At 44.2% G+C, this 264,499-nt stretch overlaps 2 protein-coding genes across 8 annotated transcripts; both read left to right on the top strand.

Annotated features, from left to right (window-relative positions):
- The first annotated feature begins 17,633 nt into the window (after positions 1-17,633).
- Positions 17,634-72,219, top strand: SLC35E1 (solute carrier family 35 member E1). Its single transcript, XM_033957383.1, has 6 exons — positions 17,634-18,126; positions 39,847-39,917; positions 43,932-44,069; positions 47,430-47,555; positions 57,019-57,264; positions 68,438-72,219. The coding sequence occupies exons 1-6, from the start codon at positions 17,796-17,798 to the stop codon at positions 68,669-68,671; spliced, it is 1,146 nt and encodes a 381-aa protein (XP_033813274.1). The 5' UTR covers positions 17,634-17,795; the 3' UTR covers positions 68,672-72,219.
- A 35,940-nt stretch (positions 72,220-108,159) lies between these two features.
- Positions 108,160-263,986, top strand: CHERP (calcium homeostasis endoplasmic reticulum protein). 7 transcript variants are annotated; one of them, XM_033955326.1, is made up of 21 exons: positions 108,176-108,325; positions 125,208-125,367; positions 129,012-129,185; positions 140,883-141,040; positions 149,105-149,242; positions 164,392-164,543; positions 184,212-184,323; positions 197,867-197,956; positions 209,035-209,398; positions 210,150-210,328; positions 217,409-217,841; positions 219,271-219,459; positions 220,806-221,044; positions 221,329-221,462; positions 237,575-237,661; positions 255,093-255,242; positions 255,837-255,953; positions 258,801-258,895; positions 259,343-259,528; positions 259,923-259,973; positions 262,804-262,855. In XM_033955326.1, the coding sequence occupies exons 3-21, from the start codon at positions 129,083-129,085 to the stop codon at positions 262,839-262,841; spliced, it is 3,015 nt and encodes a 1,004-aa protein (XP_033811217.1). In that variant the 5' UTR covers positions 108,176-108,325; positions 125,208-125,367; positions 129,012-129,082; the 3' UTR covers positions 262,842-262,855. The 7 variants fall into 7 exon arrangements, with proteins under 7 accessions (XP_033811221.1, XP_033811216.1, XP_033811220.1 ...); XM_033955327.1 differs by lacking the exon at positions 125,208-125,367 and adding an exon at positions 124,925-124,968 and having other exon boundaries at positions 108,188-108,325; XM_033955325.1 differs by lacking the exon at positions 125,208-125,367 and having other exon boundaries at positions 108,161-108,325.
- The last annotated feature ends 513 nt before the right edge of the window (positions 263,987-264,499 follow it).

Here is a 264,499-nt window from a genome sequence, read left to right as displayed (position 1 = left end):
CAAGAAGGAAACACATATGGTAGCCTCTCATCTGGCCAGGGCTGGACCAATGCATCCAACCCTGTGCTTCCTGGTTTGTCTCTTTGGCTGTAGAAGCAATTTGCCTTTGTGTTCATGGCTGAAGCCATCAAGTCCATCACCGGTCTTCCCCAATGCTGGACAATGAGGTTGAATGCTCTTTGGGACAGTGACCACTCACTTGGGTCTAGAGGGTACTGGCTGCTAAAGTCTGCTTGTACATTTTCCACTTCTGCTACATGGGCTGCGAGAGCACCTCAGTTCACTTGAAGAAGGAAAAACTGAAGAGGGCACTCCACTCCACTGGTGGAGGAAGAGCTGAAAGATGTGGTTGAAACTCTTCTGCAAACAATTTGTGAGCACAGATTGATCACCTAAGGTACAGACTCCTGTGTCTATATAACAGAAATATATTTCTGTGCACTGCCTCCATTGTATGAATATATCTCATGCAGATCTTCATAACCAGACTGACTTGGGTTTCCCTGAGGCTTGGGCTGAGAAACTGTGCTATACTGATAAGAGCCATAGAGTGTTTCTGCTTCAGCTGGTATCTCACCACTCATAGGGGTAGGCATTGAATACTAAAACTATAGGACCATTCCTCAATCTAACTAAATGGCACCATGCAGAGCCGCCATCAGGGCAGTACTACCAGTCCTGCATTCAGGGGCCCGGAGCTGACAGGGGGCCCGGGCTCCCCAGTGCTTTTCAGCCAAGCGCAACGCCCAGCAAATTTAGATGCCCGCCCGGCTGTCATCTGCCGAATCCTGCTGCCGCCACTGCTTAATGCGCAGCCTGAAGAGCCGCCGAAAAACCCGCCGGACTTTAAACAAAAAAAAACCCAGCAAGCGACTCGAACCCGGCTTCCCTCCAAAACCGGAAGTTACGTCGTGGGGGGGGGGGGGTAGAGAAGAGAAGCCGGCACGGACCATTAGAGCCCCGGAGCATGCGGGAGATAGGCCAGCCACGGAGGGAAGCTTACTTGCTCTTGCTTACTTCGGGCCTTTCTCGCTGCCGGGTCCTGCCTACTTTCTGTTTCCGTGAAGGCAGGACCCGACAACAAGAAAGGCCCGAAGTAAGCAAGAGCAGCAAGTTGTAAACTTCCCTCTGTCGCTGCCCTTTGGGAGATAGGTCAGCGACCAAGGGAAACTTGCAACTTGCCTTGGTCTCTAGCAAATCTGCCGGGTGTGTGAGACGGGAGGGGGGAATGGGAGGAGTAATGCTGCTGCACCCAATTAGGGGGGAGGGGGAAGAGAAATGCTGCTTCTGCTGTACCCAATTGGGGGGGAAGAGAAATGCTGATGATACTGCTGTACCCAGTGGGGGGAGGGGGAAGAGAAATACTGCTGCACCCAATTGGGGAGAGAGAGGGAAGGAGGGAGAAGGAAGATCAGGAAAAGGAGGAAAGAGATGCAAAGACCATGGGAGGGAGGGAAAGGAGATACCATACCATGGAGTGGAAGAGAGATGTCAGGGCATATGGGGGGGAAGCAGGGCCAGATTAAAGAATAGGCCCAGTAGGCACAGTCCTAGGGCCCAAAATAGTCAGGAGGGGGGCCTGCCAGTGCTGTGCTTTGGGGCCTCACCCTTTCTGGATTCGCTGGCAGCAGCAGCAGCCTCATCATTATCCCGGGCGACCCCCAACCCGATCCGACCCTCCTATCTCTCCCTCCTTCCCTCATCAGTGACGTGCCAGAGGGAATCACGGCAGGAGAAAGCCCTGAAGCAGCCTGCTTAGAGTAGAGCAGTGCTGTTTAGAGTCTCGTGATGGGAGGGAGGGAGAGATAGGGTCGGGGGGGGGGGAAGAGTATCAGTCTGCCCCGGGTGTTCGACCTGGCGTCATGAACTTCTTCGGCTAGCATCAGCATTTACAATTCACTGCTGTTGCCAGCTTCAGGCCTTCCTCTCTGCCGGGTCCTGCCTACTTCTGTTTCCATGAAGGCAGGACCCGACAGAGAAGAAGGCCCGAAGCTGGCAACAGCAGCGAATTGTGAATGCTGCTGCCTGAAGCTGGCAACAGCAGCGAATTGTGAATGCTGCTGCCTGAAGAAGTTCATGACGTCAGGTCATGGGTGACAGAAGGAGGAAAGGGAGCAGAGGGGGAGAGACTTGCTGCACCCAACTGGAGGGAGAAAGAAGATGAGGGAGGGAATGAAACGAGATGCCAGGGATTGGAGGGAGGAAGAGATGCCAGGGCATGGAGGGAAGGAGGAAAGTATGCCAGACCAAGGGAAAAGGAAGGAGGAGATGTCAGAGCATGGAGGGGGAGGGAGAGATGGAAGAAAAGGAAAGGAGTGAGAATGCTAGAGAATCAGGGAAGGGAAGATACCAGACTGTGGGGTGCGAAGGAAAGAAAGGAGAAGAGAGAGATGCCAGAGCATAGGGGCCAGGGTGGTGACAGAGAGAGAAAAATGGAGAGGTGGCAGAGCTGAAATCAATCATATACAAAGGAGAAGAGAAGGGGCACAGGATAGACAGTTTATTGAAGGAGCATAAAAAGAGGGAAGATGCCATATGGAATGGGGAGAGGGCGGACAGTGGATGGAAGGGGCTGATGCTGTATGGAAGACAGAGCGGACAGATGCTGGCTAGAAAGAAGAATGAAGACAAGATGATTAAAGCAAAAACGACAAAAGGTAGAAAAAATTGTTTTGTTGCTTTACGTAGAATCAAGTAGTATTGTATCTATTGATTAAAGTTTATAAATAGGAAATGGAAATAAGGTAGTTTTTTGGGGACTAAACCCCTTTCCTCAGGTCAGGACAGGATACCATAATAGCAGGGGTGCCCAAATGGTCGAGCGCGATCAACCAGTAGATCGCAAAGGCAATGTGAGTCGATCGCGTTGCCTTGGCAATCTTTTTCTTCCTGCCTCCCTGAGCCAGGCCAGGCGTGTAGAAGCGCCGGATTCACAAGACTTCACTTCCGACGTCAATTCTGACATCAGAGAGGAAGTTCTGGGCCAGCCAATCGCTGCCTGGCTGGCCTGGAACTTCCTCTCCGTCGTTAGAATTGACATCAGAGGTGAAGTCTTGTGAGTCCGGCGCTTGTACATTCCTGGCCTGGCTCGTGGAAGCAGGGAGAACTCGGCATGGTGGCTTAGAGGGTAGGGAAAGAATCGGGGAAGTGGAGAAATTGGCGCGATGGCTTGGGGGGGCAGGGGGAGAGAGAAAGAAAGAGAGATAGAAAGAAAAGGGGAGGGGCAGAAAGAAAAAAATATTGGATTTATAGTTAGAAGAAGGAAGTGCAAACAGAGACTCATGAAATCACCAGACAAAAAGGTAGGAAAAATGATTTTATTTTCAGTTTAGTGATCAAAATGTGTCTGTTTAGAGAATTTATATCTGCAAAAGCGGTTTTTAGCGCAGGGAGCTTATGAGCATCAAGAGCAGCACAGGGCATTTAGTGCATCTCCCTGCTCTAAAAACCGCTATTGCGATTTAGTAAAAAGGGAGGGGGTATATTTGTCTATTTTTGTATAGTTGTTCCTGAGGTGACATTGCATAGAATCGTCTGACTTGACCTCTTTGAAAACCTGCGGAATATAAATGATAATTAACATTTTCTCTGCATACAGTGTGCTTTGTGGTTTTTAAAAAAATTTTATTGTTGGTAGATCATTTTGACTTGGTCATTTTAAAAGTAGCTCGCAAGCCCAAAAAGTGTGGGCACCCCTGCTGTAGAGCCATTTCTTGTATGACTGGATGAGTTATATTTATCTTTTTTTTTTAGTTGTTTAAATTCATGCAGAAATAAATGGCTAGATTGAACCTAATGACTTCATTAACGCCTGTCCCTTTTTTTAACTTCTATACCATTTGAAAGAGGGCAAATACTTCTTAAATTTAGTAAAAATATTCTGACACAAGTGTCAAACCTTACAAAAGGAAGTCATATTGAGCATTGGAAAATAATAATAATAATTAACTAATAAAAATAGGGCTCCTTTTACTAAGTTACGATAGTGGCGTGCTAGATGCTAACGCCAGCATTGAGCTGGTGTTATTTTTCCCACGTAGAGCAGGGGTTTGTGCGCGCTAGACATATGTTAGTTTAAAATAGATAGGTATAGATTAGGTTAGCTTAGGGCCCTGCTGAAAGAGTCTACCTTGACGTCGTTGCAGGCTTACAAATCTTTTGGTCAAAGAGTGCGGTGACAGAGAAAAGTATGTGTGTATTGTGGCGAGGCCGGTACCTGTGCTTCAACGGGGCCGGTCCACGCTCACCTTAGAGCTCCCTCCGCGTGCTTCCCATAAAGGAAGGAAGTCCTGCTGTACGACATTCACTCATAAAAAAAAATAAACAGACAAAAAAGAAAACCAGAGTCAATTTATTTGTTCCTGCGATGACCACTTTATTATGTGGTATATTGCTGAGAGTAAACTTATAGTCAGTCCAAATTCCCAAGTAGCAAAAATCATACCAACAAAAATTATATAGCCGACCAACAGATCTAGGTTTTCAGCCGTCATCTACATCCTGACGGTTCAGGTAAGTAAAAATAAAACCAAAAAGAGTTGCTGTCTTTACATTCAGACTAACAACCAACACTACTGTTAGCACTCCAGATAGTTTTGTGCACAAGCCTTTTAGTTATTGAGGCTTGGGCCCCAACCAGCTCAATGGGAGTTGGTGGGGGAAGGGGAGAAAGCGAATCCACCAATTTACAGTTCTGTCTCACAGAATGCCACTAATGGCCCCACAATCCCAACCAGTATGGACAGTGGATTCTCCCCAAACATTACTCCCCAGGTTCACAATAACACAGTAGAAAAACCAGGCCAGCTTAACTAGGCTGGAACCTGGAAGTTCAAACAATAAAAAAAAAAACGTTTTTTTTTTCCTTCCTGCTTTTACCTAAGCAGGGCAGCACCAGTCACATTAAACTTTCAGCCCTACAGAACCTTTCCTTAGCAACAAACAAACGGGCAGAGTATGCTATAACTCCCCCAAACTACCCAGTCCTGCCACTTAGCTTTCCAGCATCAGGATGTCTTCAGGCAGACTGGGAGTTTCCACATAGTCCATAGGTTCTGGCTGGGCTGGCTGGCTAGCCACAGGGTCAGTGTCTGTCTCCTGCATTTCAATATCCTGGTTTACAGGAGAACAGCCTGGATAGACCTCTTCCTGGGCTGGCCCAGAGTGAACTGCCCTTTTCCTCCTAAGAGCAGCCTCTAAAGTGTTCAGCCGAACACACCCTGCTCTCTGAGGGGGAGGAGCTGCCTGCAAAGTTTGCCTAGATTTTCTCAGCTTCCTCATTATCTCCCTCAGCTGAGAGTTTGTGGAGGGAGAGAGGTCCCTTGGAGGCTGTTCAAGGCTATTCTCCTCAACTTCCTCTCCTCCCTCACAATGAGCATTTTCAGGTTTAAAGGGGAATGCAGCTATTTCCCTTCTCCTGGTCACAACCCTATCTCCATGATTAGCTCTCTGTATGATCGGGCTAGCTTTAGTGAGAGCCAAACCCGGTACAGACAGAGCATCAGGGATAGGATTGTGACAGTATTTGGCCCATGGAAGTCGGGGGGGGAAGGGGTGTGTGGGGGGCCCAATAGGATTGCTCAGTAAGGGGCCCAGAAATTTCTGATGGCGGCCCTGGCACCATGTATTCAAAAGCAATTGAGTGAACTGCAAACAAATGCACCTGCCTCTTATATACAGTTTAGCATTGTCAGACTCTTTCAAGTCAGATGTGCCAGTACTTCACCTAACTGAATGGTACAGCTTCAGAGAAACAAGCATGGATATATAAAAAATAGCACTTCTAGGATAAATAAAAGTTATTTTAGAATCATGAAAGTTGGCACAAGTATAACCCTTACCATTACAGATTCTCATTGCTGAGGCAATGCTAAGGAACTACTAGTGTTTTATTTTGTTGAGAGCTCCTCAAATTCAAACTGTTGGCAGCCCCTCTCTGTAGCTTTTCCAATTCTGCTATATTTAAGACTTGGTGCCCAAACTGCACATTATACTAAAGATATGGTCAAACCATGGGACAATGCAGCAGCAGTAAGATGTTATCTCTATTATTCTCTATTCCTTTCCTAAAATTCATAGGATGCTATTTGCTGTTTTGGATACTACTGCACACTGAGCTGAGCTGAGGCTTTCAACATATTTCCTATGATGCTTAGACTTTTCTCGGGTGGAGACTCCTTTTTTTTTTTTTTTATATTGTCTTTATTAGCAATTGTAAAGGGAACATACAACCAGGATCAGAACAAACAGATCTGGCATAGAAACCAACACTAGAAACCCATGACAGCAAAGGAGTCACAAATCAGGAACCCAATGGCCAGATGCCCAACACAATTGACATTTTGTTTTTGAAGTACAAAACCCCCCAATCAAACACTCACAAACCCCAAGCACTCGGCCTCAAACCACAACAAGCAGACAGCAAACACTCTACAGTCATACACCCAAATACACACACACTCACAAGTGCAACCACCTGGTGAGAAAACAAAAGAAAAAACAAGCACCAGCCCCACCAAAAAGAAGAATCAAGGGAGGGGGCCCGAGTCCTCCGGCTCCGAGCTGGAACAGACAGTTAACGCCCGTGTCCATCAAATCGTGATAGCCACGGAGGGTCAGAGTCCCAACCCGGTGAAGCTCATACCGCCCCACCTCAGCAAAATGAGTAAGCCAATGCGGGAAAGAGGCCACTGAGTCATCCACCCAATGCTGCAACAGGAGCTTTTTGACCACCAAGACAGCCATGTAAAGGACCCTGCGTTGGGGAAGCATAAGCCCTCCCGCAATCAAATCTCGATCACCCAACAGCAGGAAACCATAAGACCAGGGCACAGCTCGCTGAAGAATGCGTTCCAGAAATGGAAGAACTTTCAGCCATAAGGCCGAAGAAGGACATTCCAAAAAATGGTGCGTGAGGGTACCCAAAAAAGAGTACATTTAGTACAAACTGCTCCCTCCCAAAGGCCCATGAGAGCCCCCTGAGCCCTAGAAATATAAGCCTGATGCAGAATTTTAAATTGCATTTCCTGAAAATCCGTGGAACCCCCCAAAACATGCACAGTGGCAAAAAGGTCTAAAAAAGCCCTACGATCCAGGGTAGTGCCAATCTCCGATTGCCACCGTGAAACCAGTAGATCAATAGATCCCATGTCCATTGCATTCTTCAGAATCCGGTACCAAGTAGCTAATATGTTAAAAGCAGGATATACCTGAAAAAAATGAACATCCAAGGGACCACAGAGCCAAGCATCCCCCCATTTACGACCAAGGGATAAATAGTAATGTCGGACTTGAAGGTAAGCCCAAAAGTGAGTCTTAGGCAGGTGCCAGTGAGCTTGCAGATGAACAAAAGTGGGAAACTGACAACCCCCCCCCCCCCCCCACTGTGAGAAAGTCCTGAAGAGTTCTACCCCCTCTCTGCTCCCACTGCCGAAACCAGGAATGGCCCACTCCCGGGAGAAAGTCAACATTTCCATACAATTGTAACAAAAGGGAAGCTGCCGGAGTTTTACCCTGCTGACTCTGCCACCACCGCCACGCACGCCGCAGGGGAAGAAGATACGCAAACTTAGCCCCCCCCCCCGGTACAACAGACATCGGAGCGTGAACAAGAGACAGGACCGAGTGAGGGGCACACCAAGATTCTACCCAACCCTGGGGGGAGAATTTATAACAACCCGACCATCCTTCATGGATAAAACGAAACAGAGCCGCTACATTGTAATACCGAAGATCAAGAAGGTTCAACCCACCCCTATATTTATCCAAAGCCAAAGTGGCATAACTAATCCGGGCTCGCTTATGACGCCAGATGAAGGAGGAAATGATCGACCAAAATAGGCGCACCTCTTTATCAGTAACCCAAAGAGGTACTGCCTGCAAGGGATACAGAATCTTAGGGAGAAGTACCATCTTAATCAAAGCCACACGACCCCAAACACCCAGCAGAAGATCTCTCCATTTATCACACAAATGCTGGATCGCCTCCAGATGACGGGTCACATTAGATTGGTACAGAAGTTTGGGGTCTGGACTTAAATACACACCAAGATAACGCATCGGCACCTTCACCGGCGGAAGGTGATTCCTAATGTAGAACTTAGTATTGCATAGTGAGAGTGTACATCAGGTTTCCCTATTCTTCCTACAATATATCACAATAAGCACATCATTTAATAATGTCTGAATAATTTTCTGTCAGATGCAAATTAAATCACCTCATTTGTTCCAATTTTCAGATCATTTATAAAATGTTAAAAAGTACTAATTGCAGTACAGATTCCTGGGCACTCTATTATTTACCTTTCTCCACTAAGAAAACCACAGAATATTGCATCCTATCCCATAACCTTTTTAGATTCTAAAAGGTTTATCATGAGGGACTCTCCAAAACTCTAAACTAGAGAATGACACAGGCACAGATTTTTCCCCGTCCCCGTGGGAACTCATTTTCTTGTCATGTCCTGGTGAGTTATTTTCCTGTTCCTGTCTCTGCCCCATTCCTGCAAGCTCTGTCCTCATCTACACAAACCTCAAACAGTTTAAAATTATAAGTATCTGAGGCTTGTCCAGTTAAGGCAGAGCTTACAGGAATGGGACAGCGACAAAACTCATGAGGACAGGACGGGGAAATTGAGTTCCTGGGGGGACTGACAAATTTGTCCCTATGCAGTGTTCTTCCTAGTGTCTTTTAGCCGGGTGCTCTGGCTGGCTAATTTAGGTGAGCACCCGGCTGTCTTCCTCTGCTTCCTCAGCATCCTACGGATTCCCCCCTAGTCTCACCTGTAAAAAGCTTCCCCCTTAGCGTCCTATGGATTCCCCCCTTTGGAGTCTCACCTTTAAAGCTAATTATGGCAGCTTGCAGAGTGAACCTAGCAAGCTGCTGTTAGTCTCTGCAGCATGCTCCCTCTGCCTTTGATGTCAGAAGAGGGGCGGAACCGTGGCAGAGGGAACATGCTGCGTAGACTAACAGCAGCCTGCTAGGTTCGCTCTGCAGGCTGCCATAATCAGCTTTAAATGTTGGTCCTCGCTAAGCAGTGGCAGTGGTCACAGTGCAGAAGATGATCTCTCTTGGGTGAGGGAAGCAGCAGAGGTAAGACCCCGCCTGTTGTGAGGGCCCCAGCAGGATGGGGATTGCCAGAGATGCTGGATCTGGACACTGGGGGCGGGGTCAAAAAAGAATCTTGAGGGGCGAGAAAGCAGACTTGAACTAGAGGGGGTAGAGAGGGGAAACACCCTGAACTGAGAAGAGAAAGAGATGGAGGGGGAAGACAGTGAGAGAGACAGAAAGACCTGGATCAAAGGTGGGAGGAGTCAAAATGTTAGAAGGAAGATAGAGAGAGGGAGAAACCTGAAAGGGGAGGCAGAAGAGAGGGGGCAGATGTTCTTGGGGGTGTTTAGAGGGAAGAGAGAGAAAGAGACTGCAGAGAGGTGGAATGATTCTGGACCAAGGAGGAAGGAAGGAGAGAGAGAGAGAAGCAGAGAAAGACCTGGAAGAAAGGAGAACGTATGATGGACATGGGGGGGGGGGGGGAGGTTGTAAGCAGAAGAAAGACAGAGAGGCCTGAACCAAAGGAGAAAAACAGAAGGCAAATGCTGGACTGTGGGAGGTGCAGACAGAAGAGACAGGGGGAGAGACCCTGAGGAAGAACAGAAAGATACAAGATCATAACAGAGTAGGGAGAGAGAGGGAGACATGTTGCCAATAGGGGTGAAGGAGAGGAAGAAAAGTTGGACTCATGGGGGGACAGAGAGATGTTGGTTGGGGAAGTGCATGAGGTCCGGAGGAGAGGAAGTATTCAGGAGGCAGAAAGAAAGAAATGTTGGATGCACAGACAGAAGGAAGTTCATTCAGAAACAAATTAAATCACCAGATAAAAAAGGTAGGAAAAAATATTTTATTTTCAATTTAGTGACCGAAATGTGTCAGTTTTGAGAATTTATAATTTGCTGTCTATTTTGCACTATATTTGTCTATTTTTCTACAGTTGTTACTGAGGTGACATTTCATATTTTAAAGACATCTGCCCTGACCTCTTTGAAAAATAAAACAAATATAAATGATGATTAACATTTTCTCTGCATACAGTATTGTACTTTGTGGGTTTTTTTTAATTTTGTGGTTACCATTATGAATTCATAAGATTATATTGTGTGTACATGAAAAATTAATGGAAGAAATTGCATTACAATTAGTACTATTATAATGGGGGTAGGGTACTGAGTTGGTATTTGTTAGACTTAGGAGGTACTTGGCTTGAAGAAGTTGAGAAACATTGGTCTAGGGCAGGGATCTCAAAGTCCCTCCTTGAGGGCCACAATCCAGTCGGGATTTCAAGATTTCCCCAATGAATATGCATTGAAAGCAATGCATGCACATAGATCTCATGCATATTCGTTGGGGAAATCCTGAAAACCCGACTGGATTGCGGCCCTCAAGGAGGGACTTTGAGACCCCTGGTCTAACGTAATTATGGAGTTCATTCAGTAAGGGTCCCTTTTACAAAGCTACAGTAGCGATTTTCCCATAACAAATGCACCAAAGTCCATTCAATTCCTATGGTCTTCAATTCCTATCACAGCTTTGTTTAAGGAGCCCTAAGGTAGGAACTACTATCTCTGTGCTAGGTCTTTAAAAAACAGATTGCCGGGGATGCAAAGCATTAACTGATTCAACATGAGTTTGAAGTTTGGAAGGTTTGATACTGGCAAGTAGTTATTTGGAATAAGAGGATCTGCATTACCTTTTTTTTTCAAGAGTGGCTTAAATGCTACTGGAACACTAAGACCTCCTTTTTATGAAACTGCAATAGCAGTTTCTAGCGCAGGGAGCCGCGCTGAATGGCCCATGCTGCTCCCTATGCTCATTAAGTTCCTATGAGTGTCAGGAGCAGCGCAGGCCAAGCAGCGTGGCTCCCTGTGCTAGAAACTGCTATCGCAGTTTCATAAAAGAGGGGGTAAGTGTCAAACCTTAAAAAAGAAAGTCATATTGAGCATTGGAAAATAATAACAATTAACTAATAAAAATAGTGCACATTTAATTTTCCCCACCACCAAATTTCCCCATTCCGCCCCACCCAGCTACTTTTTTGTGCTACCCATCTGGAAAAAATTTCTGGGGAGAACACTGCTACGTCATGCTGTATTCTAAACCCATTTTTAAAAATGGCAGTAGATTAATGAGGCAACACTTTTCTTAGCCATTAAATCTATATTTTCAGTAATTTTGTTCTTTAGTATAACTTCATTTATTATTTTGGAATTGGCATAAGGTTCACCAATCTACAGTTTCCCTCATCATTCCTATAGCTATATTTTTAAAAATGCTATTATGTTGGATACTTTGAATATGTTATGAATTAATTTTTGAATTTTTAGAATGCTGTGTTATATACCATCAGGCTCAGCAGATTTGCACAAAGAGGTGGTCCGACCTCCAAAAATCATTAGTAACCTGTAGATAGTGCAAAAGAACTCTACACACATCAAGCAAATGTAACGACTGAAACTGTGACCCCCCAATCCTCCTTGAACGATGGGAGGAAGAGGAACTGATTGGCATGAAAAGATGAAACCAACTTGGGAAGAAAGGAAGAAACCATCCGAATTGAGACCCCTGATTCCGAGACATGCAAGAACGGATCCCTACAGGACAATGTCTGCAACTCAGATACACGCCTCGCAGACACCATAGCTACCAGAAAAATCACCTTCAAGGTAATATCCTTGATCATCGCATTACTCAAAGGTTCGAAAAGAGCCCCTATCAGCCCCCCAAGAACCACCTTCAAACTCCAATCTGGGCACTGGGATGATGAAGCCTGAAAGGAAGAAATCCCTAACCTACTACACCAGGGGTGCCCACACTTTTTGGGCTTACGAGCTATTTTTAAAATGATCAAGTCAAAATGATCTACCAACAATAAAAATTAAAAAAAAAACCCCAAAGCACACTGAAAGGCAGAGAAAATGTTAATTATTCATATTCCGGGATTTTTTCAAAGAGGTCAAGGATGAGAGGGGCTGCTAAGCTTCCGTATAGGATCTGGTGTAGGATACGGGATGATTTGAAGATTATTCAGGATGATATTGGGAGCCAATGTAGTTGCCTGATGAAGGTAGTAATTGAGTCAAATTTCTTTAATTTGTAGATTAGTCTCACGGCTGTGTTCTGGATGAGTTGTAGTTTGTGGATAAGAGCGATGTTGATGCCAAGGTAGGCGGAGTTGCAATTGTCTAGTTGGGGTAGGACCATCATCTGAACGATCAGAGCACAGTGGTGTGGGTGGAAGTGTGGTTTTGTGAGTCGTAGTTGACGCATAGTATAGATGGTCTTTTTCTGAAGGTTAGATATTTGTGGTTCCATTGTGAGAGTGTCATCTAAGATGCAGCCTAGCACCTTGGTAGAGTTTTCCATTATGAGTGATGCCTGATGAAAGAGTGAGGTTAGGTATGACATTCTGTTGTGCGGTGCGGAAACCAATGTCTTTGGTATTAGTGGCGTTCAGTTTCAACTTGTTTGTTGCCCAGGTTTCAATTTTATCCATATTGTTTGAGATTTATTTTTGGCAATATTGGGATGGTTATGGGGATGAGAAGGAGGATATTGTCGGCATACGATAGTATAGTTTCATCTTCCATTTTGATGTGGCCCAGTGAGCTCATGAATAAATTTAATAGGATTGGGGATAGTGGGGAGTCTTGTGGGATGCCACAGAATGCCTTCCAAGGGTTGGAATATAATTCTTGCCTTTTGACCATGTATTTGCGATTTTGTAGGAAGTTTGTGAACCATTTCAGTACAGCTCCTGTTATTCTGATTTCCAAGAGTTTGCTTAGCAGTAATTGGTGGGCCACTGAGTCAAAGGCTGTGGAGATATCAAATTGGAGCAATATGGCCTGATGACCTGAGCTTAGCAACTGTTTGATTTTAGTGATTAAAGTGATGAGGTGGAGCTCGGTGCTGTGCTGTTTTCAGAAGCCATATTGGGATGTATGAAGGCAGGAGTGTTGCTCTATGTAGGTAAGCTGCTTGCTGATATGAAATTCAAGGATTTTAGTGAGGATTGGAATGCCAGCAATCGGTCTGTAGTTGGATGCTATGGAGAGGTCTGCTTGGGCTATTTTCAGTATAGGGGTTAAGGCTATTTTACCCATTTCTTTGGGTAGGTGCCCTTGGTTCAAAGAACTATTTAGCAGGTTAGTGAGCCAGTTAATGATATGATGTGGAGCTGCTGAAAGAAGGTAAGGAAGTCAGTTGTCAAGGGGACTGCTTCATAAGGCTAGTTTTTTATATTAGCCTACTAGTATTGGGGAAGGAAAGGTTAGTGAATGAAGACCAGATCTGGTCTGCATTTATGGGTTCAGTGTATTCCACATAGTTGTGTTGAGACGAGTTTGATGAGGCTGTTTTGGCAACTTCCGATTAGACCAATTTAACTTTGTTGAAGAAGAAATCTGCAAGTTCTTGGGCTGAGATTTTGTTGGAGAAGTTTGCAGATTCTTGGTTTGGGGGGGGGGGCTTTCAGTTGTTGTACTAGGCGGAACAGTTTTTTGGTGTCAGTTGTGTTACCTCCTATTATTATACTGGTGAGCCCAAGGAACCACCTCCAGAGTTGCTACCATGGAACCTAGGATCTGAACATAATCCCAAACTCTCGGCCGGGGAACCTGTAATAGAAGATGTATCTGAGACCCTTAACTTCTCACCCCTGTTCTGTGGCAGAAAAAGTCTGCCCTGGGCCGTATCGAATAGGACTCCCAGATGCTTCAATAATTGTGAGGGAACTAAGGAGCTCTTCAGAAAATTGATCACCCATCCTAGGGACTGAAGCATCAAAATCACTTTCTCCATGACCCTTATGCTCTCCTGACGGGAAGAAGTCCAAATCAACCAATCGTCCAAATAAGGGTGAACCTGAATGCCTTCCCTGCGAAGGAATGCCGCCACCACTACCATCACCTTCGAAAACGTGCGAGGTGCTGTGTTGACCCAGAATCGCAAAGCGCAGATAACGGTGATGTGGAGGCCAAATGGGAATGTGCAGGTATGCTTCCTTGAGGTCCAGCGCTGTGAGGAATTCCCCTGGCTGCATGGCCACAATGACGGACCTCACTGTCTCCATCCGGAATCACCTCAATTAACAGCCTGTACTCACGTGCTCCCATTCAACCGAAACACCAAGAAGTTCTTGTACTGCAGCGCACAGCAATCTATGCCAGTACCCTGGGTCGGGTCTCTCTTTTTTTTTTATTACGGGAAAGAAGTCATCCTCTGACCACAGCAGTCCTTTCTCTCCACGGGTGGGGAAGGGACCTGGGTGGGCCCAGGTGTTGCCCCTAAAGTCAGCTCAGTCTGGCCAACACTCCTAAGCTCAACTGAAGCCACAGCCACAGGAAAAAAACTGTCTTTCGTCCTCAGGAGTATGAAACAGGAACCAGAATAGCAGCCATCCAACCTGCTGGAAATAGAGCATACTAATTGGCAAGAGGAGTTCCATCCAGATATACTCCTGTGAATCAGTTCTCTATCTCCACCTGCTGGTAGATGTGTGCTATCCCACTGGTCTCTGGATTCATCTGCTGCCAGTGCTAAGGCAGGACTATTTTGGTCTATGAAGATTGCAGATCTCTCCTCTGGTCTCGCAGTTTCAAAAGTTTTTGTTGATTTAGCACTTTTGGAGAGGTGAAAACTAAGCAATATGGATTCCAAACCCTGGGAAAAATTTCAGGACATTTGGGAGGGGTACTGGAATTCTCTTCCTCATAGAACTTGCAGTCTTCTCCTTAATTTCTGATATTATAGAGAGTTCTTTATGCTGTATACCTATGACTGGGATTTTTATATTCTATGCCTGACATAGCTCTTTTACTTCTTTTTCCTTGTCTTTTTTTTATTGATATATTGTTATGTTATTTATTTCACTTTGTTTCTCATGGGAGGGGGGAGGTGGGGGGAGACAGTAAACTGAAAATGGTGTTTAGGTACGTGCTTGTTTCTATTAAGTTCTGAGACATCTCTTGGGTTTTGGGTCTTTTTCTTCTTTCCCAGAGCTTTTTGCTTTGTGTTTCATCTAGTTGATCTGAGCACTGTTATATTTTGCTTACTTGCATGTTGGATTAGTGATCATGCTTATTGTACATTTTTATGGTTCTAGAGAGCTGATGTCCAAGACAAAGGCTTTATTAAAACAAATAGATAATCCACATAAAAATGTCTAGGACCTGAACCTCTGAGAACATGTGGACCCAACACGGTGTTTCGACACTAGTCTTTTTCAGGGGTCCCTATTGGTCCTAAATGCAGGCTTGTGGATTAAATAATAAATGTAAACCTTTGCACTGTAGAGATGCGTGAAATAGGGACCCCTGAAGAAGACTATAGTGTCGAAACACGGACCATGTTGGGTCCACATGTTTTCAAAAGTTCAGGCCCTAGACATTTTGATGTGGATTATCTATTTGTTTTAATAAAGCCTTCATCTTGGACATCAGCTCTCCACAGTTCTTTTGTTTTATTGGTCGTGTTCCCTTTGTGGAAAGATCAGGGACAACTTTCTTGTTGCCTTAAAAAACAACACACCAATTCCATATTAGGAATGTATTCTTATACTTGACACCAAGAGCTGTGATGTTTTGACATAGAAGTAAACATTGGCCTTTAATTTTCAATAAGATTTTCAGATTAATTTTATGCGAGATCCCCATAGTAGCAGATGTCTCCACTTTTAAAATTAGGCCTTACTCTTGTATGAAAATTTTGTAAGAACTTCAAGCCTACTGTTGAGCTGAAGAACTATTTATTTTTCATTATTTCTCATGAAGATTATAAGATGAATATAATCAACAAAAAAGATGAAAATCAATTTCCCAAGAGTTCATCAGTTTGGTCAGAGGTTCAAGATAGATGTTAAATAGAACTAGTAAAAGATGTGAGCCTTGAGGGACTCTGAATTTCAAAAACCTTTTAGAAAAACTCTCCTAGATTCTAGTTAACAAAAAACATCCTTGTTTCTTAAAACAGGAACCAAACCATTGCAATATCACTAATTAAATCCCCCATGCTCTGATGTAAAATTTTAGGATGAAGTATTGTGTCAAAGGCAGCTGTAAGATCTAGCTGAATGCAAAGGGCCTTAGACAAAATTTTAATAAAAGCTAACCATCTCTAATAAATGAAGACTAATTGTTGAGGATTTATAAGGTTACTAGCTTCTAAAAAGTTGTTCAGTTGGTAAAGAACATATTTTTCTAAGATTTAATACAGACAGGTTATTAAGTGGTACTTAACTGGTTCCCTTTGATCTTCCAAAAGCTTTACACTATATCACAAAAATTAAATAAAAATGCATTGGCCAACAAAAAAAAAGTAGCAGGTGGCTTGGAATAGAATAATTTGCAGGCTCATGCTAAGAACTGAGTTCCATTTTTATTTACTTTGTTTTTATAAGTATCCCATTTCATTGCATTGAACCCATCCCAAATGTTACACAAACTGTGCACCAGAAACTGCTCCAGAATGAAAGGATGAGGACCTACTGCCAGTGGCTGCCATGTTTTAAGCAATTTTGATTTTTTTTTTTGTTTGTTTATATTGATTTGATATTATTTGGCACTATTTATGCTTCAAAGTATGGAAGATACTGCAATGATTGGGTAGTGAGGTGGTATAAGGGGGGTTTTGCCTTCTGTAAAAGCCCCTCCATTTCTCCGAGCTGATCTTTACATATGTATAGCATTGTCAAATCATTATTATTGCATATCCAGGGAAGTGTTTTTTTTTGATCACACAAGACTTTTTTCACTCCCTATTTTTTTCATTTTCATAATTGAGGTATTTTTAATATCTTTTTTCCTGAATGCTTTAGTTTCAGGCATTAGGTTCTACTTTCTTTAAAGAACCACCTAGTATGTAACAGACTGGTAAAAACATGTTCCTTTCTCTACACTATCGCTAAAAGCAGACCTTTCTGAGAGCAGCACTAAGACCCTCATCACCTCTTGCCTGGCCTACTGCTAAACTCTTTCTCCTTTAATCTGTTCAGAACTCGCTGCATGCCTCATGGTCTGCCAATGTCGCTATGCCCACATTACCCCTCTCCTCAAATCACTTCATTGGCTCTGTTTCTGCATACAATTCAGACGTCTCCTACCTACAGTACTCGTGTTGCAGCTCCTCAGTATCTCTCTCCACAATCTCCCCCTCCCCCATATTCTCCTTGGGCAAATTTCTCTTATCTGTCCCCTTCCATGGCTAACTTCAAATTCTGTTAAGATCTGTCTCTGGCAGTATTTAAATCCAGACTCAAAGGCTGCTACCGTACTTCGAAGCTGCTTTGGATTCCAAACTCCAACCCACATGCTAAGTAACATCTATCTTTTAACATTCCCTCAGTAATTCTGTGTATAGAGATCACATTCTTGGCCGGTTTGTCTGTCTTGACTGCATTGTAAACTCTTTTGAGTAAGGACTGTCTCTTCTGTTTTGATTATACAGCGCTGTGTACGTCTAGTAGCGCTATAGAAATGATAAATAATAACCGCAAGGCGGAAGAAAGCTAAATATACTGTAGATTCTTGCAGAGAGGAAGCGACTCTTGAGGATTCTGCGCCCACAGAAAGAAAACACTATCAGGATGCGCCCCGTCCCCCAAAAGGGCGGAAGTAGTGTATTGAGACGTGTCCCTGCAGGGCGGAAGTGACGCGTAATGAGCGTGCACCCCCATTGGCGGTGCCGCGCTGGCTAATCCACGTCGGTCTCCGCTCAGTGTGTGCGATCGGGCACCGGCGGGAAGAGGATGGCGGCAGCCAGTGGTCGGTCGCCGTTCCGCGACGGCGCCCGCATTGCGCTACTCTGCTTACTCTGGTATTCCATTAGCTCGGGCGGTAACGTCGTCAATAAGATGATCCTGAGTTCCTTCCCGTACCCGGTCACCGTTTCCCTCTTCCACATCTTGGCCATCTGCACTCTGCTGCCGCCACTGCTGCGGGCCTGGGGCATCCCCAGCACCGAGCTGCCCGCCGCTTACTACCGCTGGTACATCCTGCCGCTTGCCTTCGGAAAATATTTCTCGTCCGTGTCGGCGCACTTCAGCATCTGGAAGGTGCCCGTGTCCTATGCACACACAGGTAGGAGTTGCCGGCGGCGGGGAGGTCCTGATCTGGCCTTACAGCATCACCGGCCTGGTTTCAGTGTTCTGCTGGAGATAATATGGGATTGTGTGGGACGAAAAAGGCGAAATAATAATGAGGGCTGGCTCTTCCCAAAATTTTGAGTGAGGCTTTCTGATGTTATTCTTGAGGAGTGGTTTGTCTTTCTGTCTCGGATGCTGGGAGGGTTGTGGAGTCTTTGCGTCATTTTCCTGTAGCTCTCTTAAATACTGGTGGTGCTGAATGGGGTGTCTCCAATGCTGGTAGCATTGAGAGAAAGACTCTCTGGTGGTAGTATTTGTCGGGGGGGGGGGGGGAGGTTGTGTGTTTTTTGGATGTGTAAGATAGGTAGGTGTATGTGTTGGGGCTCTCTCTTGTGCTGGTTACATTGAGTGAGACTAGGGGGTGTATATATTATGAGTGATAATTGTTTTCCACCTAGAGAGATGTCATCCACAGGCTTTATTTTCACTTATTTGTTTTAAGATTATTTGCTATACCCTTTCTGTGGTACAGCCAAAGTAATTTACATCACTAGTGGGTTCACATTCTGACTTGCCCAGGTCATAAGGAGCCACAGTGAGAATCCCCCCCATTCTCAGCCCACTGCACCTATTAGGCTACTTCTTTGCTTGATGGGGATATTGGAGGAGGGTGCAAAGTACTAATTATTGTATCCATCCAATTAAACAGTTTACAAAATCAGCAGCTGAGAATTATCTCAGTAATACTGTATGCTCTGTTCCTACTGCCAGAGCTGCTATCTGTATCAGAAAGGTCAGGGGTAGAATGGAGTTTGCAAGCTAAACTTTGAAATATCTGCATGTGCTTTGCTTCTTTGATAGCCTGGCTCTAATTTGCCCTGGAATTTCAAAAGGAGCCAATGTGAAGAGAGTATTTCTTCTTTGCATGCTTCTTGTACAGTATAAAAATCACCCCTGACTTATTAAAAAAAAAAAATCCTGGAGATTTCATTCAACTGGAGCTGCAAGTTCAATACTAAATAACTGGCTTCATTTGCTAGTTTTGCATAGTTAGGAGAAACGACTTAAAAAAAAAGATGGAAGACCTTTGAAATGTAAAGTACATCATTTCACTTATTTACAGTATCTTAAGCTATGAAAATATTAATTAACTAGAGAAGAAGCAGCAAGTGTAAAAGGAGAATGCATTTGAAGTTGGAGGACTGAGATGGATCTTGGTGCTTGGGGAATCTTTCAGATCATCTAAATAGATGGTGGAGGGGTACTGATGAATGGGGTAGGAGATGCTGAGTGAAGCTTGAAGTGAAATGGAATTTGGCTTCATTTTACTACTGTTAATTATTTCATTCTGTTTCGGAAATAGCAGGTACCTACACTAGTTTATAAATAAATTATCCCCAGTTTCTTTCTTTTGATTCCCATCCCTGCACAGAATCAGATGGGCATGGATTTAGTGGTTTGCAGGTATACATTGGATGGATACAAGAATAAATCTTGCTTTAGTTGGCTTCAGATCCCTATCCTGCAGCTAATGATTGCTGCTGGGTTTTATATTTAACATGTTTGTCAAATATTTTTTTTGATAAATTGCACTTCATGCTCTGGCTCAAAGGAATATGAGATTGATAGGGTAAATCTAAAATCAGGTGCTGTGAATTTCCCAGAGGCCTTAAAGATTCTTGGAGGCTCTCAGTTCTGAGCTGGCCTGACTTTTTTGTTGTTGTTGTTGCCCTCTTCCTGATATATTTTTTCTGCCTCCCTTGCCTATTGTACCTCCCTTCCCTGCCTGTGTACCTTTTATACTGGTAGACAGATTTGGGTGGAATGGAGTGATGCTTTGATGACTCAGTAGCTGGAGAACAAAGCAAATGGGCAAGGACACATCAAGATCATGTATGTATATATGTTATATATAAATAGGTTTCCTTTGTGAGAGGGGAGATATAGTAAAGACTTTTAATATCGCCAAGAGATGAGCCTGTTTCAGTAGAAAGGAGTCTTTTTGAATAAGGGGGCATAGAATAAGTATGAAAAGAAGTAGGAATAATCTGATGTATTGTCAGGGTGGTGGATGTGTGGAACCATCTCCCAGTGGAGTGATGGTGATGACTGTATTTTAATTTAAGAAAGCATGGGATAAGCACAGATGATGTCTGACGGAAAGAAAGAGATTGTAGAGCTTAGCAGCCTCATGGGCAGACTTGATCAGATATACGGGCAGCAATTTTATAAACTGGTGCTGCGAATGTATGTGCGTCGCACCAGTTCTATAATGGCTTAAAGGCATGCCTAAACTGTTATAGAATATTAGCGCAAAGCCGCCTTGGTATGCCAAAAGGTAGGTCAGTGGCTGGTGTGAGTGGGTGTACCTAAGCATGCCATACAATTCATGCAACTGAATAGTATTCTAGAACAGTGGTTCCCAACCCTGTACTGGAGGACCACCAGGCCAGTCAGGTTTTCAGGATAGCCCTAATGAATATGCATGAGAGAGATCTGCATATAATGGAGGTGTCGGGCATGCAAATCTGCTCCATGTATATTCATTAGGTCTATCCTGAAAACCCGACTGGCCTGGTGGTCCTCCAGGACAGGGTTGGGAGCAACTGTTCTAGAAGATGCATGTGTTGCTCGATGACACCCCCGTCCTCCTCCCTAGTGCACACTAGGTCATTTAGGCACACTGTTTATAGATTAATGCCTAATACTTATGTGCATAACAGCCAATTATTAACACTAATCGTGCTTTCTATAAACTAGGTGCGCTATTGGCCATTTATATTTATAGAATTGCCTTTATGGTTTTTATCTTCTTCATTTATTATGTGCTCACCTGCAGAATTTTTTTCTTTGGGATAGTTTCTCTTTTTTTCACTTTTTATAGTCCAACATTTTGGTTTTCTCCAGCACATGCCTTCCCCATTCTTAAACACAGGACTCTGCAATAATCCTGTACCCAGCAGGCTTAGGGCTCCTTTTATCGCACGCACCTTTTAGTGCGCGCTAACCCCCCATGCTAGCCGAAAAACTACCGCCTGCTCAAGAGGAGGCGGTAGCGGCTAGCACGGCTGGCAAATTAGCGCACGCTCTTACACACGTTAAACCGCTAATGCGGCTTCGTAAAAGGAGCCCTTAGTGTGACTGTTGTGCGAACACCTGGACACCTGAGCACTCGCTTATGAAAGTACTTTCAGCCTCCCGGATAGACCCAGCTAATATTTAGCCTGGTATAACTATTAATCGAGCTTTTGGTCTCCAAGGACCTCTGTATTGCCTGCCAGACAGATGCAGCTCCTATCTGACACACATGAAGCCTGTGTTTTCACTGGGACATCTAATTTCTTACTGACTTCTGTCATGCGTTGTCAGCCTAAACCCATGGATTCAGTTGAGTATCTCAAATGCATGTCGAAACAAAAAAGTCGTCAAACAGACTTCCACAGTGAGGAGAAAGAGCGCAAAAACTGTGGAAACGATGATCTTAATTCCAAGTTTTATTCCAAGTTCTTCATAAAGTTGATTTGTACATTAGGTGCAGTAGTATGTCATCTCAAATAATACACAGAAAGAGATTGTGGTGGGGTCCTGACATGGTCCGTGTTTCGGTCAGAAAGACCTTCCTCTGTGGGCCTATGGAGATGTGTAACAGTAAAAAATATTAACAAAATTGTGAATGAAAAGATCAGGCAAATGAGGAAATGGTGTAGCAGGGAAATATAGTGTCATGGGAATTGTTAAATGCAGGCCTACCCAAACCAAAGTGTGAATAAATGATAGTGATTTGGAGACACATAGAAACATGTATATTTCCCATGTTGGGTCCCCGCCACAATCTCTTTCTGTGTATTATTTGAGATGACATACTACTGCACCTAATGTACAAATCAATTTTATGAAGAACTTGGAATAAAACTTGGAATCAAGATCATCGTTTCCACAGTTTTTGGTTTTGTGTTTGCTCTCAATTGCATGTCACCAGGTCACACATGCTGCTCTCTCCATCTTCAGCAACTAAGGATCCTTTGTGCTTATCCTATGCCGTCTTAAACTTGGTTAGAAATTAGATAATGGCAACCAGAAACGTTTTTTAATTGGTTTTTGTTTTATTTTGTTTGTTTTTGTCATTCCAAAATAAATATTATTAAGTGTGCAGTGTCAAAAGAGAGAGTATATCAACCAGTGCACAACTTATATTATAGTTTAAGGGAGCTACAACTATCAAACAATTTCTCCACCTGATAGTACAATTTTCTATCAGCTGTCTTGCATCCCTTCACTTTTTTTAACTTTTTTTGGGACCCTCAGCACCACCACTCAATTAGATTTCATTGCTCTAAGCTTTATGTGCCAGCTCCTCATCGGTTCCCTTAATTTAATTTCAATCTTATACGTTTAAATATTAGCTTTTGTTTAATCTATTTTACTTTTAAGCATGTACTTAGCTTTCAACTTGTGGTCTCTGGCTAGGGGAAACATCACGGCGTGGTGTGTAATGGTGTGTTCTGTGTGCACATAGTGCCCATTCGTTCCTGATAGTGCACAGTATTATACAGGGCTGTGGAGTTGGTAGTTAAATCCTTCAACTCCGACTCCTCAGTTTCTTGTACCCACGACTCTGACTCCAGTACCCAAAATTGTCTCCAACTCCTTGCCTTGGTATTATCAGCAAATTACTTTTGTTTCAAATACACATGCCAACTACCCTTTCTATGGAAGCTTATTTTCTGTTACTCAAATTTGTTTGGAGCTGAGTAAGACCAGGAGGATTAAACAATCCCCCACCCACCCCCCACGAAAGTTCAGGTGACTAGCTTGAATAAACCTTGAACCTGTTCCTTTGTCATTCTCATTCCGTTTCAGATTCCTGTTTGGGAAGTGTCAGAAAAGCAGCCAGATAGTACAATCCTGTTATGCAAATTCTATTATGTAATTCCAGCAGCATTTTATTTAGCCCTAAATAAGCTCTTGGCAGTGCTACCACTCAATTTAAAACAACAAAATCATTCTGGTTGTTCTTTTCATAAATTGCAATGAATTTATTTTTTATTTATTTAAAAAATTTATATACTACCTAAAGTCTAGGCAGTTTACAAAACAACATACAAAATAAATAATAACACTACTACATATACTCAGAGATTCTCCTGCATCCTCCACTACGAACATACTCATTTCGTTCACATAAATGCATTGTCCTATAACTAAATCTTTATGAGTTTTTCAAAGTATCACAGAAATACTTACTATATTTTTGTTCATATAAATACATTGACAAATAACAATGTCTTCAAAAGTTTCTTAAACGTATCCCTGGGTTTATATAATCGTAACTGACCTGTCGATGAGCTCCAAAATTTCACCCCTACTATTGAAAACATAGAATTCCTGACCCTGGTATGTCAACCCTGGTATGTATCACATTTCTCTCTTTCATCAATGACAATCTCATATCCTGTGTAGATATTAATAATTCCCTTCTTGGACAGTGCTGTGAACAAGGCTGCCCTGTGAACTTCTAAAAGCTAAGTTACTCAGCATTTCATATTCTGCTCTTTTCACTGGTTTTCAGCATTATATCTGCTTAATTTCTCTTCTCCTCCCTGTTTCTTACTAAAAAAAATATAAAAAAAACACAAAAAAATAAACCCTTCTCTTTCCTCTGTTAAATCTTATTTCCTCTTCCTCTTCATAGGAAAAAGGGTAAGACTTTGTTAACTCTAATTAAATCCTGGTGCCTGTGACTAAAGTAGGGAAAATCCTGTTATAAATCCTGTGTTTTAGGGTAGCACTGATAGAACCTGCATTTTTGTTTAAAATACTGTGTTTTAGGTGGTATAGAGCCTATATTTCTGTCTTACTAGTATTCAGCCATTGTTTTCTGCTGATTAGGTGGAGAAGGAAGGGGCTCTGTTTTACTTCTAAGGTTAATTGCATTATCTTTGGGACAGTGCTGTGAACAATGTTGCCCTTGAACTTCTAAAAGCTAAGTTACTCAGCATTTCATTTTCTGCTCTTTTCACTGGTTTTCAGCATTATATCTGCTTAATTTTTCTTCTCATCCCTATTTCTTACTAAAAAAAAAAAAAAAAAAAGCACAAAAAAATAAACCCTTCTCTTTCCTCTGTTAAATCTTATTTCCTCTTTCCCTTTCTCTTCATAGGAATAAGGGTAAGACTTATAGTCCCACCAACCCCAGGGACCATTATTCATATATAGAGACCCATATAATCAGGACTACTCAAATCAAGTCACTTCACAACCAATCAAGATGACCTTTATTCTATGCAATCACTGTGGTGCTTTAATTCCAAGACATACTATTTGGAGGCTTAAGGCTTGCCCCATCTGTCTTCAACTTGCCAGTATTAAGGAGGAGCTCTGCAAACTTAAACAGGAATTGAATACAATTAAAGCAGCTTCCATCACTCCACAAAATCATACCAACTTACCACCTCTACCTCAAAGAATAAAACAGCCCAGGAATAAATGGGTCACAGTAGGCTCAGGAAGACTGCGACATGTAACACAGAAACATCTACCTTCACTAATATTACCTGTACAGAATTCCTTCACTCCACTAGTGCACTGTGATACTCAGGAAAACAGAAGGGAGGTGGGACTGGAACCAATGAAGGTAACTCAAGAGAACAAGCGCACCCTAAGTACAAATAAAAAAGCCAAAAACAGAAAACTGTTACTGTTACTGTTGGGGGATTCTATCATCAGAGGCATTAACCTTGGAACACAGGGCGAGGAGACCAAAATAGTGAAATGTCTTCCAGGATCCTCAGCTACCAGGAGTTCCAGGCAAATACTGACTATAATTAAGGAAGAAACTAAGGATTTTAACACTGATGTTGTTATCCATCTGGGAACAAATGACCTGGCCAACAACTCCACACTTGCAGCACAGAAAGCTTTTCGGGAGCTTGGTGAGGGCGTGAAACCTTTTGTAAAGACTTTAGCTTTTTCTGAAATACTGCCTGCATATGGAAAGGGAGAGCAAAGAGTGAAAAACACAGAGGACTTTAATAGATGGCTCAGAGCCTGGTGTCATCAAGAAGGCTTCAGGTACATAGGAGGATGGGGAAATAGAAGCTATATTGCACTGATGGGCTACATATTACTACAGCAGGAAAAAGAAATCTTGCAGAGAAATTTAGACAATATTTTTCTAGGCATTTAAACTAGAAGGTGGGGGTGGTGTATGTACGAAGGACAATTATAGAGACCACCCCCGGCAAAAGAAAAGATGTGATAGTAGTAAAGGCTGCAACATAAGCAATATCAGCAACTCATTTCTTAGTATTGCAACGGAAAGTGAAACGACACAAAAATCCATACGAAAAAGGAGATTATCGCTGAAAAATAGCTGGAAAGCGATGACCACAAATGCTCGCAGTCTAAGCAACAAAGTTCATGATCTGCAAGCTCTGATATTAGAGGCAGATCTAGATATTGTTGCTATCACAGAGACATGGTTCAGTGAATCACATGGATGGGATGCAAACATACCGGGATATAATCTTTTTAGGAAGGACAGAGATGGTCATAAAGGTGGAGGAGTAGCTTTCTATGTAAAGATCAATATCCAAGCGACCGAAATGCAAGGGACCTGGGGAGAGGAAGAAGCGATATGGATTGCTTTGAAAAGAGAAGATGGAACTTCTATCTACGTGGGTGTAGTCTACAGACCTCCGACTCAATCGCAGCAAATTGATAAGGATCTGATTGTGGATATCCAAAAGTTTGGAAGGAAAGAGGAGGTTCTGCTGTTGGGAGATTTCAACCTGCCGGATGCGGACTGGAATGTTCCGTCTGCGGAATCGGAAAGAAGTAGGGAGATTGTGGATGCCTTTCAAGAGGCTCTGCTCAGACAAATGGTGACGGAACCCACAAGGGAAAAAGCGATATTGGATCTGGTCCTCACAAATGGAGAGAGTATCTCTAATGTTCGAGTGGGTGCTCACCTGGGTAGTAGCGATCATCAAACGGTTTGGTTTGATATAACGGCTAAAGTGGAGAGCGGCCGCACGATACTTAAAGTCCTAGATTTCAAACGTACGGACTTTAATGCAATGGGAAAGTACCTGAAGAAAGAGCTGTTAGGATGGGAGGACATAAGAGAAGTGGAAAGACAGTGGTCTAAGCTGAAAGGAGCGATAAAAATGGCTACGGACCTTTATGTGAAGAAAATCAATAAAAACAAGAGAAAAAGGAAGCCGATATGGTTCTCCAACCTAGTGGCTGAGAAAATAAAGGCGAAAGAGTTGGCGTTCATGAAATATAAAAAAACCCAAGAAGAGGAGAGCAGAAAAGACTACAGGGTGAAACTGAAAGAAGCCAAGAGAGAGATACGTTTGGCGAAGGCACAGGTGGAAGAACAAATGGCTATAAATGTAAAAAAGGGAGATAAAAATTTTTTCAGATATATTAGTGAAAGGAGGAAGATAAAAAATGGAATTGCTAGGCTAAAAGATGCTGGGAACAAATATGTGGAGAGTGATGAGGAGAAAGCAAATGTGCTAAACAAATACTTCTGTTCTGTGTTCACAGAAGAAAATCCTGGAGAAGGACCGAGATTGTCTGGCAAAGTTACACGAGAAAATGGAGTAGATTCTGCGCCGTTCACGGAGGAGGGTGTTTATGAGCAACTTGAAAAACTGAAGGTGGACAAAGCGATGGGACCAGACGGGATCCATCCCAGGATACTAAGGGAGCTCAGAGAGGTTCTGGCGAGTCCTATTAAAGATTTGTTCAACAAATCTCTGGAGATGGGAGTGATTCCTGGGGATTGGAGGAGAGCGGATGTGGTCCCTATTCATAAAAGTGGTCACAGGGATGAAGCAGGAAACTACAGGCCGGTGAGCCTCACTTCAGTTGTTGGAAAAATAATGGAAGTGTTGCTGAAAGAAAGGATAGTGTACTTCCTTAAATCTAATGGGTTGCAGGATCCGAGGCAACATGGCTTTACAAAAGATAAATCGTGCCAAACGAACCTGATTGAATTTTTTGATTGGGTGACCAGAGAGCTAGATCGAGGACATATGCTAGATGTAATTTACTTGGATTTCAGCAAAGCCTTTGATACAGTTCCGCATAGGAGACTGTTGAACAAACTTGAAGGGCTGAAGTTAGGACCCAAAGTGGTGAACTGGGTCAGAAACTGGCTGTCGGACAGACGCCAGAGGGTGGTGGTTAATGGAAGTCGCTCGAAGGAAGGAAAGGTGACTAGTGGAGTCCCTCAGGGTTCGGTGCTGGGGCCAATCCTGTTCAATATGTATGTGAGTGACATTACTGAAGGGTTAGAAGGAAAAGTGTGCCTTTTTGCAGATGATACCAAGATTTGTAACAGAGTAGACACCGAAGAGGGAGTGGAAAATATGAAAAAGGATCTGCAAAAGTTAGAGGAATGGTCTAATGCCTGGCAACTAAAATTCAATGCAAAGAAATGCAGAGTAATGCATTTGGGGATTAATAATAGGAAGGAACCGTATATGCTGGGAGGAGAGAAGCTGATATGCACGGACGGGGAGAGGGACCTTGGGGTGATAGTGTCCGAAGATCTAAAGGAGAAAAAACAGTGTGACAAGGCAGTGGCTGCTGCCAGAAGGATGCTGGGCTGTATAAAGAGAGGCGTAGTCAGTAGAAGGAAGAAGGTGTTGATGCCCCTGTACAGGTCATTGGTGAGGCCCCACTTGGAGTATTGTGTTCAGTTTTGGAGACCGTATCTGGCGAAAGACGTAAGAAGACTTGAGGCGGTCCAGAGGAGGGCGACGAAAATGATAGGAGGCTTGCGCCAGAAGACGTATGAGGAGAGACTGGAAGCCCTGAATATGTATACCCTAGAGGAAAGGAGAGACAGGGGAGATATGATTCAGACGTTCAAATACTTGAAGGGTATTAACGTAGAACAAAATCTTTTCCAGAGAAAGGAAAATGGTAAAACCAGAGGACATAATTTGAGGTTGAGGGGTGGTAGATTCAGGGGCAATGTTAGGAAATTCTACTTTACGGAGAGGGTAGTGGATGCCTGGAATGCGCTCCCGAGAGAGGTGGTGGAGAGTAAAACTGTGACTGAGTTCAAAGAAGCGTGGGATGAACACAGAAGATTTAGAATCAGAAAATAATATTAAATATTGAACTAGGCCAGTTACTGGGCAGACTTGCACGGTCTGTGTCTGTGTATGGCCGTTTGGTGGAGGATGGGCAGGGGAGGGCTTCAATGGCTGGGAGGGTGTAGATGGGCTGGAGTAAGTCTTAACAGAGATTTTGGCAGTTGGAACCCAAGCACAGTACCAGGTAAAGCTTTGGATTCTTGCCCAGAAATAGCTAAGAAGAAAAATTAAAAAAAAAAAAAAAAAATTTAAATTGAATCAGGTTGGGCAGACTGGATGGACCATTCGGGTCTTTATCTGCCGTCATCTACTATGTTACTATGTTACTATGTAATACAACTCCAACAAATCTCAAAAACATCCAGAGGCTATAAAATATAAAGCCTGATATACAAAAAACATCCAGGGGCTGTATGATACCTGATCTACAATTGAGAGCACTTTATATTGGACTCTCTGTTGTACAGGAAGACAATGTAACTGCTTCAGAATTGGCGTAATAGGGGCCATCCGTGAAGCACCCACATTCAGTCTTGCAGCAGAATTCATCAAAACTTGCAATGTCCTGCTTTTCGTTTTCACCATCTAACCTTCATAATATTAATGCTCGCACCACCATGCGAAAATCATAAGGCATTAACATTGACTTCAGCCTGTACAACAGGGGTGTCAAAGTTTCTCCTCGAGGGCCGCAATCCAGTCGGGTTTTCAGGATTTCCCCAATGAATATGCATAAGATCTATTTGCATGCACTGCTTTCAATGTATGCTAATAGATCTCATGCATATTCATTGGGGAAATCCTGAAAACCCGACTGGATTGCGGCTCTCGAGGAGAGACTTTGACACCCCTGCTGTACAACATGTGCAATTGCACATATCCCAACTGTATACACATCTCCCTCATTATTCACGGGGGATAGGGGCAGAGCCGGACCGCGAATAGGGAAATACCGCGAATATCCGGCTCTTACCCACCCCCACCTCCCCCCGGCATCCCGACCTTACCTGGTGGTCTAGCAGGCTTTCGGGGCAGGAGCAATCTTCCTATGCTCCTACCCCGTGTAGATCGCCAATAGGAAATGGCCGTAGGGAGTTCCCGTCGTAGTCTTGAGAGACTACGGGAGCTCTCGGCAGCCATTTCCTATTGGCATCTGCACGAGGCAGGAACATAGGAAGATCGCTCCTCCCCGAAAGCCCGCTAGACCACCAGGTAAGGCCGGGATGCTGGGGGGAAGGCAAAAATATGGGGGGGAGGGTTTCCCCTCCCCCCGTCAAAAAAAATTGCGATTATGTAAAATCACGAGTGGGGAAACCAAGAATGGGGAGAGGGAAGTGTAGTTTGCAATACCCTGTTGTCCCATAGATAATGCTGAATCCAACCAAACCCCCAACACCAACATCTCAAAAGTGTATTCAGCCACTTTTGTTGCTTAGGGCTCTTTTACTAAGCTGTGGTCTTGGCATGCCCTTGCACCAATTTTTTCCCCTACATGCTAAGGCAATTTTTACAGTGAAATGACAGATTTTTCCAATTTTTGTGTTAATGTCTATGCACTAATGTTACCTTCTAACAAATCCTCCTATAATAACTATTACTACATATTACTGCATCATGTATTGATATGTACGAGCCGTTAACGTCACCGGATTGTTTTTATCCAAGATAATTTTTTTAGAACATATTTTACCCACTTTTTAAAAATATATATATAAATAATAATTTGTCACTTATCTTAATTATTGTTTTTAACTATAAAAAAAGTGGGTAAAATATGTTCTAAAAAAATTATCTTGGATAAAAACAATCCAGTGACGATAATGGCTCGTGCATTTCAATACATAATGCATAATTGAAGAGCCAGCTGAGGATAACATGAATTTATAGTAATAGTTACTATAGGGGGATTTAGAAGGTATACCCCTATATAGATTACTGCAAAGAAATTTGATATGCACTAATGTTAGTTAATGTTAATGATATGCACAATTAGCATTTGACCATTGAAAATAATTAGCGTTTGTGCGCTTCCCCACATCTAGGGCTCCTTTTACTAAGCTGCAATAGTGTTTTTATAACGTCAGCTCACGCGGCAAATCTGCGTGCTAAAACTGCTATTGCAGCTTAGTAAAAGGAGCCCCTAGTTTGTAGGTGGTAATAACTCATGTGCTAATCCTGTAATAACCAGTTAGCATGTGGTAATAATATCTGTGCTGAGTACCACAGAAATGCTCACTCTCAGACACTCTCCATGCAAAAAATTAAAAAATATTTTTTAGCATGTACTGATTTGGAACTTACCACAGGATGCATGAGTTTGTCCTATTGTACAGCATAAGGCTTTTATACATTGAAGGTTTTTTGCCAATGAGGTGACTGCTCAACCACCTTTAACAAACCACTTTGGTGGAGGTGGGAGGGCCCTTTTCTGAGGCTTTTTCTTTCATTTTGAGTTATTTAATAGCCTATGCTGTCCTTATATCACATTATAGGACATCACAGCATCAACCATGTGTCAAAGCTCAATACTCGACAGTATGACACATGACCTACTTCTACTGGAGCATTGGTCCAGGACTCGGCAACCAAGTTTCAATACTAAAAATTGCAAGATCATGCACCTTGGCAGCAAAAATCCATGCAGGACTTACACCTTAATGGTGAGACCCTAGCAAGGACTGTAGCAGAACGAGACTTGGGGGTGATCATTAGTGAAGACATGAAGATTGCCAATCAAGTGGAGAAAGCTTCATCCAAGGCTAGACAAATCATAGGTTGTATCCGTAGAAGTTTCGTCAGCCGTAAGCCCGAGGTTATAATGCCATTGTACAGATCCATGGTGAGACCCCATCTGGAATACTGTGTACAATTCTGGAGGCCACATTACCACAAAGATGTGCTGAGAGTTGAGTCGATTCAGCGAATGGCCACCCAGATGGTCTCAGGACTCAAGGATCTCCCGTATGAGGAACGGCTGGATAAGTAGCAGCTATACTCATTCGAGGAACGCAGAGAGAGGGGGGACATAATCGAGACGTTCAAATATGTCACGGGCCGTATCGAGGTGGAAGAAGATATCTTTTTTTCTTAAAGGTCCCAAGGCAAAAATAGGGCATCAGTTGAAGCTCAGGGGTGGGAAATTTCATGGTGACGCCAGAAAATATTTCTTCACCAAAAGGGTGGTTGATCCACTACAGGTAATTGAGGCCAGCAGCGTGCCAGATTTTAAGAAAAAATGTGATTGGCACGTGGGATCTCTTCACGGAGGGCCCAACCCGACCATGTGCCTCAGGCCCTGCCCCCAGGAGGGACCTAAGGCTCCCGGGCCTATTCTGATTGGCCCAGGCGCCTTAGGCCCCACCAGTAGGCGGAGCTTTGGGACGGATGGGCCAATCCGGCCTCATTCCGTCATTGGCTGCCTGCCGGACAGGCGGGTTTGGCTCCCGTCTGTCCGGCCAACTACAGAAAGGTACGGGGAAGGGGGGTGGGGGTGTCGTGGGGGTCGGCCAGGGGGGTCGGGTCGGCTGGGGGGGGCGGTCGGAGGTTCTTGGGGGAGGTGGTCGTTGGGGGGAGGGGGGTTTGCGTCGAGGGCAGGAGGGCCTGGGATCCCTCCTGCCCATAATGTAGTGTGGGGTGGGGTTAGGGGGTCGCCGTGGCCAGGAGGATTTGGGCTCCCTCCTGGCCCGAACAACTAGGGGGGGGGTCGCCAGGGCCAGGAGGACTTGGGCTCCCTCCTGGCCCGATATTGTCGGGGAGTTGGGGAGTCGGCGGGGCAAGAGGGCTTGGGCTCCCTTTTGCCCGATCGTGTCGGGGAGTCGGGGGGGGGGCAAGAGGGCTTGAGCTCCCTCTTGCCCCGATCGTGTCGGGGGTGCCAAGGTTGGCCGGGGCAAGAGGGCTTGAGCTCCCTCTTGCCCCGATCGTGTCGGGGAGTCGGGGCAAGAGGGGAAGCAGCAGGACACTGGTAGGAGCTTCTACATGATGGGGGGGTCGGGAGGCTGTGGGGGTGCGAGCGGTCCTTCAGGGTTGGGGTGCGTGCGAGCGGTCCTTCGGGGTGGGGGTGCGAGCGGTCCTGCGGGGGTGGATGAATCGGACGTCGGGGGGGGGGGCATCAGGCTTTCAGTGTGGGGACAGGACTTCAAGGGGGAGAGGAGAGTCGGGGCGGGCGAAAGAAGAGTCGGGGTGGCCAGAGGAGAGTCGGGGCGGACGACTGGAGAGTCGGGCAGCATGCGCGGTATACGGGTGTGTGTGCAGTATACAAAAATTTCTGTACATAAATTTGTGTTTTCCGCGCGCTATACCCGTGTGCGCGTTTTACACGGGTGCGCATTATCTACGTGAAAATACGGTAGACGGGCCGTGGCCCTTTTCTGCCGTCAGTTTCTATGTTTCTATGTGTTTATTATTTTATTTTTTTGTCCTATTGTAAGCCATTTTAAGATACACATAAGTGTATGCTAGCACTTACCAAGGCTTAGTAAAAAGGCCCCTTAGAATGAAGTATGTTGGAGGGTGCTGCTGTGCTGTTCCTCATTAGAACTACATTTCTCCCTCCGTATTCGCTGTGATAGGGGATTAACAGAACCGCAAATACAAAAAAACCGCAAATAACTTTTTCATATGTTGTTCACTGTTTTCTAATAAAAACCATCGTGAATATGGTGAAACAGCGAATAACATGGTGGGAGACCTGGCCTGTTCCTGAAGGAGAGGCAAAACACGGTGAAGAAAGTGCTGGGAATCAGCGATTTTCTCTGTAAATGCTTGGAATCAGCAATTTCTCTATGCAAGCTGATGTAATTTGGGGGGAGGAGCTAGCAAGCTAAAAACCGTGAATAATCGAAACCATGAATGCTGAAACCACGAATACAGAGGGAGAAGTGTACAGGTGGCATACAATATATACAAATAAAGTAAGAACAGGACATGAGCCGTCCCAACAGGAAAATTGGTGAAGTAAGAGGTGTGGTTGGGTTACAAAAAGCCCTCTTTTTATACTTAGGAAATTTATGTTGTGACTAAAAATAAAAGATAACCAAAAATATATCCAGCAAAGAAAGTAGCAAAGCTAAAAAAAACCCAACAACCCCAAACCCCCCCTTCCCCAGGCAAGTCAATATGAGTAATCAAGAAATGTTAAGATTTAAAAGAATGTTAAGGGCTTTCTGTTCCAGAAATACTCCTTTGGGAGGTTATTATACCACCTGATGTCTGTCAGATGTAACACATATTAAATGTATGACTTATCTGCATTTTTATATAGACACAGAAAGGAAGGCCCAGAAAGGTAGTGTAGCACTGTAGCTTATTGTACAAAGTACAGCTTACAGTTCTCCCCCATACCCCTCTTACACAGGGCATAAGTAAGAGACTAGAGTTTTTAAGCAAACCAGGGAACTAACTACATAAAGTCCGCAAACAGTTTACAGATGTGTTTTGGGGTTTTTTTTTTTTAGTCTGGTGAAAGAAACTCCCTTTGGAGAATCAGCTATCTTCTCTTCAGTAAAATAGATTTTACTGCTTCCATACAGTATAGCAAGAACTTCCACAGGCCTCTTTTTATCCTCCTTTTACAGACCTAGAGCCAGATGAAGACTAAGGGCTAGATGCACTAAAGTCTCGGTAATACCGACTGGATTGCTGTTGGCCGATTCTCTGGCTGATGCGATCAATATGCTACCAAATTTGCATGCAAATGATTTGCACAGAGATCAGTCGCTCAGTGAGTGATTGACACATGGGCAGAGCTCTAACAGCAGTGACAGGAATGAGCAAATCAGGACCTTAGGCCCCTCCCCATGCATCACATAGGATACAGAGGGTGGAGCCTAAGGCCTGATTGGCTCCCAAGGGGAAGGGCCTTAGGCATCTGAGCCAATCAGGGCCTTAGGTTCCTCCCCATGCATCACATGGTGCACCAGGGAGGGAAAGGCCCATCTACCAAAGGTACGGGAGGGAGGGTTTGGGGAGCGTGGGTGGGGTTTTGGGGAGCATCCAGTGGCAGGACGGGAGTGGACATCCCTCCTGCTTTTTTTTTTTTCAGGGAGGAAGGTTGGGAGGAACAGTATAGTGAACAGGTTGTACAGAGTGATGAAACTGCATGAATAGTCTCTTAACATGGGCATAGCCTGGGACAGTGTTTCTCAACTTGGTCCTGGAGTGTCCCTTTGCCAGTCGGGTTTTTGGGATGTAAATAGTGAATTTGCATGAAAAAATTTGCATATAATGGAGGCAGTGCATGCAAATCAAGTTTATGCTTGTTCATTGTGGATATCCTGGAGACCTGACCGACAGGACCCAATTGAGAAATATTGAGATCTTAGAGTGGATACCTCCTTGTTGGATCAGTTTTTACAATGCATTTCAACAACCAAGTCATCTCCTGGGACAAAAGCACTCACTTAGCGTCCCCTCACTATCTCTCTTCACTTATCTCCCCCTATGATCCCCCCCTCCCCAGTTAAGCTCAGCTTAGCTGGTAAGTCCCTCTTATCTGTGGCCTTCTCTTCAACTGCCAACTCCAGACTTCATCCTTTCTGCCTTGCTGTGCCGTATGCTTGGAACAAACTACCCAAATCCTTACGGTGGCTCTGTTAAGGCCCAGTTAAAAGCCCACCTCTTTGAGAGTTCTTTCAACTCCTTTTACCTTGGGTTCTGCATCTCCAACTATATATATCATGTCTTTCTGTCTAAGTTAGAGTGTAAGCTCTTCTGAGCAGGGACTGTCTATAAATGTCAAAATGTACAGTGCTGTGTATGCCTTTCAGCGCTATACAAGTTGATAATTAGTAGTAGTAGTAGAGGGTTAGGGTAAAGGATGGTTTGGGGTGGGGGATGTTTGTTGTTAGGAGGGAAAGAGCATCCCTCCTGCCTTTTCTTTTTTTTTGGGGGGGAAGGAAGGAGAGAGGGTAGGTAATGGTTTGGACAGGGGGCCCTCCATTGTTAGGAGGGAGTGGGCATCCCTCCTGCCAAATTTCTCTTGTGGGGGGGGGATTACCTGTGCCGCTTTCGTTGGGGGTCATTGGGGAGGGCCGTCATCGGTGGTGGGGGACTCTTTTTTTCATTGGGACAGATATTTTGTGTGTGTAACACACACAAAATATCTGTACCATTGGAAAAAGAATGAAAAAAACCAGTCAGACTTGTTGGTAACACAGGTCTAGATAGGCGGTTTTTTCCAGTAGCTAAAAACCCTGTATATATATTTTTTTTGCATAGCCAAGTAATGTTAGTGCCTCAATCACTTCACTACTTTGCATGGTGTTTTAGCTAATTGGCATAGCTGGATCGGAAAATGGTGATCGAGAGGAAAAACACATGCTGAGCTGTTTTGTGCATGTATTTGCTCGATGGGGGATGCCGCAGATAGATCTGTTCGCCTCGTCCCTCAACCAAAAGTTGCCTCGCTTCTGCTCCAGGATTTACTCCCCGGATCGTCTCGAAACGGATGCTTTCCTTCTAGATTGAACGGGACGGTTCCTCTACGCGTTCCCTCCATTTCCTCTGATTCTGAAGACTCTTGTACAGCTCAAGTCGGTCCACGCCACCATGATTTTGATAGCTCCTCGGTGGCCCAGGCAGCCGTGGTTCTCCCTCCTCCTCCGACTCAGTGCCCGGAAGCCTCTGCTTCTGCCTGTATTTCCTTCTCTGCTGTCTCAGAGCCGGGGTTCGCTGCTGCATCCCAATCTGTAGTCTCTGCACTTAACAGCTTGGTTCCTTTCCACCTAACTCCCTCCTCTGATTTTTCTCAGTCGGTGCGGGATGTAGACAATGCTACTCCCTGAAATGGACTAGATTTGCTGCATGGTGTGCTACGCATCGCGTGGAGCCACTGTCTGCCTCCTTGTCCTCTGTGCTGGATTATCTGCTGCACTTGTCTCAGTCTGGTCTCAAATCGACTTCTGTTCGAGTCCACCTAAGTGTGATTGCTGCTTTTCATCAGCCAATTGATGGGAAATCGCTCTCGGTCCATCCGGTGGTTTTCCGATTTATGAAGAGCCTTTTCAATGTCCATCCTCCACTCAAGCCCTCTCCGGTGGTTTGGGATCTTAATGTGGTTCTGGCTCAATTGATGAAACCTCAATTTGAACCCATTGATAAGGCTCATCTGAAGTACCTCACTTGGAAGGTGGTGTTTCTGATTGCCCTCACGTCTGCGCGCAGAGTCATCCTAAGTTCTTGCCTGAGATGGTTTCCGAATTTCACCTCAACCAGTCCATTGTTCTTCCGGTGTTTTTTCCCAAGCCCCATTTTCATCCTGGAGAGGTGGCGCTTCACACTCTTGACTGTAAGAGGGTGTTGGCTTTTTACCTGCAACGTACCCAGTCTCATTGGACGACTCCTCACCTCTTCATATCTTTTTATCCTAATCGGTTGGATCGTCTTGTTTCCAAGCGCACCTTGTCCAACTGGTTAGCTGCTTGTATTTCCTTCTGCTATGCTCAGGCTGGTCTCCCGCTGCCGGGTCGGGTCATGGGGCATAAAGTCCAAGCGATGGCGGCTTCCTTTGCTTTCCTCCAGTCCACGCCTGTTGAGGAGATCTGCAAGGCCGCCACTTGGGTCCTCGGTTCATACATTCACCTCTTACTACTGTCTGGATGCTTTTTCCAGACGCGACGGCCTGTTCGGCCAGTCGGTTTTGCGTAATCTGTTCTCCTAAGTTGCCAACTCTCCCACCATCCCATCCTGGTTAGCTTGGAGGTCACCCACATGTAGAGAATATGCTGCCTGCTTGTCCTGGGATAAAGCACAGTTACTTACTGTAACAGGTATTATCCAGGGACAGCAGGCAGATATTCTCGCAACCCTCCCTCCTCCCTGGGTAGACTTCTTTGCTAACTATCTGAACTGAGGACCACGTTGAGGAGACGCGCCCTCTAGCTGAGCGGGAAGGCACACGCATGCGCGGTGCAGCACTAGCAAACTTTAAGATCTTCAATCAAGTTTGCTTGAAAAAGCTGTCCGCGATGGGGCTCCGTGGATGACGTCACTCACATGTAGAGAATATCTGCCTGCTGTCCCTGGATAACACATAGAAACATAGAAACATAGAAATAGACGGCAGATAAGGGCCCACGGCCCATCTAGTCTGCCCACCTTAATGTCCCTCCCCTACCTTTGCCCTGTGAAGAGATCCCATGTGCCGATCCCATTTGGCCTTAAAATCAGGCACGCTGCTGGCCTCAATCACCTGTAGTGGAAGACTATTCCAGCGATCAACCACTCTTTCAGTGAAAAAGAATTTCCTGGTGTCACCTCGTAGTTTCCCGCCCCTGATTTTCAACGGATGCCCTCTTGTTGTCGTGGGACCCTTGAAAAAGAAGATATCTTCCTCTGCCTCGATGCGGCCCGTAAGATACTTGAACGTCTCGATCATGTCCCCCCTCTCTCTGCGCTCCTCGAGCGAGTATAGCTGTAATTTGTCAAGCCGTTTTTCGTATGGTAGATCCTTGAGTCCCGAGACCATCCGGGTGGCCATTCTTTGCACCGACTCCAGTCTCAGAACATCCTTGCGATAATGCGGCCTCCAGAATTGCACACAGTATTCCAGGTGGGGCCTCACCATGTTAACTTACTGTTACTGTAAGTAACTGTGCTTTAGTGCATCTAGCCCCAAGTGACAAAAATTGTACACTGTCTCTTTTGTTTTGTGTTTGTGATAGCTCATGTCATTGTTAGTGTCTTGGGAATGAAGTGTCTATCATTCCAAAAGATACAGCTACAGAGTTTAACAGGTTTTTTTTCAGACTTCACATCCTTTCTATCAATGCCTATTTTTAAACATCCTGATTGTGAAGAGAGGGTGAAACATGAACTATTCCCAGCATGTGCCAGGTTTCAAGCAATGTGCACTCAGGACAAAGTGATCTATGTTTACTAGTGCAGCCCGATTCAGGAAAAAAAATTTTTGATTCGATTCAGCCTATTGAATCGATTTTTTGATTTGATTTTCCTGCCCAATTGGGTGGTTTTTTTTCAAATATCCTGGTGGGTTTATTTTATAGCTTCTTCACCCCCTTTGGCCTCTCCTACCCACACTGGTGCTGTGGTGTAAAAAAAATTAACAAACAAAAAAGACTTTTCCTCTCTCTGTTAAATCCTAGATCACTTACGCGGTCTAACACCAGCTCTGGAAGGATACACATTTCAAATCTGACATATTGTAATCACAAAACAGAAAATAAAATTATTTTTCCTACCTTTTGTTGTCTGGTCATTTTTCAAATCATGTTGGTCTCAGGCTCTGGTTGTCTTCTGATCAGGCTCTCCTTTCTCTGTGCTAACCATCCATCTTCCATCTCTGTCCTCCCCTTCTGTTTCCCTTTCCTCCCCTGGAAGTCTGGCATCTTTCCTTTTTTTCATCTCCATCCCCCCGCAGCTGCAGCGATGGATCCCACTATCCACAGATCCACCATCTCTCCTTTTCTCAACTACCCTTTCATCCAGCATCTCTCTTCTGTGTCTCTGTCCCTATTCTCCTCTCCAGTAGTGTCCCCCTTGTATCCCTGTTCCTATGCTCCCTCCATGCCCAGCATCTTATCTTTGTTTCATGTCTCTCCCCATATCCAGCTTCTTCTTTCTCTCTTCCTTACCTCCTGTATGCCCTTCCCCATGTACAGGCTTTCTCCTATTATCTCTCCTGCCATCAGCTCCCTGCCCACCTACTTTGGAGCAGTATCTGTCCCTTTTGTACCCTTCCCCTTGTGGACTTGCATTTTTCTCTCCATTAGTCCAGCACCTCTCCTCTGCTTTCTTCCCCCTCTTTTTAGTTTGGTCTCTCTCTTCCCTTCACTTCACCCCAGGTCTGGCATCTCCCCTTCCCTCTCTTCCTCCTTCCTCCTCCTCCCTCTGCACAGGCCTGCCTCCCTGCCGCAAAGGCCTACTCCCGATCCTGCAGGCTGCCGCATTAGCTTAAGGTAAGAGCGAGGAAGCTGGGGGAACATGCAGGCCTTTCCGACTGACCCTCCCCCCTCAAGCAGGAGCGGCAGCGGATGGCCAGCAAGAGGCAGTGCTGCCGCTCCTGCTTTAGGAAGGCACGGGAGAAGGGTCGATCATCGAATCGGGAGGCCGATTTTTTTTTAAATTGAATCGATTCACCTGATTCGAATCGGTGAATCAATTCAAATCATGAATCGGGCAGCACTAATGTTTACGGAGAGCCTCTTTTTTTTATGATTGCCTTTATATTGGTGTTGGACTGTCCATCTGCTGTTGTTGGTGACAGAGTGATGTATGCTACACAGTTGACGTCATGGGACAAATAGCTGGTATTGGTGTATCTAGCTGTGGTAAATGGGTCTTGACAGAGTCTGTGATGGTACATAGTCACACCACTGGGCCTGAATGGTAAACCCTGACCTTGCTGGAGATTTTTTTTAATGCTCTGTGGTCCGCATGGGTTGGTGCGATTTAAACCATTGACCTCTGTTAGTCCACACCTGATTGCTGATTTTAACCAAAGCCTGGCTAAAAAGGCAGAAAGCATAATTGAGTTCAGATCTCATGCTGTGACCTGGACACCTTCCAAGCACAGAATGGAGGGAGGAGGGGAAGCTCGGTTTTCATCATGGCCAACACATTAATGTATCCTTTTCTTTCAGTAAAAGCCACTATGCCAATTTGGGTGGTCCTGCTGTCCCGGCTGATTATGAAAGAGAAGCAAACGACAAAGGTAAGATTTGGATAGAACTCAACAGTGAGAATTGTAAAACTATAAATATGGGTCTGAGGATCTTGATTAGGTGTTGGCATTAATTACACTCGGCAACATTTCTAGCTGAACGTTTTCTTGTGCATGGCTTGCTTGGCAATTAAAAATTGGAATGAAGATGAGGTACCATTTAATTGTTTCTCTTTCTGTAGCAGTTTACCATTTAAAGCTTGCAAAAACTGCTTTTATGAAGCTGCTGTCACTATTATAAATCTTATTTGAAGTGCAGCTCTGCTATGCTCATCGGAGCTCCAAACAGGAATCGTATTGATACATGTAAAGCAAGTGTACGGCATAGAGAGTTGAAGCAGATCTTTAGAACCCCACAAAGGCATTGTATTGATGCATGAATAAAGCAGATACAGCTGAAAAGGATGTCTTCTTCAGTCCCATGTAGGCCTCACACTGGTACAGTATAACATAAGGAAAAACTTAGAGATGAAGCCATTGGTACAATGCGCAGCAGCTGCTAAGAAAGCAAATAGAATGCTAGGAATAATCAAGAAGGGTATTACAACCAGAACGAAAAAAGTTATCCTGCCGTTGTTTCGGGCGATGGTGCGCCCGCATCTGGAGTACTACGTCCAGTATTGGTCGCCGTACCTAAAGAAGGATATGGCGATACTCGAGAAGGTTCAGAAGAGAGCGACGCATTGGAAAACCTTTCAAACGCTGAAAGATTAGAGAGACTGGGGCTTTTTTCGCTGGAGAAGCGGAGACTTAGAGGGGATATGATAGAGACTTTTAAGATCACGAAGGGCATAGAGAAAGTGGAGAGGGACAGATTCTTCAAACTTTTGACAACTACAAGAACGAGAGGGCATTCCGAAAAATTAAAAGGGGACAGATTCAGAACCAATGCTAGGAAGTTCTTCTTCACCCAACGGGTGTTGGACACCTGAAACCCGCTTCCAGAGGGAGTGATAGGACAGGGTACGGTATTGGAGTTCAAGAAGGGATTGGACAATTTTCTGAAGGAAAAGGGGATAGAAGGGCATAGATAGAGGGCTAGTATACAGGTCCTGGACCTGATGGGCCGCTGTGTGAGCGGACTGCTGGGCATGATGGACCTCAGGTCTGAACCAGCAGAGGCCCAGCTTATGTTCTTATATGCAAAAAGGGTGTCCTTACTGACTGGTATAGTTGGTGATGGGCTGTGCTGAGGTGATAGGAAATAAACCTAAATGGGGACATTAGCAGTGCTCTTTGATTTATTACAAGTTCACAATCTGATAGTTAAATGATGTTGAGAGCCAAAAACATTCATTTAAAAGTTTTTATGAATGAAAAAATGAGGCAGCTCACCTGAGAAGTTCCTTCTCAAGAAGGTCTTGCATAACATAAAATCAATTTCTAGACCGCATAACCTTGCCGTTCTGTGTGGTTTACAAAAGACTAATAAAATGTGACAACTGGAATGAAGATGAAATTAATTGCCTAAGAACCTAGAAAACAAGCAGGTTTTCAAGTGTCTCCTAAATTCTAAATAGGAAAATGAAATGGTAAACAGCTGCTTAAAATCTTTGTCCCAAATGGAGTGTGTGGGTTTTTTGTTGTTTTTTGTTTTTTTTGAGAGGGGGGTGTTAACTAAGAATTCTAACTTATAGAGCCAACTTGCCAACCAACATTTCTACTCGTGTATTCTGTCTGGGGTTTTCTTCCCCTTTCTGGAGCTATAGTCTCCATGGGTCTAAGCAGTTCTTAGGTATAAAAATGCCAAAATTTTGTGAGTCCTGTGCAGTGGCTGAAAACTTTTCTTAAAAACTTTTATGAATTTTGTCTTTGAACAGTTTAGCACAGATCTCTGATTGGAGTACAATTGCAGCTTAACAAATTGATCAAACTCTTAGACACTCACCCAGTTTTATTGGTGAAAGAGTCATTGGGTCCCTTCCACCTTCCTACATCTTCAGTCTAAATCAGGGGTCTCCAAAGTCCCTCCTCAAGGGCCGAATCCAGTCAGGTTTTCTGGATTTCCCCAATGAATATGTATTGAAAGCAGTACATGCACATAGATCTCATGCATATTCATTGGGGAAATCCCGAAAACCTGACTGGATTTGGCCCTCGAGGAGGGACTTTGGAGACCCCTGGTCTAAAGTTTGACTGAGAGATGTAGAGTGGAAGGTTTATATGTGCCTTATATGCTAATAATGCTTGTAGTAAGATAAAGTGCATTCATCATGAATCCTCTTTCTGTACAAGTTTATCTTGATTGTATAAATTGAAAACTTATAAATAAATTAAAAAAAAAAAAAAGACAAAGTGCATTCTATCTCACTACCCCACTTACCAGTTAAAGGGTGCTTATATAAATTTTATATTATATATTTTGAAGGGTACTTTTGCATTAGGGTAGAGATACTGGAATCGTTTTTTAAAATTCAATTAAGCAGTAACTGTTGTGCTTAACTAACCCATTTTTGACCCACTAATTACTCCTTTTTCCTTCGTCTTCTAGCTCAGTTGGTACTGGTGCCTCAAGCGTTCATTTGCAACTATCTGGGGATTTTTTTCCCCACTTAATATACCCCCCTTGCTCCTCCAAACCAGTCTGATCATTTCTCCAGTGGTCCTGGGACTAGAACTTTGTTTCATGGGTTATAAATAAATAATACTGTCATTGTTCCAGTCTCATCTGCTCACAACCTTGAAGTCGTCTTTAATTCCAACCTCTCATTTTCTACTCACATCCAACAAGCTGCTAAGACCTGTCGCTTCTATCTCTTCGGTATCACAAAAATTTACCCCTTCCACACTGAGCACACTACCCAGACCCTTGTCCATGCTCTCATAACCTCATGCTTAGATTATCGCACTCTTCTTCTAACTGGTCTCCCGCAGTGCCGCTTCTCCCTCTTGCAATCTGTGCAAAACTCTGCTGTACGTCTCATCTTCTAGCAACCTCGCTATTCTCATGTCACCCCTCTCCTTAAGTCACTTCACTGGCTCCCTATCCACCATCGCATACAGTTCAAGCTCCTATTGCTGACCTTACAAGTGTGTTCATTACGCTGCTCCTCAATATCTCTCTTCTCTCTCCTTATATACCTCCCAGAGAACTCCATTCCTCAGATAAGAAGCTCTTAGCTTTACCCTTCTCTTCCACTGCCAATTCCAGACTTTGTTCCTTTCTTTTAGCTGTCCCCTATGCCTGGAATAAATTACCTGAGTTTGTCCGTCAAGCCCCTTCTCTTCCCTTGTTTAAAAGCAGACTGAAAACCCACCTTTTGATATAGCCTTCAATCCTTAACCCTACTCCTCTGCCCTCCAACCCAGCCAGCTGCTTAACCGTTCCCCTTAACTGTATCCATGACATCCTGTTTGTCTGTCTTGGCTGTTTAGATTGTAAGCTCTTTCAAGCAGGGACTGTTTTCTTCTTCTTTGTGATTCTGTACAGTACTGCTTACATCTGGTAGCACTATAGAAATAGTAGTAGATGTTTTGATGAATCGGACACAGTGATATTATGGGAAGGAAAGGACTGGAATTGAAAAAAATTTGGCGATACAGTAGGTGTGTAATCAGTGTAGGCCAGTTAACCCAGTGCTGGCACTGAAGCCAATCTATAAAAGAAGAGAATTAGGCATAGATAAGCATGTTCAAATATTTTTCATGTCTCCAAATGGAGTAATTCTATGTATAGCAAAACTTTGCTATGAACTTTGGTCCTAAGCCAAATATGTGGAATATGCAAATGTTTCTTCTGTACAGATTCTGGGGTTGGACTGGTTTTAGTTGAAGACTCAAAATTTTCTGATTTGGGTAAGATGGTCTGAATTAAAAGCCCATAGAAGCAACAATTTAAAATTGAGAGGTTATTAGTGATTCTTGGCAGACTAGATGGGTCATCGGTTTTTAATCTGCCAACATCTACTATGTTCTGTAGAATTTTGGGGCTTCTCATGTGTTAAGTAGTGACTGTGAAGATGCTGACCTTGCCTGCTGGCTTTTCTTCTTTTAATTTCCTCTCAGATATATGTGTCTCTCATTCCTATTATCAGCGGGGTCCTCCTGGCTACCGTCACGGAGCTCTCGTTTGATGTGTGGGGGCTCATCAGTGCTCTGGCTGCCACTCTCTGCTTCTCGCTGCAAAATATTTTCTCCAAGAAGGTAAGAGATTCTCTCATTACAATGCTCACTTTGTCTTGGCCCCTGGTCACTTTGAAAGCTGAAGTGACCCTTTCCATGTGTAAAGTCACCAATAATTCTTTGGTTGTAGAACAGTGATACCTCTCTGCATTTAATAAAGGGGATTTCACCGTATAGGAAATGAGTGCAATGCTGCGTCGGATGCTATGTCTACTGGACATCTTCAGTTGTGGATGCAGGCTTTTGCAGAAATATGGCTGCGTGGGTTTGGTTCATATTTTAATAAATTTTCTGTGGTGTCCTACTTTTTTTCTAATTTGATATTTCCTGGTTGCTCTAGACCAGGTACTTTGTCACTCTTTGGGAAATTAGTCCAGATCTATGGCTGTAGTATGGTTGCACACATGGATCACTCTCCCTGGTGGGTATCAGAACTGAGCTGGGGAATACTCCTGTCAAGTGAGCTTGACTGGCTACTGACATATATATTTGGTGCCTTTTTTCATTCCTCAACCGTTTACCTTCATTGATCCAAAACTATCATGCTTTCATACCTAAGCAGTTCCTGATGCCTAATGTGAAACTTCCATGGTGTCCTTCCCACTATTCCAGACCAGTGGGATAGTTTTGTCCATTGACCAGCAGGTGGAGATAAAATTCACAAGGAAGAGCTGCTCCATATGTAGGTCCTTCCTGATCATAGCCCTTCAGTATTTTCTATCTCCAAGCAAGTGGATGGTCAGGAGTATCAGTTATGGCTCTGGAGGGGCCACTTCTGGGCTAGTTGGTTAACTGGACCCTGGTCAAGCTTACCTGAGATGGGTCTTTAGGGTGCCAGCCTCTGCCCCTAGCCTCCCCTCCTCTCTCCACTTCCTCCGCTCCTGGGATGCCCTCTGTGGCCTTTGTTTTTGCCTACTTCTTATTCAAATTTTGGAAGCTTGATCTTCTGCCGGCCTAGAGAAAAAAAAAAAAGCAAAGCACAATGAGAGAGTGGGGGCCAGGACTGCAAGGCTGAGTGCAGCTCAGTGGTTCCTTCTCCTGAAATGGTTGGTCAGCTGCGTGGCTCAAGAGTGTGTAGTGCAGATCTGCGAAGATCAGCTGGGGTGCGCAGCATTTGGGGAAGTGGCGAGAGATTTGCATTGTCGTCACAGTTTTAAAATGTTGGCCCCCGTATGCTGCTCATGCTGTGGAGCTAGGAAGGAGCCCTCTGGGTCGTGCCCATGCAAATTGCACAAGGCCCGAGCAAAAGACTGGTCGGGGGAGAGTGCTAGCACTGTTCAAACTTTGCAGCTAGTGGTGTCATGGCTTGCAGGCTTGGCAGGAGCCACAACTGAGGTATCTCAGCGAGACACGGGAACCGCTGCCATTTTGACACCACGCGACCAGGATGAGTCTGCTTCACCCCTCCTTCCTTTGGCCTCAGGGACTCCCAGCGTCTCTTCCTCTGGTCTGGAGAGCTTGGATCCCACACAGTTGCATATCTTCCCCAGAGTTTGTGCTGGTGTTGCACCAAGCATATCTACTTAAACAGGCTCAGGCTGGTTCAGTTGACTCTTCCCTAGGGGTCCAGGCTTTAGCAGAGGCTTCCTTCCCGTCCCTGAAGAGGGGAGCGGCATCTCATCTATCTCCCAAGCGCCCATGGCTGGAACCTCCAGGTGAAGGGGATAGGGAGGTGTCTCTTTCGTCACCTCAGTCTACTTGTATGGGACATCTGGACCTCTGGAAGATGGGGAGCTCCCTCCAGACAAGAGTGAAGACCCAGTGAGTGAGGACCCAGAGGTTTTGCACCTGTTTCGTCGGGATGAGCTGGAGTCCCTGATTTTTGATGTGCTGGCCGCACTGTCTATTGAAGATCCCTCTGCTACTGCGGTGGGGACACTGAAATCTTAAAAACATACAAACATGACGGCAGATGAAGGCCAAATGACCCATCTAGTCTGCCTATCCGCAGTAACCATTACCTCTTTCTCTCTCTGAGAGATCCCATGTGTCTATCCCAGGCCCTCTTGAATTCAGACATGGTCTCTGTTTCCACCACCTCTACCGGGAGACTGTTCCACGCATCTAAACTAAACTAAACTAAACCTTAACCTTATATAACAGGTCTTCTACCAGAGGAAGCTTGACGCGGTTAACAATAAATTTAAAAATAAAGTGAACTGAAATACAAGAGAGTTAGTTCTCAAAATGTTTAGCATCCCTCCTGCCATTTTGGGGGAGACTCGGGGGTGCCTGGCACCAGGGGTGGGGGGCATGGCGTGGGGGTGTTCTGCATGGCAGGAGGGAGTGTTCTGTTTATTGTGGTAATTTCATCTTGTCATCAGTAAAAACTGTTTATTGTAATTTCATCTTGTCATCAATAAAAATTGTTTACAACTAAACAAACAAAAAACTTTTTGATTGCCAAAGGAAGTGAACATTCTTTTTCACAGCTTTTAGTTATGGGTACTCTGTGAATATGGGAACATTTTCACTGAAGTATGGACTTCCATTTCTCATCTCTAAAGCATTCAAAGTTTATAGTCATACTTTTGATAGAAAAACAATATACTTTGCTATCAGATTGTTTTACCTGGCCTTTTGTATTGTCTCAGAGCAAATAAGACATTTTTTTTTAAGGGGTGGTGGTGGAGGGAAAGATTATGCATGAAAGTGCAAGTCTCAGGTCCTCCACATGGCTAGTCAGATAGGGCTACCTCCCCCCTTCAATTATCTGAGTACAACACAGGAAGGACTATAAAACTATATTAGGTTCCCTAAGAGAATGATGCCGGAACATTTGTGAGATTCAAAGTCTTACTCCTTCGCCGCCCCATGTATATACCATAGGATCCAAAGAAACATGTCTAATAATAATGGTCATACATATGAACATCAAAAGAACAGGTATACAGCAAATCAAAGAAGACCCATGTCTGAAGGCTCCCTTCATAGGGTATATCAAAACTTCAATGAAAGACGTGAGAAACCCTTTCTATGAACAGCAAAATCCCCTCCCCCTTCCCTACCCCACAAGAATGATTTTCAAACACCACACATCACCAGATCAGGACAATCTATTCAAAATCAAATTTCGAGCTCTATGCGGTAAATTGTTTAATCTTTATATATCGCATTTACTAGACAAAAGAAATGCAGAACGCCAAAGGTAAAATAGGAAAGAAAGCAACCACACAATATAAGAGAGACAATAGTTGACTGACTGGTTTGTTTATCAAGCAAAATGCTTTGCCATTGAAGCTGAGATGCTAACCACCAAACGCCAGTTCAAAATATTGAACCTTTGAAAAAGAATGTTCCCTCCAAGTACAAGAAGGAAGATGATTCCATAAATAAGGTAATAGAAAGTTAATTAAAAGTGATGGTTTTTCTGTGTTTCAGGTGCTGAGGGATTCACGGATTCATCATCTTCGGTTGTTGAACCTGCTTGGGTGTCATGCTATCTTTTTTATGATCCCGACTTGGGTGTTACTGGATCTGTCCTCTTTCTTAGTAGAAAGTGACATGGTAAGTTTGAGGCAAAGACATTGATTTGGGTTAAAACACCGTTGAGACAGGTCTGATTAATTGGGACTACACTGCTTTGCATCTGTTCTTGCAGTGTGTGTGTGTCTGCACTTGACATGCCTGAATTTCAGTGGAAGATTTCATGTTTTCCCTTAGCAATAACTTTGGCTTCCCTAGGAACATATAGCCTTTAATAAACAAGAGCATTTAGTGGCCGTGGGTACCCTGTCTAGACAGTAACATGCCTGAATGTTATGAAGCATTCCAGGGAATGAATGTGCTTCAGCTTGTTGGGGTTGCAGTGAGTTGTGGAGTTTCATAGATGGTTAGATTTTAAAAGGCCAGAGGTTTGCAAAGTGAAACTTAACTGCCTAACTGACCTCCCTGTGGTAATCCAGTGTGTTGAAATGCTTTAACTTCCCAATCAATTGAGGACAGTCATATTGTTGTCCCATAAACACTCCTTTTGTTTTCTGGATTATCTGATCCAGTTTCATTCCCTGTTTCATCTGTGCTGTGGAACAAGTCCGGGAATGTAATGTAATATAATGTAATTTATTTCTTATATACCGCTACATCCGTTAGGTACTAAGCGGTTTGAAGAAAATATACATTAAGATTATAAATGAGAAGTAAGAAGGTACTTAAAAAATTCCCTTACTGTCCTGAAGGCTCACAATCTAACTAATTAATAAAGAAGAGAAAATAAAGATGGTTGAAAAAAGAAAAATTCTATGTGAATTTATAGGATGGAAATTAAACTGACAGTGAAGAACTGTATGAAAAATACTTATGGAATTCAGTTAGAGAGGGTAGGTTACAATCTATTTATGGTATTTGTTTAATTGGAAGGTTTTAAGGTGGGTAATTTGGGGGAAGGTTATCTGAAGGTAGGTGAATCTTCTGGAGGTAAAAGAGGAGGGGTTAAGATATTTGGATGAATTTTTTGAAAAGCAGGGTTTTGATTTCTTTTCTGAATGTTTTGAAGTTGTCTGATATTGTCATAAGATTGGAGATGGAATGGTTGATTTTTGCTGCTTGTGTTGCTAGAAGGTTGTCAAACATTTTCTTGCGTTGTGTGCCTTTGAGTAGGGGGAAGGCGAAAGGGAATGACTGTGGAATGGTTTCTGTGTGTGTTTAGTCGCTATGTTATCGGAAATTAATTAAGACCACTTTGTTTGATAAGTTTATTACTCAATGAGAGTTTTATTATTGAAATTCTATTTTACAAATATTTGTATTTTTTACTGTATTATTGTATTTCGCTGATTGTCCAGCTCTTTTTAGTGTAAACCGCCTAGAACTTTTGGTTATGGCGGTATAAAAGAATAAAGTTATTATTATTATTATACTGGAGTTGACCCTAAATAGCAAAACTTTTAACTCAATGTAAAAATGAGGAGTAATCTAGTTATGAGAACAGCGGCTGAGAGTTAGGAAAGACATGTTCAAACTGCATGGTTTGAGGACCAGACTTAGATTATAAGCCCTTTGGGGACTGGGTAAATAACTGTGGTACCTGAATATAATTCACCTTGAGCTATAACTGAAAGGTCATGTGCTAAATTCTATCCCTACCCCCTAGCTTCTGTCACTGGGAAAAAAAATCTGAACAAATCCAGGAAGAGAATAACCTCCCTGGGTGCAATATGTTAATCCAGGTGACATAGTAACATAGTAGATGACGGCAGATAAAGACCCGAATGGTCCATCCAGTCTGCCCAATCTGATTCAATTAAAATTTTTTTTTTTTTTTTCCTTCTTAGCTATTTCTGGGCGAGAATCCAAAGCTTTACCCGGTACTGTGCTTGGGTTCCAACTGCCGAAATCACTGTTAAGACTTACTCCAGCCCATCTACACCCTCCCAGCCATTGAAGCCCTCCCCTGCCCATCCTCCTCCAAATGGCCATACACAGACACAGACCGTGCAAGTCTGCCCAGTAACTGGCCTAGTTCAATATTTAATATTATTTTCTGATTCTAAATCTTCTGTGTTCATCCCACGCTTCTTTGAACTCAGTCAAAGTTTTACTCTCCACCACCTCTCTCGGGAGCGCATTCCAGGCATCCACTACCCTCTCCGTAAAGTAGAATTTCCTAACATTGCCCCTGAATCTACCACCCCTCAACCTCAAATTATGTCCTCTGGTTTTACCATTTTCCTTTCTCTGGAAAAGATTTTGTTCTACGTTAATACCCTTCAAGTATTTGAACGTCTGAATCTGTGCACTGTGGAATTTGTTCTCCTCCTGTCTCCTTACAGTGCAAGTACTAGAAGCAATTAACTTAAATTCAGCACACCATAGAGGGGCCCGTTCATGAATGTTCTCTAGCTAGACCCTTCCTCTGAAGTCCTTGAACCAAGTGAACACTGTGTCTTGGTCCAGCCCATTCCTAACACTTATCTGGCTTTGAATGCAGATGGTTCTGGATGCAGTGGTTAAGTCCATCTACCAGCAGGCAGAGATAGAGAACACTAAATAGTGAGATGCTTGGGACTTGGGTTGGCCACTGTTGGAAACAGGATACTGGGCTTGATGGACCTTTGGTCTGTCCCATTACGGCAATTCTTATGTTATTGTAACTATGATGTAGGATGGCACATTCCTTGGCTGCTCTGTACGAGGGGATGCTGAAACCATCTTAGCCCAACCAACAAAGTTGGAGCTGTCTCCATCAAGGGCTATACACTTAGTCCAGTGATTTTTCTACTTGTTTTGTTCCTTTGGAAAAATACGGAATGAAAAAAGTGGAAAATCGCAGGACTAAGTGTATATCATTATCTGCCCTCCCTTATTCCCTAAGGGACTGCCTACTCTGCACTCCCTCCTCACAATTAAAAAAAAAAAAAAAATTAGAAACAAAACAAAGGAGCCTGAAACCCAGGGTTAAAATCAAAACAAACAAAAACTAGAAGGAGACAGAGGCTCTAGCAGAGACAGGGATTTCTCACCAAGGCAGCAAGGACTAGGTTCCAGAGCAATAGGACTCATTTTATTTCTCTGGTAACTATGAGTACTTAAGTTTGCCATTTTTTTCAAGCTGTGGGTGTTTTTCCTGCATGAGGGGGCAATACTTTGGTGTTCTGGAGCTATTGCCGTGTGCTTGCTAATGGCAGCTGAGTTGGCAAAATGCTGTTCTGCTGCAGCAAGCAGGGAACAGTGTCAAGGAAGTCCAGCTATTGTGTCTGAGATATGGATCCCGAGGGTCCTGCAGCTTTGACTGTGCCATCTGAGGCAGTGGCCAACTCTGCTGTGGGAGTTCCTACGTTCAGCACACATGGTGCTGGGTCTGCCCTAGAACAGCAGACAGGCCTCATTTCTCTGCCACAGTCAGCAGGGCAGCATGTTTTCTCTCAGAGCTCACTTTCTGTGGGTGTAGAGTTGCTGGATTCCTAGGAAGGGCTGGGGAGTTCTCAGGCCTTCTCTCCTGAGTTTATTTTATTATTGTACCAAGCCTTTCTCACATGTCAGGCTCAGGGAGTTGCTGAGTAACAGACTATGCTATCTGGTCCCAGCCTTCTGCTTCCCTTTTTCAGGGAGCTCAGTCTGGGTTGGTTCCTCCTCCTGGTGCATTGACTGCCAAGTGCAGAAGGTTATAGGAGGCTGCAAGGGAGGTACTTGCCCCTTTCTCCCAGGCAGGGAGTTGGTGCTTTTGGCCTCTGCTGTCTTGCTTGAGGAGTTGGAAGTGGGGACCTTCTGCTGGACTTGACAAATGATCCTACGGTGATCCAAGTGTTCCACAAGGAGGAATTGCCCTCCTTTATCATTCATGTTTTGGAGGTGCTTAACATTGACATCTAGATGTGGCCACTTAGGCAGCATCTAATCCTAAGATGATGAGTACCAAGTGGCCATGTAGGTCATTTCCTATTCACAAGTCCACACAGAAGCTGATTTGCCAGATTCCGGGCTGAAAGTGGCTCAGGTGATTTCCAGCCTTTATTCTCTCTCCTCTGAGTAACTGAACAAGTTGAAATGGCCAAGCTGGATTCACTAGTTTCTGAAGTCACCAAGAAGACCACCCTCCCCATTGAAGGGGGTATTGTATTGAAAAATGTCCAGGATCGCAAGCTGGAATCTTAAGCTTTCCTTTTGAAGTGGCAGCCATGTCTCAACAGGCAGTAATTTGCAGTTCTTATGCTGCTCAGGTGTGCCTTAGGTGGGCACAACAGGCAGTGGACTCCCTGGTGGAGTCTGAGATGTCCGAGTCTTCATGACATGAAGATGGAACCAGCCTACCAAAAATATGATAACGTACTTTGGCTAAGCTCTTGTTATGGTCTGATGTCTGCTATGGCTCCGATACTGGGCTGCAAATGTGGCATTTAAGCAGCGCTGGACCAGGCTCCCCTTTAGGGGGGAACGTCTCTTTGAGGAAGATTTGGAAGTTAGTGAAGGATTTGGGAGATGCAAAACCCCAGCGACTCCCGGAGGATTGACTTTATGCTCTGTTAGATAGTCTATCATTGATGAAGTTTCAGGACTCAAAAGTATAATCCGGGGCGATCTCGGCAGAGGCAGTCCTTTTGTCCAGACAGATGTTTTGGTCCCCGTACTCCTTGTGTGTCCGCTGCCTCCCATACTACCCAATGATGGGTTGCCAGTCTACTCCCACTGACCTGCCTAGGGAGATGACTGTCTCTTTTCAATGGGGAGTGGACCAACATATTGTTCGAGACGATTATAAATTAAAATTTGCCTCCCCAATTGCAGATTCTTTCTTGGAGTCTCCTTGCAGCTCTCCAGTAAAGTGGGAAGCAGTGTGGTCAGTGCTTCAATCACTTCAGAGCATCAGCACAGTGTCGCTAATGTTGGTGTCCGAGGTCCTTTCGTACGGTGCTCGAACTCAAGTGAGTCAACCAGTGTCTCCAATTTCAACAGTTCTGGATGGAAACCTTATGGTCCGTCACCTTAGTGGTCTGGCCAGGGGAATTCCTCACATCCTTGTACTTGATGGAAGTGTCAGCTCTATGATCCCCACAGCAACACAAACAACCCAGGGTCCTTGTTTTCCATCTGGAGCGATAAGGGGGAGAGAGAAAAAAAACTTCTCACACACACAAGCAAGGATCATTTTTTAAAAAATCACAAAGCTTCCTGAAGGCAGAACCTGGTCATTTTAAGTGCAACCGAATCTCAGGCCTGTTTCAAACATTCTCTGCAAGCTTTGTGCCTTTTGTTAGAATTCAGATCAAAATTGCACAAGCAGTTATCAACATATCATCTGATACAATACATCCTTAATCTCGTTGCCATCTATCAGGCCGTTTTCATGTCAACAAAAGACCCATTATCATACAGGACAAAACCAAAACTTAGGCACCAGAACTAGATGATCAGATGTGATGATATAGTAAAAGCCATCACTATTTGATCCTGCATATATAGTACTCTGTATCTAATGGTCATTCTATTTTTTCTAAAGGCTTCTGTTCCTAAAGGCAAATCTTAATTCTCTGTTTGCATTCTACATTGTCTAATAATCTTTAGCCCCAAGGTTTTTGCAAATGTCCAAGCAGTGTTTCATAAATAAGCAGTTCTACTTTTCTTATCAGAGCACAGAGGAACGAAACTGTAAACATATGATTCTACAGCAAATTTCTATTCTAACATTTCACAGTGAAGCAAAACCCTGCGCTCACAAATCTTTCTTAGTGTATATTTTCTGAGGAGGGGGGGGACCCCTCTCTTCACTTAGTCTCCCCATATGGCTTCTACTTCAGCGTTTCCTTTGCTTTGCTGTAGTGGGTCAACATTTTTAGTTTACAGCGATGCCATTTGGCCTCTCCATGACTCCTGGGACCTTTTTGAAAATCATGGTGGTAGTGGTGATCTTCCTGTGCAAGGAAGGGATCAGAGTTCACCAATACCTGGATGACTGACTGATTAGAGCATCCTCGCACAGGAGAGCCATCATGCTACTGTGCTCCAATCCCTTGGTTGGGTAGGGAGCAACACAAAGAGCCATGTAGAGACTGGAGTATTTGGGAGAGTCTTTGATAGCACCACTGGGTATGGGTTTTTTTTTTTCCTTGCCTGAAGCACAGCAGATTCATCAATTATTGCAGGATTATGCTTAGGTACTTTGGTCAATGGCAACCACACTGGAGGTGATTTCCATGGACATGGGCACAAATGAGACTACTCCAGCACTCGGTCCTCTCTTGCTAGTCCCCAGTGTCACACATTTACAGTATCTGGCTATGTTGGACATCTGTGGCCAGGGCCAATATCCTGGGAGATTCTTTTGGTGTTCCCACCTTGGGTGGTGGTGGTGACAGATGTCAATCTGAAGGGCTAGGGAGCTCATTGTTTCTATGCACAGGGTGCATGAAAAAACTAGTAATCGGGGTGGTTGATCAACTGCCTGGAATTGCGAGCAGTGCACCTGGCTCTGTTGTTCTTTAGTGCACTGCTCAGGGAAATGCCGATACGTGTGTTGTTGGACAATGTGACGATGGCCTACATCAACAAGCAGGGGGGGACACCCAAAGTGCACAGATTACAGCGGAAGCTTTTCTTTTTCAGTGGGCAGAGCAGAATGTTTGTCTTCTTTTGGTGGCCCACATCATGGGAGCATGAATGTGTAGGTGAATTTTCTCAATCGGATTTTGCTGAATCTGGCAGAGTGAATTGTCCCCGTCTGGCTTTTCTGCTAGTGATGCAGAGGTGGCGTATTCAGTCTTGGACCTCATGGTGTCACTCACCAATGCCAAGGTTCCTCAATTCTTCAGCAGAGGAAAGGAGTACGAGTCGGAAGGGCTAGACATCCTGCTTCAACCCTGGCTGGTGGGAGAACTATTATGTGTCTTCCCATCTTGGCCATTGATTGGCAAGAGCTGAACAGAATCGGTTGTTGTCTAGGCCGGGTAATCCTCATTGCTCATGGAGGAGACCATGGTACACAAACTTGGTTCACTTGTTGGTGGAGGAGCTTCTGTGATTGCCAGTAGAGGCAGATCTCAAGGACAGTCTTTGTTCTTATGGCCTGGCTCTTGAGCAGGCGCATTTAAAAAAGAAGGGATATTCAGATGTGGTCATTTCCATCTTGTTGCAAGCTAGAAGAAGATGTACTTCAGCAGTCTGTGCCAGGGCTTGGCGTACGTTCGAGTTGTGATGTTCTCACTGAGCTGTTTCACTATGGAGTGAAGGAATAGCCTTGTGGTTAATGCAATGGCCTGAGAACCTAGCAAACTGAATTTGATTGCCACTTTAGCTCCTTGTGGCTCTGGCTAAGTCACTTAATCCTCCATTGCCTTAGGTACAAATAAGTACCTGTATATAATATGTAAACTGCTTTGATTGAAACCACAGAAAGGCAGTATATCAAGTCCTATCCCCTTTCACCGATGCACATTTCCTTGCTGCAGATTTTGGCCTTTTCAAAAGAGGTTTGCTCAGAATGCAAGTGACAGCGTTGGGCTGTTTTCAGGGCTGTTTGCAGAACAGTTACTTATTAGTGCACCCAGACATTGTCCAGTTTTTGTAAGGGTTTGGTTGAGACCTCCGGTATGTCTCCCTTGTCCAGAGTGGAGCCTCAACTTGGTACTTCAGTTCTTTCAGAGTGTTTCTTTAAGCTGCTTCGAAAGCTTACAGTGAAAGATCTTGCAGTTAAAATGGTTTTTCTAGTGGCCATTGCTTCTGCGCTTTTTACATTTCCAAGCTCTCTTTTGGGACCTGCATTATGCTTTACAGAAATGGGAGATAAGGTGTGACCCATGCCTTCATTTCTATTTAGAGGTAGTGTCTGCTTTCACTTGAATCAGCTTTTGTTCCTTCCATTCTTTCAGGAGGAGGATTACCCTGGCTAGGATTGGCAGTTGCACCTTTTGGGACATGTGGAGGGTGGTGGTACAATACTGCAGATCACAAATGAGTTTTGTTGTTTTGATCACCTGTTTGTTCTCTTAGAGAGTCCTTCTAGTGGCTTAGTGGCTTCTAATACGACAGTGTTGTTGGCCTGTATTTTGCAGGAAAGACTGTTTGGGGTGCTAACGACATCCTAGGCTGAGTCACAGTTTTTCATTGGGAGAGATTTGTCAGTCGGCCACATGGTCCTCTTTGCATAGGTTTTGCCAGGCATTACCAAGCGGATGTGGCGGTGCAAGCGGACTCCTCTTTTGGAGCATTGGTTCCTTCCATAGCATCGTTTGATTCCCACCCAGGTTGAAGACTGCTTTGCTACATTCCACACGTCTGGAATTATCTCCTGCTGCTGATATAGAAGGAAAAATTATGTCTTACCCTAATAATTTTCTTTCCCTTGGTCTCAGCAGAAGAATCCAGAGCCTTGCCCTAATGTATTGGTAGGTGATTCTTCTGTCTCTGTGCATTGTATATAGTTGTCCACTTGTTAGGATATAATTTTAGCAGAATTTGGATGACCATTTATCCTCAAGTGAGAAGGGAGTTCTTTGGTTATTTGTTCCTTTCTTTTTGTTAGAGAAATACCAAGTGACCAAGGATTGTGCCATCTTGGGTCACAATTTAGTGCTCTCTATCTCTGCCTGCTGGTGGATGGACTTAACCCATGCATTGGATTCATCTGCTGAGACTAAGGGAAACAAAATTATCAGGTAGGACAAAATTTTTCCTTGACCTGCATGCATTAGTCTCTGTTTTCTATTCTGATGTGATGATATACCCAGGCCTTTTGGCAGGTAATTCACTCCCCCCCCCCCCAATACATCCTTTCTATATTTTTGCAAAATCCAGATTAATTTTATTCAGGTTTCCCAAACTGGATCTTCAAGGTTGTTCCTCATGCACACAAGTGTATGATTTTATGTTTAAATCATCTTTATTGAAACTCTGCAGAAACAACAAATTGCCATTAACAGCGGCAAAGCAACCAACACCAATACACAAAGAATCAGCATAAGCTCAAACAATTTTGATATATAAAGGAAACAGCCCACCCACCCAACCCCACCCACAAAAATGAAAACCTAAAACAAAGGCAAGATTTTATAATAGGAACATCAATTATTCTACCTCACCAGCACGTGGAGGCTGATCTGACTCAGATCCGTTTGAAAGCTACTTGTCCCTCTCCCCACTTTGCATAGACAGTGGACTGGGTTGACTACCTTAGTTTTACCCAATAACTCAGCATCATCAACTTGAGAGCTTGAGGGGGGTGCCAATGAGATTGGTTTACACAGTATTTAGCACCTTCAAACAAAAAGACATTCGGCTGTCCCCTGCCTGTGTATGTACATGGTAAGTTCTCGGGATAGCATTTAGAGAAGATTTGGGTTCGGAGGTGTTACTAAAATAACTCTAGGGATCACTCCAAGCTGCTTAACCATAGTAGGGGAGTACATGCCATTTTCCAGGTAAACACAGCTTGAGGACTGAGAAACATTAGTTTTTCTTCTTTTGCTATCACTAGAGGCTAAGACCTGACTATGAGCTTGGACCGGAGCAACTTATTCTGACCTCTTTGTGTGTCCTCTAGAATGTGGTTTCCCATTGGCCGTGGACCTTAACGATGCTGGTCATCAGTGGGTCCTGCAACTTTGCACAGAACCTCATCGCCTTCAGCATCCTGAATTTGATCAGTCCTCTCAGCTACTCTGTTGCCAACGCCACAAAAAGGATCATGGTTATCACAGTGTCTCTAATAATGCTCCAAAATCCAGTCACTGGTACCAATGTCCTGGGTATGATGACAGCTATCCTAGGGGTGTTCCTATATAACAAGGTAAGCATTTTAGACCAATTAACAAAATGTGTTGCTTGATTGCCCTATGCATATGTGGTTTGGGTTAAGATATATTTGGTTAGGTTAAGAGAAGAGCAAAGGTTCATAAAGTCCAGTTATCTTCTCCCTATGTCATAAATTACCAATGGAATTTTAACTTACACATGATTAAATATTTAATTGTTCACAGGAAAGTTAAAGCATAGTCATAGTTCTTGTACAATCCCCCTTTATTCTGGGACCAGTGGGTTATGCATCCTCTGCCGCCAGACACTGTAGGAAGCCTCAAATGATTGAAGTCTTAACTCCTCCCTCTGATAGCATAACCTGGAGCATGGCCCTTGGACACCAGTCTTGCTTTCTTACAAGCCAGCCTGTAGGAGCTCATCTCTTCTGCTCGTGTTTCTTTTGCTAGTTTTCAGTATTTCCTTCGCGGGTTTGTCCTCATGCTATGGAGGTTACCTGTGGGGACATCCTTGCGGCGGGAGATCAGACTGTTAGAGAATGTCTGCTTCTGGGGGGTTCCCTGTGCTGCATTAAACCCCCTGGACAGCCTGCAAGTCAGATTGGGGCTTACCTCAGGTTCATCTGCTAGTGGGTGTAGCGTAGGCTGAGCAGTTCTATAGAGGTGCGACTGGGTTTGGAGCCGGACAGCATGCCTCCACCAGGTGGTTGCGCGATGTATCCAAGGGTGGCAGTGGTGGTCGGGCCGGTGGGGCATTCAGAAGAAGACTTGAAATCCAGCTTTCCAGCTTCCTGAGGCTTTAGATCTCCCTACATGCTGTTCCAGCATTGCCTGCAGCTTCTCTCATACAGCACAATGGAACAGTGACAGCCTGTTTTAGCGATTTGGGGGAGTCTTAAAAAGGGGTTTTTGAGTGGTTTCCCTGTATGCCCTACCTCTCCCCCCCCCCTCTAAAATCCCTACCTCTAAAAGCCATTTTTTAGGGATACCCGTTCCTTTCCTGGGCTATTTTAGTGCAAAATTGGCACCCAGGACAGCCATCTTAGAATTTTTCCCAATTTGAATAAAACTATTTTTTACAGTTAGCAGCTTCGTTTTTGCTCCAAATTTCACAGATGGCCTCCCCAGGTCAGGATAGTATGGATTCATGCCTCATTTGGCAGGATGGCTGTTGGATGTGCAGCCGTGTTCCACATGCGCTGTGGCACACGAGGGGGGCGAAGTTTAAATGGATGCGATGGTTTCTACCTCTGGGGAAACCCTGCTTGAGCCTTCTGCCCCAATTTCCACAAAAATCGTGTCTAGGGGCTCGCAGGAAAGTGCTGGCGGCATATCAGTGAAACGCAAGTGTGGTTCCAAAGAAAAGCCTCATAAGTCTTCCAAGCACTCTAAGTCTGAGGCGCACAGGGTGGCTCACACCAGAGGGGATCTTTTTCCCCCGGAATTTGTGAATATGCTGTCAGGCCTACTTAGTTAAGAAATCCTTGCTTGTGGTCACTCCACCGACTTCTGGGCCGTCCTTGGGGACTTTTCCTCCACTGGACCCGCGTCTTTCGCTTTTTTCCCCGGCGGGGACCCCGGAGCAGAAAAGGCAATGCCCGCAATTGTGTCGGGCACTCTCTTGATCCCTCAGCTTTCGCAGGGAGGTTTGGTGGCATCTGCAGATGTGGCAAATCTGGCAGAGCTCCCTGATCAGGATCCATGTGGGTCCTGGGACCTGGCTGATAATCTCACACGCAGGTTCTTCAAACTTGCTTATCTGGAGGACCTCCATTATGGAATCTCTGCAGGAATTAAAAGCTTCAGCCGGTCCAGGCGGAATGTTCTCTCGCTTGATCAGAGGCCGCTACTGTCTCCTTTCCTGATAACCCGGGGTGGTACTTGACGAGACCTCCCAGGAAAGAGACTTGGGAGTTCTGATCGACAAGTCAATGAAGCCTTCTGCTCAATGTGCAGCGGCGGCAAAAAGGGCAAACAGAATGATAGGAATGATTAAGAAGGGGATCACGAATAGATCAGAGAAGGTTATCATGCCGTTGTACCGGGCCATGGTGCGCCCTCACCTGGAGTACTGTGTCCAGCATTGGTCACCATACATGAAGAAGGACACGGTACTACTTGAAAGGGTCCAGAGAAGAGCAACTAAAATGGTTAAGGGACTGGAGGAGTTGCCCTACAGTGAGAGATTGGAGAAACTGGGCCTCTTCTTCCTTGAAAAGAGGAGACTGAGAAGGGCTCATGTTCGAAACATTCAAAATACTGAAGGGAATAGACTTAGCAGATAAAGACAAATTGTTCACCCTCTCCAAGGTAGGGAGAATGAGAGGGCACCCTCTAAAGTTGAAAGGGGATAGATTCCGAACAAACGTAAGGAAATTCTTCTTAACCCAGAGAGTGGTAGAAAACTGGAACGCTCTTCCGGAGCCTGTTATAGGGGAAAACACCCTCCAGGGATTCAAGACAAAGTTGGACAAGTTCCTGCTAAACTGGAACGTACGCAGGTGAGGCTGGACTCATTTAGAGCACTGGTCATTGACCTGGGGGCCGCCATGTGAGCGGACTGCTGGGCACGATGGACTACTGGTCTGACCCAGCAGCAGCAAATCTTATGTTCTTATGTGGTTCATATCCTGGTGGAGATTTGGGATAACCTGGAGGGCTCCTTGAAATGCGCTTGAGTCATGGCGAGACTTTACCCCATGGCGGTCGGTTTTATCAAGTACTTTGCTTCTCCGAAGGTGGATTCAGCTGTGACTGATGGAGGGGTGGTCTTGAAGGATGTTCAGGACAGGCGTGTGGATTTCATCCTTTAACGCCTGTTTAATTTGGCTGCAGCTGGTGTAAAGGAGGCGACAGCCTCATCCTTCGTTGCTCGGGTGAGCCACTCCAAGCTATGCCATGATCCTGATACTGTGGTGCTCTGTGATCTGGATTTGCTCATCTCTGGTGTGGATTATATGGCTGATGTCTTATATGATATGTTGAAAAACTTTCTGTGAATCAAGCAGTGGTCTGGGGACTCCTCCTTTAAGGCCAGTTTGTGCAAGTTGCCCTTTAAGGGATAGCTTGTTTGGCTAGGGTCTGGATGACCTTATGGTGAGTATACAAAATCGCAAACCCAAGGCTTTGCCAGGGAACAAGTCCCGTCCTATCAGGAGTTTGGAGTGTTCTAATTTTCGTCCGTTTTGACAATCTCACCAGTTCTCCGGTCCTCCCTCCTCAGGGCAGAGGTAAGTTTCTTCTTCCAGGCCACCCTTAGGGGGGCGGGGAGGGGGTCTGGCTGTCAGCAGTCCTCAAACAGACATCCAGCAGCTCCCCCTAAGAAACAGTTTTGACACCAGGCCCCCGTTCTCTCTTCCCACATCGGGGGCAGTGTTGGCCATCCTGGAGAAATGGGAGACCAGAGTTTGATGTCATGGCGACTGTAGCAAACAAGAAGACTGATAGGTTTTACAGTCGAGAGGCTAGCTCTGGCCTGGCCTGGACACTCTGATGCAGCCCTGGCTCCAGGAGGTTCTTCCTTCCCTCCATAGCCCATGATAGGGCATCTGTTGCATCAAATAGCAGAGCCCAAGGGGCCGGTGATCCTGGTGGCTCCCGACTGGCTGAGGCGGCCATGGTATGCCAACCTGGTTCATCTCTGGCGGAGTCGAGGGTTGTGGTTGCCTTGTCACCCTCTTCTCCTCACGCAAGAGCTGATCACTCTGCAGGACCCGGACCACTTTGGTCTTACAGCATGGCTCTTGAGCACGCAGCCTTGATGGCCCAGGGCTATTCTACTGTTGTGATAACCACATTACTTCACAGCAAACGGAAGTCCACGGTGGCAGCCTGTGCGAAAGCTTGGCGGTGCTACCAAGCATAGGCTGACTGGAGGATCCTTCTCCCTCTGTTCTTCGGGTGCTGGAGTTTCTGCAGGATGACCTGAAGTGCCTTGCAGTGGCTTCAATAAGGGTTCCGATTGCAGGTCTGTCCTGCCTGAGCCCTATTGCATTGAGGGGCTCCTTGGCGGTTCATCTGGACGTGGTCCGTTTTCTATGGGGCACAGTTTGTCTGAGGCCTCCTTTGCACCTCCCTTGTCCGACGTGGAATCTGAATCTGGTTCTCCGCTCCCTGGTTTGCCTGCCTTATAAGCCTCCGGAGCAGGCGTCCTTTATGGATCTTACTATCAAGACTGTATTCCTTGTGGCTCTCACGTCGGCTCAGAGAATTTCGGAGCTTCAAGCTCTTTCTTGTTGGGATCCTTTCTTACGTATTAAGGATACTGCGGTGCTCTTGCTTATGGTTCCGTCCTTCCTTCCAAAAGTGGTTTCTGTCTTCCATTTGAATCAGGAAATCCGACTTCCAACATTTGTTCCTTCCAGTTCAAAGACCCAGGACTAGGTGTTGTTGTCCCTGGATGTGCGCAAGCTTTTGCTGCGGGATTTGGAGGTTACCAATGAGTTATGTGTCTCGGATCACTTGTTTGTCCTGGTGGGTCCTGCACACAAGGGTAGGCCTGTCTCAAGATGGATTTGAGCGGCCATTTCTGCAGCTTAAGTAGTGGCAGGAAAGAAGCCCCCTCCCCCTCTCAGGGTGCGGGTTCATTCTACCAGAGGGGTTTCCTCCTCCTGGGCTGAGTCATCGGTAGTGTCTCCGGATGAGATTTGTAGTAGAGAATGACACGGTGGCTGTTAGCCATTGTGACAAACCAATAGCCAGCTTTGTTCCTGTAATGGATAAAAGCAGAGCACGGTCCCTGGTCAGGAGAGCTGACCAGGTTAAAAGTAAGGATATTGAAATGGCTGACTACCCCTCAGACAGTGAGGTAGAGCAGGAAAGGTATGAGCCTAAGAATATCCAGCAGAGAATGCCATATCAGAATAAGTTCATCAGAAAGCCTGTTAGGACTTTTACTGAGAAGTGGAGACCTAGTCCTGCAAGGTATTCACATTATCAGCCTAGGAGAAACCAGAGTTATTTCCCTAAGGATTTCCAGCCCAACCCCCATGCTCCTAGGAGAGAGGGGTGGAGCTATGACATTCGTAAAAGCAGAGCCCTGAATCACAGACGCGAGAGCAGGGACAGAGGCACAGAAGACAGACAAACAGCAAGGCAGGAGCAGCAGAGGAAACAGGAAGGTGAAGAGAGAAGTGTCCCTCCTCAGCCCCACAGCAGTGAGGACGTGGATATGGCAGAGGACTTCCCAAGCCTGAGCCCTACTGCTGAGAAAGCTGAGGCAATGGACACTACTGAATTGTGTCTGGAGCTGACTATAACCCAGAGGGAATGGAGGTTAGTCCATGAGGGGAAGTGAAGCAAGGAAGCTGTCTGTCTTTCTAAGTTGCGTTTGTGTGCTGGCTCTCTGTAACCTGAGACCAGGTGTCCTTGATTAGGGAATGAAGGAAAACCTCTCCGTTTTGCTCCGAGACAGCTCTGAGGTTTTATTTGCTAAAGAAGCTGTATCCCTTATCTTATGACATACAGGAGGTAAGAGAGGGGAACTACAATATTTAAAAGAAAAGCAAACGATAAAGAGGAAAAACAAGATCAGGAAAGGAATCGACAAAATAGAGCAGGAATAAAAATTATTTACAATGTTCAATATGACACGGACAAGAGGACATGGACTGAAGCTAAGGAGGGACAAATCTAGGACAAATATCAGGAAGTTCTGTTTCACGCAACGAGTGGTGGACACCTGGAATGCTCTCCCAGAGGAGGTTATTGCGGAATCCACCGTTCTAGGATTTAAAGCAAACTAGATGCACATCTCCTTATGAGAGGCATAGAGGGATATGGGTGACTAAAATTACGCCAGGTGTACACCTGGCTTGGCTTCCGCGTGTGCGGATCGCCGGACTTGATGGACCGAAGGTCTGATCCGGAGATGGCAGTTCTTATGTTCTTAAGCCACTGTGATAAAATCTCAGTAAATTAACAGCTTATCTAATACCCTGCTGTGCTCCGGCTGAAAAGCTCAGCTGATTCTGATGAGCTCTATTGCAAGGCAGAACTCTGAACAGAGCCTGAGCTGGGAACTATATTTCTATTCTTTTCTACTGGCTAAGTTTATGCAGTTTACTTGCATTGATTTGGAATTTGTTTTCATGGCAATTCTGTTTATTTAAACCCTGGTGAAGAGGGCTATCTTTAAACAGAGAAAGTCCAGGGAACTACAACTGTATGCCATATTTGGTTCTTTAAGCCATCCTGACAACTGTATGATATTTTTGCTTTATGCTTAATTGATGCATTCCTTGAGGGTGGCTGATAGTATTCAGCCCCCTGTCCAATAAAGCCTAAGAATGAGAATTTGACCATACCTGAATTGTGTCTCCCTTTATTGGCAAACGTATCTCAGTGTGGCCTGGGCAGACTAGGTGGGAGCCTAGGTCTGTTTTACCTGAAAAGCCTTCCTCTTTCCTGGGGAAGCCACGCTGACAGGTCAGCAGGGGATAGCTGGGTGGTCAGAGCAGGGGATAGTTGTGTGACACCGCGGGTAACCCGCCAAACGGTGGGGGGAAAGTGCTCACTGCGGGTACGGGGACACGGCCATCCACCACTCCGTGGAGCGGTGAATGGCCTTGTCCCCACAGTTAAGGGAGGGAACATGCGGGGTCACCTCTCTCCTTCCTACCTACCGACCGCATCTATCTATCTCCCTCTCTCCCCCATACCTTCAGGCGCATTTTAACTTTACAGAGTAACTTGTTCAAGCCGCCGGAGCCTGCCTGCAATCGGAAGTTGCGTCAGAGGAGAAGCTTACGCCCACAGACGCACGCGACTTCAGGCAGGCTCCGGCGGCTTGAACAAGTTACTCTGTAAAGTTAAAACGCGCCGCGAAGATAAGGGTTAGGAAGATGCTCTGACCGAACGAAGGACAGTGGAAAGGAACAGACGCTGAAGGAGGGGTGGGTGGAGAGGAACAGACGCTGAAAGGAAATGGGGAAGACAGAGTGGATGCTGAAGGGAAATGGGGAACAGAGAGTGGGGAGAAGATGCTGGAAGGGAAATGGGGAACAGAGAGTGGGGAGAAGATGCTGAAGGGAAGTGGGGAGAAGACACTGAAGGGAAATGAGGAACAAAGAGTGGGAGAAGATGCTGGAAGGGAAGAAGACAGGGATGCCAGACTATGGGGGGAGCGGAAGGGGCAGATGGGTGCCAGACCAATTGTGGGGGGTGGAGGGAGAGATGGAAGGGAGAGGCACAGTAACAGAGCAAATGGAAGATGCAGAGAGAAGACAGACAGTGGATGGAAGGAATTTGAATGAGGAGAAGATGAGGAAAGCAGAAACCAGACTACAAAGGTAGAAAAAAAAAAATTCTATTTTTTTTTTTTCTTGCTTTAGGATAAAGTAGTATATTAGTTGTGTTGATAAAAATTTATATGCTATACCAAGGATACCAAAACATAAAATTAATTAAATGTTTAATTTATTAATTTCTTTAATTTAATTCATATCCTAAAAACTAACAAAATTTATTTAATCTACATTTAAAATCTACAATAACAAGTAATACAAAGTGCTGCAGAGTGCTACTAATGACAAAATCATAGGCTGGGAAAAGCTACAGGTACTATCTAAAGCTTTTAAATAGAGTCCATCATTCAATCTTCAAGACTCTTAATGATTGATGCTTAATGCTGATTGAATATAAGTAACTAAAACTGGAAAACAATAAGGATTAAGAAGAGAGAACCTCAGAACTGATTAAGCATTTCTTATTTGATCATGAATATAAGGAACAACTGGCTTAGTCAAGCCTACGGATTACAACTCAAGGAGATTTTGGGACTTTAATTGACTCATCATCAAGTTAAATGAGATTATTGGGTCTGAATGGCTTCAATACTTAACATCATTAAGAGCCTTGAAGATTGATTGATGGACTCCATTTAAAAGCTTTAAAGTACCTGTAGCTTTTCCCAGCCTATGATTTTGTCATTAGTAGCACTCTGCACTTTGAATTACTTATTATTGTAGATTTTAAATGTAGATGAAATAAATTTTGTTAGTTTTTAGGATATAAATTGAAGTAAAGAAATTAATAAATTAAACATTTAATTAATTTTATGTTTTGGTATTCTTGGTATAGCATTTTAATGAATTTAATATCAGTAATTGATTATATTTACCCTATTTTGTATAGTTGGATAAAAATTTATAAACAAAGCCCTGACAGCTGAACATCTCTTTCTCTAGTTCAGAAGCCAGAACTTTGATTTATAAGTAAGGAATAAGCTAAATGTTGCAGTACTGAGGCTTGTATGGATGCGGCAGGGACAGTGGTCACGGGGACTGGGTGGTCGCAGGGACAGAGCGGTGATGGGGACAAATTTTTTCCCCATATCATTCTCTAATTTGTAGGGCTGCTACATGGTCCTCCTTGCATACTTCCACCAAGTTTTATAGCAGGGGTGCCCACACTTTTTGGGCTTGCGAGCTACTTTTTAAATGACCAAGTCAAAATGATCTACCAACAATAAAATTAAAAAAAAACACAAAGCACACTGTATGCATAGAAAATGTTAATCATCATTCCTATTCCAGGGTTTTTCAAAGAGGTCAAAGCAGATAACTCTAAGCACTATCACCTCAGTAACAACCATACAAAAATAGACAAATATACCCCCTCCCTTTTTACTAAACTACGATAGCAGTTTTTAGCGCAGGGAGCTGCGCTGAATGCCCAGCGCTGCTCTCGACACTCATAGGCTCCCTGCGCTAAAAACCTCTATTGCGGTTTAGTAAAAGGGGACCTTAGTGTAAAATATAGACAGCAGATATAAATTCAGACACATTTTGATCACTAAATTTAAAATAAAATCATTTTCCCTACCTTGTCTGGTGATTTCATGAGTCTCTGGTTGCACTTTCTTCTTCTGACTGTGCATACAATCTTTCTTCCCTTCTTTTAGCCTGTATGCTTCTTCTCCTCCAGACCTCATTCCTTCCCCCCAACTTTTCCTTCCTCTTCCCTGCCCTTTCTTTCTCTCTGCCTCCCTTTCTTTTTTTTCTGTTTCTCTTCTTTCCTTCTTTCTCCCTGCCCTCCCCCAAGCCACTGCCACTGCCATTACCATCGGGGACCAGGACCCAAACGCCACCAATAACAGGCCCCAAGCTCTCCCTGCTTCGGCCAACCAGCATTCCTCTCCCCGACGTCAATTCTGCCGTCGGGAAGAGGAAGGCTGATCAGCCCAAGATCGTGATCAACCTATTGGGGGAAATGCTGCCGGGTCCTGCCTTCGCGGAAACAGAAAGTAGGCAGGTCCCGGCAGGAAGAAGAACAAATACTTCACTAACCTGTCTCCCGCATTAGCCCGTAGCGAACGCTTGCTTCAGGGCTCTCAACATGTGCGTGCAGGCTTCCCTTCTCCCCCCCCCCTCCCCGGACATAACTTCCGGTTTCGAAGAGAAGAGAAGCCTGCACGCACACGTTAGAGCCCGGAGCATAAGTTCGCTAGGGACTGAAATCTCCAAGCCAGTTTTTTGGGTGTTTTTTTTAATGTTCAGCAGCAGCAGATGACAGCTGGGCGGACCGCCCAGCTAAAAGGCCCTAGGGAGAACACTGGAGAGGAAGGCTGATCGGCCCGTAGATCAGGACGGCAACACGAGTGCGATCGACTCGAGTTGCCTTCCTGAGCTACTGGTCGATCGCGATCGACGCGTTGGGCACCCCTGTTTTATAGGATTGATGTGGCAGCAAAGTAGGATGCCGCTTTTGGTGCCTTGGTTTTGGCAATGAACTCATCAGTCCCACCCTGATGTTTTCAGGACTTCTCAGTTATATCCCACTGGTCTTGGATAACATCATCAGTAATGCGGCAGAGTGAAATCCCCGACGGACAAGGCCAGGCAGCCTGTTTAGAGTGCTGCTGGCCCGGTGCTTCTTTGGTTGAAGGTAGGGCTCGCTTGCGGTTGGCGGGAAGAATGGAGGGTCAGCAGGGGTTTGACTGCACGGGGGAGGAGGTGGGTTGAAGAGTTGCCGGCGAATCCCAGGACTAGGGCTTATTTTTGGGGTAGGGCTTATATTAAGACCTACCCCGAAAATGATGCTAGGACTTATTTTCGGGGTAGGTCTTATTTTCAGAGAAACTCGGTAGCACTAAATTGGGGTGGAGGGTCCCTAGTTAAGCTCCCCCTTCTGACAGTGCAGTCTGTGTCTCCCTATAGCACTGTTTTATCGTTCAGGTTTCTAAAGTTTCATAACCTGTTTTCTCGTTTTCATTGTTGCAGTTTTGAATGTGTTAATATGAGCAGAATTGATTTGTCTCGCGGGGAGTTCCCCGTTCCCTTCTCTCTTGTTTATTTTCTGCAGATTTTCCTGGCTGCTTTAAGACTGACTTGTGTCCAAGGGGTATGCTCCAGGTTATACTATTAGAGGGAGGAGTTAAGACTTCAATCACCCGAGGCTTCCTACAGTGCCTGACGGCAGGGAATGCATAACCTACTGGTCCCAGAATAAAGGAAAAATTTAGAAGAAAAAAGATTAGCAAAGGTAAGAACCTAATCTTTTTTTTAGTTGATGGTGGGTTTTTGAGATTATCTTTTTGTTTTGTTTATTTATGCTTTGTTAATTTGACACTTGTCTAAAAGTGCAAGGAGAGACAGGCTGGAAATACAGTAAATGAATTGATATAAAAATAGTATAGAAGAAAGTGAGAAATGACATGCTACTTTATTGTGCAGCATTGGTGCCAAAATGGTTTGTCTGCTTAAGTCCCCAAATGAGCACAAACTAAAAAAAAGTTGATCTGATAAAGCACCTTTTAACATGCACAACACTGCAAAAGATCGCTCATTATGATCTGCAATTTTGAATTTTGTGGAGTGGGAGAGGGAGGAGATTGAAGCTTGGTGTGGAGGATTCATAGCTCTTTACCACTCTGCACCCTTCTTACTCCCCATAAGATCTGTCTTTATCATATTCTGGTTCCTGACAGCACAGATTCATAAAGAGTACAAGACCCATTTCACCTGCCAATTTTCCAGGACTTATTTCATCTCCTACTTTGCTGTCTCCCCCACCCCCTCCTCCCAAATCCTTTAAAATCTGTGCTTGTCCCAGGCTTTTTTCAATTCCTCACTCCCCCTGTGATAACTGTTCATGCACCTCACTCCAACACCTTGCTTCTCTGTTCCTAGTCTAGGTCTTTCCAAAGAAGAGAGATTCCCAGCCATATAGATAAGATATATATACTTTTTCTTTTTTGTTTTTCATAAGGCAAAATATGATTCCAACCAAGAAGCAAAGAAGCATCTCCTTCCTGTCTTGACTAGTGACTCTGCCACGGCTGATCCGCACAGGACACTATCGGAGAAACTGCAAAATGGGACCGTGGCCTTCTCACAGCATGGGGACTACCAGTATGGGAGGGCAAACGTGCTGACAGACCATTTTCAGTATGGCAGGCAGAGCTACCCAGCTGCATACAGCCTGAACCGATTTGACATATGAAGCCCTCGTCTCCACCACACAGCATGGGCAGTGACTGACCTGAGACTGCTACTGCTGCTAGTTGTGAGAGTGCGACGGTTCATGGGTAGAATGTGTGCTCGGAACTCTGAGGCTACAGGGTTACAGGCTCTGGCAAATGCATGTGTTCAGATGGAGCGGCACAGACAATCAGACTAAGAGGAACATGGAGTTCCTGTGGTGTCATCCAAGTTTCATGCTGCTATCATTGGTTCCAGATACAGAACCGGATTTATCCAGCATTTTTTTCCCTGTGAGGGGAAAACCTTTGATTCATGAGTCCTCCACACTGTATGAGAGTGGGCCAGGACAAACTGTACAGTCGTTTTAGTAAGCACAGGCAGTTTCCCCTTCTCCCTCTCACTTGCATTAAGAACATTGGCAAGATGTAACACTTGTCCTATTTGCCTCTATTTTTAATTTCTTAGTTGTATATAAATGTTTTAGCTTCTGTTTGATGCAGTCCTTCCATGCTTCAGAGCAACTGTGTTAGTTTCAGAAATGCGATATACACTCTGGAATCTGATTGGGTAATGCTGCTTGCAGGTGTGGTGCCATTTGTGGCATAGCAGTTATGGACCAATGAGATTCAGTGTGTGAGGTAATATGACACTTCTGAACATGGCTGCCTCCTTTGCTGCTTCCCTTTTGTACAACCTAAAGTTTGAGCATATGTAAACCTAAATCAGCAGTACTATGAGCAAAAATTGAGACAATCCAGCTTCTGGTAAAAGTGAACAATCATTCGAACTGCCCTTTTTGTGACTTAATTCCCAAGGAGATGATACATGTTTGTATGAAGCAGGTTATCTACCCCTTTTTGCTATTTGGCACATTTTTCTTCCATTATCATTGTCCAGAAATGTGTAGTTTTAGCATCATGTGGTTTCTGAGGAAGTTAATCAGGGTCAGAGCCATGTATGTACTGGCTCAAAGCCACAGCTGATGTGCAAAAGCTGTGATCCATGCTCATCTTGTGAATGTGGTGGCTGCTGTGCATTAGATTTCCTTTAAAAAAAAAAAAAAGAGGGCACTTTTAACCAAACTTTATAGCTGTTACTGGGCAGTGTGCAGTTATATGCTGTCAAACTGCAATATATTTCTTAGCAAGCTCTTTTAACATGAAGCGAGTGCCCCTTAAACATTTTGAAATCTTCCATTTTGACAGTTTGTTATGCATGTCATTTAAATTGGAAGGGGGCACAAGGCACAAATAATTTAAAAGTAGAGTTACAGAAAGGAGATAATTAAAAACAGAAACTGTGTTCAGGTCAAGGTTCAGATCTTCTGCCCTTCAGATAGGCTGGGAATGTTGCAGAGGCTATACCCACAGCTCCTGAGGAGAATGAATCTGTTGTCATGTGGTAGTGACATCTAGTGGTCAGATATAGCTCCTGAAAGCAGTAGTTATGGACCCTCTGACGCATAGCCCTAGCTGAGGACATACATATGAGCTATAAGTAGACTGAAACAAATTGGGAGAGGAGATATAAAATAGAGTAGTTATGAATGAAGGATCATGAGGCCAGATCCCAGCCCTAGGTCTAATTTGTGCTGGAAGTGCTAAGAAACAGAATGAAACCTGAATACAGACTATGTAACTGCAGTATAATAAAGTGTGGGCAAGAAAGAAAAGTGGTAACCTGGAAGATAAGTAACAAATATGTTCATTGTCATGTAGGAATCTAACTAGTGCTTCCCCTTTAAAGGATACAATGGTGCTGAAGTTAATTCTGGTAGAAAATTCCATCGCTGTTTCTTCTTCTTTCCCTGCCTATATTATGCCCTATGACCTATTCTGTTCCATGTGCTAGCAGGCAAGCATTTAAAATAAAGTAAGAACAAATGTAGACTTATAATCTGCCAAAACCTCCCAAAGCCTTCTGCGGCTTTCCTGCATTGGTGCTTTCTGGTTATAATATCTAGCTGGATTGTTTACAGAGGAGTGTGAGAATTCCTAGTACTGTTTGGAATAGCTTTCTGGTTGTAGAGCAGTGGGCTGAGAACCAGGAAAGATAGAGGCAAGGGCGAGCTAGAGGCTGGGGCAAGTCACTTCACTCTCCCATTGCTTCAGGTGAATTTAGATGAAAGCCCTCTTGGGCAGAGAAATATCTGCTGTACCTGAATGTAGCTCAGGTTCAGAAGAGGTAAGGGGTCATTTTACTAAAATGTGTTAAGTCTTGGGCTTAACATGCTATAATGCAGAATTTTAATGCACAGCAAACCCAAAATTAACTGCGTTGAATTGGGTGTAAATTTTTTTATTTTTTTTTTAATTGTAGGTGATGCATTAATATTCCAATGAACCTGTGGGATGTGGGACCTGCTTTAGGTTATTGTAGAAGCACTTAGCATCTCCTGTTTAAGAGGTGGTAAGTGGTTGTGCCCTAACTGTTTGATAGCCTGTGACGGGCAAATTCTATAAAATCTACCTAAAGTTAAACACCTACATCAGTGCGCCTAGCCAATATAGGCGTCTTACTTAATTGATTAATTACATTACATTAGAGATTTCTATTCCACCATTACCTTGCGATTCAAGGCAGATTACAAAAGAGTAGTAGATGGAGGGTTACAAAAGAAGATCTCTGGTCATTTCTAGAGAGGGTAAAAAGAGGGTCAGGTTGATTTGGGGGCCAGGAAAAAGATGGGGGAAGGAAGATAGGCTTAATCTGTGCTGATTGGCTCAACACCTCATAATTGGCATTAACTAACAGGCACCTAACTTGATAGGCATGATCTTTTAAAAGTTAGATGCCTTGTCCAAAATGCCTACCTAAAAATGAGTATAGGGGTGTATCATTGATTTGTGCTGTTTTTGACGTTGGCACCATTGTGCACCTAACTTATGTGTACGCATTTAGGCCAAGAAAATCCTGGAATAAATATGTTGCATCTAAAGGTTAGGGTGCATAGTGATGCCTAATGCTGCTTAGGTGACGTTAAGCATGATTCTATACAGTGCACCTAACTTAGGTAGAATCATGCTTAGTGCCACACTAGTCGGTGCTGGTTTTTGGTTTTTTTTTGTAAGAACGATATATGTAGAATCAGAGCCTAACATAAGAACAGCCATACTGGATCAGACCAGTGATCCCATCTAACTCAGTTTCCTGTTTCCAGCAGTGGCCAATCTAGGCCACAGTACCTGGCAGAAACACAAATAGTATATTAAAGAAAAAAGGGGTTAATAAGATGATCAGAAAAAATGTTACATTTTAATTACTTCAAATATGATAATGGCCGCTAGAGATTGCTGGTCAAGTATGCATATTCCATCACCTCAAAATATAACTTATCATATTTGAAGTAATTAAAATATTTTTAAAAAAAATTAAAATTAACTTTTGGTATGGGTAGGATGTTATTTTGAGAGCCTGCATCTGATTATTTTATATAAGAAACACAAATAATAGCAACATTCCATGCTACCAATCCAGGGCAAGCATTGACTTCCTCCCATGTCTGTCTCAATAGCAGACTATGGGCATTTCCTCCAGGAACTTGTCCAAATCTTTCTTAAACTCAGCTACGCTAACCACATCCTCTAGCAATGAGCTCCAGAGCTTAACTATTCTTTGACTAAAAAACAAAATTCATCCTGTTCGTTTTAAAAGTATTCCCATGTAATTTCATTGAGTGTCCTCTGGTTTTTTGACTTTTTCAAAGGGTGAAACTTGATTTACAGGTTCTACACCACTCAGGATTTTGTAGATCTCAATCATATCCCCCTTAATCATCTCTTTTCTAAGCTGAAGAGCCCCAACCTTGTTAGTCTTTCTTTGAACCTTTTCTAATTCTGCTATATCTTTTTTTTTTTTTTTAAGATATGGTGACCATAGAGCGATACAGAGGTGTTATAATATTCTCTGTCTTATTTACCATTTCTTTCCTAATAATTCTTAGCATCCTATTTGCTTTTTTTGCCGCAGCCGCACATTGGGCAGAAGATTTTAGTGTAGTGTCTACAATGACACCTAGATCTTTTTCTTGGGTGCTGACTCCTAAGATGGAACCTAGCAATAAGGTAACTGATTTGGATTATTCTTCCCAATGTGCATCACTTTGCATTTGTCCACATTAAACTTCATCTGCCATTTGGATGACCAGTCTTTCAATTTCCTAAGGTCTTCCTGCAATTTTTCACAGTCCTCGTGTTTTGACAACTTTGAATAGTTTTGTGTCATCTGCAAATTTCTTATAACCTCATTTGTCATTCTAATTTCCAGATCATTATAAATATGTTAAATAGCACCAGTCCTAGTACAGATCCCTATGGCATGCCACGATTTATCCTTCTCCATTGAGAAAAATGGCCATTTAGCCCTACCCTCTGCTTTCTGTCCAATAAATAATCAATTCCTAATCCACATCAAAATATTCCATCCCATGACTCATTAATTTTCTCAGGAGTCTCCCATGAGGAATTTTGTCAAAAGCTTTCTGAAAATCTAGATAAACTATATTAGTGTTTCTCAAATCTGAAGTACCCCCTTGCCAGTCAGCTTTTCAGGATATTCACAATGAATATGCATAAACTTGATTTGCATACACTGCCTCTATTATATGCAAATTTCTATTATATGCAAATTGTGGATATCCTGAAAATCTGACTGGCAAGGGGGTACTCCAGTACCAAGTTGAGAAATACTGCACTACTTCAACCAACTCATCTTTTGTTCACAAGTTTATTCACACCTTCAAAGAAATTAAGCAAATTGGTGAGGCAAGACCTCCCTTGTATGAACCCATACTGACTCTATCCCACTAAATCATGTTTGTCTACATGTAATGTAATTTTATCTTCTATAATAGCTTCCACTATTTTGCCCGGCACTGAAGCTAGGCTTACTGGTCTGTTATTTCCCGGATCACCCCTGGATCCCTTTTTTAAAATGCGTAACAATGGCTACCCTCCAATCTTCATGTACTACGGACGATTATAGCAACAGGTTACAGATTATTAACAGAAGATCAGCAATTTCATTTTTGAGTTCTTTTAGTACAAAACTCTCCTGCCTAAACTTAGAGAGGAAAATGCTTGCAAAACCAAAAAAAATCCTCATTAAGTATATTGGGAGGTGGCATACAATGATATAGTGAATGAAAATGTAAGTAAGTATAAGTGAGTAAATATGAATGTGAATGTAAGGAAAGTGAGTCGGTCACAGGTTGCTATCAATCTGAGAAAATAAATTCTTAACTGCATTTCAAGTGGCTGATTGAATTCAGCATATGCCACCAGACCACCTATTACCGGTACATCATTACCACTTCCCCTACATTAGTGTATTAAATAAATTGTGCTTTAAATTAATATATAATTGTGTATCTACCTCCCAAGCATTTTAAACTAAATGAATCCAAGTATAGCCATAAGTATGGAATAAATATTCAAAGAAGAGTTCAGTGAAAATTAAAATTGTCAATGCCGAGTACAAATATAATAATGAAATAAAGAAATGTTTTGTAAAAGACAAAATATAATAATGAAATAAAGAAATGTTTTGTAAAAGACAAAGACCAAAACAAAGAACTTATCTCTAGATCGTGTGAACCAAACTCTGTCCAACAAAACGTTTTGTTTCAGTCCTTATACTTACTTAACATTTTCATTCACTATATCATTGTGTGCCATCTCCCAATATCCGTAGTGAGGATTTTTTTTTGTTTGTTTGTTTTGAGGTGATTTATTTATTTGGCTTAGTAGTTATTTATTTGGCTCAGTACGTTTTCCAGGTTCACAGAGAATTCTTTCAGTTCCTCTGCATCATCACCTTTGAAAACACCCTGGTTCACATAGATCTCTTACATCTTCCGTAAAGACTGAAACAAAGAATTCATTCAGTTTCTCCACTATGTCCTTATCCTCTCTGAGTACTCCTTATGCTCCTTGATGATCCATTGGTTCCACAGATTCCCTCAGAGGTTTTCTGCTTCTGATGTACCTTGAAAAGTTTGTTTCCATGAGTTTTCCTCTTTGGCAAGTATCTCTTAATATTCTTTCTTTATCAATGCTTTGCATCTAGCTTGCCAATACTCATGTTGCTTCTTATTTTCTTCATATTGGGGGAGCCTAGAGAGGCACGCAAGCCCGTCTAAGTTAGCCTAAGGCTGGCTGTGGGTATGGCTTGGCCTGGCCTGGAAGTAGCCTTAGGCGGACCTAGGCAGCCGTATATGTCTTCGTAGGCCCGCAGTAGATGTGTACAATATAGGCCAGCATTTTGACATGGCCGCTGAGCTTATCACAGCAAGGGATCTCCCTGCCATGATAAGTTTAGTGGCCGTGGCCGCCCATCCCCCTGTACATCGCCCACAGGAGAGATGCCCAGTCTGTCCTGCCTGGCACCCACAAACCCTCACCCGTTTATCGCCGGAAGGAGAGATGCCCAATCCCTCCTGCTGAAACCCCCCACCCTCCTGTACATCGCCTCCATTCTTTTAAAGGATGCTCTTTTGGCCTAATAGCCTCTTTCACTTCACTTTTTAACCACGCTTGCTCTCGGTGTCTCTTCTTTCCATCTTTGTTAATATGTGGAATACATCTGGTCTGGGCTTCCACTATGGAATTTTTACATTACAACCATACCTGATATAAAGTCCTAATCTTTGCCTCTGATCCTTTTAGCTTCTTAGTGCTTGGTAAGTGCAGTGTATTAGCTGGCTAATGCTTCCACACCCACTCTCCACCCAAGCCATGTCTCCTGACGGAATAAAAATCAGCAATGCATGGAAACGGGTAAACTACCACATGTGCTCACATGATAGCTTATTTTTCACACATTAACCGTGTGTTAAGTACTTAACACCCTTTAGTAAATGAGCCCCAAAATCCAAATACTATAGGGTGTGCCACAAGCCCTGCCACCTGACTCTACTAGTGATATAAAACCACCCCTGATATTCACCAAGAATATAGGATATGTGAGATCTATTTGTATATGTTTACTCTGGGCCAGGTGATAATGGTCCTTGAGCTACCCTGAAAACTAGAATTGGGATTTGTAAACTCCTGGGAGAATGTGCCAGTGTTTGCTCCAGACAGAATTAGGTTTGCCACATTGCATGACATTTAGAACTTTTACATCTCATTGGTTACTTAATAGTATTAAAAGTCAAAACCTCAGATCTTACAGTTCATACCTGATGTTGGGATAGGCCATATAAAGAGGGTAGTAGGGTCATGGATTTAATAATACTGTACTATCTTTCTGTGGTACAACCAAAGCAGTTTACATTTACTATATGCAGGGTCCTTTCTGTGTCCCTTTTGGACTTGCAATCTTAAGATTTTTATACCTGGGCAATGGAGGTTAAGTGACTTGCTTGAAAGCTTATACAATGGCCTTTAGATTTTTTTGGGTACTTTTAAAGAAGTGGAAAAGAATATACAGTTTTTATAAATACATCTGTAGGCTCTCTCTCTTTCTAACATAACATAGAAGGAAAAAATGCTCATGCAGTTGTAAATGATGGCTTATGGCAAATCAGATCCCAGCTTGGGTTTGACTAAACCAGAAGCTCAATCGAGAAAGAAAAAAGGCACCCCTCTCCTTCCCAAAATAGAACCTCTGAAGCATAGGCAATCTGTTTGAAGTACCTGATTAGTTCATATTGGAAATGTACCATAAGCAATGCTCCCTCTAAGAATTGACTAAGTGCAAGCAATTTTTTTTTTTTTCATGCGAGTGATAAGTTTAAAAAAAAAAAATTTTTTCCAGATTTGCAAGTATTTTTGTGAGTGACACTCCTAGAATATATGAGAGATTTCTCACATGCTCAGCTTAGAGCAGGGATGTCCAACCTGTGGCCCGAGGGCCACATGCAGCCCCGGTTGAAGGCGATGCAGTGTTTTCTTCTGCTGCCCCTGGGTGTTTACCGTCTTACCGGCTCCTTCCTCTGTCTTGCTGCAGCGTTTGTGAGGCCCTAGAACATTTTTCTCAGCCAATTTGGCCCAGGGAAGCCAAAAGGTTGGACACCCCTGGCTTAGAGGGAACATAAGCCATAAGTGTCAAACAGGTGAGGATAGGAGAATCTGGAATGCCTTTAAGTCCAGAATGGTACCTGTATGCATTCCAGGCAATGAAGCTTCTGATACTGTAGCTATTTGGAAGTGGGGAGAGGGGTTTGTTTTTAGATTTTGCCAGATCTTAGATTGACATTGTAAAATCACAGATGTGAAAAAAAGGAAAAATAGATTTGTTTTTATTGAAAATTGGAATATTTACATAGTCTAATGTACTTTGTAACAGTGGAAGGAATGAGGGAGATGCAGACAATCATGTACAAAGATCATCCTTTTAAATAAGAGCTAATGTGCTTGTTTTTAAACTGCTGTTCACCTGCAGTATATTGTGAGATGTAAATCCTGTGGAAGGACATTATAGCAGGATTTATGCCGTTACCTTGAATGATCTAGTGCAGGGATCTCAAAGTCCCTCCTTGAGGGCCGCAATCCAGTCAGGTTTTCAGGATTTCCCCAAGGAATATGCATTGAAAGCAGTGCATGCACATATCTCATGCATATTCATTGGGGAAATCCTGAAAACCCGAATGGATTGCGGCCCTGAAGGAGGGACTCTGAGATCCCTGATCTAGTGCAAGCATTTTAATATTCTATGTCTGTTCAAGGGTGCAAAAGGATTTGATAATGGTGAAGATGCCTTTGGAAATGGTAGATCATGGTGTAATATATACCTATGGATGTGAAATATTTTAAGGAAATCATTGAATCTCTTCCAATACCTAAATCAGAAATTCTGAAAGAGTTTTTTTAAATAATTGTTTTCCATGTATTCCGGTTGCATGGGATAATTCAGATGAATAGTTTATGCCTACTTTCTGTGGCTCATGAGTCTCTAGATTTTAGTGCAGAGAGGTTACAGAGTGGTAAATAGGAAGTCTGGTCATTTGTGTCTAATTTTTCTTATGTTAGGAAGGGGGGGGAGGTCTTGATCTTGCCACAAGCATATTAAGTGCACTTGGACTCTAAGCACTCTCTATGGCAGTGTTCTTCAACCACCGGTCCATGGACCAGTGCCGGTCCACAGAAATTTCCTGCCGGTCCACAGGGCCAGCACATGCATCAGGCCCAAAACAGTGTTCTTCAACCGCCGGTCCACAGTGCGATCGATGCGGCGTTATCTTCGAGCCAGCTCCCTCTTCCTAACTGATTCAGTGCACAAAGCCACGGGCAGTGGCTCCTACGGGCATCCTCCGCCTGAACTGGATGCCTTCTCTCTGACGTTGCAACGTCAGAGGGAAGGCTTCCAGATGAGGCACAGGACGTGCAAGGTGCAATTAGTACTATTGTGGGGGCGTGGTCTGGGGTGGAGATTGTGTAGAGATGGGCAGGGTCTGACCCACGCCTTAGCCCAGTGTTCTTCAATCGCAGGTCCACGGACCGATGCTGGTCCACAGAATAATTCTTTTATTTCTGCCGGTCCATAGGTGTAAAAAGGTTGAAAAACACTGCTCTATGGCATGACACCATATTGGCTGAGCATGAAATTTTTGTCGATTAACTCAACTGCCCAACACCATAACAGAGTGAGCCAGACAGCTCTGTTAAAATTCTCCCTGGGTTTTTCGCCTTCCAAATGTCATAAATAGAATTTCAGTACAGTACTGTCTTATTTTCTCTGTGTGTGGTTTACTTGTGTGAAAAATGAGGCTTAAAATTATGAAGTACAATAATGTCATGGATGTTCTGGAATCTAGTTTTAGAATATTTGCAGTGTGCCTCTCTAAAGTGTATGTATATATGTAGTAAAAGCAAAAAACTTGAGTGTAATTTAACAAAAAAGCGTGTTTCAAGAAGGCAGCTTGTATGTCAATCACATTATGTCTAGGTTGAAATACATGTACAGCTAATAATAAGAAATTATGTAACTTATTTGACTTAATTGCTGAGGATAAAATGATTGCAGAGAATGGTAGCAAGATTTGTGTCAATTGTCTTTTTAAAACCAGCTAGGCTGGATTCTTTTCAGCTAGTTGATGTGCACCATTGCACAGCTGATGGGTTTGAAGTGCACAAGGAGGCTACACCTGGAATGCCCTGCAAGCATTACTTGCAGAGCATTTCAGTCTTTGTATTAAATATATATTTAGACAAAAACAGTATCGCAATCCCAAACTCAATTTATATAATCATCTAATAACATCAATATATATTAAAGCACTCGCCAATGAGCATACCATATGTCTTCAGGGGAAGACGAAAAGATCAAGGGAAATTGATAGCTCCTGCCCCATTTGTGTCATTGATACTATTTGAGTCTTTTTTTTTATGGTTGCCACAGCAACAGATCTGTGAGACAAAGAACCTCCACTGGTGCAAAAAACCAGCAAAGGCAAGAAGTTGGCTCGACAACATTAGCGGGTATTTTCAATTTATCATCAAAGATTTTAACACCTGATGAAATAGATATGCTCCAGTGTGGTATGTCCTTTGTGCCAACCACACCATATGATGGGTTATTAGAGCCAGTTTACATCACTTCTTTCATACTTTGAGATTAAGAGCTTATTTCAATGATATTGGGTCACCGGATCAAGGTGGTGAATTTCATAGGGATTGTGTTAAATCTACTTAGATGGCCCTGAATTAGAACAAGTGGAACAGCGAGGTCTTCAAATTCATCATATCTTATCAGCCCAACAGAAGAAAGTTTTATTGAATCTTGATACTTCCACCACCATCATCAAAAGAGTTGATAAGGGTGGGGGAATAGTTGTTATGGACTATACTAACTATAGAGTGGAGGCGTTATATCAGTTGATGGATTCACAGTTTTACATACAATTGGGTGGGGATCCTACTGAAAATCTGCAGATTGAGGTTACAGAGATGTTGTCACAGGCTAAGTATAATGGGGTTATTTCACAAAGAGAATATTGGCATCTATATCAATCATATGCACAGACTCCTTATATTTACTGTGTGCCTAAGATCCATGAGTCTCAGTCTAATCCTTCAGGATGTTTGATTGCTTCCAGCAGAGGCTTCTTGTTGGAGCCATTATCCCAGCATTTGGATTATTATTTGAAACTTTTTGTGCTAATGGCCATTTCATATATACAAGATTCTACCAATTTTCTTCAGTTATTGGATGGTGAGGATGTCGGGTCATGGCATGATTGTCTGCTGGTTATAATGGACCAGAGAAAGACACTGGGACAAATTTTTCCCCATCCTCACGGGAACTCATTTTCCCTTCCCATCCCCACAAGTAATTTCCTGTCCCTGCCCCATTCCTGCAAGTTCCTTCCTCATCTGCACAAGCCTCAAATACTTTAAAATTATAAGTGTTCGAGTCTTGTGTGGTTAAGGCAGAGCTTACAGAAATGGGACAGAGACAGTGACAAAACTCATGGAGACGGGACAGGGAAATTGAGTTCCTGCAGGGATAGGGACAAATTTGTCTCCATGTCATTCTCTACAATGGACTTCACTGCTTTCTATACTAACATTCCACAGTCGAAGGCAGAGAATCTTGTCCAACAGTTTGTAAGCAAAATTTCTATACCTGATTCAAAACAGTTATTGGTTGATATGGCCAAATTTGTAGAAGAATGTGCTCTTACTCTCCTGCCCTTTTTTTTCTTCCCCTTATAACCCATTGTATTATGTAACATCTTTCTTCTCTCATGTATTCTTTCCCCATGCTTCTCCAATTCATGATGTAACTTCCTTCTTCTTGCATTTTGTAATTCGCTGATTGTCCAGCCTTCTTTCTATGTGAACCGCCTAGAAGTCAGTTTGACTATGGCGGTATAGAAAAATAAAGTTATTATTATTATTATTTTACTTTTGAAGAGCAGCACTATTTTCAGATCAAAGGGGTAGCCATGGGGGCTACGGTAGCTCCCCACCATAGCTTGTCTGTACATGACTGAATTTAATGATCAATATGTATATGTGTCCAAGTATTTTGTATGGGTTAAATTTTGGAAGAGATTTATTGATGATGTTATCCTGGTTTGGGATGTGGATGAACTGTTAACATTTATTTACATTCTCAATCGTGCTGATCCTAATGTTAAATTTACTAGTGTCGTTCAGAAATCAAGTATTACTTTCTTGGACATTGAAATATCTAGTCATTAACCAGGTCAACACTACAATTCATCATAAAGTGACTGAAATACATTAATGCATTACATTAGTTCCCATCCCAGATCATTAAGGGATAGCATTCCAATGGGTCAGTTAGGTTTCGTATACTATATAACACAATGCAGGAATATAAGAAGCAAGCAATACAAATGAATACATTTATTGAACATGGGTATCTGTCCAATATTGTCAAGAAAGTTTATAAAATAGCATTATATTGTCAATGAAATTGTAATAACCAATCACAGAATGTAAAACCAAGGCATACTCTAATATGCATTCTGCCGTTCTTTCCTCAATCATACAAGATAAGCTATGTTTTAGAAAAATATTGCCACATTTTGGGAGTGCTTTCTGGATTAATGGAATGTCCTAAAATTGCATGGAGGCGCCAACTCAACTTGGGAGAGGTTTTTATGTTGATGGCTGGCACTTGAGCATGAATGGGTCTTTGCAAGTGTGGCCACTGTGTCTATTGTAAATATATGCTGGATGTTACGGAAGTACCTATACTAGGGCAACATAAGTTCTATTTTACGTTTCAATATGGATTGAAATTCTAGTTAGATAGTTTATTATATTATCTGTTCCTGTGGGTTATGTTATATAGGACAAACAAAGCAATCTATCAAAGTATGGGTAGAGGTGCATCTAAGTTGTATTAAACATCAGCGTTAACAAACTCCATTGGTTGAGCATTGTATGGACAGTGGCCATGCCCCCAATGACCTAAGGGTAACTGTGTTAGTGCACCTTTAATTATGTCAGGGCGGCAATATCACAAAGTGCAACGGCTAATTTTTTATTGGAATAGTCACCCCATTGAATAAAGAGGTTGAATGGCAGAACGCTATAATTTACTGATTAATTAAAGGAGGTGCTACGATCAAAGGGTGTATGAGAATGCCTTGGATGAGGCATTGTAGTGCATTGCATAAGTTTATGCGATATATAGGTTTCAGTTAGCGTTTTTTTGTCAGTTAGATACAGGCTGGCCTGACAATGTCTCTAGCTCTTTCGTCAGTGAGTGCTGTAATAAATATTGATGTTAGTAGATGATTATATGAGTTGTTTGGGATTGTGATATTATTCATATTTAGATCTCATGTGTTCTGTTTACATAGTCACTCTTCCTGATGAAACGAAGGCGAAACTCTGGCTGAGTTGAAGGGGGAAAAGGAGATGGATGCATTATATAATATAAAAAAGATTCAGACAAAACCAGACTTTGGTGGTAATGGCTTAAGCATATCCCCAAAATACAACATACTTTGCTGAAATCATTGGCCCCTTAGGAAGGGACAGTGTTAAGCAGACTTGCGAGACGTCCTCAAAGCGTGTCTGCAGGCTATGCCTTTCTGAGCTTCAGGCAGGCTTGGGACTCCTGTGACATAACTAGCATAACTATCAAAATTGCTCTAGTTGCCCCTCTCCAGCCAGCAAAAATTCACACTGTGTCTATTAAAGCTAGGTGCCCTCCTCCCTCTTTCACTTACTGAATACCAGTGGGGAGACTCTCCTGTTTAGCCCCCCTCTTCCAAATCATGAGAGCTGATAATATGGTTCCAAGTTTCCAAGTTTAATTCAGTTTTGATTAATCGCTTTATCTTAATTCAAAGCGATGTACATTATAAAAATTACAATATAACATAGTAATACATTGAAGATTGTTGACTGAACTTAAGACAAAATGACAATACTAGAAACATATGGGAAAGAAATGGGCAAGAAGTTACAATATAAAAATAAAGATGGGGATAACATTTAGGGAAGGTACATGAGGAAGGGGTAAAGCTTGATCTTGAAATTGATTTATGATGAAATTATTGTTAATTTATAAAGGTATCATTAAATAGAAAGGTTTTCAGGTTACTTTTGAATTTCTCTAGATTGACTTCTTGTCTCAAGTGGTAAGGTAAAGAATTCCAGGTTTGGGGCGCAGTAACGGAAAAAATATATTGGCGTCTTGTGTTTATGATTTTAAGGGACGGAATTGTCAGTAGATGTTGGTCGGTAGATCTTAATGTTCTATTCGTGGTGTAAGGGATTAATGATTTATATATGAAAGCCGGAGTTTTAAGAGAAAGAGATTTGAAAGTAAGCAAGCTGAGTTTATATATGATTCTGTGAGTAACGGGAAGCCAATGGGCTTCCTTAAGAAGTGGAGTGACATGGTCATGGTCATGGAAATAAAAGCAGAGCAAGCCCAATCATGGATTTTCAGTAAGACCGTTATGTACATTTTAATATATGTATTTAAAAAAAATAAAAAAATTAGACTTGGTGGTTTGTTTCTTAAAGGGTATAGGAGTTTGTATAGTAGTATTCTGACATATAGCCTACCTCCTGGGAGCCAGGGTCTGTTGCATGGGGTAATACATGAACATAAGAATTGCCGCTGCTGGGTCAGACCAATGGTCCATCCTGCCCAGCAGTTCGCTCACGCGGCGGCCCCAGTGCTCCAAATGAGTCCAGTCTCACCAGTTTAGCATGAACTTGTTCAACTTTGTCTTGAAACCCTGGAGGGTGTTTTCCCATATAACAGACTCCAGAAGAGTGTTCCAGTTTTCTACCACTCTGGGTGAAGAAGAATTTCCTTACGTTTGTACAGAATCTATCCCCTTTCAACTTTAGAGAGTGTCCTCTCGTTCTCCTTACCTTGGAGAGGGTGAACAATCTATCTTTCTCTACTAAGTTTATTCCCTTCAGTATTTTGAATGTTTCGATCATGTCTCCTCGCAGTCTTCTCTTTTCAAGGGAGAAGAGGCCCAGTTACTCTAATTTCTCGCTGTACGGCAACTCCTCAAGCCCCTTAACCATTTTAGTTGCCCTTCTCTGGACCCTTTCGAGTAGTACCGTATCTTTCTTCATGTACGGCAACCAGTGCTGGATGCAATACTCCAGGTGTGGGCGCACCATGGCCCGGTACAGCGGCATGATAACCTTCTCAGATCTGTTTGTGATCCCCTTCTTGATCGTTCCTAGAATTCTGTTCGCCCTTTTCACCGCGGTAGCACATTGTGCAGATGGCTTCATGGACTTGATCAGAACTCCCAAGTCCCTTTCCTGGGAGGTCTCTCCAAGTACCGCCCCGGACATCCTGTATTCGTGCATGAGATTTTTTGTTCCCGACATGCATCACTTTGCACTTATCCACATTGAACCTCATTTGCCATGTCGATACCCATTTCTCGAGCTTGATTATGTCCCGTTGCAGATCTTCGCAATCCCCCTGTGTCTTCACTACACTGTATAACTTTGTATCGTCTGCAAATTTAATCACCTCGCTCGTCGTACCAATGTCCATATCGTTTATAAAGATATTGAAGAGCACAGGTCCAAGCACTGAGCCCTGAGGCACCCTGCTGGTGACGCTCTTCCAGTCTGAGAATTGTCCATTTACCCCCACTCTCTGTTTCCTGTGCTCCAGCCAGTTTTTAATCCATGCGAGTATTTCACCCTCGATTCCATGGCATGCAATTTTCCGAAGTAGTTGTTCATGTGGAACTTTGTCAAATGCCTTCTGAAAATCCAGATATACAATGTCAACCGGGTCGCCCTCGTCTATCTGCCTGTTTACTCCCTCGAAGAAGTAGAGCAAATTCGTCAGGCAAGATCTGCCTTTACTGAAACCGTGCTGGCTGGTCCTCATCAGATCGTGTCCGTCAAGGTGATCAATGATGCAGTCCTTTATCAGCGCCTCTACCATCTTTCCCGGTACCGAGGTCAGACTCAATGATGTTTAGTTTCCTGGATCTCCCCTCGAACCTTTTTTGAAGATCAGCGTAACATTCACCACCTTCCAGTCTTCCGGAATCTTTCCCGATTTGATCGACAGATTGGCTATTAGCTGAAGCAGTTCAGCTATAGTCCCTTTGAGTTCCTTGATGATCCTTGGATAGATGCCATCTGGTCCTGGGGATTTGTCGCTCTTAAGCCTATCTATCTGCTTGCATACCTCTTCTAGACTGACCATCAACTGTGTCAGTTTCCCATCTTCTTTTCCAGCATATAGCCTGATGGGTTCCGGTATGCTGTGTGTATCTTCTTCGGTAAATACAGACGCAAAAAAATGTGTTCAGTTTGTCAGCGATTTCTTTGTCCTCCTTTAGCACTCCCTTTATTCCACAGTCATCCAACGGTTCCACCGCTTCTCTTGCAGGTCGTTTTCCCCTAATACAGTGGTACCTTGGTTTATGAGTGCACCGGTTTGCGAGTGTTTTGCAAGATGAGCAAAACATTTGCAAACTTGGTGCCTCGTAAACCGAGCGCGCCTCGATTTGCGAGCTCCCCCCCTGCGAACCGGCACCCTCCCCCCCGCAATCCGGCACCCCCCCCCACCACCATCGGGCACCCCCCCGCCGCGACCTGAGGTCCCCCCAACCCACCCGAACCCTCTTTTTACTTTGATGTAGCCTCCGCACCTGCACCAGCATGTCCTGTGCCGTGCCGGTGCATGAAAATCTGCCTCCGGTGGGCCTTGAGCATGTGCGCATGCTCAAGGCCTGAGAGTTCACGTCCAATGTGAACTCTCAGGCCTTGAGCATGCGCACATGCTCAAGGCCCAGCACCGGAGGCAAATTTTCGGGCACCGGCACAGCACAGCACAGGATATGCTGGTGCAGGTGCAGAGGCTACATCAAAGTAAGAAGAGGGTTCGGGTGGTTTGGGGGGACCTCAGGTCGCGGGGGGGGGTGCCCGATGGCGGGGGGGGGGGTGCCGGATCGCGGAGGGGGAGGGTGCCGGTTCGCGGGGGGAGCAATGCCGATTCTTGTGGGGGGGGGAGCAGTGCTGCTGGCCTCGGGGAGGGGGGTGGAGGGTGGGAACCTATCAAAGCGAGTTTCCATTATTTCCTATGGGGAAACTCGCTTTGATAAACGAGCATTTTGGATTACGAGCATGCTCCTGGAACGGATTATGCTTGTAATCCAAGGTACCACTGTATATCAAAAGAACGGCTTGAAGTTTTTCACCTCCTTGGCTATTTTTTCCTCTTAGTCTTTTTTGGCCCCTTTTACTACCTTATGGCACCTGTGTTGATGTTGTTTGTGCTTATTCCAGTTTTCATCCTTTTTTGACCTTTTCCATTCCTTAAACGAAGTTTTCTTGTCTCTGATCTCTTCCTTCACCTCTACAGTGAGCCATGCCGGTTCTTTGTTCTTTTTCCTCTTGGATCCTTTGTTGATACGCGGTGTATATATAGATTTTGTGCCTCGATGACTGTGTCCTTAAAAAGGGATCAAGCTTGCTCTAGCATTTTTACAGTGCTTATCCTCTTCTTAATCTTCTTCCCCACCATGAGTCTCATCACTTCGTAATTCCCTTTTCGGAAGTTCAGCGCCATGGCTGTCGTTTTGGACCGATGTTTCTCACCTGCATCTAGGTCGAAGTGGATCATATTGTTATCGCTGCTTCCCAGCGTCCCTTCCACTTCTACATGTTGTGCCGATCTTCATAGTCTATTTAGAATTAAGTCCAGAATTGCATTTCCTCTCGCATTTTCCTTGACGAGTTGTTCCAGGAACTAATCGCCTACAGTATCCAGGAACTTGGTCTGCCTAGCGCAGCCGGAGGTGCCTAGGTTCCAGTCTATCCCCAGATAGTTGAAGTCACCCATGATAACTACGCTTAATCTCGACTTGTCATTTTCCCATCAATTTCTTCGGACTGACTAGGAGTATGTAGTAGATGCCAATCTTCGTTTCCAGTCCATTTGTTCCTGGAATTTTGATCCATAGAGACTCTAACTTATCCGTCAGTTGTGGTGTGTACCCTCCAGTAGATTCAATTCCCTCTTTGACATATATGGCAATGCCCCTACCTTTTTGAGCCACTCTGTCTCTGCGGTATAGTTTGTATCCTGGTAGCACAGTGTCCCAAATGTTTTCCTCAGTCCATCATGTTTATGTGATGCCGATGATGTCAATGTTATCTTTTTGTGCCATTGTTTCTAATTCACCCATCTTATTCCTTAGGCTCCTTGCATTCGTATACATACACTTGAGTTTACAACCCGTTCCTTTCTTGCATTTCCTTCCCTCTTGTGTCCCTTTCAATCTGTCTTGCTTGTGATCCGGTGGGCCTTCCCATATATCTTCCTGCACAGTATCTTCTGGAGAGTCTTCCCCTCTATCTTCCTGCAAGGTATCCTCCGGGTATACTGGTTTCCGAACCATCGATTCTCTCTCTCGGTCGACTGTCGGCTTTCCCCTTCTTCCTAGTTTAAAAACTTCTCAACTTCTCTCTTGATGTTGCTTGCAAGTAGCCTCGTTCCATCTCTGCTGAGGTGGAGTCCGTCCTTCCTGTATAGCTTGCTGTTCCCCCAGAACGCCGTCCAGTTGCGCACAAAGTGAAATCCTTCCTCACACCAGCGCCGCATCCATGTGTTGATTGCTTGCAGCTCCATCTGTCTCTTCTCATCTGCCCTGGGTACTAGCAGGATCTCCGAGAATGCTATCCTCTGTGTTCTGGTCTTCAGCTTCCTTCCTAGCATCTGGAACTGGTCCTCCAGTACTTCCCTGTTGTAGTTCCTGTTGCTCACGTTCGTCTCCACATGGATCACCACTGCCGTATCTTCTTCCACATTGTCGATGATCCTGTCGATGCGGCTCACTATGTCTTCTACCTTGGCTCCCGGTAGGCAGGTCACCAGCTGATCCAGTCTTCCTCTCGCTATGTGGCTGTCAACTTTTCTGATGATGGAGTCCCCCATGATGATTGCTGTCCTCTCTATCTTCTCTTGATTCTCCAGAGACAGGTCCGTGTCCCTGGTGTATGTCCATCTCTCCTGCCGCAGGTCCGTTTCCTTCGTTCTTGCTGCTGTGTTATCCATTTCTTCATGGTGGTTTTCTGTCCGTAGGTCCGTATCATTCGTTCTCACTGCTGTGTCACCCATTTCTTCGTGGTGGTTATCTGTCGGATGGTCCACACTCTCTGTAGGTGTCTTTCGGCAGTTCCACTGTTGCTGGTGATTTTCCACGGCCTCCCTGTATGCCTCCTCTATGAACTTCTCCAGCTCTCGGACTTCTTCCTCGATGATGTCCTCTGTCTTGGTGTTCGTTGTGTCCTTGGTCTCGATGTTCTCTGTGTCTCTGTCTTCCTCCATTGCTTGAAGTGCCTCCAGTTCAGTATTCTACCTTCCAGGAGTCTGACTTGTTTCTTCAGGCTCTCCAGTTCTCCGCATTGAGCGCATACGTAAGACCGCCTCCCAGAGGGGAGGTAGTCATACATATGGCAGATAGTGCAGAAAACTGGATAGCTCAAAATCTTGCTTCTGGCTGCTGCTTCCATTGCTGCTTGCTTGCTGGTCTGCTGTGGCTATTCTCTGTGTCTGCCTGGCTATGTCCTCTGCACCTGCTGTGGTGTCCTTCTTCTCTCCTTTAGTGTCCCTTCTCAGTGAGCTTCGGTGGTTGACATCGGGGGTGGGTGGAGCTAACTCACACCGATTCCCCCCTGTAGTCTCCTTCCTCTTTTTCCCCTCGTGCACTTTCCTGTTCTTGCTTTGCTTCCCTCTAACTTTCTCTCTCTCCTGCTGCTTCCTTTCTCTTGCTTGCCTGCCCAAGTTCTGAGTTAACTTCACTCGTTGGCCCTGCCCCTTGTAAGGGGGGGAGCTAACTCTCACCGATTTTCCCCCCTGTAGTCTCTTGCCTCTTCCCCTTGTGCGCTTTTCTGTTCTTGCTTTGCTTCCTTCTAACTCTCTCTCCTGTTGCTTCCTTTCTCTTGCTTGCCTGCCTGAGCTCTGAATTAACTTCACTCGTTGGCCCCGCCAAGATTCTTAAACTCATGATTTTCAGTAGCAGCTGAGTATCCACATCTTATGAAATTAGCTTACTTCAACAGGAAGTATATCCTGTAAACTGTTTTACCCTCTAGTAATTGCATTCTAGTTTTGACTTGGTACCAGAATTGACACTGAAAAACGTTGTTCTGTGTTTAACCACTTATCAGTGATAACTTATTTTATGCCAGGTTTTGGCCACATTCAGTACCAGTTGGAGCTGCCTTTGTGGTTACTGCATGATTGAAATGGATGTGAAAGCACAGGATGCATAAGTCTCGTCTGATGGGTCAGTAAAAAGGAATACCACATTACGAGCTTTGCATTCCACTTTCACTGTGCTGTGTTAAGGTGATTCTAAAGGGCCAGTACTCATTCATGGTCATGTCTGAAGATGGCCAGTCAAGTGTTTGTCTTGATCTCTATGCTTTGCTTTGAAGCGGAGAGTTCTATCCTAATTCTGAGGAGTCCGTGTTTTTGTGGAGCAGTACTATCAGTATTTCAAAATAGTACTAGTACAGAATGGGTACACTCTGCAGCGCAATCAGTGTTCTTCAACCTAAGCAAGTGTACCTTCATCCTTACCATGATTTTTAGTATGCACAGCATATTTGTTATGTATTTGATATACTGCTTTTCAATCTAGACAGTCAAGGCAGTGTATAATTTACAATTAATAAAGAAAGGAACTACAGAGAAATGATAGGAAAGTAACAGAAATAGGTAATAAGAACAACATGAGAACATAAAAATAGTCTTACTGGGTCAGACTAATGGTCCATCTAGCCCAGTAGCCCGTCCTCACAGTGGCCAATCCAGGTCACTAGTACCTGGCAAAAACCCCAAAAGTAGCAACATTCCATGTTTTCAATCCAGGGCAAGCACTGGCATCCCCCGTGTGTCTCAATAACAGTCTATGGACTCTTCCTCCAGGAAATTATCCAAACCTTTCTTAAAACCAGCTACATTAACCGCTCTCACCACAACCTCTGGCAACACGTTCCAGAGTTTAACTATTCTCAGAGTAAAAAAATATTTCCTCCTATTGGTTATAAAAATATTTCCCTGTAACTTCAAATATCCCATAATCTTTGTAATGATTGACAGAGTAAAAAAAATTAATCCACTTGTACCTGTTCGACACCACTCAGAATTTTGTAGACTTCAATCATATCTCCCCTCAGCTATCTTTTTTCCAAGCTGAAGAGCACTAACCTTTTCTCATACGAGAAGAGTTCCATCCTCTTTATCATCTAGGTTGCCTTCTTTGAACTTTTTCTAGTTCTGTTATATCTTTCTTGAGATATGGCAATATGATCAGGTCGAGTGGTTATTACCCATCACCTCTCTACTCCCCCGGCGCTTCCGATCTCCCACTGGGCTTTGTTAAAACAACTCAACACTGTTCACAACAAACACATCCTGTTAAAATACATGACCAGGCTCCTCCTGGTCATCACCAGGTCCTGCCTGAACTCTGTTCTCCTTCAGGTCCTCCCTGACCCTCATTGGCCCTCTGGGACTTCCTGCAGCTTCTGGTGCAATTTACCAGTCTCTGCTGGTTGCCACTGGCCCTGCCAGTCCCTCCGCTGGTCACTCACCAGACCTTTGGCCAGTGTGTTCTCCTGGGTTTGTCAGGCTGCTTCCTAGGGAGTTCTGGCAGCTTCCTGGTACCATTTACTGATCTCTGCACCAGCTGCCACTGGTCCCTCTGCCAGTCACTCACCAGACCACCTTAGCCATGGACCTTTACTCTTCTGGCTCTGCTTGTGGGGCCACCACTGGCCCCTACGCTCCCCAGCATCTTGGGTCCCCATGGGTCCTGGAAACTTCACTAGTCCTACCATGTCAAACTGAACCCCCCCCCCCGGACTCTAGGCTCTGCTGGGCCCTCTGGCTACTCCTTCCAAGTCTTTCTTGGCCAGCCTTTCTCTGAGGGCTCTTCTTGAAGACTTACTTCCTGACCCTCAGATTATCTCCTTGTGAGGATTTTCTCAGTTGCTTACCCCCCTGGTCACTCACATATCCACCTTGCTCCCTGCCAGTTCTCAAGCCTAGGATACTCTCCTGGTCACCTCAAGCTCTACCAGGCTGGCTGGTCTATCAGGATTACTGAGGGTTAGGCCAGCATTCCTACCTTTGAGGGTTACCTGGCTTACAAAGGAGCTTCTGCCTTTCCTAGCTCTTTGCTTTGGAACTATCCTTTTCAGCACCCTTTTCCACTTGGGGTGAGTTGACAACTCCCAGGTGCCTTTGCAGCTCTTATGCAAATTAACTCCATTGCTCAGACTCCCTCTGCTAGCAAGTAACAGGAAAATGATCTTAGCCAGAAATTCCCAGCACTGATGGAACACTGTTCTTGCTAAGGACGATCAAATCATCGGTCAGGAATATTGTTTTAGATTTTATAAAAAATGATATTCAAAATAGACTTAAAAATTCAAATAGTCCGAAGAAATCACAATAATAAAACATTTGGTGAGTAATAGAATCCTTTCCACTGCTATGTGCTAATATTGTGTTTTTAAGAACATAAGAACATAAGCAGTGCCTCTGCCGGGTCAGACCATAGGTCTATCCTGCCCGGCAGTCTGCTCCCGCAGCGGCCCAAACAGGTCACAACCTGTCTGAATCACCAGAAGGGGCTCCCTTGCCACCTTGGTTTCTCATTGAAATCCTATCTTCCCATCGAAGTCCTAACCCTCCGGTCTTGCACATGCAAGACCTGGTTGGGTTTCTATACTTATTACCTGGTTAGCTTTCTATACTTGTGTTACATCCCAGCTCCTCCCTCAGTATCCCATTGAAACACTTGAAAACATCATCTTTAGTTATTCACTTGGTGAGGTCTTCATCATAATCCAGAAGAAGCCCCTGTTTCTCACTGCATCAGAGGAATTGTGTCTCCTCATAGTGATGCAGAAGAAACCCAATATAGTGAGCAAGTGTTGATATCGTGTGTGTCCCATATGAATGATGAAGTTCAAACCATACAATAAGGAGGGGGGAATCACACTGGAGGCTAATCACTTTTTTTTTTGGGGGGGGGTAAGGGGGGAAATTTTGAGGTTTTCAACCTCCCAAGTCTGGCTGCTTTGGATACTCCATTGATCATGGAGTAGAGATGGACTGAAAAATAGAGCTTGGGTAAAATCAGGTCCTCCTCCATTTCTCCTGTCTGGGGGGTTTAGCATCAGTGTGGTTTACTTGGTGGTAATCGTCTGATTGCAAGCACCTAGAAAATAGTTAATTGTAGGCAAGAAATCTGTCTAGTCATCTGGGGGTGTTTATTAGACTTCCATTAATTGATAAATTTGGAGTTTCAACTCCTAGAATGTATTATAGAATTTTAATCTGAGAGATTCCTGGTAATCAACTGAGTGTGACATTTTGCTATAAAGACCTTTGTCACTGAAAGAGCAGAATAAAATGGTGATGGCAAAAACTTGACCTATGTTACCAAATTGTCCCTAGCTTTCGCTAACCTGGTATAAAATGTCTTTTGAAATAAACTGAAACAAGGATCACTTTGCTACAACAATGAACAACATCAGGCTGAGGCCAGGATTTTCAAAAACCTGCGTTAAAAAGCGATGGTCTTCTAACGCAGCCATTTTGATACTGAATCTAAAATCCTGAGACATTCTTAAAAAAATCGCACATGCAAATAAGATTGGTGGACAGCAGCGAAGATTTCTTACATATGCATGTGCCCATCATTGATAGGCACATGAGCAGAAAAAAACCAGAAAAAAAACACTCACACTGCCCCTGTGTTGTGATGCAGCGATGCTCATTCTCTCCGCTGCATCACAACACCCCTTCCCTAAAATCCTGGCTGCGACCCCCTCCCCCTGCAGCAGGAAAGATGGCGCGTTTGGGTTAGGCAAGATTTTTTTTAATTTAGTGAAACGAGAAAGTGTGCATCTCTCCTGCTGCGGGGGGAGGGGGGTGGTTGCGGCCAGGTTGTTAGGGAAGGGGGTGTTGTGACACAGCAGAGAGAATGAGCATTTTCCCGCTGCATCACAACGCACAGGTTTTCTAGCAGTCTCTGACACTGATCGGCATCCCTGGACCAGTCGCGTTTTTTGTCACCAAAAGCCAATGCCGCTTTTTGAAAATGGCTCTGCATTTTTTAAGAATCCACCGGAGGGCTCATTTCAATGTTGAAGAGCCCATTTGCATGTCGGTGTCGGAGACTGCTAAAGATGGAGATAATCCATTTTGATAATCTGCCTCTAAACTGCGTACAAGCTAAACCACTGGAAAACAGTTTAGCGACAGCGTTAAACTTCTGAGATTCTTGTCCTAAGTATGTAATGTGAACTTAACTAGGTTTCTTGTATTAATATACTGAATTTAAGGTGCAAGTAAGTCAGAGGGTTTTTGCCAGCTTGGAATTTTTGTTGTATGTAAAAGAATGCTCTTGAATGTTGGTCTACATAGACTCCAGATTATAGGTTTGATTTTTATAACAAATACATGGACAAGTTTGCACCTGCTCCATGGTTGGTGTACGGGTGTGTTTATATTTAAGTATTTTTATTGATTTCAATATAATATCAAGTAAAACTTGTACAGAAAACAAATTTAACCATGCATATTACAATCATATAGGTCCATACTTAAAACAAAAAAATTTTTAAAGCAGTTTACAAGAAAAACTATTATGGTACATTTAGCTCAAGTCCTCTTTAGATCCAAGATTTTAATTGCGAGAAAATAAAATAAAAAAAAAAACAAAAACCAACAATCAAAAAGGAATAATGATTTACTTATAGGTCGGGAAGGGAGTTACTATTTTCTTTTAGAGCTCAAGCTTAAATTTTCTCCTTGTCCAGACGGGACAAAGCCAGAAAATTAGTCAAATGTTGGGGCTCAAAAAATACGTATTTAATGGAATGATAACGGACAATGCACTTTCAGGGATGTCTTAAATAAAAAGTAGCCCCCAATGAGGTGACCCCCGGTTTCAAAAGAAGGAAATCACATTTAAGTTTTTGAGTTTCCCTTGAAACATCAGGGAACATTTGAATTTTACATCCAAGAAATTCCTTCTGTTTATTCTTTAGAAATAGTCTCAATAACCAAGATTTATCTATAGAAAGTTGCAGGTGTTACCACATCTTTGTCTGACTTCTCCAAGATCTCAGTTATATTCAATGCTTGTCCTTCAGTAGGATCAGGTTGTTGTTGATGCAGAGTTTTACTGGGGAGATAATAAACTTGAGAAAATGGTGGAAGATTATCTTCTGAAACTTCAAGTATTTCTAATAAATATCTCCTAAGCATGTCTCTAGGTGTAGTCATAATTATTCTTGGAAAATTTATCAGTCTCAAGTTATTGCTATGCAGTTGATTCTCTAATGACCACTTTTCTTCTCGTGTGTGTTTATAAATAGCACATTTGAATCACAACTTTGTCTCTGCTCCACCCAGATCATGTTCCTTGAACAACACCTACATGCAGATTGTGTGAAAGTAGATGTGCACAGTTTTTGTGTATAAATGTTCAATTTTATAAAAGCCCCTTTCAGTATGTAGAACAGAGTTTACATTTGCAAAAGCTTTATGAAATTACCCCATACAAGAGCAGCTCCAAGAAAAGGCTATATAGGGTTTCTCGTATCCCAGTTTCAGTTTCAGAAATCAGTGGTAGGAAGTGGAACAGCTTTCCAAAAGGAGCAGGGGCAGTAGCATGCATCTACCAGCGTCTCACATCTGGCAAACAAAGGCAGCCATTGCATCTTCCCTGTAAATATCCTCTTGGTGCAATATTTGCAATGTGAATGTTTTGATTTTTGTACATCTGCTAGAATTTGGTCCCTGTAATTTCCTCACAAACATGCCTCTTGTGTTGTGAACTTCAATTTTTTTAAAAATATAGAACATTTTTATCCTGAAAAATGTTTTTAACTGTGAATTGTAATTATTCATGTCTTCTTGTTTCTAACATTTTGGTCTCCTTTTACAAAGGTGCGCTAGCGTTTTTAGCGCACGCACAAGATTATCGTGCACTATAGCTTAAAAGGAGGCGGTAGCAGCTAGTGTGCAGGGCATTTTAGCGCACGCTAAAACCGCTAGCACACCTTTGTAAAAGAAACCCTTTATTTTCCTTGATTCTTAGAGAAGCAGAAGAGAAAAAAAAATTATTGTTTTATGACTGATTTATTTTTAGGTTGTAAAATCCAAATGCTAGGCAAATGTAAATAAAGATGAATCATAAATGATGGAAAACTCTATTGTGAGTGGTTTGAGTTTGTGAGGGAGAAAGTGAGCTCCTCAGCTCCAACAATATTTCCCCTAAAATGGGAGCTCATTTTTTTTCTCCTTTGGTGAGGAGTGGAGAGCAGACTTGGCCAAATTTTGAAATGGTCATGGGAAGCCAAAGTGCCACTATGCAAGGGTAACAATTAGACCTCAGAGACCATTAACTGCTCCAAAACATCCTCTGGGCAAGATAATTCCCTGAAATTGTGGACCCAGACAAGCTTCCCAGCCCTGGGGGACCTAAAGGAGGTGAAGCCCAAAACTTCCGCACCCTTGTTCAGCGTGCTATGGCATGTGGTATACAGTTGCAGGTACAAGTCTGAAGGCCCGTTCTGGATCCCATGTTCATTACTCGCTTCCTGTGCATTCCTTATTTCTGAATGGAAGCTGTGAACACAGTCATTGCTGCTGCCTCTTGTGGAGTTCTAGCGTCCTTGAATGTTGTGGATGCTTTCCTCCATATTCCAATATTTCCGGAGCATTGCATATTTCTGCGTTTCCCTGTTCTGAACAGCATTTCCAGTTCATAGCTCGGTCCTTTGGCCTTGCGACAGTGTCTCATGCTTTTACCAAAGTGATGGTAGTTGTGGTAGATTTTCTTCGCCGGCAGGGTGTCCTGGTTCTTCCTTATTTGAATGATTGGTTGATACAAATTCTGTTTCGATATGAATGCGAAAGTGTGGCGGAGACAGTAGTGTCTCTAGTACAAGCTTTAGGTTAGATTGTCAACGTCTGGAAGAACCAGTTGACATCATCCCAGTCTTTGGCCTTTTCGACACCCGGCAGGGTTATGTGTTTCAAGTTTATTAGGATTTTATATACCGCCTATCAAGGTTATCTAAGCGGTTTTTACAATCAGGTACTCAAGCATTTTCCCTATCTGTCCTGGTGGGCTCACAATCTATCTAATGTACCTGGGCTATGGAGGACTGAGTGACTTGCCCAGGGTCACAAGGAGCAGCGCGGGGTTTGAACCCACAACCCCAGGGTGCTGAGGCTGTAGATCCAACCACTGCGCCACACAGACACAAATTACAATTGCAGATCAGAGATTTCCTGGACTGTCCGGCTCCCTTGGCCTGGCCTTGTCTGTAGGTGATGGGGTCAATTACAGCCTTCTTGGAGGCGGTCCCCTGGGCCAGAGCGCACATGCACTCTTTACATGAGTTCCTCCTCTCTCGGTCTCCGCTAAGTCATCCCCTTCAGCTTCTGCTTCCCTAGATGGTACTGGCTCGCAGCAGTTTGGGCTGGTAGCTTCAGGGGGAGGCTCTCCACCAGGGCAGGCTTCTTCAGATCTCAGAGTGGATGACTAGTATGACAGTTGCTAGCCTGTCAGGTTTGGATGCTCACTGCGTGGACTGCTCCATTCAGGGGCAGTGGACTCTTAGTCCGAAGCATTCATTGATCACTCATCTGGAGCTCTGAGCTATTTGGCTGCAGTTACTCGCTCTCCAGCCCATTCTGGAAGGAACAGCAATGTGAGTATTCTCTAACAATGCCTCAGCATACGTACATGGTCAAGGGAGCGCAAGAAGCACTTCCATGGGCCAGCAAGCTCCCATACTGTTTCACTGGGCAGAATCCCAGAGGGCTAGAAAAGTAATACGCATGCGTCGCGATCGCTGAACAGCAATCCGTGGGCGTGCTTCCGACCAGATCATTTGAATGCAGGAACCAGAGAGGACACATCCAATATCCCGGAACCCGAGGTGATTATAAACGGAGAACACGACGAAAGGCTGGCACAACTAGAGGTAAGCAAAGAGGATGTCCTCAGACAGATAGACAGACTGAAGAGCGACAAATCACCGGGCCCGGACAGCATCCACCCAAGGGTACTAAAAGAACTGAGAAACGAAATAGCAGAGACACTTCGCCAAATATGTAACCTCTCCCTAAAAACTGGGGAGATCCCAGAGGACTGGAAAATAGCAAATGTCACGCGCATCTTTAAGAAGGGATCAAGGGGTGACCCAGGAAACTACAGGCCTGTAAGCTTGACCTCAGTTCCGGGAAAGATGATGGAAGCAATGGTAAGGGACACAATCTGCGAACACATAGAAAACAATGGACAACTGAAGGCGAGCCAGCATGGCTTCTGCAAGGGAAGGTCGTGCCTCACGAACTTGCTGTACTTCTTTGAGGGAATAAACAGCCAGATGGATAAGGGGGAATCCATAGACATCATTTACCTTGACTTCCAAAAAGCCTTCGACAAGGTACCTCACGAACGGCTACTAAAAAAGCTGTGGAACCACGGGGTGCAAGGGGATATCTACCGATGGATCAAACACTGGTTGGCAGGCAGGAAACAGAGGGTTGGAGTAAAGGGCCAATACTCAGACTGGCAATGGATCATGAGCAGAGTTCCACAGGGGTCGGTGCTGGGACCTCTACTGTTCAATATATTTATTAACGATCTGGAGACGGGGACAAAATGTGAGGTTATCAAATTTGCTGATGACACCAAACTCTACAGCAGGGTTAGAAACACGGAAGACTGTGAAGCCCTGCAAAGGGACCTAACGAGACTGGAAGACTGGGCAAAAAAGTGGCAAATGAGTTTTAACGTAGAGAAATGCAAAGTCATGCATGTAGGGAAAAAGAACCCGATGTTCAGCTACAAAATGGGGGGAACACTGCTAGGGGTGAGTAACCTTGAAAGGGACCTGGGGGTGATGGTCGACACATCACTAAAACCATCGGCGCAGTGTGCGACAGCATCAAAGAAGGCAAACAGAATGCTGGGCATCATCAAAAAGGGTATCACAACCAGGACAAAGGAAGTCATCATGCCGCTGTATCGCGCAATGGTGCGCCCGCACCTGGAATACTGTGTTCAATACTGGTCGCCGTACCTCAAGAAGGACATGGTGGTACTCGAGGGAGTGCAGAGGAGGGCGACTAAACTGATAAAAGGTATGGAAAATTTCTCATACGCTGACAGGTTAAAGATGCTGGGGCTGTTCTCCCTGGAGAAGAGGAGACTTAGAGGGGACATGATAGAAACCTTCAAAATCCTAAAGGGCATAGAGAAAGTGAATAAGGACAGATTCTTCAAACTGTGGGGAGCCACAAGCACTAGGGGTCACTCGGAGAAATTGAAAGGGGACAGGTTTAGAACAAATGCTAGGAAGTTCTTTTTTACCCAGAGGGTGGTGGACACATGGAACAAGCTTCCGGAGGAGGTGATAAGCCAGAACACTGTACAGGGGTTCAAGGAAGGTTTGGATAGGTTCCTGGAGGATAAGGGGATAGAGGGGTACAGATAGAACTTGAGGTAAGTTATAGAAGTGGTCAGAAACCACTTCATAGGTCGCGGAGCTGATGGGCCACCGCGGGAGCGGACCGCTGGGCGGGATGGACCTCTGGTCTGACCCAGTGGAGGCAACTCTTATGTTTTTATGTTCTAACTGTTGTGAATCGGACGCCTGGCAAGACTTGGCAATGGATCGCATGCAGATTGCCCCCAAAAATGAGGTTAGTAAATCTAGGCCTTGGTTTGGTAAGTGGAAGGGGATGGTAGTATCCATACTCACTTATTGTGGTAGCAGGACTCCTGACTGTTGTAGGATGCTGTACAACCCCCTGTGTGTGAGGGTTGACCCAAAGGCTAATAGAAACGGCCTTTAGCAAGTGAATGCCATTGAATCAACGTCAGTCAGTAAGACTGGAAGGGAATTAGAAAGCACAATCTGAATAGGAGAGTATGGTGGAATTGATGTTATCTGAATTGGAAGCAGTTTATCAAAGATACAGTAATGCAAAATTAACATGAGTATAAAAAGAAAAGGGGGGAATTGTTAGAAGGGAATATTTTTATATACATTTTCTAGGCCAGCCGAGGGAGATTGCAGGCAAGCACGTGGCGAGTGGAGCGTGACTGCTTGCAGGATAGAGGAGCGGAGCAGGCTGGAGTAGCGGCAAGGGCACAGAGAGGTGGAAGCAGTGAGAGAGAGGACCGGAGGTGACCGTAGTCAGTGAGACAGAGGAGCGGAGGTGACCAGGACAGTGAGACAGAGGAGCGGAGGTGACCGGGACAGTAAGACAGAGGAGCGGAGGTGACCGGGTCAGAGAGACAGAGGAGCGGAGGTGACCGGGACAGTGAGACAAAGGAGCGGAGGTGACCGGGACAGTGAGACAGAGGAGCGGAGGTGACCGGGACAGTGAGACAGAGGAGCGGAGGTGACCGGGACAGTGAGACAGAGGAGCGGAGGTGACCGGGACAGTAAGACAGAGGAGCGGAGGTGACCGGGACAGTGAGACAGAGGAGCGGAGGTTACCGGGACAGTGAGACAAAGGAGCGGAGGTTACCGGGACAGTGAGACAGAGGAGCGGAGGTGACTGGGACAGTGAGACAGAGGCGCGGAGGTGACCGGGTCAGAGAGACAGAGGAGCGGAGGTGACCGGGACAGAGAGACAGAGGAGCGGAGGTGAACGGGACAGTGGGAGAGAGGAACAGAACGCAGGCGGAGAGGCAGAGGACTGCATAAAGGGCAGAGGACTGCTTTAAAGGCAGAGTACTGCATTAAGGGGAGCTGAGGAACCACAGCAGATTCGGGACATGGAGAGGGGAAGAGGCAGGTTGTAAATCCGCCCACCTCCCGACGTCACAGCCGATCTCGCCCATAAAAGGGGGCGAGCCACCAAAGAATCCCAAGCTCTAGGCCAGCCGAGGGAGATTGCAGGCAAGCACATGGCGAGTGGAGCGTGACTGCTTGCAGGATAAAGGAGCGGAGCAGGCTGGAGTAGCGGCAAGGGCACAGAGAGGTAGAAGCAGTGGGAGAGAGGACCGGAGGTGATCGTAGTCAGTGAGACAGAGGAGTGGAGGGGACCCGGACAGTGAGACAGAGGAGCGGAGGTGACCGGGACAGTGAGACAGAGGAGCGGAGGTGACCGGGACAGTAAGACAGAGGAGCGGAGGTGACCGGGACAGTGAGACAGAGGAGCGGAGGTGACCGGAACAGAGAGACAGAGGAGCGGAGGTGAACGGGACAGTGGGAGAGAGGAACAGAACGCAGTCGGAGAGGCAGAGGACTGCTTTAAAGGCAGAGGACTGCATTAAGGGGAGCGGAGGAACCACAGCAGATTCGGGACACGGAGAGGGGAAGAGGCGGGTTGTAACTCCGCCCACCTCCCGACGTCACAGCCGATCTCGCCCATAAAAGGGGGCGAGCCACCAAAGAATCCCAAGCTCTAGGCCAGCCGAGGGAGATTGCAGGCAAGCACGTGGCGAGTGGAGCGTGACTGCTTGCAGGATAGAGGAGCGGAGCAGGCTGGAGTAGCGGCAAGGGCACAGAGAGGTGGAAGCAGTGGGAGAGAGGACCGGAGGTGACCATAGTCAGTGAGACAGAGGAGCAGAGGGGACCCGGACAGTGAGACAGAGGAGCGGAGGTGACCGGGACAGTAAGACAGAGGAGCGGAGGTGACCGGGTCAGAGAGACAGAGGAGCGGAGGTGACCGGGACAGTGAGACAGAGGAGTGGAGGTGACCAGGTCAGAGAGACAGAGGAGCGGAGGTGACCGGGACAGAGAGACAGAGGAGCGGAGGTGAACGGGACAGTGGGAGAGAGGAACAGAACGCAGTCGGAGAGGCAGAGGACTGCATAAAGGGCAGAGGACTGCTTTAAAGGCAGAGTACTGCATTAAGGGGAGCGGAGGAACCACAGCAGATTCGGGACACGGAGAGGGAAAGAGGCGGGTTGTAACTCCGTCCACCTCCTGACGTCACAGCCGATCTCGCCCATAAAAGGGGGCGAGCCAACGGCGAGAAGCGAAGGCGAGCGGCAAAGGCGCTCGCCTTAGCGAGAGCGCCTTTGCGAAGGAGCCTTGAGAAGGAGCCAGGAGCCCAGGCAGCCCAGCAGCAATATCTAACTTCTTTTAAATAAGCCACAGGTACTTCTCTCTACTCATTCTCTCTTCTATCTCCACTCTTTCAGCTAGCTGCGCGCCAGGCAACACCCATACACACCGTGGAACATAGGAACAAGAGAACAGCAATGGAGGCTGTAGGAACCCAGCAGTGCTACCCAGTATACTGCACCGAGGGCCACATGTATGACTACCTCCCCTCTGGGAGACAGGCATACATATGTGGTCAATGCCAGGAACTGGATAGCCTGAAGAAGGAGGTCGGGAGACTGCAGGTTAGAGTCCAGGAGCTAGAGGGACTCTGCACCATAGAGGGACAGTGCTGGTCAACTGAAGATACCACCAGAGAAAACCACATCATAGAACAAGTTAGAGAGCTAGAGAAGTTCATCGAGGAGGCCTGCAGGATGGTGGAGGCACAAGACCACCAGCACATCAGGAGAGAACTAACAGTTGGACGACATAATCCACCAGACGCCATAGGAGGAGGACCTTGCGGAGAATCTGGACAGGCAGATGAGACGGAGACCCAAAAGAGCCAGGAGGAAGGACTAGCAGACTGCGCCACTAACACAGACCTGAGACCAGAGAGACAGCTGAGGAAGGGGAAATCTGCTATTGTAGTGGGAGACTCAATCCTGAGAGAAGTGGACAGTCATATAGCCGGAGGGAGAGAGGACCGACTAGTGACATGTCTCCCGGGGGCAAGAACGAAGGACGTCATCGACAGAATTGAGAAGATCCTGGAGGGAGCCGAAACGGAGGAGACAGCAGTAGTAATCCACATAGGAACCAACGACGTCAGCAGGAGGAACTACAACAGGACTACACTAACTGACCAGTTCAGGATCCTGGGGAGGAAACTGAAGATGAGGACACGAAGGATAGCCTTCTTGGAGATCCTGCCAGTACCGAGAGCAGACGCAAGGAGGCAGAGTGAACTACAAGCAATCAACGATTGGCTGAGGAGATGGTGTGAAGAGGAGGGTTTCCACTTTGTTCGGAACTGGACTACTTTCTTGGGGAAGAACAAGCTCTATAGGAGAGACGGACTGCATCTGAGCACGGCTGGGACGAGGATGCTGGCACGCAACGTCCAGAGCGTCATAGACTTGGCTTTAAACTGAGAAAAAGGGGAAAGCCGTTAGTCGATCTGGCCTCGACACATCGGACAAAGGTATCAACTAAAGATACTGAGCAAGGACACTGTAAAAAGGGCTTGGGACTGAGTGGAAATTATTGGAAAAAGGACCTAAGGATGTTATGCAGGGGCTCGGGACTGAGTGGAAATTATTGGAAAAAGGACCTAAGGATGCTATGCAGGGGCCCAGGGCGCAGAGGAAATTAGCGAGCAGGAGTAACAGAGAGCAACCAGAACCAGAGGGACAATTAAAAATGGGGAATCAGGCTGAGGACGAAGCAGGCGCACCACAGGAGGAGGATGACCAAGGCGAGGCTCGGGGTCCGGCAGCCCATGAGGGGGACGGCAGGAGCACCAGACCACGAGGAAAACCAGCAGGGAAGGCAACCAACCGGGACTTACTTTGTCTATATACCAATGCTAGGAGCCTAAGGGCCAAAATGGGAGAGCTGGAAGTCATAGCCAGCAAAAAGGACTTAGACATAATTGGAGTCACAGAAACGTGGTGGACTGATGACAACAAATGGGATGTGGCCATACCAGGGTACAAACTCTACAGGAGGGACAGGACACACAAAAAGGGTGGAGGAATAGTGCTATATATAAAGGACTCCATACCTTCAACCAGGATTGAAACAACAGTAAGGGCTGATGGCTTGGAATCACTATGGGTTAAGCTACCGGGAGGGACTGGAGCAGACATGAAATTAGGTCTGTACTATCGCCCACCTGGGCAATCGGAAGAAATCGACCAGGACCTGGAAGCTGAACTGAGGCAGGTAAGCAAAAGCGGAAGGGTGATGGTGATGGGGGATTTCAACTACCCTGGGATAGACTGGAGTATCGGGCACTCAAACTGCACAAGGGAGGCCAAATTCCTGGAAGCCACAAGGGACTGTTTCATGGAACAACTGGTCATGGAACCAACACGGGGAGATGCCACTCTTGATCTAAACTTCAACGGACTAGGGGGACCCGCAAAGGAGGTGGCAGTACTAGGCCCACTGGGGAACAGCAATCACAACACGATCTAGTGCAGGTTAGAAATTGTATCGTCAAAGGTGAAAAGGACCACAACGACAACACTCAACTTCAAAAAGGGGAATTATGATGCCATGAGGAAAATGGTGGGAAAGAAACTCAACAACGCAAGGAAGATGGAGTCCGTAGAAAAAGCCTGGACCCTACTCAAGGGCGTGGTAAACGAAGCACAGAACCTGTGCGTCCCCAAGTTCAGGAAAGGGTGCAATAAAAATAGAACGAAAAACCCAGTGTGGGTAACAAATGCAGTGAAGAAGGCGATAAGTGACAAGAAAGCATCGTTCAACAAATGGAAAAAGGATCAATCAAAGGACAACCTAAAGGAGCATAAAAAACACTAGAAAGAGTGCCACCAAGTGGTTAGGAAAGCAAAAAGAGAATATGAAGAGAAATTAGCAGGGGAAGCAACAAACTTCAAATCATTCTTCAGATACGTTAAGGGGAAGCAACCAGCAAGGGAGGAAGTGGGACCCTTGGACGATGGAGACAGAAAGGGGGTGGTAAAAGGGGAAAAAGAGATGGCTGACAAGTTAAATGAGTTCTTCACGTCAGTCTTCACGAGGGAGGACACAACCAACATTCCGGAGCCAGAAGAGATCGTAAATGGAGATCAGGATGATAAGCTGGCCCAACTAGAGGTAAGCCAAGAGGATGTCCTCAGGCAGATAGACAGGCTAAAGAGCGACAAATCACCAGGTCCAGACGGTTTTCACCCAAGGGTACTCAAGGAACTAAGGAACGAAATAGCAGAGCCACTTAGACAAATATGCAACCTATCCTTAAAAACTGGAGAGATCCCAGAGGACTGGAAAATAGCAAATGTCACGCCAATCTTCAAGAAGGGTTCGAGGGGCGACCCGGGAAACTACAGGCTGGTGAGCTTGACTTCGGTCCCGGGAAAGATGATGGAAGCGCTGATCAAGGACAGCATCTGTGAACACATCGAAACCAATGGACAGCTTAAATCGAGTCAGCATGGCTTCTGCAAGCGTAGGTCATGCCTCACTAACTTATTACACTTCTTTGAAGGGGTGAACAGACAGGTGGATAAAGGGGAATCCATAGACATCATTTACCTTGACTTCCAAAAGGCCTTCGACAAGGTACCACATGAAAGACTGCTTAAGAAACTATGGAACCATGGGGTACAAGGGGAGGTCCACCGATGGATCAAAAACTGGCTGGCAGGCAGAAAACAGAGGGTTGGAGTGAAGGGTCACTACTCAGATTGGAAATGGGTCACGAGCGGGGTGCCGCAGGGGTCGGTGTTGGGACCGCTCCTGTTCAATATATTTATAAATGACCTGGAGGCGGGAACAAAATGTGAGGTCATTAAATTTGCAGACGACACCAAACTATACAGCAGGGTTGAAACAACGGAAGACTGCGAAAATCTTCAAAAGGATCTGACGACACTGGAAGAGTGGGCCAAAAAGTGGCAAATGAACTTTAACGTAGGGAAGAGTAAGGTCATGCATGTAGGAAAAAAGAACCCGATGTTCAGTTACAAAATGGGGGGATCACTGCTGGGGGTAAGTAACCTTGAAAGAGACCTGGGAGTAATGGTGGACACAACACTGAAGGCATCGGCACAGTGCGCCACAGCCTCAAGGAAAGCAAACAAAATGCTTGGAATCATTAAAAAGGGCATCACGGCCAGGACGAAGGAAGTCATCCTGCCACTTTATCGCGCAATGGTGCGCCCACATCTGGAGTACTATGTCCAGTATTGGTCACCGTACCTCAAGAAAGACATGGCAGTACTCGAGGGAGTCCAGAGAAGAGCAACTAAACTGATAAAGGGTATAGAAAACCTCTCATATACTGACAGGCTATAAAAGCTGGGGCTATTCTCCCTTGAGAAGCGGAGACTTAGAGAAGACATGATAGAAACCTTCAAGATCCTGAAGAGCATAGAAAAAGTGGACAGGGACAGATTTTTCAGATTATGGGGAAGCACAAGTACAAGGGGGCACTCAGAGAAATTGAAAGGGGACAGGTTTAGAACAAACGCTAGGAAGTATTTTTTCACCCAGAGGGTGGTGGATATGTGGAACGCACTTCCAGAGGCTGTGATAGGCCAGAACAAGTTACAGGACTTCAAAGAAGGTTTGGATAGGTTCCTAGAGAACAAGGGAATTGAGGGGTACAGATAAGGATTGAGGTTAGGTTATAGGGATAGGAGTAGAGATAGGTTATAAAAATAGTCAAGGACCACTGCTCAGGCAATGGGCCTGATGGGCCGCCGCGGGAGTGGACCACTGGGCGCGATGGACCTCTGGTCTGACTCAGCGGAGGCAACTTCTTATGTTCTTATGTACTTTTGCTAATACTTTTTGTATATTCTGATGTTAATTGTTACATGTTGTAGATGCATGCAGGAATAGCATGTGAAAGGAATGGGGGGGGGGGGGAAACTGATAGACTTCCTGCAAAACAAGCGCGAGAGAGAATACTTTTTTTTTTTTTTGCAGCCCCTTTAAAACACGGTGTCTCAGCAACTACAGAATATACTATACCAAATGAAGCCACTATTAAACATTTCCTTACTCAAGTTCGGTCCCAAAACAAAAAAATTAAAATGAGGGCGATCGGAGGAACGCCTCCCTCTGACCACACAGATCGTTAGTGTGCGATTCCAACACATGCGCAGACCAAGGATGGTCTGCGCATGCGTCTGACCCGTCTGAGCCGCAACCTTTTTTTTTTTTAAACTTTTACTAGCCTAGCGAGCCTGTGGTTTTAACCCGCTTTAAACCCGCGGGTTAAAACCACAGGCTTCCAGTGCGGTGAAGGGTAGGAGAAATTTGGGGCTGAAAAGGGCAGCGATTTGGGGCAGCGGGCAGAGAGATAAATACTGTAGGGGCAGCAGAGAGCAGGGCGTACAGAGAGCAGGGCGGCAATGAAACTGGAGAGTCAGAAAGGACATTTGCGATTGGTCCCCAGCAGTCGCTTCTTCTGTTGATCAACCAGCCCATTCGGTTTGCAAGATTTTTTTAGTGAATCAATTCTCTGCCTACTTTGCATGCCGTTCCCCTCATTTGCATGTTCAGATCGACATCAGATTGTCAAAGAGGTAAGTGAATTGGGCTGGAGTAAAATCGGGTCACAAACCGATCGATACATGATCGGTTTGCTTAGTGAATCTAGCCCTAAGGAGGCAAACCGGACTTGGTGTTCAAACTACCTTTTTTGTTTCTTGTCATGCTCCTTGAGCCTCCAGAGGTAATTGGGTTACTACATGTCCTGTGTGGATCATTTAGATTCTTGAGTCCTGCAAGACACAACTGTGAGGATGCATAAGGAAGTAAGCCTGTCACACTAACAGAGAGAAGTAGGAATTCTTTCTTTTATCTGAGCCTCCTTGCGGTACTGGAATGCCTAGATCATCTTTTTCTGACCCTACCAGTTGCTTACTTAAGGTCCAATTAATGTTGTTGGTTTTAGCTCTCATATTTAAGAATTGCCATACAGAAGGCATGGACTTGGGAGAGAGGAAGGGAAGGAAAGAGATGCTGAGGTGGGGGATGGAATGGGTTTTTGGACATAGAAGGCATGAACTTGGGAGAGAGGAAGGGAAGGAAAGAGATGCTGAGGTGGGGGAGGGAATGCATTTTTGGACACAGAAGGCATGGACTTGGGAGAGAGGAAGGGAGGGAAAGAGATGCTGAGGTGGGGGAGGGAATGTGTTTTTGGACACAGAAGGCATGGACTTGGGAGAGAGGAAGGGAGGGAAAGAGATGGTTGTGTACACGGGGAATAGAAGAAAGGAGAATTTTTGGTCATAGGGAGGGAGTGAGGTACAGACAGTGGCATACCAAGGTGGGGGTGGGGTTGGGGTGGGGGCGGTCCACCCCGGGTTTACGCCCCAAGGGGGTGCACAGCTGGCCACCCTCCAGTGTTCTCCCTAGGCCGGCAAACTGCGTCTCTTTAGCCACTTGAGTGCCACCGCCGCCATCGGAAACAGGCCAGCACCGAGTTCTCCCTGTTTTTCCCTGTGGGGCCGACCAACTCTCGCCACCCGCGTCAATTCTGACGTCGGAGAGGACGTTCTGGGCCAGTCAATTGCTGCCTGGCTGGCCCAGAACGTTCTCTTCGACGTTAGAATTGACGTCGGGTGGCGAGAGTTGGTCGGCCCCGCGGGGAAGAGAAAGTGGAGAGAGAGTTGGCTGAGGACGCTGAAGGGAAATGGGGAAGAGAGAGTGGGGAGAAGACGCTGATTTATAAATTGACAATTGTACAGAATATTGTTTCTTTTTATACTTTAATATAAACAATTCAAGGCTTGTGTGGATGGAATCAGGTGGTTTGTGGGGATGGGGACCGAGCTTACGGGGATTAGTCCAATAAAATGGTATTTTTTTATTTCTCATTATTTGTTTTATTTTTATTTGTTAATTTGTAAAGTGGTGATTGTTATGTATCAGTTTTTTCAAATTTACATCTACTGTTTTTATATTTTGCACTGTATTAGAGGACATGTGTTACTGTTTTGTGGTGTTGCATTGTATCCAGGGTCTGGTTTCTTGGCGGTTCAGTTTAACTTTTGTCTACATATTTCTATTTTTAGTTTGTGATTATTCCATATTGGGCAAGGGTGTATCTCTGTTCTGTGTGTATGAAAAGAACAGTTTTCAGTTGGCATTGACTACAGGATCAATTGACTGTGCGGGATCTGGCTTGTTTAGTTTTACAATGTATGTGTTGGTGTTCTAGTGCAGTGTTTAAGATGCTGCCTTTTCCTAGGTACACTCTTGTTGTGCGTTATGTGGATTATTACTAAAAATCATATTTTTCATATAGATGGGGGGAGGGGTGTCAAAATATGATGGGCCCCTGGTGCCATATACCCTAGGTACGCCATTGCCTACTTGTATATTTCCTCGGGTGGGGGGGGGGGTGAACGAGCCTCCACTCCCACATTATTATACATTAGGTAGCTGTTAGGGCTATCACCTAGCAGCACCATTTATCACACGAAGGACTTTTATGAACCATGTTACACACTATACTTTGTTCCAAAATGTCTCATAAGTAGTCATTCGTTTTTGTCCTTTAGTATCCAATCCTTATGTCTGATGGATTACTTTTTTTTTCTTTGAAATCTCTCCCTAATAGACCACATTTTACTGCCCTTTTCGTCGGTCGCCCCAGTTACTATTTTGCCCAAATCAAATATGGCCGCTTGTGGGTGGAACCAGGACAACGAGGATACGTCACATACGTTCACGTAGTCGGTCTCTGACTGCGTGCGAACAACCTATGGCGCGAGAGGCGTATTGACGTCTCGACCATCGCGGCTAGAGCGAGGCCGTGGCCGTGGTGGTGGAGGTCGTTGGTAGTGCCGGGCTTGTCCCGGAGGTAGGCGGAAGTGAAGGGGCAGCTTCCGCCATGGAGGGACCTCTGCCTCCAGATGGTAAGCGAGAGGCTTTTTATTTTTGGTGGCGCACGCTGCCGTGCAACTAACTCACTGGAGGTGAGGCTGGAGGCCCGCTACCGCCAGGCTCGGCAGGGCCTCAGTCTGGACCTTATTCTTTATACTGTAATGGTCTTCGCTTTGTTCCACTATACGCGGGCAAGCCTTCCTGGAGCCACGCGAAGGCATAAATGGTTTTTCACTGATGCCCCACTAATCTTACTGTTTAGTTCTGTAGCTAGGCCCAAGAGTTAAGGCCTCCATGTTTTTTTTTATCATTAGCCTGATTATTATTTTGTTGCTGTAGTAATTCCTAATGTATTACATTCTAAATACAGTTGTGTTGTGTTAAATGTTTTCTGGTGTATTATTTTGTGTAATATGGGATATAAATTGTATTTAGCAACACATAATGCTGTGGTTGACATTTTGCATGGTATTAACATGAGACAGAAAGATTTGGGATGTCAAGGAGCATAAGGTGCCTTATTGCGTCAGATATGTTTTAGTACTTAATTTTTTTGTTGTTGTTATAACGTTGAAAGGCATTTTGTAAAAGAAAGACACATTCTTCTTTGTCTGATCTCAGCCTCTTTATGGTCAGAATTCTGTGTAAGATCTTATTTGAGCTGAGAATAGTATTCTGCCCTACAGTGTACATCATTGTAATGTGTGAGGTTCCAGGTGTGCCACCAGATGCTGAGGAGGAAAGGCGCCGGCTGACTGCCTATAGAATGTGCCTCTCACAGCGAGAGGTACATCCTGTAGGCAGTCATCCAGCGCCTCTCCGTGCCTTTTCTTTTTCAGCAATCCCCCCAAACTGGTGTATCAGGGCCCTGTCTGGAGAGCCTGCGCATGTTGACGTGTTAATGTCATACATTGACGTCCATGCACTTCTGGATGCCCTTAAGCCACGGCCCCCAATTTAGTGTGCTGCCAGCTCGCAAAGTTTTGCGAGACACTGGTGTATATGGAACTTTGGACTCAGTCAGATCGTGAAAGTAAAATTTAAGAACATAAGCATAGCCTTACTGGGTTAGACCAGTGGTCCATTTTAGCCCAGTATCCATTTTCACAGAGGCCAATCCAAGTCACAAGTATTGTACCTGGCAAAAACCTAAACAGTAGCAGCATTTCATGCCACCGATCCAGGGCAAGCAGTGCTTTTCCCCATGTCTGTCTCTAGCAGCAGACTATGGACTTTTCCTCCAGGAACTTGTCCAAACTTTTTTTAAAACCAGCTACATTAACTGATCTTACCACATCCTCTGACAACGCGTTCCAGAGCATAACTATTCTCTGAGTGAAAAAGTATTTTTTCCTATTGGTTTTTAAAGTATTGCTCTGTAACTTTGAGTGTCCCCATGTCTTGTAAATATCTTGATGCAGTAAAAAATCAATCCACTTGTACCTGTTCTATACCACTCAGGATTTTGTAGACCTCAATCATATCTCCCCTCAGCCATCTCTTTTCCAAACTGAAGAGCCCTAACCTTTTTAGTCTTTTCTCATACGAGAGAAGTTCCATCCCCTTTATCATCTTGGTTCCTCTTCTTTGAAACTTTTCTAGTGCTACTATATCTTTTTTGAGATAAGGAGACCAGAACTGAATGCAGTACTCCAGGTAAGGTTCCACTATTGAGTGATACAGTGGCATTATAACATTTTTAGTCTTATTTGCTATCTCTTTTCTAATAATTCCTAGCGTCTTGTTTGCATTTTTGGCTGCCTCCCCCACACATGGGGTGGTAGGTTTCAGCGTATTGTCCACAATGACACCCAGCATCCAGTAATTATGATTTTGGATTATTCTTCCCAGTGTGCATCACTTTGCATTTGTCCACATTAAATTTCATCTGCCATTTGGACGCCCAGTCTTCCAATTTCCTAAGGTTTTCCTGCAGTTTTTCACAGTCCGCAAGCGTTTTAACAACTTTGAACAGTTTAGTGTCATCTGTCTATTTTATATGTGGTAATTGCAGGGAAACAAGATTTTATGTATGTGATATGGAAACCGCATTGTTATATGTCGTATATAAATTTTTAAATAAATAAATCACCTCACTTGTAGTTCCAATTTCCAGATTATTTATAAATAAGTTAAATAGCACCGGTCCAAGTACAGATCCCTGCAGCACACCACTATTTACACTCCTCCATTGAGGAAAATGGCTATTTACCTACCCTTTGTTTTCTATCTACTCGAGGCCCCCACCTACCTCGACTTCAGAAAATCACTCAAAACCTACCTTTTCAGCAAACAAGACCCTTAACCGACCCTTCAGATAATCTCAGGGCCCCCTACCCAACTCTTCTCCTTCACGATAGCTCCTATCTCCCCCTGCTTCTCCTACCCACTTCCTTCCTCATCCACCAAGTCTGACCAAATCCGTTCTAAATCCGATAAATTTGTTGTAATTAACTCTGCCCTCTTCATCTACGAAGTTGGCTAACTTGTTGTAAATTTCCTTTCATCTGCCAATTTTTGGCTACAGTTGTTGTTAACCCGATAAATTTGTTGTAAATCTACAAGTTCATGTGGATCCTAATCTAATTTAATGTAAACCGCCTAGAACTCGCTGGGTATGGCGGTATATAAGAATAAAATTATTATTATTATTATTATTATTATTATCTGATAACCACTTCTTACTCCACAATTGAACATTGCCTCCTTTCCCATGACTTTTTAATTTTCTTAGGAGCCTCTCATGAGGAACTTTGTCAAAAGCTTTCTGGAAATCTAGATTCACTACAGCAACTGGCTTGCATTATTCATGTGTTTATTCACACTGTCAAAGAAGTCAAGCAAATTGGTGAGGCAAGATCACCCTAATCTGATCCCATGCTGACCCTGTCTCATTAAATCATATTTATCTACATATTCATCAATTTTATTTTTATAATTGTTTCCACTATTTTGCCGGTCATTGAGGTCAGGCTTACCGGACTGTAATTCCCTGGAATTCTCCCCTGGAACCCTTTAAAAAAATCTTTGTAACATTCGCCACCCTCCAAACTTCAGGTACTACAGACGATTTTAGCGACAGCTTACAGATCACTAACAGCAGATCAGCAATTTCATGTTTGAATTTTTAGTACCCTGGGATGTAGACCATCCGGTCCAGGTGATTTATCACTCTTAACGTGTCAATTTGGCTTAGTACGTCTGCCAAGGGTTTTTTTTGTTTTTTAAAAAAAATTCTTTATTGATTTTCTAAACTTCAAAAGTGCAATACACAAATATATATCATATAATAAGTTAATAAAAGCACATTCAACTTACAAATATGCATAACCAACCATTTTCTCCCCCCCCCCCACCCAATGATCATTCAATAAAACACAGAAATATAGACTATCCCAATAACCTTAGATTAAAAATATCCTTTCACCCTCCTCCCACCGCTGGTGGACATACTCAAAAGTCAAATTAGGACAGAAATAATCTCCCCCCTTTCCTGAATGTGTACAAAAATAAACAAAAACTGACTCATAATCAAAGACCTACTATAGTGAAGTAATATATGATGTCAACGGCCCCCAAACCAGCTTAAATAAATTACTGTCCCCAAACTATCGGCATTCATTTTTTCATATCTATAGCTGCAGCACAAATTTGCCCACCAGAAAGGAAAATTTAGGCAGTCGTAGTTCTTCCAATTTTGCGTTACCATTGGGTTTGTTTAGCTTTAAGATAATTAGCTAATAATCTTCCAGCCTTATTCGAGTTTCCATAATACAGAGCCTGTTGAAAAAACAAATCTTTCCTGGCTAATTGTGAAGAGATCTCATTATATCTATATTTTACTTTTAAGAGGGTCTGTAAAGTAATTTGTTCCCACTTCACAGCCAATTTGGACTCCAAATCCTTAATATTTTGTTCCAGATTAAAAAATTCCCTAGTAAGTTGTTTCCTAATATGTGCAAAATATGATATGATTTGCCCTCTCATGATAGCTTTGAAAGCATCCCACAGTGTTTCTAATAAGATTTCCAAGGGTTATTTTTAAGTTTGCTTGCCTTTGCTTCAAAACCATAACAGGTTCATCTCCAATCTATCTCATCATTTCGAATTTCTAGGCACAACTTGTACATGTATTGCCTACTTGTTCGCTTTCCCATCCTTGAAAGGCTGTATCTACAAGAGATTCCTCAATAGAACATTATCATTCCAAGCAGGCAAATGAAATAAAATGTTTAACCAACTTTATCTCAAACACTCTTTCTTACCAAACTTTTAGGAAGTCAATTAAAACTTATCTCTTTGACAAATTTCTCTGACTCCATTTCTGCCATGATATACTTCTAAAACACTTCCAGGAAAAATTTGATTAATCTTACCATGCTAATGTAATTTTAAAAGTTTTTTGTAATATTGCTGTTTGTATATAGTCTCTTCCTCTGTAAATCGCTCTGAACTGTTTGTGGTATTGCGGTATATAAAAATAAAGTTATTATTATTATTCCAGGTTCACAGAAATTTATTTCAATTCCTCTGCCTCATAACCCTTGAAAACCATTTTTAGTTCAGGTAGATTTCTTACATGCCCTTCCATAAAGCCTGAAGCAAAGAATTCATTTGGTCTATCCACTATAGCCTTTTCCTTTCTGAGCACACATTTACTCCTTGAGCATCCAACGGTCCCACAGATTCCCTCTCAGGTTTTCTGCTTTTGATGTGGGTCCAATGCAGCTCCATGTGAGTCTCACCGGAGCCTGAAGTGATTGAGTAAAGCTCGGGGTGATGGAGTGAAGCTAGACCTCTCTAGACCCTGCATGCTTCCTTTCCCCTCCTCTCTCTTTAGTTAGTCTGCTTTACTTTTATTTAATTTTTCTTCTTCAGATTTGAGATGGGTTAGGGTCTATTTAATCGACTTAGAATTAGGTTATAGAGGTGAGCGTGGTTGAGAACGGATGCTTGTTAACCAGGGCTGTGGAGTTGGTAGATAAATCCTTCGACTCTGACTCCTTAGTTTCTGGTGCCCATGACTCCGACTCCGGTACCCAAAATTGACTCCGACTCCACAGCCCTGTTGTTAACAACCCAAGGCTCAATGACTTAAAGACTTTTTAGAGAATTAATTGAAAATCAGAGCCCTCCTTTGAGGGTCTTACTTTTTAATGTTGTGTAGATGCAGACCGTGATGGTTCTAGTCTAGCTTATGAACCTAATGATGGGGTCTATATAAGATTATTACTATGAGTTTTTGCTTCTTTGGCAAGCTGTTCTTCATATTCTTGTTTACCTTATATACTTGAATATAAACCGAGACAACTTTTTTTGACCCCCCCCAAAAGGAGGAAAAAGGGATGACTCGAGTATAAACTGAGATGAGAAATTTGGGTGATCCTGGTGAACAGTATAAAATCTGTTATTTATTTTTTTTTTTTTTGTAACCTGTTGTCCACGGCTGGAAACAGGATACTGGGCTTGATGGACTGTAGTCTGTCCCAGTATGGAAACTCTTATGTTCTTAATTAAGAGAATAGGCAACAAGATCTCCTTCCCTGGTCTTCCTTATCAATTTTATTTTCTGCTTCTGTTTAGATTAAATTCTTTCTTACTATCCAGTCCTCAATTTCCCTCTTTTCATTGTGTGTACCTACAGCTTTCCACTTTTTTCCCTAACCCCTTCCAGTATCTCACTAACGCTATCTTCTTCCCCCAATCCAGCATGTACCCTTTTTTCTTTATCTTCTCCCCACTTCATCCAGCGTCTGCTTCCCCCTCTCTCTCCCTCCCGTTCAGCGTCTGCTCCCCTCTCCACTCCCTACTTCCATCCAGTGTCTGCTCCCCCTCTCTTCACTTCCATTCAGCATCTGTTCCCCTCTCACTTCCCTCATCTTCTAGCCAGCGTCTGTCACCCCCTCCTTTTCTCCACACAATAAGTCTGAAGCGCCACTCAACCTCTTCCCCTTGTTGGGCCATCTCCCTCCCTTCCCCTCACCTTTGCGGTGCTTTTCAAAAGCAAAGTTTTCACTCTCGGCCACTGGAATGGCCATCCCAATACTTCTCCTCTGACGCGAGCCAACCAGGTAGAAACAGAAAGTTGAGTCAGAAGAGAAACTTTGGGGCTGCTGCGTCAGGGGACCGCTGAAATTTAAAACTTTGGTTTTAAAAAGCACTGTGAATGTGAGGGGGAGGGAGGGAGATGGCTTGACTGTGGGGCTCCCTGGAGCTGTGGGGCCCAGGGCAGCAGCCCTGTCTGCCTTCCCCTAATGCTGGCCCTGACACCAAGGCTATAATCTTCAGTAGGATGATGCCCCCATGATGAGTCTTGAAGCCGCTATCCTCTGTGCACACAAACCCCCCCGCCACCCTCCTCCATGCACACCTCACTCCCTGCCATTGCGCTTACCAGCTTACCATTAGTACTGGAAACATGCTGCCGCTGTCAATGCTGTATTCTGATCCGGTGTGGGGCCTTGAGCATCTCCACATGCTCAAGGCCTGCCTGCTCCTGCCTTCTCTGAGAATCTCGGAGGAGGCAGGAGCTGGCAGGCTTTGAGCATGTGCAGATGCACCAGATTAGAATACAGCATTGAGATTCATCACGGGGGGCATGTATTCAGCAGGGAGAAGGAGGGGGGACTATTCTATTGAAGATTACAGCCTTGGTGGTTATCGGGGAGTTGAATGGGGGGGACAGCCATGCCATCGGTTGAGTAGTGGCTCAAATATAAACTGAGATCCCTCTTTCACTTCACTTTTTAACCATGCTGGCTCTTGTTTCCTCTTCCTTCAACTTTTTTTAACATGTGGGCTTCCACGATGGTATGTTGCCACAAACCCTTTTAGCTTCTTTTTAACCATTTTCCTCATTTATCAGTTACCAGTGTAGTAATTAAATGCTGCTACAGTAGATTTCTTTAGCGATGTCACTCCAGTTATCAGCTGAAATTTGATCATTATGAGCACTGTTTCCCAGCAGACCCAACTCAGTTACCTCTCCTGTATTATGTCCTGCATTCCACTAGGGACCAAATCTAAAATAGCTCCCTCTCTTTTCAGTTCTTGGACCAGTTGCTCCAAGAAGCAGTCATTTATGAAGTCTAGGAATTTTACTTCCCTAGCACTCCCTGATTGTTAAATTAATCTTTTATGTAAGCCTAGTTAAAATCCTCAGCATTTTTCACTTTTCTGCTGACTGTAATTCTATTCTCGGCTTTAAGCATAAAGTTATATCTAGTGCAATATACCTGAACTTTAGGGTTTTGCATCTGAACTGCAATTTGCTTGCAGAAAATTGTCAATTATCTTTTCAACTCCACTTCCTTCCCAGGGAGCTGCTTCCACCCCCTCAGTTTGTTTTCTGCAAGCAAGTTGCTCAGAAGTGTTTCTGCTCTGCAGTTTTATTATTTTCAGGTATTTTTCTAAGTGTTCGATTGGAGGCTCGGTGCCCAGGGGTTCCCATTTGTTGGAACCTCTGCCTGGGAGAAGCTGCAAACTCGTGCTGATGAAGTCTGTTTGCTAGCAGGATTAGCCCTTGGGGGCGCCTAGCTGGCTAGCCTGCTTTTGTATTTTTGAAGCTCAGGAGTTGTCCCCTGCACAGCTGCTTGCATCCATGATTTATCAGGAGCTTGAACACAGGCTGTTTGGTTCCTTAGCTTGGCTGGAATTAATAATGAGCCAGTTGTATGGTTCCCCCCTCCCCCCCTTCGCGATGAGGTAGATTCTTTGGTGGCACAGATTACCAGATGCACCTCTATTCCCAATGAGGGAGTGATGGTTCTTAAAGATGCACAGGACCGAAGGGTGTACTTGGTCCTTAAGTTGCTGTTTGAGTTTTTTTCCTTAGTGCTGAAAGCGACTGCCTCTTTTATGGCATGAGCATGCCACATGGTGTTGCATCAGGCTTCCTCTGAAGAGAAGGGCATTTACCCCTAGTTTGTTCTCGAACAGGTGGATTATGTAGCTGATATTCTTTATATAGCAACAAGGGCAGATAAATCTCATATAATATGATCTAACTGTATCTATCAGCATGAAAACATGAAAATTAACTCAATAAACTCACAAAGACTTTTCAGGAAATTTTAATAAATCTCAAATTTCTAAAAACTTAATTTTTTTTAAATTTTATATAAATCTCAGTGGATTTCTGAGAACCTTGCTAAATATAGCAAACTCTACAAGGTGGTATATCATAATGAGTATGATACTCGGATTATAGGATCTCTGATTACATAAATTTCAGATCCCCATCCTGGGACCATAGCTTTAATCATATACACCACCCTTTCTCACTCAAAGCAAAAAGCAAGAATCTTACAAGTGCTAAACTAAATCCCTTAACTGTTCCTCCTAACAGAAATTATAACATCAGCAAATAAAACCAATTTTGGCAACATTAAGATTCCTGCTTTTTGCTTTGAGTGAGGGAGGGTGGTGTATATATGATTAAAGCTATGGTCCCAGGATGGGGATCTGAAATTTGTGTTATAAGAGATCCTTTGATCTGAGTATCATACGTATTATGATATACCCACCTTGTAGTTTGCTATATTTAGCAAGGTTCTCAGAAATCCACTGAGATTTATATTAAAAACTTTTTGAAAATTTTTAGAAATTGAGATTTATTAAAATTTCCAAAAAGGTCTTTGTGAGTTTATTGAGTAAATTCTCATGTTTTCACGCTGAGTGGTGATAATTTTTATGAGATTTATCTAACTGTACTTATCTGCCCTTGTTGCTATATTGAGTTTTCATTGATAGTGGGCATGATTATAATTGAAACTCTTTCCTGATGGCTGATATTCTTTATGACATCTTCAAAGTCCTGAGCAAGGCCTTAGCTTTAGTAGCGTCTGCCCAAAAATGTTCTCGATCCGGCACTGGGTTATAGACTTGGCTTCTAATGCCACTTTGAGGCGCTTGCCCTTTTAAGGGGCAGATGTTTTTGAGCAAGGGTTTAGACAATCTCATGGCCTGCATGGCAGATTGTTGGTCTAAATCCCTACTGGAAAGTTGACCGGTTGTGATTCCTTTCAAGGTTCTTGATGTTTCTGTCAGAGCTCCGCAGGCTCCTTCTCTCAGAGGGAATTCTCAGTCCCCAGACAACGAAGATGGGGAGCCAGACACCCCCAAAAAGTATCTCAGTGTCTGACAGGGGGTTGGCTTATGGAGCACTGGGAGGCCTGGGTGACCATCTTGTCAGACTATTGAGTGTTGGACATTATTTGTGAGGACTATAATTGGAGTTTGCCTTTTTGCTTCTGGATCTCTTTTATCAACTCGCCCTGCAGCTGCTCGGACAAAGAAAAGAGTGTGGGCAACGGTACAGAGCCTTCTGGCCATAGAGGCCGCGGGTTCTGGAGGGAGAATCAGGCTTGGGCAGATACTCCATATACTTCATACCCAAGAAAGACTCGGAGAACTGGAGACCCATTCTAGATCTCAAGTTTGTAAATTTAGCCCTCAAGATCCTGTGGTTTCAGATGGAAACAGTCCACTCAGCGATAACCTTGGTAGAGCTAGGAGAGTTTCTGGACCTCCATATTATGATCTTTCTAGTGCACAAAAAGTTCCTGAGCTTTCATGTTCTCAGCCAGCATTTTCAGTTCAAGGCTTTCCCCTTTGAGCTGGCTACAGCGTTGCACACTTTCATCAAGTGATAATTGTGGTGGTGGTGCATCTACAAAAAGAAGGGATCCAAGTCCATCCTTATCTGGGCGATTAGTTATCTGCATTCTGTTCAAGGATGCCTGCAACATTGCAGTGGCTCAAGTAGTCCAGCTTTTACAGGAGCTGGGTTTAGTGATCAGTTTCAGGAAGTCACTTGGAGCCAGTGCAGATCCTGGAATATCTGGGGGTCTGGTTTGACACAGTGGAAGGTTGTGTTTTTCTCACCGACCCATGCAGGCAGAATCTCTGCGGTCAGATTCAGACATTGCTGGCTTTGTCGGTTCCGTCTGCTTGGTAGAACCTATAAGTCCTGGGGTCTATAGTGGCTGTCATCAAAATGGTTCCCTAGGTAAAGGCCTACTTATCCCAGGACAAGCAGGCAGGTATTCTCACTAGTGGGTGATGTCATCCGACAGAGCCCCGATACGGACATCTTGCAAGCATGTCTTGCTTGAAGAAACTCAGAAGTTTCGAGATGCCCGCACCGCGCATGCGCCAGTGCCTTCCCGCCCGATGCTCCGGGCGTGTCTCCTCAGTTCTTTTTCTTCCGCGGAGCTGAGAAGTCTATCTTCAATTTGCGCCCATTGAAAATCTTTTTTGCCTTCTTTTTGCCGCGGGTTGAGTTCTTTTGGGCTCTCCTGTGCGTTTATTTCTTTCTTTGATTTCTTTTTTCAAAAAAAAAAAAAAAAAATTTTTCCTTCCGACTCCGGGTCGGCCGCGTGGCTGAGGCCCTGCGCCTTCGACCTTGCGGTGGAGCTTTTCCGGCCTATGTCCCGGCCGATTACCGGTTTCAAAAAGTGTAGCAAGTGCCAGCGCGCGATTTCGCTCACGGACCCTCATCGACGCTGCTTACAGTGTCTGGGACCGGATCACTTTCCGAAATCGTGCCGGCCTTGCTCCACTCTGACGGCGAGAGCGTTTAAGCGCCGCTGTCTGCTCTGGGAGTCCATGTTCAAGATGGATGCTTTGTCAGCGCCTGCAGCTTCGACATCGACGGGGGCTTCGACTTCTTCAGCGAAGCCCGCTGCCTCCCCAGCTGCTTCGGGCCTCCTGAAACCGGCATCATTCACCCCGGTTTCGGCCCAGGCTTCGGCGCCGGTGCCTTCCTCCGTTCCTTCGGAGCAGGTCTCGACCCCGACAGTTCCACCAGTGGTGCTCAAGGTGCCGAAAGCTGGCAAGCAGAAGCACACTGCACCTAAAGAGCGCGGAGACCGTGCGGAAGGGCCCCCTTTTGGTGCGGATCCCTCCATATCGGCTTCGCTGCGGTCCATTCTGGAGGCTCAGTTCGTTGAGCTCATGCAAACCATGGGGCCTCGTCTGATTGCCACCATCCAGGGTGACCTCCCAGCTTCGGCTTCGAGGGGCGGACCGCCCCCTCCTCCTCCTCCCCGCCGCACGACCTCGTTGCTCGGCGAGGAGGAGCGGCGAGTGGTGTCCGGGTCCTCGAGGAGGTCCTCCAAGAATGCTATGCCTCCTTTAGAACCGATTCCCTCGAGGAGGGCTTCTCTTAGTGAGATGCCTCCTCTGGAGCCCATTCCCTCGAGGAAACCCTCGTTTAGTGACCTGCCTCCCTTGGAACCGATTACTCCGCCCCGTGATTCAGTGTGGCGTCCACCTTCGGGGCATCTAGCCCGGGGCATAGCAGGAAGCAGGACGAGTTCTTCCGAACTCCCTATCAAGCCTGGGCGACGTCCAGAGAAGCACCGACTCTCCCACCTTTGCGATCGACCGCATCGAGTCCGATCTGCTCCTTGGAAGCGTCTGATCCAGTCTCGCACAGAAGGACTCGATCCCCTTCCAGGCATCGAGAGGGGCATCGGTCCAGGCACTCTTCGAAGCATTCCTCTTGACACTCAACCGTCTCGCCTCTGAAGAAATTGCCTCGGTTGGGGTATGCTGCTTCGACTGGGTCTCCTCCTCCGGGCCCGGAGTTCGAGGACCCCGAAGTTTTCTACTCGTCCTGTTGCTCACAGGCCTCTTTGGAGCCTGAGGCTTCGTCTTCTTCTAGTCCGTCTCGAGGACCGGCGACGGCGGACCAGCTGTCCTTTTCGTCGTTCCTCAGACAGATGGTGGATGACTTGGACATTACTCTGGATGCGGGGTCTCGATATTCCAAAGAGTATCTCGATACCATGCACTTACCTCGGCCTCCGGCAGAGTCCTTGCGGCTCCCCCTGCATAAGCTCCTCGACCAGACCTTCATGCGCTGCTTCGAGTCTCCTTACTCTATCCCTGCAGTCCCTGGCAAATTGGACTCACGGTACCGCACGGTACATCATAAAGGCTTCGAGGGACCTCAGCTTTCGCACCAGTCCCTCCTGGTCGAATCCTCGCTCAAGCGGTCTCATCCTGGCCAGGTCTACGCTTCCGTACCTCCGGGCCGCGAAGGCAGAACCATGGATAAGTTTGGGCGACGCATCTATCAGAATTCGATGATGGCGTCTAGAGTCCTGAATTACAACTTCCACTTTGCAACCTACTTGGAATTTTTTCTACCTGTGCTTCGAAAGTTCACTCCATACATCGAGTCCCAGGCCAGGTTTGAGTTTGAGGAAGTGGTTGCTTCGTTGTCCCAACTCCGACTTCAGTTGATGCAATCTGCCTATGATGCGTTTGAGCTCTCTGCCCGGGCAGCGGCTTGCTCGGTGGCGATGCGCCGGTTGGCCTGGTTGCGGACCATTGATATGGACCCGAATCTTCAGGACCGCCTGGCGAACGTCCCATGTGCTGGGGTGGATCTTTTTGACGAATCCATCGAGACCGTCACGAAGAAGTTGTCTGACCACGAAAAGTCCTTCCAATCTATCCTTCGGCCAAAGCCCAAGCCTCAGCAGTCTCGACCTTCTCGTCCACCATTGATTTATCAGCGGCGTTATCAGCCGAGACAAACTCCTCCTGCGAGGCAACCGGCGAAGCGACAGCCTCCCCAGAAGGGTCAGCCTAAGTCTCAGTCGCCTGCTGTCCCTAAGACCACGCAGCCTTTTTGACTGTCTCGTCGAGGGCATAACCAACCTCGTTCTGCCTCCCCCTGTTTTTCCCATCGGAGGGCGCCTCCATCATTTTTATCATCGCTGGGAGGCCATAACATCTGACCTCTGGGTCCTTGCTATCATCAGGGAGGGATACTCTCTTCATTTCTGGTGGCCCTCACATCTGCTCGCAGGGTCAGTAAGCTTCAGGCCTTGGTGGCGGACCCACCTTTCACAGTTTTCCATCATGACAAGGTGGTCCTCCGCACTCATCCGAAATTCCTACCTAAGGTGGTCTTTGAATTTCATCTCAACCAATCCATCGTGCTTCCAGTGTTTTTCCAAAGCCTCATTCTCATCCTGGAGAATCAGCTCTGCACACTCTGGACTGTAAACGCGCTTTGGCTTTCTACTTGGATCGCACCAAACCACACAGAACTGCTCCTCAACTTTTCGTCTCCTTTGATCCAAACAAGTTGGGACGACCTGTATCGAAGCGCACCATCTCCAATTGGATGGCGGCTTGTATCTCTTTCTGCTATGCCCAGGCTGGATTACCCCTTCCCTGTAAGGTCACAGCCCATAGGGTCAGAGCAATGGCGGCCTCTGTATCCTTCCTCAGATCGACACCGATTGAGGAGATTTGTAAGGCTGCCTGCTTGTCCTGGGATAAAGCAATGTTACTTACCGTAACAGTTGTTATCCAGGGACAGCAGGCAGCTATTCTCACGTCCCACCCACCTCCCCTGGGTTGGCTTCTCTGCTAGCTACCTGAACTGAGGAAACACGCCCGTAGCATCGGGCGGGAAGGCACTGACGCATGCGCGGTGCGGGCATCTCGAAACTTCTGAGTTTCTTCAAGCAAGACATGCTTGCAAGATGTCCGTATCGGGGCTCTGTCGGATGACATCACCCACTAGTGAGAATAGCTGCCTGCTGTCCCTGGATAACAACTGTTACGGTAAGTAACATTGCTTTGTAGCCTCTCCTGACCTCACTCCTGTCCCATTGGTCACCCCAGAAAGATTCTCACTTCAGATGCAGTTACTCTGGATGTTCGAAGTGCACAGGCGTTTACAGTAGTGGCTATAGCTGGAGTCCTTGACAAAGGGAGTTCTGTTACGCATTCTCTTGGATAGGTTCCTGGAGGAAAAGTCCAATAACTACTGTTGAGACAGACATGGGAGAAGCCACTGCTTGCCCTGGATCAGTGGCATGGAATGCTGCTACTATTTGGGGTTTTAAAAAAGAAAAAAGGGGATATGAAGGATAATTAATACAAAAAATTATTTTAATTTTTATTTAGTGCCTAACTTCCTATTTATAAAAACTATTATTACTAATAATCCACATATGAGAACTTATTCTGAGCACACACTTTTATCCAATATAAATAGATTAAATGATTTAATTTAAATTTAAGAGGCTGGAGTATCATAAAGAATGCATAATTCTCAGTAAAGAGACCTCTTATAACTTAGATGTTATTTCAAGTCTTCATCCTGAATGCATATGATGTAATCATCTACTTCAAACCTCCTTCCTACCTCAAAAGAATTTTATTTATTTATTTGTATATTTCTTTAAATTAATTTAAATAGAAACTATCAATTAACTTAACTAAGGGTGCAATGATTAAATCTGTTGACTAAAATAACTTCATGAATTTATCAAAAATATATGATATGATGTGACAAAAAAAAGAAAGAAAAGAGAAAACAGCAACACTTATCTTAGTGGCTTCCCAGCCAGGACCAATGTTGGTGGGTTGTGAACTACCCGATGCTCAAACTGTTTTAGAGCATTTCAGCTATTAATTTTTTGTATTAATTATCCTTCATACCCCCTTTATTCTTTTTTGATCGATGATATTTTTGTGGGTTGGATAACTTGAATTATGATCCGTGTGTTTTAGACTATTTGGGGTTTTGCCAGGTACTTGTGACTTGAATTGGCCTCCATGAAGTGAGATACTGGGCTTGATGGACCGTTGGTCTGATCCAGTAAGGCTATTCTTATGGTCTTATGACAGTACTGATAACAGATGCCAGTGTGTTTGGTTGGGATGGGCGGGCATTGCAATGGCCATCTGGTCCAAGGGCAATTGGTCTCCCTCCTAGCGGAAGTGGTCTATCAGCAGGTTGGAACTGAGAGCGATATATTTGGCTTTATGTTTGCTGGCCCTGACTGCAGAGAGGAAGGCAGTTAGGGGCTTCTCTGACAATTCCACTACAGTGGCATATGTCAGCAGATGAAGGTACCAAGAGTGCTCCATTGCAGAGAAAGCCCTCTCTGTTGTTTTATTGGGTTGAGGCTCACCTGCAGGCACTATCTTCAGCGCACGTAGCAGAAGTGGAAATTGTATAGACCGACTTTCTCTGCAGACTGACATTAGACCCAGGAAAATGGTCTCTCTTCCAGAAGACTTTCGACAGGATAGTGGAGTGCTGGAATTCTCCAGTGCTCGAACTTACGGCATCGTCTGCCTTACTACTTCAGCCTCAGATATGAGCCAGGAAGCGCTGGGGTAGACACACTAGTTAAGCCCTGGCCATGAGCGGGAATGTTATACATCTTTCTTCATGGCCAATGATCAGCAGGGTAATAAGAGGAATTGCCGATTATCTGGGACTGGTCATTTTAGTCACTCTGGATTGGCCTTATAAGCCTTCTGATGGATTATTGTTTCAGACTGCCAGTGCATCTGGGGGTTCTTTCTCAGGGACTAGTGACCATGAGAGATCTGTAATGCTTTGGATTTACGGCATGGCTTTTGAGTTTGCAATTTTAATGTGCAAGAGTTACTCAGAAGTAGTGATATTTACCTTTCTTTGGTCCAAGAAGCCAGCGACAATTTCTGAGTCTGCAAAGGCTTGAAAGATCTTCCAAGATTGATTGATGTGTCAAGGAGGGGCCTGGATTCTTTTCAGGCTCTGCTTCTAACAGTCTTGGTCTTCTTTCAGAGCAGGCTAGAGAAAGGCCTTGTGGTCAGCTCCTTTAAAGTACAGGTGGTAGGTCTATCTTCCTTTAAGGACCTTGTGGGCAATGTTTCTCTGGCTTTTCACCTGAACATCTCGAGATTCTTGAAGGGAGCAGTGAGGCTGAGGCCGCCTCTTCGGCGGTTTTTCCCTGGGTGGAACCTTGGTTCTAAGCTCTTTGTGCAAGGCTCCTTATAAGCTGATAGAGCAGGTGTCACTTATGGATCTTACAATAAAGATGGTGGTTTGGTAGCTATCTCCTTGGCAAGGAGAATATTGGCGCTTCGAGCCCTTTTGTGCAGGGAATCATTCCCCCATTTCACCAAGGCGAGAGTTTCCCTGCATATGGTACCTTCCTTTCTGCTAAAAGTCGTTTCTGCCTTCCATGTGAATCAAGAGGTGTAGTTATCTACTTTCCAAGACTCAGGTTCAATAAAATGGGATAAGGTTCTTTCCTGGCTGGATGTATACAGGATTTTTCTACGTTACCTAGAGGTAACTCAGGTCGTGTTTCAGGTCATCTCTATGTTCTCACGAGTCACAGCTCTCAGGGACAGCCGATGTCTAAGGCTTCCATATTTAGGTGGACCTTGGAGGCATATATCGGGTGTGCTAAGCAGCCACCCTTCTTTTTGCGGGTTCACTCTATGAGGAGTGTGATGACTTCATGTGCAGATGCAAGAGCAGTGCCGACTGAAGAGATCTGTAGAGTAGCTACATGGTCCATGCTGCATACTTTTACAAAGTTCTATAGAGTGGACATGGTAGTTTGGGAAGATGCAGCTTTTGGATACTCTGTCTTGGCAGCAGGCTTCTATGTCCTTCCCTAGGCTACAGAGACTGCTTTGGTACATCCCACTGATAAAACTCATATGCCTTTTGCACTAGAAGGGAAGATTATGTACCTACCTCAATCTACAAGTTTTGATGGCTCGCCTTGTCAGATTGCTGTCTAGTCGCCTGTTTTCTGCCTCTGATTGGAGCATCTCTCTCTTTTCCTATGTTTCATCGACTGCCACACCAGGGGCCTCAGAATCTTGAATCCTTTGGATGTAATCGCAGATTCAGGTAAGCGTCTCTTCAGGAGGAGACAACATGCAGGTAAAGTGCCCCTGCTATGCATTTTTCAGGTAGGCTTAACCACAGCAGAGTTGGCGCCTATAGGCGCTATGGTTAGGTGCATTGTTATGGGGGCCACCCAGTTTGTCAGTTATGATGTTAACTATATGTGTTATCTCTGAAGGACAGATCTGACTTCAGTCAAGTAGGGAGTTTCCCTGTACTCCTTCTCACTTTTTTTTTTTCAGCGGTTAACTCTTGAGCTTTGGTATGAACCGAGGAGGTCAGAATTGGAGCACATGAGGAGGAGTCAAGAATGTAGATAACTTCTGCACCAAAATTTGCGAGTAAAGATGCACAACCCATGGGTCAAGACTCAGCCTTTCTACTAGAAAGAAGATTATTGAAGTAAGTACCTAAATCTTCTCTTAGCTTTAAAATGCCAAACATGGTCCAAGTTGAATTAAACAGCTGGCCACTTGGGTCCATTGAATTGTTCTTTTTCCACTTCTGCTTTAGGGACTTTGCCTGACTCGGGCAGACCGCTCCTCTTTCATATTCAAAAATCATTTGGCTACTACAAATTCTATGTTTCAAGGGATTACCAAATGCTGTTCACTCCTAACCTTATAGTACACTAGAACAAACAAGCAAACAACAATCTCAACATCATCAGAATAAAATAAACGTTATAGACAACTCGCACACAAAGTCTTGCTATAAAGTAGAAAAATTTATTTCAACTAACAATAGCAATTTCACAAATAATGTAAACAAAATTATTTCAAAATGAGTTTCCTTAAATTGTCTTTTAAAGACAATATTGAGAACATTGTTTTTTGAAAATTCTTTCTTAAATAATGTTATTCCACTTTACTAAATTAAGACCTTGAGGTTTGACAGTCTCTAATTGGGAAATCCAGAATTGTTCTCTTTATGCCAAATGTAATCACCACCTCTATTCAAAGGAAGAACTGCTTCAATGATGAGCCACTGGACTTCTGAAAAATTATGACCCAGTTGTATAAAATGGCTCACCAGTGGAGCCAACCTAGTCTGGGTATTAACTATGCTCCGATATTCAATTAAATGGATCCTAATTTTTCTAGAAGTTCATCCCACATATAATTTTTGACATGGGCAAATGATGATGTATATAACACCCTTACATTGAAATGTACCGTGTTTCCCCCAAAATAAGACCGGGTCTTATGTAAATTTTTGCTTCAAAAAATGCATTAGGACTTATTTTGGGGAGATGCCTTATTTTTTTTATGTACAACAATCATCTTTCCATTTTTCTCTCCTCCACCCCAATTCTTCCTCTTTCCTTTCTCTCTCCCCCCATGTACAGCATCTTCCTACCCCTCCTTCCCATCTCCCTGTACAGCAGAACCCCACCTACCTTCCCACTGTGAAACTGACAATACCGTATCTCCGAGGCCTCCAAAAACAGAAGCAGCGGCAATGCTCTGAACGTGCTGCTTTGTGGCCTTCCCAGCCGTGGCCTCTCCTCTGCTGCATCACTGATGATATAATCAGTGATGCGGCAGAGGGAAGGACCCGGTGGGGAAGGCCACGAAACAGCCTGTTGAGAGCACTGCCGCCACTGCTACTTTAGGAGGCCTCGGAGCAGAGGTATGTCAGGTTTCACTAAGGTGGGGGTTGCTGAATTGATGAGTCAGATTTTTTTTGGCAAATCGGGCAGCACTAGTGTCAGGGATGGAGTCTGGGATTGTTGGGAACATTAAGGGGAGACGTCTGTGGTCGATCTTAACTAGGGCTTATAGTAGGAGCATCTTTAAAAATCATGCTAGAGCTTATTTTCGAGATAGGTCTTATTTTCGGGGAAACACAGTAATATACTGGTGTAAAAGATTAGTTCTTATGAGTAATCGGATGAACCCATTCAGTGGCAGTAAAAGTGGTATCACAAAAATCGTAATGACCACAAGGTTCACATTTCCATAAGCTGAGTCTTGACAACTGTATCCTGTATGTTTCTGCCTTGTGTAAAGGCTATATACAGGTCCTGCTTGAAATACTGTCTGGAGCTGTAAACCTTGCTAATGTCTTTGAATAACTTAAGCAGCGTTATGTGCCAACACAGAATGGTTCAAAAAACAAATTTGCCTGTCCATAGCCCTTGAATTCATATATTGAAGGCAAAGATGTATGAATCTTAGGAATCAAATAAAATATTAGAATATTTGGACATTTCTGAATAAGAAATCTGCTCTCTCTTTTGGTAACATATCCCTTCTGATATCCTCTACTAACAACCAAATCAATAAGTTGAATTAACAGCTGTAGGATCCTCATGTAGAAAAGAGTAAAATTAAAAATCCAGTAGATGACTATTACGTTCATCTAAATACTGTTGTTTCTGCCTTAACACAATAACTATCCCTGCTGGATGAATTACCACATGTGTCAAACTACTTAATTGATTCAAAGATTCTTGTTGTCTTTTTGTAAGACTGGAAACTCCAAATTGTTTAGTATGTTGTCCCAATTAATGTAGATCTCTTAAAACAAAATCTTTAAATATGTAGGTCCATAGGTCCTGGAGGGATCCATCATGATCTAGGTCAGTGGTTCTCAACCATGTCCTGGAGGACCACCAGGCCAATTGGGTTTTAAGGATAACTCTAATGAATATGCATGCCTGTCACTTCCATTATATGCAAATCTCTCATGCATATTCATTAGGGCAAGCCTGAAAACCCGATTGTTCTGGTGGTCCTCCAGGACAGGGTTGGGAACCACTGGTCTAGGTTGCATCATGGAAGCAACATCTACTGGGGTTTGATGAAAATATAATTTGACTTGAAGATTTCTAATATGTGCAATATTCAGATGGGTCTTATTTCACTGTGGGCATTATAATCGGAGACACTGAAAACAATTTGTTTGTGCACTATTTTGTATGTTTGTGATATACAAGGAAGGAATTGAAAACTCATTTGTATAAGCCATTTAATTAATGTGGAATACTTTTCTAGGTAAGATATATGTAATTAGATATTCTGATAGAAGATAGATGTGATGGCTGACATGTTGCTTTCAATGTTATATCTAAGAGCTTATGTATGTGCTTTTAATGTAATCTGCTTATGTTTTAAGTGGAATAGAAATTTTAAAGTAAATAATGATGGAACTGTTGTAACCACTGTCCAGAGCTTTTTACTCTGTATCATAGTGTGTTTTGAGAAGTGGGAACTGCTTAGTAGTTACTGAAATTTTCTCTCTTCAAAAAATGTTTCATAGTATTGTTGGTGTTCTCTGTATATGTATATTTTAAGGAGTTTTGTTTGTTATACCGTAATAGGCATACATAAGAATATTCAGGTAACTGGGATATGATGCTCATAATGTCAGTTTTATATAATGAAACATCTTAATAGGAGTCATGGGGGAAGGTACAGTTGAGATATATAGAAAGAGAAGATTGGTAGGATAAATGTATTGGGGATAAATGAGTAGCTGCATGAAGACAAATTAAATGTATGCGGAACTAGTCTTAAGGTATATGGCAAGCTAGTCCAGATGCGCTCAGAATTTTTAGCTTTGACGTCAAAGGTACCTAAATGTAATTCATTTGTAAAAAGTGAAGATGATCACCATGCTATTATTGTATAATTATTACTTGCGTATTAGTGAACTGGATTTTTTTTCCCCATATATGCATTGTTTTCAATTGTCAGATGTAGAACATTAAGTATATTTTCATGGTATACAAGTTTCCAAGTTTATTAAAATTTACTACCCCGCGCTTTGGGGAAACATGCAGCGTTTGTTGGAATAAACTAACACTTAAATTGGCTGTCTGAAGTGGAATGAATGCCAGAGTTCATTATAAATTGTTGATGTAGATATAGTTTGGTGTAGGCCATATAACGTTGGCCTTTCTTTACTTTTTAAATAATTCTAAATATATATTGATATGTAAGATTGTTTTCAATTAAAATACAAAAACACTTTTGACACTCAAAGACTGATATAAGTTTGCTTGAACACTGGACTTATGAATATTTTTTTCCTCTGCACAGACCAGGAGTTGCGGAATGTCATCGATAAACTCGCACAGTTTGTGGCCCGGAATGGGCCCGAGTTTGAGAAGATGACCATGGAAAAGCAAAAGGAAAACCCCAAATTTTCATTCCTCTTTGGAGGAGATTTTTATAACTATTATAAATACAAGCTAGCCCTGGAGCAACAGCAGAGTAAGTCTTAATATAATATGCTTATTATCAGAAATAAGAGAGATTGCTGGCAATGATGAAGACTTGCTGGAACAGTCCTGACATGTTGCTATGTATTTCAAGCAACTTATTTTTTTTTATCTAGGATTGAGAATTATGTTAATTAATAGCACTTTTGACTGGTTGTTCTGTAGTTTTCTCATCATATCCCGAGCTAGTCTTGATTCCCTTCATCTTCTCTCACTCTGTCCTTGCCTTCCTGGCAGTGTTTTGGACATGTTGATTGTCTTTTGCAGGATGTTCCCAGCACATACTGTGGCTTGTTAGTGCATTGACATTTTGTGGATATCCTTTTCTGTTCAGGAGAGTGAACTTTAGCAAAGTATAGCATATTCAGTTGTGACCCTTGACAACAGTACTCAAGACATTTTTTTTTTAAAGAGAAATGTTCAGCAGGCATCAACTAGTTCTGATTACAAATTTTTTTAATTCATTCCTTTGTGCTGTGCTCTGAGAAGGTATGGCTATACTTTTAATCTGGGGCAAGTAATGTTATCTGTAAGGCAAAAGATAGTACTAGCTAATAGGATTTTAAGAAGGATTTTTCCCACAGGTACAGAGAGAGAGAACATATGTCCTGTGCTCCAACATCCAAGAGGCAAATAGTGCAGTCAGAGTGAAGGAGTGGCCTTTGTAGTTAATGCAGCAGACTGAAAATCAAGGAAGCCTTTGGTTTAAATTCAGCTTCTTCCACTGACCCTGTTATAACCTTGGGCAAGTCACTTTTCTCTCCATTGCCTCAGGTTAAACTTACTACTGTACTACTATTACTGTTTATTATTTCTATAGCGCTCAAAAAGCGTATGCAGCGCTGTACATATTAACATATAATAGACAGTCCCAGCTCAGAAGAACTTGCAATCGAATTTAGACAGGACATTACAGGGTTGGGGAGATTAAGGTAGAGGAAATGATACAATGGGTATAGGTATCTGACAGCAGTGAGTGGGAGTTAGATTGTGAGGCCAACTATACCAACTGTTCCTCTGCTTGAGTTGCAAAGTTGAGTAATCCAAAAGGCCATTTGTAGAAAAGAAAAATTCAAACTTCACAGTGATTGGCTCTGCTTTGTCCATTACCACTTGGGAAAATATATATTGGCGTTAATAAGGGAAATTTGCTGAAAACATTGAATGTTGTACTAATATACAGCAGAAGTCATAGACAAAGAAGTAAGGATTTAAGAGGATTTACAAGTAGAATTGTCATTCTCTACATATATCCATAGTATGTTCTTCTCTTTAATACAATGTGTAGTTCTAGTCACCCCAATTGGAAAAGATGCAGGGAAGGACAGAGAGGATTGGATACTTCTGGTTAGAATTGAAAATGCTTTCTGTTTCCTGACTTACAAAGAAGGTTATAGAACATCCAAATTCTAGTGCTGCCTCTGCACCCAGAGGTTTTGTGATCAAATCCTAGGGCTGGTCCTTGTGACCCTTGACAAATCACTTAATTCTCCATTGCTCCAGGTACAAAATAAGTACCTGTACATTGTATGTAAGCCGCTTTGACTGTGGTTGTATAACTGCAATAAGGTGGTATACAATTCCCAATCCTTTTCCCTTTCTTGGGCATAAGGTTGCGTTAATTATTGAAGTCTTGAAGATGGTTTTCCCTGATTTGTTCCTATCACATGTGTGGTTGATCTTATTCATAAGCATCCTTTCTTCTGGAACAGCAGTTGCCTTTTTCTTCCATTTGTATTCTTTGAACAATGCTATATATCTGTTGGTCTTTTGATGTCTACAGTCTGGTTTTGAACCCCTCCTCCTTGCAACTAATTCTTCAGTCTTTTATAATATGTTGTGATGTGGTGTAAGCAAATGTTTATGTCCATAATCAGCAGAGTACACATTCTACTATAGTTCTGGTTGTCATATCTCACAAAAAACTGGAAAACATTGAGTATAGCAGCTAAAATAAAATAAGGGATGGAATTGCTTGCTTATTAAGAAAGGCCAAATAGGATGTCTTCAGCTTAGAAATGAAAATTTAGAAGGGAACAAGTTTATAGGAAAGGATTATTTATTTTATCAGATATTTATTTATTTGGATTTATTTACTTAAATAACAGACAATTACAGGAATTACTAGAACATTCCATGAAACTAACTGGTTTAATGAAAAAACATGTCCTGAAATGTGTTTATAATCTGCAGTGCACAATTCAGTTTTGGTATCTGGAAGATAGGCCCATGAATTACTAGCCAGACAGATTTAGGTACAGTATCTTTACCACTTTTGTGATATAATGGACCTGAATGTCTCTGCCTTTGAAAACTTATCAAAAATCTATTGTTAGTCCTTTATTTTTGTTTTACTTCTATTACCTTTTGATTACTTCTATTACCTTTTGATTATCAGCTGTAATGGACATCGCAGACAATGTCCATTCCTGATTCAAATCTTTTCTCTCTCTCCAGTCTTTTCAAATTGCAATCAGTAATAATCTTTCCCTAGCAACAGCAGCAGATGAATCCAGAGACCAATGGGATAGCCCACATCTACCAGCAGGTGGAGATAGAGAAACTGATTAACAGGTGGTCCTATTGGCTGGCACTCCTCCTGTTTATCCAGTATGCTCTATCTCCCAGCAGGGGAAGGTCGCTATTCAACTAGCTCCTGGATTCTAGCTGTGACTGGCATCTTATTTTCTCCTGTTGAGGTTTTCTCTTCCGTGAGATTTTGGTTCTGTTTCTCCTGTTGAGGTTTTCTCTTCAGTGAGATTTTGGTTCTGTTTCTCCTGTTGAGATTTTCTCTTCAGTGAGACAGGGGTGTCCGGCTGAACGGTGCCGGCTTTAGGGGTTACATCTGGGCCCCCCCAGGTCCCTGCCTCAGTTCCCCCTTTTTTCTTCTTTCCCTTATTAAAAAAGGGGGACATTGCAGTTAGTTTTCTGCCCTGCACATGTTCGGCAATGGCATTTGGGCTTCTGCTGACACTAATCACAAGGTTGTGAGTATGTGTTTACTTCTTCTGGTGTTTGAACTGCAGGACGCTTATTTTGTTAAGCGCTGAGTTTTTCTTTTTGGTGCGGTGGAATTGGCTTTCTCGGGGTTGCATCTGTGAAGGGCTACTCTCAATTGAGGGAGCCAGTGCTTTCCCGCGCATTTGGGGTGCGAGCTTCCTTTCCTTTCCTTCCCTGGCGCTGGTTCTGCTGCGTTGGTCGGTTTCTGGGGCTCACTCTGCTCAGCAGTATAGCGGCCGGGGGGGTGCCGCGTACTTGGACGGCTCCCGGTGTTGCCTTGGGGCGCTGCATGTTTGCGCGGCTCTCGGGGTGGTGAGGATGGCTCCCGATGTGTTCTTCTGAGACTGTCCGGAAGCCGGGGCTTTGCAGAGCGCATGTGGCCCGTGGGGGTTCTCCAACGCTGTTGAGACCCAACCGCCTTTCATATGTTTCCTCCCCCGGGGTGTATTTTATTCACGGTGAGCCTCGGCTGTGTGTTGCTATGTCAGCACGGGCCTCCGGGACTGTTTTCTGCAGTGCTGTTTTTGGTGCCGGCATATTTTGGCGCGAAACTGTCACGCGCTTGAGTCTCCTTCACCGCAGCGTTCAGAGGGTTGTGTTGTGTAGTTGGCTGTCTCAGAGCGTGCCGCGGCTTATCCCTTTACGGGGTCATCTGAGTCGGTGCCGTTGCCACAGCTTTGTTCGTTGTTGCAGTGGTCAAGTTTGGTGTGTATGTGTGTTCCCCCAGCTTCTCTTGCAGAGCGGCGGCCTTTTGATCTTGGGCCTGCTTTGTTCTGTCTCCAGGCACTTTCACATGTGATTCTGCCCTGGATTGGCCACATGTACTCAGTTCTCCGGAATGGATTGGCAGGCAGCACAGCGAAGTGGGGGGGGGGGGGGGGGGGGGGAGGCCAGGGAGTGCCCACGTTTCATTCGGGTGGTTCTTTCTCTCTCTAGAGGTCCCTGACTAGTGGGACTGTGTGTGTGTGTGTGTGTGTGTGCCGGTTTCCCTGATTTTTCTGCCTATGGGCAGTGCTGCGTGTGTCTGGTAGTGCTGCGGAACTGCTTTATGTCCCTATGGTGCGGTTCTAGGGGCTTGAGCCGCCTTGGTTACTGTGAAAAAGAATTAAAAAAAAATAAAAAAAAGACACCCAAACAAGGTTGCCCTTTGGGGGTGGTTGGTTTTTGGAGCACCTTGCATGCAGTTTAAGTTACTGCAGGCTGCCGCAGTTTCCTATTGTTTTTTCAGTCTTCCGTCTTGGTCATTACTACATTGCGAGTATAGTTGGGTTTCAGGAGTGTTCCTTTCTTCTTTGCTGAAATTGTGATTGTCCTCCAGCACGTTTTATGACCGCTGCTGCACTTTGTGGGGGTAATTTCTTCCGCTGTCAGCTCTTTCAGCTTTCTCATGGACAGGGAGCTGTCATATGGGCAGGTCACGACGCTTTTGTCTGTTACCTGTTAAGTTGCTGTTGTTTTCCAAAGGGCGGTAGATACAGCCTCTTGATTGCATCTAGTACGTTTTCCCTTTAAAGGCCATACGTATTTCGCTCACGTTGCATGGAGTTAGTACTGTTTTCATGGGTTACATTACGAACCTTGATTTTTTTCCTAGGAGAATTTCTTTCTTCTTCCAGTTCCTACAGTGCTCATCCTGCTGTTTACTGACCTTTTGCACTTCATTCTGAGGGGATCTTAACTTCTTCCAAGGCCTCGTCAGGCTTTCTCATGAGGGAGTAGTCGTTATACTGGAGAAAAAAAAAAAAATCAGGTCAGGGGGCTATGAACATTTTTCAGGATGCTTGCACCTTTGCATCCTCCTCAGGTTTCCAGTTCGTTCATGGAGTCTCTCTGTTTTGTGTTTCTCTTTGAAGTGTTACTGGTCCTCAGGACGGTTATTGTAGTTCTTAGGGAACCACTTACTGCATGGTGGCCAAGACGGGGGCATTGGGCAGGCTGGATCCCATTCTGCTGCATTAGTTTCTCAGGGTTACACATTTCTGCTGACAACCTGGGAGTATATTTACATTTTCTCTATGGACTCCGAATCGGCACTAGGTTTGCCTGCCTCTCTTGGAGCGGCGCTTTCGGTTTTGGCACATGCCATTTCGCCTACCCAAGGATTCACAAACGTTTTAGATGATGTGGGCGGTGGTACCGTTTTGGCGCTACCAGGCGATTCATCTAATTTCTTCTTGACTGCCTGCTTGATTCGGACTACTTCCAGTCGGGCCATTTGACTGACAAGAAAAGGGTGGTTTCTTTTCCTCAGTTCTTTACACGTGCATCTTCGAATTTGCAGCTCTCTTTTCTCCTGTACTATTTATAGGTATATCGGGATGATGCTTTTAGTCATATAAGAGAGACATGTGTTTCTTTCCGGAGACTTGGGCATGGGGTCTCGGTCTCAGATTGGCATTCTTCTTCGCTTACCATGTTGAAGAGTATGGGATTCTGTACAGGTTCTAGGATCCATATTGCTGACTCCACTGGGAACTTCGGCTTGCTTTCCCCTTCTAACGCTACAGCAGTTGCTTTGGTTCCAGTGGTTCCCGGTATCTCAGGGCTCCAATTATTTGGTATGCTCCTCCTGCATCGCTCTGTATGATTTGGTGGCTCAGCGAGATGTCTCTTTTCAAGGCATGCCTCAGTCTTTGCTGGACTAGCTCATGACCACCGACCATTCCGGGCTGTCGGGTTTGGGAGCTCGATGGCTTCCATCCTCAGCTCCAGGAGTCTGGTCTTCAGAGGCAACTCAGTACTTGTTCATTCTTCTACTCTTGAGCAGGGTCAGGCTATCTTTCTGGAGCTTCAGATCATTCTTCCGGAATGCCACTGAGGGTCCTTTTGGTCAGTATTAGGATGGGGGTATTTCTCTACAGCTTGGGTAGTAGGTGTTGTGCTCAGTTGGCAGGTGAAGTTGTTCTGCTTCAGTGGGTGTACTCTCATCTTCATCTTCTGTTGGCAGATCCTTTTTTGGATCAGGATGTGAGTTTGGATAGACTTTCTCTCTGCGGAATCTGAGCATGGCCCATTTCTTGTATGTTAAAGTGTACAGCGCTGTGTGCGCTCGGGCAAGTGTGCATGTTAGTAATAGTGTAATCTTCTGCATCTTGGATGTTGAGATTTGTGGCTCTGGCATTCTAGCTCTTTTTATGGACGTGAGATCTCCTGGAACTAGACCTCATGGCCTCGTCTCTCAATTCTAAGCTTCCTAGCTTCTTCGGCGGGCCCAGGGAGTGGGAGTTAGAGGGGGTAGCTGCATGGCTCCTTTCTCGCCTCTGCCTTCTCTTTTTCAGTGTTTTCCGCTGGCTGATGATGGCTTGGATTTGCCATCTCGAGCTCGCTTTCCGGGCAGTAAGGGAATTTTTCAAGTACCTTTCTTATTTCTAATCTTAATGTATATTTTCTGTAAACCGCTTAGAACCTAACGGATGTAGCGGTATATAAGAAATAAATTACATTACATTACATTACATTACACTGTATTGGTAGAATCTCTGGATTGGCGGGCCATCCTTACTATGCGGATTTGATGAGTCTTTCGACAGCCGGACTAAGACATTTCCTGGTATCTCCAACTTTGCTCGCCTAGGGTCCGATCTACATGGATATTTGTACTACTTTAGTATTATGACCTAGCTTTTTGGACAGGTCTTGGCTGACATGTAAGGGTTATGCGAAGCAGGTTGTTTCTTCTTTTACCCAGGTGCTACGGACATCTTCTCCTGTGGCTTCTGCTTCCTTTTGGAGGTTTTTTCCTTTCTTGGGTGCTTCTTAGGGTTTGAACCACTCCAGAGTTCCTTTTTGGGCACGAGTGTATTGCCGAGGGCTTAGCGTTCAATTCCCTTCGGCTTCTAGTGCCATTCTTGGCTTGTTACAAGGGCTAGATATATTGCTCTTCACTTACTTCTCAGCTTCATGTAGTTCAGTTCCTACACAGAGTGCGGTATCTTCATGCACCTCTTAGGAAGCCTGGTTTGGAGTACAATCTTCACGTACTTCTTCTCAGTTTACCGAAGGCTTCATTTCATCCTTGTCTTTTGGGACTCTGAAGGGCTGTGCCGTTGAACATGGGGTTTCTTGTGGCCATGGCTTCAGCTCTGCAGTTTTCTATGTTGCAGGCCTTGTTCAGCGGGGATTCCTATTTCTGATTTCCGAAATATGGGGTATCAGTTTGGATAGTACCACTATTTCCTTCTAGGGGGGGTGTCATCCTTTCTTTTATGTCATGCCCACTTTTCCTTCCTTCTTCCTGGGAGGAGAACTTGGGAGCAGTGCTTTTATTCACTGCATTTTTTGGTACGTACGTAGCGTTGTCCGCGAGCTTGGTTTCTAATGACTTTTAGTTGTCTATATCTCCATTTTGTATTCTTTAAGGGACGCCTCAAATGTATGGCAGCGTCCGAAGCCTCCATCGCTCGATGGGTCCAGGAGAACATTCTTTATGCTTGCTTGCTGGCAGGGAAGCGGTTGGCGAAAGAACTTCATGACCATTCCGCTGGAGCGATGGCTACTTCTTGGGCTCGGCCCAGAGGTTTTTTCCTTGGAGGAGATTTGTCTCGCGGCTACTTGGTCTTCCGGGAGTGCTTTCTCTCCGCATTTCTGCTTGGATGTGGGGGCGCATGCGGTAGGGGTGTTTTGTGCTTCGGTTGTTGCAGAGGCGGCGTTTGCTTCCCACCCAGATTGTGGATTGCTTTGCTACATCCCATTGGTCTCTGGATTCATCTGCTGCTGTTGCTAGGGAAGGAAAAATTATGTTCTTACCTGTTAATTTTCTTTCCCTTAGACGCAGCAGATGAATCCAGAGCCCCACACTTTCTAGTTATTGACTCTTGGTTTTCTCTTTTGCAACTTTCGCAGTTTGTTATTTGGGTGGATTGTTTTCTGTATTATTTCATTTTGAGATTTATTATGGGAAATAAGTTTTTTACATGCTATGCCTATTGATGGTTACGGATGCTTGGGCAAGGAGCTATACTGGATAAACAGGAGGAGTGCCAGCCAATAGGACCACCTGTTAATCAGTTTCTCTATCTCCGCCTGCTGGTAGATGTGGGCTATCCCATTGTCTCTGGATTCATCTGCTGCGTCTAAGGGAAAGAAAATTAACAGGTAAGAATATAATTTTTCCTTCTGTTACATACAGTCATATGAAAAAATTAGGACACCCCATGAAATATTCAGTTCTTTCTTTAGAAATGTTCACATATCGATGTCAGATATTTTTTTTTTATTTATCTCTGGAAAAGAAAGTGATGTAATTGCAGGTAAACAACAAAAATGTTCCTTGATTTACTCATGAAACAAAAGCACACCTCCCGTGCAAGTTAAATTTGTGCAGTCTCTTTCTGATTGTAGAGGCATGCACTTTCACATCAACAGTAGCAAGAGCCTGCTGTAGGTCCCGTGATGACATTTTAGGGTTTTTGGAGACTTCTTTTAGCATCTTTCGGTCTGTTGTGGGGGTCAACTTGCTTGGATGGCCAGACCTGGGCATGTTGGCAGTTGTTTGGAAAGGCCTCCACTTGTACACTATTTTCCGGACGGTGGAATGGCTAATGTCAAATTCTTTTGAGATTTTTTTAAATCCCTTACTAGACTTATAAGCTGCTACAATCTTCTTTCTGAAGGCTTCAGACAGTTCTTTTGATCTCTCCTTGGTGTTCACTCTCACCACAGCAGTCATGAGCACACCAAACTAAATGTCTGAGGTTTAAATAGGGCAAACCTCTTTGAAAATGCCGAGTAACGATGTTCCAATCATGTGCACCTGATACGATACACCTCTGTGTGATTTGAGCCACTTTAAGTGGGAGGATATGGGTGTCCTAATTTATTCCTCAGTTAGAATACACATTTTTGTGGATATCTTTTGTTTCATGAGTAAATCAAAGAACGTTTTTGTTGTTTACCTGCAATTACATCACTTTCTTTTCCAGAGATAAATAAATAAAAGATATGACATTGATATGTGAACATTTTTTAAGAAAGAACTGAATATTTCATGGGGTGTCCTAATTTTTTCACATGACTGTATAACGCAGGAATCTGTACTTTAGTTATTGATTCCCAGCACTATCTCCCAATTTGACATTTGCTCGTAGATGCTTCTAGGCCTCTTTTCATGCTAGCAGAAACAATATGTCTGCTGAGCAGTTGTAGTTCAGATTATCTGCACAATGTATATAAAATAGGGTTTATGATTGCACGTGTTTCCTGTGCTCTGAGAGAACTGCATAAGAGAGTGCGTTTTTACAGATGTATTTGTACCTTTGCTGCATCAGTTGTAAGGCAGGACACTGAGTTATCCTTATTCTTTAAGGCTGCAGAGCCTTATGTAACATTTTGGAATACCTGCTGAGAAACTTTGGCATAGATTCTTTAAGCGGTACCATTTTTTTAGGCACTGGTAGGAGCCTAAGCTCAGTGAAAAATGCTGTTTAAACAACATTTTAAACTGAATTTCAAGGCGCCTATTGGAACCATAGTCATGCTTCTATAGGGACTTTATGCCAACTAACACCACTGTAGGTGTGGCTAACATTGGAAGTGGCGTTAGACACTGTAAAGCACCTACAGAGGTGCGATTCACACCAAGGTAGGCTCCAGAAATGTAGGTCAGGAAAAACCTTGCCTATATTTCTGGGAGCAAGTTAGGTGCTATTTTAATTATTCAATGGCTGACATCAGAAATCACATGTGAAAAGGTTCTATTGAAAGTGATAAGAATTTTTGGGAAAAATCACATTGATAAATGCCTGTTAGTGATCACCCAAGTTAATGCCTTTCTAATGCACATAAATTTTTAGATTTAATTAACAGGAAGAAAAAAATAAAAAATAAAACCAGGGTTTTTTGACTAATGATGATGATCATGGCCCCATTAAAGTGTTTTTGCTTTTAACACTTCAAACACTTGGGCGTTTCAGGTCTTTCCTTGGATAGCTTTGCGATATAATTAAAATCGGAAGCATTAATAACAGATACTATCATATCCATTATTATTTTGCCTTATGGTTATTTTTGGATATTTGTAAATTTCCACTAATATTCTTGGAGTCTGGACAACTAACATCGTGGTCTTGGTCAATTTAGTTTGCTTTGGATCATTCCCAGTTGTATGTTCGACATCTTTTTCTCATGACTCCTATATTTGGATTGTGCTCCCTGTCATAGAGGCCATTTGTGCTCCTCTCTTCAGCACAGTTTATGGTATGGCATAGTATGGGTATAGTATTAGTTAAGGCCTATTTTTAATAGTAACTCTCACGCAACCAGAAACTACTTTTATCCGGCATCTACCAAACCCCATGGGTGTTGGTTAACTGAGAGTCTACTGTAGTCATATTTCAGCTCTAACATGTGTGACTGGGGCCAGTTTAGTGCTCGACGTTGTTATTGAACCCCATTTTAGGCCTAGAATAATTGACTAACCTCTACTTAACAGGGTCTTTTATATTGTAGATTTTGAGGAGGTGGGGAGAGGGTCTTGGTAAAGTTTATTTGCATCTCTTTAACTCTATGTATATCATAATACAGATATAGGGCTCCTTTTACAAAGATGCGCTAGCGTTTTTAGCATGCGCTACCCGAAAAACTACCGCTTGCTCAAGAGGAGGCGGTAGCAGCTAGCGCGCGCTATTCCTCACGTTAAGGCCTAACGCACCTTTGTAAAAGGAGCCCATAGTGTTTGCACAGTTTAAGTAATTAATTAAAGTTTAGAGAATAAATATCAAGCAGCAAATCTTGTAACTAGACAGATTAAAATTAAGTATAAAATCAAAGAACAGTTATCAGTGTTGTGGTTCAGGTCTTGCAAGGAGAGCACATGGATTGGATACTGAAATAAAACCAAAATAAGTAAAAGTAGGATATAAGTTTTTATCCCCCTTCTTTACAAAGCTATGCTAGTGTTTTTAGTGGCGGCTGTAGTGGTAACAGCTTGGATGCTCAGAGGAATTCTATGAGCGGCAAAGCTGTTACTGCGGCAGCTAGTGCTAAAAACACTAGTGCAGCATTATAAAGGAGGGGGTAAGTTTTTATATATATGTGTGTTAAATTTATTGAATATATTCATGAACTAACATTGACCCTTTGGCTCAAAAACAAATTTTCTCATTATGAAACCATTAAAATGGTTTTTATTTGGTTCTGAGTTCTCCAAAGAATGCCAGCAAAGTGTTTGTGTATGCATCTTCTCATTATCTTGGCTTTCTGTGTGCTATGATGGAATTCATTGCAAACAGTGGCTAGAAAGAACTTACCACTGAACCCTGGTTACTGTGCCAAGAAGGATAATACCGAATATTTATTCAATTTGATTTGTACTCATCACATTGATTTAAATTCAAATATGAATAATCCAGGGCTCTTTTGTGCCAATCATACTGAAATACAAACTGATTTGACATTGCTTCTTTAATTTGTTATTTTAAAGCCCAATGCCCATTATTTGTATTCGGTATTTGTGTTCAGCCAAATAATAATTTTCATTATTTGTATATTGTTTGTATACATTATTTGGTATAGCTCTGGTGACAAGACCCTATCCTGGTTTTCTGCCTCTAGCTGATTGGTTTGGACACTTCACCAAAGTGATGTACCAGTGCTAAGGGCAGAGTTCGGGAGTGAAACCAGAGAGGAAGTTAAAGTACTTTTCTGTTGCTTTTGGTTGCAGCTTAATTTCTTCTCCTTTTTTTTTTGGTAGTACTCTGCAAACAGACACAGGACAGAGATCTCTCATCGGCTTTGCCTCCAGTGACAACTGTTACACCCACACAGGGTACAGTGTCTTTAGAGGAGCTCATCCAGCAAAGTCAGTGGAATATGGAGCAGCAAGAGCAGCAGCTCCTTACAATGCGACAGGTAGGTGACTTCCCCAGTTATGCCTGACCTGGTCAGACAGTTTCTCTCCCTGGACTTAATGATGTTGATTTGAATTATCAGGAGGAAAGCTGTCACCTCTAATACCACTACTACTGCTGCTGTTTGTTTCTCTTGTGCTACTAGAAGCACAGTATGGATACTTAAAAAGGCACCCCTCTTCTGTATGGGCCACATTGCTGCATATGGGAGAAGCCTTCCACACTATAGAAATAAGACAGAAGATATCTTTTTCAGACTAAGCTCTCAACCCTGCTGTAACCTCACTCTATATTTATCTAAGACAATTTTAGTACTGCTTGGCTTTTTAATTCTTCCTTACCCAGTGCCTCGTATTGCTCCTAATTTGTATCTTTTGTGGATAATTAAGGTTATTCTAGTGCAGTGTTTTTCAACATGCGGTATGCGTACCCTTGGGGGTACATGGCTTGGCCGCCACTGCCAAGGATCCCTTCCTGCCCACCTGCTGCTGCAGCTGCTTCTGGGGATCCCTCCTTGCCCGCCGGCGCATTGCTGAAGCCGCTTCCAGGGATCCCTCCCTGTCCGTCTGCCCACTGCTGAAACCTCTTTTGGGGATCCCTCCCTGCCTGTATGAATGCCTGCCGCACCACCTCCCCACCCTCGAATCCAACCCTGTTACTTCGTTGGAGCTGGACTGTCTCCCTCGTCCCCCAGCAGCACACTATGCAGAGACATAGGCAGCGACTCATGTGTGTAGCTGACCTGCAACCTTCTCTCCGACGTCAGAATTGATGTCAGAGGGAAGGATTTTGGACCAGCCACGTGCAGCATGTGAATGGCTGCATTCGTGTGAATAGCTGCTAGGGGAGGATGGAGCGAGTCCGGCTCCGACAGAGTAACAGGGATGGCTTCGGAGGTGGGGGATGTGTGGCTGGCAGGCAGGCAGGGATCCCCGGCAGCTTTTGTGGACAGGTCAACTTCAGGGGAGGGGGGCATGCAGGGAGCCCCTGCAGCTTCTATGTATGGGTTGACTTTGGGGGGTGGGGGTGGGCGGGGCAGGCAGGGATCCCCAGATGTACAACTTAATTTTGGGAGGCAATGAGGGGGAGGGGGCATAAACTCGACACAGAAAGAAAGGGGGCATGAACATGGGACACAGAATGGAGAGAGGAATGGGTCACTATCTTGAGACATGGGGCAGGGAATAGAAAGGGAGAATTGTTGAGCATGAGTGTGATTGAGAAATATAGTGCACATGGGGAAAGGAAGAAAGACAAATTGGACATGGAGAGATGAGTGAGGTAGAGAAGCATGGGGGATGAGAGGGATAAATGTTTTATATGATGGTAGAGAGGGACCAGAGGGACAGATTAAAGGGGATGCAAGAAGGAGGAATGTTAGACATAGTGATGGAGGGAGAGATGTGGCATGGTGTTGGAGAGGGGTGAGAGAAGGAGAAATGACATGGGGCTGGTGGGCAGTGGTGAAAAATGCTGCACATGATCTGAGGATGAGAGAGGGAGAATGTTGGATGTGGCAGTAGAGGGGTGGGAGAGATGTCTGGATCTCTCAAGACAGATGGACAATGAAAGAGAGAGAGGGAGACTTATTGCTAATAGGGGTGGAGGAGAAAGGAAGAAAAGTTGGACTCATGGAGGGACAGAGAGAGATGTTGGTTGGGAAAGGGAATGAGGTCCGAGGAGAGGAAGCGTTCAGGAGGCAGAAAGTGTTGGACTCATGGAGAGAGTGAGAGATGGATGGGGAGGGAAGGAGAAATGTCACATTCAGGGGAAGGGGGAGAAGGCAGAGAGTAAAAAGTTAAACTCATGGAGGGACAGAGAGAGATGGAGAATGGAATGAGGTCTGGAGGAGAGGAAGCATGCAGGAAGCAGAAAGAAATTAATATTGGATGCACAGTCAAAAGGAAGTGCAACCAGAAACTCATGAAATCACCAGACAACAAAGGTAGGAAAAATGATTTTATTTTCAATTTATTGATCAAAATGTATCAGTTTTGAGAATTTATATCTGCTGTCTATATTTTGCACTATATTTGTCTAATTTTCTATAGTTGTTACTGAGGTGACATTGCATATTTTAAAGTCATCTGCCCTGACCTCTTTGAAAAAAACTCCAAATATAAATGATCATTAACATTTTCTCTACGTATAGTGTGCTTTGTGGTTTTCTAATTTTGTGGTTACCATTATGTATTAATAAGATTATATTGTGTGTATATGAAAAATGGATGTTAGAAATTGCATTACAATTAGTACTATTATTATGGAGTCAGGGGTGAAGCTTGGGCGGAGGTACTCAGTTGTTATTTGTTAGGCTTAGGGCAGGGTTGCCCAAGTCCGATCCTTGAGATCTACTGGCAGGCCAGGTTTTCAGGATATCCACAATGAATATGCATGAGAGAGATTTGCCTTCACTGCCTTCTTGGTATGCAGATCTCTCTCATGCACGTTCATTGTGGATTTCCTGAAAACCTGGCCTGCCAGATCTCAAGGACCGGGACTTAGGCAGCCCTGGCTTAGGGGGTACTTAGCTTGAAGAAGTTGAGAAACACTCTTCTAGTGCAATAGGTGTGTCATTCTCCCTGTAGCTGCGAGCCTTTCAGAAGGAATCCACTCTGAATTTTTACTGTATTCCTCCTATGTCATACCCTACAGCTTTTTTCCTTCTGCTTGTGAGCATGAAGGAGTGTTTCTGTTCTGCTCTGCTTCTTTCTTTATTTTACTCGGGGGGTTGTGGTGTTTTCTTCAGTTTTTGGTGCTTAGAGCTCCCCTGTTCGAAGGTTCAGCTCAGTTGCGTGGAGAAGAAGCAGACTGTGGTTTGCAGCTACAGGCCAATCCCTTATGGTACCTGTTGGCCAGCCTGCAGAAGCATTTTTTTGGGAGCTTGAGGCTGTTCCTGCATAGCTTGCTCACCTACTGCTTTCAGGGTTTTGAGCACAGGCTATTAGGCACCCGTAGGAAGCTCAGCAGTGTCTCGCAGGGTATCAGCTGCGTTTTGTCTCCCCCATTGGTGTTTGGTGTGTTCACGGTCTACAGGGGTGGAGGCTCAGTCAGACACTGGTCAGACTGGCAGCCTGAAGATTCAGTGGTGGAAGAACACTTTATTTGAGGCAGGAATTTTCTTCCAAATCCAGCTACATTTTGAGTTGAGGCAGGCTGCAGCACATTGCCAGCACAGGTCACAGTGAGTAAGGCTGTTACAGTTTATGAAGAGAATAGGGGGTATGGAGGTCTATAAATGTTAAATTTTAAGGTTTCTGCATGTTCCTTTTTGTTCTCCCACCCCTAAAATCACAGGTTTTTATTTTTACTTTGAGCGTTTTTTGTGCCAAAATGCTGCTGGTGGCCATATTGGATTTTATCATTCTTTTTTTTCTAAGTTCTCTTATAGCTTCAAATCACCTTGTTTTGCCTCAAAACTGGCAGGGAGTCCTCCAGCATCTTTTCCCTAATTCATCCCAGGATTGTTCAAGTTGATTGCCTGAAGAGCATCCTTGCATCATGTGCTGCACAGCACGAGACGGGAGAGCGGGAGTTTCTGACGTAGCCTCACCTTGGCGCCCTAAGGCTGAGAAATAGGCAGAAAGCCCGTTTGTTTGAGCTATTTTTCTTTCTGGCTCCTGGAACTGCAGTCATCCTGCGCAGAAGGTCGAGGAGGCCGCAGAACCCAAGAGACGCAAGATGAAGTGTTCTGCCTAGCACGGTTTTCTCCCTTGAATTTATTATTTTAATGTGGATAGCTTTTCAGGAGAGCCATCCTTCAGAGAAGTCTAGCCCTAGCTTCTCCTATCTGCAGTGGATTATGTAACAGATGCTCTATATCATCAGAGTCATGAGCAAGGCTTCAGTTTATTAAATTTCAGCCCGCAGGATTCTCTGGATCAGGCAAAGGGCTGGTAACTCTTCCTTCAAAGCTACCCTCAGCAAACTCCCTTTCAAAGGGCAATTGTTGTTTGGGAAAGGTCTGGACGATTTCATGACTAGTGTAGTTGATCATCTTCAAAAATCTTTGCTTGATAACAGACCCAGAACCTCTAGAGCAGGGGTGCCAAAATCACACAAGGGGCTAAAATATAAAACACAGGACCAAATTTTTTATTAAGATACTTAGTGTTAGTAGAAGGATTCTGGGTTAGATGTACCTTTGGTCTGACCAAGTACAGCTCTTACGGTCTCATGTTCCTTAGAGTGATCTCCATTGACCACTATCCTCTGTCATTTTCCACTCAACCAGTTCTTAACTCAGTCTGGGGCCCATCCCGAGGGCACTCAGTTTATTTATTAGACGTTTGTGTGGAACACTGTCAAAGGCTTTGCTAAAATCTAAATACATCACATCTAGCGCATGCAGTACAACATCAGAGAAATAGAAACAAATTAATTTCTTCTTGAACACTGGAGGTCTCGGGTATTCCTAAGCTTACTGACACTGAGCGAGATGCTCTGAATGCTCCCCTGTCGATTAAGGAAATACATCATGCCAGACGGTTTTTCGACCGAGTTTTATAAGTTGTTATCCCCGTATCTGGGAATGCCTTTTCGTGATTCTTTCTCTAGTGTGATCAGTGAGGGGGAGATGTCAGCGAGCACTAATGAAGCCATCATAATATTAATTCCGAAACTAGGAAAGATATCCCTTCTTAATGTGGACCTTAAAATTTTAGCGAAGATCATGGCAGCTCACCTGTCGTTGCCTTTGCCGTGGCTTGTGGGACCGGAACAAGCGAACTTTGTTAGGGGACGGCAATCTGTGATTAATGTCGGTAAGATTTTGCATATGTGGCCCATGCACAACATCACCTGATCTCCACTTTCATTGTGAGCTTAGATGCAGCTCGTGCTTTTGATCAGGTAGATTAGAGTTACCTTTTTGAAGTGTTGGACTGTGTGGGATTTGATGGGTGGTTTCTCCGAGCTCTGCGGACTCTCTGTTCGTCACTGGTAGCGCGGATCATGGTCAATGATCAATGTACTTACTGATTCCTTTTCTATTGCACATGGGACGCGACAGGGGTGTCCCCTGTCTCCCGTTGCTGTTTGTGCATTATTTGGAACCATTTTTGCGAACAGTAATCAGTGACCCAGATGTTACGGGTATTGCTATTTCTATGGAGGTTACCAAAGTTTTAGCTTTGCTGATGATTTACTTTTTACATTGGGGAACCCGCAGTCTTCCATCCGACATCTGCTACAGGCTTTAGATGAGTTTAAATATTATTCTGGCATTACTTTAAATCAGTGATTCCCAACCCTGTCCTGGAGGAACACCAGGCCAATTGGGTTTTCAGGCTAGCCCTAATGAATATGCATGAGAGAGATTTGCATATGATGGAAGTGATAGGCATGCAAATTTGCTTCATGCATATTCATTAGGGCTAGCCTGAAAACCCAATTGGCCTGGTGTTCCTCCAGGACAGGGTTGGGAACCACTGCTTTAAATTACCAAAAGTCTTTAGTGATGGCCCTACTGGCAGATTTACAAGACTCCTGGGAGGGGGACTTCCCCTTTTCATGGGTACACGACTCCCTGAAGTATTGGGGGGTCCTATTACCCCAAGATCTATCTCAGCTGTATGTGCAGAATTTTACCACTTCTGGCTGACACGTTGAGATTATTACACGTTTGGGCTGATTTCCCCTTATCAGTGGTTGGCAGAGTGGCATTATATAATACTAGTCTTTAAGCCCGTTACATTAACGGGCGCTAGAGCAGATGTCTGTCTGTCTGGGTTTATTTCTTTGTCTCTCTCTCATTCATCTGTCTGTGTCTCTCCCTGGCCCCCCTGCCTACCTGTATTTCTCTGTTGCACCATGCCTGCCTGTCTCTCCGTGGCCCCCTTCTGTCTCCCCCCCCTCACAGACAGGCCCCCCTGCCTACCTGTATTTATCTGTTGCACCATGCCTGCCTGTCTCTCCGTTGCCCCCTTCTGTCTCCCCCCTCACAGAGCAAAGCATGATTGTTTTCTGCCCCCCAGCACACCCCTTTCCCTCTCCCCCTGTTGTGCCATGACTGCGTGCTCCGTGGCTCTCTTCTGTTCCCCCCCAAATGATTGCTGTCTGCCCCCACATACCCCTCCCCCCACAGCAGCCCCCTTTCCCTCTCCCCCTGGTCCCCTGTTGTGCAATGCCTGCCTGCCCCGTGCCTGTTGTGCCATGCCTGCGTGCTCCGTAGCCCCCCTCTGTTTCCCCCTGATGATTGCTGTCTGCCCCCTCCCCCAAAGCAGCCCCCTTTTCCTCTCCCCCTGGTTCCCTGTTGTGCAATGCCTGCCTGCCCCATGGCCCCCTTCCATTTCCACCCCCTCTCCCATTCTTACCCTCCCTCCATTCCTCGAGCTGGAGCTGGGGCTGCATCGTTCACCTCTCAGCCCAGATCGTCGAGCAGGTTCTCCTGCTTCATGGCAGTGGGTGGGGCTTCAAGAAGATGTGCGAGTGTGGCGGCAGCGGCAATCCCGACTCCTTCTTCAGCACTATGTCGGGAAGGTGGAGAGCGGCCTGCAAGGTTCGCTATAGCGGCTGGTGAACCTCAGCAGGCCGCTTTGAAGAGGAGCGGCAGCGGGAGGGAGGAGTCGCCGTGAGGACTGGCACAGAAGCACACCTCACGCCACCAGGAATCACGATCTTTGAAAAGCGCATGCGCGCTTAGCCTTTTATTATAGAGGATGGTCATATTTCCTAGATGGCTTTATCGCTTTCAAATGTTACCTAATTCCTCACTTTCTAGAAACATGTCTTATTAAGGCTTTGCAGGCCTACTTGTGGTGTGGGAAGCGAGCGAGACTCACATATGCCAGGGCCTGTTTATCAAGGGCAAGAGGGGCTATGGGTTATTGAATATTTGATGATATGCTATAGCTTGTCAAATGAGACATATTAATGACTGGTTTAGAGAGACATCCACATTTTCTGCTACTTCTGTTGAGCTTTCTCTTTTACATCCCTTTCATTTTAGTTACATGCTTCATGTCACCACGCCATCTCTTCGATCACCCATTTCTACATATTTGGGTTTTTTTTGCCGGCTCGCCAGGCATGACGATGGGTGTGCAAAGGCCTTAACATATCTTCAGGGGTTACGCCATATTTACCTATACAGGGTAATGCTGATTTTTTACAAGGGATTCAATGTTCCTCCTTTCAACGTTGGAAGGAGCAGGGTTTACAGTATATGTTTCAAGTGGTTACTGAGGAGGACACTATTTATTCTTCTGAACAGTTGCGACACAAATATTCTTTATTGCGCACTGTTTTCTCATATCTTCAGTTGAAACACTATGTCCAGTCTTTACCTATTTGTAATCTGTGGAGTCACGTAGAGAGCAAGTCTCTGAAATATTTAATTTATCAACAGAAACGCATTATACCTCTCCGTTTCCATAAGATGGGAATTTTGGAATATCAACCAGGTATTAATTGGGTGATTTTAGCTAGCCTTTGGTCTGATGACTTACAAAGCCCGATTTCTGAACTCCAATTACAACACTTTTTGAAGATCACCCACTGTAATATCAGAAACATTTCCCCGTTTGTAATCACAGTCCAGTATCAGGTTCTCTGCATTGATGTACCTCCATATTTTGGACCCCTGACGGAGTGTTTTTTCCGAAACACGGACTGTGTTGGGTCCCATGTACTCATACAAGAGGACCATTTGTTTGAAAAGCTACATCGCATCTTCTTTAATAAAGATAAGAGTTTTAAACCTTGTACACCAATTCTGTAGTATTTTTCTTTTGCACTGCAGTACAGACAGATATGAAAAGTAACACTTTTTTAAAAAAAATTTTCCAGCAGGTTAATAAGTGATATTAAGGTAGAGACTGTAGTTTGAAATATAGGGGTTAGTGAGGATGAACAGCAAACAGGTGTAATATTGTTTATTGCTGAGAGAGTTCTGTTTTTATTATTGGTAGTCATAGTTTTGAGTAAGTACTGATGTCTATCCCAGGAAAACTATTTATTTAAACATCATTTAGATTATGATCAGAGAATGTTTCCCTTTTATTTTTATGTTGACTTGTATTTTAGATAAAGTAATTATTGTTATACTGGTCTGTCTCTCTTTAAGGAGCAAATTACATCTGCGGTGGCACATGCCATGGAGCAGCAAATGCAAAAACAACTAGAAGAAACCCAACTGGATATGACAGAGTTTGATAATTTGCTGCAGCCTATAATTGATACATGTACAAAAGATGCCATTTCAGTAAGTAAAATTGGATCGCACAATATGTCATGCACATGTTTGTGTACAGATGTGAAAAATCTTTGCTTGGAGAGAAGGTGCCGACTTTCATTTTCCTTTCATCAGCAACTATCTGCACCCTAATCTGTAGGGTCTGGTCACCTTTACTCATATCAGGTGCCAGATGTCCTGAAAATGAATATTTTTCAGAACATTGTTTGCTGTAGTTTACTGCCTGTCAGACTAACTGGCAGTAAACTACAGTAATAAATGCATATTACAAATAAAATCATAAAATTCATCTGATACAGAAAGGTCCAAACTAGCCACACTATTTTCTTATCCTCCCCAAATAACATTGCAGATAAAATCTAATATGTCGCTTCTAATACATATAGTTCTGACTAACCAAGTCATCCATATCCTTCTCTAAATCATATGATACCAACACTCTACTGATGATAAACCATATTCAGATAGTTACATTATCTATTCCCCTCCAATATTTAAAACATCGAAATTTCTAGTTAATGGTTTGTAAATAATTCAATATATATTCAGCTTAAATTAATCTATTCCAGTCATAGTACATACCCATATTGGAGCATGATCTGCCCAGCTAGTTTCCTCAATTTTAGCATCTATTCATTTGCCTCCTAAAGTTTTATCCAATCAAATTATATCAATACTGGAGTAAACTTTATGTGGGGAAGAGTAATAAGTATCCCTTTCTAATATATGTAAATTCCGCCATCTAACCAATAAAGTTAATTTTTCCAAAATTTTTTAATTGTTTCCTATCTTTTTTAGTTCTATCACCTTTGTTACTCGTAGAGTCCCAATAGGGATTAGAAATCAAGTTAAAATCCCCTCCTAACAACAATCCCTAACAAATCCCCTCCTTCTTGATTTTTCAAAATAATATTCAAAAGTTCTTCAAAAAATTTCCCCTGGTTAATATTGGGAGCATAAAGATTCACCAAAGTCATCTTTTCTCCATTCAATTTCCCCACCCATATAATCCATCTTCCTTCATCATCTTTCCATTCGGCTGTTGTAAGAACTTTTAGTTTTTTATCAAATAATATCCCCACCCCTGCTTTTTTTTCTCTCTTTCTTATTGGAAGCCCAGACTGTCACTGGGTAATCTTTGAAATGTATCATTCTTTCTCCTGTTTTTAATAAATGCGTTTCTTGTACATAACAGATATCAAAATTCAACCTTTTCATCTCCTTTAAAAACATCTGGTGTTTTCGAGGTATATTAAGTCCATTCACATTTAAACTCCCCAATCTTATCTTACTTCCCTTCATTCTTTCAATAACTTTTTCAATTTTTTTTCTTTAGCTTTCCTATCCTTACAGGTCTTATAATTTTTTCTCAAGGTCTCCTTATCTCCCCATCCCGTCCAATCATTCCTATAAAAAACAATTTACTCCCCACCTCTTTCCCCCTCTACTCCATCTCCCCAAACCATCCAAACTGCTCTCGTGCCCCGTCTCTGGACCCAAATGTAGTCGCCAGTCGGAAAGACCATAAACCAGATCCGTTTACAGACGTCAGAGTCAAAGAAAGAACATAAGAACATAAGAAATTCCCGCACCGGATCAGACTGTTGGTCCATCTAGTCCGGTGGTCTGCACCCGCGGAGGCTCAGCTAGGTGTTCCCCGACGAGGACCTTGGTCACTCGTATCCCTCAATGTGTCTTGCAAGAAGATGTGCTTCCAACTTACCCTTAAATCCTAGAATGGTAGTTTCCGCCACAACCTCTTCCGGGAGTGCATTTCAGGCGTCCACCACTCGCTGTGTGAAACAGTATTTTCTGACATTTGTCCTGGTCCTGTCTCCCTTCAGTTTCAGTCCATGACCTCTTGTCCGAGTCACATTTGACAACGTGAGTAACGTTGTTTCTTGCTCTATTTTGTCGATTCCTTTTAGCATTTTAAAAGTCTCTATCAGATCCCTGCGCATTCTTCTCTTCTCGAGGGTGAACAATCCCAGTTTTCCGAGGCGTTCATTGTAGCTCAAGTTCTCCATATTTTTAACTAGCTTCGTCGCTCTCCTCTGCAGTCTCTCCAGTATTGCTATATCCTCCTTTAAGTAGGGAGGCCAGTGCTGGACACAGTATTCCAAGTGTGGTCTGACCATTGCTCTATAGTGCGGCATTATGATATCCTCTGATCTACTCGTGATTCCCTTCTTTTTTTTTATCAATAAATGTTTATTGAAAGTTTTGTAGTATAATAATATACAAACCAGAATATAAATATCAGAGACTACAAATGTGAAGCAAGCTTCTAATAAACCCCCCAATACACAGAATGCTCCCCCATCAGTACAAATATCAAAAATGACTCCCAACATTAATAACAAGCCCCCAATATTTATCAGTAATCAGGACTCCACAGTACCCCCCCCCCCTCCAGCATCAGCACCCTGCAGGAGGGACCCCCTGTTGTTTCTTCAGGTACGTCCCCCTCAAGCACTATCCCCCCCCCCCCCAGAAAGAAGCTCAATATAAAGATTCGATTTTTTCTAATATTCGTGTCCAAGTCCGGGTGTAAGTATAAAAGTACCCATGACGTTTTGCAATAGACAGTTCCATTTGGAAAATAAACTGAAGTTTTAAAGTCCAATCCAAATGAGTAGGTGCCAGACCCTGTTTCCAATGAGCTGCAATCAAGCATTTAGCGGCCGCCAAACCCCAGCGCCGTAGCTTAGTTTGCCAGGAATATTGACTAACATTGTAAAGGCCTAATAAACATCCTTGTGGAGAAAAAGGCAATAAAATCTGTAACAAGTGTGATAAACATTCCACTACTTTCCTCCAAAAGGGCTTCAAAACAGGACAGTCCCACCATATATGCAAAAAGGTCCCCATATCCAGCCCACATCTCCAACACAGTGCAGAAACAGTGGGAAACATGCGATGGAGACGGACAGGCGTATAGTACCAGCGGAGGACTACTTTATAGGCATTTTCCTTAATAAGTGCACAAGAGGAGGCCTTGCCCACTTCCATGTGAATTCTAGACCACTCCACCTCAGAAAAATTACAGTGCAAGTCCACCTCCCAAGCCCGCTGATAGAGAGTCGGAAAAGAAAAGGAGCCCCGTATATATTGGTAAAGAACAGAGATGGGTTTAGGCATGTTCCTAAGAGTGACCCACATATGAGCAAAGGGGTCGAGAGATTGAATGGGCCCCCTATCCCACTTCTGAGAGTTAAGAAAATGACGTATCTGAGAATAGGCCAGAAAATCTCCCTCGGGCAAGGCAGCGCTAATCCGGAAGGTTTCAAAAGACACCAGGACCCCCTTCTGAAGCACATCACGAAAGGTATATAACCCCAATCGTGCCCACCGCACAAAAACAGAACTTTCCCCACCGGCCGGGAACATTGGCTCCTCCCGCATCGCTCCAAGAATCGATGGGACTACCCCAGCCCCCCAGCGCCTTCTAGTGACACACCACATTTTCAAAAGATGTTCCAAAAACGGGTTCCCTGGAACAGCCAATTTCCTAATACCCATCGAGGAAGACCAAAGCCAATGTTTCAAACAGGGGCGTCCCACAAAATGCTGTTCCAGGCGCACCGCCAACTTAAAATCAGCGATCTCCCAATCTAATAAGAGGCGCAGCTGAGCAGCCCGGTAGTACCACAACAAATTTGGCACCGCACGCCCCCCTCTATCCCTGGCCGCCCACAAAGCAGCTCTAGAAATACGAGGAGATTTCCCCTGCCAAATAAAACGAAAAAACAAACCATGTAACTGTTTCAGCACTAAATATGGGACTGCAACCGGCAGTGTTTGAAAGAGAAAGAGCAAGCGGGGTAAGACATTCATTTTTAAAACAGCAATGCGACCCCACCAAGACAACCAAAACCCGTTCCATCTTTGAATATCAGTTCGGACTTGATGAATAATCCTTGCATAGTTAGCTGTATACAATTGGGATAAATCAGTAGGTATACGGATCCCCAGATAGCGAATAACCCCAGGTGCCCAGCGAAAAGGAAACCGATCAGCTAACCTTTGTTGATCCTCCACCCCCAAGGTTACACTCAACAATTCAGATTTATCCATATTTACCGTAAATCCCGAAACTCGCCCGTATTCCAAAAAAAGATCCACTAAAATCGGCAGCGAGTCCTCCGGATCCCGGACATACAATAACACATCATCAGCAAAGAGTGCCAAACGATGTTCAATATCCCCCACCGTCACCCCCAATAAGTCACCATGTTCCCGAATACGAGTGGCCAAAGGTTCCATATAGAGAGCAAACAACAGAGGAGACAAAGGGCAACCCTGTCGGGTGCCTCTCCCTATGGAAAAAAAGTCACTATAAACCCCATTAATACACACTGTGGCTCTTGGAGCAGCATAAAAGGCCTGCACCCAGGTCAAAAAGAAAGCTCCCAACCCCATCCGTGTCATCACCTGCCATAAAAATTCCCAATCAACCTGATCAAAAGCCTTCTCGGCATCAATCGCCAATAAGGCAACTCTAGCAGATGTCCTCTGTGCAGCCCACATAAGGTGTAACGTGCGTCTAATATTATCACAAACTTGTCGTTTTTGAACAAAACCAGATTGATCCAAATGCACCAAAGAAGGCAGCACCCGGCCCAGACGAAGAGCTAGAACTTTAGCTAGAATTTTTGCATCAGTATTCAGCAACGAAATCGGCCGATATGACCCACACCTCAGCGGATCTTTGTTAGGCTTAAGCAGGATCGAAATCCCGGCCTCCCCCATAGTGGAGGGCAACGGGGAACCTTCCCGCACCCCATTTGCAACCCGAACCAACAACGGAGCAAGAACCTCGCGAAATAGTTTATAAAACTGATTAGTATACCCATCCAGGCCGGGCGATTTCCCCAACTTCAAATTAGCAATGACTCCCATGACTTCTCCTAACTCAATAGGCTCATTAAGCAACTCCCTATCATCGTCGGAAAGTCGAGGAAGCCGCAACTGCGAGAGGTACCCCTCAGTTGCCATGGGATCTCTTCCCTGCGAAGTCCCATACAAATCAGAATAAAATTTAAGGAAAACCGACCTAATGGCCGAGTCAGTACGACGCACCGTCCCCCCCGCATCTCGTATTGTTGTGATGGCCGCTCTCGCCTGTTTCAACTTAATTAACCTAGCCAGGCGAGATCCAGGTGTATTATTATACTCATAAACCGTTTGCCTCAAGCGGGTCCTCAAAAACTCATACTCTTCCATCTGTAGTAAAGAAAGCTCCGCCCGTACCTTAACAAGTTGCTCATATACTAAGGGGTCCTGGTGTCTCTGATGCTGCCTCCCCAACCGCTCCAGTCGTTTATGAAGCTCCAATGAGCGCTGAGCCCGCCGACGCTTATAACGAGCACCCCATTTTATAAAAATACCCCGAACTACCACCTTCAGGGCATCCCATAATATTGCATCATTGACCGTATCGTTATCATTATTCTGGAGATACTGATCTACTGTCTCACTCACCTCCCGAACCACAACAGGATCCTTCAATAAAGACTCGTTAAGTCTCCAAAAACGGCGTCCCTCCCCGGCCCAATAACCCGCACAAGTTACCCACACCGGCGCGTGATCAGACACCTGAATATCTCCAATTTCCGCCCAGCCAATCCCTCCCCACAAATTACGATGGACCCACAGCCCATCTATACGTGCATACGATCTATGTGCATGTGAATAGTGAGTATAGGTACGCTGCGTGGGGTGCAACAACCTCCAGCAGTCTACCAAGCCCAGAGAAGAAAATAAAGACAGTAAAGCCCGTCTAGCAGCCTTAGACGGTGACCGAGTCCCACCCACAGAGTGATCCAAAATAACATCAGGTGTAACATTAAAATCCCCACCAAGATACACTGACCCCTGCACAAAACCAACCAGGTCTTCTTTAATAGACCCAAAATAACTGGCTTGTCCTGTATTGGGGCCATACAAATTGATAAGGGTGATGGTACGGCCCTGTATAGTAGCCACCAGAGCCAAACATCTCCCCGCGCCATCACGATAAACTTGATCAACTACAAGCCCTAGTCCCTTTCGTATCAATATGGCCAGGCCCCCCACTTTCTTCCCTGGTGTCAACCCCTGGTGTGTCCAGATCTGGTCATAAGTGTTGGAACGTAAAACCGCCACGTCCCGAGGCCTCAAATGTGTTTCCTGAAGTAAACAAACATCCCATTGCATGCGTGCCAATTCCTTATACACAATACTACGCTTACCGGGACTATTAAGTCCATTAACATTCCACGAACCTACAGTAAAAAGCTTCTCATCTGCCCTTGCCCTCCCCTCCCCCACCCTAACCCCCCCAATCCCCACCCCCCTCCCCCCTCCCCTACGCTGCATCGAACCCTGTACATTAGGATTCGCCAGCTTACAGAAAGTGCAATCCTCTCCCAAAGGCATTTATGACCCCTTTGAAAAACATTGAAACAACCAAAGTGCAGATCCACACACATACCCAATGCGCCACACCTTCTCCCCCCAACTGCACTCAACCCTCAAGCATTCCACCAACTCCCAAACCCCATTCAGACCAGCAAAAAACTCCCCTTGCCCCTCAAAGCCCAACCAGCAAGTAACAATATAACCCAACATCACATCATGTAATAAAGAACTGGGTGTTAAGGAAAGTCACAGTATCAACCAGAGTCCCCAGCTCCGCCAAGCCTACTCATAGAGGCTCCCCCACAGCCAAAAGATCAAATCCGGCTCCGTAGAGGTAGTACAGTATCTGAACCCCAGTCAGGTGTGGGGTTTTGCCGGTTTCTTGCCAGAACGCAAAGCCGTATTCCAAGATGCACTCTGCGCTGATGTGGAAGCCACAGCTGGAGGTCGTTCTTCCTCCCGCACAGTCCCACAGCCCAGGGCTCGCATCTCCGCCCAGGCCTCCGAAACTGTGCTCACCCTCCGAGATGTCCCATTAACGGTCAGCCACATCCCAAAGGGAAAGAGCCAACGGTATTTATGGCCCCCAGAGCGTAAGGCGGAGGTGACATCTTTAAACGCTCTGCGCTTCTGCAAGGTAGTCCACGCCAGATCCTGGAATACTCCCACCGCCAAATCCTTCCACCGGAGTGTAGCTTGTCGTCGACCAGCCAATAAGATCCGCTCCTTCAACATAAAGTCCCCAAAGCAAGCAATGATATCACGAGTGCTCTGGGCTCGTGCAGCTCCCAGACTGCGATGGGCACGCACTAGCACTATAGTATCAGGCAGGTCAGCTCCATCAGCTCTCAGCAAATGCTCACAAAAGTCCCGTACCACTGCCTTGCAATCCCTGTGCTCCTCTGTTTCAGGGATGCCCTTAAAGCGCAGGTTGCAGCGCCTAGACCGATTCTCTAGGTCCTCAACCTGGTTCTGGAGGTCCCGGAGTTCGGACGACAGGCGAGCCGAGGTCTCAGAATTAGAGGTCACCACCGTATGGAGGGTAGCCACGTGGTCTTCCGAAGCTGATACTCGGGCTCCCAGCTCACCAACCTCCGACCGCAGCTCCGCAATCGCTGCCCGCACGTCACCTCGCACCCCCACAATTTCCGCTTTCAGTTCTTTAAACCAGTCCGTGATGGACTTCTGGGACGCATCACCAACCTCCCCCCGCTGATCGGGGATCCCCTCATCCTCCGACTCCGATTGAGTCGCCGGTCCGGCCGCCATTTTCTTTTTCTCCCCCATGCTGCCTGCCGCCTCCGGGCCCGATTTCTCCGGCGGATCGCCAAGGAATTTAAATTTATCTAGGCGCTTTCGGGTCGCCATGAAAGAGGGGGTCCGGGCCGTTGTGTTTTGCGGCAAAAAAAAAAACGCACTTTGGAAGCGCCAAGCTCAAAATTAGCAAAAGCCCGACGGAGCTTCTGCCTCACACTGCCATTCGGTCAGATGACGTCTCGTGATTCCCTTCTTTATCATGCCCAACATCCTGTTTGCCTTCTTAGCCGCCGCTGTGCATTGAGCCGACGGTTTCAGGGTCCTGTCTATTAGTATCCCCAGGTCCTTTTCTTGCCCGTACTTTTCCAATTTTACACCTAACATTTTATATTCGTGCTCCTTGTTTTTTTCTGCCCTGGTGCATCACTTTGCATTTCTCTATATTAAACTTTATCTGCCAGTTTTCTGTCCATTTTTCTAATTGGTTCAAATCTCTCTGGAGCTAACCCCGTTTTCCACAACTTTATATATTATCTATCCCATTACAGCATCTTATTTTTATTATATCTATCATAAGTAAATAAATTTATTAATATCACCAATTCTTCTCATTCTTATTATAAACTTTTCTACTCTGGTTGTCTCTGGAATCTCTTTTTTTGATCCACTCTATGCCATCTCTGGCTCGGCAGTCCTGTAGAGGAGGGTTGTGATGGTTCCATTTGCTGTTTTTCTCCCTCAGTAGACCAAAGTTTGGCCTGTATAAGTAGCTGTTGGGCCTCCAAAGCTGATGTAACTTTATGATGCTTGCCTTCTAGCATAAAAGAAATCCCAAATGGATAATGCCATTTATAACAAATGTTGTTTTGTTGTAAACATCTGGTTACTTCATGGCAATCTCGATGATGTTTCAGAGTCGCTGAGGAGATATCTGCAAACAGTTCCACTTTTACATTATTCCACATCAGATGGCCAATTTTCCGAGCTGCTTGTAGCACTCTCTCTTTCTGAGGATATATTAAAAACATACTATTATATCTCTTGGCTATTCCAATTTATGTGGTCCCAGCTTGATGTATCCGTTAAAATTCTATAGTTGAAAGTTCTGCTTTGGGTTTTCTGTTTGTAGAAACTTGTGGCATATGGACTGTATAAAAGCTGTCAGGTCTTTAAGATCTTCTGATTCAGGAATCCCCCCAAATCTCAGATTATTTCGCCTTGCCCTGTTTTCTCCATCCTCCATTTTAAGAAGTAATTTCTCTATGGATATATCTATTTGTTTGCAATATTGTTGGATTTCCGATATCTCCTCATCATGTGTAATAATCTGTTCTTCGAATTCTTGAAGGCTCTGACTCATATCATCCATTTTTTTATGTAAGCCATCAATATTTACTTTAATATCTGCAGTAAATACTGCTAATGAAAGTTTAATATCAGCCATCCAATGTTGCAAGTCCCCTTTGCTAGCTAATCTGAGTCTGCTGGTGGAGATTCTAATGTCTCAAAAGTTTCTTTTCCAAGTATAGTTGACTCTTCTTCTTCTTGTGTTGGATTCTGTTTTGAAACTGATATTTCTGTTGCATCTTCTGCACGGTAAGCAAACATTTTGAGATCAGGTCTATTTTTTTTATTAGCCATATTTCCAAGATTAGTACAATTCCAAATCTCTAAATAGTCTTAAGAGTTATTACTATATAGTTAAATCCAAATTCTTTATCAAATTAGACCAATTTCATTAATTATATTTAGGTACAAAGTCTCAGAAGCACATATAAGGCTTCAACATTGCCGGAAAATCATCAGGGGTCTCAACCAAAAGTCCTCAGCCGCAGTTCACCTCCCACACAGCCATTTACCACCTCAGCTTACATGAACCAAACCAGCCTGGCTCAACAAAGTTCATTAGAATAAATATATGTTCCTCCGAGGCTTGCTCTCAAAATTCAGGCCACAATATTACCTTTGTGCGATGGGCTATCAGGGCTTGAGCACATCTCCTCTCCTGCACTCCTCCTAGCACCAACACAGCCATGAACCCCCGCTGCAGGGAAGGCACCTCCCAATCCTCGCACAAATGGTGGGACACCGCCAGAGAAAGAGGAGAATCCTGCCACAGTCCAGGGCCGTGACCCGATGAGTGCGCCGCTCCCAAGGCGCAAGCCACACCTTTGTTCCTGCATTCTTCCTTATCCCGGCGTTTCATGCCAGACTCCACCAGCTGGAAAGCAGCCTCCTCCATGGCCCCAACTCTCGTGGCAGAATTCCGCAAAGAAGTTCCTCTGCCCTTCAGGACAGCTGACAGCTGGAAAGCAGCCTCCTCTGTGGCCCCAACTCTTGCGGCAGAACGCCGCGGACAAAATTCCTCTCCCCTTCAGGACAGCCGACAGCCTCGGGATCAATAATCGATGGGACAGCTTGCCAACTTTTCTCCTCGTCAGTGTGGAGACCGAGTCCGCTCGCACACTCAGCTACTCACTTCCGGCGGAACCATCACCCCCCCGAGTTCAAGGAATTTCTAGCCTCACTATCACACTTTATTCCTACACCAGCAGAAACACATCAGAAAGTTCGTCATTTAGATCTTATAACTTTTTCTTCAAAGGATCTAACTTACCTGTTCAATCTTATTCTACAATAACTGATCTCTAGAGCTGTTAATCACTAGCTTTTAACTTTGTTAATTCTGCTCAATTTGTAGCATCTTTTAATCATTGTAAACCGCATAGAACTTCACGGTCCTGCGGTATATAAACTGTTAATTATTATTATCCTGAATTATCTATTGATTCTGTTATTTGGACTCAATCAATATGGTCAGATCATTGGTTATCTCATTTTAATTTAAATTGGCTTATGTCAGATCATTGGTTATCTCATTTTAATTTAAATTGGCTTATCTCACATCATGTAGAGAATTACAGATCTATGGAAAAACAAATTTTACTGAATATTGGGACAACTCCTGTAAAACTATACTTGATCAAATAGCTCCATTTAAATGAGTTAGGAAAAAACAGCATAAAAGAACACACTGTTGGTTTGATTCAGAACTACTAGAACAGAAGAAAGCAGTGAGACATTTAGAATGAAAATGGCATAAAACAGGACTTAGTAAGGATAAAGAAGAATGGAAGGAGAAAGTTAAAATCTATACAAATCAAATAAAAGATAAGATGTATATAGGTATATACTAGATACCAAGGAATTATTTAGTCTAGTTAATACACTTTTTGATGTCACTTATTTAAAACAAGCTCCACAAGATAATTGTTCTGTCCCTACTGAATTGGCTCATTATTTTTTCACTTGGTGACCTAGCCTAAGCAGTGGCCATTAGACAGTGTCTTAAGCTTCAGATATTTAAGGATGCGTCCCTTAGAGATTTGAACTAGGGACCCAAGAGAACATTAAGGACTAGATTTAAGCCCCACTGGGGTTGCATCAGCTGTCATGGAGGACAAAAAAGCTTCACTACCCCCAAGAAAGCAATGACATTTGGGATAGCTGGCAGAGGTCTCCTATTTATCTTGACTTGCAGTGCTGGCCTGTCTCTAGTATTTATACTCAGAAAAACAAAGGTCAGCCTATGGTCCAGATTTCCTAAAGCAAGCATGTTAAACTCGCAGCCCAGCAAATATAATCAAATAAGTTGATGGTCCCTAACCCTGACCTGGAGGACCACCAGGCAAATTGGCTTTTCAGGCTAGTCCTAATGAATATGCATGAAAGATATTTGCATATGATGAAAGTGACAGGCATGCAAATCTGCTCCATGCATATTCATTAGGGCTAGCCTGAAAACCCGATTGGCTGGTTGGTCCTCCAAGACAGGGTTGGGGACCACTTGCAATAAGTCATAACTAGAGTCGCAAAATTCCTTCCGCAATCCATCGACGCTGAGCAGTCGCCTATCTTAGCTAGTCAAAAACAACAATACAACGTACAAGAATAACCAATTGCTTATTCTTATTAAGTACTACGATACGGATACCTTTGGTACCCGAGACAAGTTTGTGCCTCTAGACATAACTCACCATTTCCCCTCACTAATACCAGCAGTGAATCAGACGATAATAATACCTACCATGCCATTAGTCTTGTATTGACTTGCTTGGTGCGCCTAACAGGAAATATTTTGCCTTTGGAGTACAATAAAAATACGAGTATAGGTTTATTTACATTACACTTATTAATTTATGCAATTATTCTGTGTCTGGTAAGCTAATATTTAAAAAAATATATTGGTTTTTATTGAAATGTTTTATTTCTTAGTGTTAACGATTACTCATCTATTTCATCTCTTTGTATTCAGTATGTCTTTATCGAAACCAAGTGGTAGTGAAACTAAACGAAAAATTGCTGATTATCAAAATTTCCAAGAAAAGTGAGAATTGAAGTATTTTTGCTGTGAAGTAAAAGATAAAATTTGCTTGATATGTAATAATGAGATTAGTGTACCAAAGTTATATAACATTAAACGGCACTATGAACAGCATAAATCAAAATATGACAATTATGAAGGATTAATGAGACAAGTTGAAAGAGCTCAAGTTGGGACTGAAAAAACAACAGTTTATGTTTACTAAAGTATCATATGAAAGTGAAACGGGGATGCATGCAAGCTACGCCTTGTTGGAGTTGATTACTAAACATGCGAAACCTTTTACCGAAGGTGATTTCATCATGGAATGTCTAATTAAAGCTACTGAAATTGTTTGTCTTGGAAGTGTGAAGGTTTTTCAAACAATCTCTTTGTCTCGAAATACAGTTGCAGAAAGAATTACTGATTTGGGCAGCAATATAAGTGATCAGATCAAAGCTAGTTTTGAAGATTTTTCCATTGCCTGTAATGAGAGTACGGACATTGGGAGCGTAGTTCAGTTAGCTATGATTCTTCATGCTTGCAACACGAATTTCAACATTTTTGAGGAGTTATTGGAACTAGTACCAATGTGTGGCACTGTGAGGGCTCAAAACCAGTGCCTATTGCAGATTAAGCTGGCAGCTGTGTTCTATTGCTGGCTCTGTCAAACACCATAGCGCCTCTTCTCCAGCATTGGGGATTTATGAACCTGGTGCCTGCTCCTCCAAATTTTTCTCCAAGATCTCGCCCCCCCACTCAAAAAGATATGGGCACTGCTCGCCCAGCTAGCTGAACATGAGGTCCCACAGGGACAAAGCCAAATCTCACCAAAATAGACACTATCTTAGGGCAATGGCAAAGCAAGATACACTATGCTCATCTAAAGATGGGACCATGGGCCATCCTCAGGAGCCCATATCTTAAGGACTTAGCTTCTCTGGTATAGGCTATAAGTTGCCACATGGGGAATCAGACCTCTACACCAACCTAGATCTATCTGGTAGAGAAGTATTGAAGAATTCCAGCTAGTATATGCCGCTTATACTGGTGTTAATGGAATAGTTCCGTTTCTCTACCTCCATCCGCTGTCTGGGAAGGGACACAACCTGCTTGTCTGGACTTGTATGAAGGGGTGGTGAAAGGATCTCAATCCAACCAACTTCCTACATTCTGAGTGTTATATTGCCACTATAGCAGAAAAGAGTGTTGTTTTATTTTTCAAAGTGCCAATCTGCAGAATAGTAATGCTATGTTTTGACAATGTTTCAGATCATTTATTGAACCATGCCAACAAAAAGTGTGGAATTTAAGTGTGGAACTCAGAGCTGTTTTGAAGTTCCTATTCCTGCAGAAGAAAACTCTAAAGCAAGGGTGTCCAACCTGTGGCCCAGTGAAGTATTTTGTGCGGCCCCCAGTCGAGGGCGATGCAGTGTTTTCATCTGCTGCTCACGGGTGTTTACCGTCTTGCCGGCTCCCTCCTCTGTTTTGCTGCAGCGTTTGTGCATTTGTGCGGCCCCAGAAAGATTTTTTTCGGCCAATGCAGCTCGGGGAAGCCAAAAGGTTGGATACCCCTGCTCTAAAGGAAATCCACAAACCTATGATGCAAACATTGAGTGACAAATGCCCATCATACTCCACAGTGAATAAGTGGTGTGCAAACTTTCAGTGTGAAGATTTTGGGACTGAAAAATGCAGCAAGGTCTGGGAAGCCTCAAACGGTGTCAGCTCCTGAAATTGTTGATGATGCCCATGACCTGATTCTGGCAGATTGAGGAATATTGGCCAAAACAATTGCTGAGACACTACTGATATCCAAGGAACATGTTGGGTGTATAATCTACAAGCAGCTGGATATGCAGAAGCTGCCAGCCAAGTGGGTGTCCAAATGTTTGAATGCTGATGAGAAACATCGAGTGAACACTTCCAAATTGATTTAGCAGCATTTTAAGTGAGCTGTTGCCAATGTTTTGGAACAACTAGTTACTGTTGATGAAATACGGTTACACCACTATGATTCTGAGACAAAACAGTCCATGCAATGGCAGCACTCGGGTTCTCCAAGGCCATAGAAATTCAAAACCCAAACGTCAGCAAGAAAGATCATGGCCACAGTGTTTTGGGATGAGAAAGGTGGTGTAATGACTGCCTATCTTCCAAGGAGCCAAACAGTTAATGCAGAATACTACTGTAACTTGCTTTGTCGATTAAAGGAGGCATTGAAAGAAAAAAGGAGAGGGAAGCTGCGGAGAGAGTTCTCTCTTTGCAAAACATGTACCTGCTCACAAGGCTGGCAAAACAATAGATGCTTTGACACAGTTGGGGTTTCGCTACAGAGATCATCCACCTTACCAGATCTTGCTTCATCTAACTATTTTCTGTTTCCAAACATCACCCTGAGGTTGTGGGTTCAAACCCTGCGCTGTTCCTTGTGACTCTGGGCAAGTCATTTAATCCTCCAATGCCCTGGTACATTAGATAGATAGTGAGCCCACCGGGATAGATAGGGAAAACATTTAAAGTGCCTGTTTGTAAACCACTTTTAGTGTGGTTGTAAAACTACAGAAAGACGGTATATAAGTCCCAATCCCTATCCCTTAAAAAGAGTTTGAAAGGGCTACAATTTTAGAGTGATTCGGAGGTGATTGCAGCAGTGGAACAGAATTTCAGTGACAAGATGACAGATTATTTTTTGGAAGGGTTACAGAAACTTCAAACACTATGTGCCAAGTGTGTTGAACTTAGGGATGAATATATGGAATAACTTGTAAGTTTCATGGCTCCATGTCATTCCCTTCTTGGTTGGGCTGAGAACGTTTCAGCATCCCCTTGTATGGCAGGGACAATAAGAAAGTACATACTTCTCATTCCCTAGCCTTTACATGAATGTTTATGCTGCATGCATTTATTTTTATAATTTAAAATGTGGCATTTATTTGTTTCTGAAAGGGAAGGGTATTTTTTGCCCCTTAGACCTCTTTGATTCTGATCAGATTAGTAAGTTTAAGCTTAGTGCACTTTGAGTAAGCACTGTTGTTTTAATTGAGACTGGAGCTAGCTGCAAGTTAATTGGCATAGGTAAGAACCATTAAATGCATTAATGGAAGTATTTATTTTCTATTTTTTTCTTTTCAAGGCTGGTAAAAACTGGATGTTTGGAAATGCAAAGTCCCCTCAGCATTGTGAGGTGATGGCTGGACACCTCCGGAACCGTATAACTGTGGAAGGAGCACATTTTGAAATGAGATTACATTTAATTTATTTGATCAATGACGTTCTGCATCACTGGTAAGGTGTTTTTCCTCTTGTTCTGCTCTCTTTTTGCTACCCCTCTTAAGTAATGTTTGCAGCTTAGGTATCTCCTTCAGGTATTAGGTACGTTGCTATGCTTTTCAGAGAATCTGCTTACAGATTTCTTCTCTGGCTTCTTTTGTTTAATTTCACAGTTGTCTCTACTTTACTTCTAATATTTAATTGCTTGTTCAAGTTTTAAACAATGCTTCTCAATGGAATCAAATAACCCTATTTTTTTTGATTAGTTATATCTTCCTTCTGAGCTCAGTCTTAAGCCATTGATCAGTTTTTTTCCAACCACTGTGTCTACAGATCTGATAAGATGTGTCATGGGAAAATAAACTGCCTGATGGCTTAGTTCTAAACTAGCAAATGAGCTCTACTCTCAAACATCACAGTAACGAGACACTCCACTGGTGACTGTTAAAACATGCAGGCTCCTTTAAGTACATATGTAATTATACATACTTTTCCTTTCTAGATGCAGGATATAGAGTATGGATAGTTGGCCCTGCATTGTGCAGTTCTCTGGTTGTGTACTGCACTTCCTGAACTGCTTCCTTTCTCCAGCCCCTGGTGAGGTTTTCAGTTCTTCCCTAGCTTTTCTTCTAGAAATATACTCTCTCCCAAGGCCATGCTGTCTTTTTCACAGAGGTTTATTTGCCACATAGCATGTTCAAATATGTTGATATGCCTTAAGGTTGGGAAACCACTGATGGGTCACTGTTTCAAGTTTATTTAAAAGTTTGATTTGATCGCAATATTACAGCCCAATGCGATTTACAAATAAAATCAAGGTAAAAGTAAAAAACAACTAAGAATAAACACCACACAATTAATAAAGGTAAGACACTACAGGACAAAAAAAGGAGGATAGGTTAAATACAATTCATAAACAAATAAAATGAACATAGGTATTAAGACAAGAGGATGGGAAAGAATTACCCATTTAATTTTCATTTAAAAAAAAAAAAATTAGTATGCTACAGGATATTTGAGTTATATAGAATTCAAACATGTCAGTTGAAAGCGTTCTTAAAAAGCCAGCTTTTCAGGAGACCTTTGAACTTACTAAGTAATTTTTCTTCTCTTATATAAATTGGAAGCAAATTCCAGGTTTGAGGTGCCGTAACAGAGAAGATCGTATCTCTCCTTGAGTAAATGAATCTTAGTGTGAGGGGACTAAGAGGAGAGATTTATCCTCAGATCTTAAAGATCTTGTTGGAACGTAAGGGATTAGAAGCCTTTCTAAGAATGCAAGAGCTTTATTCATTAACGTTTTGTGTGTAAGTAATGCTATTTTGTATGCAACTCTATAATTTACAGGTAACCAATGTTTTTCCTTTAATAGGGGAGTCACATGATCAAATTTTTTCCTTTTGGTAATTATTTTTATTGCAGTATTTTGTAGGATTGTAATCTACGTATTTCTTTTAAGAGTATTCCCTTGTACAAGGCATTACAATAGTCTATTTTTGATATGACTAACCAGTGCATTAAGATATTCAATGATGATTCATCAAGGAATGAGGATAATGATCTAATCATCTGTAGCCTATAAAAACAGTTTAGTGTTCTGATAATAGCTTAGTGTTCTGATAACTTGCAGCATGGTAGCTTTCCAGTGATCTAGGTTTATAATTAAAAGCCTTGTTTCTTGTACAGTCTCACTTTATTCTGGGACCAGTGGGTTATTTCCCTCCACCCACCAGGATCTGTAGGAAGCCTCAAAACTTCAGAGGCTTTTACCCCCCTCCTTCTCATACCTCATAATGAGCATGCTTCTGTGTACAGCAGTCTTTTCTTCTTACAAGCCAGGCTGTAGAAGCTTATCTTTAATGCTCGTGTTTTATTTTGTGATCTTTCAGTATTTTTCGTTCCTGGTTTTTGCCTTGTGCTGTGAAGGTTCTCTTCTGGGACATCCTTGACTGCGGAAGATCTCAGACTGTTTGAGAGCGTCTGCTTCTCGGGGGGGGGGGGGGGGGTCCCCTGCTTGGCAGTAAGCCCCTTGGACAGCCTGCACATCAGATCGAGGTTCCAGGACCGTTCCCTTGGGAGCTAACTTACCCCAGGTTCGTCTGCTAGTTGGGTGGAGCGCAGGCTGGGCGGTTCCATGGAGGTGTGACCGGGATCAGAGCCAGACTGCATTCCTCTGCCAGGCGTTTGCGCGACATGTCTATGGGTGACAGAGGTCTCTGGACGTGGTTGTCAGGCCGGTGGGGCAGTTGGAAGACTTGAAATCAGATTTCCAGTTCGCTGTAAGCTGTGTTCAGTTCTGCCTACAGTTTCTCTCATTCAGCACAGTGAGTAAAAGTTGCAGTATTTCCTGTCAGCACATGGTTATACTAACAGCTTGAATCAGAGATTTTTATTTTTTGGGGGGGGCCTTTAAAAAAGTGGTTTTAGGTGGTTTCCCTACATGCCCAATGCCACCCCCCACCCTTAAAATCCTAAAATCTCTGTTTTTGAGGGTTCTCTGTGGTTTTCCTGGGCTATTTTTAGTCAAAACAGGGCCTTAGTGGCCATTTGATTTTTAATGTTCTTTTTCATATTTGCCAGCTTCATTTTTGAAAGAAAACCACATAGATGAGCTCCCCAGGGCAGGATAGGATGGAATCATACCTCATTTGCAGTGGATGGCTGTCGGTTGTGTAGCTGTGTTCCATGTTCGCTGCGACCTGCAAGGAGGGGGTGAGATTTGCTCAAATGTGGTGCCTTCAACATAAGAACATAAGAACTGCCATCTCCGGATCAGACCCATGGTCCATCGAGTCTGGCGATCCGTACACGCGGAGGTCCAGTCAGGTATACACCTGATGTAGTTTTAGTCACCCATATCTCTCTATGCCTCTCGTAAGGAGATGTGCATCTAATTTGCCTTTGAATCCTAGCACAGTGGATTCCTTAATAACCTCCTTTGGGAGAGCATTCCAGGCGTCTACCACTCGCTACGTGAAGCAGAACTTCCTGATATTTGTCCTGGACTTGTCCCCCCTTAGCTTCAAACCATGTCCTCTTGTCCGTGTCACGTTAGACAACCTCTAGGAAGAATCTTCAAGCTAGAGAATGACACGGTTTCAAGTGACTGTTACCCGTGGCTAGCCATGGGTAGCTGCTTGTAATCTGCTGGCACGGAGAGGAAAAAAATTGGTTGCTGTGGGTATGGGGACAAGGCCATTCACCGCCACATGGAGCAGTGAATAACCTTGTCCCCAGTTAAGTATCTTGCGTGCTTTGCCTCACTTCTCATCCTTCCCAGTCAGCAGCCCCTCCCTCCCGATCGCCACGTTGGGGCATCTCCTTCCCTCCCTTCCCCCTCATCTTCACTGGGAATTTTCAGTTTTCTCTCTGAGTGGCCTGAGCCTTTCTACAAGTCGCACATGCAGCTGCCCTGAAACTTCTCCTCTGATGCGAGCTGCCCAGACAGAAACAGGAAGTTGCGTTGGAGGAGAAGTTTCGGGGCAACCACTTGAGACTTGTGAAAAAGCTCAGACCGCTCGGATAAAGTAGCATTGTAGCTGTGTTGATAAACGTTTATAAACAAAGCTCTACCAGCTAAAGATCTCTTCCTCAAGTTCAGCAGCCAGAACTCTTATTTATAAAATGACAATTGTACAGAATATTGTTTCTTTTTATCATTTATGTTCAAATGTTTTTTATTGTTTCAACAGTAAACACTCAACACAATCAGCAGCATAGTTCAGTAAACAATGATGCAACTATCCCCCCCCCCATCCCTCCCCACCCCAGGAGTCCAGTGCCAGATCAAAAAAAACCTGAGAGTCCGAGTCAGACTTAAATATTCAAAAGTCTACTACGTGCATGTGGGGTGAGATCCTGCCAGAAACATTCCCAGGTCTGACGAAATGTACGACCCGGACCACGATCCAAGTCTCCTACTATTCTCCGCTCTAGCGTTGCATGGATTATCATCAAGGATCTCCATTGGGCATAAGTCGGGGGAGTACTAGACAGCCAGTTGGTGAGAATGGCTTTCTTCCCCATCAAGAGTGCTCTGGTTATGAAAGCGGACATACCCTTGGGTTTAGGTGTGGCTATATTGTAATACCCAAATAATGCTCTCGGTTGCGGTAGCCAACGCCTCCCCCAAAGCAGCGTTATATATTGTCCCAGGTGACTCCAAAACTGTAAAATTTTAGGGCAGGCCCAAAGCATATGACCCAAAGAGGCATGAGCATGGTCACATTTCGGGCATGAATGAGACGGCGTGATCCCCATCCGGGCTGCACGTTCCGGCGTAATATAGAGTCTCAAAATAATTTTCAGTTGCATTTCCCAGTGGGTGATATTAGGAGATACCTTTTGAATATGTTTCAAGACCTGTTGTAACTGGTGGGCCGTGAGTGTACATTGCAAGTCCTCTGCCCATGTTGTCGCTAAAATGTCCAAGTTAGGGCCAGGTTGGCAATCCCGGACCCCCACAGCGTGAAAACGAAGAGGATTCCTCTGTTGCGCAGAAAGGCTGTAGAGTTCCGAGAGGGCATCTCTATTTTCCCTAGCAACAGCAGCAGATGAATCCAGAGACCAATGGGATAGCTCACATCTACCAGCAGGCGGAGATAGAGAAACTGATTAACAGGTGGTCCTATTGGCTGGCACTCCTCCTGTCTCATCAGTAATCTCTATCTCCCAGCAGGAAAAGGTCGCTATTCAACTAGCTCATGAATTCTGGCTGTGGCTGGAACTTTATTTTCTCCTGTTGAAGTTTCTCTTCAGCGAGACTGCCATTCTGTTTCTCCTGTTGAGGTTTCTCTTCAGCGAGACTGCCATTCTGTTTCTCCTGTTGAGGTTTCTCTTCAGTGAGCTGGCAGTGCTATTTCTCCTGTTGAGATTTTCTCTTCAGTGAGACAGGGGTGTCCGGCTGAACGGTGCCGGCTTTAGAGGTTACACTTGGGCCCCCCCTTGTCCCTGCCTCACCCTCCCTCCATTGCTAGAGGGTCTGACTGGGTCTCAATTTTTTTCTTCTTTCCCTTCTCTGTAAAAAAAAAAGAGACCACAGTTGCTACATTATGCCATGCTTTTGCTGCAAACTGGCTTCAACCGGCCCTAACAACAAGCTGTGAGTATGTCTCACAGCTTTGTACGGAACTGGTCAACCTTCCTGGGGAAAAAACAAGCTCTACAGGAGAGACGGACTGCATTTGAGCACGGCTGGGACGAGGATGCTGGCACGTAACATCCAGACCTGCATAGACATGACTTTAAACTGATAACAAGGGGAAAGCCGAGAGTCGATCTGACCTCGACACATCGGACCACAGTATCGAGCAAGGATACTGAAACAGGAAAGGAAGATAGTGGACTAGAGGCAAAATGGACACTTTATGGACATAAACCCAAGGATACAGTACAGGGACCCGAGAGGCAAGTAGAGCTAAAGAGCAAGACAAGGAGGACACAGCCGGAACCAGAGGGCTATCAAAGATCAAAGAAGCGGGCGGAGGACGGGATAGACACACCACAGGAGGCAGCCCGTGAGGAGACCAGCAGGAGCATCAAATCAAGAGTAGACCCAAAAGAAAAGGTAACTAACCGGGACTTAAATTGCCTATATACAAACGCTAGGAGCCTAAGGACTAAAATGGGGGAGCTAGAAGTTATAGCCAGAAATAAGGACCTAGACATAATAGGAATCACAGAGACATGGTGGTCAGAGGACAACAAATGGGATGTGGCCCTGCCAGGGTACAAACTCTACAGGAGGGACAGGGCGCACAAGAAGGGGGGAGGAATAGCACTGTATATAAAGGACTACATTCCTTCATCCAGATCAGAAACAACAATAAGGGCAGACAGTCTGGAGTCACTATGGGTTAAACTAACAGGAGGGGAAGGAGCTGACATCAAATTGGGACTTTACTATCGCCCACCAGGACAGCCAGAAGCAAACGACCTGGACCTGGAGGCCGAACTGAGGCAGGTGTGCAAAAGTGGAAGGGTGGTGGTTATGGGGGATTTCAACTATCCGGGAATAGATTGGGACATTGGGCACTCAAATTGCACGAGAGAAACTAAATTCATAGAGGTGATAAGAGACTGTTTCATGGAGCAGCTGGTCACAGAACCAACGCGAGGGGATGCCACTCTGGACCTAATCCTCAACGGGCTAGAAGGACCCGCAAAGGAAGTGGTTGTACTAGCACCGTTAGGGAACAGCGATCACAACATGATCCAGTACAAATTAAACATGGGAACATCAAAGGTGAAAAGAACCACAACGACAGCACTCAACTTCAGAAAAGGAAACTACAAAGACATGAGGAAAATGGTAGGAAAAAAGCTCAGCAACAACTCAGGGAAGATGAAGACCGTAAAGGAAGCCTGGACACTGCTTAAAGGCACAGTGCTCGAGGCACAAGACCTGTGCGTCCCAAGGTTCAGGAAAGGGTGCAAAAAAAATCGAACTAGAAACCCAGCATGGATAACAACTGCAGTTAATAAGGCGATAAGCGACAAGAAATCATCCTTCAAGAAATGGAAAAAGGAACCAACAAAGGAGAACCAGGAAGAGCACAAAAGGCACCAGAAAGAATGCCATCGAGAGGTCAGGAAAGCAAAGAGAGAATATGAGGAAAGACTGGCAGGAGAAGCAAGAAACTTCAAACCCTTCTTCAGGTATGTGAAAGGGAAACAACCAGCCAGAGAAGAAGTTGGACCACTGGACGACGGAGACAGGAAAGGAGCGATAAAGGAGGAAAAAGAGATAGCTGACAGGTTAAACAAATTCTTCTCGTCAGTCTTCACCAGAGAGAACACATCCAATATCCCAGAACCCGAGGTGATTATAAACGGGGAACACGACGAAAAGCTGGTACAACTAGAGGTAAGCAAAGAGGATGTCCTCAGACAGATAGATAGACTGAAGAGCGACAAATCACCAGGCCCGGACGGCATCCACCCAAGGGTACTAAAAGAACTGAGAAACGAAATAGCAGAGACACTTCGCCAAATATGTAACCTCTCCCTAAAAACTGGGGAGATCCCAGAGGACTGGAAAATAGCAAATGTCACGCCCATCTTTAAGAAGGGATCAAGGGGTGACCCGGGAAACTACAGGCCTGTGAGCTTGACCTCGGTTCCGGAAAAGATGATGGAAGCAATGGTAAAGGACACAATCTGCGAACACATAAAAAAAAATGGACAACTGAAGGCGAGCCAGCATTGCTTCTGCAAGGGAAGGTCGTGCCTCACAAACTTGCTGTACTTCTTCGAGGGAATAAACAGCCAGATGGATAAGGGGGAATCCATAGACATCATTTACCTTGACTTCCAAAAAGCCTTCGACAAGGTACCTCACGAACGGCTACTAAAAAAGCTGTGGAACCACGGGGTGCAAGGGGATATCTACCGATGGATCAAACACTGGTTGGCAGGCAGGAAACAGAGGGTTGGAGTAAAGGGCCAATACTCAGACTGGCAATGGGTCACGAGCGGAGTTCCACAGGGGTCGGTGCTGGGACCTCTATTGTTCAATATATTTATTGACGATCTGGAGACGGGGACAAAATGTGAGGTTATCAAATTTGCTGATGACACCAAACTCTGCAGCAGGGTTAGGAACACGGAAGACTGTGAAAACCTGCTAAGGGACCTAACGAGACTGGAAGACTGGGCAAATAAGTGGCAAATGAGTTTTAACGTAGAGAAATGCAAAGTCATGCATGTAGGGAAAAAGAACCCGATGTTCAGCTACAAAATGGGGGGAACACGGCTAGGGGTGAGTAACCTTGAAAGGGATCTGGGGGTGATGGTTGACACATCACTGAAACTATCGGCGCAATGTGCGACAGCCTCAAAGAAAGCAAACAGAATGCTGGGCATCATCAAAAAGGGTATCACAACCAGGACGAAGGAAGTCATCATGCCGCTGTATCGCGCAATGGTGCGCCCGCACCTGGAGTACTGTGTTCAATACTGGTCGCCGTACCTCAAAAAGGACATGGCGGTACTCGAGGGAGTGCAGAGGAGGGCGACTAAACTGATAAAAGGTATGGAAAATTTCTCTTACGCTGACAGGTTAAAAACGCTGGGGCTGTTCTCTCTGGAGAAGAGGAGACTTAGAGGGGACATGATAGAAACCTTCAAAATCCTAAAGGGCATAGAGAAAGTGAATAAGAACAGATTCTTCAAACTGTGGGGAGCCACAAGCACTAGGGGTCACTCGGAGAAATTGAAAGGTTTAGAACAAATGCTAGGAAGTTCTTTTTTACCCAGGGGGTGGTGGACACATGGAACAAGCTTCCGGAGGAGGTGATAAGCCAGAACTCTGTACAGGGGTTCAAGGAAGGTTTGGATAGGTTCCTGGAGTATAAGGGGAGAGAGGGGTACAGATAGAACTTGAGGTAGGTTATAGAAGTGGTCAGTAACCACTTCACAGGTCGCGGACCTGATGGGCTGCCGCGGGAGCGGACCGCTGGGCAGGATGGACCTCTGGTCTGACCCAGTGGAGGCAACTTCTTATGTTCTTATGTTCTGGCTTTTACAGTTGTTTGAACTTCAGGTTCTGTTTGGGAGTCTTAGTACTGTGGGTTCGGTCATCGTACATTTAAGGCATGGATATTTTATTGTGGCTAAGTTTTATGACTAGAAATCCTTGGAGGGAGCCGGGACTTCCCGCCCTTTACATGCATGCGCTTGGTTTCCTTGTTGGTTACAGCGCGTCAGTAGCGGTGCGATTTCTTGCTCGCACTTGTTCTCATTGTTGGGTTTCAGTGCAGCAGTAGTCCTGTTTATTCTGAGTCTCTCTTTCATCGGTGTTTGTCACGACCATGTGCAGCTGATTGTGCAGGTGCCAGTTTATAGCAGCATGAGATGGGACATGTTTTTTCCGGCGCTGTGGGCCGTTCTTCTGGTTATTCCCTGAATCTGATTTTATTTCTATGCAAGCCGCGGCAGGGTAAATTTTGCGGGACTTGAATCTGACTATGTTTCTTGGAGCGTTGATGCAGCGGCCACGTGTCAGAATCAGGCGTGTGCTTGGGTCTCCGGCGAAGGCAGGAGAGCTGCGGCGTTCCGGTAGTTTATTTCCAGCTGACTTTGCTCAGGGTATGCCAAGGCTTCTCTCCTTTCCGGTTCAGACAAGTTGTATGTGTTTCACCAGCTTTGGGACAAGCTTGGGCAGCTTTATATGTCTATGTCTGTGTTCCTGCTGTACTCCCTTGAAGGAAGCTGCTTGTTTAATCAGACTCTGGGGTTAGCACTCAAGGGGTTTACCAGAAAGACTCTGACCTGTGCTAGGTCACCCAGTCTCGGTTTGTCTCCGGACTGGGGCGACATACGGCAACTCACGGCACGGTGAGATCAGCAGTAAGATAGTGCCCTGTATTTCACACAGGTATCTCATTGTCTCTCTTGGGGGGTCCCTGCAGATTGAGCCTTTGTCTGTTGGTAACTGTCCTTGTTTGGGCCTCTGTGCTGAGCTGCATGTGTCTAGTAGTGGCACAGGATATATATGCCTAAAGGTAGTACAAACAGTTTCCAAGTTTGGGCTGTCTCTGTGGGCATAATGACACTGCGCATCTTCCTGTGGCCAGGACTCTCTTTCTCTATTTCTGAGGGGGACTGGACTTCAGATTTCCATGCTTATCACGCTGGTTTCTCCTGTCACCATTTTCGCATGGCACATGCTAGACGGGCCCCCCCGAACAGACAGGAAGGGCTGTACAGCTCCTTTTAACCAGGAGCCAGTCACCTATTCTATCAAACCCACGGAGGATCATGCGCTATGTGGCTGTTAGCCTCATCCCTGAAGCTCTCATTAGCGATGTGAGCTTTGTCTGCTACCTGTAAGGATGCTGTTGTTTTCCACAGGGCGGTAGATGCAACACCTTGATTGAGTCTAGTACGTATTCACTTTAAAGGACATACATATTTCGCTCATGTTGCATGGGGTTAGTACTGTTTTCATGGTTCCAGTATATTCCTCTTTACATTGTGAAACTTGATTTTTCCTAGGAGACTCTTCTTGCAGATCCTACAGTCTCATCCTGCCATTCCCTGACCTTCTGCACTTCATTCTGAGGGGATCTTGACTTCTTCCAATGACTCTTCAGGCTTTCTCATGAGGGAGAAGATGCTATAATGTCAGGTCAGGGGGCTGTGAAGATTTTTCAGGATGCTTGCATCTTTGCATCCTCCTCAGGTTTCCAGTTCGTTCTTGGAGTCTCTATGTTTTGTATTTCCCTTTTCAGTGTTACTGGTCCTCAGGACAGTTCTTGTAGTCCTTCAGGAACTAAGGGACGTTGTTCCACTTACTGCAAGGTGCCCGAGACGGGGCCATTGGGCAGGCTGGATCCCATTCTGCTGAATTAGTTTCTCGGGGTTACATATTTCTGCAGACAACCTGGGAGTATATTTACATTTTCTCTATGGACTCCGAATCGGCACTTGGTTTGCCTGCCTCTCTTGGAGCGGCGCTTTCGGTTTTGGCACATGCCATTTCGCCTACCCAAGGCTTCACGAACGTTTTAGGTGATGTGGGCGGTGGTACTGTTTTGGCGCTACCAGGCGATTCATCTAATTTCTTCTTGACTGCCTGCTTGATTCGGACGACTTCCAGTCGGGCCATTTGACTGACACGAAAAGGGTGATATCTTTTCCTCAGTTCTTTACACGTGCATCTTTGAATTTGCACAGCGCTCTTTTCTCCTGTACTATTTATAGGTATATCTGGGTGATGTTTTTATTCATATAGGAGAGACATGTGTTTCTTTCCGGAGGCTTGGGCGTGGGGTCTCGGTCTCAGATTGGTATTCTTCTTCGCTTACCATGACCAAGAGTATGGGATTCTGTACAGTTTCTGGGATCCATATTGCTGACTCCACTGGGGACTTCGGCTTGCTTTCCCCTTCTTACGCTACAGCAGTCACTTTTGTTCCGGTGGTTCCCGGTATCTCAGGGCACCAATTATTTGGTATGCTCCTCCTGCATCACTCTGTATGATTTGGTGGCTCAGCGCGATTTCTCTTTTCAAGGCATGCCTCGGTCTTTGCTGGACTATCTCATGACCACCGACCATCCCGGGCTGTCGGGTTGGGGGGCTCCGTGGCTTCCATCCTCAGCTCCTGGAGTCTGGTCTTCAGAGGCGACTCAGTACTTGTTCATTCTTCTGCTCTTGAGCAGGGTCAGGCTACCTTTCTGGAGCTTCAGATCATTCTTCTGGATTGCCGCTAAGGGTCCTTTTGGTCAGTATTAGGATGGGGGTATTTCTCTACTGCTTGGGCAGTAGGTGTTGTACTCATTGGCAGGTGAAGTTGTTCTGCTTCAATGGGTGGACTCTCATCTTCGTCTTCTGTTGGCAGATCCTTTTATGGATCAGGATAAGAGTTTGGATAGACTTTCTCTCCGCGGAATCTGAGCATGGCCCATTTCTTGTATGTGACAGTGTACAGCGCTGTGTACGCTCTGGAAAGTGTGCATGTTAGTAATAGTGTAATCTTCTGCATCCTGGATATTGAGATTTGTGGCTCAGCGTTCTAGCTCTTTTTATGGACGTGAGATTTGCTTGACCTAGACCTCATGGCCTCGTCTCTCAATTCTAAGCTTCCTAGCTTCTTCGGCGGGCCCAGGGAGTGGGAGTTAGAGGGGGTAGCTGCATGGCTCCTTTCTCGCTTCTGCCTTCTCTTTTTCAGTGTTTTCCGCTGGCTGATGATGGCTTGGATTTGCCACCTCGAGCTCGCTTTCCGGGCACAGTATTTGTAGAATCTCTGGATTGGCGGCACCATCCTTACTTTGCGGATTTGATGAGTCTTTCGACAGCCGGACTAAGAAGTTTCCTGGTATCTCCGGCTTTGCTCGCCTAGGATCCGTTCAACATGGATATTTGTACTACTTTAGTATTACGACCTAGTTTTTTTGAAAAATCTTGGCTGACGTGTAAGGGTTATGCAGGTTGTTTCTTCTCTTATCCAGGTGCTACGGACGTCTTCTCCTGTGGCTTCTGCTTCCTTTTGGAGGTTTTTCCTTTCTTGGGTGCTTCTTAACGTTTGAACCACTCCAGAGTTCCTTTTTGGCACAGGTGTATTGCCAAGGGCTTAGCGTTCAATTCCCTTCAGCTTCTAGTGCCATTCTTGGCTTGTTACAAGAGCTAGGTATATTGCTCTTCGCTTACTTCTCAGCTTCATGTAGTTCAGGTCCTAAACAGAGTGCGGTATATTCATGCGTCTCTTAGAAAGCACGGTTTGGAGTACAATCTTCACGTACTTCTTCTCAGTTTACCGAAGGCTTCATTTCATCCTTGTCTTTTGGGACTCTAAAGGGCTGTACCGTTGAACATGGGGTTTCTTGTGGCCATGCTTCAGCTCTGCAGTTTTCTATGTTGCAGGCCTTGTTCAACGGGGATTCCTATTTCTGATTTCCGAAATATGGGGTATCAGTTCGGATGGTACCATTATTTCTTTCTAGGGGGGTGTCATCCTTTCTTTTATGTCATGCTCGCTTTTCCTTCCTTCTTCCTGGGAGGAGAAATTGGGAGCAGTGCTTTTATTCACTGCATTTTTTGATATGTACGAAGCGTTCTCTGTGAGCTTGGTTTCTAACTACTTTTAGTTGTTTATATCTCCTTTTTATATTCTTCAATAGACGCCTCAAACTTTTGGCGGCGTCCGAAGCCTCCATCGCTCAATGGGTCCAGGAGGACATTCTTTATGCTTGCTTGCTGACAGGGAAGCGGTTGGCGAAAGAATTTCATGACCATTCCGCTGGAGCGATGGCTACTTCTTGGGCTCGGCCCAGAGGTTTTTTCCTTGGAGGAGATTTGTCTTGCGGCTAATTGGTCTTCCGAGAGTGCTTTCTCTCCGCATTTCTGCTTGGATGTGGGGGCGCATGCGGTAGGGGCGTTTTGTGCTTCGGTTGTTGCGGAGGCGGCGTTTGCTTCCCACCCAGATTGAGGATTGCTTTGCTACATCCCATTGGTCTCTGGATTCATCTGCTGCTGTTGCTAGGGAAGGAAAAATTATGTTCTTACCTGTTAATTTTCTTTCCCTTAGACGCAGCAGATGAATCCAGAGCCCCACCCTTTCTGGATATTGTCTCTCGGTTTTTTCTTTTGCAACTTTCGCATTTTGTTATTATGGCAGGTTGTTTTCTGTATTATTGCATTTTGAGATGTGTTATGGGAAAGAAGTTTTTTTACATGCTATGCCTATTGCTGGTTACGTGTGCTTGGGCAAGGAGCTATACTGATGAGACAGGAGGAGTGCCAGCCAATAGGACCACCTGTTAATCAGTTTCTCTATCTCCGCCTGCTGGTAGATGTGAGCTATCCCATTGGTCTCTGGATTCATCTGCTGCGTCTAAGGGAAAGAAAATTAACAGGTAAGAACATAATTTTTCCATCCTCAGTAAGGTGGGCCACAGGTAGTCTTTTTATCATTTAATAAAATATGTTCAACGAGGCTTGTACGGATGGGATCAGATGGTTTGTGGGGACGGTACAGGTACCGAGCTTGCGGGGATGGGGACTGAGTTCGTGGAGATGGGGACAATTTTTGTTTCCCTGTGCCATTCTCAACTTCAAGCGCCTTATGCCCCGATTTCCACAAAATTGGCATCAAGGGGCCCTGGGGAGTGCACTGGCAGCGTTTTGGCAAAATGCAAGTGCGGCTCCGGCAATAAATCTTATAAATCTTCCAAGCATTCCACATCTGAGGCGCAAGAAGTCTGCTTCTGCCATGGAGGATGGTTTCCCCTGGAATTTGTGAATATGCTTTATCACGCATACTTAGTTAAAAAGTCTGCCTGTTTCCTTTCCACCGGTCTCAGTGCCAGTCACAAGGACTCCTGCTCCAAGGGACCAGGGTCTTTCTTTTTGTCTTCCTGCATGGGTACCTGGGAGTGAGTCGGCTGTGCTCGCAGTTGCACCAGACACACTGTACGTTTCTCTGCTTTTGCAGGTTGATAGTATGGTGGCCATGGATGTGGTGAATCTAGCGGATCTCCAGGATCTAGACCAGTGGTTCCCAAACCCTGTCCTGGCGGACCCCCAGCCAGTCGGGTTTTCAAGATATCCCTAATGAATATGAATGAGAGAGATTTGCATACCTGTCGCTTTTATTATATGCAAATCTCTCTCATGCATATTCATTAGGGATATCTTGAAAACCCGACTGGCTGGGGGTCCCCCAGGACAGGGTTTGGGAACCACTGATCTAGACTATTGTGGAGCCTGTGATTTAGGGGAGGACCCCTTGGTGCACATATCTTTAAACCTATGCATTTTATGGATTTAATCTTTTGAATCTCTGTAGGAATTGAAGCTGCAGTTGGAACAGTCAGTCACTGCTGAATGTTTGTCATCCGTGACCAGAGTCCACAATCTGCCTCTTTTCCTGATCATCCTGATGTTGTTCGAATTCTTACAGATATCTGGGACACTCCAGATGGTCCCTTGAAATGTGCTTGGGCCATGGCATGGCTTTTTCCCATAGCGTATGGATTTAACAAGCACTTTGTTTCCCTGAAGGTGGATTCTTCGGTGGCACAGGTCACCAAGTGCACATCTCTCCCCAGCAATGGGAGGGTGGTCCTGAAGGATGTCCAGGATTGACGTGTGGATTTCATCCTTAAGCATCTGTTTGATTCGGCCGTGGCCTCTTCCTTTGTGGCTTGGGCATGCCATTCCAAGCTGTGCCATGATCCTGATACTGCGGTGCTTCCTGATTTGGATTTTCTCAACTCCAGAGTGGAATGCATGGCTGATGTCTTGTACCACATCTTGAAAGTTTTTGCTAAGCTGGGCCTAGTCTTTTTCAGCTTGCAGAATGCTCTGGATCCAGCAATGGTCTGGAAATTCATTTTTTAAGGCTACGTTGAGCCGGTTGCCATTTAAGTGTCATCTCTTGTTCGGCCAGAGTCTGGATGACCTTATGGCTAGTGTTCAGGATTATAAACCCAAGGCATTGCCTGGGAGCAGGTCCCGCCCTTCTAGGAGTTCTGGGCATTCTAATTTTCATCCCTTCCGGTGTTCTCGTCCGTACTCAGCTCCTTCTACAGACAACGGTTCTCTTCATCTGCCAGCTTCAACAGGCCCCACTATCAGCAGTCTGCAGCAAATCGGCCGGTGGCTTCTGCTAAGAAACAGTTCTGTTGCCAGGCCGATGTCTCCTCCGCGCATTGGTGGGGGGAGGGGGCGGTTGGCAGCCTTTCTGGGTTCTAGAGGTTCTCAAAGATGGCTACAAATTTGACTTTCTGTGTTCTCTGACCGAGTATTTTCTGGATTCCCCTGTGGGCAGCCCTGAGAAAATGGTTCCGGTGTAGGCCACAGTCCACAGACTTTTGGATATTGTGGCAATTGCCCTGTGCCAGAGCGAGACAGGCTGTGGAAGCTACTCGATATACTTCATCATTCCAAAGATAGGATTCGACAATTGGAGACCAATTCTGGACCTCAAGGCGGTCAATGCAGCCCTGAAGGTTCCTCATGGAGATGGTGTACTAAGTGATTGTGTCAATGGTTCTGGGGGAGTTTCTAGCCTCCCTGGAGCTGACGGAGGCATAACTCAACATTCCCATTTTTCCTGGACAACCGGAAATATCTACAATTCCTTGCTCTGGGGCAACATTTCCAGTTTGCAGCACTGCCCTTTGGATTGGCGACAACACTTCAGACCTTCACAAAAGTGATTGTGGCGGTGGCGGCCCATCTTCACACCCTGGGTGTCCTGGTTCACCCGTATCTGGATGACTGGTTGATCAGAGCTCCCTCACTGTCCGAGGTATGTCATGCTGTCCAGCAGGTGGTGCAATGTCTGGGTTGAGTGATCAATTTCAGGAAGAGTCACCTCGAGCCTACCCAGGATTTGGAGTACCTGGGAGTTCGATTTCACATGGTCAGAACACAGTGTTTCTACCCATGTCCTGTCAGGAGAAGCTACAACAGGTTATAGGAGACCTTTTGGCCACACCGTTTTCATTGGCATGGCAGTATTTCAAGGTTCTGGGGATCATTATGGCAACGATCGATGTGGTCCCATTTGCCAGAGCCTGACTGTATCCGCTGCAGGAGGCTCTGCTTTCGTACTGGAATCCACAGTTGGATTTGTTACATGCACTCCTGCCCTGGTTGGCGGTGGTGTGCAACGGTCTAGCGTGGTGGTTGCTTCCTCTCTCGCTGTCCAGGGGCCTTCTGCTCTGGATCTCAGATTGGGTGATCCTGTCAACGGATGTGTGTCTAAAAGACTGGGGAGCAGTGTGCATGACTGTCTCGATTCAGGGCCAGTGGGCGCCATCAGAGCGCAAGTGGACGATCAATCGCCTGGCATTGCGGGAGATTTGGCTGTCTCTTCTCCACTTCGAGGGTTGTCTCCCATCATTGAGCCATTCATGTGTTCGTGGACAATAGCTTAGCTGCTCTTTTGGGGGCTGAGAGGCATCTTGTGCTGTCTGCTGTGCACGCAACAGGAGTGGATAACGTTCAAGCAGACTTTCTCAGTTGTCAGACTCGACCCCAGAGAATGGCCACTCTCAAAGACCGTTTGATTGCATTGCAGATCAGTGGGAGTGCCCCACATTTGACCTCATGGCGACTGTGGCCAACAAAAAGGCCAATCAGTTCTTCAGTCGTCGTTGAGAGGCAGGCAGTGAAGGCCTGGATGCTGTGGTTTAGCCCTTCTTTAGGAGGGTCTTATTTATGTCTTCTCTCCGTGGCCCATGATAGAGTGTCTGTTGAGGCGGATGACGGATCAAGGGTCTGGTGATTCTGATGGAACCCGATTGGCCGAGGTGGCCATGGTATGCCGACTTGGTTTGGCTCCAGCAGGATTGGAGGCTCCGGTTACCTTGTCATTCTCACCTCCTTACACAGGGTCTAATTGTGATGCAGGATTCGTACTGCTTTGGTCTTACGGGATGGCGCTTGAGTGAGCGACCTTGACTGGCCGGAGCTATTCTTTGGCTGTGATTGACACGTTGCTTCACAGCAGACGGAAGTCCACAGTGGCGGCCTATGCAAAGGCTTGGAGGTGTTTATAGGCTTGGTGTGCCCTGAGACAGGTGGTCCCGTCTGTTCCATTGATTCCTCGGGTCCTAGATTTTCTGCAGGATGTCCTGAAGAGGGGTCTAGCAGTAGCTTCACTCCGGGTTCAGATTGCTGGTCTTTCGTGTATGGGCTCTCCTTCCCTGAGTGACTCATTGGCGGTTTATTCGGATGTGGTTCGTTTTCTGCGCTGCATGTTATGACTAAGGCTTCTCTTGTGCCTTCCCTGTCCGACTTGGAACCTTAATATGGTTCTTTGCTCCTCGGCTCGTCCCACGTGTGAGCCTCTAGAGCAGGCGTCTCTGATGGATCTCATGATCCTTGTGACTAATACTTTAGCCCGCAGGGTTTCGGAGCTTCAGGCTCTTTCCTGCAGGGATCTCTTTTTGTGTATTACAGATTCCGCTGATGCTGTGTGCTGTTTCAAGTTTATTAAAATTTGTATACCACCTATCAGTCTTCTAAACAGTTTGTACATAATAAAATAGGGTAGCGTACATTAAAACATACAGGACATACTGGATTAAGGAAAAAAATTACATTATAAAATAGGAAAGAGAGCTATATAGGGGAAATACAAAAGAAAAGGAAGTATTCTGTTCCTTCTTTTCTTCTGAAAGTTGTTTCCGCTTTCCATGTGAATCAGGAAGTCCGGCTTCTTGCTTTTGCTTCTTCTGGTTTGAGGGAGCAGGACCAGGTGTTGCAGTCCTTAGACTTGTGCAGACTTTTGTTGCGGTATCTGGAGGTCACCAACAAGTTTTGTTTCTCTGACTATCTGTTTGTTCTGGTGGGTCCTGCCTGCAAAGGTAGGCCAGCCTCTAAGGCTACCATTTCCAGGTGGATTCGCGTGACCATTTCCACTGCTTACGTGGCAGCTGGAAAGAAGCCTCCCCTTGGGGTGCGGTCTTATTCGACCAGAGGAGTTTCTTACTCTTGGGCAGAGTCGTTGGCCATGTCTCTGGATGAGATTTGTAGGGCCGCTACCTGGTCCTCCTTGCATACTTTCACCAAGTTTTACAGGATCAATGTGGTGGCCAAGGAGGATGCTGCTTTTGGTTCCTCTGTATTGGCAGCAGGCTCATCAGTCCCACCCTTAATTTTCGAGACTGCTCTGTTACGTTCCACTGGTCCTGGTGGGGACTGGTGGGATTGTACATGAACGAAAGATTAGGTTCTTACTTTTGCTAATCTTCTTTCTTGTAAATCATCACTTTATTCCAGTAACCCACCCTATACTTGCTGATTCGTTGATAGTCTGCCTTACAAGTACTGGTAAGCTGGATTTCTGTTTCTGACTAGCCTTTATAAAGAGTGCCATCAGACTGGGTTTAGCACTTAATTTGGGGGGATGTTTTCCTAGTTCAGACGCCCCCATCTGACAGTGCAGGCTGTGTTTCCTTATAGCACTGTTCTGTCATTCGGGTTTTCAATGTTTCCTAACCTGTTGTTTTGTTTTGTATTGTTGTTGCCTTTGTTATATGAGCAGAATTGATTTGCTTGCCGGTGAGTTTCCCGTTCCTCTCTCTCTTGTTCTTATCCTCTGTAGATGTTCCTTGCTGCTTTAAGACTGATTGCTGTACACAGAAGCATGCTCAGTGATGAGGTATGAGAGGGAGGGAGGTAAAAGCCTCTGAAGTTTTGAGGCTTCCAACAGATCCTGGTGGGTGGAGGAAAATAACCCACTGATTCCAGAATAAAGTGAGGATTTACAAGAAAGAAGGTTAGCAAAGGTAAGAACCTAATCTTTCATTAGAAACTGATCAGCATAAATTTAAAAGTCTTGTTTAGAAACTGATCAGCATATATTTTCCTCATGAATAAAAGAAATATTGAAGGAAATAAGATCTTGATGAGCTGCATGTGCTGTTCCCAAGACAGCATTCTGGGGTTTGTAGTTTTAATGTACCAGGAAGGTGACTGATTTATTTCTGTGAGCAGGGGGTTGGGGTTGAAGGAGTAGGGAAGAGTTGTTTGAAGACTTGAGGGCAGCTGTAAAGCTGCAGTATTTCAGTGGAATCAGTGTTAAAAAGGAGAGAGAAGGAGTAATAAGCACCAAATCTCCAAAAAGTCTCTTGTTTTCAAGCAATCATTTTGTGTGCTAGCAGTCAGACTTGCAACCTCAAAAGGATCAGCATTGACTGAGTCTGATATGCTTCTTATTGCTAGTTTTGAGACATTGCAAACTAAAATGATTTGGAAATATTTACAGGCTTGTAAATATGACTGAAATGAGATGTGTGTATAACTTGGTGTGGTTGCAGGGTTTTGTGAGGTCTAAAAAGGTTGCAGACTGTAACTTTCTGATCTTCTGCTTCTTTTTCTTTGACTCGCTTGCTCTTCTTTAATTAGAAATTATAGGTAGATCATTTTAGTGGATATACTTAATATGTTTGATCATCTGTTGAGTGTTTTACTTCTTTCATTAGGTCCCTGCATAATGGGTAGGATATTTTAATAAGATCCTTTTCTGTAACTTGTTCATTTTACCTTTTTATTTCAACTTCTCCACATAGCAGCCTCAGGACTGTATTATCTTTTTCTGGAAAATTCTTCATTTACCTTTTCTTCTACAGTCCCTCAAAGTATGAGCATATTGGAACTAACTATCTATGCATTTTTGTACTATTAACCAGTTAGAATAGTGTTTCATGTTCTTTTCTGTTCCATAGCCAGAGGAAGCAAGCACGGGAGCTCCTTGCTGCCCTTCAGAAGGTAGTGGTTCCAATTTACTGCACCAGCTTTTTAGCTGTAGAAGAGGATAAACAGCAAAAAATTGCACGAGTAAGTAAGAATGTAGTGGTTTACTTTCATATGGACAAGACAATTATTTTATTGAAAATTATGTATACTCAATAGATATTTCTTTTATCCTTGTAACCATTTGGGATTTTTTGTTTCCCCTCCCTTCCTTATTTCTTCTTCTTTCTTTTTTAATATTTAAATTTGTATTGAATTTTCAAACAAATAAACAATGCAAAACAACACAAAAAGAACTCAATTTGTATATCTGCAATCGACCACTAACAACAAGTGGTCTCTATAGAAGTACAACAACCACAGCAAGTACTACAGATTAATACCCCCCTCCCCCAGATATAGATGGAACACAATAGAATCAAGGTCCCCCCCACTCAATATCCAATTTCTGAGTAATAACAGTCCAGGTATGTATCAATGCAAATAATAACCCCTATTTTTGGCCACATATATTTCCATTTTCCCCAACAAAGATAATTTCACTCTCCATTCATTCAAGTCCGGAACCAGGGACTGCTTCCGGTAAGTTGCAATGAGACATTTAATCGCAGCCAGCCCCATTCGCAATAATCAAGTTTGCCATCTGGTCTCTCATTGATTTGACACTCCCAATAAACAGTGTTGAGGAGTAACAGGAATCTGGACCCCCACCACTGCCACACAACAAGGGGCCAACAAAGGAAAAGTCCCACCAGATATGAAGAAAGGTACCCACTGCCTGGTGACAACGCCAGCAATTGTCCGAAGCCTGAGGGTACATCTTACGAAGCCGCTCCGGAGTGTAGTACCACCGGCTCAACACCTTATAAGCATTCTCCTGTATCAGGGCACAAGTGGTCGCCCTACCCACCTCAGCACAAATGGCATCTCACTCTTTAGATTTAAATGTACATTGCAAGTCCCGCTCCCAATGATGGTGGAAAACCAAATTCGGTACCACTTGCCCCCTGAGATATTGGTAGATAACAGAAATAGTCCTGGGCACCTTCTGCAAAGTCCCCCATAATTGTTCCAATTGTTCGGCCTCAAGAGGAGATGTTCCATCCCAGCCCCAGCACTTCAAATAATATTTCACTTGATGATAAGCCAAATAGTCCCCTGCCCTCACCCCAGGGATGCATTGCAACGCCTCAAAAGATATCGCAGTCCCCGTCCGCAAAAAATCTCAAAATTGCCTCAACCCTAGACTCCCCCACCGCTCAAAAACAGGATTGGACTTACCCACTAAAAATTGTGGTTCCTCCCTCAAATATGCTAATGTGGAAAACCCCAGCCCATTATTACAAGTCTTTTTCATGTTATCCCACAGCTTGATCAGATGTAAAATATAGGGGTTATCAGTCTTCAATGCCCACTGCTGTACAGTCTGAGAAGACCAAAGCCTAGTAGCCAATCTACCCTGTGATACAAAAGTCTGTTTCATAGCACCCCCCACTTGTGAGAACCCAGTTCTCACTCTAATAACATCCTCAACTGCACAGCTTAATAGTACCATTGGAGATTAGGAACCCCTTTCCCACCCCGAGCTCTATCTGCCCACATCACCGTCTGAGAAATTTTAGACATTTTATTCTGCCAGATAAAATCCCGAAAATCTGCTTGTAACATCTTAAATGTCCGGACTGGAAGGGGAACAGGCAAAGTCTGAAACAAAAATAGTAACCTTGGTAAAACATTCATTTGAAGCACCACTATACGCCCCCCCCCCCAGGAGAGCCAAAGCCCATGCCAGCGTTGAAGATCCGACCGGATCTTCTCGAGAACCGGCCCATAATTAACCTCACATAAACAAGTCAAATCACTAGGCAAATAGATACCCAGATATTTAATGCCCTTAGACGCCCACTTAAAGGGGAACTTGTGTTTAAGTGCAAGAACCCCGGTCTCCCTCAGGGTAAGATTCATCATTTCAGTCTTATTTAAATTTATCTTAAAGCCAGATGCACTCCCATACTCAGTGTTCTCCCCAGAATTTTTTTCCAGCCGGGTGGCATGAAAAAGTAGCTGGGTGGGGCTGGATGGGGAAATTTGGTGGTGGGGAAAATTAAGGGCTCCTTTTACTAAGCTGCAATAGCGTTTTTAGCGCTTGCAGAATTTCCGCGCTACACTGTTAGAACTAACGCCAGCTCAATGCTGACGTTAGCGTCTAGCACGTGCGGCAATTCTGCGCGAGCTAAGCGCATAGTATAACTGCTATCGCAGCTTAGTAAAAGGAGCCCTAAATGTGTACTATTTGTATTAGTTAATTATTATTAGTTATTTTCCAATACTCAATATGACTGCCTTTCTTAAGGTTTGACACTTGTTCCATAATTTTTTATTAAATTTAAGAAGTATCCAATTCTAGAAGTGAATAATTAGATATTTTCCCTCTTTCAAATGATATAGGGCAGCGTCTCTCAAACTTTTTTGAACTCCGGCACACTAAACGGAGCAAATGTTTTTTTGTGGCACACTAAATGCAGTAAATGTTTTTCAAAGCTGGAAAAAATTTCTGGGGAGAACACTGTTGCCGTTAGTTTTCAAGGTCCAATCACGTCAAAGAATGATGCTTATCTGGGCAGTTGTATAATAAAAAGAATGGATAAGATAACATGAGAAGTGAAATTGTCATGAATCAGAGGGATACATGCCCTGTAGGTCCTAAAAGCAGGCTTGTGGATTAGATATAAACTATGAAGGCAGTGGTGTACCTAGCATATGTGACACCCAAGGCCCATCATTTTTTGACCCCCCCATCTGTATGAAAAACATGATTTTTAATAACAATCCACACATCACACAAGAGTGTACCTAGGAAAAGGCAGCATCTTACATACTGCAGTGAGCAGTACAACAATACACCCATTGTAAAACTAAACAAGCCAGACTAGTACAGATCAATCCTACACAGTCAATCCTAACTGAAAACAATGTCTTTCGAACACACAGAACACAGAAAACACCTTCGCCTAGTATGGAATATGTAATCACAAACTAACCCCTCTCCCTTTTACAAAACTGTAATGTGGTTTTTAGCCATGGTGGTAACAGCTCAGACTCTCATAGAATTCTGAGCAGTTACCACCATGGCTGGTGCTAAAAAAACACTCTACAGTTTTGTAAAAGGGGAGATAAAATAGAAAAACATAGACAAAGGTTAAATTGAACCACCAAGAAGCTGGACTCTGCATACAATGCAACACCACAGAAACAGCGATGCATCTCCCCTAAAGCAAAAAAATAAATAAATATAATTTTTTTCTACATTGTCTTCTCTGGTTTCTGCTTTCCTCATAGTCTTGTCACTCTCTTCCTTTCATCCACTGTCTACCCTCTCTCTGCCCCTTCTATATGGCATCTTCTCTCCTTGTATTCCACTTCCATCTCTCCCTTCACCCCTATTATTCTGTCATCCATCTTCTTCCCTTCCCTCCTCCAGTGGTCTGGCATCTCTCTCCTCTTCTTCCCTTCCCTCTCCCACACCCCCATGGTCTGGCATTTCACTTTCTCCTCTCCCTTTCCCCCCACTTCCATCAGCATCTTGCCCCCTTTCTTTCCCTCCAACCCAATTCCATCCAGTATCCTTTCCCCTTATGTCTCTCTCTCCTTTCCTTGCACACCAATTCCATCAGCATCTGCCCCCTTTCTCTCCCTCCACCACCCTTCCATACCATCCTGACCCCCTTTTTCTCCCTCCACCACCCTTCTATGCTCCTCTCTCCCTCCAAACCAGCAAGGTCCCATGATGACTGCTTCTGTTACCTCTGCCTGTGGAAGATGTAAGTGACGTTGGAGGGGGTGGGCTGGCAGATGCATGGAGTTGCGGCAAGGTTCCGCAAGGACTGCAGCTGCCGGTCCACCCCTTCCGACTTAACTTGCGTCTTCCGGAGGCAGAGGCGGCAAATGCAGTCATTGCGGGACCTTCCTGCACTTCAGTGTGGCTGCCGACTCTGCTTCGGAATAAGTACGGCAGCCGCGCTGTGGTGCAGGTGCCATTTAGAGCAGCTTGGAAGGTTCTGGATCCAGCCGGCTGTGTACCCCCCTAGGGCTGGCACCCGGGGCGGTCTGCCACTGTATGAGGGGACAAAAAATAATTAAAAGAATGGATAAATTGACCGATTTAGACATGTCATACAATTATAACCACAAAAATATGTCATAAAATGTAATTCTAAACTTTAAAGACTCCAGACGAAAAGCAGACTATAGAAAGGAAACCAGAAAAGACCAAACCCATAGTACTAAGATCCAAATGCTAAAATTGGACATGTCCATTATGAAGAGATGTGTGGATCACCGCTAATTATAACGAGTGAGTCTTTAAAATATGAGACAGTAACAGATAGCCAGACCTTGTGGACGGAAGTGACAAATACTGGAACCAAAACCAGAGCACCGTGATGAAACTTGAATGGAAATATGGATACCTATTTAATCTTTTGAGTAAAATTGCGATGCGAACATGTCATAGAAAAGAATAAATAATGTGTAAACTAAAAACCAAGAACAATATATTGTAACACCGAACTCAGAATTAATGAAATAACATGCTAAAAGAACTTAACCCCCCACTAAAATAGGACATATACATACTTAAAATGATGGCTGGTTACAAACAGTATGCCTAGACTGTATAGACCTAAACAGGGCAAAAGTAAATGTATGGGAAATAAACAGCTGATAATACAGTGTATCTTGAAAACATAAGCCGATAGTAGCTCAAAGACAAGCCAACTGGGTAGATGAAAAGTGAAACCTGGGAAAGATCTAAATTATTGTTCAAATGAGCTTCTATTAAAACCAAAGAATAAAACCACAGCACTCGGGAAAGTAAAAAAGGGAGAGTAAAATGGACTTACCGAAAAGGTCTCTGCATTGATGAGATAAACTCGTATGCAGAATAAATGTGAAAACGCGACAGTGGGGCTATGATATTTGATGTGTTGAAAGAGGCGCCAAAAAAGTGTCGGCAGTGGATTGGATGCACACTGATAGGGGACGGGCATTAGGCTGTTAAAAAAGGCTGCTTTAATAAATAAATGAAAATACTGGTGAAAAACTAAATAAAAAACCAAAACCATGATAAAATGCCAAACTTGACTGCAAGTGGTAGTGAAAGTAGCATAAGGCGCCCGTAGTACTGTTAGTGCCAGAGCTGCTTAGAATAAAGAACCGTGCTGTACATGAGGAGAAAAAAAAAGAATGAGGTGATAAGATGTAAAGTGCTGGCCCCTCACTGCACCACTTGCTAAAACTAAGGAGCAATGTTCTAGAGCAGGGGTGCCCACACTTTTTGGGCTTGCGAGCTACTTTTAAAATGACCAAGTCAAAATGTTCTACCAACAATAAAATTTTTTTAAAAACCCACAAAGTACACTGTACGCTTAGAAAATATTAATTATCATTCCTATTTCGGGGTTTTTTCAAAGAGGTCAAAGCAGATGACTCTATGCACTGTCACCTCAGTAACAACCATACAAAAATAGGCAAATATACCCCCTCCCTTTTTACTAAACCACGATAGCAGTTTTTAGCGCAGGGAGCAGCGCTGAATGCCCAGCGCTGCTCTTGACGCTCATAGGCTCCCTGCGCTAAAAACCTTTATTGCGGTTTAGTAAAAGGGGACCATAGTGTAAAATATAGACTGCAGATATAAATTCAGACACATTTTGATCACTAAATTTAAATAAAATCATTTTTCCTACCTTGTTGTCTGGTGATTTCATGAGTCTCTGGTTGCACTTTCTTCTTCTGACTGTGCATCCAATCTTTCTTCCCTTCTTTCAGCCTGTATGCTTCCTCTCCTCCAGACCTCATTCCCTCCCCCAACTTTTTCTTCCTCTCCCTACTCTTTCTTTCTCCCTGCCTCCCTTTTTTTTCTTTCTCTCTTCATGCCCCCTTTCTTTTTTCTATTTCTCTTCTTTCCTTCTGTCTCCCTGCCTGCCCTCTTTCTTTCTTCCTGCCCTCCTCCAAGCCACTGCCACTGCCATCAGGGAACAGACCCCCAAACTGCCGCCATCGGATAACAGGCCCCAAAGCTGCCACCCCAAGCTCTCCCTGCTTCGGGGCAACCAGCATTCCTCTCCCCGATGTCAATTCTGCCGTCGAGGAGAGGAAGGCTGATCGGCTCAAGATCGCGATTGATCTATTGGGGAAATACTGCCGGGTCCTGCCTTCACGGAAACGGAAAGTAGGCAGGACTCGGCAGCAAGAAGAGCAAATTGTAAGCTTCACTGACCTTTCTACCGCCTTTGCCCGTAGCGAACGCATGCTTTGGGGCTCTAACATGTGCGTGCCGTCTTCCTTCTCTTCCACCCCCCCCCCCCCCCCGGACATAAGTTCAGGTTTTGGAGGAAAGAGAAGGGAAGCCGACATGCACATGTTAAAGCCCCGGAGCATAAGTTCGCTATGGCCTGAAATCTCCAAGCCGGTTTTTTTTTGTTTTTGGTGTTGAGCAGCACCGGCGGCAGCAGCAGAATTCAGAGCGGATGATAGCCGGACGGTCATCTAAATTACCTGGGCGGACTGCCCGGCGAAATGGCCCTAGGGAGAACACTGCATACTCCTCAAAAATATGCAACAATTGAAGGTACTGTACTTTCCGGATCTACTAAATACAGGAGGATTTCATCAGCAAAGAGAGCTATACCAGTGGTTCCCAACCCTGTCCTGGAGGACCACCAGCCAGTCAGTTTTTTGGGATAGCCCTAATGAATATGCATGGAGCAGATTTGCATACCTATCAACTCCATTATATGCATATCTCTCTCATGCATATTCATTAGGGCTATCCCAAAAACCCAACTGGCTGGTGGTCCTCCAGGACAGGATTGGGAACCACTGAGCTATATGATGTTCCATCCCTGCTACCGAAATCCCCTTCAAATGCGGATGATGCCATATCATAAGCGCTAATGGTTCTATGGATAGTGCAAAGAGCAAGGGGGATAATGGACATCCCTACCTAGTGCCTCGCACTATTGGAAAAAAAAATCAGTGTTCGCTTGATTGATCCGAAGAAATGCTGTAGGTGCATGATATAATGTTCAGACCCACTCACAAAACGGCCCCCCCATTCCCATTTTCTCCATCACCACCCACAAAATTTCCCAAGATACCCAGTCGAAGGCTTTCTCCGCATCGATCGCCATCAAAACCGCGGGGTCCTGTCCCTGCTTTACTTTCCACATCAAATGCAAAGTATGCCAAATAGTATCACCCACCTGCCTCCACTGAATAAACCCAGATTGATCCATATGGATTACACTAGGGAGTAACTTTCCCAAATGTAAAGCCAAAACCTTATCAATAATTTTTGCATCGACATTCAACAGGGAAATAGATCTATAAGATCTGCAATTTAACGGGTCTCTCCTAGGCTTCAAAAGAATCGCAATACCTGCCTCTCCCATTGTACCGGGTAAGAGACCCCCCTGCTGAGCCCCATTCACTGTGTATGCCAGCAATGGACCCACCTGTTCCCCAAACTTCTTATAAAATCGGCTCGTATAACTGTCCAGTCCAGGTGATTTCCCGAAGTTGGCTCCCCTAATGACACCCAAAACCTCCCCCAACGTGACCAGTTCATTAAGCTGTGCTTGGTCTTCTGGAGACTGGACCAGCAAACATACTTTGTCTAAGAAACTAGTCACCTCCCCAGCTCCCCCATCCCCTCCATCGCTGTAGAGGCGACGATAGTAATCCAGAAAGGATTTACCAATATCCGCATCCGTGACCTGCAGGACCTCCCTCCTATCTCGTATAATTGCAATGGAAGCTTTTGCCTGCTTTATTTTAATATAGCGCGCCAACTGGGCACTACACTTATGACTATGCTCATATAGGTTAGACTGAAACCATTCGCGCACGTGGTTATACTCTTCCATCTGGAGCTGATTCAACTCTCCCCGCACCTTATGCAATTGTGCCAACATCTGAGGATCCTGGGATCGCTTATGATCCAGGTCAAGAGAGAGCAGACGTTCACGCAAACATAACTGAACTCGAGCTTTACGATGCTTAAATCTGGCTCCCCATTTTATAAAAACTCCCGGCAACACTGTTTTCAACACATCCCATAGGATCCCATCGGACACCTCCCCCGTGTCATTAAACTCCAAATAGTTATCTATACTTTGAAGGACCTCTGCCACCACCTTGGGTGCGGTAAGCAGCGAGTCATTAAGTCTTCAATAATGAGTACCACCCCCCGACACCACACCTGCACAATCCACCGATATTGGGGCATGGTCCAAGACTTGAATAACCCCAATTTCCCTTATCTTACCCCATTGATTCCTATGAACCCAGAGCCCATCTATTTGAGTATAAGTATGTTGAGCACTAGAATAATGAGTATAATTTCGCTGAGTCCCATGCAGAAGGCGCCAGCAATCCACCAACCCCAAGGTATGTATGAATGCCTGAAAAGTGCGGGTATTCCCCCGGTGAGAACCCCTATCTCCCTTGGAATGGTCCAGTCTCCCGTCTGGTATTACATTAAAATCCCCTCCCTCCTATAAACACCACCCCCTGAATAAACTGCAACAACTCAGTCTGTAATTGACGATAAAACTCAGCCTGATCCACATTGGGACCATAGATGTTCACTATTGTCACCAGTTGCCCTTGTAGTTTCCCTCTCAAAGCTAAACATCTCCCATGAGGATCCCTATATACCTGATCTATTACCAATCCCAGTCCCCGTTTCACCAAGATCGCAATCCCACCCTTTTTTTAAGTAGTATTCTGTCCCTGATGTGTCCAAACATGTTCAAATGCAGGATTCTGCAATAAAGCTTCATCTCTAGGCCTCAAATGAGTCTCCTGTAACATGCATATGTTCCAATGCATTCTCTTCAGTTCCCTGTGAACCCTCTTCCCTGGATTGTTCAAACCATTAACATTCCTTGACCTAATCCTCAGTAAATCTCGACCCGCCCCTGTCCCCTGTGTTCCCAATCCAGAATCCACTGTTTTCCCCATTACCCCCCTTCCCCCCACACATGTTGATCTAGTATGTTCCAGACCAGCTAATGAGAAAAGATGAAGTCTCCACCAAAAGGCATCTGACTCCCCACACTTCCCAACCACTCACATCCAACAATATATATGTTAGCATCTCTCATACAATAATAATACCATGACACCCGGCCCACCAACCCCCACACATCACTCATACAGCCCAACCCCACTTAAACCTCATGCTATACATCCATACTTTTAATAACCCCCTCCCAAATGTCTCCACCTGCACCATGCATTCCACACAACCACACAGGCCCCCTAACTTCATACACACTTCCCACATATCACCTCGAGACAGCCCAGGGAGCCATACCCCTCAATCCACCTCCTCGCTCTCCATATACTGCACAACCAAGTCCTGTAACTCAAAAGTTCACAAAAAGGAGTTGAAACCTCTCAAGCCCCTATTCCAGATAAGCAAAGGCAGTCCCTCCATTGTGCCACCAAACACTCAGGTCTCCATCGGGGTCAGCTTTTTAGTAGAGCGGGTGACAGTACGCCTGGGCTCCACTGATCTTCCCCCCTTCGTGGGGGTCGCCACCGCTGGTACTGTGGGCAAGTTATTACAACCCAGGTCTTTCAAAGCCAGCCAAACATCACCCATGGTATCCACCCTGCGTGACTTGCCATTAATGGTCATCCATATACCAAACGGGAACAACCACCGATAGTGATGCCCCTCTGCGCGCAACACTTGAGTTACATCCTTGAAAGTCTGACGCTTCTGCAGTGTGGATAAAGCCAAATCTTGAAATACTCCCACTGTAATCCCATGCCATTGAAATTGCGATCGTCTCCGGGCAGTTTAGAGTATTTTTTCCTTGACCATATAGTCCCCAAAACAGGTAATTGCACTTTCGGTGAGCCCAGTCGGCCCACTCCCAATCCCCGATGGGCCCTCAAAAGAATAATAGCCGCAGAGTCCATCGGCTCATCGGGTCCCAACAGTTGACTACAAAAGTCTTGCACCACTGCTTTGCAATCCTTATGCCGCTCATCCTCCGGTATTCCTTTAAAGCGCAGATTACTTCTGTGGGACCTGTTTTCCAGATCCTCAATTTGAGCCTGTAGATCTGCCAGCTCTTTCACCTGCTGCGCCATCACAGTCTTAGTTTCCTCCACCGTCTTCTCCAATCCGGAAACATGTTGCTCTGAGGCCTCGACCCGACCTCCTAACTCCCCGACTTCAGCCTGAAGTTCCATCGCTGTTTTAACATCTTCCCGGACCCCTTTCATTTCGGCTTTTAGATCTTGGAACCAAACTTCCAGCGTCGCTTTCAGTGCAGAAGCACTCTCATCGGTTATGGCAGAAACCTGCGACTGCAGAGATTGTCCCGGAGACTGTGCCATCTTGGCTTTCACAACAGGCGACATCGGTCCTTTCACCGTCCTTTTACTACTCACTGTTTCACTAAAACGGAACTTTTCCAGCCAACAAAGCACCATCAATCGGGAGTAATTCCGCTCGCAGGAAGCTATTTAATCGCTCATGACAACAAGCCCCTACTGAGCTCACAATTTACCCTGCCATTCGGTAGAGTGAAGTCACTTCCTCCCATTTCTTCCTCTTATTAATGTGCTTCCTTTCTGATTTACTTACTTTTAATTTGTAAACTGCCTAGTGGCATCGTGTGTATTTAAGAAGTATATAAAATCTGCTTAATATAGAAAAAAAAATAAGTAGTTTATGTGTCTGGAGGGGATTAAGGGAAAGAGGTAAATTTCTTCATTCCCTCCTCTAGAAGCACTGCTTTGATACTGGAATACTATATAACTGTGGCTACCTGAGAACTCTTGTAGGAAAGAGCTCACAGCTCATTAGTTTCTGTCTCCCTCTATTTGCTATGAACAATACAAAAACCCAAAAGGGGAGTACTGCAAGTAAGCAAAAACGACACGTCTCCCCTGACCCGAAAGCAGGGTGAAGGGCAGAGGCAGCCGAACCAAAACAACCTGCTGCTAATTATTAGTGTAAATGGGAGACCCCCCAGTCTCACAGCTTGCAATGGGAACAAGTCCCTAAAGCACCAGCTGTCACAATCGTACACCCAGAAGGGTATTTATTACCTGTGAAACATCCCTGGGTTTCCCATATAAATTGAACTAGTGCACAAGTGTGCTAAAAGTGAAAAGTGAAATAATCACTAAATATACAGTGAAATGGTTCAGCTGTCTCTGTCCCCCATCCGAGGATCAAATGGCGTCCAAAGTCAACCGGGCTGGCTCGAACACGAGCAAATCAAAAAGACTGAAAAAGTACTTAGCTTCTCTGTGAAGGTCCGGAGTGCAGGGTAACCAGCTTGACATGAACCCATCCAACGGGGCTCTGTTTCGAGGGGAATAGACCCCTCTTCCTCAGGAACCAGCTGTGAGTTGAACTGTGCTGTCAGGTGCCAGCCAAAGGATAAAAAGTCCAGAATGAAAATGGCGCTAACCAGAGGAGAATGCCTCCGCGCATTTAACTGCAGAACTTCTGACGTAGAAACATGAACAAATCACATGATGGAAACCGGGAAAATTTGAAAACACCCTGGAAGGAAAACACTTGCAGAAAAATAACATGAAAAATGGCCTTGGAAGTGTCATTCAAATGGTACAATGCCATTCGATAAATTCATTGAGGCCTGATGGTTGTAAAGATTGGAGCTCAAAGATCCTATATTGTTCCCTACGTTGTAAGTAGATCAGTTTGTCTCCTTCAAAATTCTCGGGAACTTGCTCTGTGATACCCCAATGTAGGTCTGCAAAAGAATGATGGTATTGAATGCAATGAGGAACCATGGGAGAGCTCATAGATTGAGTATTAATCCTACTCCTATGTTCAAAGCGAGTTCTTATAGTCCTTTGTATGTGCCCCACGTATAAAAGATGACACGGGCAGGTTATAACGTATAAAACCCATAACGATTTACAGTGAGTAATGAATTTAAGAGCATATGATTTATGAGTACGTGGATGAACCCACTCATTGCATTCAATCGTGTTTTTGCAGATGTCGCATGTGTTGTTACACTTTTTATGATATCCATTGTAACTAGAGCTCATAATCTCTGATGAAAATTTAGAACGAACTACACAGTCTGCCACATTCTTAGTCCGAGAGTAAGCTATGCAAGGTTGGTCTACTTACAATGTAGGGAACAATATTGGATCTTTGCGCTCCAATCTTTACAACCATCAGACCTCAATGAATTTATGGAATGACATTATGCCATTTGAATGACACTTCCAAGGCTATTTTTCATGTTATTTTTCTGCAAGTGTTTTCCTTCCGGGGTGTTTACAAATTTTCCCAGTTTCCATCACGTGATTTGTTCACATTTCTACGTCAGAGTTCTGCAGTTAAATGCGCGAAGGCGTTCTCCTCTGGTTAGCGCCATTTTCATTCCGGACTTTTCATCCTTTGGCTGGCACCTGAGAGCACAGTTCGACTCACAGCTGGTTCCTGAGGAAGGGGTGTCTTTCCCCCTCGAAACGGAGCCCCGTTGGACGGGTTCATGTCAAGCTGGTTACCCTGCACTCCGGACCTTCACGGAGAAGCTAAGTACTTTTTCAGTCTTTTTGATTTGCTCGTGTTCGAGCCAGCCCGGTTGATTTTGGACGCTATTTGACCATTGGATGGGGGACAGAGACAGCTAAACCATTTCACTGTATATTTAGTGATTATTCATTATTATTTCACTTTTTACTTTTAGCACACTTGTGCACTAGTTCAATTTATATGGGAAACCCAGGGATCTTTCACAGGTAATAAATGCCCTTCTGGGTGTACAATTGTGACAGCTGGTGCTTTAGGGACTTGTTCCCATTGCAAGCTGTGAGACTGAGGGTCTCCCATTTATACTAATAATTAGCAGTAGGTTGTTTTGGTTCGGCTGCCTCTGCCCTTCATCCTGCTTTCGGGTCAGGGGAGACTTGTCATTTTTGTTTCTCTCTATTTGCTGGCAGACTTAACCCATTCCTTCTAGACCGGCCTGGTTGGACTTGAGAAAAGAACATTTGGCAGATAAGTCCAAATTTTTCCCTGCTATCCTATTTGGCAAATCAGATCACTGAACCTGGGATCACCAAATTGAACCAATACCCTCCCATCCCATCCCAGTGCTTTACTGTCTCCTCTGTATTACAGCATTGATTTTTTCAACAGATTAATTGTAAAATGCTTAGATATATACATGGTTAGCAGTATATCAAATTATACTACAAATGTTTTAAAGTTTAATATTGTAGGTCTTATTTCATTAATTGGGCCTATAGCTTAGACACAATGGACACACTTTTAAGACCACGTAGATCCCTTCCTCAAAATGCTCTCAGATGAGGTATCAAGAATGATTCAAGCAAGGACAGGATTAGCATCATGAACTGAATGGAGTCATTGGATTTGGGGTTCCCTTTCTTGCTACAGTATTTCTGAAACTTTTCGCGGATCATACAATGATATATACCAGTCAGTGATGATCTGGGGTCTATCCAAGATTGTTCTTAAAGTAGAGATAGTTGTATTATTTGGTTGCTCATAATCATTTGCCTTCTAATATTTCCTATGTACTTACAGCTTCTTCAGCTCTGGGAAAAGAATGGTTATTTTGATGAGTCCATTATTCAGCAATTACAGAGTCCAGACCTTGGTTTGGGACAGTATCAGGTGGGTACTGGGTACTATTGAGAAGTCTTTCCTTCTCAGTTTTATTTAATGTGTTCATGGGATTTCTTTTTAAACTTAATTACAGGGGCTATATGTGGCTAGGTAAAAGATGCAACCTCATAAAGAGCTCCTGTTGATGCTGTTCTTTGACTATGCACTAGTTTTCTTCAGTAGAACACCAGTGGTCTTGGCACTTCTTGTGAAATGAAACATCGCCAACATAAGCAAGCATGTATATGGATGACTGCTCACCATTGAAATCAGAGTGATAGGGTAAAGTCTGAATAGGGAGGATCCTCTATCAAACAGTATAAGTCATTAGACAGGTCTATAAAGTTACTTTCAAAAGATCAGAAGCATATACCTCTGTAGTATTAAAGTGAAATGTTTGTGGGGTTATCCTAAATGACATCGAAGTGTTTTGTTTTTGAAGAGCAGCTTTGATAAATATTTGTTACAATCCTTATGTAAAGCTTTTAGTGTGGGATCCTGTCCACAAATGCAGCTATGTGCCAGGCCTTGTCGAGCTTCAGCTACTGTCTGCATAGAAGTCTGTCAAACAGCACAAAGGGCAATTAGGCATAGCCTTATTCCTCATGTTTCTCCTTATATGAAGAAATCATATGAAGTCCTGATTGACGTCACTCCATATTGGTCTGTGTGAACAGTCTGAAGAAATCTTATACTATGGAGGAAAGTAAAAGGAAGATCCTAGAGTTTAATGTATATATTTACAACATAATTTAAATATGGGAAAGCATCATGGAAGGACATCAGTGAAAGGAAAAAATATAGCTGAGAGCCTATTGTCAAGCATACACATCTAGTCCCTTCACCTTTCTCCCTGCTCATTTCAGTGCCTGTCTGTAATAATAATATAACTTTTATGCTGAAACAGATACAGTTGACTCCAGCTAAGTGCACGTCGGTTAAGCGCACGCTTCAGTTATTCGTAGCCTACCACCATGGTCCCGGGTGTTTTTTACATTAAAGTCAATGGACTTGAACTCCGGATAATTGCAATTCTTATAAGCACACAATCCGCTTATGCGCACTGATGTTATAGGTCCCACTTCTATTCGTTCACATTATGTTCACTCTGGTTAAAAGCAATCACGTTCTCATGTGGATGAGCCACGTGTTTCAGATCAGCAGTCCAAGCCTGGCCAGATGTTCAAACTTTCGGAACTGCACCATGGCGTTGCATGGAGAAAAATCTTTGTCTTTGGCTGAACGTGTCTAACATGCTGGTCAAAAGTCATTGTCTTTGGCTGAAAGTGTCGATGTCTTAAAGAGACTTGATCAACGGGAGAGTCAGGTCTTTATTGCAAAACATTATAACGTTCATCCTAGCCAGATTTCTCGGATTCACAAAAAAAAGCAAGCCATATTGAAAGACTGGCAAAACAACAGCAATCCTACCAGGAAATGGAAAAGAATTGGGAAGGCTGGAGACGTTGAGCAGGTGTTGCTGCGATGGTTTGCTGAAGCTAGAAGTCGTCAACTTCCAATCAGTGGGCCTCTGCTGATAGAGAAAGCAACACAGCTATCCGAAGAACCGGGCGTAGAAGACTTCAAAGCAACAAACGGATGGCTAGAGAGGTGGAAAGTTCATAATGGCATACAATTTAAGAAGCAGCATGGTGAAAAACAAGACGTGGATGAGTTTGGTGCAGAAAGATGGGTCATGGAAATGTTGTCATCAGTCATTGGTGGATATGAACCATGCAATGTTTTCAGTGCCGCTGAGACAGGCCTTTACTGGCGTGCCATCCCTGTTGGAACATTGGCTTTCAAACACAGCAAAACTGTTGGCTTCAAGGTGCCAAAGGAACACTTGAGATTGCTGGTCAGTTACAATATGGACGGTAGTGAAAAGCTGAAGCCAGTGGTGATTGGGAAGAATCGAAATCCTCGGTGCTTCAAAAACATTAAACGCCTGCCTGTTGAATATGAAAGCAACAAAAGCACATGAATGACACCTACACTGTGGATTGAATGGTTGCAGAAGCTTGACAATCTGATGAGCAGGCGTAGGAGGCACATTGTAATGCTGTGTGATAACTGTGCAGCACACAGCAATGATGTAAGGCTAACCAACATCAAACTCGTGTTTCTGCCACCAAACATGACATCTTTGATCCAACTGATGGATCAGTGGATAATTGCCAACTTCAAACGTCATTACAGGTTGCTCGTCTTAAGATATGTGATTGCATTGATTGATGCAAGTACAGAATCCAGCTCACGAGCTGCTGAGCACGCGAGAAAAATGACGGTGCTTGACTCTCTTCACATAGTATGGTAGGTGTGGAGTCAAGTCTCGTCAACGATTTCAAATTGCTATTGATGGGCGAGCTTCGTTCATGCATCGGATGAGACAAATGAACTGATACATTGTCCATTGAACTCCCAGTTGGACTCTCGCCACAAGAGTTTGAGCTGTATGTTGCTGTTGACAACGATGTGCCCACATCATCTGACAACACTAATTCTGATATCTGTACAGTCATAGAGGACACTGCAGACAACCAAGAGTCTGATGAAGATGGAGATACTGCTGCAGTCATCATGACTAATGAAACACCTGCAGAGATTGTTTCCTTCTCGGACGCGCTGAAGTCCCTACACACACTGCTTTGTTATCTGGAGAAAAATGGATGTCACGACTATGGACAGTTTTACAGCATCAGTACAGCCTGAATTGTGCATCTGCATGCAGAAAACAATGACTTGATTATATCAGTAAAATGTTGGTTTAAAAAAGGTTTACAGTGTTTTGCATTAGATGGAACAGTGTTGTTTCTAAAACTGAACTGTGTTAAATTGTGTGTTTTTTGCTGAATAAATGTTTTATTGCATTTGACTACAGCGTACTGTTTCATGACTAAAAAGTGGTACTCCAATTAAGCGCACACTCCGTTTAAGTGCACGTCGCGGTCTGGTCTGGAGGGCTTGAACTTAAGCGGAGTCGACTGTATTTGGTTGATGTGATCAACCTTTGCTTGTTCTGGGTATGCTTTATTAATTTACAGTTTAGAACTTTGTAGAGTTTAATGTGATGAGAATCTAACTATCTCTAATTAATTAAAATCTTTATTCAGCTTGCCTCAGATGTTTGCTAGACTTTTAAAAAAGTTTTGTCATCCTGATTATTAAAAGTACTTTTAATCTTTAATACATGTCCACCTCTGACTTTAAAAAGCTTTTCCTTCCAAGTGATATTGTCTAAGATTTTACACAGTCACAACAAAAGGAGAGGCTATCACCAACTGCAAGATATGTTCAGATAAAAAGAAGCAGTTTGATAGCTAAAAAAAAAAAAGGCTTGAATGTTGCTTTATTCAAATTTATCAAAATAAAAGGTGATACTAGCTGCAAAATATCCAGACTTCCACAAAAAATTATAATTTAGCTCAACTTGTTTGCAGGCAACTATACCACCTGCACTGGGCAAATCATATTAAATATGAGTCAGTTAATATGAGGGGGTATTAATAAGTCTTTGGCTTGTCCTATTTCACTTACTTTTAGACCAATATATCGCAAACTGTGTTCCGTGGCACAGGTAAGATTCAGGTTGTCCGCTGGTGAGGAGGAGAAGCACTGGTGCCTTTCCTCTCTGTCTCTGTTCTCCCAGCCTCTCTGCTCCCAAAGTTAGCAAGCTTAGGGCTGACACTGGAGGGCCTCTGCGCATGCGTGGACATCGACGTGATGACATCACACATGTGCGTGACATCATTACGTCAATGTCCAAGCATTCCAGATGCCATCCAGTCATGGCCCCCAAGATTAGTGTGCCACAGTTTCACAATGTTTGTGACACACTAGTTTAGACTAATAAAATGAGGTCTGTACCGAAAGCAATGCAAAATTGGGCATAATGTTTTTATTAACTGACGTAGGTCGTTCAAATTGCACTTGTTGGTAGACTTGTCCTCTATACAAAAGTACTACTCAACATAGTCTCCATCACAAGTGATACATTTGCGCCATCATTGAACCCAACTTTCAAATCCTTTTGGAAAAAAATTCAGATGTGCACTGTCATACCCACGTCTTCACAACCACTTTCACCTCGTCTGTGTCATCAAATTGTTTTCCCTGAAGACTAGCCTTCATTGGATTGAACAGGTGGAAGTCAGAAGGCACCAGATTCAGGCTGTATGGTGGATGGATGACCATTGACCAGTACAATTTGCTGATCGCCTGATTTTTTGCCAGAGATGTGTGGTCATGCATTGTCATGGTGAATGTGGCTCACTTCCAGATTCTTGTTTGGTCTCTTCCTCATAATGACTTCTCTTAAGTTTCTTGAATGTTTCAATGTATCACCTGGTCACAGTACGGCCACATTCCATAGACTGATTCTTTGTTAATGGATCATAAAGATACACCCATGTTTCATCCCCTGTTACCAGATTGAAAAAAAAAAGTGTCTTCATTGGCTTCAAATACTTCCAGCAGATCAGGGAAGATGCCATCTTTCTGTCCTTCAAATCGGGTGTCATCTGCCGAGGTACCTACTTTGCACACACTTTTCGATGCTCTTAAGTCTTTTACCATCTTCTGTATGGCATTATGACCACAGTCCAGTTGTGCAGCAAGCTCACAGTTGTGACTCATCTGCTCACATGAATCAGTTTGTCCTTTTGCCGATGATTCGTGTCAGTTCCACAGTTGATAGTCTCCCACTGCATAATTTGTCCTCAATGCTGGTTTCCCCGTCATTAAACTACTTCCAGCGCAATAGGGAAGATATGCTGAACTAAGGTTCTTGTGTCTGCTCCAGCGAGTCCATTGAAGGAGATACTGATCACTGCTTTCATTACCTTCTCCTCCCTTCTTTCTGCTGTCATGAGCCTGCAGAAGCAAATTAGATCTGCTCAGTCTTTTTTAGCTTTTTATGTATTTTTTTTTGCATTTTTTCACAGAATTTTGTGTTCATGTTCAGCTCCAGTGACTGCCTAGCCTGTGTGAGAGGAGCAGACTTTGGTCTGCAGCTGACAAGTGGATACTGTGGGGACCTGTTCAGCCAGTCTGCTTTAACTGTGCAGTACAGGAGTTTCCCCTGCTGTTTGCTCACTCTTTGACTTGATCAGGAGTGCTAGCACAGGCTGTACGAGCACCAATTGCATTTCTTCAGAGCACACAAAGTGTCGGCTGCACTTACCTCCTCCCTCTTCGCAGCATTTGGATCCTGGTCCCAGGGGGGTTTATGGCTCAGGCAGGCTGTAGCTCGACTGGCAGCTGAAGAGGCAGCTTTCCTGGTGGAAGAGGTCCTCTCCTAATTCCAGCTTCTCTGAGAGGAGCTATGGCAGGCTGCAGCACATCTTCCCAGCGTCTGGTCTGTGAGTAGGGCTGTCACAGCCCACAGGACAGTTCGGTTGGGGAATTGTGGTTTTTAAGGTTATAATTTGTTGTAGCCTTGTTTCCCCACACCAGAAATCCTAAAATTGCTGGGTTTTAAGGTCCTCCAGTGGAGTTATAGCCATTTGTGGTAAATCCTGGTGGCGGCCATCTTGGATTTTTCCCGATTTGAATTCTAAGTTCTCAGACTTTATCAAAAAGTCTCATTTTTTATTTTAACTAACAGGGATGGAGTCCCCATACTCTAATGACATGAATTAATGTGAAGTTTGTGCCAGATGGGCACCTGAAGAGAAGAACCCTTGTGCCTCATTTTTCACAGCGCATGCTGGGGAAGTGAGAACCTCAGGTTTAGCTTCTGACTACCTTATTAATGCTGCCAAACAACTGTTCGGATGAATAGGGGATAATTTAGCCCTTTCGGAGTCCCATACTGCATTGCCAGTACCTAGTAAAGGTCCTGCTGCCTCTTTCTCCATTCCCTTCCCTTATGGCCCCTAAGTGAAAAGGGTTTTCAGTCCCTTATGCCCTTTATGCCTGACTTTGTGAACTTGCTCTTGAAAGCCTATGTCAGTGGTGCTCACGCGCCTTCCAGGTCAGGTAGAGAGTGACCTATCTGCGCAGCCTCCCCCGTGTTTCAGCTTCTGCTTCTCCATGGAGGCTCGTGTCTCCCCCCCCTCCCCCCCGGACTCCGACAGCTGGTCGGATGGGTTTCCTGAAGTTGATCTGGACGCTTATCCTCTCTCCCAGGGTGAAGCCCTGATCACAGATGATGTGATACTAAACGACATGTATCAAGGTCTGAGTGCTGCTGCAAATCAGGGCAAGGACCCCTCTGTTTACAGGTTGTTCAGGTCTGCTGCAATGACAGATCTTCTCATTGAGTCTCTTAAGAAGCTTAAAATTGATCATCCTCAGCTTAGTTCCCTGTTGAGCAGGGACCGCTCTCAGCCTACTGCCTTTCTGTGGCATCCAGACAAGAAAGTCCTGATTTCTGAGCACTGGGAGAACCTGGAGGACTCCCTTGAAGTGACAAAAGTAATGTCCAAGTTATATTCTATGGATTAGGAGTTCCAGCAGATGTTTGCTATACCTAAAGTGGACTCTGGTGGCTCAGGTGACCAAGCCCAATGACAGGGTGTAGTGCTTAAGGATCAACAGGATTGCAGACTGAACATGTTGCTCAAAATGCAATGTGAGGCCTTGTCTCTGGCAGTAATGTGGCAGCCTCATTTGTAACTCAAGCATGGCACTCTAAATTGCAAGATCCAAGTGGTACACATTTGGATCCCCCTTCCCAGCTGTTGCTGGTGGGAGTGAACTATATGGCTGATGTTTTGTATGATCTGCTTCGGGTAGTGGGTAAAGTCTTAGCTTATTCTGTGTCTGCTCGTACAATCCTGTGGATCAGACAGTGGGGCTGGGGATTCCACATCCAAAGCCACACTCAGCAGACTTCCTTTCAGGAACAATATGCTGTTTGGCCAGGGGTTGGATGGCCTCATGGCTAGTGTTCAGGACCACCCCCCAAGGTTGCTTCCGGACAGCAGCCCTAGGATCTCTAAAGGGCAAGCCCGCCATTTGCAGCTTTTCTCCTCTGGGTTCTCATCCCAGAGATCCTTTCAGAGTACAAGGCAGAGATTTTCAGGGAATAGAAAATCCTAGGGCTCTGCCTTCATTCAAGTAGAGCAGCCCAAGAAGTCACAATGACGCCAGGCATCCTGCCTCATGCAAGATCGGAGGCAGGCTGCATGTCTTTCTGGAGGCATGGGAGGCTATCACAATTGACCAGTTGGTTCTGGAAGTTGTCAAGGATGGTTACAAGTTGAGTTCACCCTTTCCTCTTTGCCTGGTTCATGGACTTGCCGGTCAGTAAATTGGAAAGAGCAGCCCAGGTCCAGGTGACCTTCTGAAGGTTGCTGGACATTTGGTTGGATTTTTTTTTCTTGTGGCTCCTTGCTGGACATTCAGGCCATTGAGCAGGTTCCAGCCACAGATTTGGGCTCCGGCACATACTCAATATACTTTGTTGTGCCCGAGAAATGCTCGGAGGATTGGAGGCCCATCCTGGACCTCAAATACATCAATTTGGTGCTCAAAGTACCTAATCTTCATATGGAGACTCTCCATTCTGTCATTGCTTCAGCTCGACCGGGGGAGTTCCTGGTGGCACTGGACTTGACGGAGGCATATCTCCACATCCTAATATTTCTGGATCACAGGTACTTCCTTCATTTTCATGTCCTGGAACAACACTTTCAATTCAAAGCTTTCCCATTCAGTCTGACTTTAGCCCCTCGGACCTTCATTAATTGTGGTCGTGGCAGCTCACCTCCACAAATTGGGTTGGCTGTCCACCCTTACTTGGACGACTGGCTCATCAGAGTCTCCTCGCGAAAGAAAGTGGAGAATGCAGGGCAGACCATCTTGATGATCCTTAAAAGTCTGGGATGTATTGTCAGCTTGAAGAAGAGCGAGCTTCAGCCTGTCCAATCCCTGGAGTGCCTGTGTGTCCATTTCGACACAGAGAAAGGCTGGGTGTTTCTTCCAGTGGAATGCAGACTGAATCTTGGGAACAATCTCAGCTCTCCTGGCACTGGAATTATCTTCAGGTCCTAGGCTCGATGGTGGCCATGATAGATTTGGCTGCTTCTCTCTTGCTGGTCTTCGCAAAGGGATGCACTGCATGTTCAGCTGCCCTGGACAATAGAAGCCCTCTGGAGCATGGCTTGGTGGCTTCTTCCTCATTCGCTGTCCTCAGGGACACCTCTAAAGATCAACTCCTGGACCACACTGACAATGGATGCCAGCCTTCTGGGCTGGAGAGCGCATTGAGAGGATCATCCAATGCAGGGGCGATGGTTCCCATCTTGTTGGCGCTGATTTGGTTTCAGCCCTGGTTGTTGGTCAGGGTGTTTTTCAACAATACAACATTGGTGGCTTATGTCACCAAGCAAGGAAGAGGAGGCAAAAGCTCTCTTTCATTGAGTGGAGGCTCATCTTCTGGCCATTACTGTGGGGCACATTGCCGGAATACAAAATGTGCAAACAGACTTTCTCAGCAGGCAGACTGTGGACTCAAGCAAATGGTCTCTCTTGCCTCAGGTGTTTCAGAGCATTGTCGATTGTTGGGGCAACCTGGTGTTCTTCCTCATGGTGACGGTGAGCAACAAGGAAAGCAAGTTGGATGCACACCTTCTTGCAAATCATATCGAGGGATATGGGAGATCCGGGTCTCCAACAGGGAGCACCTAACTGGGCCTCTGCGTGTGCGGATCGCTGGACTAGATGGACCTAGGTCTGATCCAGTGAAGGCGTTTCTTATGTTCAGTGTGATTTCCTCAGCTGCAGATACAAGCACAGAAGCACTGGGATTAATGCTTTGGTCCAGCCTTGGAGAAGCACAAAAAAAAGGAAAAATCCAACGTGGTCTGCAGTGAAAGAAGCAGCAAGCGAAAAAACAAAGAAACTGCAGATAATGTACAAGATGCAGGCGTTCTTTATTAATAGAAAAAAAGAAGTAACATAGATAACCTTAAAACCATGGGGAGGAATCTGGAGCCTAAGATTTAAAAAAAATTGTGAAAGTGGCGCATATCAGGGAGACCCAGATTCCTCCCCTGAGCTAATGTTTGATATCTTTTATGCGATTTGTCTTATACCTTAACCACCATGGACCCTTGAGGAAGACGTGTTGTCCGAAACACGGACTGTGTCGGGTCCCCTGGTTGGTTTTAAGGTTGTATATGTTACTGCTTTTTTTCTATTAATAAACAACGCCTGCATCTTGTACATTATCTGCAGTTTCTTTGTTTTTTCACTTGTTCCAGCCTTGGCCAGTGGATGACGGTGCTGTATGTGTTTCCTCCCAGGCCCATTGTAGGGAGAGTTCTGAGAAGAGTGGCCAGACATTGGGGATGGGTTATCCTGGTGGCCCAAAGCCCATGGTACGCAGATCTGATACATCTTCAGATTGATCACCCTCTGAGATTTCAGCCGTTCCTGGGACTCCTCTTTCAAAGTCCGATTGTCTTAAAAGATCCGGGGTGCTTTAGTCTCACGGCATGACTTTTGAGCACTTGTCTTTGATCCAGAAGGGCTACTTGGTTCTGGTGGTAGGCGGTTTTTTGAGAGCCAAGAAGCCTGCCACATTTTTAGCTTATGCCACTACATGGGATGCCTTCCAGCATTGGTGCCGCAAGGAGCAGCTGGACCCTGCCACAGCTTCAGTGTTGGTCATACTGCCTTTTCTTCAAGGTCTGGATATGGGGCTGACAGTTCCCTCACTGAAAGTTCAAGTGGCTGGAGTTTCCTGTTTCAGGTCCCATGGTGCCAGATACTCGGTGTATACTGATATCATCAAAATCTAAAAGAGTGCTCTGAGGCTGCGGCCCCCGGTTCACCAGCCCTGTTCATCCTGAAACTTGAACCTTGTGTTGGAAGGGCGCTCGAGATCTCCATTTTAGCCTTTGCATGGTGCCACACTCATGGACCTGACTATCAAGATTGTGTTTCTGATTGCTATCACTTCTGCGAGCTTTGTCTCTGAACTGCAAGCTTTGTCATGCAAAGACCCTTACCTATGTATCATGGAAGCTGGGGTCTAATTGAGGACAGTTCCCTCTCTCTTGTCAAAAGTGGTTTCAACATTTCACATCAACCAGGAAGTTTGTCTTCCAGCTTTCCAGCCCTCGGACTCTAAGAAGGAGGACAAAGTCTTGAAGGTACTGGATGTCCAGAGAGCTATCTTGAATTACCTGGTGGTTACAAATGACTTTCGCCTCTTGGACCACCTCTTCGTGTTGATGAATCCGGCTATGAAGGGGAGGCCAGCTTTCAAGACTATAGATTCTTTTCTTGCAATGATTAGCTAGAGGAGCCTCCATCCATTCTCTTAATTTAGTTTTGTGCTGACACAATCTTTGTTTAAAACTGAGTTGTATTCCCAATACTCCTATAACAGCTTGCATGGACAAGACTATAACATATACAACAAAATCTGATGTGCAATTGATATATTGGTGCAATTTGACTTTAATATTGTTAATTGGAGAAATAAATGTGTTGGTGACACCTATTTGTTTACAACATTTGCACAAATTTAAAATGTCCAGGTCTTATGTGTAATTTCAAGAGCAAGAAGAGTAGATGGGACAAGTTTGTTCCTGAGGTTCTGTTCTCTAATTTGAGTTATAATCAGTGATTGATCTTTGAAACAATCCAAACTTTGGAGTGGGTACCAGTGCTCCTTGAGTACCTTTTTGATGATCCCAGCCAGATGTAAAAAATGTAAAATGTGGACAAATTTCTTCTTAATGTCCTTCTGTTATGTAGTCAGAAGAGATGACCTATGTTTCTAGCTCTTGTGTATTCATGAGTAATGCAACTGTTGTGGTATCCTTTTTTTTCTCTGAATGTGTGTGCTAAATCTGTGGCCTGGGTATCAAACTCCTCTAAAGTTGTACAAAATTTTTTAATCTGTGAAACTTGATTTAGAAGGAGGAAGAGTGCTTATTACTTTATGTTTATATTTTAAGGATGTTTTAATCTGGTTTTAATTGTTTTATATTATGGACTTTATTATTTTTTTTACATTGCTTAGGCTATTAAGTTAATGCCATATATAAATTTGTAAATAAGAGTTGTTTGTCTTAGATACCCTGCATGTTTACAAGAAAACTACTTTTGGTCCCTGTCACTATGTCTAGGCCAATCTGATTATTGAGTATACAACAGTCATTCAGCCTATTCAGGTGGCGTTTCAACAGCAGATACAGTCTCTGAAAACACAGCATGAGGAGTTTGCCAGTGGTTTAAAGCAGCAGCAGCAGCAACAACTCCAACAGCAGCAGCAGCAACAACAACTACAGCAGCAGCAGCAGCAGCAGCAGCAACAACAGCAACAACTACAACAACAACAGCAGCAGCAGCAGCAACAACAACAACAACAACAGCAACAGCAGCAGCAACAACAGCAGCAGCAGCAGCAACAGCAAATACAGATTCCAGTTCTTGAGCCTGAGACGCAGCCACCAGCACCTCCCCCAGCTCCTGTTCCTGCCACACAGCCAGGTATAATATCCAGCTCTACTAAGAGCTTCAGTGCTGTTCAGGATAAGCAGGTTGGCTGCAGCATGTAAGAAACTACATTACACACAATGCATTGCACACATGGCATATCTGCAGCACTAAAATTCTAAGAAATGAGAGTAGCATTAATACATCTTAGAGCTATATCATAAAAACTAGCATAAGGCTGCTCGGGGCAGAACACACCTACTTTATCCCTGTCTTTTCCCTTCAGTAGCATTTAGCAGTATGTAACATTCAGTACCACACAACACTGGCAGTAGAAATTCATAGCAATACAGCAGAGTAATATTGAGTATAGCAGAATTTAACACTGACATGTCCTCACCCTCACTATCTGCTGGGTCTATTTTTTAGCCTGTGGTTTTCAGAATACATTGGGGGCTAATAAATGCCTCTTGAAAATTGAGTGGCACTGAGAAAACATGCTTTTGTTATGAGAAGGAGGTAGTGGGATGGCTAAGCAGCAAGGAAAAAGACACTTGGAGCAGAGTTACAAAAGTAAAAAGGGAGAAGACAAGAATTCTGGGGTGATGTGAGAAAGGTGGGAAAAGCAAACTTGTGAGTCAGATAATCTTTCAATGAATTTTAAGTGAAATGCTACTTGTACATGTGTGTGATATATTGATATGTTAGTGTGATACATCTTTTATTGTAGATGAAGAATTTTGTGGATTTATTTTAAAAATATAGTGTCTTATTCAATGTGTTTTTCCTTTACGATGTTTTATAGATGAAGTCAAAGCTTCCCTTCCCATTCCTAGTTCTTCAGAGTATGAAGCAGTCCCTGGTGGAGTCTCAGACCCTGCTGTGACAGGACCTCATGGCCCTGGATCTCATGAACAGATCCCTCCCACAAAACCACCATGGTTTGATCAGCCACAACCCATTGCCCCATGGGGCCAGCAGCAGGTAAACTCAATAGACTGCATGTTTGCAAGATCAACTCTGTGACGTATTTGACTCTCTTATTCAGGGTGGTAGACTTTGAGGTATGTTGAAGGGGTGATTATTCAGGCTTTGTAGAAGATAGGGAGGATGGACTGTTCTGATCTCAGTGTGAGGCTTTTTTCTACTCCTCAGCTAGTAATTGAATGTGTCATTGAGGGAATTAGTTGATTTCAACCTGCTACATCTGGATCATAAAAAAAGTCATCTGATTGTAGGTTTTAACCAAGAAACACCAATAAAATGCCCCACTGCAAAAAAATTAAATAAAAATGTAAAATGGGTATTTATTGGGTAAAACCAGAAAAATAGTGCTTCTAAACAGGAAAGAATTATTGAAAATAGAGTAGGCCTTGAGATGAAAAGGAATCATCCTAATAATATTGTCTACCTAGTACAAATGGTAATATAGCAATGTGCTTGACTCATGCACTGCTTATTAAACCAAAATCAGCAATATGCTAAACCTATGTGCTGCTTGCTAAATTTATAAAATTGATGTCAGCTGTTGTGTCAAACATATACTGTATATCAAAAAAATATACATAGGGTGGTACCTCGGAATCCGAACGCCCCAAAACTCGAACGCTTTGGAATCCGAACTTTTTTTATAGTAAATTTTGTCTCGGAATCCGAATGCTGCTTTGGAATTCGAACAAGCGTTGCTCAGCCCAAAGCTTCACCTCTAACGCAACTTCCTGTTTCTGCCTGGGAGGAAAGCTTTGGGCTGGGCAATGGTTGCAGTTCCTGTATGCTCGGATCTTGCTGCCTCTGCCATGTGGGACCGATCTTGCTGCTTCTTCCAGGAGGACCGGATCTTGCTGTTTCAGCCACAGGGGACCCGATCTTGCTGTTTCAGCCACGGGGGACTCCATCTTGCTGCCTCTGCCAGGAGGACCCAATCTTGCTGCCTTTGCCAAGGGGACCTGATCTTGCTGTTTCTGCAACTGAGCCAATCTTGCTGCCTCTGCCGAGGGGACCTGATCTTGCTGTTTCTGCAACTGGGCCAATCTTGCTGCCTCTGCCAGGGGCACCTGATCTTGCTGTTTCTGCCACGTAGGTCCAATCTTGTTCCTGCATAGCCCTCAGGCCACCCATATTAGCCATGTGTCCAGCGGAAAATAAAAGCAAGAGGAAAGCTGTTAGAGCTACAATTGAAGTAAAGAAAGAGCTTATTGCTAAGCATGAAAGTGGTACACATGTGGTTGATCTTGCTGCTATGTTTGGGATGCCTAAATCAACTGTGTGTACAATTTTGAAAAGCAAAGAAGCTATCAAAGCAGCTAATGTGGCCAAAGGGTTTACTACACTGACCTCTAGGAGATCAAAAAGCATGAAAGAGATGGAAAAACTGCTCTCTCTTTGGATTAATGAGACAGCTTGCTGATGATGATATCAGAGACAATCATTTGTGAGAAAGCCAAAGTTCTTCACGATGATCTAGTGAAAGGCCTGCCTGATACTACTGATGAAAAGGAGGAGTTTAAAGCCAGTAGAAGGTGGTTCGAGAACTTTAAGAAAAGGACTGGATCCATAGTGTTGTTATGCATGGGGAGGCAGCCAGTTCTAATCTTGAAGCAGCTGAAGAGTTTGTAAAGGAGTTTAAGGAGTTTGTGATCATTGAGGACTAAGTTTTGAACCAAGTGTTCAATTGTGATGAAACTAGCCTCCTTTGGAAAAAGATGCCCAGGTGAACATACATCTCAAAGGAAGAAAAGTCTGTACCTGGACATAAGCCAATGAAAGACTGCCTTACTCTTTTGGTGTGTTGTAATGCTAGTGGGGACTGCAAGATCAAACCTCTCCTTGTATACCATTCAGAAAACCCACGGGTCTTTAAGAAGAATAACATCATTGAGAGCAAACTTAATGTTATGTGGAGATAGAATGTGGAAGCATGGGTTATCAGGCAGTTCTTCACTGAGTGGATACACGAGGAGTTTGCTCCTCATGTAAAGGCTTATCTGCAGAAGAAAAACCTCCCGATCTAGGCTCTCCTTGTCCTTGACAATGCTCCTGCACATCCACCAGGGATGGAGGATAATTTGGTGGGCGAATATAGCTTCATCAATTTTTGCCCCCCAATACCACTCCTCTTATACGGCCAATGGATCAGCAGGTGATCTCAAACTTCAAAAAATTGTATACCAAGGCTATGTTCCAGAGATGTTTTGAAGTTACAAATGAAATGGAACTGACTCTGCGAGAGTTCTGGAAGGATCACTACAATATCCTCCATTGCCTAAGAATCATTGAGAAAGCATGGACGGAGTGTCTTTGAGAACATTGGTCTCTGCCTGGAAAAATATCTGGCCAGAATGTGTTGCTGAAAGGAACATTGAAGGCTTTGAAGAACCACCTGTTGTTCCTGCCATCGTATCTCTGGGCAAGTCCATGGGTTTGGAAGTCAGCGAAGAGAATGTCAACGAGTTAGTGGATGATCACAAGACAGAGCTTACATAAGCAGAACATAAGAACAGCAGTCCCATCACGCGGCAGCCCAACAGGTCCAGGACCTGTGCAGTAATCCTCTATCTATACCCCTCTATCCCCTTTTCCAACAGAAAATTGTCCAATCTTTTCTTAAACTCCAATACCGTACTCTGTCCTATCACGCCCTCTGGAAGCGCATTCCAGGTGTCAACCACACGTTGGGTGAAGAAAAACTTCCTAGCATTTGTTTTGAATCTGTCCCCTTTCAACTTTTCCAAATGCCCTCTTGTTCTTTTATTTGTTGAAAGTTTGAAGAATCTGTCCCTCTCCACTTTCTCTATGCCCTTCATGATCTTGTAAGTCTCTATCAAATCCCCTCTAAGTCTTCTCTTCTCCAGGGAAAAAAGCCCCAGTTTCTCCAGTCTCTCAGCGTATGAAAGGTTTTCCATACCTTTTATCACACGTGTCGCTCTCCTCTGAACCCTCTCGAGTATTGCCATATCCTTCTTAAGGTACGGCGATCAATATTGGAAGCAGTACTCCAGATGCGGACGCACCATCGCCCGATACAATGGCAGGATAACTTCTTTTGTTCTGGTTGTAATACCCTTCTTGATTATACCTAGCATTCTATTCGCTCTCTTAGCGGCCGCTGCACACTGTGCTGTCGGCTTCATTGTCATAACCACCATTACCCCCAAGTCCCTTTCTTGGGTACTCTCATTCAATAACATCCCTCCCATCGTATAATTATACCTCAGGTTTCTGCTTCCTACATGTAATACTTTACATTTCTCAACGTTGAACTTCATCTGCCATCTCGTCGCCCATTCCTCTAGTTTGTTCAAGTCCCTTTCTAATTCTTCGCAGTCCTCTTTAGTTTGAGCTCCACTAAATAGTTTGGTGTCGTCTGCAAACTTTATTATCTCGCACTTCGTCCCTGTTTCTAGATCATTTATAAATATATTAAATAGCAGCAGTCCGAGCACCCTCCTCCAGTCCGAGTAGTGGCCCTTCATTCCTACCCTCTGTTTCCTACCCACCAACCAATTTCTGATCCATCTATGTACGTCTCCTTCCACCCCATAGTTCTTCAGTTTCCAAAGTAGGCATTCATGGGGTGAAGTAGGCGTTCATGGGGCTGACAACGGAAGAGCTTCAGCACCTCAACCAGCAGCAGCAGAAAGAAGTAACCCAAGAAATTTATTCAGGGGAGGAAGAGGGAGACGCAGGTATCAAACCCACAGCTGAAATCAAGGATCTGCTCAGTATGTGATCAAAAACACAGGCAGTCGTAGAGAAGTGGCACTCTGATAAAGCCCTTATTAACAGATGTGTTAACTTATTAAATGATAATATCATTGAACATTTTAGAAAAGTTCAAAAAGGTTGTCATCATCAAACACTTTGGAATGTTGGTTCGCAAAAGACCACCACCAGAACCATCTGAACCATCTGATGCCAACACAGAATGTGATCCCAAGCCTTTTACAAGTGGTACTTTGTCAAAGAGCCTAAAAAGGAGCAGAATAAAGACACCTGCCTGGTAACACATGGCTTTCACATTCTATTTCCACCTGAACCACCAGAGGCTAATCTGGAAAGTGACTTGCCTTCCTAACAATAATCTACCTCATGTTCCAGGTTCCACATCATGATTGGTAATCATTGGTTACCGTATTTGCCGGCGTATAGGACGACTGGGCGTATAAGACGACCCCCCAACTTTTAGTTAAAAAATAGAGTTTTGTGTTATACTCGCCGTATAAGACTACCCCTTCTTCCGCACACCTTCTCTACCGCCCCGGGTGCAGCACAGCCGGCCAGGTTCCCTTACTTTTGTGGCACTTCCCCGACCAACCGACAACAGCCCCGGTCCGACAAACCTCCCTGCCCTTAACCGCGAATCTAAATTACCTTCTTACAGCTGCTGTAAGAAGGTATTTAGATTCGCGGCTACAGGGCAGGGAGGATTGTCGGACCCGGGCTGTTATCGGTCGGAAGGGGAAGTGCCACAAAAGTAAGGGAACCTGGCCGGCTGTGCTGCAACCGGGGCGGGGCGGCCGCCCCTCTCTCTTGATAGCCACTCAAACCGCGAGGCTACTCTCCTTCTCCTTACCTGCCATGCCTGCAGCACAGAGCCGAACGGAAGTCTTCCCGACGTCAGCGCTGACGTCGGAGGGAGGGAGGGCTTTGTTTAAGCTTTGTTTAAGCCCTCCCTCCCCTCCGACGTCAGCGCTGACGTCGGGAAGACTTTCGTTCGGCTCTGTGCTGCAAGCAGAGAAGGTAGGGAGAAGAAGAGCCGCGCGACTGAGTACATCCAGCCCCGCAAGTAAGGGCATGTAAACTGTACCCGGCGTATAAGACGACCCCCGACTTTGGGGAGGATTTTAAGGTACTGAAAAGTCGTCTTATACGCCGGCAAATACGGTACTTTAAAATACTGTACTGAACATTAATCTACTGTACTGTATTACAGTATCATTGGTTAATACAATATCTAAGAGTGTTATGAATAAAAAATTACAAAACAAGCTGGACTTATTTCACAGAGGCTTCGGTGTTGCTGGTCTTGTCCATTGTTTCTTATTGTTTTAAATGCTACAGCGCTGAAACTAGACGATGGCCAACGTTTCACGATAAGATAATAATTTCTTCAGGACTCTGGAATTGCGAGAACTGTAGTTGTCCCACGTTCAATTCTCTAGTTTCAGCGCTGTAGTGTCTAAAACAATAAGAAGCAGCGGACAAGACCGGCCACACAGAAGCCTTTGAAAAATAAGTCCAGCTTGCTTTTCTTTCTTTTCACAGACTGGTTTCTTTACATTACTGTACTGAAAATTACTCTACTGTACTGTATTATCATTGGTTAATATCTGAGAGTGTTATGAATAAAAAATTACAAAACAAAACTAGTGTGTTTACTGTTAAATTTATTTGAAAATCTGATTTTGTGGGACCAAGGAAGAGATTAATGCAGTTTCTATTGTTTTCAATGGGAAAAATTGTCTTGGACCTCGAACGTTTCGGAACTCGAACTGAGTTCGGGAACGGATTATGTTTGGATTCTGAGGTACCAGAACGGATTAATGCCGTTTCTATTGTTTTCAATGGTAAAAATTGTCTTGGAACTCGAACGTTTCAGAACTCGAACTGAGTTCGGGAATGGATTAAGTTTGGATTCCAAGGTACCTCTGTGTGTGTGTGTGTGTGTGTATATATATATATATATATATATATATATATATATATATATATATAAACACTATTTAAATGGGAGCAAACTCGCTACTTACAACACTGTAAAGCTAACAAATCATGCAGTTTGCTATCAATTCTATAATTGTTGCTATGTCAGGAAGAGCCTTATGTCAAGAAATATTAAACAAAATGAGCCTCAAAGACTTTAATGCTGTTCAAAGTACAGATGCTATTTATGGAGTCAGTGATAATAAAGGAAGCTTCTATAAGTAGCATCTGTACTTTGAGCTACACTGAAGTGTTTGAGGCTCATTTTGTTTAATATTTTTTGACCTAAGGCTCTTCCTAAACTCAGCAGCTGCATCTACTTACAATGTAGGCCAGCATTTTGCTGGCCTACATTGTACATGTTTCCTGCTGGCCTAGGGAGACATGTACAGCCACCTAAGTCCGCCTAAGGCTACTTCTGGGCTAAACCACGCCTAGCCATAGACAGGCTTGCGCGGTTCCCTAGGCTTCTGTACGTGCCTCCAATGTAGGCATCCTGCCTCGGGAGCTTTTTTTTTTAAAATGTGCATCCCAATTGGCTGGTTAGACAGCGGTAGGACGCCTACCACTGCCTACAATCGGGACGCTGTTTATAGAATCCAGATCTAAGTCTACAGTGGCTTGTTAAACTTTGACTCTTATTTTTGGCATTATTTGCTGGTGCTGAAAATTAAAACTATCTTTTTTTATGGGGTTTGAAACATGCACTTTTTAATAGAATTGGTTCAAAAATTTTTCTAGATGACATTTTTGTAAAAGCTAGTTAAAAATACCTGAATTTTGACATTTTTTGAAAAATCATAAAATTTAAAGTCAAATTATAAAATTATCTTATAAATTGAAATCGTATATTTGAGAACAAAGTCATGTCACAAAATAAAACAATTTTACAGGATAGCTTCAATTATAACAAGAGCCACAGAAGGCTAAACTTTGAAATTTTTTAGCATGTCCATTTTTCAGCCCACCTTGAGACTTTATATGTACATCTGTTTCAAAAAATGAAACTCCACATTAATTCCATTAAATAGATTGTAAAAAGTTGTATAAGATTGCCAGGTTTCATTTATTTTGCTTATATAACCAAGGAAATATTTTGACCTAAAGTTGCGAAAAGTTTGCAGGGATACTGTACATGGTATCAACCAAAAATCCACTGGTGAATCTTAAACTTTACCAAAGTTAGTTTGATTCATGTAAGATTCAGCATACAAAGTTTCATCAAAATCTGTGATGGTGAGGTAGGACGCTTTTCTAAAATTAGATCACTTAACTTGGAATGACCCTTTTACTCTTTCCTGTGTACATTTTGGAGATCTTACAATTCTTTGTTCTTTTTATTGTGTTCTCTTATTTTTAAAGCCTCATGAGCAGCCCCCTTATCCTCATCACCAAGGACCACCTCACTGTCCTCCATGGAATAACAGCCATGAAGGGATGTGGAATGAACAGAGGGACTCAGGTTGGAATAACCAGCGAGAAGCTCCTTGGAACAACCAGCCAGATCCTGCCTGGAACAATCAATTTGAAGCGCCCTGGAACAACCAGCATGAGCCACCACCATGGGGCGGGGGTGGCCAAAGGGAGCCTCCCTTCCGGATGCAGAGGCCTCCTCATTTCCGAGGGCCCTTTCCTCCACATCAGCAGCACCCCCAGTTTAACCAGCCACCTCATCCCCATAACTTTAATCGTTTTCCACCTCGCTTCATGCAGGAAGACTTTCCACCTTGCCACCCCTTTGAAAGGCCACCCTATCCTCATCGTTTTGAGTACCCCCAGGGAGAGTTCCCTGCAGGTAAGTGCAACACTTCTAGTGTTTCACATCAGATATGTGCATTTCTTCTTAACAGAATTTAAAGGACAATGAAGTGGTTGTTTGTTCTTAATAACTACATGAACAGATTTCCTATCCTCTCCCAGTCCTTTCTTCCGTCTTTGAGGGAGGCCAAAGAATAACAACCAGACACACAAATTCAGATTAAAACAATAAGGCCTTGGTGGAGCTCTTAGTGATCTGTTAACTGGCAGAATCCAAATTAAGAATCTCCCTGAGCTATGGGCTGCAGGCCATTTTATTAACTTCATTACTTCATTTCATTCATTATTATTCACGTAAGTTAATACATCTTCCAATTACAATTACAATACAATTACTTCATTAAAATCCAGTGATAAATTGCATATGACTACACTTTGCCACTAGGTCCATATTTGGTTCATTGGTCATGTGATTTCTTGTCAATATTATTTCATTAATAATTTTCCCTAATATTTTCAACTCTATAATGACTTATAAATCATGTGCTCATAGTTTCACTCTTATCAGCAATTCAATGCATTGGACATCTTAACAACATGTTAGCTTAGGGCACAGTGACCTATTCTAGGACTCTTCTATTACCCAGTCTTACAGGAAGTAAAAGCTGGTTCAAAGCATCTATTTAAAAACTTTAAGTAACAGTTTGCCAGTAATACTAACCAAGCAATATTCTTTTTTTTTACTGTAACTCTAAAGTATTTCTATATCATTCAACATCGTCTTTTATTATCTATATATCCCAAGAAAAAGAGTCTTATACATTTTGGAGTATGTGGTCCCCCCCCTATATCCTTCTTAATACTATTATTCCCATCAGCTCCATATGAAATGGCCTGAAAGGTCCTCTAATAGGAAAATTGGTGCTTCTTAGTCTATTTAAGTTTGAAGTAGGCAAGCAGAATAACTTCTGTTATGAAAGTGAATCATAGCTCATTATTGTAAATGGATGCTCACACAAGAATTGTCCTGCAGATTTCACCATATCTTCAGCTGGTGCTACAGACAAGGATATATCAGTTTCTGGCTTCTTTGTGTTCCGGTGATACATCACATAAGTTTCTGTAAAACACAGATGAAAGACCAGGATTTATATCCTTAATACACTGGGCTAGGTTAGATCAATTCCATTGTATCTTGCTTTTGTATATTTTGATGCATTCTATATTGTTTCCCTTGTTTCATATCAAAAAGCTCCATGTAATGGTAACTGCATGGTAATGAAATTCACTTGGACAGTCTGGGTCAAATAGCCAGTGATTGTGCCTTGTCTCTTTAGCAGTAAACATCCAGGTTTCACATTCTTGCAGAAGCATCATATGTTCTTAACTAACATGCTTTCTGTCATCAAGGAGGCGTAGGCCCTCTAGGCATGTATGGTCGCTTCAATACCCTATCTCTCACTCAGACTCCTCCCGCCGTATGGCGCACCATGCCCGTGATTCCATGCCCCCTTCCCGGCCGGCGCCCAGACAAGGGGAGATGCCACCATCGTGGGGAGGAGGAGGAGAGAGCAAGCTGCAGCCACAGGGTGGTGGAGGAGGAGAAAGCCCTCGGAAGCGGGAGAGCCACAGCGCCCCCAATGTCTTCAGTTCAGGTATGGGACAGGTCAGGCAGGGATTTCTGTGGATCACACGAATCCAGCATAGTTAGAGACAAAGCAGAGAGGACTAAATTGTTGGCAATTTAATCCCAGACTGTCTGATTCCTTTCAGTGTGTGTTTTTGCACTAAACCTTTTGTTTTAAAAAGTTGAGCTTTTCCATAGAGCTCGCTTAGCTTAATGAAGGGGGGAGGGTAAAATAAGAGTCATAGTTTGAAGCGCTCTTACAGCAATGTGTCCTGTGCACAAGCTATGCTGGCAGGACTTTGAAATAGCTTTAGTTACAAAATAAGTACCTGTATATAATATGTAAACCACTTTGGTTGTTGTAACCACAGAAAGGCGGTATAGCAAATCTCATTCCCTTTCCCTGTAAGCAGGAAACCTGTAGAGAAATAACTTACCATATTGACATTAGGAGATAGGAACCTTGTGGTGGCAGAATAACTTGTAACAGAAACAGGAAAGCTCTTGGGTTATATTAAGGTAGAATATAACCAACATTTTTCCTCCCACTTTGAGTTGCTGGGACTTCACAGTAGTCCCTCTTAAGATTTCTGTGTTATGTAAACTTTGCTCTAAAAAGTTACCAGTGTTATTAACCTACAGGGTGATTTTTACCACTAAAGAACGTGTAGCCTGTTTAGTTCCCTATAACATATTAACAGATCCAACCCTAAAGCTGTTAGTTCTAAGACTCTCTCTCCCCCTGTTCATTATGGTGTATTTTGATGGTTTGAGAATTTCTCACCAAAAGGTGACATGTCAGTGTCAAGTTAGGAGAAATAAGTCCACAGAGTTAAAATACATTGCAGCTTTCCTTCTTGATTAACCACAAATGCAATAGAAAACTGAATTTGAGGGATGTGGTGTGAAGTAGAATGGTTAAACTGGTGCAGTTATATTACATTACATTAGGGATTTCTATTCCGCTATAACCTTGCGGTTCAAGGTGGTATATAAAAGTAAGAGCAGTTTCAGTGATTTGAATATGGGTAATCTGGATGCAGATCTGTGTAAGGACTTTGTGTGCTCTTCAAAATAGGACATGGATCTGAAACAGTACAGACTTTCATTCCAGCAGGTTGCAATGCATGATTTCAGCAATAGAGGCTTGTTTATTGTTAGGCATGATCAAGCAAGCCTCCATGATGTTTGCCTTTTGAGACTCACCATCTACTAACTCCTCTTATCATGGGTTTTTATGCTGCTCAGCAAGTTTATCACAGAGATGTTTGTTGACCAAGAATTAGTGTTCTGGGTTTTATTGTTCCCTGAATCAACCTGTTTTTTGTCTCCACACATCATGGTTTCCCAGTAATGTTGCTCTTGGTGTCCTAGATATCGGGCCACCCCATCATCACCCTGGACATAGAATGCCCCACCCTGGCATCAGTGAGCATCCTCCCTGGAGTGGACCACAGCATCCAGATTTTGGACCCCCATCACATGGATTCAATGGACAGCCACCCCACATGCGGCGACAGGGACCACCACATGTTAACCATGACGATCCCAGCTTGGTCCCAAACGTGCCTTACTTTGACCTGCCTGCAGGACTCATGGCTCCTTTAGTGAAGGTAAATGAGCAAAAAAAGATGTCACTTGCCTTCTGTATGGGAACTCTCTTCCCACATTTACCTTCTACCAGCTCCATTCTGTTTAATTGTGTGGATCTATTTAAAATACTGAAATGCATTCCCTCATATAGTATATTAAAAAGGGATTACAGCAGCACCTGAATCAAACAACCTCATGCTTTGCTCCTCTGACTATCTTCTTACCCCAGCAATATAGATTTTCATCCCAACTGTCACCACAGCTAATCTGTGTTATATTGCAGTTGTGGTTTTATATTTTTCAGCTGGAAGACCATGAATATAAACCTCTGGATCCTAAAGATATAAGACTGCCTCCCCCAATGCCACCTAGTGAAAGATTATTGGCGGCTGTGGAGGCGTTTTATAGTCCACCCTCTCATGATAGACCACGAAACAGGTAATGGCTCTATTTTCTTGTTATGAGAGTAGATTAAATATTTAATATTATTATGCCTTTAGGGGGATAATGACAGGACCTGTCTAACTTACAGGTTTTGTATGCTTTAGCAAATACATTCTACCTTCACTGTCTGCAATAGAACCTCCTAAAAATATCTATTCAATAATAAATTGAAGTTGTATTTTGAACATTCTTACGTTTTCTCATGTTTTGGGGTCAAATGTATATTGTATCTTATAGTGCCTGGCAGTAAACTTTATACTGAAGGAAATTTTGCACCTTCTTGAATTTTATGCTAACATATTTATTTTGTAAATGCTTACCCCCCTCCCCTGCCCCTGGCATTTAATGCATCTGTACTAGGGATGTGCATAGGACAAATGTTTGGTTTAATGTTTTTGTGTATTCTTGAGAGTATTCATTCTCATTTCCATAAAGATCTAATGATACAAACAGTTTTGCACTTTTTAATGTTTGTAACAATTTTATTGATGACCATACAAAAAATACAACAAGCAATAAAGTGGAGCAGTACATATCTGGTCATCCATTTTTCAGTAATAATAACTAAACCACTGTCCCTTTGGAACAACTGTAGAAAAATAGAAATCATCCAAATGATTATCCAATGATACAAATCATCCAAAGAGAAACACCCCCATCCTACCTTCCCCTCCCACACCCAACTATTACTCGCTTCCCCCAGAATGGATGTAGGATGGCTTTCAAATCATCTGAGTTCTTTACGCCAGTGAGTTCAAAAGTCTCTGTCTCCACCACCTCTTCTGAGAGATTGTTCCATGCATCTACCACCCTTTCTGTAAAAAAGTATTTCCTTAGATTACTCTGGAGCCTATCACCTCTTTACTTCATCCTATACATTCTCATTGCAGAGTTTCCTTTCAAATGAAAGAGACTTGGCTCATGCACATTTACATTATGTAAGTATTTAAACATCTCTATCATATCTCCCCTCTCCTGCCTTTCTTCCAAAGTGTATACAGATTGAGATCTTTCAGTCTGTCCCCATACGCCTTATGATGAAGACCACATACCATTTTAGTAGCCTTCCTCTGGACCGACTCCATTCTTTTTATATCTTTTTGAAGATGTGGCCTCCAGAATTGTACACAATATTCTAAATGAGGTCTCACCAGAGCCATACCTCTCCCTAGCAACCTTCTAGCTTTTGCCGTCACCTTTTCAACCTGTTTGGCCACCTTAAGATCATCACATACAATCACACCCAAGTCCCCCTCTTCTGTCGTACACATAGATTCTTCACCCGCTAAACTGTACCATCCCCTCGGGTTTTTGCAGCCCAAATGCATGACCTTGCATTTCTTAGCACTAAATTTTAGCTGCCAAATTTCAGACCATTCTTCAAGCTTCGCCAGGTCTTTCTTCATGTTATTCACACCATCCGGCATGTCTACTCTACTGCAGATATTGGTATCATCTGCAAAGAGGCAAATCTTACCCGACAACCCTTCAGCAATATTGTTTATAAAAATGTTAAAAAGAACATGCCCAAGAACAGAACCTTGAGGCATATCACTGGTAACATCCGTTTCTTCAGAGCGATCTCCATTGATCGCTACCCTCTGTCGCCTTCCATTCAACCAGTTCTTGACCCAGCCTGTCACTTTGGGACCCATCCTGAGGGCTTTTCTAAAATCTAAATACATCACATCTAACGCACATCCTCTATTCAATTCTCTGGTCACCCAGTCAAAGAAATTGATCAGATTTGTCTGACAAGACCTACCTCTTGTGAATCCATTTTGCCTCCGGTCCTGTAATCCACAGGATTCTAGAAACTTGACCATTCTCTGTTTTAAAAGCATTTCCAAGGTTAATATAAATAGTAGAGGAGACAGGGGGGCACACCTGTCGGGTTCTACGACGGACTACAAACTGGGCAATAGCGTTTTTTAGCGCAGGGAGCCTATGAGCATCGAGAGCAGCGCAGGGCATTCGGCGCAGCTCCCTGCCCTAAAAAACGCTATCGCGTGGACGGCTTCCTCACATTTTCACCTCAGGGCGAACCGGCATTGCTGAACCTAAGGGAGGTTTTGGCTTTCGGGAGCGAGGTGTCGCTTAGCCCAGCAGGACCACTCCCTCCCCAGCAGCCACGAGAAAGGGAAACTATGGTGGCTCAGAAGGGACAGGAAACTACTTCTCTTTCTGAGCTGGAGGGCTCTCCAGCGTCCCTAGATTCTCGAGAGGCAGCAGAAGTGAACAGGAAGAGGGTAGAACTGATCATACCAGAAGGAGGACAGATTCCAGCGGTCCCCATACTGGAAAGACCAGCAGAGTTCACATTGGAGTCTATCTGGAAGGCATTAGATTCCTTATACCAGTTATGTGCAGGAACGCTACCTCTAGACCAGTGGTCTCAAACTCAAACCCTACGCAGGGCCACATTTTGGATTTGTAGGTACTTGGAGGGCCTCAGAAAAAATAGTTAATGTCTTATTAAAGAAATGACAATTTTGCATGAGGTAAAACTCTTTATAGTTTATAAATCTTTCCTTTTGGCTAAGTCTTAATAATAATATTGTCATTTATAGCTAAAGAGACATATGATCAAGAAACTGTTTTATTTTACTTTTGTGATTATGATAAACATACTGAGGGCCTCAAAATAGTACCTGGCGGGCCGCATGTGGCCCCCGGGCCGCGTGTTTGAGACCACTGCTCTAGACAAAAAACAAGAGAAGAAAATTGAATCCTTACAGGAAGGAATGAAGAATCAGGGAGTAAGAATGGATTCCTTGGACCAACAGGTACAAGGGATACAAAAATCTCAAGTTACCTTAATGCAAGATAGACAATTGTTAGTAAGGAAAGTTGAAAATATGGAAAACTATACTAAAATGCTAAATTTAAGAATACTCAACTTTCCTAAAGTACTGACAATGTCTCCTAGAGATTTATTTAATAAATTCCTTAAGGAAGTATTTAAATATCCTGATTCGGGACCTCCACCGCTACATAAAATATATTTCCTTCCAGTATCAAAGAAGGTTTCACAACCTGAGGTGTTACCTGATCCAGCGAACGTAATGGATTTAACAAGAATATTGGAAACTTCAGTGGATGAAGCCATCTCGTAAACCACACTTCTGGTGACTTTTGTCTTTCAACAAGATAGAGGCGTTTCTTAGGCTGTTTTATAAGTTTAAAGAGGTGACCTTTATGGATTCTAAGATCTCCATGTTCCCAGATGTTTCAAAATTAACTCAGACTAGAAGGAAACGGGTTCCTGCAATTGAGACAATCCGTACTGTCTTTGGGTGCTAAATTTCAGCTTAGATACCCTTGTAAATGTTTGATCCTTTTGGACCAACATTCATATATTTTTTTTGACCCTGTTCAGTTACGGTTTTTCGTAGAGGGGAAAGGAGTTGTCCCTCCCAGTACCCTCACGCGGACTTAGTCCTTAACTAGAAGATGTAACACCACTTTGTTGTAGTAGTATTGTATATTTTCTTGCTATTCATCAATTCCCATGATGTAATGTGAATTGCTTTTCTCATATTTCATATTGTGGACTTTATTATAGAGATTGTTTAATTTATAAGGAATTTTATTTATTTTTAATTATGTGTTAATCTCTCTTTGATATATATATATATATATATATAGTGGAACAGTATATTTATAAAAAATGCTATCGCGGTTTAGTAAAAAGGGAGGGGGTATATTTGTCTATTTTTGTATAGTTGTTACTAAGGTGACATTGCAAAAAGTCATCTGCCTTGACCTCTTTGAAAACCTGTGGAATATAAACGATAATTAATATTTTCTCTGCGTACAGCAGCTTTGTGTTTTTTAAAATTTTATTGTTGGTAGATCATTTTGACTTGGCCACGAAGGTAAGGGGGAGGAAGGGGAGCTGCTGAAAGACATTTAGTAATCCTTGCAGGCTTGACTATGTAGGGAATTATTTTTGTAAAATCATGATTTGTTATGTGACTGGCATTATTTCGACTTTAATTTCTATGAATGAATAGAATGAAAATGATATAAAATTGCTTGCTTGTTTTTATGTGTATGCTGAAGGGAAGTGGAAAGAGAGTGGGCTGAGGACGCTGAAGGGAAATGGGGAAGAGAGAGTGGGGAGAAGACGCTGATTTATAAATTGACAATTGTACAGAATATTGTTTCTTTTTATACTTTAATATAATAAGTTCAGTATAAAACTATTTGAGGCTTGTGTGGATGGGATCAGATGGTTTGTGGAGATGGGGACTGAGCTTGCGTGGACAAAGACAGATTTTTTTCCCCGTGTCATTCTCTAGGCTCTGCCACGAATCGATTTCAACTACGTGCGGGCGAGTGGGGTGTCAGTCGGGTTGACGTTGCCATCGTAGCGTAAGCTTGCGCGGGGTATGGCTCTCAAAAGAAATCTTAATCGTTGTACTGCTGATCTTTGGCTCTTTTGACTAATGAGTTTGCCTATCACTGACCTAGCTCAAAGCATAAAAGAGACATAGTACATTGTCCAAAAAGGAGAAGAGCCATCCCAGCTGCGGCCCCCTCCCATGACCAGAAAGAGAACTCACCGACCACATTCACCCAGCACTCATCCCCCATCATCCCACTCCAGAACACCCATGCCCGTCCCCCCTTTCCCTACCTTACCCCTCTCACCCCCCTCCTCCCACAATCCCTTCCCCCCTTCCTTTCCCACCACTACAATGTGACACACTAAATGTGTTACCTCCATCAGGAGCTCCAATGTCCCACCCACTTCTCTAATAAATACTCAAAAAGAAAAACAAATGTACATGTAGCAAAACTGCCATCCAAGTTTCAAATAGCCCCCCTTCCTCATTATACAGCAGTTACCATCTGGCCACAGGCTTCCATATAGTCTGTACTCCAAACATAGAGGAAGCGCTATCTAATATAATAAAATGATAGGCCGCACATGCGCACTAAAAAAATTGTGTTCCCTGATCCCGTCGCGGAAACATGAGTGCGCATGCGCGGGTTTTACGTCACCTGCTCTCCATCTCGCGCCGCAAACGATCTCTATTCCTCTTTGCCACGCATGTCTGCCGCCGACCTCGAGCTCCTGAGGGCCGGCGCCGCGAGCCACCCGACCGGTGCCCGCTCTGCACCACGATCGAGAGAGGAGCTGCGGCGGCGGCAGCTTTCAACTAAAAAAAAAAAAAATAGACAACTGCAGGTCGCCGCTCTCACCCGGCTCTCAGGGTGCGGCTGAGCGCTGGCGGCCGGTGAACCCTAATTGCAGCGGTGGCTTTCAACTACAAAAAAAAAACCAAAACAGCTGAAGATATCAGCTCTCAACGGAAAATGGACAGGGGAAGAAATGCTGCTGCAGCTGCTGTACAGGGAAGTGGGGAGGGAGGAAAATGCTGCACAGGGAAGTAGGGAGGGGGGAAATGCTAATGCACAAGGAAATGGAGGTGGAGGGAATGCTGATAGGAGCCGCATGCTGGACAGGGGGAGCAGGTAAGGAGTGCTGCTGGACAGGGGGAGCAGGGAAGAGGGTCAGGGGGAGAAAGTAAGAAGTGCTGCTGGGCAGGGGGAGCAGGGAAGAGGGTCAGGGGGAGAAAAGAAGGAGTGCTGCTGGACAGGGAGAGCAGGGAAGAGGAACAGGGGAGCAGGGAAGAGAAACAGGGGAGCAGGGAAGAGAAACAGGGGAGCAGGGAAGAAGTGCTGCTGGACAGGGGGAGCAGGGAAGAGTGACTGGGGAGCAGGGAAGAAGTGCTGCTGGACAGGGGGAGCAGGGAAGAGTGACTGGGGAGCAGGGAAGAAGTGCTGCTCGACAGGGAGAGCAGGTAAGGAGTGCTGCTGGACAGGGGGAGGTAAAAGGAAGGGAGAAGGCCTACTGCTGGACAGGTGGAACAGGCAAGGGGTGATGGTTGACAGCTGAGGAAAGAGAGACAGAAAGCGGCCAAGGGGAGAGAGAGAGAAAGAAAGAATGAAAGACAGACATACATATATTCTAGCACCCATTAATGTAATGGGCTTAAAGACTAGTAAGTATAATAAAAAAAGAAAATAATAAGAAGAAACAAGAGCAGAATCCGAATGATTATCCATTAGCCCCTGCACTTGCTAGTCCCAGATTCTGCCATTCCACTCAGCCAGATCATCATGTGGGCCAAAAAAGAATGAAAATAAAATAGTTTGTTGTTTCATTAGTGTTGCAGCCCCAGCTGACTCATGGGCTAGCTATAGAAAAAAGGGAAATTGTACAAGAAAAGCCGATAACAAGAATTCCACCTCCAGCAGCCCACCGCTACTGCAAGCGGCAAGGAGTGTCCCGGCGGTCATCACAGTTTTGCACTTTTAATAATGGAATTATCATATGCATTTTCAATGTGCAGTGGGAATAATCAAAATATGATTGGGAAGTTGGTATGCTATAAGAATTGGGGTGGGTAAGGGCCTGATTCTTGTGAGCCTCATAATGGCCAAGCAAAATATTGCTGTTTTCCTGGTCCCATAAATAGTTTCATAGTTTATTTAAGTTTTGATTAAACGCTGGGGTTTGGCGGCTGCGAAATGCTTGATTTCTGCCCATTGGAAACGGGGACTGGAACCTACTCAATTGGATTGGACTTTAAAGCTTCAGTTTATTTTTCAAATGGAACTGTCTATTGCAAAACGTCATGGTTACTATTATACTTACACCCGGTCTTGGACGCGAATAATTGAAAAAATCGAATCTTTATGTTGAGCTTCTTTCTGTGGGGGGGGGGGATTGTGCTTGGGGGGACTTTCCTGAAGAACCAACAGGGAGTCCCTCTCCGAGGAAGGTGGAGCTAGAGGGGTGGGGGGGGCACTGTGGAGTTCTGGTTACTGAAGCATACACCTTGATGCACAGTCGTGGCTCCTCTCAACACACACTCCCTGATTCACCTAGTAGGGAGTACTTTGGTTGGAGATATCTGAGTAAAACTCCTGATTCAGATGAGAATTTGCCAGAATACTTGACAGAAGAATCCTGTGGTATACCTTCTGATCCTTCCCCTCCTCCTCAGTGATGTGTCTCCGCCAGAGAGTATATCTTTTACTGACTTTGTGAGGTAGATGGGTCAGTCTTTGCCCATCAAAATGGAAACACAGGAGAAACCTCACTCTGAACTTTTTGAACTTCTTGATTTTTTTGAGCCACCACCAAATGAATGCATTAAAGTATCTTTGCACAGGGGAATGAAAGAAGCTTTATTTAAGCACTGGAAGAATCTCCTATCAGTCCAGGTAGCTCCTAAAAAGATAGACACAATCTATAGAATTCAAAAGTGTCCAGGATTTGACAGAGCAACATAGCTCATTAGTTGTGGAATCTGCCCTCAAATGATTGCCCAACTCATGATCATACACTTCTGTTTCTCCAGATAGAGAAGCCAGGCAAACACATTTTCCAATCATCTATGTTCAAGTTTCAAGTTTATTGTAGTTTTGATTTAAACGCAATATCAAGTATTTTCAATGCATAGAACAATATTAAAAATTTGGGGGAACAAATAAAATCATTTGAGACAAAAAAAACATACAAACCTATCCATAGTTAATAAAGATACATAAGGAATATAAGGATAAACTACATTTGTTTTAAAAGAAACCCCCCCCCCAAAATAAAAACATTTTGGAAAAGAGCAACATCAGGAAGGGTATTAAAATTGTTTTTAATGAAACTTGGTTTGGAAAAAATGTTTTAAAAAAAGGCTTAATAGGAAAATCAAAGAAGATTATCTGATCTAAGATTCATATGCGTCTTTATAAAGATAGCCTTTTAGTTTGCTTTTACATTTTTCTAAGGAGGTTTCAGCGCGCAGAAAAATTGGAAGTTTATTCCAAAGCTGGGGTCCCAAGATAGAAAAAGTTGTAGTTCTTCTAGTGCCAATTATTTTCAATGATGGAATGGTCAAAAGTACTTATCTGCTGATCTAAGGAATCTAGCTGGGGAATATGGTATTAAATATCGATATAAGAATATTGGAATATTAGTTTTCTGAATTTTAAATGTTAGTAACGCGATTTTATATGTTATTCTGTGTGAGATCGGCAGCCAATGTGCTTCTTTTAAAAGTGGTGCGACATGATCATATTTTTTGGAGTTGGTAATAATTTTTATTGCTGTGTTTTGTATGATTTGTAACCTTCGTATTTCTTTCTGAGTTATGCCTTGATATAATGTATTGCAGTAATCCAGCCTGGAGATTATCAAAGAGTGTATTAAGATATTAAGAGCAGTAGAATTATGGACTACCAATTCTACATGTCTTTACTTAAACTGTCAAGAGTTTGAGGAATTCCTCCCTCTAGACAAACTAAATTTGAAAAATGATCTAAGAATTTGTTCACTACAAGAATGTACTGTATATGGCTAAAGGAACTTTCGATGCATTTAATGTTTCTTCTCGCACATCTGCAGTGGTAGTTGCAGTTTGCCGCTTGGCCTGGTTTAGAATATGAGTTCAAGAAACTCAGAATCTGTTATGGTCAAAACAATGCCTTCTCTATGCTTTCTCTACAGTATGTGGTGGCTAAAGATGGAGCCTATTTCTTCAGAGAAAAGAATAGAAAGACTACAATCATATGTTTCCCCAATGCACTCTGGGTGTTTGGCTTTAAGACATACTCTCTCACTGTTTACATATCTTTAAAATAAGCCCTCTTTGCTGCAGCCATGCACACTATATGTGGCTCGCAACTGACCTGGAAGCCTTCCCTCTGACATCAGAGGGGAAGTCTTCTGGGTCAGCCATGAGCTGCATGCAGAAGCCTCTGCTCATTGCTTTGTGAAGTGAAGTGTGACTTAGAGGAGGTAGCCGGCCAGAGGAGGTAAACACCCGCGGGAGGGAGGCACGAATTTGGGACACAGAACAGAGGCAGGAAAGGATGACAAGGGGCGTGTTGGGACATGAAAGGGAGGAAGAGGGTCGCATTGGGACAGGAAGGGAAAAGCAGGAACCTGAAGAGGTAATTCTTCACAACTTGGATGTCAAACAACCTCTGGTATACTACCTGAACTGAACTAAACATCAGAAGATCCTTCCAGATTTTTGTGACTTTTGACCATAACAGTTTTTGAGAAACATCTCTACTTGGCCAGCAGACTATATATCCTTCACATATACTTAGTTATCAGATTTCATCTTTAAAAAAAGAGGACACCTGGCCCCACCTTGCTCCACTCCCAGCCCTGCCACAACACGAATCTCATGTCTCCTTCCCTGAGCTCGGGGCTGTGTCTGGAGGACCTCTGCACATATGTGTGATGTCATCACAACAATGTTTGTGCAGAGGTCCTCCAGATGCATCCTTGAGCTCAGGCCTTCCAAAACCCAGACAAACTGCTGGGTTTGGAAATCCCTCCGGTCACCCAGACAGTCTTCTATAAAGAGGACATATCTTGGTTTTCTCTGACATCTGGTAGCCCTACCTGTACTCAGGTTGGGCTGACTCAGGCCCATGTAAAGCCTTTATCCCAGGACAAGCAGGCAGTATATTCTCTACATGTGGATGATGTCACAGAAGGAGCCCCCTAGCAGATGTTTTCGCAAGCAAACTTGCTTGAAGACCTTCAAGCTTGCGATTGGCCCACGCATGCGCACGTGCCCCTCCCGCCTGACCTAGGGTATGCGTCTCCTCAGCGTGGCCTCAGTTCTCTGTTTTCTGCGGAGCCAGAAGCACTTGCTCCCTTGCTTCACGCGATATCGTCCCTCTTGCACCGTGGCTTGTTTGGTTAGTTTCAGTCGAGTCACTGTGCCAGCGTCTTTGTTTTCCTTTGTTTTTCGTTTTTTTCAGTTTGTATATTTTTGACTGGGTTCCCGGTCTTACTCTGGCCGCCTGGCCTCGCGGGGCCGCAGCCGTATTTTCTTTTATGTCCTGGCCTCGTTCCGGGTTTAAAAACTGTACTAAGTGCAAACGGGTTTTCTCCATCACTGACCCTCATCGTTGGTGTGTGGAGTGCCTGGGTGCAGAGCACAGCGCTGAGTTGTGTCCCCGTTGTGCGACTTTGCAACCGCAGGCTCTTCATAGGAAGGTGGCCAAGATTGTCCAACTCTTTGGCCCCATGGATCCTGCGGGACAGGCCTCAAGCTCGGCCTCGGCGCCCTCGTTGGGTGCCTTGGCCTCGAAGGCTCCGGCCTTGGCTCCTCCTGCTACTCCGGCCTTGGGTAAGTCTCCTCTTTCCTCCTCAGGTGTGCTGGCAAAGAAGCCTACCTCGGAGTCTCATGTCAGTGCCACCTTGTCGGCGTCTTCGAGACATCACTCTAAGCGTGCCTCCTCACGTAGGGAATACTCTTCCTCGAGGTTGCCCCTGAAGGAGCGCACTGCTGCACCTAAGTCCCAACCACCTTTGGTCTCGATGCCTATGTTCAAGGACATTCTTAAGGCTATACTTACCACGCAGCTTTCCTCGGTGGTGAGCCAACTAGTTCCGGCTTCGATGCCTCTGACCGCGTTCTCGACCCTGGCTCGGTCTGACCAGCCTGAGCGTCCCCTCGTATATTGAGGCCATACCCGCAAGACTCGACGGGTTCCCTCGAGTGACTCTTCCTCCCCCGAGTCACCTGTGACTTTTTGGGGGTCCAGGCCTGGGGGCCTATGTCGCGGCTTGTTTCTCCTAAAAAGCCCCGGTCTTCTCCGCCCCTTCGGGGCAGGTCTACGACCGCGAAACCTTCCAGGCACACTCTTGTCCTCGAGTTGGACTCTAGTGTATGTTCCCCATCGAGGTGGCTGCCAGCCTCTAAGGGGTCTTCTTCGAAAGCGGTGGAGGAATTTTCCTTTGCCCCGTCTTCTCCGAGGCTTCACCAGTGGCTTCCTCGGGGTCTTCCCCAGTCCATCTTGCTCGGGGTCGTTCCTCGACGCCCCCAGACACTTTAGTCGAGCTTCTTCGGTCTCCCATTCGCGGGACTCCGAGGCTCTGGCTTACTATTCGAGGGAAAATTTTCCCTCTTTCTCGGCTGCCCCCAGATCTCGCTCGGGGTCTCCTCAGAAGGGTGAGTCTTCTTCTCGAAACTCCTCCTTTACTCGTTTCATCTCTGACATGGGTAGGGCCTTGAACCTGGACCTCCAGTCTGAGTCCCGTTATACCCAGGAATTCCTGGCGGAAATGGGTGTTGATCACCAGCCCCGTGAGGCGATGGGCTTGCCTTTGCACCAGGTTCTCCAGCAAACATTTCTCTGTAATCTGGAGACCCCCTATGCGTTCATGGCCATTCCCTCCAAGTTGGAGTCCCACTACCGGACGATCCCGGTTAAGGGGTTTGAGAGTTCTCAGCTTTCTCACCAGTCCTTGGTGGTTGAGTCTTCTTTGAAGAAGTCCAACCCCTCGAAGGTTTATGCTGCCGTCCCTCCGGGCAGGGAGGGCCGTACGATGGACAAATTTGGTCGCCGTCTTTATCAAAATTCGATGATGGCGAACCGTGTCCTCAACTATAGCTTTATCTTTACATCCTACCTCCAGTTCTGTGTGGACGCCCTCCGTTCATTCCGGGAGGATGTACCGGATTCTTGGCATCAGGAGTTTCATCTCCTCGAGGAGACCCTCTCCCAGCTCTGCCTCTATATGTTTCAGGCGGCCTATGACGCCTTTGAGATGTCCTCGAGGGTCACGGCGTTTGCGATCACCATGCGTCGCCTCGCTTGGCTCAGGATTGTGGACATGGATCCGAACCTCCAGGATCGTCTAGCCAATCTCCCTTGCGTGGGTAACTAGCTGTTTGATGATTCCATTGAGGCAGCCACTAAGCTCCTCTCGGAACACGAACAGTCTTTCGTGTCTCTGGTGAGACTTAAGCCGAAGACCCCTCCGGCTCGGAATTATAAAATTCTTCTCCGGAGGTATCCGCAGAAATCTGCTCTTGCGTTCTCTTGGCCTCCTTCGAAGCAGCCGCAACAGCAGCAGCAGCGCTTGGCTAAGGCCCAGCTGCCGGCTCCGGCGAAGCCTGGGCTGTTTTTTTGACAATTCCAGTGTGAGCCTTCGGACTCCCTTCCTCCTGGAGCCTTCCCCCCTCTCCATCGGGGGTCGTCTCCATCATTTCTATACCCAGTGGGAAAGTCTTACCACCGACAGCTGGGTGCTTTCTATCATCTGGGAAGGGTACTCCCTGCACTTCAGTCACGTAGAGAGATTTCCTTCTGCCCTGTCTCAGCTGCCTCACCTTCTACAGGAAGCTCAGGCCCTTCTTCGCCTTTGGGCGGTCGAGGAGGATCTTCGGGACCAGTGGAATACCGGATTTTATTCCGGGTACTTTCTGGTACCCAAGAAGATCTGCGCACGATCCTGGACCTCCATGCTCTGAACAAATTTCTAGTCAAGGAACGGTTCAGGATGCTCACCCTTCCTACCTTGTATCCCCTCTTGGACGAGGGGGACTGGCTGTGCTCACTGAACTTCAAGGAGGCATACACGCACATTCCGATACACCCGGCCTCTCGCCGGTATCTGAGATTCCGGGTGGTGTATCTCCATCTCCAATATCGTGTCCTTCCCTTCGGCCTGACAGCCTCCCCGAGGGTGTTCACAAAGTGTCTAGTCGTAGAAGCTGCGGTCCTCCGTCTCCGTGGCCTACAGGTGTTTCCCTACCTCGACGACTGGTTGATCAAAGCATCCTCGCACCACGAAGTTCTGCGAGCGATGAATCAGACCATCTTGCTCCTGCAGTCTCGGCTTCAAGGTGAACTTCCCCAAGTCCCACCTCTGTCCGTCCCAGTCTCTGGAATTCATCGGAGCTGTCCTAGACACGGTCCGTCTCCGCTCCTTCCTGCCTCGGCCTCGTCTAGAGGCCCTTGTTCGGTTGTGCCGGAGGGTGGCCCATCTGTCCTCGGCCCCGGCTCGGCTCATGATGGTCCTCCTTGGTCACACGGCCTCTATGGTTCACGTGACTCCTTTTGCCAGACTTCACCTACGTATTCCACAGTGAACTCTTGCGTCCCAATAGAACCAGAATCGAGACCCTGTCTTGACTCAGTGTCGTGACTCCTTTGTTGAAGAAGTCTCTCCGTTGGTGGATGCTGTCTTCCAATCTTTCCAAAGGTTTTCTGTTTCATGCTCCCCTTCCGCAGAAGGTCCTCACGATGGACTCATCGGCCTATGCTTAGGGGGCTCATCTGGATGGTCTTCGCACTCAGGATCTTTGGTCCAGTGCCGACCACCTTTGTCACATCAATCTACTGGAGCTTCAAGCGATTTTCCTCGTCCTGAAAGCTTTTTGTCACCTGTTTCGCGACCGAGTGGTGCTGATCCGCACGGACAACCAGGTCGCCATGTACTATGCCAACAAACAAGGAGGCATGGGGTCCCTGCCCCTGTGCCAAGGAGGCGATGCAGCTCTGGGATTGGGCCATTCGCCGCAATATATTCCTTCGAGCGGTCTACATTCAGGGCCAGCAGAATTGTCTGGCGGACCGGTTGAGTCGTCTTCTGCAGCCTCACGAGTGGTCCATTCATTCCTTGACCCTGCGTCAGGTGTTTGCTTGTTAGGGGACTCCGGACGTCGATCAGATCGCGCCCCCCCCTCAATCGCAAGTTACCCCACTTCTGCTGCAGAGTTCACTCACCTCTGGCTCGAGGCGGATGCTTTTCTGCTGGACTGGACGAAACTGTTTCTGTATGCGTTCCCTCTGATTCTGAAGACTCTCATCCAACTCAAGTCCACGAGTGCCACTATGATTCTGATAGCTCCTCGGTATCCCCGATAGCCGTGGTTCTCCCATCTATTGCAACTCAGCTCCAGGGAACCTCTTCTTCTGCCTGTTTTTCCTTCTCTGCTTACGCAGAGTCGAGGTTCTCTACTTCATCCAAACCTTCAGTCTCTACACTTGACGGCTTGGTTCCTCGAGACTTGATGCCCTCGTTCCAGTTCTCACAGCCTGTGCTGGACGTTCTGGAGGCTTCTTGGAAGGAGTCCACTCGCCAGTATTACCATCAGAAGTGGACCCGCTTTTCTTCCTGGTGCGCTTCTCGACAGCAGGAGCCGCTGACCGCCTCCTTATCCGCTGTCCTGGACTATTTGTTACACTTGTCTGGCGCTGGACTCAAGTCCTCTTCGGTTCGAGTCCACCTTAGTGCCATTGCTGCTTTTCATCAACCGATTGACGGGAAGCCTATCTCTGTTCATCCTGTGGTTTCCCACTTCATGAAAGGCCTTTTCCACGTTCACCCGCCCCTTAAACCTCCTCCGATGGTTTGGGATCTTAACGTGATCCTTAATCGCTTGATGAAACCCCCGTTCGAGCCGCTAGCACAGGCTCACTTGAAGTTTCTTACTTGGAAGGTTGTGTTTCTTATTGCTCTCACTTCTGCCCGTCAGGTCAGTGAGCTTCAAGCCTTGGTTGCGGACCCACCTTTCACTGTCTTCCATCATGATAAGGTGGTTCTCCGTACCCATCCTAAGTTCTTGCCTAAGGTTGTTTCTGAGTTTCACATCAACCAATCCATTGTTCTTCCTGTGTTTTTTCCGAAGCCCCATTCTCACCTTGGAGAAGTGGCTCTACATTCTCTTGACTGTAAGCGTGTACTGGCCTTCTACTTGAAGCGCACCGCTCCTCATCGTTCTGCTCCCCAGCTGTTCCTCTCTTTCGATCCTAATTGCTTGGGTCGCTCTGTTTCTAAGCGGACCATTTCTAACTGGTTGGCCGCTTGTATCTCTTTCTGTTACGCTCAGGCTGGTCTCTTCCTACCGGGTCGAGTCACGGGCCAAAAGGTCAGAGCGATGGCAGCGTCTGTTGCTTTCCTCCGCTCTACTCCACTTGAGGAAATCTGTAAAGCTGCCACTTGGTCCTTGGTTCATACATTTACCTCGCATTACTGTCTGGATACTTTCTCCAGGCGTGACAGCCATTTTGGCCAGGCCGTGTTGCAAAATCTGTTCTCCTAAATTGCCAACTCTCCCTCCATCCCATTCTGGTTAGCTTGGAGGTCTCCCACATGTAGAGAATATACTGCCTGCTTGTCCTGGGATAAAGCACAGTTACTTACTGTAACAGGTGTTATCCAGGGACAGCAGGCAGATATTCTCGCAACCCACCCACCTCCCCATGGTTGGCTTCTTTGCTAGCTATCTGAACTGAGGCCACGGTGAGGAGACGCATGCTCAAGGTCGGGTGGGAGGGGCCTGCGCGCATGCGTGGGCTAATCGCAAGCTTGAAGGTCTTCAAGCAAGTTTGCTTGTGAAAACATCCGCTAGGGGGCTCCGTCGATGACATCACCCACATGTAGAGAATATCTGCCTGCTGTCCCTGGATAACACCTGTTATGGTAAGTAACTGTGCTATAATGTCCAATCTACAGCTGATTTCCACTCTGCATCTATTGAGGACATCTGCAAAGCAGCTACTTGGTCCTCAATCCATACTGCTTGGAACAAAACTCCAAAAGAGTGAGTCAGTTTGGACAAGCAATTCTGCAAAATCTTCTCTATCTGAGCACCAGCTTTCCTTCTAGTCCTCTTGGGTTTCTCTGTGTTAATGCTTATATATACATTATCCTTCTCCAGAGTCATGATCCTTGGGAGTTCCACATGTGAAAATATTGTTTGCTTCTCTTCGGAGAAAGCAAAGATCCTTACCTGTAGCAGATGTTCTCCAAGGACAGCAGGCATATATTCTCACAACCTGGCTACCTCGCCTAGTTGGCTTCTTAGCTTTTTTTTTTTTTACACTGAACTGATGGTCCCACATGCCGACAATGGGCAGGAAGGCACAGGTACACACACGATATGGACACAGCCTAAACATTTAAAATGACAGTGCACTTGGTAGTGTCGGTACCGGGTTCCGTGGATGACATCACCCATGTGTGAGAACATGTGTGCTGTCCTTGGAGAACACATGCTAAGTGTAAGTATCTTTGTTTTATATTTGTAAAGGGTACTCTGCAATGAATGCCAGTGCTTAGGAGCACTTTACATATTTACAGCACCAAAGTTAGAAATAAAAAAAAAAAATATCCTGGTTTGGGTCTGGTTTCTGGGAATTTTGGTTATGCCCCCATAAGTTGTGTGTTGAATGGGGAAAGATTGGATAGCTGTCATCTGATATGATTCTGTATAATCTGGGTATTTTTTTTTTTTTAAGTAGTCATGAGTTCTGTTATTGGGTTTGTCTTGCAGTGAAGGCTGGGAGCAGAATGGTCTATATGAATTTTTCAGGGCCAAAATGAGAGCCAGGAGGAGGAAAGGTCAAGAGAAGAGGAATAGGTAAGAATTAAATTCCAAGAAAAACATGCTAAACTTAAGGCATTTCTTTTTGTACAGAAACACTCAATTCCTGAACATCTCGCAAGATCTCTTGTAGGAAGCCTCATTAGCATAACTTTTTGCCCCTCCTCTCTTTCCTCTTGACTGCCCTCCAAAATCCAGTTGCCTTCCTATAAGCAAAACCGTAGGTTTTTTATTCTCGTGTTTTTTCCCCTTAAATTCAGTACTTTTCTTTTATTCACAATTCGTGCTGCAGAGGATCCCCTTGGGGGACAGCTCTTGCTGCGGGAGATTACAGACTCTTGGGATAGAGTCTGCTTCCAAGGGGTGATTGCTTTGCAGTGCACCCACTTGGACTGTTCCCTTGGGAGCATACTCATCCCAGGTTCATTTGCTAGCAGTTGGAGCGCCGGCTGCATGGATCCGTGGCGGTGTATCCAGGATCGGGACTGACTGTGTCCCTCCCCCATATCACGCATGTAGGATCCGGTAGGGGTTGAAGTCTTCGGTCTGGTCGAGGGCCGAGAGGCAGCCAGAAGAAACCGGCAGTTCCATTCCATTTTCAAGATTTGTTGAGGCAAAAAAGACCTCTCCTTGTAAGCTATGTCAGCTGTTTTCTTCAGCTCCCAACACACAGCATGGTACAGTGAGTACCAGATTGATAGCCTGAGATATCATTTCAGGGAGGTCTGTAAATTTGATTTTTGAGAGTGGGTTAGTACTGGGTTTCCACAGTAGTCATCATGGATTTCCTGATTTAAATTTAAAAGCTTTTATCTGCCTCAAAACACCTTGTTTTATCAAGAAAACATGGACTCTCCAAAGCTAGATTCTTTGGATTCATGCCCTATTTGCGGGGAATGGCACATGCAGCATGGCGACAATGACTCCCTTATCTCCCCCCCCCTCCGCTCCTTCAGGGGCTCCCGCATCCCATTCTAACAGGGGAGTGTTCATGAAAGTTGAAATTGGTGCAAATCCATGAAACTGCAAATCCATGAAGCATAACCCACATGGCTCTCTATCCCTCAGGGGCAAGAATTTTCACCTGATTTGTTTATATGCTATTTCAGGCTTATTTCCTTAATAAAGGTCCCATGAATCCTTCAGGGGTTCCAGTTTTGATAGTGCCGAGGTAGCCATGTGAAAGCAGGGGATGGTCCACCTATGGACAATTCAGATGACCGGGACTCTGTCTATATGCTATTACCTTCTGTTGAAGGTGAGGATACAGCAGCCTCAGGACAGCAGGACCCAGATCTGGGGGAATGCTCAGGATCTTAGAGAAGATCCCACTGTGCACTAGCTGTTGTCAATGGTTGCACTCATAGGAATGATATCAGAGTCCCTGCAGGAGTTAAAATTAGACACTCATTTGCCTCGACTGCAGTACTCCCTTTGGAGTAGTGCGAAACTGCAGTCTTTCTGTTTACGGTCTATCCAGACATCGCCCAGACGCGCTTAGATCACTGAGACATGCTTAGAGGGCCCCTACAGGTGACCAAAGCTATGGCTGATATTTCTAATCAGCATTTTGTTCCACCAACATTGGATTCACTGGGGGCATTTCTCCTCAGTGACGGCAGCAAGATGTTCACCAATGTCCAGGAACCTCAGAATTGATTTTGTGCTCAAATGCCTTCTTTTTGACTCTACGTCATTGGTTTCGTCGACAGGGCCTGTCACTCCAGCCTGTGTCATGATCCTAACACCATTGGGGATAAGGATCTCTCCTTTTTAATCATTGGAGTGCAATATGTAGCTGTTCCGGGTTGTGAGCAAGCTTTTGCCTTACTCCATCTCCGCGCGGAGAATGCTCTGAATTAGACAGTGGTTTGGGATTTCTTCCTCAAAAGGGCAGCTACTTTTTCATTAAGACCTGGATGATCTTATGGCCAATGTACAGGACCGCAAGCCTAAGTCCCTGCCGGACAGCAAGCCTCGACACTCTAAAGACTTTGGTTGTGGTTCCTTTCGTTCCTCCAGGCACTCTTGGTGATATTCAGGAGGTATGGCAGGCTAGAGGCTGTTTCAGTCCTCCAGACAATGCTTCCTGGCCTGCTTTCACCCCAGAGAAGCAATTATGGCACCAGGCCAATTCTGAGCCCCCGCATATTGGAGGAAATCTTTTGGCATATATAGAGAAATAGGTGGAGATCACCGCAGATTGCTGGGTGCTGAATATTCCCCAGTCGGGAGACCAAAAAAGAGGTGAAGGTCAGAGTCACTGGTCAGAGATTACTGGATTAATAGCCATAGAGCTTGTTCTAGAGTCTGACTGGGTTCAGGCAGATGCTTGATATACTTCATCATGCCAAAGAGATGTTTTGAAGACTGGAGACCCATCCTGGATCTCAAAGTAGTTAATGTGCCCTCAAAGCGCTACAATTCTGAATGGAAATAGTGTGGTCAGTGATTGCCTTGGTTGTGCTGGGAAATTTCTGACCTCTGGATTTGACGTCTGGATCTCTCAGCTTACCACTAACAGAAAGCAGTTGCTATGATGGCGTTCTCCGTGCTTAATATAATTAATTTATTTTCATAATAGCAAATGTTCCTGACAAAGGGAGCTTATGCTCTCGAAACCAAACTCAATCAAATCTATTACTGAGATTTATTTAAATAGAGTACACAAATTGAGAAAACTTTTGTATTTTTTTTTTTTTATTAGCATTATCAGTCCTATGCGCTGGTATCTGGCTACAAATTAAATATGACTAAATCAGAATTAATGCCCCTGAACTGCTTCGAAGAGAAACAGAACATCAACTCCTTTGGTTTTGCTTGGAGTGCCATCAAATTGAAATATCTAGGCATTTATATAGGTCCGAAATATCTAGGCATTTATATAGGTCCTACTCTGGAGGATATCGAAAAACTAAATGTGGAATACCTGCTATCTATAATTAAGGACTTAACACTCAGATGGTCACCACTAAAAATCACCTGGTGGGGGCACCTGGCAACGATTAAAATGATGATACAGCCTAAAATCAATTATCCCAGGACAAGCAGGCAGCATATTCTTGACTGATGGGTGACGGCACCGACGGAGCCCCGGTACGGACAATTTTAGAGTGATTGCACTCTAAGAACTTGGAAAGTTCTAGCAGGCCGCACCGCGCACGCGCGAGTGCCTTCCCGCCCGACGGAGGCGCGCGGTCCCCAGTTTCTTAGTTTCTTAGAGCTAAGAAGTCGCACTTTTCAACGGCTGTTGAAAAGATTTTTTTCTGTCGCCTTCCCGCTCGCGAAATCTTTTTGGAAATTATATTTCCTTTTTTTCTTTTATTATTTTCTTTAAAAAACAAAAAAACAGTTTTTTTTCCTTTTTCTTCATTTCGTCGGTTTTGCCCCGGCGGGGCCTGCTGCCGCCATCGAAGCCTCGGCCTTCGATTTGGCAGAAGCCGTTTTTCCTTTCATGCCCCCCCAGCCAGGTTTTAAAAAGTGCCAGCGGTGTGCACGGCCTATCTCTCTTACGGACCCGCACAATTGGTGCTTACAGTGCCTGGGTCCAGAGCATCAGGACCTGCACCCGCTGTGCCACTTTGAAAAAACGTACATTAAAAAACCGACAAATCCAACAACGTTTGCTTTTCGGTGCCGATATGTCTGACCCTGCGACATCGACACCGGCATCGGCACCACCTCAGTCGGCACCCACTTCGTCGACGCCGCACCACACCGCGCCGGCGTCGCAACACTCAGGTAAGCCGGCTAAGAAGCCATCTCCGTTGGAGCGTCCTCCGGTCTCAGTAGCAGCGAGTCCAATCCTGCCGACCTCGAGGCGCCCACGGAAGCGCTCCGCTCCTATTGAGGTGAGCCCCTCGACATCGGGTTCCTCATCCTCGGAGTGTAGAGTGGCACCACAGGTACCGCAGAAGAAAAAGGCGGTACCGGTGCCTTCGCTTACGAGCGGATTGCTGCTGTCCTGCAAGTGCAACTTAAGGAGCAGTTGCAACAACTCCTTCCTGCACTTTTGACACCGAGCCTTCCAGTCCCTGTCCGGTCTGAGCCACCGGTACCGACAGTGGAGCGCCCTCTTTTATCGGCATCCACTTTGTCAGTACCGGTTCACACTGCTTCCTTGACTTCGATGCCAATCTTAGCACCGGAACCGAGAGCTCAACACCAGGCGGTGCAGACTTCGGTACCGACGCAGCATGTCACATCTCCTGGTACCGTGTCTATGAGGTCAGGTAAGTCGGTGCGCAAAACCCGACACCTGGAACCCTCCACTCCGGAGTCTCGAGACCGTGGCTCTCAGATTCGGGACCCTGATTTGTGGGGTGACTCTGAAGAGCCCTTTATGTCTGAGGGTGAGTGTTCCTCTGATGAAGAGGATCAACTTGTTGCTGATCCCTCTTCTAAGCAGGATTCCACATCTTTTACCTCTTTCTTAAAAGAGATGTGTGAATCTCTTTCTATTCCCTTGGAGGCTGAGTCGAAGAAATCCAAGGCATTCCTTGATGCTCTGGACTTTGACCAGCCTCCAAGGGAATTTCTCAAACTTCCTCTCCATGACATCTTAAGAGAGACTTTTTATAAAAATTTAGAGACTCCCCTGACTGTACCGGCCCGAGCTCCTCGTAAATTGGACTCCTTATACAAGGTTATCCCTATTCCTGGTTTTGACAAACCTCAGCTCCTGCATGAGTCTCTTTTGGTAGAATCCACACTTAAGAAATCAGCGGGAGCTAGTGTGTATGCCTCAGTCCCTCCTGGCAGAGAAGGAAAAGCCATGGACAAATTTGGCAAACGTTTATATCAGAATGCCATGTTAGCCAATAGGTCAGGGAACTACGCTTTTCATTTTTCATTTTATTTAAAGCGCCTCATTCAAAACATGGCTGCTTTTGAAAAGTACCTCCCTGACCGCAAGAAATCTGCATTTCATGCCTGCTCTTCCTCTCTTCTCCAGTTACGCAAGTTCCTAGTTCGGTCAATTTATGACACATTTGAATTGACTTCTAGAGCCACGGCTATGTCTGTTGCCATGCGTCAGTTGGCATGGCTCAGAGTCTCAGAGCTCGATGTAAATCATCCGGACCGCCTAGCAAATGCTCCCTGCTTGGGTGATGAGCTCTTCGGAGAGTCCATGGATTCCACCACACAAAAGCTGTCTGCCCATGAGACTCGGTGGGATACTCTCCTGAAGACTAAGAAAAAGACTCCACCTGCTCGGCCTTTTCGCCAACAATCTGCCTACCAGCGCCGCTATGCTGCCTGTCCCTTGCCACCGGCTACTCAACAGCCTAGACGTCAGCATCAGTAACAGCGACAACCACCTAGGCCAGCCCAGCAGCAACAGGTGAAGCCTCCTCCACCACAAAAGTCTACCCAACCCTTTTGACGTGGTTCTCCAAAGCATAGCCAGTATTCCACCATCTGCCAATCTCCCTCGACCCATAGGAGGACGTCTTTCTTGTTACACCAGCCGTTGGGAGAACATCACATCGGATCAGTGGGTCCTCAACATCATCCGCCACGGCTACTCTCTCAACTTTCAGACACGTCCTGCACAAAGTCTGCCAAGAGAGTCTGCTTTGAACACCTCTCAGTCTTCTCTCCTTCTTCAGGAGGTTCAATCCCTCCTCCTCCTGAACGCCATAGAGGAAGTTCCTCTAGATCAGAAGGGGCAGGGATTCTACTCCCGTTATTTTCTGGTCCCCAAAAAAACAGGGGATCTCAGACCCATCCTAGATCTTTGCGATCTCAACAAATGCTTGGTCAAGGAGAAATTCAAGATGCTTTCTCTGGCAACTCTTTATCCTCTTCTCCATCAAAGCGACTGGCTATGCTCCCTCGATCTCAAAGAGGCATACACTCACATTCCGGTCAATCTGGCCTCCAGACAGTACCTCCGCTTCATGATCAATCATTGTCATTACCAATACAAGGTGCTGCCCTTCGGTCTTGCCTCCTCTCCAAGAGTGTTCACCAAATGTCTGATTGTGGTGGCTGCCTTTCTACGCTCTCACCACCTTCAAGTCTTTCCTTATCTGGACGATTGGTTAATCAAGGCCAATTCATCTCAAACAGTGCTCCTGGCCACCAACCAAACCATCCTGTTTCTACAGCTTCTGGGGTTCGAGATCAATCTACCCAAATCTCATCTCATCCCCACTCAGAGACTTCAATTCATTGGAGCGGTGCTGGACACAGTCCTCATGAGAGCATTCCTGCCGTCCAACCGTCTTCAAACTCTTCAATCTCTATGTCAGCAGGTGCTTCCACAAAGTTCCATCTCTGCCAAGCAAATGATGATACTCTTGGGTCACATGGCCTCCACAGTTCATGTCACACCCCTCGCACGTCTTCACCTGCGCACTCCTCAATGGACCCTAGCTACCCAGTGCTGGTCCCAAGCACCGGATCCTTGCTCACGACACATATCTGTGACATCATCTCTTCATCATCATCTAATCATCATCTAATCATCCCCATGGCTGTCACTAGAAAAAGTTACACAGGGTACCAACAATATAGCTCTTACTCTGTACTACATCAACAAGCAGGGTGGGACAGGCTCTCGCCTCTTGTGCCAGGAAGCCCAGAAGATTTGGGCTTGGGCCACAGATCACCAACTATTCCTGAAAGCTATCTACATTCAGGGAGAACAGAATTCCTTAGCGGACAAGCTCAGCAGAATTCTCCAGCCTCACGAGTGGACACTCGATCCTTTAACTCTACAGTCCATCTTTGCTCAGTGGGGCACTCCTCAGATAGACCTCTTTGCAGCTCCTCACAATCACCAGCTGCCCCTATTCTGCTCCAGACTCTACTCCCCTCACCGTCTGGCAGCGGATGCATTTCTCCTCGATTGGTCCAATCTGTTCCTGTACGCTTTCCCTCCTCTGCCTCTCATGTTACAAACCTTGTTCAAGCTCAAGAGGGAACGAGCCACCATGATTCTGATTGCTCCACGGTGGCCCAGGCAACATTGGTTCTCCCTTCTACTTCAACTCAGTTCCAGGGAGCCTTTCCTTCTTCCACTGTTTCCTTCTCTGCTTACACAACATCAGGAGACCCTTTTGCATCCCAACCTTCCATCTCTGCACCTGACAGCTTGGTTTCTCTCGGGCTGACTTCTCATGATACTCTTTTGTGTCAGCCCGTTCGTTCCATTCTGGATGCCTCCAGGAAACCGGCCACTCTGCAATGTTACCATCAGAAGTGGACACGGTTTTCTTCCTGGTGTCTTCTTCATCATCATGATCCCACTTCCCTTGCAGTGGAGACCTTATTGGATTATCTTCTTTCTTTGTCTGACTCTGGCCTCAAGTCTACTTCCATCAGAGTCCACCTCAGTGCTATTGCTGCTTTTCATGAGCCAGTTCATGGAAAATTTCTCTCGGCTCATCCCTTGGTGTCCAGATTCATGCGGGGTCTTTTCAAAGTGAAACCACCTCTCAAAGCCCCTCCGGTAATCTGGGATCTCAATGTGGTTCTTTCCGCCTTAATGAAGCCTTTTTTTGAACCTTTGGCTACCGCTCCTTTCAAGTTTCTCACTTGGAAGGTACTTTTCCTTATTGCTCTTACCTCTGTCAGGAGGGTCAGTGAGCTACATGCACTAGTTGCTGATCCACCTTTTACAGTCTTTCATCATGATAAGGTGGTTCTGCGTACACATCCAAAGTTTCTCCCTAAGGTTGTCTCGGAATTCCATCTCAACCAATCCATTGTTCTGCCTGTCTTCTTTCCGAAACCTCACTCTCATTCTGGAGAACAAGCTCTGCATACTTTGGACTGTAAGCGGGCTCTGGCTTACTAAGCCCCACAGATCAGCTCCCCAACTCTTTCTGTCCTTTGATCCGAATAAATTGGGACGTCCTGTTTCTAAACGTACGTTGTCTAATTGGCTGGCAGCGTGCATTTCTTTCTGTTATGCTCAGACCGGACTGACACTGGAAGGTTCTGTCACGGCCCATAGAGTTCGAGCTATGGCAGCATCTGTGGCTTTCCTCCGCTCCACGACTATTGAGGAAATCTGCAAGGCTGCTACTTGGTCCTCAGTTCATACTTTTACATCTCATTATTGTCTGGATGCTTTCTCCAGACGGGATGAACACTTCGGCCAATCTGTTTTGCAAAATTTGTTTTCCTAATGGCCAACCTTCCCACCATCCCTCTTTTTGTTAGCTTGGAGGTCACTCATCAGTCAAGAATATGCTGCCTGCTTGTCCTGGGATAAAGCACAGTTACTTACCGTAACAGGTGTTATCCAGGGACAGCAGGCAGATATTCTTGCGTCCCACCCACCTCCCCGGGTTGGCTTCTTAGCCGGCTTATCCTAACTGGGGACCACGCGCCTCCGTCGGGCGGAAAGGCACTCGCGCGTGCGCGGTGCGGCCTGCTAGAACTTTCCAAGTTCTTAGAGTGCAATCACTCTAAAATTGTCCGTACCGGGGCTCCGTCGGTGCCGTCACCCATCAGTCAAGAATATCTGCCTGCTGTCCCTGGATAACACCTGTTATGGTAAGTAACTGTGCTCTATGTACTAAGCATGTTGCCCTACTTACTACACAAAAAGTGTGACTTGGAAAAATCCCTAACCAAATTTCTGTGGAAAACCAGACATCCACGGATTGCAATACACAAACTCAAAAACGATAAGTGAAACGGTGGTCAACTTTCCAGATTTTTTTTAAATACCATCAAACATTCATAATGTGCCAAGGTTCCTTATGGATCCTTAATGAAAATATATCTGACCCACCCCCATGGCTGTCACTAGAAAAAGTTACACAGGGTACCAACAATATAGCTCTTACTCTGTCAGCATTCCCCCCTTTAAAACAACATAATTGTATCTTCCGTTCTACATATAAGGTATTCTTGCAATATGACAGCTTGATGAAGATCAAATGGAAGAACGCTACTCTTATCTCATTATGGAATAATATCTTTAAAATTAAAAATTTTGCTCTGAACTGGCCTACATGGCAAAAATATGATATATGGACATTGCAAGATCTTCTTGATAATAATCGCTGGCTGTCTTTTGAAGAGGTTTGTAATAAATTTAGTTTACCAGCCAATCAATATAACAATTGGCTTCAATTGAAACACTGTTTGCGCCTCGATCCCAGACCTTCTATTGTTGAAACCTAAGCCTGATCTCTTTCAACATATCAACACGATAGCTCCACTTAAAGGCACAGCCTCTAAATGGTATGCATTGTTGAGACAAACCTCTTCTGTATCTATCTCACAATTGATGAGTGCATGGCACCCGGACATAGAGATTACTGCTGATGACGAGTTTTGGCAAAAAGTGTGGACTAGAGTAGTTAAATTGACTCAATCGGCTATTGTAACTTAAGTCACTTAGTGATGCTCATTGGGAAATCTTCATGCACACTTTCTACTGACACTACGTGTACGGGTTTTGCAATGTACATCTGACAGAAGACACTAGTTGTATTGTCTTATAATCAATATTCTTTCACAGAATATTGCCTGTGATAGGTGCAACTAGATGGTTTCTTGCTTTAATTACTTCTGTATATTTCTAGTGATTATTGTAAATTTTATATAACCAGAATGCAGCAGCTAGATAGAATCCAATATAAAGCAATTATGCTATGTCATCAATTTTTTATATGGCACGATTCCCAAATTTTTAAAGAGTTTGATGTCTGGTTACCAACCATCCAGATCATTATGTTCTGAAAATTCAGCACTGTTGAAAACAAAGGCCAATCCCAAGTATGTGGAAATGAATGCCATGACTTTCTCATGTGCAGGAGTAAAACTGTGGAATGGGCTTGTTAGTCAAATTCAGAAATGTGGGGATAGGAGTTCATTCAGGAAATCGCTGAAAATGCAATTATTTGTTGATGCATTTCTTTGAGTATTTGACCTATTGTCTATCTGCTTTTGCTTTTATCTGTTCTGACCTGTTTCAATATCGGGGGATAGAATGGAACCTAGGCACCTCCGGCTGTGCTAGAGAAACGAAGTTCCTGGAAACTGTAGGCGATTGCTTCCTGGAGCAACTTGTCAAGGAAAACACAAGAGGAAACACAATTCTGGACTTAGTTCTAAATGGGCTGCGAGAACCGGCACAGGATGTAGAAGGGACCCTGGGAAACAGCGATCACAATATGATACACTTCAACCTGGAAATAGGGGCGAAACGTCGGTCCAGAATGATGGCCACGGCCCTAAACTTCCGAAAAGGAAATTACGAAGGGATGAGATGCATGGTAGGGAAGAAAATTAAGAAGAGGATAAACACTATAAGAATGCTGGAGCAAGCTTGGTCTCTTTTTAAGGATATGGTCACCGAGGCGCAAAATCTATATATACCACGTATCAACAAGGGATCAAAGAGGAAAAAGAATAAAGAACTGGAGTGGCTCACTGTAGAGGTTAAGGAAGCGATCAAAGTCAAAAAAACTTCAAGGAGGTGAAAAACTTCAAGCCGTTCTTTCGATATATTAAAGGAAAACGACCCGTGAAGGAAACAGTGGGACCGTTGGATGACCAAGGAATAAATGGAGCACTAAAGAAGGACAAAGAAATTGCCGATAGACTGAATACATTTTTTGCATCTGTATTTACCAAAGAGGATATACACAGCATATCGGAACCCATCAGGCTATATGCTGGAAGCGAAAACGGGAAACTGACAGGGTTGACGGTCAGTCTAGAAGAGGTAAACAGGCAGATTGATAGGCTTAAGAGCGATAAATCCCCAGGAACGGATGGTATCCATCCGAGGGTCATCAAGGAACTGAAAGGGACCATAGCTGAACTGCTTCAACTAATAGCCAATCTGTCCATCAAAACAGGAAATATTCCGGAGGACTGGAAGGTGGCGAATGTTACACCGATCTTCAAAAAAGGTTCAAGGGGAGATCCGGGAAACCACAGACCGGTGAGTCTGACCTCGGTACCGGGAAAGATGGTAGAGGCACTGATCATTGATCACCTTGACTGAATCGGTCTGATGAGAACCAGCCAGCACAGTTTCAGCAAAGGCAGATCTTGTTTGACAAACTTACTGCACTTCTTCGAGGAGATAAACAGGCAGAAAGACAAGGGCAACCCGGTCGACATTGTATATCTGGACTTTCAGAAGGCGTTCGACAAGGTTACATAGAAACATAGAAGATGACGGCAGATAAGGGCTATAGCCTATCAGGTCTGCCCACTCTACTGACCCACCCCCAAGTCTACTATCCTAGGGATCCCATTCCTGGTGAGAGGTTCCCTTGGCTTAACCCTCTAAGGGATCCCACATGGGCATCCCATTTGCTCTTAAATTCTTGCACGCTGTTTGCCTCGATCACCTGCACCGGGAGTTCATTCCAAGAATCAACCACTCTCTCAGTGAAGAAATATTTCCTGGTGTCGCCATGAAATTTCCCGCCCCTGAGTTTGAGCGGATGCCCTCTTGTGGCTGAGGGTCCTTTGAGAAAGAGAATCTCTTCCATCTGTGATTCTTGTAGTTTTGATGTCTTCTTTAATGTATAGTGCCACCCCTCCCCCTGACTTTCCCTCTCTGTCCTGATGAAATAAGTTGTATCCCGGTATAGCCATATCCCACCCATGAGAGTCTGTGAACCAAGTTTCGGATATTGCCACCACGTCAAGGTTGGCATTCATTATTTCGGTCTCTAATTCTAGAATCTTATTGCCTAAACTGTGTGCATTAACATACATAGCCCTCCATACCCCGTGATTGCTAAGTCCCTGTGGGGAGTTTCCCACCTGGGGTAGTGTGACTCCTAGAGAATTGTTTGCAATGGGGGCACTTACTTTGGACTTAGAATAGGAGTTTCGACTCACCTCGTCAGGATCATTCCTTACTGCACTTGTATCTGAGTGGGTACCCTCCCCCAACTTACCTAGTTTAAAGCCCTACGAAGCAGGCGGGCTAGTCGGTGTCCAAAGACGTGCTTACCCCTGCTGGTCAGATGGAGTACGTCTGGTCCTTGAAGTCCTTGCAACGCCTCTCCATGGTTCAGGAATCCGAAGTTCATTTCCCGGCACCATCCTTGAAGCCACTCGTTAGTTCTCAGTATACGCTCATCCCTGGCACTTCCTTTGCCTCTAACTGGGAGGATCGAGGAGAACGACTACTTCAGAAAATTGCGAGCCATGGAATCGAGGGAGAAATACTCATGTGGATTAAATACTGGCTGGAGCATAGGAAACAGAGAGTGGGGGTAAATGGGCAATACTCGGACTGGAAGAGTGTCACCAGTGGGGTGCCGCAGGGCTCGGTGCTTGGACCCGTACTCTTCAACATCTTTATAAACGATCTGGACATAGGTACAATGAGCGAGATGATTAAATTTGCGTACGACACAAAGTTATTCAGAGTAGTGAAGACGCAGGGGGATTGCGAAGATCTACAATGTGACATAATCGGGCTCAAGGAATGGGCATTGACATGGCAGATCAGGTTCAACATAGATAAGTGTAAAGTGATGCATGTTGGTAACAAAAATCTCAAGCATGTCTGGGGTGGTACTTGGAGAGACCTCCCAGGAAAGGGACTTGGGAGTTCTGATCGACAAGTCAATGAAGCCGTCCATGCAATGTGCAGCGGCGGCGAAAAGGGCAAACAGAATGCTAGGAATGATAAAGAAGGGGATCACGAACAGATCGGAAAAAGTTATCATGCCACTGTACCGGGCCATGGTGTGCCCTCACCTGGAGTACTGCGTACAGCACTGGTCACCGTACATGAAGAAGGACATGGTACTACTCAAAAGGGTCCAGAGAAGAGCGACTAAGATGGTTAAGGGGTTGGAGGAGCTGCCGTACAGCGACAGATTAGAGAAACTGGGCCTCTTTTCCCTCGAACAGAGGAGATTGAGAGGGGACATGATCAAAATATTCAAGGTACTGAAGGGATAGACTTAGTAGATAAGGACAGGCTGTTCACCCTCTCCAAGGTAGGGAGAACGAGAGGGCACTCTTTAAAGTTGAAAGGGGATAGATTCCGTACAAAAGTAAGGAAGTTCTTCTTCACCCAGAGAGTGATGAAAAATTGGAAAGCTCTCCTGGAGGCTGTCATAGGGGAAAACACCCTCCACGGATTCAAGACAAAGTTAGACAAGTTCCTACTGAACAAGGACATACGCTGGTAGGGCTAGTCTCAGTTAGGGCACTGGTCTTTGACCAAAAGGGCCGCCACGTGAGCGGATTGTTGGGCATGATGGACCACTAGTCTGACCCAGCAGTGGTATCTCTTATGTTCTTATGTTTATGTATGTAACTTTATTGTAAACTGTTTTGGAATAAAACAGTATAGAAATTTTTTAAATAAATAAAATATTTGAACTTAAAAAAAAAGCATTATCTTACTGGGAAAACACTCTCAATTTATTATTTCACTTTATATTGGTTTGTAATTTGCACACTAGTGTATACCGATTATGGTGTGCAGCAAAAGACCAATGTGCCTACTGAATGTCTGAGCTTTTTTTCAGAATCATCTTACTACGCATCACATTTTTCTAAATCAGTGTTTCACGCCGATTTCAGATCTTTTATTAATTTTTTCCAGTCATGTAAACTTTTAAAGTTATGACTAATGTTAGTTTATAGAGTTTTAGCATATAGGGTTTTAAGAATTGCAGCATCAACTTAAAGAAATGTTGCAGTATAACCGAATTCGCGAGTATTAAACCCGTGAATTTGGAGGGAGAAGTGGTATGATTTATTTTTGTGAGTTGTTTGGATTGTCACGGCGCAATATCCAGCAGTAGTCGGCCATCATACACTCATTCCAGAAACCTTGGTAGCAAAGTTCTATTAACTGAATGTCCTGGTGAAAATGTTCTTCTTGCTCATATAATCTAATCTAAACCTTACTCACCATATCAAGATTTTCTAGAAAAAAGTCAAGATGTGAGTGCAAAAAATATATTTTTAATGACATGCGACAGCCAAGTTTCTGATATGAGTCAAGGAGATTCTGAACTCCTTCCTTGTATGAAGGAGATTTATGGTTGCCCAGAAAGTTTTCCACTAACCACTTGAATGCCTCCCAATAGTGCTGCCCGATTTCCTATTTGAATCGATTCACCGATTCAAATCTGGTGAATCGATTTGTTGTTAAGAAAAACAGGACTCACCGATTGAAGTCGGTCCCGAGACCCATTCACGGCGTTCAGGCTTTCCCTCTGCCGCCGTCCACCGGAGTCGTTCCCATCTAATGTAACTTCCTGTTTTGGGAAACCGGAAATTACATCAGAAGGCCTTGGGAGCGCTGAGTGGACCTTCTGCAGCGTGCCTGCTGCAGCAAAGCTTTTATTTGTATTTTTGGGGCGTGCTGGCGGCATCAAAGCTGATAATTGGGGGTTTTGGGGCTGGTTCTCTCCTTTGCGCCGCGGAAGCATTTTTCCTCGCCTCCCCACGATTCCACAGTGTAAGTATGAGAATTGGGCAGTGGGGCTGGGGAAGCTGAGAATCGGGCACGGGGGCTTTGGAAGCTGAGAATCAGGCAGAGGGACTGGGGAAGCTGAAGCTGAGAATCGGGCTGGGGAAGCTGAAGCTGAGAATTGGACAGAGTGGTTGGAGAAGCTGAAAATTGGGCAGGGGCTGGGTAAGCTGAGAATCAGGCAGGGGGGCTGGGGAAACTGAAGCTGAGAATCGGTTAGAGGGGCTGGGGAAGATGAGAATCGGGCAGAGATGCTGGGGAAGCTTTAGAGATTGGGAAACTGAAAATTGGAGGGGAGGGGTGCTGGGGAGGGGGAATATGGGCCACTTTCTTTGGGGATACTCTGGGGAAGCTATTTACTTTCATTGTACCTAAACTATTATTCAGTAGTTTGTTCAATCAAACATTCAGTCTGCACATTGAACTTCTATGACTGAATGTTCTGCATTCACTCATAGAAGTTCAGATAGAATTTGATTGAACAAACTAAATTTTTTCTACTGAATAATAGTTTGGATGTTCCTATTTTTGACATGATATTGCCTTGGTTAAATAAAATGTTTAAATTTATAAAGCTGTGTCATTGAAAGTGAATCGAATTGAAAAATAGATTCAACAGGGTGAATTGAATCGAATCAAAATATTTTTCTCTGAATCAGGCAGCACTACCTCCCAAGCTTCAAACTCAGGTGCTGAGTGATTGCTTAAAATCTTCATCCTGCATAACGGACTTGATCTGTGAGCCTATAAATATCTCTTCCTTCAGTTTTGTGTTTTTTTAAATAAATCTTTATTCATTTTCATTCTAAAAACAGTGCATACAAAAATTGCATAACAAGTTGCCTGAAAAAACAGCACTTATATCCATCAGTGAAATACATAAGAATAATTTTCACCCCCTCCCCCCTGATTTCAATATATTCAAGATACCCTTACAATAACACTAACAACTCATAAATAAGCCAGTCCCTAAACATTATCCTTCTCCCTCCCACCCACCCCCCTTCCCTGGATGTAAAAAGTATAACCAAAAGTAAAGGGAAAAACCATACAGTTAGAATCAATAAAATTGGTCAATGGACCCCAAGTCAGATTAAACCACTTAATATTGCCTCTTTGTTCAGACATCATTTTCTCGTAACGATAGCACAAGCATATTGAATTCCACCAAAAAGTAAAATTTAAGCGGTCATAGTTCTTCCAGTTTTTCATAATCATTTGGATGGCTACCCCAGTCATTATACCCAATAACCTTCAGTTTTGCAGTGCTGATTTTTGGAAATTTCTTAACAAGATGTTGAAAACCTGGCAAGTTTGCTTTACCCATGGCCTTTACCAGGTTCTTCATCAACCCCAGCTTGATATGAAGAGATGGAAGAAATATTTTATGAGGATCCACCAATAGCATAAATTTCACACTGCTGGTCCCTGGGTTATAGGTACCCCTCAGCTGCAAGACACGCTTGACATAATGTTCAGCTGTAGATCTGCTATCCCACAAGCACAGGAAACAGCAGTATTTAGTGAATCCTTGCATTCCATTAGCATGCCTATGACCTTCAAATCACCACAGATGTTCCACTTGTGTATTTTATAACCGATTGCTTCTAGTAAATTCTTCATATTCTCATATGACTCCTTTAGATGAGTAGAATGGACAATTGGGATACTTGGTTTGGAATTTCCGTTGTGCAGTAACACTGCCTTCAAGCTTCTCTGAAGAATCAATGAACAGATGCCATTCATCTGGACAATGCACTTGTGACAAACTGTTGAAGAGCCCGTTGATGTCATGACAAAAACACAATGAGCCATTTATAGTGAAGAATGTTAAGTTATGATTCCTTCCTCTGTAATGAGTTATATTAGCATCTTTTGCAAGCAAGTGCTTTTGCTTAAGCCTTGAAGCAAGAAGTTCTGCTTTTTCTTTTGAAAGATTTAGATAACGAATAAGATCATTGAGCTCAGCTTGTGTAAAGGTCTCTGGTTCTGAATCTTCATAATTCACATCAGGATGAGATAATTCTGGATTGTGACCAGCTGCTGCATCATCATCACATTCCTTATCATGTTCCAAAGAAGCAAGTCCATCTTGTGGAGGGACAGGCAGTGAGTCATCATGAGGAACAGGCCTAATAGCAGAATCCAGAGTAGAATATATAATTTTATGCTTGGTTTTAGCTGAGAATCCATTTGTGTTCACAAGGCAAAAGTAGCAATCTTTAATAAGGTCTCACGGTTCCCTCCATATCATTGGGATTGCAAATGACATCACTGCCTTTCGTCGATTGAGCCAGTCAAAAAGTCCATTGGAACAACTGGTACAGATGATATGTGGAGCCCAAGACATCCTGGCCACCCAGTAGACAGCCAAAGTACAATTTGTATACCTTCTTCAGATCTACAGTAATTGGGCGATGTGCTTGCGTCGTGAATGAACCACAGACGTAACGAAACCTATCTGGATGATTAGTACAATGTCTTGGCATGATAAAGACTGATGTTAATCACCATAAATAATGTCTGTAGCATAAAAAACCAAAGACAACTGTCGTTTACCCTCCTTATATGTTTATCCTATAAACGCATGATATATCGGCCAATTAACATTTATAATTATATATAATGAGCCTCATCATAAAAATATGACGTGCTAGTAAAAACTAAACACAGATTTGAAATCAGCATGAAAAATGCTACAAAACCCACCCAACATTAGCTCTGATGAAAATGATGTGTTAACCTGTGTATTCAGTTGAGCTTGGGCTTTGACCTTTCAGCTCTCATAGCTTAGACTACACACTGTGAAGGTACACTTAAAATATTGAATTTAAATATAAAATATATTATATTACAGTTTTTCTATCAGTAGCAGTCCCTTTGGTTTGATGCTTCTCATAAGTTCTGAGGAGCGTTTTTGTTTTTGATATTTTTGTGTTCCTGTAGCAGGGTTTTTGTTGATTTTTCTGTAATTATGTAGGCATGCATTATTTTTGGCTAACTTCACCTCACCTTTTTTTTTTTTTTAAGTGGACCCTCTAGATCTCGAAGTAGGTCGAAAAGTAGAGGTCGATCTTCCTCCAGATCCAATTCAAGGTCTTCAAAATCCTCCCGTTCATACTCAAGGTCACGCTCTCCTTCTGGTTCCCGCTCCAGATCCTATTCCCGGTCACGGTCCAGGTGAGTAGTTGGCAAGCAGTCCTCAGGTGAGCCATATAATGCACCATATTTACTTCAGTTAGATGCCCTGTGAACTTCCTTCAACTTGTTTGCTGTGTGTGCTTTGCACAACCTGCAAACTTAAGACATACCCTTGTTGTTTGCCCACTGTCTGAGATTCTCATACAAAAAGAAAGTAGAAAAACAGCTGAAAGAGTTGACTCCTATCATCTCCATGGAAGTGTCTTTAGAGAGATTAGCAGAGCAAACTGAAATATATGATATGCTATCTCTTTAATTTTACTGTTGGTGTGTTGTATGAGAACAATCCTAGTTGCATTGGTAAATTTGCAGCCTACCAGCAGCACACTCCCTGTTGGTAACACAGGTCCTGTATTGTCAGGAGAGGACAGATTTTTTTTGTGTTAACATTTGAGTTAGTAATGGTGCCATCAGTCAGTTTTTATATTAGGTTTTGTGATTTGGTTCCTAAATATGCACATACCTTTTTCAATCCCAGCACAAGTGTTATTGTCTTTACAGGGTGGGTGGGGGAGAAGAGGGAGATCTGAGAGAGCATCATGAAGACTGAAATACACCCTTATTTTCTTTTAGAAGCAGAAGTAGGTCCCGCTCTTCTGGCAGTCGATCCCGTTCCAGGTCTCGATCGAGATCTAAATCGTATTCACCTGAGAGGCGCCGCCGCTCCCGCTCCCGCAGCACCACTCCTCCGTGAGTATCAGCAGCTAACTCCCCTCCCTCCCCATCTCACCTACATGTCAGCCTCACCTCCTGGGGCTATTTATTGTAGCCTTTGCATTGTAGAAACCACAAGACAAGCTGTCTAAAGCTAAGTATTTCAATCACATCACTGTGCGATGCCCAACCAGAGCCAAGATAGCTTAATATCTCAGAACCTTGGTGGAATGCTTTCCTGTTCAGCAAGTCCTGAATATATAATATACTTGCTGCACAACCAAGCCTTATGGATCAGTCATGCATCTCAATTTAAAAAAATAATTTTTCATGTAATATAAAATATTAAGTGTAATACATATAAAATTGCACCAGCTCTTATTTTTTTAAAATTCATATTATAAAGGACCTGGTGGTATATGTTGATTAATTGTTGTTTAGTAGCTGTAACAAGTTTTGTCATTTAACATAAAGCACTTTCTTAAAATAACCCTTTGATACCAGGCTGTGTTGATGATTCCCATTTATACATAGCAAATCCCAGAAATGCTCTGCTGTGAATGTCTGATGATATTGCATATGTTCAGTTACTGGAGTCCAAAAGAGAGGTGTCAGAAAAAAAATCTGCAGCAGGACAGAAGATGGAATGAAGAGTGGATCCCAGGTGTAATAAAAGTAGTTCTTTATTTTAAACAATCCTAAAAGTGCCTGACATGGGCCACATTTCACCTAAAACAGGACTGCATCGGGGCAAAATTCAGTTCATAGAGTGTCACAATCACACACACTAACAAAGCACGCTAATGGTCAGTACAGATTTGTAATCAGCTTCTTAAAGTAGATGCTACATAACAGGCAACACATTATGGCAGCTACTTTAAGATAACTAGACTAAAGATCTGTGCTGAGTGTTAGCGTGTGTGATTGTGACACTCTACGAAATGAATTTTGCCCTTGATGCAGTCCTGTTTTGGGTGAAACATGGCCCTCGGGTACTTTTAGGATTGTTTGAAATAAAGAACTACTTTTATTACCCCAGGGATCCACTCTTCATTAGGTCTCATATGTTAATAACTACATTTGAATTGAAAGAGAAACAAATGAATAGCAGTTAAATTTAAGAACCTACCAAATGTTTCATATGTGCGTTTCCCCTTTTACGGCTGTTTTGCTGAATTCTGGGCTTTCATTCCTCTAAAACTCTTGGATAAAGTAGTGTGGTTGCTGTTTTAGTCCACTTTTAAACGTTAATAAATAGAAATAAAGCAAAGGAAAAATGATAGTTTTTTTGTTGGGCTAACTTATTTTTCTGTTTCTTAAAACTTCTTGATGATGGTGCCAGATTTTGTAGTTGCGTTTGTGATGTCACTTTTCATATAACAATATAGATGAAAGATTGTTTTTTTAAATATGAGCTCCTGACATTTTTTGCTTGTTTCATTGTTGAGGAGCAGCAGGTTGTGGAAGGCTGAGCCTATTTGTACGATAAGTTGTGGAAGAAGGGTAATTTATTTTCCGTTATAAATGAATTTACATGTCACTGTATTCATATTTTATCTTGGTGATATGCAGCTTGTGACTTTAACAGCCCAGAATTTTGTGGAAATCGTGGAACAGAAAGAAAGGATCCTGAGATACAGTTGTAAGGCTAAGTGAAGAGAGTCAGATAGTATGGCTTATTGTTGTTTGGCAGAGATGACATTAAGTAAAGGCAGAAATGGGTCCAAACCTTGTGGATATTTTCATGTTTGGTTCATTAGTGTGCTGCTTAGAGCTATCACTAGCCTACTCCAACCACAAATAAGAACATAAGACATGCCAATGGTTGATCCCTGCATCCTCTCTCCAACAGTGTTCAATCTGGGTCAGTTGAAAGTACTCAGCAGATTCTAATAGCAACTTTCCATGTTACTATCTCCCAAAAGCAGGAGGTGGAGAAACTCAGATGTGGCTGATTATTTATGGACCTGTCTCTCAGAAATGTGTTCAGACTTTTTGAACCCAGCTATGCTACTAGATTTAATAATTCATCTGATAACCAATTCCAACAGTTAATTACACATTGACTGGAAAAAAAAAAACTTCTTAATTTTTTTAAAATTCTTCTACCATAGAATGTCTCCCCTAACCATGGTATTGTTTGAAAGAGTAAATAGCCTTTATTAACATTTTCCACTCCCCTTATGATTTCATAAACATCTATCGTATCTCCTCTCGGTTGACTCCTCTTCAAGCTGAAGAGCCCTAACAACCTTTTTAACTTTTCCTCATAATGAAGCGCTTCCTCCCTATGCCCCCCCCCCCCCCAAATCAATTTTTTTCAGTTTTTCCACTTTTTCTAGTCCTGCTATCTTTTTTTTTTTTTTTTTTTTTTGGCAATGCCATGACCAGTTGATACCCTCTAGTTAATAGACACTTTTTGTTTTTTGTTTCTTCACACCTGCTAACCATGCTGATTACTTTTTTGATTGCTGTTGCATGCTGAGCTGACATAGCATATTGTCCATAATATTGATTCTAGCATAATTTACAGATATTAATATGAGCTTTAGCAGATATGGTTCTGGGTTTACAATATAGTATCAGAGACAGTATAATTTGAAAACAGTTTTCCCCCTGATATATGAACCTTGTTTCATAAGGACTTGTCTGTCTTTGACTGTAAGAGAATGGCTCTGAGAACTATACCTCCTCCCCTATATGCATGCTCTTTGTGGACATCCAGACAGACCCCCCTCCCCCCCAAGGACCAGATTGAGACTTGCTTGATCTGTATTTCCCTTCTCTGGAAGGCTCTGGGACACCCCACCTTTTATCTGATGGGGCTCTTATTTCCCCAAGTCTGTGGTGTTATGATGCTGAAAGAGCTGTTTTCTTTTCCAGCTCAGCACCTGGCTTAGGGTCATCAGGAGCGCCCTCTGTCCCAGACCAAAGACTTGGCGAGGAGAATAAAGGGCACCAGATGTTGGTGAAAATGGGTAAGAATCCTTTGTTTGTGATCCAAACCACCCCTTCTATCATGGCCAAAAATAGTAGCACAGAGATGGCAGAAGACCATGTTCTAGAATACATTCTTTTAGCCCCTTCTGTCCCTACCCATTTTGATATTTGGGTTCTTCCATGTCCTCTCTTGTCTTGTCAGATATTCAGTTTTCCTGACCTGACTGAGGACTGAAAGGAGAGAGCCTTCTGCAAGGCTGAGCCACCCCATCCACTGTACTAATTAAAAAATCTAATCCTCTTTCCCACTTCTAATGTGCCTGAACTTGGCCTGCAGGAAAGCCCAAACTCTCCCCAAAACGTTATATTTTCCTTCCCCCCCCCCCCTTTTTTTTTTTTTTTTGTATTATAGCTTATGGCTTTAAAAAATAATGCTAAGACCTGCATTTCCACTGCTGACATTGCTTGCGTGCCCCCCGCTGTAGGATGGAGTGGGTCTGGCGGACTCGGTGCTAAGGAGCAAGGAATCCAGGACCCCATTAAAGGGGGGGATATCCGAGACAAGTGGGATCAGTACAAGGGTGTAGGTGTCTCTCTGGATGACCCATATGAGAATTACCGCAGGAACAAGAGCTACTCCTTCATCGCACGTATGAAAGCGAGAGATGAAAGTAAGTGCGCTTCTTCTGCTTGCTCTCTGAGTGAGCTTTGACTCGTCTTAGTGACATCAGAGATAGAACCCCTTTAATGCAAGGAATCTGGATTTGGCTTTTTAAAAATTCATACATACAGTGAAGTAAACTGCTAATGATTTTGCTAATCCAATAGCATTATTGGCTGCCAGTAATTTATTCCTTTTATTTCTGTATTTTTGGTTGTCTTCTGTATTTGTGTATTCCATTTTTTTATACAGCAAAAGCAGTCTTAGCTAATTCATGTTTGGTTTATTTTTGTTTTATTTCCTTAACAATTATTTGAGTTTAAATATGATATTTTTCCTAGGCATTGCTTTCTTTTTCTGTCAGACCTTTCCACTAATTGTGAGGCCTTTCCTTCTTTGTGCAGATTTGAAAGCAGGCGGAAACTTCCCAGGTGCTCCAGCTCCCACAGCCAATGGTAATTTTACCTAGGCCCTACCCTGGGAAAGCCATAACTGTTTTTATATCTGCTGTGGGATAGAATCCTGCACTTGATAAAATAAGCCAGTGAGTCAGCTGGTTTTCATGTATTAGTAGAACTCCTTTTATTTGCAGTGGTCAGTACCAAGAGGATTCCCAAAAATGTGTAATTTACAGAAAATAAAATCCAGCTGTGGAATTTGTACCAGACATGGTCAAGTAGCTTAACTTGGTTTAAGGAGGGTTTGGAAAAGCTCCTGGAGGAAAAGTCCATAAACAATTATTAGCCAGGAAAACTTGGAAAAACTAATGCTTATCACTGGGAGCAATTGGCAAGGAATGGATCTGTAGTTTGAGATCTGCCAGGTACTTCCTCATGTGACCAGGATTGATTACTGTTGGAAACAGGATAATGGGCTTGATGGTTCTGTTGTCTGACCTTGCATGGCATGTCTTATGTTAGTATTTCTAGGTGGCAGCTCTGAGTGGATAGCTCGCACCTCTTCCTTCGCACTTTGGACTTTCCTGTGAAGAAAGCAGGTTCTTCAGTGGATTCGCTCTGGAACTTGTTATTCCAAATCCAATGCTATAAGCTCTGTCAACCATCTGTTACATGGTTAATATAATATACAAGGCTGCGTGTATTTGGCAGCACTATAGAAATGATGTTTAGTAGTAGTCTGCCATTGCTGCCAAAAATGCTGTTACCAGGAGATGGGCAGTGCCACTGATCATGCTATGTCTGCATCTGCACATGCACAGGATGGAGCTGAAGCGCTAGCTTAAAATGTCTCCACAGCAAGCAAATTCTGGATAATGGAAGCAAGGCCTGAGGATTTTGTAAATAGGTCTTTTGGATAAAAGGAACTTGACTGAATTTTAAATATGAGAGCATTCTTACTAACAGTTTTAAGCTAGACTACAATAAAAATATCACTAGCTCATACGCTTTTCTGTTAAAGCCTTTCAGGAAGTCTAGGTGTAATAAATTTGCTTGTAAGCTATGTGCCACAGAGGTGGCTGTAAGTTAGATGTGTAAAGTGCATAGGGATTCTGTTTAATGAGAGATGCTATGAAAACAGATAAAGCTTGCTTATTTTAACCCCGAGTCATAAAACTGAAACACCTGAGTAATGCACAAGAAGTAAACTTTTCCAAGGGAAATGAACCCTAGAACCTGGAACCTTGAGGTCTACTTGAGCCACACTATCAGAAAAACCTTTTATAAAAAGGGTGATGAATGAATGTACTGTATATACTTGAATATAAACAGATTTTGGGCCAAAAACTAGGGACCTCTGTTTATATTCGAGTCTACCCTCCCAATAGTGCCCTTCTCCACCCAGAGCCGGCAGTTCCCCCACCGTCATCCCCCCTGACCTGGCAATTTCCCTGCGATCAGCATTCGCCTCTTTCCTCAGCCATTTTAAGCACTGAGAGAACATGGGCAGGAGCGAGTGAGAATTGCTCCTATCCCATACCTTGCTAGACTACCAGGGAAGTGCGGTAGGCCTGGAGGGTCCCTACCGCTGGGTCTGAGTTGTGCCTCTTTGGGGTGGGGGAAAGAGGGAGGGGGCACATTAATAGTGAGGAAATTGCCAGATGGGGGGGGGGGGTGTTTGCCAGTACAGTGCAGGCATAGGCAGGACAGCATCAGGAGGGAGGGTGGGTTGGTTGGAATGCCTGGGGGATATAGGGGAGGATGGTAGAATACTATTTTTCCTCTAAACAAGGGGGGTAAAAAATGGTATCTCAGTTTAAACTCAGCTTGGGTTTATATTCAAGTATATCCAGTAATGCTTTTCTGGGGCAGGGAGTAGAAGTTAACAAAATAACAAATTAATGCTTTATGTAATATTGTAAGCATGTAGCTCAGGGTATGTTATATTCAGATACGTAGAATAGTTTCCTGTTCCTGGAGGGCTACAATCTAAGGCAGGGGTGTCCAACCTTTTGGCTTCCCTGGGCCGCATTGGCCGAAAACAAAATTTCTGGGGTCGCACAAACATGCAAACGCTGCAGCAAGAAAGAGGAAGGAGCTGGCAAGACTGTAAACACCCGGGGGGCAGCAGAGGAAAACACTGCATCGCCCTCTACCGGGGCTACACAAAATACTTCACGAGGCCGCATGCGGCCCTTGGGCTGCAGGTTGGATACCTCTGATCTAAGGGGTGAGATGGGATTTGATATACAGTACTACCTTTCTGTGGTCCCAGTCAAAGTGGTTTATATATTATATAAAGGTAAGCTTATACTTGAAGCAATGAAGCATTAAGTGACTTGACTGAGGTCATAAGGTGTAACTGTGCAATTTGAACCCTGGCCTCCCTAGTTTTAAGCCTGCCACTGTTCTCAGCCATTAGGCTATTCCTCAGGATACTGTTAGGGTGCTTTGTAAAGGCAAATTACTTGTGCCTGTACTTAAATATAAATAAAACAAGCTACATAAGAAAAGAATGGAGTTAGCATGGAGGCCCATGGTTCTAAAAAAAAAAAAAAAAAAAAGAAGGCACAGGCACAGCTTAGCTGCATATGTTCAAATGTTAGAATGTACTTTGGAGTTTTGGGGCTACCATAGTGAATGGGAAAATGGTTAAAAGTCTTGTGGAAATGCAGGTAATCATACCATTGAATCTGTTTGACTGTATGCAAATAACATAATTGGAATCCCTGGTCTATGTGGTTCTAAGAGACTGGATGTTTGTTAAAAAGACCACACTACTATTGTAAACCAATATGGACAGTGCTAGGTGTGAACTAAGTAGGGGATTTTGTATGTTTAGCTGATGATTGATACTAATCCTTTGCTCTCTCTCTCTCTATCCTAGTGAAACAGGAAGACCAGGATACACCACCCCAGGAATAAACACAGGGATACAACAAAAAAGAAAACATCCTGCATTTTTTTCTTCATCCTCTGTAAATTAGCAACACTGTCAGTGTCCTCCTGTACAAATCGGAATTTGTCTTAAAAAATTATTATATTTGATTTCGTATTAAATCCACTATGACAGACTGGAAACAATTGCACACCTTTTTATTAATTTGTTATACATAAAATCAGCTGTGTTTTCTAGGGATAAGTACTTCAGACTGCCTAATTACAGAAATAGTTCCAAAGTTTGACACATGCAGGGCATTAAATTATATGTGTTACTAGTTTCTACATTACCTACTTCTAGGGCCTGTTTTACAAAGCCGCAGTAACAGCCGCGAAGTCCATAGAGATTTAAAGGGCTTCGGGGCTGTTGCCGCGTGGCAGCCGCTAGCGCGGCTTTATAAAACAGGCCCCTAGTTTTCTAGTATTATATTTTCAGTAATTCTTCGATTGAGAAAAGATTGGAGTCTCCTTTTATTTTTTATTTATTGGTTTTAAATACCCCTAAGTATTGGCTTTTAGGAGTTTAGTGTTATACCTCGAAGGTCTAAGCATACTTCTGGATAACATTTTTTTATTACTTTTTAAACTAAAATAGGCTTTTATAATTTACTGTGTATCTCTTTTCAAATTAAGTATGGTCAGATCAAATTTTTTTGCTAAACGCCTACTAGACTTTAGAACAGTACAAAATAAAAATGTGTTCTATCCCATATAGTAAGTAAATCCTTTCCAAACCAACTCCTGGCTTAACCCTTTAATTGGCAGATGGTGAAACAGCTGCTTTACATAACTTAATGTAAATTTTTTTATTACTTTTTAAACTAAAATAGGCTTTTATAATTTACTGTGTATCTCTTTTCAAGTTAAGTGTGGTCAGATCAAATTTTTTTGCTAAACGCCTACTAGACTTTAGAACAGTACAAAATAAAAATATGTGTTCCATCCCATATAGTAAGTAAATCCTTTCCAAACCAACTCCTGGCTTAACCCTTTAATTGGCAGATGGTGAAACAGCTGCTTTACATAACTTAATGTTGAACAAGAGCAACAGTGCCAAGGTAACAGGCATTTGGAGATGCAGATCTCCCATAAGAGCCATAGAAACACATGTTGCTTCTGAGCAACAATACCAAATAAAGGGTTAAAATGGTTCACAGTCATAAGCGCGCCGGACAAACGGGCGCCGACAAATTGGAGCGGACAATTGAGCGTAAGACAGTAGCGCGCCACACAAAAGCCTTATTTTAAAGGGCTCTGACGGGGGTGTGTTTACTAAATACTGTTCGCGCTGCCATTGGGGATGGTTTTGGGGGTTTGTAACCCCACTAAATCACTATATCTAAGGATCAGGGCCCGCTTTTACCAATCTTTACACTCAATATCAGAACCCTATATGAATAATGATCTAAACTCTGCAACACTACAAGGCCTTAATTGTATACACATTCATCCACTCAGTCAACCACACACAGGGGACACAACAAGGAAAAAGAAAAAGAAGTGGAGAAAAAGGCCTCAGTTCAGCTTCATTTGGCCAAAAAAAACTCCACTCCTTCAATAACTTCTCCTGCATGGAAACAAAAAATGTCTCTAAGAAAAAAGCAACTAGAGTAGCCTGCAAAGCAGTATCAATTAGCTGGATT

This window comes from Geotrypetes seraphini, chromosome 8, assembly GCF_902459505.1.
Source record: "Geotrypetes seraphini chromosome 8, aGeoSer1.1, whole genome shotgun sequence".
Classification (NCBI taxonomy): domain Eukaryota; kingdom Metazoa; phylum Chordata; class Amphibia; order Gymnophiona; family Dermophiidae; genus Geotrypetes; species Geotrypetes seraphini.
Note: the sequence above shows the minus strand (reverse complement) of the source record. Positions and strands in the feature narration are given on the sequence as shown.

Bases quoted from the DNA above. Each gene is read 5' to 3' on its own strand.
- CHERP (XM_033955325.1), top strand. From the start codon at position 108,301: ATGGAGGGACCTCTGCCTCCAGATG. The intron at 184,324-197,866 runs GTAAGTAAGAAT...ATGTACTTACAG, and splicing joins AACAGCAAAAAATTGCACGA to CTTCTTCAGCTCTGGGAAAA. The intron at 259,529-259,922 runs GTAAGTGCGCTT...TTCTTTGTGCAG, and splicing joins TATGAAAGCGAGAGATGAAA to ATTTGAAAGCAGGCGGAAAC.
- SLC35E1 (XM_033957383.1), top strand. From the start codon at position 17,796: ATGGCGGCAGCCAGTGGTCGGTCGCCGTTCCGCGACGGCGCCCGCATT. The intron at 18,127-39,846 runs GTAGGAGTTGCC...CTTTTCTTTCAG, and splicing joins CGTGTCCTATGCACACACAG to TAAAAGCCACTATGCCAATT. The intron at 47,556-57,018 runs GTAAGTTTGAGG...TGTGTCCTCTAG, and splicing joins TCTTAGTAGAAAGTGACATG to AATGTGGTTTCCCATTGGCC.